General features: G+C 37.2%; 2 protein-coding genes and 1 long non-coding RNA gene across 17 annotated transcripts; all 3 read left to right on the top strand.

Moving 5' to 3' along the window:
- The first annotated feature begins 15,639 nt into the window (after window positions 1-15,639).
- On the top strand, window positions 15,640-27,828 carry LOC143691976 (uncharacterized). The gene is made up of 2 exons (XR_013179803.1): window positions 15,640-20,008; window positions 20,124-27,828. It is a non-coding gene; the product is annotated as an uncharacterized LOC143691976 (long non-coding RNA).
- An 11,241-nt stretch (window positions 27,829-39,069) lies between these two features.
- ERBIN (erbb2 interacting protein) lies at window positions 39,070-159,780 on the top strand. Of its 13 annotated transcripts, none has more exons than XM_077171291.1 (30): window positions 39,370-39,413; window positions 39,790-39,870; window positions 59,348-59,459; window positions 81,299-81,355; window positions 91,411-91,500; window positions 93,678-93,875; window positions 96,435-96,552; window positions 113,315-113,393; window positions 114,111-114,200; window positions 120,408-120,464; window positions 124,536-124,599; window positions 126,196-126,270; window positions 127,543-127,687; window positions 128,153-128,225; window positions 129,290-129,419; window positions 129,751-129,866; window positions 130,865-130,934; window positions 132,113-132,212; window positions 133,672-133,793; window positions 134,381-134,551; window positions 135,313-135,495; window positions 137,697-137,814; window positions 139,537-139,720; window positions 140,520-142,041; window positions 149,662-149,805; window positions 150,601-150,732; window positions 152,176-152,385; window positions 153,406-153,498; window positions 154,109-154,183; window positions 156,888-159,780. In XM_077171291.1, exons 5-30 carry the CDS (start codon window positions 91,426-91,428, stop codon window positions 156,993-156,995), a joined length of 4,452 nt encoding a protein of 1,483 aa, XP_077027406.1. In that variant the 5' UTR covers window positions 39,370-39,413; window positions 39,790-39,870; window positions 59,348-59,459; window positions 81,299-81,355; window positions 91,411-91,425; the 3' UTR covers window positions 156,996-159,780. The 13 variants fall into 13 exon arrangements, with proteins under 13 accessions (XP_054508847.2, XP_077027406.1, XP_077027407.1 ...); XM_077171292.1 differs by having other exon boundaries at window positions 39,395-39,413; window positions 39,793-39,870; XM_077171289.1 differs by lacking the exon at window positions 39,370-39,413 and having other exon boundaries at window positions 39,660-39,870.
- Window positions 159,781-168,501: 8,721 nt separating this feature from the next.
- On the top strand, window positions 168,502-201,651 carry SREK1 (splicing regulatory glutamic acid and lysine rich protein 1). Of its 3 annotated transcripts, none has more exons than XM_054652736.2 (12): window positions 168,502-168,938; window positions 174,052-174,185; window positions 181,880-181,995; window positions 183,294-183,458; window positions 184,444-184,622; window positions 185,195-185,325; window positions 186,768-186,882; window positions 189,682-189,801; window positions 192,036-192,557; window positions 197,613-197,708; window positions 198,181-198,316; window positions 199,381-201,651. In XM_054652736.2, exons 1-12 carry the CDS (start codon window positions 168,778-168,780, stop codon window positions 199,531-199,533), a joined length of 2,028 nt encoding a protein of 675 aa, XP_054508711.1. In that variant the 5' UTR covers window positions 168,502-168,777; the 3' UTR covers window positions 199,534-201,651. The 3 variants fall into 3 exon arrangements, with proteins under 3 accessions (XP_054508711.1, XP_077027647.1, XP_077027646.1); XM_077171532.1 differs by lacking the exon at window positions 168,502-168,938 and adding an exon at window positions 181,469-181,592; XM_077171531.1 differs by lacking the exon at window positions 168,502-168,938 and adding an exon at window positions 176,909-181,592.
- Window positions 201,652-204,060: the final 2,409 nt, after the last annotated feature.

Below are 204,060 nucleotides of genomic sequence, written 5' to 3'. Positions count from 1 at the left end.
TTATTCCAACAGTCTTTCTGTTGATAACCACAAATCAGATCTTTATTTTCCAAATTATATCAACACAGGCATTGAAATATTGCACTTGAGCAATTATAATGACTTCAGTTGGCTTCTTAAGTATTTTGAGATACAAATAAGGAAGGAAGGAAATAAGATATCCCTGATGGGCATGATAAAAGACAATTCAAAGTTTTCCTGTTCCTTTCCAGTGTGGCATGCAAGAGATGCTACAAAAAAGTGCAATAGATTTAATGATTTCAGCTGTGAGAGTGTGAAAGTAATCAAGGAATTATTCTGCAATTTTTCTGCAAAATCAGGAAAAAGTAGTCTTACAAGCTAACTCTACACCATCCAAATAAAGCTGCTAATCCAAGTGCACTTTTCTTGTCTTAGGTATCATATCTTACTGTGGTTGTACTATTATGGCATGATATAAACAGCTTCTAAATTTTATTTTCTAGCCAATACATTTTTGACATTTAAACCACAGTTGTAAACATGGTAGGAGTCTATAGTTATTGTTCAACAATGAGACAAGAAAATGTGCCTGGTCAACTCAAAAGACTTGTTTCAGCAAAAGAAAGCATATAATTCACTGTGGGTCAAAGCTGTCAATTTGTTTTAGGGGGAAAAAAATAAAATTGGGATTGTTCTCAGAATTTGTGAGTGTTTCTCAACGTGAGAAACTTTATTTTTGGCCCTTTTTTTCTTTTAAAGCATTGAAACTAGGGAGTTAAAAATGAGCTTAATTAGTTTCTGGAATAGAAAATCTGAATGGACTTACCTTCGAACTGCACCAGTTAGATGTGAGGAATCATAACTATTTGTAGCCAAAACAGATTAACTCTATAGTCTGACCAGACCACACAGTTAAGTCAAATCTAACTGTTATAGTCAGTTACAATTTTAGGCCACAGTCTGCTGGCCCATGAAAAGGCAATGCATCGATCACGTGTATGAGAACATCTTGAACAGTGATCAGTATGGCCAGAATGGAAAGCTGAGAAAACTGGTGGATACAAGATTATCCCAAAACCTATGAATTTTGCCTAGATTTATCTCCCTTACATTATTTTGCTTACAGTATTTTGCCATCTTTTTATACATGTTTAAAATTCTGGTGATCCTGTCTTATTAGTATTTTTTTTTTCTTTCACACTGTAATGATAGCTCCAAAGAATGAAAACATTGTAAAAAACATACTAAGTGATACTTTCTCCAAATGAATCTGCAAATCTAAGCAATAGAACCTTTATTATGAAAAAGACAGTTTTCATTTTACAGTTGGTAGGCAGATTTCCTTCCACATGAGGGAGACCTTTCTCTACATAAAATCAGCAGTCTTGGATCAAGGTAGATAATTGTAAGTACAGTAATTACAGCCAAAAATACGTGGTGATAAAAAGTCATGTGATTTAAAAGTTAGATTTAGAACAGTACTGATGGTAATTATGACAATTTAATTGACTTTTTAATTTTCTTACTCTTTTAGTCTGTGTGCTTGTGTGTTGTACAGTGTTGAATAGCCAAGATACTGAAGTGCAGGAGAATGTCTGCTATTAGTCGTGTGTGGAAATGCCTGCATGATTGTACAGTTATGTTAGCAGCAAATGGATATCCATGTGTGTAGGGAGGAAAAAACTAAACCATATTGTAACCACAAATGAAAGTGTTATGTTCTATATCTGTTCCCAAAGAATAGGATTTACTGTAATTTGTTTTTGTAGAAGCCAGTTCCTTCATCAGGCGGTAATTAAGTCAGATCAGCCTATGGCTAAACACTACACTCAACACAGAAGACTAATGGGTATGTTCTGATATGCTTATGAAAATCTTAATGTGGTAACATATCAAACTTGTCTGCTAATTTTTATATTGGCTTCCTGGAGCCCTCTGAATTAAATTGGGTTTGGATTAAATGCCTTTTTTTCTTCCAACTAAAACTTATTCTATGATTCTCTGAAATTGATGTTCATGTTTTTAGTCTAAATACCTGATGTTGGAAAGGAAAAGTAACCTGGTTTCTGTTTCTGCACCTGTCTATAAGAGGTAGAAAACTTTGTATAGGAAAAACTTTATCTGACACTATTCTAAGGCTATGACATGGAGGACCCCAATAAAACAGGGAACGCTTCTGCTTTGCAAACATGAGTTGATGACCTTGACACTGCCAGAAACAATCACAAATATGAAATCATGCCAAAATCATGCCATAGGTAGCTGACAAAGCCTAGCCTATTCTAGAGCTGCTAGACCTAGGCTTCCCCTGAATTAAATTTCAAAACCATGAAAGTCTGAGTTTATTCCAGCCCAACTGTAAGTATTCACTATAATAAATGAGGAAGTAATTTGTAGTTTTTGTCTGTAACAAACAGATGGCTTTTAAAGTTAGAATTGTATCTTAAAATTTCACTGTGTTAAGGATTATTATTTTCTTGTATTAGAAATTCAAATTGAACTTTGGCTTCACAACAAAGGCTTCTCAGGAAAGGGTAATATCAGAGACTCAGGAGAGAGTGCCTGTTATCCACTGAGCAAGTGGATAACAGGCAACGGCTTTCAGTTTCTGTTGTTTCATTGTAAAAGAATGGCTTGAGCATGTGGCTGGGTTACAAGATGGCTAAGTGATGGCCTCAGCAGCTGCTATTACCTACTTGTCTGACAGAGGTCCAACTTTCTGGATTGCCTGTAAGTCACATGGTAATTTTTACATAAATGGTAAAAACAGTCTGAGTAAGAGGTTTAAACTTTGCTCTGTGAGATGTGGTGGCTATTAGTTATTATGCTTCTCTCTGAAAAAATGAAATTATATCCAAATACCTTTGGAGGTAGTGCAGGGTAGTTGAGTTAAATGGAGATTCCTGAAGGGATTTTCTGGAAGCATAAGAGCTGTTTGCATGATAAGTGATCTACTGATAGGGGTTAGAGAGGCTAAATATCAGCTGGTTATGTGGTACCCAAGTCAGTGAAAAAGGAAGGAAAGCAGTTAGGTAGAAGGATGAGATTGGAGAATGATGTTTTGACAATAGTTGTAGAAGGGTTGAAGTGGATGTAAGAGGCAGATAACAGGAAGAAGACTAACTTGATGTATAGTGATTTGTAAAAGGCTGTTTAAATGTTTTTCACTGTTTTATGAATTAGAAACAAGACATGCTTTTCTAGGAATAAATTTCTGTTCTTACTTGCAAGCCAAAGAACATGAGACTATGCACTGGCTTGTTACTTGAGAACTTGACTTCTTCCTGACATCTGGAGATTAATTTTTTTTTCATCACTATTTTCTTCATTAATATATTTTAAATAATAGATTCTCGTGGTGGAAGGAAAGAAGTTTTTGGGGAAGTTCAGTTTGTGGGGCATGTGCCAGAAATCCTGTATGGCTAATCATCACTGGCCTGTGTAAAAAGTGTATATGATACTGAAGATGCAGTCCCAAACAGCAGTCAGTCTATTTTAGACCTCATTAGAATAGATAGAGACAAATTAAGTAAATGAATTGGAAGTAAGTGGTTGCCTAGAAACCAAAAATCATGACCTAATTTTGTTCAATATTGATTAACAGAGAATGGACTCAACCAATACTTGCTTGCTTTATACTACTGATAAATTGAAAAGGTTAAAAATCTCTGAGTTAAGAGAACCAAGGAGTCAAACTATTGGGAAAAAAAAGTGAATGAAAAGTTGTATGTCTTTGAGATTCAATTGGCCAAAATCCCACAGTTTCACAACTTAAAAATCTTTGTGAAAAATTCTAAGAACCAATCTGCTCACCAGTAAAAACAGCATTTAAAAATAAACAAAACAGAAGTGTGTGGTCAGAAGTAGGAAATAGTTATAAAATGAGGAATTGTCAAGTTTAAAAATTATAAAGAAAGCCAAAACTGTCAAGGCAAAGAAAAATGGATGAAAGCATTATAGCAAATAATATGTATAACTTAATGTGTTAAGAACAAATAAATACCAGTTGAGTTACAGACCCTTCAGTGGATGGAAATGCTAATATGGCAGATGATAACCAAGACAGTTTTAAATTCAGTTCCTCTTCTGCATTTACAAAGAAGTGAGTGATGTAATCATGTCATGTGAGAACAATAGGGTACTTTCCTGTCTATTAAATGAGGACCATATTAAGCAATACCTATGAAGAATAATCATTGTGGCATGAGTAGAGTTGTATAATTTGTCCCCTACCAAACAAATAAGAATTAATGGTGAGGACATTTTCCCCAGTGCTGTGAATTTTGGGATAATTAGGCATATGTCATTGTCCTAAAACACTGCTAATGAGTTCTAGTCTTAAAAACCAAATAGGTGACTATTGGTCACATAGCTTGAAATCCAACTTCAGTGAAACAGCAGGAAGCATAAATATTTTTCTGTCATTGAAGAGCTAACAGTGAATATAACTTATAGAGTGCAAATGATTTTATGGAAAACAAGATTTTTCAGACAAGCCTGATGTAATCATTCATGACCATTACAAGCCTGTTGAGGGTGATTGTAGAGATTTATGTATTTGATTTAGCTCTTCATATTTTCATTTAAAATACCACTATATGATATGAATAGAGGATTTATAAAATGGATTAGGAACAGCTAACTGTTGGGAGTACTTGATGGCATAGAATTACCACTGAACAGAGTACAGTGGTCTAAGTGCTTCAGGCATCACACAGGAATATAAAAATATAAAACAATAATATAAAATCACTGGTGATAGGATTTGTAAGGAATTGACCAAAAAAAGCAGTCACGATGAATTGTTTAGATTATTTGAAAACTTCTGGCATTCTGATGTACCATGGGTAAAGGAAGGTGTAGCATGCCTGTAGCAACTAAAATGTAGGTTAAAACTAAAGCTTGGAGGACTGTATTCTGTAAATTCTTTACTTCTGAAAGTATCTAGAGGCTAATTACAGTAGCCACTTCAATCAGAATTGTTAGGAGACTTTAGCAATAAATGGTTAGGCAACCTCATGATGGATGAGCGTGAAAATATTGTGTAGAAGCAAGTTACATCTGTATACCATAGCAGTAAAATGGACACAGCGATTGCACAAAATTTTGGTGGCCTGATTTTTAACTGGGGCTAGTAAGCCTTGTTATTCCAAATAAACACAGATGGTTCTAGATGTAGAATAAAGTTAAGCTGTGGAACTCCTTGCCAAGGATATTGTAGAGGTTCAAAATGAGTTCAAAATAAAAGTCAACACAATCCAGTCTTAGAAGAGAAACCCAGTGGAGGGTGTTTAAAAAAATAAAACCTTTTTCATCTTAGGAAAGACCTTGCAAAGTAGGGGGTGGAAATAAGGAGAATATCCAAGATTTTACATGTATTGCAGCCCTATTCACATTTCTTTTAGGCATCTGCTTTTAGCTGCTGCTGGAGATAGGATACTGTTTCAAAGCAACCTGCTGCTTGATCTAGTATGAAGGCTGGAGAAGGAGCAAAAGGTGACTTTTAGGATCTAGGTATCATCATAACATACTAAAGACTCCTTAGTTGGAGAATGTCAGCCAGAAGCTGAGGCCAGTCATTTCAAAGAGAAAACAACTGCATCTTTAACAGTGAAGACAAGTCCCAACTTTGTGAGTAGTTTGTCCCAATAGTTAGTCCATTCTTAATGTCATCAAATCAAGACAAGTGAAACCTCTTCTAGGAGGTACACGTTCACCAAACACAATGATTTAGATTCACTATAACTGGGTGAAGCAGAATGGCTTGTAATATACAAATCAGATTGATTTCATTTTTCCTTTTAAAATGTTACAATTCCATATACCATATCTTAGCAAAAACAATTGTTGCATGTTTTTGCAGGGAAGAAGTGTAAAACTACCCAAGGTAATTCAATGTCAAAGACTTATTGCCTTCTAAACCACTAATGGAAAGTAAAAGCAAGTGGAAAAAGTACTTCTAAATTAAGCAAACATTTTAACTTGAAATAGCTTTCCTTAGCTGCATGATTGTGGGCTATCCAGACTTTTACAAGAAAAATTAGCAGACAGATGCTTTTCTACATGACAGAAGATAAACTCTCCTTTGATTTCATGTTGAAGAAGGCCATATTTTTCTCGGTAGAAGGCAGAAACTGAGTAGTACTCCAAAGTTGTTGTTACAAATAGGATTTTTGAGTAGCCAAAGTTAGCTTTTCTTCATTGTGTTGTCCCCCTTGAACTTCCAGATTCCAGTTAGGTTGACTTCTTTTTTGCAGAGCTGATATCTTCTGATTGCTCTCACTGTCAGGCCCAAAATATATCCTCTCTCTTACCTCTCCACTGAAGTGTTGCTGTCCTTGGGAATTTAGTCAACACATTATCTGAGATGTATACTTTAAGCTTGGGAGAAGCACTTACAAATACAAAGAAATACAAAGAACGGAGCAATTTCTGTTTCTCCCTTTATTAAATTCTTTATTTGTTAAGAACCACTCATGGTCCAATATTCAAGATAAATTACTACCAAAATCTGACAAAAGATCAGAAATTTAGTCAGATTTTACAGCCACATAATGTATAACATGTTACAAGTATTGTTTGTCACAAAAGGTTTTGCAACTACTTTATTATATAAACATGAAAGAGATTTGGCCTAAAGCATTAATGAGAAATGTCTCAAAGCACATATTGTGTTTTAAGAGCATGTACTGAGAAGAATACATTTGTAGTCCTTGGTAAATTTTTTAAAGTGTGGGTTTGTATTTTAAGCTTAGTCAAGAAGTAAGACTCATCCTACTGAAAATTCAGTATTAAGACCAATAGAGATAACAGGGCTTAAATCAGCTATTTGTAAAATATTAATTAATATAGTGCAATTAAACTTAATAGCATTTTTCTCTTACATTTAAATTTTATTTTTATAAAAAAATGTTCACATTCTCTACAGATAAGAAAAATCATCAGAAGTTGAGGGGTGTTATAATAAGCTGTCTGTATACATGCTCACATTATGAATGTGTTTTTGCCAAAGTATGTTTATGTCTTATCTATTTCTACAGCAAGCATGATAAACCCTGGTTAAGCCCAACCATAGGCCTTTTCACCATTTCTAATGGAACTTAATGCACAAGGGAAAGATTCAAGAGGTGTGAATCTGCACAGAAAAAAACCACCTCTGAAGATAATCACACTTCCTGGCAAATCAGCTTCTTTTTTCCTTCCTTTTGTTTTCTCTATGCACCTTGCTCTGCTGGAGACATGCAGGAGTACCCTTTAACCTGAAGAAGGACCTTTTGGCCCAGGATGGCTTTTTAAAACTTAACCACTTTAGTCCTTGGTAAAAGTGTGGATTAAGTTTGACATGGCTGGCTTTCCTTTCACTCTTATTCCTTAGGAATTACATTGGGTTTGCTTGACTTCTTCTACAAATTGCTTAAATCACAAGTTAGCCCTTCTCTCATGCCATCAGGAATCCAGTGTGATCAGTTCTCTGTAGAGCTGTACCCAGAAACCTGTATGCCTTGAAGACAAGAGAAGTTAGATAGAAATAGATGGATTCAGTTTAGTCTGAATAGAAAGATAACATGATATGTGGGTTGGAATGCAGTTAATAGGTCTTTTCGGAGAAAACTTAAGGTGGGGGGTGTGATACTTAGGTAACATAAATTTAGTGTACAAGGGTAAGCTTGATGTGGTAAAAAAATTGTATGTGAGAAAAGTGGTTGTTCCCTCAAAGATGTGTGAAAAGGAAATTCAGGACCCCTTATGAGAGGTATGATATGTAAAGAAAAAAAAGAAACAAACAGCCAAACCCCACCTTAAGTTTTACAGAAAACTAATGGTGATCACTGAGAAAACAGAGAATTGGCTAATGCATTTCAAGGCTTATCTAGGTTCACAGGAAAAGGGGTTTTCATTACAGGGAAAAACCCAGTTAGTTTAATCACATAACCGTCTCTCAAGGACTTTCTCCTGGACAGAAGGAGATATACTATGAAACCATTCATAGATTTCAAGGCAGAAAAGTCAGTTTCAAGTGGAAGATCCTACCTGAGTTCTTTTAAAAGCATGTCTAAAGCCTGAGCATTGTAAATTTTCAAATTGTAACAAGTGCCCTGGCTGGAATGGCAGATGTTATATTTGCTAATCATATATTATCTTCTTAATGGGTAAATACCCACTGAGAAGTACAAGGGTATTGTCAGGGTGTGCAGTGGTTTGGTTTAAATGGCAGAAGCAAGCCTTCCTCAGGTACATAAACAGCCAGCAAAAACAGAAAAAAATAGTGGTCTGCTATTAAACAGAAAAGGTGAATCAGTCGCTAACAGCTCAGAAAAGGTAGAGGTTCTCAACAGTTTCTTCACCTCTGTGCTTACCAGCACAGCTGGGCCCCAGGTGTTGGGAACAAAAACCCAGGCTGATGCCAACACAGATCTGCTGTCAGTGAAGGCAGAGTTGCTGTGTGAGCTGTTGCTGGAGCTTGACCCATATGACTCGAGGGGCTTTGATGATATCCCCCCAAGGGGTCAAGGCTGGATCATGTCATTGTGAGGATCATGTCATCTCCATAATCTTTGGGAAGTCATGTAGATCAAGGGATGTTGCAGGAGACTGGAAGAAGGCTCATGTCATCCCCACCTACAAGAAGAGCTTAAAGAAGGACCCAGGAAACTATGGAGACATCCATTTTACTTCAGCCCCTGGGAAGGTTAAAGAATGAATCCTCCTGGGGCCTATCACATGTCAGGTGAAGCACCTGACTGGGGGAAGCCAGCATGGATTCCACAAAGGCAAATTGTGCTTGACAATCCTGGTTGCCTTCTATGACACAGTAACTTTAATTGCTGTTGGGGGAGTGTTGGGCACTGTTTGCCTGGATTTCTCCAAGGCTCTCAGTAGTGCTTCCCACAGCCTCCTTCTGCAGCTGTTGTGTTATGGCCTACACAAGGGGTCCCTAGGGTGGGTGGGGACCTGGCTGACCCAGGGCAGTGGTCAATCACTTCTCTCCAAACTGACAGCCTGGCACAAGGGGTGTTCCCAGGGATTGATTCTGGGCCCAGCACTGTTTATTTTTCAGAGTGATCTAGAAGATGGGATCAAGTGTATCCTGGTGCAGTTTTCCAATAGTAATATACTGGTCAAGGAAGCAGATGCTTGTGAAAGGAGAGCCACCAGCAGAAAGACCTGGATAAGCTGGAACAGTGGACTGATGAAACCATTGTGAAGTTCAGTGAGGACAAGTTTTGCACCTGGAAAAGCGAAACCTTGGTCCAGGAGTGCAGCACAGCCAGGGATCCACCCAGCTTGGGAGCAGCTCAGTGGGAAGGAGCCTGGTGCTCCTGGTGGGCTCAGCTCCATCTGAGTGCCCAGTGTGTTCCTGCAGCACAGAAAGGGAGCAGATCCTGGGTGGCTCCAACAAGGGCCTCACCAGCAGAGATGAAGTCCTTATCCCACCCCACACAGTGCTTGTCAGGCCACACCTGCAATTCTGTATCCAGTTTTGGCTCCTGGTGCACAACATGGATGTGGATAGGCTGGAGAGGCCCCACAAAGGCAATCACAGGGCTGGGAAGCCTGGCATGTGGTGAATGGCTGAGAGAACTGGGTTTGTTCAGCCTTGAGGGCCTTGAAAGATCCTATGTTCCAGTGTTTAAGGGGTGGCTACAGAGAAGATGGAAGTTTACAAGGAATCACATGGGAAGGAGGAGGGGGTATGGGTAGAAGTTACTAGAATGTGGAGACATTCCAATTGGGCAAAACAGGAAAATTTTTGTAAATTATAACAATTGGCAGTTGGAATATCTCCTCAGGGAAGTGTGGATTCTGCAACTTTGGACGCTTTTAAGATCCACCTGGACACAGTGCTGAGTCATCTTGTCCAGATCATGTTTTTGCAAAAAAATGTTGGACCAGGTGATCCTTGGTGTCCCCCTTCCAGTCTGGTATTCTATGATTCTTAAATATCTTGAAATAACTGACAAGGATCCGAGACACAGATTGTTTCTGTAGCAGAAGGGATGCCATTTCTTCTTGATTTGGAATAGGCGACAGGGTAGATTTGTGTTTTCAGGATTTTTTGCTTTTGACATTCCAAACCTGAAGCAGAGACTGTAACTGTCTCAAAACAAAAGGAAGAAAAGAGACAAATCAAGCTGCTTTGACTGCTTTCTGGGCTGGAGAAACCTCAGAGAGTAGAAATTCTGCTTGCCTGATACATGTATTTCATTAATTTGAGCTCAGTTCTCAAACTCAGCACATTGCTTAGGAAGTTGCACGGGTGTGATTCCTTAGACCAGTGTAGAATGCTTTTCCAAATAAATCCCCGATATGTATGTTAGAGTAGCATGTGTTTAGTTATCAACAAAATTCCTACAATAATAAAATTATTATTGAAAAATTTATATTACTGTTGCTATACTAGTGTTGCTAGTATAGTTGTTACAACTGCAACAAAAATGATGCTTCTCTAGACTACTTACTCAGGATAAGAAAGTTGTTTCAGTTGCTGATATAATTTCCCTGTGCAACTTTAATTAAAATAGAAAGTGGCATCGGAAGTATAAAAATACTGCTGACTTCATTAAAAAGAACTTTCAGTTTGTGCAGAAGCGCTGTATTAGGAACATAGAACTCAACATAAAATATTAATTCAGACATCAGCAGAATTGGAAATTGCAGAAGCAAAACTTCAGATGCAAGAGAATAAATCTCTCAATCATTCCCACTGCTGAATCTCACTACGAATTTTATCCCATAGCTTAGCAGCTAACTTGTATGATGTTACCTAATTTTGTGGTATTTTATATTGGCTTTTTGTCTTCTGATATGTGCTAGCTATCCTCAGAAGAGAGATTTTGGCTAAGGAAGTAATTCCATTTGTTTTATAAAACAAAAAATTATTTATGAAATATTGCTGTATGTCATAAAATTAAAAAACAACACGTTATCTTAGAAAATAAGATACCTAATTTTCTTTCACATACTTGTGAAGGCACAAGAGGGACAAGCTGCACTTCCACAGTTCTGGTTTATTTTACTGTAGCCTGAGCAGGTTAGCCACTGTTATTATAGGCTGCCCAACTTCAGCTCTGTGGTTGTGGCCTGAAGGGAACTCTTGCTTAGGATAAAATGTATGTTTGCAATTGAGCCTACCCTAAGCTGTGGGAGGTGCAAGCATTTCAGGGGGATTTCAGAGATTTTCAGCTATATAGCTGCAGCAAGTTTTTGATCAAACTGCATGTTGTTAGAGCTCTATGATCACAGTAAATGAATCTTCATGAGGACAGCTGAAAGGACATTTCAAAACAAAGTTTTTCTCTTCTTTGTTTCAGTCTTACTCTAATGCATGCATATCAGAATTCTTTATTAATTTAAATAATATGTATAATACTTTGCTTTGTTTTCAGAGCCAACCAAAATAATTCAGCTAAAATTCTCCACACCAAAATCAGCTTGGGGAATATATACAGCATGGAGAGCTTCAGCTTAAACTGTTACAGTTTGGCAAATTTAAAAGGAATTGCAGCAGGTTATTATAATAGGAGGTTTTGGACAACCTAAATTGCAGACAGGTCTACAAGCCCAAACTATAGCTTGTATATAGAAAGTAACTTCTAAGTATAAGATGAGAGTTCATAAAAGTAGGTAAGAATTTCTTGGAATCATTTATCAAACTTGATGTGGGTTAAAATGTTTTAATATTTTTAATTAGAGCTTTGGATTTCAATAGCATGATTTTTTTTTTCTTCAATATTTATTTCATCAGATGTCTGTGTAATTTAGATTGTGGTATCTCCTTAAGACTTGACTGAAATATCAATGTAGATTTTTTTTTTTTAATTTGAGATTCTTACAAACATATTCCTTTACATAAAAGTAACATATTTTCTTACAGAATTGTCAGATTTAGACTTCAGTTTTACTCTATCATGCATAAGATGTGTTTTCAGATGGCTTTTAGATGGAAATTAATTTTTAGCAGGGATTCACCGATACAGGTCTGTTAAAAGCCAGTGGATCTTTGTTAAGTGAGCTGTCTGGTCAGCTTGCATTAACAGAATAAGTGAACTCTGACATTCACCAAATATTTAAATGTCTCCTACAGTAACTTCTTGTAAAACTTTAAAAAGAGAAAATATCCACATGTAAGGGATAGATTTATTTCAGCCATCCTATTATTTAATCAATATGTGTTGTACCCACTCTGTGTTCTCATTTAGACCTGAAATCTCATACTGTGGGAAGAGTTGTAAGAGAAAAGCAAGGTGGTTATTTCAAACAATGGTGTATTCAAAGATTGGCATCAAAGCCAGAATTGTCAGTTACTGGTGAGAACTACTGACAAGGCTGCTGATGCAAGTAGAATGGGCTAGATATCCATGTGGCTGCTTCTCTGTGCCTAACACTTGGAGATGTGGATAAAAGGATGTCAGGCTGACATGCAAATGTAGATGTCACAGACTAAGAAAGGAGCAAAGGGCAGGAGAGTAACTTGCCAAATGACAGCATGTATATGCTTCATTGGAAGATGTGTTGAAACTAAAAGCAAGATGACACTTGTGTGGGTAGTAATTGTAGGTGTAAATAAGGTGACTGTAATCTTCAACTTCAGCATTAATTCTTCCTTGATAATGAAATCTGGCATCATGATATTTTAACTTTTGAAAGGGGAAACATGAAAAAATATCACCAAGAGAATGAACTAGAGTAAATGAGATATTGTTAAGAGAACTGTGTGTTTATAAACAGGATGTAACGAACAGATTGAAATTTAAAATATTTATTGCTGTGGGATGATGGGGGAAGGGAATACAACTTGATTGAAACACTTGTTTTGTTTCCAGATATATAATAAGATCTTTAATCTTATTTATGCTAGTGTAATGTAATACATCAAAAAATTTCTCCAGTTTTTCCAGGGACACTGAGCCATAGCAGCTGTGGGTTGTCCAGTGTGATAAAAGAAAGGTAGAAATAGTTCTGTTCCTGCTGCCAAAAATCTTACTGAGATTTATTGATGGAATTTGTGGTGCCAAGAATGCCATGCCAAGTGCTCAGCTGGAGGAAAGCAAGTAGCCTCACTTGAGTTTTTCTGTAGAATGGTTTTCCAGGTTGATCACAGCAAATAGAAAAAAATTAATTCTGAAATATGGGGTTGTTTTTTTTTTTTTGGAGTTCCTTAGTAAGTTTGTTCCTCTTTTACATATTTATTTAATAGATGCATATTTTTAATTTCTTCTGCAGTTCTTCCTATTTCATAGGATAGATAGTTACACTGTTAGTTAAAGCAAAGTAAGGTCTTTGTGTGCTTTACTTGATGCATGTAATCATGAATTTTCAAGCACACTTTTATTCTAGAACAAGCTCCATGACTTAGTTGTCTAGTTTTATGTTATAAGGAGACCTATAGTTTAGTAGTGTCTTTTCAAAAATCAGATTTTGGTTAGCCTGTCACTTGGGACTGTGTTTTAGTACCACCTATACTATATAGATAATTTATTTCAGACAGAGATGCTAAAATTATGAATAGTTATACTTCTGTTTTGCCATTGCATTACAAAGTATCACTAAAACTGTGATACTACCTTGCTTCAGAAATATGGAAATGCTAATAAGCAATTATGAAAGATTGCTGTTAGCTGCTCACAGTATAAATATTTCTTCATGATACTGACATGTGAGTGCCTGTAAAAGATGAGTGCTGTGCTCTGCTTTTCAGAGTGAACGCACAAAGATGTCCCAGATATATCTGAAGAGCCAGCTCACTTTTTCAGTGTAAGCAATAGTAATAGCCTTCCAGTCTGTCACACTATGTGTGTGTATTGGTCCTGTGATTTGAGAAATTACCCTTGCAGTTTTTCCTGTTGGTTTGGCTGAATGCTTTGTTTGGAGTGAGGCAGGTGCCAGAGGCATGATCCCACTCCCATTTTAGTCAGTAATAATTTTACTACAGAAACTGAGGCTGGATAAGGCCTTTTGTGTGAAAAAATTCAGTCCTGTTAAGTGGCTTCTTATCCTATAGTTAAGAAAACAGCTCATAAAGATGCTGCATATCAGAAGTTATGTATAAATACAGGCTTTAATAATATGCAAGCCAGACATGCAAATCTAATTTTTTTTCAAATCTGCATGAGAACATTTTAATCTGTGAGCTCAGATTTGCTATGCCTCCAACATCTCTGTCACAAAAGAAGGTAGTGTGTCCTGAACAGAATGCAATGCAAATACTAGTGCACTTCCCAGTGTGTTAAATGGAATGTTTAATGGCAGTTTGGGCAGTCCTGCAGCACTGTGCCATGTTGACAGTCCTAACACAGGCGCAGATCCAATAGGGAAAAGAAAGAAGGTGGTCATGTAATTGAAGACTATATCATAAAGCACAGTCACCAATGGGTGTAATTATGGTTGAACATAATTATGCACCTCCTAACCTTATGTACCTTAATTATAGCACCTCCTAACTCTGCATACTTGCCTTAAAACTCAGTCTGGTGTAACTGTGCTGGCCCACAGAACGCACCATAGTTGTATCAGCTGTGACCCTCTTACAGCTAAAGACAGTAACTTGACTAATGCAAGCATCAGTGGGTTTTCTCTATCTATGTAACATTTAAAGCTAGTTAGTGAAGAAATCTGGCAATAGACTGTGAAGAAAGTAAAGCTGTTACTGAGGGCTTTGGCTGCTTTGTTTTTCTGGGGAATGAGAACTATTTGGGAGGGCTCTGGGTAGCAGCTGGAGAGCCTAGGAATTTTGGAAGCATCTTGGAGTGTCCGGAGCAGACAGCATGATTTTGGAAAATCTCCAAACTGCGTGTTGGAGCAAAACACAGTGCATAGAAGCCACAGTACCTCCTGACACACAATCACATGGCATGACAGTTCCCTCCACATAGGTGATCTTCACCACTCTTGCCTCTACCTACATCTCTTTCTGGGAAAAAGCTTTAGTCTTCTCTGAAATGAGCCATGATAAAATGTGTGTCTTTCACATGCACAAATGTCTCAAGGGTGCTCTATTGTAAGGAAGCTGTCCAGCCAGTTAGGTCTATGTAGTCATGGGGAAAGCAGAGAAGGGTTCCACCCACAGCAATGTTTTGCCCTTAGTGGAAGAACTTGGCCTAACTTCACACTCATTTGAAAGCATTTAACAGCAGTAGGCAGGGAGATGGACTATGACAAATGCATCTGGATGATAGAATCTTTTGTCTCAGTGGTATTTTGTTGAAGAATAACAGCAACTTTGGATCTCAGTGTCTTTACAAAAAACTCCTGCACTGAATAAGTAGGAGAAAATAACTTGACATCTTAAAAGGTCCTGAAAATCCAGATGCATGAGAAACAGCTGTACAACACACAGCTTAAAGCAACGCACTTCCCCCCCACCCTGTACTCCCCTATATTTAGCCAACAAAGTGAAAGTTCACTGTGCTACCTTACATCATTGATGGGGATAGGAGGGACAAAGACACTTTATTTGCTCTGCTGTGTAGTGACCGGACTGTGTGATAATGCCTGAGTAACAAGACACTCAAAGGGAGCAGACCAGGGGGTATGAACGCACTAACAAGTAGGACTTGCACAAAAGACATCCCCAGGGACACAGCTTCATTTCACAGGTTCTGCCTGGAGCTTGGCTCTGCTGCCCAGCCCTACCCAAAGGCAGCCTGGAAGAACAGTATGGGATGAACAGAGGTAATTAGTGGTTTTTTTTTTTTAATAGCAAATATGTGTTTAGAGATTTTCAATATCCACTAGTAAGCCAGTAAATCTACGAAATTGTTCTTACTATCTTTCCCTTGCTTTCTTCAGGGTGTTCATCAGTTCCTTTTGAAAGTCTTTTTCTGCTAAATAACCACAGCCAAAACTTTCAGGCTGTACCCAGCCAAATGTTAATGTTTTTAGAAGTAGTAATAATTATGCAAGGAGTAACTTCACTGCTCACTGACGGTGAGTTCTGTATTCAACCTGAATACAGGCAGGCTATTGTGGAAGAAGTGAAGAAGCCTAAAATTGTACCAAATTCCAAAATTCCCTTCTGACCCTCCATAGTTAAAAACATTGCTGGAAACACTGAGAGACCTTTGAAGGCTTTTGCCATTTTGTAGAAATCGTTGCAGAACACAGTGTACTAACTGATGCTCTCACTGTCTGGATAAAAGATTCATACACAGGGACTGGGTAGCACTGCTCTGACGAGCTTTTCTTTGTCTAGGTATTTCATTCAGACAGTTGCAGTGTAATAAGAAACACTGTACTTCAATTTCTCCACAAGTTTTCTTCCTCTCTGTGATCTCAAATTTTGTTTCTCTAATGATTTCTGTCCCTCCCCCTCTTCTGCAAATTTCATCGAGCCATCTCTGGGAGCTTCTCTTCACTTTAGTACCCTTTCTTTTGACACTGAATTAATTAAGGATGAAACTGGAACAGTGACTCATAGCAAAGAAGCAGAGTTCCTTATTAGTAATAAGCAAAGAAGGCCACAGGAACCCACTGCTTCCCGGCTCCAACAATGCCTTCCTTTTGTATGTCATTCCCACATTGATCATGTTAACTGATGCCTCTTTAGACACTAATTGTTATATTGATGAGCCTGAATTGGATGATTTCACTATTTAGGAGCTTTTGGGGATGCAATCTCCAAAAAGGTGAAAGTGCTAATTATATTGGTAATTACTTTAAAGCTCTAATCCTACTTTTGCCAGTGTCCATTCCCATGGTAACAGTAGCAGGTACAGCAGCATTCAGCCGAGCAGCACTCAGAGCTCTTGGCTATGTCAGCAGTGGCTGAGGTTGGAAGACTATACAAATTGTGCATACAGATGTTCTAAGATTCCATAGATTTCTTTGCCATAGACCTAACTTAAAATACCAAAAAAAGCTATGCCAAAATTTAGTTTTTTCTTTATGAGCTATATTGGCTTTTTAAAATCTTTGCTTTTACCCTTAGGTGAGCTGGCAGGTCTTCCAGAGGCTGGTCTGCAGCCAGAGTCCTCAGGGGAAATTCTGTCTGACTCAGCAATTGTCTTTTTTCCTGCAGCCTCCTGGGCTGAGAACAACAGCTTTGCCACTTCCTGACTCTTGGGTCTTGTCTACTAGGCAAATTTTGAGAACTAAATTCCCACCAGTGTTTTGAGCGTGTCTGAAGTTGTAAATGGACTGTATTTAGAATGGTTTGTATCACTGACTTAACATTCAATATTAAACTTACTTAGGCTGCCATGACCTACAGGAACTTCCTAGATACTTAAGCTTTTACTGTGTAATTGTGATGTTTCTCTGAATGTTGTAAATGCAAATTATTAAAATTTTCTTTATGAAGTAGCACAGATTCCAGGCTGTGGTAGTTGGCAATTCACTGTGCTCAGCAAAGCCAAGCATGACATTTCTGTGCCCTGGAGTGAAAGTTCTGAAGTGATCTGAGTGGAGTGGTGAGCAAGAGAAAATCATAAAGTATCTTAATTTTTGCCTCAGTGAGCTTCAGAACTCAAAATCAGCTCCAACAAAAGAACTTCAACAGTGCACTTTAACAACTCACTTCAAGAGAGAGTGTTTGGTTTTACAGACAGGTTCCTCCACAAGGTGTTTTAAATTACATCATAATTCAATAAGGAATGTAAAGATTCTGAAGTACAAATTCCTTTTCAGTGATCCTGGAAGTATTAATAGCCAGAATTTTTTTTCCTGGTATTAGTATTGGTAAATTTTAAAAGAAAATGTCACCTAATACATTTCTTTTTTTTTAGCTAAATAAAGTTTATTTAATTCTGCAATTCATACTAAATTTCACTTTTAAGCAAATCTGCTGTTTACAGTGAGATTATACCTATTCTGTTTACTTAAATAAGAACAATGGGGACATCAGAGATACTAATATATGGTGCCTTAAGATCTAAGGAGGAACTGGCTGATCATACATTTTGAAGATCAGGGCACTTAATTTATCCAAGTATAGTACCTTAGATATTTGCATTTGTTTTAGTTACTTCCTTTTATTCTTGACATAGCTTTTATGACACAGGATCAGTTTTCTAGTTTACATACCTGAAGTAAATGAGAGTTAATATTTGGACATGTTTTATCGTCCCTGATTTCAAGCAAGGAAAGACTAATTTAAGTTCATAGACATATATACTTGTAAGTTATACTGTTCTCTACTTGGCAAGGGCCTTAATGTGCTAGCAAAAGAAAAAAATTCCAAGTAATGGGTCTACCTGAAGAAGGGAAAGGGAAGAGAAAAAGAAAAGGAAAGGAAAAGTTGCTTTATTGAAAAAAGGTTTTTCATGGCTAGCAAACTTGAGAGTGGGGGGAGGAAAAAGAATTGTTGACAATGACATTCATAGTGCTGCTGTTATTTTACTGACAAGTGTCATGGTTAGTAAATCACAATAAGTCCCTGTATTGGGGTGGTAGACATGGTGTGGCTGGGTTCACAGTTGGACTCTATAAAGCTTAGTGTTTCTATGTTTTCCTTCAATCCTTCTACTCACACAAACAAACCATGTTAGTGAGTATCAGAGTCTGATAGAGTGTTTACACAAAGGCAACAGTGTGAGACATCTTGTGCCATCCTCTTGTCCTCATTTGGCTTATGATTATTTTAGATGTCCTCATATCTGGGGTTAAAGGCCCATCAAGTTTCTCTTGTGTTTTCTGTGTGGTTGCACATTAGCTACAAATTGCCTTGCTATATGCAATGTGTCTGTCTTACAAATATTCCAGCTCCATAGGAGTTGGAACAAAGCAGAAGAGGTATCTCATTTGCTTCTCTCTATCATCGTGCTTTACAGACAATTTCTAGGAAGAGAAACCTGGGAAAACCTATTCTTTATAATCTCCTCTGCCTCTGAACAGACAGGTATGGAGCCTGATGTCCTGTCTCCCAAAAAACTCAAGAGTCCTCTGCAGTTGTAAAACAAGCAGGCTAAATGAGAGCATATGATGTTGTTTTGCATCCTGGCAGAGAGATGGCTATCATCCTGATTTTCCTATAGAGAAATTTAGTAGGTGAACTGGGGATAGAATACTCATAAATGTGTACAAGTGAAATAGCAGAATGAAGGATGTTTACTCTAATCGGTTTACACAGAAGTAACAATGATCTGAAACTGCAAAACTGAAAGAAAAGCTGTTCTGAATATCCCATAGCATACTCTGCTCATTTTCAATTGTGTTCTGCAGACCAGGCAAACAACTGGCATCAGAGGTTGGAGAATCTAACACAGCAAGTCCGCAGTTGGCTGGGTCAGAGAAAAGGACAGTTCATCTGGCTTTTTGGATACTTAAAATTTACATGCAGAATATCTAATAATGACTACTTCATTCCAAGTGCTATTTGTATTTGACAGTAAAACTCTTATGAAGCAGAACTAGAAGAGACAGAAGGGAAAAAGGAGGGAGAACAGAGAGGATTGTGTGAACAGCAAATATGGATGTGCTTTAGTGGAGAGAAAAACCTGGAGAGGGTGGGAGAAGGTAAACCTGTGCCATTTGCAAATGGCTCAGACTGGTGCTTTGGAGAACCATTTCTATATGTTGGCACTCATGTTTAAGTCCACTTTGCAGAAACAAAATTATAAATTCTCTCTATTAGAGAGAATCACGCTCCAGTCATGCTGCAGGCTGTTTCCCATTGAAACATGCTTTCCATGTTTGGATTTGTCTTCATTTGTACCTTCAGTAATGAGGCCTTGGGCTGTGCTGTGCTGACAACAAAGCCATTCACCTGGGCTGCTCCTGACCTTGAGTTTGTCCCCATATACTTTTATTTATTCCCTTCACCTGTCCTTGGCTATGTGGCTTTTTGCACTTTTTGGAGGAAGCTGTGTAACCACCTGTTCTTATTGGCAGACTAAATTGGCAAAATGTTTCTCAAAGGCCTGAGGCTGACTTACAGGGAAGAAAACAACCAAACACAAAGCATATTGTGCCCTTCACCACCCCTGAGCAATGCAGGAAGCAAAAGCATTGGAAGCTTTTGTGAGGCAGGTGGCATGCCAAAGTCCACACAGCGGCTGTGCCGACCCTGGGCGTTTTGATGCCTAAAGAAAACACGCATGCTGTTCTTCAGGTAAGCTATTACCATAGTGCTCAGATGTCACAAGTCTGCAAGAGTAGAAACATATCCGGTTTATCAAGCTGAACTACCTTTTAAATTGATTTATCTCTTCTTGTTCCCCTGCCAGGTCTAAGCAGTTTGTGGTTTGCCTGGGGCCTTCAGCAGCAAGGAGAGGAGAGGAGCAGCATGGCAGCTCTGCTGCTGGCCAGCAGTGTGGGGGACTCGCTGCTCAGATGTCTGAAGCAGAAGGTTCAGCTGTTTTGGTCCCCGTGCTGCCAGTCATGCTCTGCTGGTCACTGCCACCAGAGAGCCCTGCGGGCCAAGCACCGCTGCAGCCCTGTGCTGGGTGACCCAGCTGCATCTGTCAGCCACGTTTCCTGCGGCAGCTTAGCAGATATTGACACACCAACAACAGTTCAGTGACCGTGACAGGTCCCTCCCACACTGCAGCACCTATGATTTGTATTAAAATGGCATACCAAGTGCTGCAAATTCTAAATAAGGGAGGTTCCCTCTCCTAGGCTGTATACCATTCAAGGCTGGAAGGATTGCTGCACTCCTGCTACCCGTGGTCTGTGGCAGACCAGGATAAAATGCAGAGCTCCTAAATCCTAGATTAGTGAATTAACAAGATTATCCTTTCACTCTGAAAACAAGATTGAGAGAGAGATTTTGGTAACACCCAAAACTATTTACATTAAATTGCCTGGAACTGTAAAACATTTTGATTTTATGCTTAAGGAAAAAACCAACCTACCCACAACTCTGTTGGTAGAGTGTAAAAGTCCCACCTTGATCACACAGATCATGTTAGTTACAAGGCTGTTTGAAAGTTATACTACTGACATGTCTTTGGTTTTTTAATAGGTCCTGTGACATTATGAATGCCTTCATAATGAAAATAACTTGTTCCATGAAAGAGCAGATGTCCTAGTACTTAAATACATGCTGCTGCCATGCCAAAGTCTTTTGCTTAATGGCATTAGAAGCAGCAGTTTGTCCTGATCAACAGTTCTGCTAACATTGTAGATGCCACGAAGAGCCAGAACAGGTGGATCTCCCATAAAAAAGAGTTTTTATGGGCCAGATTTTGTACAAAGTGCTGGGTGTATACAGTTCCGCAGAGCAACTTCCAGCACTGGGTACTTAGGCTTCCCTCCCCCTTCCTAGTACAAATTCTTTTATGACATTTATGATATGTTTATATGAAGAACTGTGTTACGCCCAAGCAATATAGCTGTAGCCAGACCAAAGCAATGAATTGTCTAAGGGAAAGAAAAAGCCACAGACAAATCTTAAATTTAAAGTGTATCTTTGGCACAGAAATCTCTAAATCCAAAGGTGCCTTCAGCTAATCTCTCACACTTTCCCTAGTTTCTCTTGCAGCAGAGGTGGACCTCTTCTATTCCATTTTCTTCACAGATTTTCCAATAAACCAGTTCCCTTCTTTACAATATTGCTACCTGCAGCCTCTCTGTTTTTGGGGTCTGCTGAGGATGAAGAAACAGAGTGCCCCTCTGTGACCATTTTCTTGCAGGTGTAAGAACATTGAAGCAGATAAATCCTGTGCATGTCTGTGAGTGGTATGAAGATGCCCCCAGGCCAGGCTGAGTGGGGCCTTAAGCAACCTGATCCAGTGGGTGGCATCTCTACCCACAGCAGGGGAGTTGGAGCTAGATAATCTTTAAGATCCCTCCCTACACAAGCCAATTGATCATACTATATTAGGGCCTGGCCTCCATGGGCCTCCTTCCCACACACTTTGGTCAAATCATGGCAGCACTTCAGTGCAAAGACAGAGGTGTCAGGACATCCAGACTGCTCCTCTCCTCATGGCAGAACGTGGTGGATAGTCACTGTTAGCATCACACAGCATCAATGCCCTCCTGGTTGCCTGCTGTGCAAGTGGGGGATGTATATACCCATCAAGAGACTACTTATGTACCCTATATGGAGGCAAAAGCTATGTCCAGCCATGTTCCCTGTCACATGGGTGGATGTGCACTCAGCATTTGATGGGAGTTGTGAAGTTTCATCATGTCTTCTTTATATTCAGTACATACCATGGAAGGAGCTTTATCCATGTCTCCCTTCACTGTTCCCCTTAAAAGGCTCCCTTGTCCTGAGCTGGTGTCAGAGTGCTTTATTTCAACTCCAAACACCAATTTTTGAGTACCATTTATGAGGGCTGTGCCCAGGTGCTCGTGGGACTGCCTAGCACGGTCTTGGGGAGAGAGAGGAGAAAAGATGTGTTTGCTTGAAACTTGTGTGTTAGGAATATGAGCGGTGGAGAAACTACCATTAACATGCTTGGAGAACTGGATCTGTTCTCCCATCTGTATTTATCACAAGAAAGACAATCTGTACTATCCAGTATAATAATAATAATAATAATAATAATAACAAAACCAGCAAAAATAATAATAATACATCTTAGCCCAATTCCATGATACTTTATTGCTTTATCATTTAGTTTATTAGTATTATCTGCATTTCCAGCAAAACTAAGGCAGGCCATGATAATGGGGGAAAGCAGAGCTGTACCAATGGCCAAAGGCCAACTCCCATATTACCATATTCCCAAAGCAAGGAATGTCCACTTTTCCACTGAAATCCATTTTTAGTTGTTTAAATACACATTTTTATTGCATTATTCCATTATTTTTTTCTGAGGTTTATGATTTGTATGAAATCCACCATAAATCGGAAATATGCAGTATCTAGACTGTGTTAGGAATCTCCATGCTCCAGGAAAGAATTTTATAGATTTAGAAATCAGCAATTTAGAAATTGCATGGTCTGGCTCCAGCAGAGCAGGTGCAGGACATCAGCCTTCCCCTCGAGCTGTTTCACACTGCTGCCACTGCCTGTTGGCCAACAAGGAGAGTAAATGTCACTTGTGTGCTGTGCTGCAGCCCAGCCTTCATCAGGGCCAAAGTGCAAGCCTTACAGCCTGGGTCAGGAGCAGGCAGCATATTCCTGTTGCTTTCCCTACCCTGCAAGGCTGGGGGCCTGACTGCAGTGGCACTGGGTCAGCGCTGCTGGGACCCTGCTCCCACTGCATCACAGGAGCCCTGTTTGCCCAGGGTACCCACAGCTGTCTTCTTCCAGATCCGGGGTCAAGAGGCTCCTCTTGCCATCACAGTGCTCTGTGTCTGAGGTGTGTCTGTGCTTGAGGATTGGAAAAGCTTCTGTTTTTTTCCCTACAGGGTGTTTTTGTTTTGAAAACTAAATCTGCAGAGAAAAGAGAACGCAGATTCTGCTACTGGAGCCAAGTCTTCATGCCAAATTTTGTGATATAGCATATACACCTTCAAAATCTCACCTTATTTTGCTCATTAAAGAATTATTTGCATGGGGAGGCTTTGATTCTGCATGAGTGGGTAAACTGTTGTCATGAAATTTCTTTCTTTCTTTAACAAACTACTGTTCTATATGGAGTTGACACTGAATCTTAAATTACCCTACATACACATCTGGCAATTCTGTATTGTGTTTTGGCCTAAACATGCCTTAATGTCACTTTCTTCTTTTACTATCATTTCACTTGTTAAATTCTTTTGCCTGGAAAATGCCACATGAACACTGGGGAGAAACACCTCAGTTATTTAAAAAATAAAAGTAATCTGAAGTGGAAGATTTTTAGAGCTGAACACTTATGTCAGGACCAAATTTCATCAAGAATTCAATAAGATACTATTTTTAACTATCAAATTGAAATTAGTTAATATACATTTTTGAAACTACTAGCACATGGATATACCAGCAGTTTTTCCAATAAAGATTGTTTAGCAACTGAAGTTAACAAGCAACAGAGTAGGCTAATTACAAATAAGGAGAATCCTAAAAATATATATTTACCATCTTAACTTTGCAAGACTTGCATCCTTCTGAGTATTTTAGAACAACAAAACTTCAGTGGAGCTCAGGGTTCCATGAACTCAACAAAGAATCTTACAGCCACTTCAGACCATTTTAATTGAATATCTAAATTGCTCTGCTTATTTGATTTGCTGTTTGCTTATTGAATGCTCATTTTTTGTGCACCCCTTCCATAGGGCCTTCTTCTCCTCTAAAGTTACAAAATACACTAGTGACATGTGTAATATGGTTACAATAGGTGATCCTGAGTGTTCATCATTGTCCTTTTCTGGATCTCTGTGGCCTCTGCAATTTTTTTCTGCACGGCTCAGTGTAGTATCATTGGTGGAGGCAGTGGTGGAAACAATTTAATCCCACTTAGCAGTTGATCAAGCAGAAGAACGGTTTAGAAAGAAAAACAATTATCTGTGTTGAAAGACAGGAATAAAAGTAATGGTGTCTGCTTTAGTGCTGCAGTCCTTCTTGAACTGAAGCTAGAAGTAACAAACCATTGATACATATTTTCCCAGCAAATAAATATTAGAAATTATTTTTAATGAAATAATGAGTTTTCGCTTTTTTAATGAAGCTGAAGGACCAATAAAAACACTATTGTATCTCTTTTAAATCTGCAATAATGCCACAGCATAAGAGTGCTATTTCTTAGGGCATTTTCTAAAAGTGATGCATGAATTAATACTGTACAGGCATCAGATTTGGAACAGAATTGAGGCTGTTTATTGTAAGCACAAAACCTGCTTTCCTGTGTCCTAAAATTGTTTGTTTTTTTTTTAAATCAGCCAAGATTTCCGATTACTTATAATTACAAAAAAACCCAACCAAACAAAAAACCCTATGTCCCAACTAAACAAAAAAACTCCTTACTTGTTCTGCTTGCTTTCTTCAGCTGACCAAAAAATGAATTTTTGTTCTTATATTACCTAAGTTGTATTAGCATAGATGCTGTAGAATTGTATTTTAGTCAATGTGAAAGAATTGTCTTTGAATTTCTTAAGTAAAATACTGCTTAAATGGTAGATGCATTCAGAAAAAATATTTTACTGGACAAAATAGTACTGGATCTTGGGTAAAAAAATTAAAAACAAATTGAATGGAATTAAGTAATGTCATGGTTTGACACTGGCCAAACACCAGGCATCCATGAGAGTTATTTGTTTACTTTCTCGGGCTACAGCTGGGCAGAGGATAGGGAAAAAAATATAAACAAAGGGCTCATGAGTTGAGATAAGGATTGGGAGAAAAACACTCTGAGGGCAAAACAGGTTCAAATGTAAAGGTATAAAGTATATTTATTATTAACAGAGAAAGAGGAGGATAATGAGAAGTAAAACAAGCCTTTAAAACACCTTTTTCCCCCCAGCCTCTCCCTCCTTCCCAGCGACAGTGCAGGGAGGCAGGGCATGGGGATTTGGTGAGTTCATCACTGGAGATCACCTTCTGTTCACTCAGGAAGAGGAGGCTTTCCTCTGCCATGCTGTGGGATCCCTCCCATGGGCAAACAGTCTTCCCAAAAACTGGTGTAGTGTGGGTCACTCACCCACAGGGTGCAGTCCTCTAAGGATAGGCTGCTCTACTTTGGAAGCAAGGGCTCTCTGTCTCTACCTCTGGAAGCAGGGGCCCTCTCCCTCCATTCAGGTCTCCAACAGGATCACAGCCCCCTCTGGCATTCACCCGCTTCAGCATGAGCACTCTTCCTATTTTTCCCTCATGCACTTCATACATTACCGAGGGACAGCCTGTTTCACCATGGTCCTCACCATGGCTTGCAGAGGAATCTTGGCTGCAGTGCCTGGAGCCCCTCCGCCCCCTCCTTCTCCACTGACCTTGGTGTCACCATGTTCTTTTCCCTCACATGTTCTCACCTCCTCCTCTTCTCTATCTAGAAGAAAAACTGCTGCTCATAGGTACCATTGCCAACAAGTTCCACAAATTCAGATTCCTGCAGGATCCCACAGGGCTGAGAAGTTGATCTCATCTAGGTTCCATGCTGGGGAGTCGTTCACCATGTTTGTGCCATCAGCCACGTGGCCGGGCCGGCACCACGTGAGCAGTGGTGGCTGCCGCGGGCGGCGCCGGCGCTGTTTGACGCCTCACCTCCTGCGGGGTGCTGGAAGGGGAAGCTGCTGCTGCCCCTGCCCTCTCTGCCCGCAGCACGGCTGGCCAGGGGCAGGGGCCAGGCCAGGGGAAGCCATGGGCTGCACCAAGATGGCAGCAGCTGCAGCAGTGCATTGCCATATGCTGCACTGGGGATGGTCCCCAGCAGAGGTGCCTCGCCATACCTGGACAAAAACTGCACCTGCACTGCTTTGATTTTCTTCTTAAATGTCATCATAGAGGCGTTACCAACCTTTCTAATTGGGCCTGCAGCACATCCATCCATTTATCTTCAGAGCCATCAGAGACTGGCTCCGCTAGACATGGTGGGACCCTCTGGCAGCTTCTCATAGAAGCCACCCCTGTAGCCCCACTTTGCTGCTACCAAAAAAATGAGGCCATGCCAAATCAACACAATTAATTAATTGCCTCTACTTCTTTTGTATATCAATTAGCAGCCCTAACATCTGAATGATTAACCTGTATTTTACAGTCAAAATGCATGGCACAGAAGATCTCTTAGCAATGTAATTATACTTTCACCATATTGTGCTTAGCTTTAATACGCTGAAAAAGCACATTCCTTTGCTCTTGCAGTCTAAACAAAATCAGTGCCTTGTCATCTAAATCAGTGCCTTGTGATCTGATCAATTTTCAATAAAAGATCTAAGCAAGACTCTTTTTTCAACTGGTAATAGAATTTAGAGATTCTTTATTGCATGGACACCTATTACAGTAATTCTTAACTTAGTTTGAGGTGTAAGTCAGCAGAAAATTCCCAGCACTAACCAGTGCTGCTCAGAGTCTCAGGATCCTCAGAAGTTTAAATGAGAAAACCCAACATACTTTTTCTGAAAAAAAAATCTTAATTCTGGAAAATACAAGATAAAATAATTTAAATTTCATGCTGCATATATAAAATTTAAGTTAATGTTAGTTTAAGGCATGCTGATTTTGAGTTTTCTGGTTGAAAACTAATGTGATATTCATAACAGGGCTTTTATTTTCCAACTGAAAACATTTTTGACTGAGATTTTGGAAAATATGAGCATCTTCTAATGATTTTACATTGGCCAGAGAATGGGCTACTCTGTCACTTTTCCCATTTGAAGCTATCTACATTGGAGAGTTAGTTATTTCTTAATGAATCTGCTATTTTTAGAACTTTTTTCAAGAACATTTTTAAGAGAAAGAAATCTAGACTTACATTTAAAGTCTGCCTTCAATCTTTGTTCTGTTGTATTTGCTGCGCTGGTAGCTTTTAAACTTCTGCCTTTGCCTCTCTTCCCCTGCGCTGTCAAACTGCTGCAGAGCACTAGCAATTTTCTATGATCACTTGACATGTGTAAAACTGTCTTTCCCTTTTTGTAAAGTAAGATCTTGTATTGTAGATGAACAGAACATTGACCTCACACAACAGTGTCATTAGAAATGCTGTATTTGTACTCAAACTAGTTTTCATTCTGTATCTAGATAGAAGGTCTGCCTTGTGTTCTTCCCTATGGGATATCCCATCTGGAAAATAATGGTATGTATTGCAGAAAATAAAAGGATGAGGACAGGTTATTTTTAAGTGGGGTTAAATCAAGCTCATTTTATCACCGCTGTGGTTATGTTATGTTATGTTATGTTATGTTATGTTATGTTATGTTATGTTATGTTTTGTAACTGAAATCTGAAATCTACACAAAAATATCTGGGTGTGGAAGAGAGAAACAGCAAAGAATTTCTGTGAGTTATTACTCCCCAAACAGCATAAGGAATTAATTTTAACCTAGGTTTCTGTAATGTAAATTGCCATCAATGGAAATGGGAAGCTTAGAAGACAACTATAAACTGTTCCATGTAATTTTTAACTGCAGTGTGACTTGTCCACTCTTTTAATATTTTTATCAGCAAAGTTTAACAAGTAGTGGTGAATGTCAAAGCAGAGAATTCATAAAAGATGGATTTTGCAATGATGTTGTCTATATAGCAGCCTTCTTCAAAAAGATATTGTTCTTTAAAAATTGTCAGCTTCAATATATATGAAAATGTTTCCTAAAAACAAAACAGACAAAAGAAACCGCAAACAAACAAAAAACAACAAAAATACAGTATTTGCACAGTATTTTTTTCTTAAAACATCTAGTGAATAGATCTCTCTCTATATATAAAATAATTTCTCTGTTAAAATTTATGTGATTTAGTCAGCAAAGATCACATGAACTGAAACTCAGTCTTTTATGATTCAGAGGTCAGTAAAGGAAAATGAAAGAAGTGTACAAAACATTCAAAATTATATACATATACTTACAAAATGTCTAATACTTCAGTTATATAAAAGGCTGCCAGTTACATGGAAAAAAATTTGTGTGCAATATGATTCATTTGGATGCCTCAACATATTTAACACCTGACTATTTAATTTCAAGCATTAGAAAACAACTAAAATATATCCCAGTTTAATTTTTTAACCTGAGCATGGGGTGAATAGTATATCTGAGTATATCTCATTAAGTACAAGCAAAATATCCTTTATTTAGATGAACCACGTTTACTGTCCTGTTGTACTGCCACAGTGGATTTTTCCTACATCTGTGATGAGAATTGTCAAGTGGCATAAATTAGCAGAGTCTTAGGGCCTCCTTTGTAACTGTACTTTCTGTAACACATCCAGCTCACGCCAGAGGAAGCATTTAGGAATCTTACTTCCCCTAAAATAAATGGAATTAAAAGCCAAAATACATTTACTGGCTCTAGGTTCTAGCCTTTTGTTCAAAAGTCTGTAATTCATTTCAGTCTTTAATCCTCAAGTGGCTGTAAACAACCACAAGGCTCTAGTAGAGCATTGTAAAGCCAAAAACAGAAAAGTACTGAAATCAAATTTAAATTCTTTGCCAGAAGTTCCAGAGACCTGATGTTATGTATTTATTGATTTCATTAAGTGGAGTATGATATTTGTGTAGGTCTGCAGTTTTCTTTTTGGAATGGTGTGCTGGGCCAAAAGTGGTTATTTTATTACCTACCACTTCTGTCCTCTCCTTATCCTTCCCTCCTCATTGTCCTTCCACTTACTAGTCTCCCTCTTCTTCATAGTCATCTTCAACACAGACTTAATGACTTTTCCCACTCCTTTGGTTGTCCCTACCTCATTTTCCATCAGACTATAATTTCTGCTCTTCAATAAAGCCCTTGGAGAAAAAAAGCAAGTTATCCTGAAGAGAGAGACAGATGACGAAACAGCTGCAGAAGGGGTGGTGTGACTATTGCACTGTAGTGAGAAAGCATGGACATGGCAGCCTTATGCCTAACATGGTGTTCATCTGTCTGTTCTACTTGATAATATTTATTTTCATTTATATCCTTCATTTCTTCACAGTTGTACATTAACTTGAGAGTACATACTAACTGTTCACATCCATTTCCTCTGTAGTGACCAACAGGTATTACTTTTTAAGTATTATTCCTCATGTTTCTCAATGTCAGCAGCTTCTCCCTACACTGTAGCCTTCTTGGTAGAATCTTACTTTTCTTTCCTAAAGGATCACTCCTACAGTTTTCAGAGTGCTGATTCTTCCATTACAAAAACCCCTAACATCTGCATCTCCAGAAGCCTATATGCGCAGGCAGCATAACTGAAATTTGCCAGGACTTTAATCTGCTTCACACACAAGAAAATAAAACAACTATTGGGACACCTGCATGATATTTGGATGTGGTAAAACTGGCCTCTTCTCCACTCATTCCACAGTGGTCTGCCGGGACTGACTAATCTATTCCCAAGATAGCACTCTTCTTCAGGGGAGACCAAAACACCTCTGTTTATCACTCTGCTTTTCACCGTTCAAAGGTTGGTCGTTCCCTGAATGACAGCTGAACAACTTCATTCAGCTCCAGGAAGGTCTTCAGTATTCATTAGCAGCTAATCAATCTCCTTTTTATTGCAGTCCCCTAAATAGGAAAGAGAATGCAGCACTGATGCAGCACTGGCTCTGGGTGATTTCCCTCTTCATGCAATCATTGTGGAAAGAAAGGATTCATAGGACGTTTTCTATATGTAGTTGAACAGAAGCAGTCCAATCTCTAGAAGCACAGTCACTGCTTTTAGTGTTGGAATAAGGGACAAGACAGCTATACAACAATAATTTTGGCATCTTAAATTCAGTTTTGCAGTGAAGCTTGGTTATTTATAATTTCAGTAGCTAACAGTGAAGAAGAAGCTCATACCTCTTCTTTTATTGGTGAGAGATGATGGCAGAGATCTTTGAGATGTTTGCTGCACTACTGAGATTTTCAGGACTTTTCCCTTCTAAGATCAAGCAGTTGAGAAGGAGGGGAGGAAGGAGAAAATGTGTATTGTGGGGGAGGAGAGCAAGGGAGAGAAAGGAGTGTTTTCCACTGAACATCTGAGAGCTACTATTGCATTTGCTGAGACATCATTATTTTTAACTAGCTCTTGAAACTTCTAGTATGGTCACTATTTGGAATGTACAAATGAAGGAAACTGAGTAGTTAGTGAAAGGAGATCTACAGACTGCAGCTGGTTGTTAGGAGCAGAGGAGTTTTAAATGCCTACAAACAACACTGCAAGTCATACTCCCTCAGCTGCTACCTCTTCCATAGCTTTTCACATTAATGGCATATTAACCAGGCAAAACAAGGTTTACTGGCTGATGTTCCCTGCTCAGGATTGCCAGCACAAGTCGTCCATAAAATGGGCAAATTGAACACTTGCTCTGCTCTCTTTGCATGTATCCAGCCAAGACATTTAGGCACTCAGACAAAATGGTCCTGGATTTTATCTGAGCCTTGTTGACATGTCACATCACGTATCAGCCTTGGAGTCCTCACTGTGTACACTGGCATCAGCACTGCCTACAGCAAACTGACTTTGGTACATCTTTCCATGACAAAACTAGCCAGGCTTCTCCTAATGTATGCAGCTAAATGAAGGATTGCTGGTAATCTATTTTTGTTCTTGGAAGCAGATTATGATTTTATTTGGCATGGCAATAGAAGAGCAGGGCAAGTGCTGTGAGCTGCCTATGGCAGCCAGATGTTGTGGTCTTCAAGGTCTAAGGTCCTTCCACTGTAGGAGGAGGCTGTTTGTTGTGAGAGTCTGTAAGTGCCCTCTGAAACACTTTATGTGATTTCTGCTGAACAAGGAGATGAAAATGGCTTGCTGTGCTGTGTTATGAGCCTGTAATGTCGTAATGACAAAGTGAAGTTCGGGGACAAGTAGGGCCTTTCTTAAGTTTCCTAATCATTCCAGCATATTCTCAGCTTAGCAAAGGCAGGAAGGCAGTTGCTCAGGAAAACATTATGCGTGCCTCATTTAATAAGCTCCAGATGGATAGGTAGGCTTTACCTTATCTCAACAGTGAGTACATACTAAAACTGTATCACATGGAATTAAGGTGTTTCAATGTACACAGCGTTAGTGTACTTTTCTGATTCAGTGTAAACAAGCCGTTAGGTAATGGATCTGGAGACAGGTGTAGCATCTTATTTCGATTAGCAATATTAGTGAAGGCAATAAGCTTGCTTCTATGAAAAATATCTCTGCATTTGAAAAAGCAGATCCTTATATTTTAAATCTCTGTGACAGTTGCATGCATGTTAAATTACCTGACTTTCTGGCATATTACTTACTTTTCCTGGACATATGTGTGATTCACATACTTTTGTGTCTATATATTTTTATTGACATTTATTGCCTTAAAATGAAAGAGGAATTAAATCTATGTCATAAGTATGTCCCACTGTAAGGATGAATGCTTGCACTTTGACATTTGTGCACATAAGTATGCATATACATATGTGTATATATGTACATGAGACATTGATTTATATACATATACGTCTCATATAATATTTCAGATTTAGGCTTTTGTGGATCAATTGTGTGTGTTTGTATGTATGGGTATACACAAAACTCTTACTTGTTTTATGATTATATTAACACATAAAGACATGGCTGAACTAGAGGCAAAATAGTTTATATAGTAAAAATAGATATGTGATGGAAAAGAACACAACCACACCCTGGCAATTTCCCATTTCTTCAAAGTATGACAAGAAAATGTCTGCATATTTCTAAAATGCTGAACAGCCCGACAAGAACAGTGCCATTAACATTTGAATGTCTTAAAAAGCAATTTATGAATATTCACATCTTAGAGGATTTCTCTCCCAAAGGTCTCTTGGTTGTGCAGGGGCTTAATTCAAGATGGTTTCTGTCAAAGATAAAGAAAGAACTTGAAACTGGAACAATTGTTTTTCTCATTTAATACAATTTTGACACACCTAAATGGGTGGTTTTCAGATGAAGGTGCCTACTACTCATAAAGAACTGTGGAAATCATAGGAGAGAGCAACCAAAGCTTAAAAATATTTTAAAATGTATGCCTCGTACCAGTAATGGCATCATGTTCACGAACTACTCATGAGAAAGTATTTTAAAAGACTGTGCCACTAAACCTTACCTAAACTTCTCCACAGGTTTTCATTGCTAAATTAAGAATTTATTGCCTTTTGTGTAGTAGAAAACGACCATCACCTTTCTATATAACACGGCTGGCAAAAAGTGACAATACAAAGTACCTTGCAGAGGAATCCACAAATCAACAAACTTCAGAAAATTAGCCACTATACGAGATGCACTAGAAAAAAAGTCTCAGAACTGCCTTGCAAGGAGCAGGCCTTGCATTTGAATTAATCTCCCAAATACCACCTATCAATCTAAAAATGCAAAATGGGAAGACAGCATTGATTAAATATTCCTGTCTATTGCATAGTAGTCAATGCTGGTGTATATGTTCAAAAATCCTTTAGATAATTACAGCATTTACACTTCCTTGAAGACTTCTCTCCCACATCTGTTTTTAAACAACAGGTCCAGTGTTAAACTTAAAATCCAAAGCAGACCTCCCCTGTACTAACAAACACTCATTAGAATGAAACCTTGCTGACACAGCCTAAATAAACTTCATGAATACTGACAAATTTAACATGATTTATATCAGTGACCAAAAGAATTAATAGAAATTAATTATTTTGGGTTTTCTTCATACTCTTTAAAATGTGATATATTACACTAAGTATGACACATTCTCATGAGAATTACATGCATAGAACTCATCAACTTATTCACTACACTGAACTGGCACAGATAAAACACAGCAAAGGGTAGGAGAATAATTATTTCATTCAAAAAATAATCCATCTCTTGCACAGATTGGGTACTAACAAGGGACCTCCAAGTCATGTTTAAAAAATAATCCTGGAAACTACATTCTTCATGGAGACAGTAGCAATGTTATTTTTAAAGCTGACAGTTCTTGCTGGTTCATCCTCTATACATTCATGTTAGCAGCTGTTTTCTCACCAGTGGTTTAATTGATTAAAATAATTTTATATCCTAAAACCAATTCATCCCATTTGTATTTAGTTTGGGTTTTCCTCCTTCTTAGTTCTCATTAATAATGTCACTCAAGTCAAAACCTTTTTCTCCATTCCTATCAGTTTATCTAATTAAAGGTATCACCTTTTCTACAAACTTTGTGTAATTTAGATCCCACAGTGTCAAAATTCATTGAAGGTCTGTCTCACCTGAGCTGTGTGCAGGCTTAAACTGAATCTATGCTGTTTTATCACAGCAGTTAGAGATATGTTCTTGGAAATGGGTTGAGTCGATGCTGTCATGATAGTCAGATGTATATTCTGCCACATTGCTGATAGCATAGTTAATCAGAAGCTAAGCCCTTTCACTTTAGTTCAAGAAAGTAAAATACTTTTAATATTTTTTTCTAAAAATAGAGATAATTACACCTCCAGACTAAAGTGTGTTTCTCAAAGTACTTGGTAAAGCCAAGCTCTCTGTTGAGCACTTTTTCTTGTTTGTAGGAATAGAAATGAGTTAACAGACAATGTTTTCACTTTTGTGGCCTGGAAAGAGACTATTTCCTTACTGATGTGGAATAATGCTCTAGAATATACCTGCCATGTAAAAATGTATAAAAATATCTTTTGATGGAGGAAAACAGTAGATGAAACCTGTGAATTAAAACATAAAAAATTATTGTTTACGTCTACCATGCCTTAGAACATAGGACAGATATAACTGAAAAAAATACCTATTTGAGATTTAAAAAATACTCTGAAACCATTCTTGTCAAAGGAAAATTAAAAAGATCTATATTGTTTCTATAAGGTTTTCAGTGATACTAGTGATATTAGTGATAAAGTGCAATTGTAAATATTTTGTTTGTTCAAAGGGAAAGGGTTATAATATTTGTAAAAGAAGAACATTTTAGTACTTAGAATTATATCATCTCTATTGATTGTGTGAGGAGGAAAAAGGCAAAACAAAAGTAAAAAAGGGGAACTGCAGACATCATAAAGAAGAAAAATGGGGAAGACAAAATTATTCTTTTTTAATTGAACTTAAAATTGAATTTCATATGTAATGAAAGAAATCTGCATTTGCTCTAACAGATTCTGAAAAAAGTAATTCTTTTTCCCAAAATGAAAAATCTTTTATCATGAACCATATTTTGCAGATGGAAGGCAAAAGGATTTTTTAAACTCTCCTAAAAATGGCCCATGGTGGCTTTTCTAGAAATCAAAAACTCTTTTCTTAAAGTACAATCTGTCAGTTTAGCTGGCCTAGAGACAGAATAGTTCATCTCACTGGACTTTTTGCATGTCCTTCCTTAAAAAGGATTTACCTTGTGATTCCAAATATGGTAGTCCATAAGAAATTCAATTTGAAATATCATTGAACCAACATTGTAGCCAAGAATTCACACATTGTTAGCATTTATTTTTACATTATTGACATTATTCACAGAAAAAGACATGGGAAAGGTAAAAAATGTATGTGTGCATACACACAACATTGTGCTAAAGACTAAGAGATTTGTATTGTCAGCATTAATTGTCAAAATAGAGGTAAGCCATAAAATGTAAAATAAATGCAATTCATCCTGCAATTCATCCTACAATTAAAGAAATCTGGTTTTATTTAATGCTTGTGTGATGATGGGTCCTACAGAGCTAGCATAATTGACTTTCCATAGAAAAGTATTCCCAGATCTGATTAGAAGTTGGTACAGCATTCTTTTTGGATTTTTATTTGGACACAAACAACCTCAACAGCATTAATTGCTACCCTTCTAGGATCCAAGAACTTAGCAAAGGCAATCCAAAACTACCATCGGGGCATAGGCAATGTACTGAGCACATGGCTTATTTTAGGCAACTTCGCAGTTGGCTTTTTCTGCCAACTTCGTGTGTAACTCTTTGTCTTAAACTAGTCAGCAGAAGATTTTTGGTTATGATCTACAGATGTCAGTGTCCTTACATAGTCTGGCTTCATTTTCGTTCCTTTCTCTTTGTTTTCACCAGAACAAAATTTATGTGGTGGCATCAGCTGTCAAAACAGACCCTTAGGCTAAGAGGCTGCAGTATAACTTAAAATCAGTGTTAAGGAGACTGTCCAGGAGCAAAGCAGTCCAAATCAGGAAAGAGTAAAAGAACCTTAACACCACCTTTTTGTCTTTTCTCCTCCATATGAAATACTCCTCCATGTCCCAAGTGTTCCTCAGAATTCACCAGCTCTCCCATGCTAACCAAGGAAGATAAATACAAGCAAAAAGTTAAAATATAATGGTTAAAAATAACTCTAAAACATTCCTAACAATGTCTAGAACACAGAATATAAAAAATAGGTTCTGGTGTTACCAAGGTTTTCTCTTGGTACTTGCATAATAATTAATCACTTTGATTTTACTGTTTGAGAAACAAAGAAACCAAATACAGAGAAAACTTATTTGTATGGTGTATTTAGACAGTGTATATTTGGGATTGTACTGAATAGAAGTTGTTTACTTAGTTTATCTTCAAATATGGTAGATACTCATGATGCATTTAGAAGTTATAGCAACACACTTCTAAGACTTAATTGCCACTGAATTATGACAGTTTTGTGTTAATTTCACCAGTATAAATTCATCCAGTTGTCAACCACATAAATTCAGAAAATGCTACAGTAAGATATTTTGGCAAATTTAAATTATGGGATACTTAAAATGAACTTCAATATATACTTGTTAGAGAAAAAATTACTTATTGCCTCTTTGTGTCTTTCAGGTGGTTATTACTTCCACTAATTATTATTTAATATTTGTATTGCAATCATGCCCAGAAGTTCCACTTCAAATCAATTTGAAATCCATCATTCAAGTCACTACCTGAGCATTTAATAAGCAGAAGTGCTTACCCCAGAGGCCTTTCAATCTATTTCCTGGAAAAGTGGAAACATGCAATCATAATGAACAACAGTAGTAAGAATAGGGAAAAGCAGCAATTAAACCCTGTCACTCAGAAGAAACTATGTAGTAATTGTTCAGACCACTTAACTCCTGAGAGACAAACATACAGGTGACTGTTTCACCAAATGTTCTTTTGATTTAGGTGCATATTGTTGCAGTATTTACTAGTGTTCCTATTCAAATATAAAAATAGAAATTAAAATGAGAGGAGTTTGGGCTTGATGTCCCGCATTAAAGTGTGTATAAAGGATTTGTTTAAACGTTCAGTGGGATCAGATGCATAGTTTTACTTGAAAGACTCATTATGTAACTCTGTATTTTGTCCTTTGTGCACCTAATCTGTAATTATTTGGTAACTGGGATACCATCTCTGGGAATTAATATTGCTGGGGACCTCTGCTGGAGCTGTAATCTAAATACTGTCTTGATATTTATAGCACATTCAGATCCCTAGGATAACTCCTGGTATTTTCTTAATTTGTATAGATAGTATAGATATATCTTGTCTGTGCAAAATGTCTTCAGTAGTTATGCTCCAGCTAGCTGTAGTTTCAGCAGACTTTGGATAGGCTTTTATTGTGATAGCTAAAATTGTAACTGAAACAGCATCTTACATTGCAACTTATGTTAACAACTATGGGAGATTCACCACCTGAGCAACAGCTACTATAATATATATACTATATACTACTTCTCACACCCATTATTACTCTGCTGCATACTCTGCTGGGAAATTTGCAGTATACATTTCCAAAAAATATTCTCACATTAAAAAGTTGTGATAATTCACATAGGAAAGTGCCTTGAAGAGTTCATGATGGAGGGCATCAGTTGCAGAGAGCTAATCACATTAATTATGATATGTTATGTGATTTATGACATGAATGATCAATCATTTGCAAGAGATTAAAAAAAAATTAGTAATTTTATTATAGACACAGTGTAGGGCACCAATGCAGGGCACTGTAGTGAGAAATTCTAAAGCTGTTGTCAGTGGGGGTAAAGTTCTCTTGCTTGGCCTTAGTCCAAAGCTGACTCATTTGAAGAAAATGGCTTTTCCGAACAAGAAGAAATAGAAGCGATTTAATGTTTTGGGCAATATCTATATATACATATACAATTCTCTTTTTTATAAACTCTGATGACTACATTTGATTTAGTTTAATTATTTAAATTTAGGCAGAGATGTAGTCCCCAAAGTAGGGCTGAATGCTCTGCGAAGACAGAGAAAAGTAAAGAAACAGTAAGTGAATATTATTATCCTAGTAGAAATGCATGCTTCTTTTTTGAATCTGGATACAAGCTGGATATTTGAACATACAATTCCCATATACAGGCAAGAAGTTTAAAATTAATAACACTATTGTTAAACAGAGTGGACTTTTATAAAAATTTGATCATCTCTATGTTTTGTTGAGAAAGATTAAACCCTTCATGCAAAACCCTATAAGAAAATAGATAAAGCAAGCAATGATCCTCAACAGGAAGTATCAATGTGAGTTACTGTCAAGGACTGGTAGGGGTATAAAGGACTTTTCTCATCTAGTTGTACGTTAAAATCAGGGACAGGTCAATAGTAACATGTCATACCATTTTACCTTACTGTTCAATGGCACTTCTTAGCATTTTGCCAATTTCTCAGTAAACAGATTATCATCACAAAACACTGTTCCATTTTAGTTGGTAGCTGTCCCAGTAGAGTAGCCAGGGATTAAATTAGCGTGAAAACAAAACTACCTCTTTCCTTAGATATGGTCTCTGCTGAGCACAATTAAGGAGCATAAGGTGAGCAGCATGTACAATTCCACCCTGCTGTCAGCTTCATGTGCTGTTATGGCTGAGCAGAACTCCAGGCTCCAGAACTGTTAAAATGGCATATTGCATACACAATAGGTTATCAAATACCCATTTCAAACAATCCAGGAAATTAAACAGAAACTCAGTGTTTCTGTTTGGATCACAACTGTACTACTGCAATCCAAACCCAACCGATACCAAAGCCGTGTGACCTATGCACTGCCGGCTTTTCAAGCATGTATTTGTACATGACTCTGTCAGTCAACACGCATTTTCAGTACCATTGTATTGTACTGACAGTGTTGAAATACTTGGAAGTACAGCAATGTTCCAGGGTTTACGTGAAACATTGTGACAATATGTGCGGCATTATTTTAATTGTTGTTGTTTGCATCCAAGTTTAACGTAGCACACCCAAACACCAAAGCGTGGGTGGACGCTGTCAGTTTTTCCCTTGGGTGTGTTCGTTCCCTCAGACCCTTGGTAGCTCCGAGTCAGGCAGCACAAGGTGCGGGAGCAGGGGTGGGATGGCCACGAAGGCGCAAAGGCAGCACCTGACGGCGTGAGCCGGCGCCTCAGCGCTTTCTACAGAGGGTGTGCAACCATTAAATAACGAAGCTGAGCTGTTAACGAGGAAACTTCTGTCATTCAGGACTGAATTTGCCCGTAGCTTGCCTGCAGAAGACAAACTAGGACAGGCCCCACGCCGGGCAGCAGCGGGAGGAGCCATTCCGCGGCGGCGAGACACAGCCCCCGCCCGGCGCCCCTCCCGCCGGCCCGCGCCCACCCCAGACCCGCGCCGGCGCCCCCCGCCCCGCCTCGCTCTGCCGCTGCACAGCCCGCCCCCGCCGGGCCCCATTGGCCGCTTCGCCCGTCCCTCACGGCTTTCCCCCAGTTCGGCCCCCCGCCCGGCGCTGTCCGCCCGTCCCTCCTCCCACCCGGCACAGCCAGTGTGGGCGCGCCCGCCGCGCCTGCCTGCTCCTGCTGCTGCTCCCGTTCCCGCCCGCCCGCCTCCGCCTCCGCCAGGTCTCGGCCGGGGCTCTGCTCCCGCTCCGCCCCCCGTGCCGCTGCAGTGCCTCCCCCGTCTGGCCAGCGGTGCGCGGCGCCGGCAGCAGCAGGGGCGCGGCGGCTTCGCCCGCGGCCACCTCCCTTTCCCCCCGCCGCGTGTCTGCCCGCGACGTTCATTCCCCCTTCCCACAGCTCCGCCGCCTCCCCTGGCCCCCCGCTGCCGAGGCCGGGGAGGGGGGTGGGAGGCTGAAGCCGCGGGAGAAGGGGGAAGTGGGCGAGAGGAGGCGGGGAGCGAGGGCGGCGGCGGCGGCGGCGGGCAGGTGAGGCAGGCGGCCATGCCGCTTCTCTTCAGCCCTTGGCGGTGGCGGCCGCGCTCGGGCAGCGCGACCACGGGTGCGCAGCCGGGGGGCACCGGCGGTGCCCATCGCGCCGGGGGGCGGGCAGACGGACGAGGGGCGGCGGCGGGCGGGCCGGCCCAGGCCAGGCCGGGCCGCGCTGGGTGGCGGGGGGCGCTGCGGTGTCGCCGCCGGGCGGGGCCGGCGCGACGTGGGGCCGGCCGCGGGGCAGAGCTCGGCGGGGGCCGGGAGGAGCCCGGCTGCTCTGGTGCCCTCTCCCCGTGCACACGAACTCCCTCGTCCTCGGCGAAAGCTGCTAACGTTCCTTCTCCTACTCTCCCCGCCCTCTCCCTCCCTGAAGAAGAAAACTCGATTGGATTTAACTTGGGGTCGGAAGAAACTCCTGCCTGCTGGATCTGGTTTAGACGCCCCGACAGCTAAGGTAAATAGGGAAGGCTTGGGATCAGCAGCAGCAAAAACAACAGAAAAATCCTTCCTCTGGGAAGGGGGTGGAGAAAAAAGCAAGGAGTTCAGGCTTCGTTTTATATCCTGTTTTTGGCCTTTATATTTTGTCTCTGTTTTCCGCCTTGGCCTGCACAGTTTAACTGCTCATTGTAGTTCTCCCCGTCTCGCCTGAACGTGTGAACCGAGGCGCTGGTTTCATGGAGGCAGGGAAAGAGTCTGTGAGACCGAAAGTTTTTAATCTCATCGGACACAGAAGTTTCTTTGTTCGGTCCGAGAAGGCACTGAGCTGAAGCTGCTCGACTGCGTAACTGCTTCTTCAGCTCCCTCCCTTCCAAAACGTTTGGTAACCCTGCAAGTATAATTAACTTATCGGGAAATGAGAAAGTCATAAAGGAGGTAATATATTTTATTTAATCGCAAGCTCTTGAGGCTTCGTGCTTATGTCTGCCTTGTTTTCTGGAATATCGGTTAGTGTCTGGCCGGACTTCTTCAGGATTGCTCTTAAGTTTCTTTATAAAAATATGCCCCCCTGGTCATCTGTAAATGTCGCAGTTTTTCCACCTTCGATTGCTACAGTCACCCGTCTTCTTCCCCTTTACCCTCTCTGTTCTCAAAGCGACGAGGTGGACTGCTTGTTTTTCAGCTTGTATAGCAGAGGTCTGTCCTGCATTTTAATCCTGGCAAAGTTCATCTTAAGAACCTTCATTTAAAACAAAATACAGAGCAATATCAAAGCAGATAGATAGTTATCTGACTTTTTAACGTGCTTGCAATTGAAGCTGTTAATGCAGCCTTGTTTGGTTTTGGTGACCACTTTCCCCGTTCTAATTTTTGAAAGAACTCCTTTTCGAAGCTGTTGAAGGGCAAATTAAATGTGAAGTTTTAGTGTAGGATTTTGTACCTCTAGTGCTTGTTCCACCAACTAACTAGATGGAAGTTTATTTCTCATGCATCAAAGAGACAATTATAGGTTAGTTCTTTTGTGAAGGCAAGGAGTTTCTCATATTGTGAATGTTTAGAACGAGGTAGAAACCATAACTCTGGAATGTTTGTTCCTGTTTGTGAAACTCACAAGCAACATGTTGGTCAGATAGGATGTGTATGCTTCAGTCTTGCCAATGTGTGACATGTATTGGTATTTGGGAGTCTTGGACAAAGTAATTTCTGTGCAAAATTTTTAATACTCCTACATAGGTAGATCTTTAACATCGTGGAGTAATTTAGTGATTTAAGAAAAAACAATCCAACTAGATCTGTTTGATATACTGTAAGGAAAAATGTTAACATATAAATGCCTAAAGCATGTTCAGTGGCTGATAACAAATAAATGATTTGACTTGCAATTTATAGACTTACCTTTCCAAGCAGCAGTAAGGGTTATTCTTAGGCATCAGAAAGATCTGGACAAAATAAATGGCAGTGAACTTTGCTTTCCTTATGTGGCTGATGCTTGGCAGAAAGTCTGAATAGAGTAATCCTTATACAAAGAACCATCCCTTTCCAGAGCAGTGTTTCAGTCCCAACAATGACTTGAGATTCTTGAGGGGAGGGTGAGGAGTTGTAGCCGTGCATGACAAATTTAGTTGTAAACCAGTATGTTCATAATCAAGGCAATTTTGTTTCTTTTCAGGCCTTTTGTGTCTCTCATGATGCACTTGATATTTTTCAATGCCATGTAGAAGAATAGTTCCTTGTAGTGGAGGCACAACTTTTTACGCTAGTGTTTTGTCACCATGGTAGCTATGGATAAGGTCCTTTTTTAATGATGAAAGTGTAATTCAGTACTGCTTACAGCTCATGGTTATATCACTGAATGCCATTATGTCATTAACATAGTTTGGGAGGAACATGAAGGGATGTGTTCTTTCTTCAGATCAGCAATCACAACTAAAAATCAGTCTGACATTGGTATTTTTATTATGAACAAAATTATTTAACATTACACATGGTAGCTCATGTGCTTGAAACAGCACTTTTATAGCTGTGTGTTGATGGCTTGGGGAAATGTTCTTTTGACCTGACTGGTTCTTATTCATGAATTAAATTAAGCTTGAGTAAACATCCCTAATTTTAAGAAGGTATGCTTGCAATCAAAGAGGTAGAAGTTGCAGTATGTAGCATACTATGGAATGTGATTATCATTAAGATGATTATTATATTGGTCAAATATGAATATATCTGCCTTATGCATAGGCTGCATAGTAGACAATGCTTAGTGTAAACACAAAGCTCTGTAGGGTATCAATTTGCACATCATGTTCCTATGGAATGGATAAAGGGTCTTTGGGGAGAAAATACTAAGGATAGTTTCTTAGTGTATTAAGTTGGTGGTCTCAGAAAACTGTTATGGTTTGTTCTCGGTGGAATTTGTTGAGAGCCTTTAGTCCCAGTCATTAAGAGCCAGGCTTGGAAGATCAAAGCTAAGGAAGGCTTGCACATGTGTAACATACATTATACCTCACATGTTAGCAGTAGGTCCTAGAAATAGAAGGGGATGGGAGCAAATTCGTCAGCTGGGCTTTCCGGTAGGGCTGTAATGAATCACTGTCTGTCTGCTCTGCGTTCTTGTTTTGTTTTTGTCCTTCCTGCTCCTAAGCAAAAAGGAAAATCCTTTTGGGAAAATGTTATGTAAAGATCAAATAGTTGGTATGTCATATCTTCAGCAGATTCTCCCTATAGAATAACCTGATCTACTGAAGAAGTGCCTGACATTTAATCCACATAGAGGAATTAGAAATCTAACCTTTTCCAAATGAGTTACTAGTGAAGTTGGCGGAAGAGTTACTCATACGGACATCAAAATAGTAGACAGTATTCCTATGTGAGCATGCAAATGTTCGTGGTGACATTTGAAATAGAATAGTTAAATGAAGATCATCTAGAAAATGAAGATTTCTAAACATTGCTATTTTACCTTGTCAGTTTTTGAGTAAGTGCACCAATGTGTCAAAAGACACTTTTCATATCAGAATGAAAACATTGAAGATAGTTTGAGTAGTAAATAGTCTGTATTTAACCATTGGTAACAGGACTTTTTTTAGGATCTTTTTAGTTGTGAAAAGGTTACTTCACTGAAATACATCTTTCACATTAAACTAAAAATACAGTGTTTGGATGTTGAGTTAAATTTTAAAAATGTAAGGTTTCAAAATAAGGATGCTGATTTAGGAGAGATTTAATGTATCTCCCATCTAATTAAAATAAAAATAAAAAATTGTTATGCTGGAATCAATAGTTTTTTTCTTTTATAGTAATCTCACGATAATTAGGCTTTTTCTGCTGGCTTGCCTTCATTGTTGCCAGATGAAAAATCGTTTGCACCTGGTGGGCTAATACAATGCTTATTCTTCAAAAACCACTGGCCTATGGAACTGCACAATACATATTCTTTAGGAAGAAAGCAACCAACCCAGTTGTGCCAACTTTTACCAATTCCCAAGCAGTCAGATATGACTTTGGGGTTGATGACCACCAGGGACCACCAAAGAGACTCTCAGGACAGAAAGACACATGTGGAAAGGGGAGGGAAAATATGTTAATGATTTTGGGGAAATGGTTATCATATGTATGTTTATTCCAGGAAATCAATGAATATGTATGTAAAATACAGTATATAAACAGGAGGTTTTTCTCAGTATGCATGGTATTTTGGAGGAGATATCCTCTTGTGCATCCAGCCACATAAAGAATGCCTGCTTCTTAATACTGCCTTGGTGGTAAGGAGTTTCTTATTTTTACTGATTTTTGGTAACAGTTTTGATGACCCAGATGGGACCTAGTCCTGAATTTCAGTGGATACAAAGGAACATCATCAAAGTCATCTTTTTTTAAGATACTTGTTTCTCTGATGCTTGAATTTCAGTACAGGTGTTTGAGTTATTACTCTTTGTACTTTCTGTAAAGGGGATTCAGAAGCATGATATTTCAACACTAAGCTGAAATTCCACCTTCAAAAATGCATTGTAACTTCTCATAATTGAGAAATAAAACTGAACAAACCTCTTCCTTTGGTCTAAATGAAGCCAAACTGAAGTGTACTTGTGTTGGAGAACACCAGCATTGCAGCTGTCCTGCCTAGGGTAAAAAGTTAAAGTTAAAAGTTTAAGTTAAAAAGTAGATTAGGTTTTTTTCTGTTCGTGGAAGGAATTTGTAGATACTTGACACTAAGTGATCATGTAGGAACAAACAGTGATGATTAAGCAGAGTCTGAGGGCAATCTGAACAATCTTGGCTGCTGTGGAGATCCTGGCAGTTGTAATAATGTCAGAAGGTAACTGAGCCTCATAAGGCTCAATTTTATTAGATAAGATGGTTTGTATAGGTTGGGATGTAATTGTCTTGCTGTGAGCTTGTAGTGCTCAAGGGCTTCAGTTGTCTGCAGCCAGCTTTAGGAATGAAAAAAGCTCAGAGATGGTTTGAAGTATTAGTAAAACTCACAAATACTTGAAGTGAAACATCTATAATTTAGGTCTTAATTTGGAATGGGTGATATTTTCCTGCAAAGTGGCCAGGGCTCTATTCTCCTTGCTGGGGAAAACTCCAATCCCAGTAAATAAATAAATTCAAAATATATGAAGTTCTGGTGTTGCGTTAAAGATAGATGCAGAAGGACAGTCTTGTTTGTTTGAAGTAATGTGCTTTGGGTTTCACTGCTGTGTTTAGAGTCTTCTCACCAGTTTTCAGCTTTCAGTTGGCATGAGTAGTTCCTGTAGCAACTGCATAAGGGGTTCCATCTCCGCAGACAGTTATGGAAGAGAAGTTTCATGTTCTTCCTTTGTCCCATGATACGGGGTATGTGATTAGTACATTTGCAGAAATTATTTCTTCTGCATTCTTTGCCTTCCTTGTCATTTTTCAATACATACCATCTAAAACTTCCAAGTTTTAAGAAACAGAGGAGAGGGCATAGGTGCTTTGAGCTATATCAGTGCATCTACAGAAACGCCTGAAATGCAGTGCCAGATGATTGAATGTCATTCACAGGCTTGGTCATCTAGAATGACTGTAGAAATCATTGTAAGTGTTTGAATGGTGGAAAGTGTTTCCAGGCTTGTCTAGAAGACTTCTGATAGACTGCTAAGGTTTGAGAGCTGCTGCTTTTTCCCTGTGTGGCTGTTGTCTTCCTGGTATTACTCTATCAGAGAGGAGAAGTCATAATTTAGAAGATCAATCGATTTGTCAATTTGATCAAGTTACTGCAGGTCTTTTGTCTTACAGGTAACCCTGAAGATAACATGAATTTTTATATTTGAAACTGGGTATCCAAGAACATTTATTATTGGGAATTATAGGGTTTTTTTGTCTGTGGAAAGATGTTGCTTAAAAATCTGCATGTGCTTATGCGCTCTCATCGTGCAATGAAACAACAACAAAAAAACTTGGCTGCAGTGGTATTTACAAGACTGAGGCCTGTATTTTCAGTAAAATTAGGCTGAAAAGTGTGTCAGCATAGCAATCTAAATCATTAGTGATTTAAATGCTTTGTAAATGCTTGCTTTCCTTGCTTATGCTACTGAGTGTGATATTTAGATGTTTCATGTACTTAGGTTCCGCTTTGGCATTTGAGATGGGTCTACTTGAAGGAGGATCAGTGAACGTGCAGACAGCAGATAATGTTCACTGGTCTCCTGTTGCTGGTATGTTAGCTTGCTGTGGCATGTTAGTCTGTGGTGGCCTGGAATGTGAGGCTGGTAGTTAGCTCCTTTTAGGAGAACATACTCATTTTGGGTTACTTCTGGTCACAAAATCATATGTGGCGCTAACCCTGGAGCTTTGTTGGTTATTTAATTTCTGAACTGCTCTATATTTTTGGGGGATTGGTAGTAAAATTCATCACTGAGGGGGAAAATTCAAAAGTTCACTTCTTCCTGGTTCATACCTATTCAGTCTTTTTACTATGTCTGCTTTGCTGTAGTAAACTCATACAGGGTGATTTATTCCAAGTAATTAATGAGTTCTTTAAACATCTTGGAGGAGTTATAGGCAAAGGGAATTGAGTGTGCAACGCTGTAGAAAACAGTGTTTGGAACAAGCCTACAATTTTACTTTCTACTTTTTTCAGATCACTGTTGTTGGTTCACGTATGGGTGCTGGGAAACTGTTAAAAACAAAGTAACAAATATTAAGGACGCCAAGTAAGAAGAGGTGAAAAAGGATGTAATTAAATTACTGTTTAACCATCTTCTCAGAATGCGACAAGGAGGGAGAATCAGTTGGAATTCAGAATTTGTCAATCCATCTGTCTCTGATCCTGATGGATAAGATGGGAAACATTGATATGAGAGGGAAAAAAAAACCTTCAGAGCTTTACTATTTAGTATAATATTATTTCTCTATAGTGCATCTTACTTGTGTTTTTTAAGAGAGTTTTGTTTTCCTGAGTGTGGGATTTCTGTGGCTATTAGACAGTCCTCTTCTTCCAGTGTATTACTATTGATTTATATGTTAAGGCTTTTGGTCTGGTACCAGGTATTTTATCTTACTAAATGAAAATTTAAGTAATAAAAGTACTAGAAAAGCAAGATATACTTAAATTTGATTTTAATAGACTTGAGGTTAATTTACTCTTCCTTTTTATTTATCTGAGTGAGTTTATCAATTTTTCAGGGAGCATTTATTTTGTTTTGCCTTACTGAAGCAAAGCAGAAGAAATGCTGAGGATCCTGGCATTTTTCTGTGGTTTTGCAATGCTGTTCTTACAAGAAAAAGACAGTAAAGCAGGCAAACATTTCTGTGGGATTTTTCTGTGGGAAGTTGTGGGATCTGTTGGAGATGTATTGTCAACATATCAAATATCCTGTAGTCTTTCATGATATCAGTTACTGAATTGGTTTTGCAGCAGTGGGTGGTGGTGATGTGTCAAGGGAAAGATTATGGCCTTGTCAATGAAGCAGGTTAGAAGAAAGTGTTACAGAGTGGGACAGAAATGTGTTGTTAATCAATATTTTTCTCTTTCTTACTTTGCTTCTCCTGTTACATAAACTAGCCAATGAAGAACCAACAAATTGTTCCTTACCCATTTACAAAAACTCTTGTCTGTGGAGCGAATCCCTGCTTATTTCCACCGAATTTAAATATATGTTTGCTCAGTTTAGATTTGTAGCTCACACATCCTTCCACAGGTGTTAAATTTCTAGATTTTAAATTTCAGCTTCAGAGCATGAAATATTTGCCGAGGAATAACTTTCCCTCAAACTCATTTCCGCCAGTTTTGTATTAATTTGGTTTTAATCTTTGAGAAGTCTGAAGGACGCATTGGACAGTTCAAATTAATTGAAGTCATAGCTATGAAATTCTCTGGAATTTCTGCATTGCGCTCTTCAGTCACTTTTTCCTATTCTGAGAAAAGAGGGTGACATGTTAATAGCAAATCAGCTTGGCAGTGTCCCACTTTTTACTTTGGTAGTGTCAAAGTAGTATTGTACCTCTATTTTTTTTCTCATGCTGGAAAGCCCTGGGTGTCAGAAGTTAAGTAACGCTGTAAGTTGGGTTATTATTAAATCAACTTTGAATTCAGTTTTGAGGCTATAATTAGCATTTTGATGAGAAAGAAGGCTCTTTTAATTTATCTTAAATCTCTTGTGAGGTGAAAAGCTTGTTTTTGACTTCCCGATAGTGAATTTATTATCCCTATTGAAAACAACACTTTAAGAGAAAGTGTACTTTTATATTTTAATTGTCTAAATTCTAAGTTATTAGTAAAAGTTTTATTTTAGGCACTCTTGTTCTTCCCTATCTAAAAAGGCAAAAAAATACTTTGAAGGCTATTCAAGAATAGCTTTCTACTTTTTTTTTGTATCAGTTACTTATGTGATCTGCAAAATGTTTGCTAGAGTAAAATAAAAATAACGTAACAGCTCTCTTTAATCATCATCCATTCACTTAGAGGAACACAACACTAACTGAAGAAAAAAATGGTACAAAAATGCTAACTTAAATGTTTCATCACTGTGTTGGGAGTGAAACAAGATTATGAATTGGCAAAAATCAAACATGCATTGTGAGAGAAAAGCTGCGTAAATAGAGGACAAGAGTAATGGTGCTTATCCACATGGAAGATGTGAAGAGTGTTGTAGTTAGAAAAAACCACAGCCAATGCAGACAGGAGTAGTTCTGTGACAATAAATTGGCATGTGTTGGGATCTATGTATCAGTTAAAATTAATGTAAAGAAAAACAATAGACAGAGGTAAGTGGCTTCAGGCATTCCCTTATATGTCCAGGACAATAAGTTGTAAAACTGCTGAGAATAATATTGACATAATATGTGGCATAATTATTGTATAAACTAGAGGGACAAGAGGCTTAGAGTCTGGAAAATGCAACTTTTTTCTGTTTTGGTTTTTGAACCTTTGCTTTTTTAAAAAATAGTGGCTACTTCTTATTCTAGCCACTCCTTATTTTAGTGAAAAAGGTATGATAAAGTAAAACTGTTTTTAAAGCTGCATTATGAATAAAGGCTTCTGCTTTTACTACTCCATTTTATACTGAATATGTAAGAACAAAAACCAAACTGGCTTGATGAAGTGGACAACACTTAGAAGACAGAACGAAGTGTTCTTTAAAGGAGGAGGAATTATAAAGTAAAATGGAAGTCCAGTTCTACATACAATTTCTCTTCAAGTAGTAGCTTGCATTAGTGCACTGTATAGTCTTATAGATGTTGGGTTGCATTTTTATTTGTAGTTTTTGGTATGATTTTTTTTAAATCTGCCAAATTAAAAATGGGAAATGAATATACATACCCCCATGTACTTCCTTTGAACTCTGATCTATGAATGTGTTTCCATCTATCTTCCTGTTACCATAGATGGAATTATGTAACCTGTCGGGATTTGTTTTTCTGAGCAGTTACTAGCAAGAGGGTTTTGAGTGTGGTTCTTCCTTCCCCTCCTGTGTACCCAACATCTGCTTACTTTGTATCTCAAGTGTTCTGTGCCTGCTGTGTTATTCTGACCTCTGTTGTTTGATCCTTCCTAGCTTTAGGTAGGAATTCTGGGAATTACATTTTTGAGGGAGAGTGCATGTAAGGCAGGGCATCAGGGACTGGATTTTTTTATGTGTAGACCCTACAATTTAGTAAGCATTTAAATAATCAGTAACCTTCTGATAAGAAATAGTATCTTTTTAAAATTTATTTTTTCCTTTTTGGTTTCTGTGCTGACATGTTTTATGTTGCAGATCACCTGAATTTATCTGCAGGCAATTACATGCGGAGTCTGATTAATAGATGCGAACTTTTCTTTTATATTGAAATACTGCATATTTACAGCAGTGCAGCTTGCTTATCAAAAACCTTTGGTGTCTGCTGCAGATGGCTGCATAAGTCTTAAGGAGTGGCTTCCTGGCTGCATTGTACATGAAGTGCCAAACACTGAGAGCAGTTTTGTTCTGGAATGCCAAAATACATTAAATCCATTCAGGAAGCAGCATATGTCAAACGAATAAAAATACCATAGTCATGTGAAACAGAATGTGGTAATTATGTTTTTCAAACCTATTTTATATCCTGAGTTAAGAGTTTAAAAAGAGCTTTTTGTATTGGGGATGGTATTAACTACCAATTGCTGACTTTCACTGTTAGCATTTTCACTGCTGTTTGTTTTCCCCATCCCCTATTTTTTTTGTGTTTTATATATGCCATACCTGGAATTTGAAACCGGGAGTCTATCAATAAGAGTGAAGGAATAGGAAAACAATAATTATATTTTCCTCCTGGATATCTAGGCCTGTGCACAGTATGCAGGTTTTTGGTGGGTGATTTGTTTTTTGGGTTTATTTGAGGTTTTGATTTTATTTTTTTGTTTGTTTGTTTGGGTTTTTTTTGTTTTTTTTTTTTGTTGGTTGGTTGGTTGATTTTTCTAAGGCTAGTGGTGTATGTGTTCTTTACAGCACTGAGAGAAGTATATAATTGCTTGATAATGCAGGTAGAAAACCATGGTTGATAAAAAAAAAACAGTGAAGGATTTTGCTGCTGTTCAGTGTCTTAATTCCAACAAATTCTCAAGACAAGGAGTAAGAACATTTACAACAAATAGCTCCAAATATTGCAGGGTTTTATTATTATAAAGACAGACACAAGCCCAAGGCCAAGCATTTTGTTGCTTATTATTCCATTTTGGCAAAGTAGGTGAGAATTCACTTCAATTTCTCCTAGTTAGAAGGCAAAGGTATTAAAAAGTGCATAGACAGAAAAATACATGTATATCAAAAAGCTGTAATTTCATCTGATTAGTTTCTAACTAGTACATGGCATAATTTTTACAGATCTGAAATAATATAAAAGCCTCTTTAAGACAGAGGAATGAAGTATGTATATTTTTAAAGCAATTTTGCTTGTTCTTTCAGAATGTCATTTTCCCCCTGTTTTTCTTTTTTGTTCAATCCCTATGATTAGAAATGGAGTTAAAAATTAACTTCAGTAAATTAACTTACATAACATCCTAATTGCAGTTCAGTCTTGTGTAAGAAATGAGAGGTCCTTGAAAGAGAAGAGAGGGCAAATATTTTACTTCCATAGATGTGCAAGGCACAGATTTATTTGAAACAAGCATTTAATCATGAAGTAGCTTCTTATGAAGCAGCGTTTGTAGCAGAGGCCGTAACTGCTGTAGGGTTGGAAGCATGATACATTCATGTCTCTTGAGATGAAAAAGGAGGTGCTGCTGTGTTTGTTTTCTGGTTTAAATTCTAGTCTCTGAGATTTTTAGCTGTCCAGTGGTAGTGGTGCCACCATTTAAAGATTTGCTTGTATGCTGAGAGATGAGACAAATTCTAGAGTTGCCTGTTTGTATCTTGGTTCAAGCCAGCTGGGTTATTGTTTGGTTCAAGCCAGCTGGGTTATTGTTTGCTTTTGCATTTATTCTGGCAGTCCAGCTGCCTTCCCTGATAGTGATGTGTGTTAGTCTGATTGGTCTCAGCCTTCTTTGGGATGGGTATGAGAAAGTTTATAGATGTATTTTCAGGTACACATGAGCTTTTCTCCTCCTCAGCCTTTGTTCTTCTTTAAAGTTTGGTGTTTATCTTCATTCTAGTCACCAAATTTTGTGTTTCATGAAGGAGTAGTGGTCCTGTTAGCCACAGAGAGGCCATACCTGTTCAAGCACAGTTAATTCCAGTGTTTCTGCTTGTCTCCCAGCTATCAGTGGCTACAGGAGTGGTCTGTAGCTATTGAATTGTAGGAAGTATCAGAAGTAGTAATACAAAGAAATGTTTTTCCAGGTATATGTTTTCCTTTTGTTCTTTAGTGCATCTGAAATGTACTTCAGGTGTATGGCAAGTGTCTATGGGTGTTCCTCGTGCCCTGCACCTTAGAACTGTGTGTTAATTCTGTTGAGTCTGGCCTGGTTTGCTGACAATTTCAGTGTGAAATACCAGGCTGAATCTTACTTGCACTCTAGCCCACGTTATCATGAGTAGCAGGAATTGATTTTCAAACATACTTGGAAATTATTCACAGACTTGTGTTCAAGTTGGACTTGCTACTATCATAGTGTTAATGCAGTTGTCCAGAAAGCATAAGCTTGAAACAAAATTTGGGTTTCCCCTTTTGGAATATGTAAACATTGCAAATTGCAGTGCACTTGCAAGAGTTGTAATGTATTGTCTTATCTCATTCTTTAACCAACTCTAACTGTCATCAAAGCACTTGCCATTTCTGGTTTTAATAGATGAATAATGCTATGGAATCTACAGGGTTTTTTTCCCCTCCTTGACATTTATTCCAAATTTTTTTTCCAAGATTTTCCTGTGCTGTTCGTTGTAAAGACCTATTTTATACCTCTCCATTAAACAGTTGAGTTATTTTATCTTTGGTGGTTTTGGTTTTTTTTGAGATACTTTTTAACTTAATTTTAGTCTGTGATTTAATTAACATATATATATAACTTTTGTAACTTTTAAAAGCATATTGACTGTTACACTTTTGTTTCATTCTTTCTTGTTGTTTCTTCCTGAATATGTCCATTCTCCTGAGGCTCTCTAAGACCTCGTTAATGTTGATTTGCGAGCAAGCCATCAGACAGCACCATGGAAGAATTCTGTTTAATGACAAAAACCTGTTTCTATTTCTTCTTATCAAGATTTACTGTTAAGACTGTTTTTGAGGTGCATGACGTGGGTGGGTCTAAGTTAATCCGTTGATTGGAGGGGCTGTAGAAAAGGAATTTAGATGAGAAACTTGGGTGCAGTGTAGAGACTGGTTTTATTCATAGCAATGACTAGCCTTGCTTTACATCCAAGCATCTGAAGGCTGTTAGAAAATATCTTATTTTATGGATTTGAGTTAGGACAAATCACCTTTACCGTCAAGATTGGAAATAGGTTTCATTCTGCTCTAAGTTATTGGCATCATGGCCATACCGTCATGCCACTTGAAAGTGGCAGCTTTCTGATACTCTAGGAAGCTTGAACTCTTGAACTGCATTTTATGTATCTTCACTACATTTTAAGAACAGTAAGGCATGTAAAAGATACATCTAGAGCAGTGGCACTGTTGTGTATATAAATATCAATTTTTGTAAATCTATTCAGTGTATCTATTTATTGTTTGAGTTGCAGGTTCATATAAATTGAAGATTTTTCTAAATGTTTTTTTAACCTTAATATTCAGCCAAAGTGAACAACCAAGACTTTCTCTCAATAGTGCTTCTTTGGAAAACACCTGGTCACTTTGGAATTTTTAAATAGTTTTTGTTTTGGTTAAAAGAAAGTATATGTAAATTTTGAACTTAACATGTTGGGAATGATGGTCTATATACTTTTGTGTGCTTTATTCTCATTCTCTCAAGTCTCTTAAATTTAAAGCATTGCTTTGTGGGCAAGTATTTGACTTTTTGTTGCAAAAACATGCACAGCACTTGCTGAGCAAGTGTCTTGAAGTTCCGACCACATCCTGTGAATATTTCTTTCAGTTTTGTAGAGTAAAAAAGGTACTGGTACAGTCAGTGTCTGGACCAAACTGTTCACTGGATTCACTGAGTATCTGTGCTTCTTCTTGGTTGCCTGTAGATATTTATAATGGTTAATTTTTTTTTTAATTCTTCCCTCCTGCTCCCTCCACTAAAACTGAATCCAAGGTGGACTAAATTATAAATGTGACACACATGAATGAATTTTGCCATCAACATGTGCTATTGTGAGCATTAAAATATGCTTGCATATATTTTTTGATACATCTTTTTTGTACTAAAAAAAACCAAAACAGTAATAATGAAGTTATCACCCTTACTTTAAAGGAGTTTTAATTTATAAAGCCTGTGGCTAAATGTCTAGTCTTACATTCTGCTGCATCTGCTTTGCACACTTCCTCTTTGTTTCCAGTGTGGTTCTTTGCATCAGAAGGAAGACAAGGTATTGAAGGTGGAGACATAGTACCGAAGTTCACTGAGTTGTTGAGCAAACTGATCTAAATGAAAAAAAAATTCTCCTCAGTGTCTTGCAGATTTAGGCTTTTTGGATCAGTTACTGATAAGACTTACAGTGTGATTAAGAAAACCCTAGCTTTAATAAAAGACAGGTGTGAGGGAAAAGCAGGGATTACTCTTGCTTCAGCAGGCTGTAGTTTGAATTTTGCATGATGGAGATTGACTTGCCTTTTGAGTTCTACTTGCTAATTTGGAATAGTCTTCCACTTACTCACAATAAATATAAATGTTGCTATTCATCATCAGTGATTTGATACTTGATAATACATACATGAAAGTCAAAAGTGCAGTTAAAAACTGGGATACTTACCCAGTTACACCTTCTTTTCAGCAGATTTATAGTCTACCACCTCCTATCTCTCCTACTTTTTCTTGCCATAGGCAGATTGACTTCTAGACCTGAGACAGTAGGCTGGAATTAAATGTTTCTCTGTAAAATGGTTTTTAATTGCTGCAGGAATGAGACTAACCATGGAAAAGGAGAAGAAACAGTGAAGACCTTTCCTCCTGAAAGCTATGTTTCAGAGCAATTGCTTTTGAGACTTATATATCTAGCCTCTTTAGTTAGTTGGGATTTCTGGTGGCATTGTGTTTTTCATTATCTAGAGAAATCTCTTGATTGAAATTTGTAGGTCAACAGTATTTGAATGTGGCATGCTATTCCTTCAGATTAGTGTGAGTGAAGAATGGACAGGTGATGGGCAGTTGGTATGATTAGTAAACAAGTTCATATGTTATATATTATGACAAAATGATGGACTTGGAAATGTCTGTCACTTAGAGTGTGCAATGCCTTTATGGTGTTTTACTTTTTCAATTTCAGATGGGCAGGATAGAAACACCTTTATTGAGGGATTGAAAGTGCAAGATAATTTAGGAGGCAGAGGATGGAAGAAGAGAGGACATTTAGCTTCATCATTCTCAAATCTTCTAGGAAGATTGCTAGCTGGGTGTGGAGGTGCTGTGTGTCTGTAATGAGGAGCCATGTATAGTGGCCTTACTTGACTGTACTGCACTCATGAAATGCAGGCGACTTCTGTCTTCCCTCCTGTTTCTAGAAGGGCCAAGCCCCTGTATTAGAGAGGAGGTGGCACTTATGGTCATGAAGTGAACAGAAAGAGCTGGTATTTGTGCTGTTACCCACTTTTTAAGACTGATACTCTGCTTATGTCTGCTTCTCTGGAGAGACTAGAGTGCAGTGGTTTGTTAAAGCACTAGTGAGTTTAAAACTTATTTCTTGCTATCTGAGTTTAAATTGCTCCCTTAGTAATGCACTTCTTAGAGTCATCACATGAGAAACGTTTAAATTGAATTGTGAGGACTTTTTCCTTCTCCAGGCACACCAGTGTTCGTAGCAATTACTTCTGATATCTTAGCTGTACCCTGCCTGCTTACTGGAATCCTAAGGCATCAAATGGATAGTTCTCAACACATCCTTAAGCAGTCAAGCTATTTCTCATGACAGCAGTTGACTATTTGTTTGTCCCGCTCTTTAATCTGTAAAACAGCACCTTACCTTCTGGTTGATTGATAAGTATTTGATGTAGCATTTCAGGGGAAACAGTGTTTGCTGTAAGATAATTTATTTTCTTGGGGTTCAAAGGTGGAAAAAAGCTTAGACTATATTAACTCCCAAATCTTCTTGAACATTATAATTGGGAAGATAACTTATGTATTATATGGCTTTTTCTTTCAAATTGTGTAGTACAAGATTAGGCTGTGCAGGATTTGGAGATACTGAATTCTTCCTGAAGGTAGTTTCTGAATGATAATCTTCTGCATACTTGAGAGCAACTAGTATAATGATATTAATTTCTCTGGGACTGGAATTTTGAAAATGTGATGCAGAGGTTGGTAGTTTAATTTCCTTCCCACACCCCCAGATTAAAAATATACTAGGATTTTTTTCTTAAATGCTTTCATAGTTTAGTTAGTTATTAAGATACTGAAGTGTCTGTTGACCTTGCAAATGTAAATGGAAAAAAGTTGCACCTTTTTTTGTGTTTCCTTCACATGTTATTTAATTTTTGAGACTCTATCTGCAATAAGAATCTAGAGTGCAGTAAATTGAAATTGAATGTGAGGGCAAGTATATTTTTTTTTGTACAGTTTCATGTTTGCATTAATCCCTCCCCCTCTAAGTGAATGTGTGACAGAAATATTATCAACTGCATTCACTTTTACTGTTTTTAGAGTTACCTTTCTCCTGCTTTTTTTCCACTTGAAACACAAAGATTTTTTTTTTTTCTTTTTTTGATGCTGCAGTTTTGGGCTTTTGGGGGAGAGCCAGATGCTGAGGGACCAGCATTTAGTTTCAGTGCATCTGGCATATGATAAAATGCTGGGCAGAAAAGGTCTGTGAAAGACAACTATGTATTTTTACATTTGTTCTGCTGTATGGTTAGAAAGCAAGTTGAACACTGCTTTTTGGGTGTATGTGCCTGTATTTATATCTCTGTATCTTGAAATAAGCAGGGGTTGTGGGAGAGAATATTTAAAGATTCATAAAAATTACTCATTCTCTCTCTGTGATCATCTGTTTTCTGATATCAGTCCTGACACTCAAATATTGAACTGTGAGTCTTGCATGCTGGAATAATAGCCAGTAGTGAAGCTGAGCTTAGTGAGGTTATTATGTATTGCTGGAGTGGGTTTCTTCCTACCCTTCTCCTTGAGTCATTGATCTAGAGAAGACCTTAGGATCCAATGTTGAATTTAAGTGTTAAGGTTGCATACAAATCAATCAGCTACTCAACATCAAGTTCTTCATCTCACAAAATATCTCTCTGATGCCCTCTCCTGCTAATCACCTGGCTTCTAATAACCAGATTCTTTTAGCACTTTTAATGATAGTAGTCAAGTGTGTTTAAGCATTTACTTTTGTTTTTTTAAAAGTAGAATCAATACATATCAAAAAACTTCTTGTCATATAGGCTAATTTTTATATGTTACCTGTAATTATATGCATCCTCTGTTTGTTCAACTTAATGGAAAAAATATACAAATTATTTACTTCCTTTCAGAAAGCAACTGAGGAGACTTTTTTTCAGTTCATGACCAACTGCATTAATGTAATTGCAAAAGTATTGATTTTATATGTGCACTGCTAGTAATTATGCCCATATATTCATTAGTTCCTATTTTTCTTATTTGGCACTTTGGATTCAGCTAAACTTTTTTTCAGCTTGAAAAAAATCTGAATATCATTTTTAAATTTGTCATGGTAGATGAAGAAAATGTAGGGGAAGAATCCTGTGATACTAAATGATTTTTTTTTCTGATCATTGTGAAATCAAAATGTTAGATTTTATGCATACATCTACTGATCTGCAGTAGAAGTGACTTAATATCTCAACTAGTCTTTTTTACAGTATTAAAGATCTATTAGTAGAATATTTCTAAATGAATTTTGCTGCTTTAAGCTATCTTTTCCATTACTCACTGCTATCATTAGTTATATTGCAAATATAGTGGTGTGATGATGCTTCTTGGCTCTGTCTGAAAATGAAAGTAGTGTCCATTGCGGTGTTCCATCTGCAACTTTTTTCTAGTAAGTGATAGATATGGTATCTTAGCCAAAGTGATAGATACCCTTGGTTTATAATGTAATACTACCAGTTATTTTAGCATAGGCTCTAGGGTATGTTCTTGCAAACTCTGACGTACTTGATAGCAGTACTAACCACATCTAAATTTTCACAGGACTTGAATGAAATTTCATGTAGATAAGCAGACCCTGATCATTCATGTCATATATTGAAAAAAATGGAGTAACAGTAACAGGGGACTAGATACAGTAAAATGGAAAAAAATTTGTTCTGTTTATTGTTTTTTTTTTTTTTTAATGCGGCATGGTTTTCGCAAGTGTGATAGTGGAATAAAATCCAAGTTGATTCTGCTCATAATTGTCTTTGCAGCCACAAAAGCTCCAACATATTGTCTGCAAGGGATGATTTAGGTATTCAACAGCACAAATCTGTCTAGTTCTGAGAAGTTCTGGCTGTTCATAACTGTTCTGAAATGGGTTTATAACTCAAATGTAATATGGGTCCCTCTTCCTATTGTGACCTACCCTTCAAGGTTTGAGTTGGATTGGCTTGTTGATACTAATTAGGTAGTGTGTTTTAATTAAAAATTACAAGTCTCTGGTAATGAAAGAGCCAGAAGTGGACCGTAGCCTTAGTTCTACTTTCTAAGTTACCCTGTTGTGTGGAATACTGGCATTAGGAGAAGTGTCAAAGGTCTTTCTTCTAATGATATGTGAAGTTCTTACTCTTCCTCAACTATTAACTTTTGGAGTCTACATCAGTACCAAGTGCTTGTATCATGGATTGCAGGTAGTCACAAGCTTGAATAGGTAAACTGGAAGAGACACCATATTCAACAATCCATTCTGTATCTATAAAGATGCCACTTACATGTCAAATTGATCTGAATCTTCTCTGGAAGATCACAAGACAAGACAGGGAAGTTAGTCAGCTCTCCTTAGTTAAGAGCTAAGAAAGCTGTTCCAGGCTTTACATCACAGACCACCAGTTCCTAAACAGGGTGTGTATGAAGGGAGTTGCTGGCTAGATATAAACTTGATATAATGTGATACTTATGTTCATATTTTCAGCCATGCAAGAATTTTATAGCTTATAGGTGGGAATGCAGTAGGAAAAATTTAGAAGGAAAATTCAGAGCCACTGCTTTAAGGGACAGCAGCCCAATTTTTTTATTCCTGAGAAAGCCAGGAAAGTAGCAGTGCAGTCATTAACTGTGGCATCTTTCAGAGTTTGTAGTTGGGATGTCCATGGCATCCTGGGGAGATGATAAAACCTATGTTTTGGAAAAGGTAGCTAAGATCTGTTGAACAGCTGTATTACTATGGATGCTTCATGGTTTGTTAAATCTCACAGTGTTCTGGCAGTGGCACAAACACTTGTTTTCTTGGCAATTCTGTTGCTGCTGTTTGTCATAAAAGTTTTAGGAATCACAAAACTCCAGGAATCATGAAACTCAGTTTTGTGACTGTGTATTAAGAACGAATCAGGATCTGATCTCCTGAAGAGTAATTTCTTTCAGGGAAGATTTCATTTATCAACATAGAAACCTAGATTTATTAGACCTTTTTCTTTTGGGTGACATGTGTTAGCTGTTTAAAAAACAGATGAAAAACCATTTTTCTGTATTTTGACACTGTATTTGAACTGTCTTCAACAAATGTGACCAAGATGCATGTGTAACACGCCATGGGTGTTAGATTTACTGCATTATTCTGGCTTACTACCCAGGACCACATATTAAAACTTGGTATTCTCAACATTCAGAGTGTATGGCAGTATTCCACACAAGCCCACCAGGCAGAGTAAGCTTCTGAGAAAGAGACCCAACTACTTGTAAGCAACTGTCTCCACTCTTGCCAATAGCTGTGGCTGCAGACCTTCAGCAAAACATGATGTTAAGCTAAAAAAAAGGCAGCTGGCAGGTCCAGTTAAAATAATTGAAGCTTTTTAAAAGACTCATTTGTTGCAGTGAGTTTTATTTCCCCATGAGGGCTGTGGAAGCTTTTGTGTCTGTGTGGGCGGCATAGATTCTTTTTCAGAGAACATGATGGAGATTCACCAGAACTTTAAGAGGAAGTCATTCAGCCCAGGTCCTGCACATAAGTACTTGTTGGTTTTGGTTACATTTTATTAATCTGATAATTGACTCCATTCATACAAATAACAGGGAGCTGTTCTGAGGTCTAGCTTGCTAGTAGTGTATATGATTCAGTTTTGGCTGCCATAGAAGGAGAAGACCATAATCAGTTTTACGTTTTCTGTGTTTTGACACACTGCTTTTTCTGATTGCATTATGTTCACATTTGACAAAAAACAAAAATTAATGTTGATAGAATGGTGGTTGTTGTGGTATTGCTGCTTCTGTGTTGTCTATGTTTGATTCTGGTGTAGAGCAAAGTAAATGTGTGGATTTACTGCCGTAGTTTTGTGTAAGACTGCTTACACTCATCATTTTGAAAACACTTCTTAATTCTCTTTTACAGATCCATGTGGATGGTTTAATAAACTGTTCGGCGTCCTGGTGAATCTGTGGTCCCAGCTGAGAAGCTGATTCAGGCTCCTGGGGTGTAAATTAGCAGTGGTGGAGTGATTTGGGTAGGTGACTGTCCACGTATGTTAAAGGAGATAAGGGGAGCTGAATGTTTTGGCACATTTTTTGTTTCAGTTACACTCTTAAGTGTTCTATTAATATCTTCTCCCCCTCACATGTAAGAATGACAAATTTTTAACTGCTATATTTGTATTACAGTAGCTTGTAGGGATGATGCATAAGAAATGTATATTGTTTGTTTTCTCTCAAGGGGTGCTGGAGGTATTCACTGTATTGGTACTGTCTCTTGCACTTGGGTCACAGAACATGGTCTGTTTGTACTTTAAAGTTGGTACAGCTCTGTGTGAGCACTTCTGTAGACTGACTTCCATTGCATCTGCTCTATTTTTCTGCATTATTTGCTTACTTTGAATTCATAACCCATTTTATGGTAATGTATTCAGGTAGCTTTGTGCAAAAAATAAAATTAATTTCAAACAAGTATTTCTGCCCTGCATAAGCTAACGAGATGCTGTTGTTCTATCTAGAGAAAGGTTAGAGTGATTTGGGTTGTGTTGGCTTTTTTGATTTTTTTTTTTGCTTGTTTGTTTGTTTGTTTGTTTGGGGTTTTTTTGGTTTCGTTTGGTTTTTTGTGTTGTTTTGGGGGAGTCAGCTTTTTTTTTTCAATTGCATGCATATACTGTTGTATACTTGTTAGTGGTATGTTTAGCATGGGCTGAGACTGAAAGGATTTTTTTTTAAACTTATTTTTCATCGCATTATTTAATAGCAGATGCATATAGATGCTCAGAATTGGGTCATAGCACAGTAGGGAAAAACTGACTAGAATGATATGGGGTTTTTTTTATTTTCCAATTTTTGTCCCTAATTGAAGTGCCACAAAAGTCTTTGCTAGATTACAGTATATACTGGAATAGGATAATATACTGTCTTAGTCTTCATAAGGAATGTTGGGCAAATGCATTTTTTTTTATTCTGCTCTCACCATCTTTTGCTCTGATTTGAGAATATAGTTAGAATGCACCCACAAATATGTGTAACTAACCACAGAAAATGTTTGACTTTTGAGAGAGGAAATATTTTTATGGCAAAAATAATGTTTTAAATGCTTAATAATTGCTGAAATTATGTGCTTGGAAGTAGAGAAGTCGCAATACTTAAATTAGGTAAAATTGTGAAAAGAATTACCAGGTGTAGGAGCTTTTTACTTGGAAATGAGTTCATGGGGACAGAGTGGGTTTTAATGAAAAAAGTTAGATTTTGAGGAGCATATTCTGTTTTTGAGAAGAAAACCCTAAATATATATATAAAATACTTGATGTTCTGTGTGATGGCTTCACAATTGTTTCTGTACATCCTTGTTTACAGAATTTTAAGAAGTGCAATTTTTCTCTGTTAAACTTGGGAGATTTCTTTCATAATTCTCTGACTAGAGAATGATATTGTGGAAAAAACTGTCACAAAAGAGAAACCATTTTATCATTTGAATAGGTTGGGACTGCTAATAAGCTGCTACTGCCAAGCTAACCCCAAAGTGGAAGAGTTCAGGCAGCAGTGCACAGCTTGGATTTAGAGGAGGTTCTTTCTTTTTTTATGCTACTAATATTGTTCAGTAACATTGAATATGTGTAAGATAATAGGCAAGTACACATATTTAAATGTTGCTAATAATTTTATGTTAAATTAGAACATTGTTTTATAATCCTAGTTTCATTGTGAATCTCCTTGTTTCTACTTGGAAACACTTCAGTATTACTGGGGCAATTCAAATGGTATGCTTAAATGTAGAGCTTGTTTCTTGCTTTGAAATAGTTTGCTCTTAAGTCTAGTCCCCTTTTCACTCCTAACAGTTGATTCATTAGCAGCTTTGATTAATGAGTCTTTACTGGGGGAAGAAAATATCTACCTGCTAAAAAGAACAGGATTGTGAAGCAAATGCTTTTTGATAAGCTTGTGGCTGCATACATATCTTTAATAGCTGAATCGTAAAGCATGTTGTAATGAAAAATTTACTGTAGGCATTACAAAAGATCTAATAAGTGTTCTTCATGTTTTGTGATCGTCTTGGATAGAGGCTTTTTCATGCCAATTTGGTATGTGTTCTCCAGCTTCTCAAAAGCTTTTTGTAACGAGTAGATTTCTGGGAAAGTCGCTGTATTTGTCAAGCTGCTAAATTCATAGCACAATATTAAATGCTTAGGTCCAATATGAACATAATGTATCAACATGTATTTGCAGGTACTGAAATATGACATGGAAATAGAAACTGTAAACAAGTTTTTACTTGAGAATAGTCAAAGTACATGAAAGAAACATAAGACTAAAAGTTGTCAGAGTTCTTTTATTTTTTTAACTATTTGTAATCGTCTGATAGGTGAATTTGACAAGGCTCTGAAATCTTCACTCTTACAGTGTATTGCAGCTTGTTTATTGATGTATTTGGAGATTGTTTGGTCTTCTGACAGTCCTTCATTTAAGGATGCAATTTTGAAGCTGTGTAATTACAGTTAGTTAAGGAAATTCCTATTTCATTGTCTTGCTATCAAGACTTCCACCTGAATAAAGAAGGCTGCGTTGACTAAAAAGGATTCTCTGTATCCTATCCCTTCAGTATTCTTGTGACTTCTTTATTTTGGATGTGTTCCAAGATTCTTACATAAGCTCTGGTTTGCATATTTAATCTGTGAGTCCTCTTGACTTGCTGATTCATTTCTCCTTGTAGCAATAAATGCTGCCTTAATTCTCCCCCTTCCTAGTTATATTTGACAAGTTCTGGCGTGAAATGCCTGCTCCAACATATCTCAGGTGTTCCAGCTGTGAAGGTTAAACTAGTCAGCATGAGATGTATTTTATCTTGGCAATGCACTTGGGGAACTCATTGTTCTGTGAGCCTGGTGTTCCCTGTAGTGTAGGTGAGGTTATGGACAAGCTGTCTCAATAACTGAAATGATTTTCAGACCCATAAGCACTTCTATTAACATATTCTGGCCTGCTTTGTTGAATGTTTTTTTCATTTAGGACACCAAAAGAATAGTAGTTAGTTTGTCCCTTAAAATGTGTACACTGCTGAGAGTCTAAATAAGATTAGGTTATCATAGGGTTGACTTGTATGAACAAGCTTGCTGGCTGTCACATGGCCAGAATTGGGTATTGTAAGGAAAACATCCTGTCTCCATAGAGGCAACTTTGTTTAATTCTATGCAAAGGCTAGATGTTGGGGTACTAATGCTTGCATTACGTAAGCAGTTCTTGAATCTTGTTTGTCATTTAGTAGCTAGCAAATAAAAAACTTCTTAAACAGTGTCATAAATGTGTGGTAGTGTCAGAGGGGAAGTGTGCGGAGAATTCTTCTAAAGTATTTAAATAGCATATCTGACTTCCTTTTCCTTCTCTCCTCTGCTTTTCCATCTGCATTATCCCATGGAGACAGAATCAAATGCTAGCTAATGTAGGCAAGTTAACTTGCTTTCAACAGTTGTCTTTGAATCCCAGTGCCTATTTCTTCAGTTGAGATATTGCTTCTGTGTCATTCACAGACCTCTCTGACAATTTCTCTTTTCCTTTTGTTTCTTCTTTCCCCTGCTAACCCCAGGATATTTTTTTCTTAATGGTCCAGTTGAATACATTATAATATGAAAGTATATTTTCCTCCTAGTGGGAAGAGGTGATGGTGAAACAGAAATGCCTGATAGAATAGCTTAGTTTCAGTGATGTCATAAGCAGCTGTGGGAGGTTGTAATGGATGTGCCATAGTTTGTTTTTCTGCCAAAATACTTGTCTTAATATGAAGAATGGTATGAGTTTACAAATTTAATTGCACAAGCTTATATAAAAATTACAATTTTCTTCTTGTATCACTGCTGTGTCAGGGGCATCATACAACAATGGTGTGGAGAGCTGTACAGATGGATGTTTTACAGAATTCCACATCAGGATGAGAAATACTGGATGTCACTAAATAAGACCAGGTAAATTTGAAGCTAGCCAATCTGCATCAAGTTCAGTCCAAAGAAGCCTTGTACACAGAAAGCAAAAAGAATGAGTTGCTTTAATTTGTAGGGAAGGAGTAGCATGGGATGTGCCATGTGTTTTGGAATGCTATACTGCCATGATGATATTATACTACAGATTACCTATCTGTGAAGACTTCTAGTCATCCAAGACAGACAGTCATTTTTGATTAAATGGCATAGTGTTTCTGCAGGTCCAAGTGGTCTTCTGACACTTCTGTTGATAAGTAAATGAAGACAAAGATGATAAGAGTGAGCTAGCTGACTAGGTAAGTGATGTAAAGGAGTGGGCTTTCCTGTTATGAATTGGCAGCTTCATTTTAGGGTGAAAAGAGATGACAGATTTTCCTCAGATAAAAATGACCTGAAGTAAACATACTTACAGAGAAGAGGCAAGTAGAATATCTATTAAAGCATGTGCAGAAGTAAAAATACCTGATACAAATGCAAGATACTGGAAATACTGCTCATGAAAGACTGATGAATAATTCTAAGAATATTTATTAAGAAAAAAGTGTTGGGTACTCAGTTAGAAGGAGAAATGCTTATGGTTGATCTGCATAGTGTCACTGACCCATGGTAGAAAAAGTGATGTGTTTGATGGTTAAAATAGCTGCTGGCAATTTAGGAAGGGCAAAATGATGAAAAAGGACAATTCTATTTTGATGAGAACTGAAAAAAAATAACACTTATCAATTGGTTTTCTCTGTGGCCACAGCAGAAATAGCTTGCTATGGACTATAATATTGCAGTCACATACAGGATGACTAACTCCCTAAGTACAGGAAACTTAATTTTATGTGCAGGTGGTCTTGTACTACTAATACTAAATATTCATTTAAAAGATGATGGATGCAGTATTTTTAGAAGTAATTATAAAAGGACTTGGAGTAGCACCTATTATTTAAAGGAGACAAATAACCAGTAGTGTATTTAAAACCTTGTTTTTGATCAAGTATAAATGACTGTGAATTGACTTTGATTGTACATAATAAATATGAAGTTTAATCAGCAGCATTTATTTGTTCCTTTTTATAAAGATCACTTGGAAGCCATTCAGTGAAATCATCTGTATAGAAATTCCTTTTCTACTCAGTTTTGAAGGGAAATCAGTTAAAGGATGTTTTACTAGATGCTTAGAAAACATTGAATCTAAAACAGGCTAATATAGTAGTGAGAAGTGTGCATCTGTTAATTAAATGGGGGAGGGGAAAAAGCCATAGCAGTGAATTGTGGGTTAGAAGCTTCAGAAAGTAAAGGATGAAGGGGGTCTACCTAAGATATCTAGGAGGCTAATATTAGGACCACTAAAGTGAATGAGAATGAGATAAAATATACCAAAATATACTTCTTTTTAATAAATTTAACAGATATGTTTAACTTGCTTGGCAGAATAGGAGACTTTTGTAATTATGAAAGTTGAGAAGAACTTGATGATCAACAGACAAATGGTTCACATTATAAATTTTTTTGATCAGCTGGGAAATTGTTTGACTGTAATCCTGTAATAAGTTAGGTTAATTCTGCCTTTATGGTAGAGGATTATTATTTTCCCTGGAATATCATGTCAAACTCTTGTTTTACTCTTGTAGTTCCCTTTCTCTACCCCTTGAACTAGTTGTGTAAGTGAGAAAGGAGCACTGCTTATCTTTTGCAGTTAACTGCTGCTGTTTGAGGATAAAATTCTGCTTGATTTGACTCTCTGAGGGTAGGTGGAGAAACTCCTCTGGTCTTTTTTGCTACTACCAAGCCATGTAAAATTCAACCAAGAGAATGTTCTTGCTCAGTTTAAATGTTTATATGGCTTTTGCTTCAATCCTTCCTTACTTTTTGTGCTGAAAAGCAAAAAGTATTCCAGGGTTATTCTGAATCTCTATTCACAGTTACAAATATTGTAACTTATTTTGGAATAATACCTCCCCTCGAATCCAGAGGTAAAACTTTCTGAAAGTTTGGATCTTTTGTTTCATGTAGGGCCATGTAGTTCTGTTTCATGTAGGGCCATGAAAATGTTGGGAGGGCTAAGGTACCTCTTCTGTGAAGACAGGCTGAGAGAGCTGGGGTTCTTCAGCCTGGAAAAGAGAAGGCTCCAGAGAAACCTTACAGGAGTTTTCAGTATCTGGAGGGTGCCTACAAGAAAGATGGAAAGGGACTTTTTGCAAGAGTGTTTGGTGATAGGACAAGGGGGAGTGGCTTTAAACTGAAAGAGGTTAGGTTTAAATTGGATATTAGAAAGAAATTCTTTCCTGTGAGGATTGTGAGGCACTGAAACAGGTTGCCCAGAGGAGCTGGGAAGGACCCATCCCAGACTAGATCAGGCTTTGAGCAACCTGATCTAGTGGAAATTGCCTTTGCCTGTGGCAAAATGGTTGGAACTAATGATCTTTAAGGTCCCTTCCAGCACCAGCCATCCTATGATTCGGTAGCTGACCTAATTGGAGCACAAGGGGAAAAAAACCTACCTTCTTGAAGATATCAAGAAAATTGGTTGACTCCTGTCTCTCATGGTAGAATTGTGGGCTTATTTTTCTCCCTGAATAAAAAAATCAGGACTCAAAGTATTTCTTCTCTTGATTTTATGTTTTTTATTAAACTTAATTTGTTTTTTTTTGCTTACTATGGAACAGTAAACAAACAGACCAGGTAGATATGTCTGCTTTAAATTTTCTTTTTAGAAAGCCTAGATGTTTGTACCAGCATAGCTGTACTATTTGCTTTTTATGCATGTATTTGTATAGGTGTAACACATGTAGTGCATTTTCATTCACGATGGGTAAAATCAATTATTTCCCAAAGCACTATGATTACCCTTTGTGTAATCTAAAGGAGTTTCAGTAAACAAACTGGAATTGCCTCTCATGATTCAACACAAGTGTAGGATAGACAACAGGTTGATTGTCCTTCAGATCAGGTTAGGGTGACTTAGCTCGATAGAGGAGCACATGATGTGGGGGATGGTGATGGTAAACACTATTTAGTTTGATGAGCAGTAGTATTTGCACAACAGCAGTCTGGTAGGTGTTGGGATTTTATTTATAAGCATTGTTGTGAATGCAAGAAATGAGGAAAATACGAAGGAATACATGGTGAATACATTTTATATACGTATGTGGGAATGTTGTCAAGAGTTGCTCTGAAAAATTGGTGAAGCTAGGTGTCTTGGTTTGAAAAGGAAGGCAGGAGTCTTCTTTGAAATGGAAAATGTGAACCCCCTTCCTCCAAATTATTATAATTTTGAAATTAAGGGGCTCTCAGGCGAAGATATTGGAATAGGAATAACAGTTCTTTACTAGGAAAACTAAAAAATACAAATGTAATAGTACAAACAAAAAAACCCCAAAACTACTGACAGAGCCAGAGTGTGGCCTGACACCCTGTGGGTCAGGGTGTTGGTAGCACTCCTATCCAATGGTGGCTGCAGTCCTCCTGCAGTGCCAGGTGTGGTTCTGTTGGAGCAGCGATCCTGTAGAAGGGTGGAGTTTTCCTCTGAAGGTCCCGTGGTGGTGTAGATGGGTTCGGTCTTCCTCTGGGAATGCAGTGGAGAAGACAGCTCCTCCTCTGGGAATCCAGTGGGAAAAGACTGCCTGTGGTGTTCCAAATCTCAGAATACATCCAGGTAGGAATGCTTGGCTCCTCCCCTGGGCAGAATGCTTGGCTCCTCCCCTCCCATCTCACAATGGGATGATGTAATTTTATCAGTCATGCAGTGACACTCAATGGCTCATCAACAGAAGATATCTCCCCAGAGGGAGGATTGGTTGTGGGAGAGATAAAAAAACCTGCCCAATTAACAGAGGATGACTGCCCAACCTCTAACAGATGGGAAATAGAATACCCCCAGACCATACTTTACAACACAGGAGACTAGATAGATGGTGGTAGAAGCTAATTTTATTGATTGGGGAGTTTCCCTTTTGATTTTGAATGAGAAAATAGTTTGAAAAATAAGAGAAATAAGCTGCTTATATCTTCAAAGGAAAAGGGGCAAAGTAGGAGTACTTAAACCAACAATATAGTTAAGCAGTGTCCTAGAAATTATTTTTGTAGTAAGTATAATTTTTGGGGGGTTAAGGTTTTGTTTTGGGTGTTTGGGGCTGGGGACAGATGTGACTACAGAGATTCAAAGGATGAAGAAGCAAAGAGAGTTGTGGGTCAGAGTAATGGACATGGTACTGGTGATTTCCAGAAGTAAGCAAAGGACGTGATAAAAACATTGTTGCTGATGGTTGAATTTATGTTTGGTTTTATATGCATTGAATGTAAGTAGACCATCCCCAGCTGTGCTTATCATCTGGAAAATTCTTTAAGATGGAAGCATGTCAGGGACACTAGTATTAGAAAGGCTGGCGAAGCAACTTGGGGTATGAAAAAAAGCATATTGAAACAGAAGAAGCAGCAGAAGAGTGGAGAGGGAGGTGCTGACCTACAGCAGAAGAAACCACAATGGAAAGATAAGGAAGCAAGAGAGCTGACTCTTTGGGGGCTCTCACTATTATTGAGGACTTTGTCACTGGAAGGGTCACCTGTAGACCTATACTAGGTCTCGGAGAAGTCTTGGACTGATAGGAGATATTAGCAGTCCAACCCAGCTTTTCTTTTCCCTTTTTTATATTTTGATATTTCTCTTTTCCTTATTTTCCTTTTTATTCCCATACCTCTGAAACAGTCAAATTTTGACTTAGGCTCCTCATTTTCAAGCATGTGAACTGTAGTTTTCTTCACATGCATTGAAAGCAAACAGTAACCATAGGAGATAAAGATTTGGTATCTGTAGGCATTTTTACATCTAGCAAGATTTAAGTTTAAGGCTCATTAGTCTTAAACTAGTGAGTAGGTGTTAGATAAATTGGTTAACCTCTGTCTCTCAGTATTTGCTATTCCAGATTTAGATGCTGGTCTCTAGTCTAATCAAAGCTGTTGAAAACGTTTGTTTCTTTTTAAATGAGGTGCTAATAACAGTACTGCTATCTAACTGCTGATGTTCATTCTGGTCTCTGTTTTTATGTGCCATATTGTTAATGCTTATTCTCTGCCCAGTCTCTTACTATTGTTAACACCAGAAAACATAAATTTCATGTGCATTATTTTTTGGATTTCTGTAATTTTATGGGAAAACTCGACTATGTGCATGGTCACAGAGCATATACATTAAAACTGTTGAGTAATTTTGTCCATCATTTTAAGTCTAAGTTCTAAACTCTTAATGGTATTAAAATGAAAGCTGGTATCTAAAATGAAATAAGTCCATTAATCTCACTGTTGATTCTCAGTACTGAGGTTTTTTCCATACTAGAGAATATTCTAGTGCTTTTTCAACTGTTAACAGAGTTGACTGGCATGTTAGGAATCAACCTGTTGGAAAGGGTTGATTTTATTCCCTTTTTTAGTTACTGTGTCTTATTGCTAGGCAGAATATTGCATAGACGTAATCTAATACAGTTTTTCTCCTACAAATTAGAATCCAGTAATCTGCACATAAACAGGTGACTTGCTTTATTGCTAGGAAATCTTTAAATACAGACTTAGTTGATTTGCCCAGATCTTGTACTAGCTTGTTGAAGATCTGGAATATCCAGAAAAATACTCATTTTAGATTAAACAGGTGTTAGGTTGTTTTTAAAGCTCATATCTGATTGTTTTTGTCTTTACTCAGCACTGAGAATGGACTGGTATCTAGAAGCCAGAAACCCCTAAGAACCTCCATTGTTTGGCTATCAGATCTAATAAGCATTTCACTTGTTACTGGAAGACCTTTTGAACTGGAATGGGCAACTACAGCAGAAAGGATTTTGGAAGATGTATGGATAATCTTCAAATGCCTTTTAGGGCATGCATTTTGGTAGTGCCTCTATCAGTATATGATACTGCAGACTAAACACAAACAGCCATTTCTGTATGTGATGCTGTGTTGGTTTAAATTAAACTTAATAAAAAAGGGTAAGAACTGAGACAAAACAACCCTCACTGCAATCTCATTATTGGAGGGAGTATAACAAACTCATATCCTGCTCCTTTGCAGAGACTGCCATCCACACATGATTTTTTTTTTAAAGTAACAATTATGGGTTTGTTTTTTCAGATTGAGAAGCTATGTCTGCATTGGTTACTTCAAGTTCAGTCCGCATGGTTGGTTTTTTATAGACAGGAACAACTAGGACTATTTTCCAATAAATTAAATTCAGCATATTAATTTCCTTAAATTATATTGTGAGCTGGGGATTAATTACCTTGCAGCTCTGCAATTTCAAATAACAGAAATTTTTAATTACCTTAATGAGCTGTTTGCCTTTTTGTTCAGGTAGTTTATGGGCCTGGATTTTTTTGTATGTTAGAATAGGATTGATATCCTGTTATGTAGCAAAAAATCCAGGGGGATTCTGTAGCTTCTTTTCATCTGTGAAACAAATCACCTGTAACAATATTTGCAGAATATAAATTAGCTGCAACAAAGGGGTTGGGCAGCTTTAAATTATATGATAAAAAGTTACAATTGTGCTCCATCGTTGGTTCTCGGGCAGGTAATGAGATCTGACAGCAAGCCAAGGCTTAGTGTTTAGAAATTGGCTCAAACCATGAGATTAGGCAGTAGCATTAGTCTTTTAGAGAGTAATGTGATAATGTCACGGAGTTACAGATCATACCTCGGTGACAGATGATGCATGCCTGTGTGAAGTGTAGTAGGGTAAAAATACTAACTGGTTTGATGTTTTATATGTTTAGTCATAATCAGTAGCTGTTGTAGTTAGTTAAAAATTTAAAATCAATTCAAACAGGAAATACCAGCTTCCAGGAAGATGCCTGTTCAATTATCCAGAGCTTACAAAAAAGTTTTGATACTGGACATTTGCCTTCAGGGTATATCCCTACTTCAGATCAGTGTGTTTTTAAAAATTCATCTCTGATTCTTCTTTGTTGCTGCTCGACTATTTATTTTTGTTTTCAATATAGAAATGTAACATTCCTCCTGGTACCTTTGTTACTGTTTATAGACAACACTGACTTTCAAGTTGGTGTGTGCAATAATTGACAGTTGAAGCTGTAATAAGTATCTGATGGTTCTTTTTTCTATTTAAACCCACTCAGACAAGCAATAACACACAAATATTTTTGTTTCACTTCACATGTTAAGAGCACAGCTGAAGTTAATTTCCTTCATGGCTATGAATATTTAGCAGCTTTGCAAGCATATTGTCAGATTGCTAATTGTATTTGTAATCCAACTGGCCAGTGATGTCTCCTAATTCAATTTTGTAAAGCAGTGAGGAACAAAATAAATGCAGAAGGAAGTAAAAGGTTCACAATAGCATTTGTTAATTGGAAAGTTATGCCTCTACACTTGTGGGGGGAAATGACACCTAAAAATAGCTTTAAGTGTTGCTTAACTAGCCTGCTCACCTCTGCCCTGAAAGGAAAGAGAACTCAGGAATTAACATACCCTAATAATGACTTGGCTGGTAGTGTGAGATCTATAATTAAGTATACAATTATATACAACAGCAACTGCTGTTAGTTTCTTCTCTTTTTGAAACAATTTAAATATGAAATCTCCATTATGATATAAAATTATGTTTCTGAAGGATGTGAAATGTAAAAGATTAATCCAATTCCTAATATCAGTTTCATAACTATTAAGACAAATTAGGTTTTATTACTTCTAAGAATTCAGTATTTTATGCACAATTTGATAATTTCTAGTATAAAGCCTCAGCTGTTTAATGATTTAAACTGTGTTGTGCTATCTCCTGGACCAGCCAGTAGCCATGAAAGGCTACAGGCACAAGATGAATTCAAACATTTGATGCCACAAACATTCTCAGAATTGGTAAAATTTGTAGTCTGAATTCTGTCATGACCGTCTGTATTTTATTGGTTTGAAACAGCTCTAAGGATTGGTTTTGTGCATAAGGTGTGTCATAACTGGCGGAGTATCCGCCTGTGTATCAAATGTCTATCTGACTGCCTAGGTCTTAGATGGAGAGAAATATACCATCTTTATTGGTCTTACTATGGGGGTGTAAGCAGTAGTGGTTCATCTGCAGGGCTGAAAGCTATACTCAAAGTGTTGTCCAAGAGGACTTGAACCTTAGGTTGATTGTCCTTCAGGACAAGAATACACTGTCTGGGACAATCTTGGGTTCATTCAGATGGAGGACTTATCCTAGGATTTGTTTGTTTAAGTTTGACATGTTTTTGGAGAATTGAGTATACAGGTTTTTATTCCCTACGCTTTCTCTCATGCTTGCACACACTTGCTTTAGTATCTAGATCACTTCTTTTTTCCTCATATTAAGTAGCTAACGTGTTATCTGTTAATGATCCATCTACTTAAGGCAATATTTAGACAAGTGCTGTTTGCACACAGAAGTGTGAGTGTTGGCTGCCACCAGCATTTTGTACATGCCCATGGTCTCTATAAGACTTGGTGCCATATTTCTGAAGTACTGCACAATAAGATTAGCTATGTCCCTTCCTTAAGTATTTCAATATCTAATAAAAGATATGGGTGTGATGAAGTGGGGAAGGAAAAAGGGTTTATCTGATGAATGGCAGTAGGCAAAAAGAAATTATCATGATAATAGCATAATACAAGTGAACCACCTACTTAATTTTGATCAAGTATGTCTTTCTAGAAACAGTGGTATACATTCTCTTGCTGTTTGGTGTGTATATATGACTGAGTTTTGTGATTTTAGTTATAAATTTTGCTACTGATTCAATTGGGATATTCTGTTTTATGTATTCTTATTCTCTTAGTCACTTGTTTTCCAAATTTTCCGCATTCTTCATCTTTCCCCTCATCAGTCTCTTGTTCTGCAGTGAAAAAAGGCTGAGTTTTGACCACATTTGCTGTGGCTAACAACAATAGCACTGAAAAAGCTTTGACCTTTCGGAGTGCTCAGTCTGTGATCCATGTGCTGATGGGAAACTAAAGAATGAAGGGGTGCAGGGTGAAAAGGAACAGGGCCACATAGGAACATAGGGTGAGGGCACCAGATCTAAATTGTTTTCTCTTGGATTTGCAGCCTCTCTTGTTACACTGGGTGCTTGTGTCACATTGTGGTGTTAATTGGCTTTCTGATGTCACAGAGATACGTTCAGTTCTCTCAAAAGTTAATGTCAATTCTATAGTAGCAGTGGAAATCTTTGAAATGGCTGAAGCTTGTGTGAAAGTTGTAGCTTGAAAAAAAAATTGTTCTTTCTTTTTAATTCCTATATTAAACCAGTTGGATTCTTTTTGTTACCACTAACAACAAAGCTTCTTCAGGGTTAACTGGACCTCAGTCTGTAGCTTGGCACATCTGCTCACTTTTAGTCACTGAGCTAGCACAACTGTCATTTTTAGAAAAATGGTTTGGTAAAGAATTGTAACGCTGCACAAGGTACAGGTTGTTCCTATTCTGAAATATGTTGATCTTGTCCCTAAGAATGATTTGTGAGGACATGATAAGTGGTCTACAAAGCCACCTCCGGTAGTTTTCTGTTGTGCATGGGTTTTTTTTTTTGTTAGTTTTTTTATTAAGGTCAGCTACTGCTATATTGTATACTTCAAAGAGAAGAATCAAGTTATTATGAAGAGATCACTATACTTGTTTATTTTGTATTAAGACAGGTCTATGTTAAATGAGTACAGTGTTTAAGGACACTGTGAATAGTAATGTTTTAAAGTCTTCATGAAATTCTTAATTTTTAGCATTAAGTTGGGAGTAGAAAACCAGTGTTGTTTCTGTGTTTTCATTTCTGTCTTGGTTTCTTGTTACATGAGCTAATGTGATGGCATCAAGTAACAGAAACAGTAGACATTAGTAATGCCTTAACTAGAATGATTAGGAACAGCATAAAGTAACAGTTTAATCCCCCTCACATTTACCAATCTGGAAAGCAACCTTCATTATAGATTTTAATAAATTGTAAGTCTGAAACCCAACCTTACTTTCTTGTAAAGCAGAATATATTGATATAACTGTATTGGTTCTGCAAAGAGATTTACTTCATACCTTTTTTTATAATGCAGGCTGGAACATTTTATATTATGCATTCATGTATGATTGAATCATTGTGATTATTCAGTTGCTTTAGTAAGAGTTGGAAAATGACTACCTAAGATAGTAATTACTTGACTAGACAATTTTGCCAGAGTGGAGGCATAGACACATGTACCACCACAGTTAACAAAAACCATTAAGTCTCAGCTTTCTCCCCCGGAAATGCTTGCAAATAATCCAACTGATCTGCTTCCTTTTTTACAAACTGATATTGACCTTAACTCAAAAGTAGAGTTTGACTTTGTAGCATCTAATGTTGGCTTGCTCTGGTGTGGTAGACTGGGTGGTAGGTTGGACCACATGATCTGGAGGTGCCTAAGAACCTCCATCATTCTGCAGTTTTCAGTGCTTGGGAAAGAAAGTAAAATAATGCTATATGTTACTACTTCTCTGGGGAATAATGGGGTTTAAAGGCAATTACAAGTCACAATATGATTCTTACCTGTAACATCTATGCCTCCTCAGGGTGGATAGATCTACAACTCCTCAACAGTTGTAGATCTAACTGTTTATGTTTAATAACGACATGGTATTTTGTTCTTTACATTATTGAATAACTTTTCAGAGCATATGAGCTGAGGCTTATGCTTTGGGAAACAGGCATCTTGATTCATAAATGATTTCTTGCAGTTTGATGAGATCCAAAACTCCTCCAATCTGGTGCATGTGCATTACAGCATTTTCCACTGATGAGATCAAATGCTGACATATTGGTAATTTCTGCACTATCTGCATTGCTATAAAAGGGAGTTTTGAACGCCAGACGATTTTCCTAGGTCTAGGTATGTTTGTTTTATTGCAAAACCACAATTTGCACTCAGAATACTTAGACAAGGTTTTTGTAGCTATATCCACAGAGGTGGAAATGTTGCCTTTAAAAAAGTTGAGGTCACAGGTGCAGTCTTCATTTATGACTTGGAGACTCTTTTTTGACTAGCTTTCCCAAGAAAAAGTAGTCAACCACAAAATCCATCAGCTCTGATTTATTTGTGTATGCACAGGTATGAATGTGTTTCCTTAACTGTCTTGTGCAAAAGTGCCATTGTGATATGGAAAATAACAAAATTTCACTTTATTGCACTCTGGGCAGTCCATTAAGTTTTAAGATAATTAAAAAGACCTCTAATAGAACTGTAGATCTGGCAGAACAGTGAAACTCTTTAAATTAAGATATAAGTCATATAGCAAGTTAGCCAGTCCAGGGACTTGTCATAGTGCTTTTGCATTCCATATGTGTGTAAGCATACCCTTAGCCCTTGGCAGAACACTTTTGAACTGCATGTCCCCTGCAGTACACCAGCAGGTTATTTTGGGGCATTCTGGAAGCAAATGTGAACCTTTGTGTGCCTGCTTAGAATGTGCTCTCAGCTGTCCTCTTCGTGCATTAAAGGATCCTGGTTGTCAGCAGCTCTGACAGCAGTGGTACTAGGAGGTAACAAATCCTCAAGCAGGTCAGTCTCATGCTGCTTGAGGTAATGTTTTGTTATTAAAGTCTTGGACTTGACCACCCCAAATTAATAGAAAGATACTTCTGCTCCCTGAAACTTGCTGAATCTCTGTAAATGAGACAGTTCCATTTTTCTTTGCTTCACTCTAAATGTCTGTCTTTGTTTCAGATACTGAAACAACAAGAAACAGTGGGATAGGATGACAGCATCTGCTTCCAGGAAAAGCAAGATGAATTTGTTTTCTGAGAGTGTTCTCTGGATCCTTTGTATCTCCTTGGTCCTTCTCTCTTATCCTTCCTTGTTCCCCTGTCTGGGAATTTGAGATGGACTACGCTGTCTGTGGTCTACAGGCCTTTCTACTTTGTGCAAAATATATTTAATTTCAAAAGATATACTGTCTAGAGATAAATATTTTCTCAGCTGTGTTTATCTTTTGTTTCCTCAATCAAAATCATATGTTGTTTTGTTTGTTCAAGCTAGCTCACTGTAAGGCACACATTTCCCTCCAATGTGGCAGGTTGTGAATTAGAATCTTGCAAGTAAACACTGACAGTAAAACTTACTTATTATCATTGCATATGAAATGATTATGCTCATCTTCATGTACTCCCCTGACACTTAAAAAAAAAAAATCTGGTTATGGGTATCCTTTGGCAGGCAAAGTCTTCTTGTACTTGGTATCTTCAGTGATACCAATGGTGAAGACAGTTGCTCTTTCTCAGTCTTTGGAATGCTTCATCTTCCTCATCCCCATTTCAAAGGGCAAAAAGGCAACTGATCTCCTTGCCATAAAATTGTTCTTGGTTTACTAGACTGGTTTTAGTGGATCAGTATGGGATCTCTTTCTGCTTGATATGAGTCTCTAGTATGGATGATTTTGATCAGTCTAAAGTCTTTTTAGCTAAATATACTTTCCTGCTGAATATGAATGGATGGTTAAGGACAAGCACAGATAATCTGGATTCTGCAATACTCTCCTGGAACTATTTAAAGAAATATTTTGCTGGTTTTACTGCTTTCAGTATTTAAAATGGAGGATGGTTATTAAGGGGTAAAGGCTGCCTGAAATGCCTCTGAAGCAAGCAGTTTTTAAGATATTATTTGTCACTGTAGAGCGCAACACGGCGCAAAGCACCAGGACTCCATCAGAAGGCTGTATAGATCTATTTATTAAAGCAACATGTTGCCTTTATAATTTTACAAGATATTTACACTTGCTTAACAAACACATACACTGCCCATTGGTCATGAAAAAGAAACTCTCTCAAAACTCTCTCAATAGGTGAAAAGGAGCCACGTCACTCTGTGAGTCAACTAAAGTCCATATCTTTTGACTTTCTCTCTTTCTTCACATTGTCATGGTGATAGCCTTGGTACTTTCCTTGAGAGAGATATGATGCTTTCCTTATCTTCAGGAAGCCTTCTCTGGCACACTTATTTCCAACCCTTGCTGAAATGAGGAGCGTGTTGCAGTTTACCCACTCTCTCTCTCTTGCTCTCTCTCTTTTTCCTTTTTTTTTTTTTTTTTTTTTTGGTTATTATTGTTGTTGTTTGGTTTTTATTTTGGGGGTTTGTTTGTTTGGTTTGTTTGGTTTGGTTTTTATTTTTGTTTCCTTAAACAGTTTGGGGAAAGTAAAAACTGCTTGGGCCTCATTCATTGTACTGAAGTATAACCCTATATCCTGATCTGTTGTATGAAAGTTTGCTACATGTTCTGGGTACATCAGTATTCTTTTCAAGTCAACCTCCAAAGCCAAATGAAAGAATTCTGAGGATCTCAAGTGAACTGTAGCCCCATTATAGAAGGCAGCCACATTTGTCCGACACGACTTCCCCTTAGTGAAGATGTGGTGGATGTCACAAATCACCTCCTTGTTTTCAGTGTGCCTTAACAGAGTTTTCAGGAGGGTCTGCTCAGTGATCTTTATGAGCAGTGAGGTGAGACCTGACTGACTTGTAAATTCTATGGGGTTTTATTTTCCTTTAAAAAAATTGTGGTTATATGTCCTTTTCCCAGTCGTTAGAACTTCCACAGCTTCTCAAGTTAGATAGGTAGTGGCTTACCTACTTCCTTTGTCAATTCCTTCAGGATCTGTGGATGCACCTCATTGGGTCCCATGGACTTGTGAACCTTCCTGTTCACTTAGATGGTCAAAAACCAGATCTTCTACAGCAGATAGTTAGTTCTTCATTCTTCCAGTCCCTGTCTTTGTTTCTGCAGCTCTGGTGAGGTAGCTGGAGAACTTGCTGGTGAAGGCTGAGCCAAAAAAAGTAATTGAGTGCTTTGGCCTTCTTCATGTCACAGGTAAGTAGTTCTCCCATTTACTTTGGAGGGGAGCCACATTTTTATAGTCTTCCTTCTATCACCCATAGAAGGAAGAAATAGAAATAATAGAAATCCTATAGAAATAGAAATAATAGAAATCCTTTAGAATGCCTATAGAAATAATAGAAATCACCTTTCTTCTCTAAGGAAGGAACTGTAAAGATTATCGAGTTCACACCCTCCTTCTCTGGACAGTTCCAAGGATGGGGCATCCACAACTTCTCTGTGCAGTCTGTTCCAGTGCTTCCTCACCCTCATGGTAAAGAATTTCTTGTACTGGACACAGTACTTCTGTGGGGTGTTACAAGGGCAGAGGATAGGGGCAGAATCACTTCCTTCCACTGCTGTTTTGATACAGACCAGGATACAGTTGGCTTTCTGGGCTGTGGGCACACACTGTTGTCCAGCTTTTTATCCAGGAGAACCCTAAAGTCTTTCTTGACAGGGCTGCTCTCACTGAATTTGCTTCCCAGTCTCTGTTTATGTCTGGGATTGCCCCGACCCAAGTGCGGCACCTTGCATTTGGCCTTGTTGAACTTGGAGGTTCTCATGGATCTGCTTCTAAAGTTTGTATGATTCCTTCTGTATGGCAAAGAAAGTATCTTGTGGAAGCTTTTCTAGTTGCCCTTGATGCCCCTGGCGAGATCTAATTTTACCTGTGCTTTAGTTTTCCTAACCTGATCCCTGACTGCTCAGACAGTTTTTCACTAATTTTTTTTGGCTGTCTGGCCTTGTTTTCACCCTATCTAGGTTAAAGCCAGTGGTAAGTTGGAAATGAAATACTTGGTGAAATGAGAAATACTTGTCCACTTAGTTGTGAGCAACCCCTGGAGTGCAGTGATTGGAATGGCTGCTCTGGGTCAGACCAGCAGTCCAGCTGGCAAGCATTTATAGTAGCATTTGGGTTTTAATCAAGAAAGAGTACAAATGGGGCATATACATAAAATAGCTCCTGCTCTTCATAAAACAGAGTGCTAGAGTTTTTTGGTTAGGGAAACATATTGAGACTCAGTCTGATGTGATTGATATAGTTTCCTAGAGTTTGGTTAAATAAGATTTCATTAGGTGTTTTTACCTTGAGAGAAAGTAACCGCTAGTCATCTGAAGCACCTGTTACCACTCCTGCAAAACAACTAAAAAAGTGGTGAACTGAACTAGCTGAGGTCTTTGTGATGTTGCACCCTTAGGGGGAAGGGAGCACCCAAGATTTGTAGATACTCATTGGTTGAAAGGAATGAGAAGTCAGATGATCCACAAAAGCTTATGAAGTTTTATTAGTAAATTACACACTTGGCTTGGAAATTGGTATGTTAGTACACTGGCCTCTAATATAAGCACATGACCCTGGATTTTGGATAAAGGGGTAGGGTGTAAGGGAAGAGAGAGATGAATTTAAGAGGGGGAGAAGGGAAAGAAAGAAGGAAAGAGATTACCAGTCCTGGCTGCAGCATCAATTCAGCTGATGGGATGTCCTGGGGCCACTTCCTCGGTTTAGATCAGGGTACCTATTAGTAGCTTTCCCTGCCCTGGGGATATGTCACACTTTCTATGCAAATTACTTACGACTCACAGTCCATTCTTCCAGGTCCTTGTGGAAATGGGTCAGAGGGCTTTGGGTCTTTGGTGGTCTTGTTCCCCCCATAGAGTCCGTGCCTGCTTCTCCACCTCATTTCTCTGTTTGTGCTGTACTGCAGTGTGCTTAATTCCAGGAGGTAGATCAAAGACCTTTGTCCCAGAGGAGTGCTGTCCTACCTCTGTGTGGCCCCTTGTCCAGTCACATCTTGTTCTTTCTCACAGCATGTTATTGCCAACAGTCCTTGGCTGGTGCCACAGCCACCCTGCGACTGGTGTTTGAGACAAACACGTTAGTCCCTTGTCTCTAGATTTCTGCAGTTCTGGTGCATGGTTACTTTGAGCTCCTCTAAATATCCCACTTTATTTTCTTAGGTTGTTTTGTGCAAACTGTGTGGTGATAGGAGGGTTTCTGCTATTGGAAACTCATTGATGCTTACAGTTATAGCTACAGCACATCCTGAGCTGTCGTCTTTTGATTGAGGCTTAAGGTTATGTGACTCAGTGTCACAGTTTCAAGTGACATTACGTTTGCACTGAGTTCGTTGCTTTTGTTTGATTTTGTAACTGATGTCTCTTGTTCAGAGGCTTGTGCAGCTTCTAAATCATTATAAAGCAGCATGACATGAAATATCCAGGTAGCCTCATGTATTCTTCCCCTCATGCACACACTTGCTCTATTATTGCCTCTGGATGTTTGAGATTGGATGAGTTCCTTCTGCTTGGGTTGGAAGTCTGCAAACAGTTTAAATGGTAATGACTGCCTACCACTGGATTTTATTCTTTTAGGCATTTCAACAGATGCAGCCAAACAGGTGTCAGGAAATGATGCAAGAGTAATCCCTTTTTGTTTATTGTTTCTGTGATGATTATAGGGCTAGCTATTTCTTTGATAATTATTCTACTGCGAATACTTTGCCTGCAGACTCTTGACCTTAAGTCTTTATCTTTCAGAGGCATAATCACCTGACTGTCTCTTTTTCAGATTCAGCTCTGCACTGTTGTGTTCTCTGGATGAATTCTGCTTATTCTAGCACAACTATTGCAGACCTGCATTTCTTCTGTTCGGGAGTTTGTGTACAGTGCCTCTGAAATAGCTTTTGTAAAGATCACAGTTTTGCAGTAGGAGCAAAGTGGTGTGGGAAAGGAAAGAGGCATGCAGCCATGGCAATTTAACTGACTCTTCTAAGAGCCCAAGTTTCAGAATGCGTTTTGATCATTGACATCTTTCTTGATCTTTCTAATTGTCTTGAGTGGTTCTGCTCTGCATTTCTGAAGCTGGCTGAACTAATAGAATTTTTTTTTTCAGTAGGGTGCTTGAAAGGCTTGTGGCTTTAATATTACTTATATCCCTTGCTATTTGCATGTCTTGGATGCCCTTCTATTGAAAATAAATGTATAGATGTGTGCAGTGTAGTGTATTAGAGTTCATTTGGTATGAATGCAGAAGCTGACACCAGTGACTCCCAAAGGAGGAATAGGACATGTGATATGCAAAATTTGATTGTAGTGCAGTCCTTTTGTGGAAGTCCTGACTTCTGTGGGAGTTCATTGTCCTGTTTCTTACCCCAAAACAAGGAACTTGCTTTTCTCCTGGAAAAAGTTAATTTTAAATCTATTTCAGGATCTATTTATTTATTTCATGGTGGCTTAATTCTGCTTTTACTGGAAATAAATGAAATATAGTTCCATTTATAGGCAAATCCTTTGAATTTGAAGCTACTACCTGGGATCCTCACAACTTAAATCTCTTCTAGATACTGAGAATTTGACAGATTATACTCTGCTTGACTTAGCTTCTTATCTGCTCTACATAACTTTGTGTTTGGTTAGATGATCTGTCTGACCACAGTTAGCATTTAATGTCTCTGAAGATACGTTCTACTTCTGCCTTTGTTGGAAGCAAAATTAATCCTTCCCATCACTCCAGCCAACTAATTTTGTGTGTGTTCAGTCAAAAACACTGGATGCTTTCATTTGTTTTTAATTGTTCTATGCCAGTGAAGTTAGCATCCGATCTGTTATGCCTTATGTTGCAACTTCCTAAAAAATTCCTGAAGTTAACATGCAAAAATGTACTCTTCATCTTTGGTAAATTTTTGATGCATTTTTTCATGGAATTCTTCAGAACTGTGTGCAAGAGAAATCTGTGAAACATAATATTTTAATATAGTAACTATAAAAGGAGTAAAAATGAAACAAGTTTGTAGACAGAGTGCGTTAAAATAAAAACAGAGTAAAAAACAATGTTTTGTACGCACAAGAATGATCCCCTTTAAAAGAATACATGCAGTTTTACTGTCTTAGAAGTCTTTCAAGTACTCTGAAATATTCAAGCTGTTCATACACATGTAAAGCTTTTCTTTTAACAAAACCAAAACTCTGAAAGCCAAAAATATATCTAATACAATACAATAAAATATTAGTTTGTTCTTATCTAGTAGTGATAGGGTTTACTAAAATTTGTCCCTTTGTCTTAAACAGAATGTTGACTTTGAAAGCTCAGGGAAGAAGCAGCAGGGAGAAGAAAGTAACACAGTGGTAAGTACAATATTTTTCTTTCCTCTGGACCAACTGCCTAATGTGTAAAAATAGAAATCCTCTTATTTATTCATATTTTGTTATAAATGCCTTCAAAGCACTTGAGTTTTATTCTGCATCACATCTCATGTTACTTTTTTTAAGCTCTGAATATCTGTTGAAGACCCAAGTAAATTATATTTATTTACATGAAAGGGAAATATATGAAAAAGAAAATAATTCTGTTTTAAAGCTCAGTGTTCATTAAGTGGACACAAGCTTTTGGCTTGAGAACTTTAGAATACTGAGTTTTGTAATTTTCTTTTTCAGTTCTTAGAAATGATAAGCATATTTATTTGGAAAACTTGGACAAAAGGTACTTGAAAAAATGCTAGAAATTTTTGTTGCGCCTCCTACTGTCCTTTTTGGTTTGCTGCTCTAAAGCCTAGGCATACATCACATAATATACTTTGTCTCTTACTGGTGTGTTGACATTTTTTTAGCTAGAGAGCATATATAAAAATGTGAAAAGTGTTAACAAGGCAAAGTTTGATTTGCTTTCAAAGCTCAATGGAAAAGCAACACATGTTCAGAATCAGCTTTTTTCTTTATTAAATGATGCCAATGCAGATGGCACTAACTTGCTTTTGCCTCCTACTGTAAGGGTTCATAGAGGCAAGTATTTTCTATGAATAAAAAGAGTGCCCAATAGAGTATTTAGTTGTCAGAAGGTCTATATGAACTCCTGTAGAGGAACTGTTACTGCCTAGTCCCCCTCCTGCCCCAGAAAAAAAACCCCAACAACATATGACAGCAGCTTCCATCTGCTCTGATTTTATTAATAGCGCTGCTCAGATTGTGGAAATGCTAATAAATATTGACTCCCCAATTACTTTAATTTTGAGGCTATAAAATACTGGTTCAAAGGATAGAAAATCTTCTGCATATTTTATCTGGTATTTCTATAAACAGCATATGCTTTAGTAGAGAGAAGCATGTGCACATGCTTGTGTTTTCTAACCTTTTGTGTAGCCTACAATGCTGTAAGCTTTGTGTGCTTTGGCATTCTCTGCTGAGCTAATAATCCGTGCTGTTGCTGCACTGCCTCAGCTGTGCTTGCTGCACCATAAGGTTTGTTGCTTCTTGTGGGCAAATGACTAGCACTGCCTCCTGCCTTCACTTCCATTGTGCTCATTCGTCTCTTTTGACTGTGGTGGTATAACTAGAGGAATTTAGACAGTATCTCTTCCTTTCTGCTGGAATAGATGTTGACTGCATGCGAAAAAATATTTTCTCATACAGTAGTAATCCCTCAAAAAACTAAACCTGAAGCATAAGCTGTCTATTATGGTTTTTTGGCTCTGCCAGAAGCTTCCCATCCTTTAGTCTGGTTGTTTTGTTTATTTAATTTTCATTGTTTTCTTCGTATAGAAAGTCAGGAATTTGTTTCCATGGATCTTTTTCATAGTAGCAGTGAAAGAAAATGAGGTTATTTGATGTAGAAATTAGTGGGTTCGGAAAGCAAAGCAGTTCTGAAGTAGCTTAGTTCCAGTTAGCTGTACCAAATAGCTGTGATTACTAGGTACATAGTAGCTATGATTATTTCAACTGCATATTTAAAAAAAAGGATGTGGCTGGTGAGGGATGGAGTGCACTTCAATATCCTGTTGGGATAAATATTTCATATTTCTGGCTATATGTTAACTTAAAAATGAGAAAAATTAAATCCAAACTGTGTCAGTTCAATAATGTTAAGGAATTTTTTAGCCATCTGAAAACATCAGTGTCATGCTTTTAAAGAAGCTTGGGTTGTTGTGTATTCCATGAAGATTTGTGGGACTGCTGCAATTTCCTTCAGACTTAAGTTTGCTGTTGTAAAAATCACTGCATTTATATGGTGCTTTTTTTTTTTTTTAAGTAAGGAAGAGAAGTGGATGACATTCAAATGCAGTAGTTTTAAAAATCAATTTATTCCTCCCTCTTAAGGTTTTCTTAGTAACACGACAAATACACACCCAAAGAATATGCAATCAAGTGAAACATCAGAAATGAAGCTCAGATCTATTGCTAATCTCAGCAGCGTTGTTAATGGTATCCAATTAGAAACCATTCTTTAGAGGAAGTGTTACATTGGCACTTACTTGGATAGATTTACTATCCAGATGGAAGTTATTTTCTAGGGCTGTCTCAGAAAAATAGCAAAAGAAAATGTGTGAGAACATACTTGCAGCTACTGGGCTGCAATTGTTTTATGACAGTGTGTGTGTTGCTGTATATTGTTAAGTAGTGTTATTATGAAAAGTCAATATAAATACTTTTAAAAAAAAGTAACAAGTACAGCTGCTTGGTTATCTGAACATTTTAAAATTTAATTTTTTCCAGTAAACTTAATTGTAATTTTTCTCTCTCCCTTTTTTTGTGAGGATATTGCTATGAAAGATCTTGCCTTAAATTCACAGAATCGCAGAAGGGTTACAGTTACAAGAAACCCCTGGAGATCATCTCCTCCAAGGCAGGGTCACCTAGAGCAGTTTAAAAAGGAACAGGTCTATCTGGGTTTTGAATGTCTTCACAGAGGGAGAATCCATGACCTCCTTGGGCAGCCTGTTTTAGTGCTCTGCCACCTTCAACATAAAGAATTTCTTCCTCAACTTGAGGTGAAATTTCTTATGTTTTAGTTTATTGCCATTACTTCTTGTCCAGTATGTGGGCACCACTGAGAAGTCTGGCACCATCCTCTTGGCACTCACCTCTGAGATATTTACATGCATTGATGAGATCCCCTCTCAGTCTTCTCTTCTCTAGACTAAACAGGCCCAGCTGTCTCAGTCTCTCCTCATTAAGAGAGATGCTCCAGACCCCTCATCATCTTTGTGCCCCTTTGCTGGACCCTCTCCAGGAGCTCCTTGTCTCTCTGGTACTGAGGAGCCCAGAGCTGGACACAGCACTCCAGATGTGGCCTCACCAGGGCCCAGTAGAGGGGGAGGATCAGCTCCCTTGACCTGCTGGCCACGCTCTTCCCAATGCAGCCCAGGATCCCACTGGGCCTCCTGGCCACAGGGCCACACTGCTGGCTCATTGTCACCTTGTGATCCACCAAGACTCCCAGGTCCTTCTCTGCACAGCTGCTCTTCAGTGGGGCAGTCCCAGCCTGTGCTGGTCCTTGGGGTTATTCCTCCCCAGCTGCAGGACCCTGCACTTGCCCTTGTTGAACCTCGTTAGGGTTCTCTCTGTCCAACTCCCCAGCCCACCAAGGCCCAGCCCAAAGGCAGCAGAGCCTTCAGGTGTATCAGCCATCCCCAGTTTGGATCATCAGCAAACCTGCTGAGGGTACCTTGGATCCCTTCACCCAGGGCAGTGATAAACAAGTTGAGTGAGACTGGGCCCAGTATTGGTGCCTGGGGAACACCACTGACTACAGGCCTCCAACTGGATTCTGCTGCCCTGATCCTGACCCTCTGAGCTCTGCCATTCAGCCAGTCCTTGGTCCATCCCACTGTCCATTCATCTAAACCATGCTTCCTGTGCTTACCTGTGAGGATGTTATGGGAGATGGTGTCCAAAGCCTTGCTGAAGTGGAGGCAGACAACAACCACTGCTCTCCCCTCACCTCCCCATCCAGCCCTGCCATCACAGGAGGCTGTCAATTGGTCAAGCATGATTTTCCCCTGGGAAATTCCTGCTGACTGCTCCTGATGACCTTCTTTTCTTCTGCATTCTGGTGCTGACTTCCAGAATGTTCTGTTCCATCACCTTTCCAGGGATGGAGGTGAGGCTGACTGGCCAGTAGTTTCCAGGGTCCTTCATGCTATTTCTGAAGATGAGACTAACTTTGTCCTTTGTCCAGTCATTGGGCACCTCAGAGATGACGGGGAGTGGCTTAGCAACGTCATCTTCTTGCTCCCTCAGCACCTGTGTGTACATCCCATCAAGGCCCATGGATTTTTGAATTTTAAGCCTGTCTAGTTAAAGCCTCAATTACCAGGGGTAGGTCTTCCTTTCTCCAGCCTTCCTCTCCTTACCCCAAGGTCTGGGATTCCTGAGGGCTGGCCTCAGCAGTTAACACTGAAGGAAAGAATGCATTCAGTAATTCTGCCTTCTCTCTGTCTTCCTTCACTGGGACAACTGTCTTATTCAGCAGTGACCCCACATTTTCCCTAGTATTCCTTTTGCTGATGATCTACTTGTAGAAGCCTTGCTTGTTGTCCTTGATATTCTTCTACAGACTCAACTGGAAGTGGGTTTTGGCCTTCCTTGTCACCTCCTTGCATTCTGTGATAATGTTTCCATCATCCTAACATGTGGCCTGTCCTTTTTTTCACATTCCATAAATTTCATTCTTCTATTTGAGATTTGTCAGAAACTCCCTGCTCATCCATAAAGGATGAGCATCCTGCCCCCTTTGCTTAATTTCTGGTTCATGGGAATGCACTGGTCTTGAGTGTGGAGGAAATAAATGATGCTTGAATATTGACCAGCTTTCTTGGACCTCCTTCTTCTTTAGAGCCCTAACCCATGAGATTCTGCTAAGCAGGTCTTTGAAGAGGCTGAAGTTGCCTCTCTGGATGTTTAGGGCTCTAGTCCTGATTGCTGCTTTACCTCCTCTGTGCAGGATCTTGAGTTGCACCATCTCATGGTTGCTACAACCAAGGCGGCCCCCAACTTTCACATTCTCAGTCCTTCTTGGCTTGTTTTACAAGGTCCAACAACACATCTTTCTTTGTTGGCTCTTCTACCATTTAGGTCAAAAAGTTACCATCAATGACCTGCAGGAACTTCTTGGATGTGTGCTGAGTCATGTTGTCTCTCTCCAAAAAATACTAGGGTTATTGAATTACAGATCTATACTCCCATATACATCTGATTTACTGATGTCTTGGTCTGGGCTTATAAGGATATTATTACTGCATTTCAGTTAGAGGCTGCACTTGAAATAGAATATTTTATTACATAGGTTATTTGCCAGAGGTTTTCTTCTTCTCAGTTTAAAAATAATACTTTTGTTCTATTTTGACAGAATCATTCTGGTTTTGTCATTGTTAAACTTTTGCCATGATAAGGCCAAGTACTGCTGACTGCTTGATTGCAGAAAATAAATATACATAATTATTCTAAAGAGTTCTTTTGATGTGCTTAGGGTGGGTTTTACTTGTCAAAATTACCTCATGAGGTTTATTTTAGTGTAGGCAGTTCAGATTAACTTTTCAGCTAAAAAGTATCTATCTGCTAGAACACATACCTAGTTAGAGATTCTTTATTCCAGTAAAACAGGAAAATGCTATTGTTGCATAAAGAAAATGTTACTGATACGGGTAACAGCATTGTAACTGTAACAAGTAAGATTTTATACTATGTTTTGATGAGAAGCTTCACATTCTAATTGTCTAAAGGATTTCTGACTATTTTAAATCAAAGCAAAATAGAAATGGTAAATTGAAATTTGTTAAGAATTTATTTATAGAATGGAAAAAAGAGATAATTTAAACAAATTTCTCCAGAATTCATACCTGACATTGCTTTTCTGGCAATTAACTGAAATTGTCTTGCTGCCCTGGCCCTTGGAGATGGTTTTGGACGGTTTGTTCTGGTTATTTTAATGTATAGACGCACTGAGAACTTGCAAATTAGTTAACCCCAAGAAAAACTTTGAACTTGGTATTTATTAAGTTAGGAGTGGAGAATGGCTGCGTTTGGTTCATTCTGGTATGCTGGATCAGTAAAAAAACCTGATTTCTGTGCTCTCTGTTCCCTTAGTTTTCTCAAAAAAATTTAGCAAGCATCCTTAATATGTTTTTATTTAACAATTGGCCATTCACTGTATTTACTAACATGTTCTTCCTCCTGTTGTTACCATTCACTATTGTTATTTCAAGGGTAATGGCTTTTATTTCTTTTTTTCTGAATGTTGTCTGTGAGTAAGCACAGCATGTTTTTTGATGTTCCTTTCCTACATGAGAACACACAGCCATGGATGCAGTTGAGCGCTGTTTTTATGCCAGAACCGGGCAGCCTCAGATTATAGCTTCATATTAAAATGGTGAATGGTGTCCATTTTATCTCCACCCACTTGTTCTTTCTCCAGAGTGCAGTACTTTGGTTCATTTGTTTGTACTGGTATGTTTGCCAGTCTCATTCAGTGAAATGTATGACATAACCAGAGCAGTTTGGGGATTCTTTTTTTTTTTTTTCCTAGAAGAGACAAAGAAATAGCTGGGATGAGAAGGGAGGAAGGAGTGAAAATACCTGAAGCTGATATTGTCACCTCATTGTCACCAAATGAGGCTTTACCCCCTGAACCAGAGAATGCCAGTGATCCTTAAAAAGGGAAAGCTTCTTCACAGTGCAGGCTGTCTTTGCATGTTTCAGGTCCTTGTCAGTGGCCATCAGGTTTGAGCTATCCTTTTGTTTCCCAAAGATGACAAGCAAAAGGATTGAAGAGAAACACACTTTGAAGCTTGGGTGTGCAAAACAGTGGTTGCAGTTTGTTATTTTAAGACTTCACCTTTCCTGCCCCAGAGGACTGGATTGATCTTAGGGGAAGTCTATACCAAGCCTTAATGCCACCCCCTACACACTTTTCCCCTCCCATCCCCATGATTTCCTGATGAGTAAGAGGTGCCAAGTACTTTGGGTTTAAAGAGTGAATAATGCTGTGCTCTGTTTACTGTAAAAACATAGGATGTTTTTTGTTCCATCTAGAAACAGCTATGTTGTTTATAGTTTTCCCAAATTCATGAGAATTAGTGCTGTTTTTAACTGGAAGACATTCAGGTAAACTGTGCTGTTACTTTTCACAATATAGCATCTCTCATTGAGAAACCACAAAGCCTGTGTTTTGGTGTCTTCTGTGGTGCTTTTTGCTGCTTTAGGCAGAGAAAAACCCTTGTGAGCTTTTTCATAATTCTTTGTTTTGACATGAAAATGTTGGGACTTCTGTCAGTTGGCCAATTAAACCTTTCTGTGTCTGTCAGGCAGCATGTTAGGTTATGTGCTCCCCAACACAATCTTTCCCTTTTCTGTGTTGACATGTGCTCAGCTCCATAATTCTGCACTAGTTTGTAGACAGTGAGGTGGACTAAAAAGTACTTCACTGTGTATTTTGGGTGCCTAGTTTGACGTGCCTTTCTGTATAGACATCTGATACCTGGTTTCATTTTCAATTGCTGCTGAGGTAACATCCTTTTACAAGGCCTGGGAGGGGGAAGCAGTGCTTTCTTGACCATGAGTGATCCCATCCTGTTAGCTTCAGACAGGAAATCTAAGGGACTAATTTCAAAATAGATTAACATAGATTGAGGACAAAATTACTGTGATCCTAAGCTCTACTTGAGGTTAAATTGCAAATGTCCCATGGGGTTCTGCTGTTGGACTGCCAGGTACTTGGGTGAGGGCAGTATGCAGGGAATCATCAGAGTTAAAGGGAAGAGTGATGGTTCACTGAGTGATGCTAGTCTCTTCTGAATTAGAATTTAGTGTATACTCAAGCTTGCTGTTTATCTTGTTTTCTTTCATTGTCTTCAAACCAATGCTTTTCTTTTCAGCTTCATTTTACAGTAATTTACAGTAATGATTGAATTCTATTCAGTTTTACTGTTTATAGTTTATATTGGGTGTAATTGGCAAGGATTTAGTAGTAAAAGGAATAACTAAAATTAGAGAATCCACAAAAGCTTATGAAGTTTTGTTAGTTAAATATGGCGTGCAAGTTGGTATGTTAGTCCTACACCTCCTAATGTAAATACACAGCAGTAGATTTTGGATAAAGGGGTAGGGTGAAAAGAAGGAGACAGACAAATTAAAGATGGATAGAGGGAGTAAGAGAGAGAGAAAGCCAGTACTGGCTCCAGTATTGATCCAGGCAATAGGGTGTCCAGGGAATACCCATGCACTTGGGCTTGGTTTTGGGTGCCTTTTTAATTGGTAAGCTTTCCCTGACCCAGAGAAAAGTTTTAGATTTTCAGTGTTAATTAGTTATCATGTGCTGTCTGTTTTTCCAGGTCCTTGTGGAAATGGGTTCAGAGGGCTTTGGGTCTTTGGTGGTCTTGTTCCCCCCATAGAATCTGTGCCTACTTCTCCACCTCATTTCTCTGTGCTGTACTGCACTGTGCGTATCTCCAGGAGGTAGATCAAAGACCTCTGTCCCAGAGGAGTGCTGTCCTACCTCTGTGTGGCCCCTTGTCCAGTCACATCTTGTCCTTTCTCACAGCATGTTATTGCCAACAGTCCTTGGCTGCTGTTACCTAAAGTCCTTGGTTGGTGCCACAGCCACCCTGCTACTGGTGTTTGAGACAACACATTAGCCCCTTATCTTCTGGGATCCTACAGGGGGTCTGCAGGTGTGACTTCACCACATGCAGAAGTTGCCCCCATGCTGGGTGGAACTAATTCCAGCTGTTTCCAAGATGGACCCGCTACTGGCCAGAGCTGAGTCAGTCAGCAATCTTGGCAGCACCTCTGTGATAACATGTTTAAGGAAGCATTCAAAACAACTGTACAGTAGCCAGGCAAGAAAAGTGGGAATATGTGAGACAATCCTGTAGACACCAGAGCCAGTGAAGGAGGGGGCAAAGGTGCTCTAGGCACTAGAACAGAGATTCCCCTGCAGACCATTGTCCAAGGTGGAGCAGATCACCTGCAGCCTGTGCTGAGTGATGTTTTTCCCTTCCTAGTCCTTCAAGAAGTGAAAAAAAAAAACAAAACGCAAAGCAACCCAAGAACTCTATATAAAGGTCATAATTTTCCTGTTGGCTGTGAGCACTGAACCTCAGGTAAACTTGTGTTTAAACTAACCTCTAATGATTTAGGGAACAAGAGGGTTTTATTTGTGTTTCAGGTTTTTCCTTTTTTTTCCTTCAAGGTCTTTATTATATCTGCTTCATAAAGAACTGGACTTGTTAAGTGGTGGAGTAAAATAAGCCATCACAATCTAGTAGGTCTGCAAGACAATTTTACATTGTTGGATTTGGTGCTTCAGGTAGTGTGATGTTGTGGTATATTAGGAAATCAAGATTTTTCTGCCTGCTAGACTTGCCTGTTTTATGGGCAGGAAAAAATCACTTTGTGTCCCTTTGTGTCCCTTTTTACATTCTGTGTATTTACTCAAACTAAACATGGAGAAGTTCCTATTTGAGCAATGTAAGAAAAACACATGTGTGTGAAATGACATTTTCCTGTCTTTGATAGTTCTAACAGTGGATTCTCTTCTGTATTTTCTCATTCCTTTCATTCCTTACAATTTTTCTGCTTGGCAACCAACCACAAGATGAGTAGACAGGGACAGATAAGAAGTGTGTATGTTTGACTGTTCGTTTATAAAATATATATTGTAGAGGAGTGACTGTGGGGAATGCTTCCTGCCACTATCCTGACGCACCCATTTCCTAGTATTGGCAGCCATCTCTGTTGTAGAACATGAGTGTTAAACAGTTCTTCCTGTATGTGTAGATAAGTAAAATTTGAACAAACATAAAATAATTTTGAAATAATTCACATTGCAGTTTCCTGCCTTCACTTAAGTGAAACTTTCTTGGCTCATTCTGGGTTTTGAAGAGTTACCAGTTAATATATATATTAAATATATATCCAGGTTGGTCAAACCAGTGCTTTGGGGGGTGGTTGTTTATTTGATACTTCATATATGAGTTTTGACTGTTTTGGCTTAAGATGTGCGATGAGTTTAGGTACTTAAAGAGACATGGTAACTGAAGGAGATATAATCCAGCGCTGTGATATTGTCCAGGCATTCGTTTACTAATCTGTTTATGGTGCTGTGGATGCATGTGATCTTTTACCAGATCTTTCTTCCCCAACGCCTTCCAAAAGCTCAAAATCTCTCTTACAAAATAAAGGAATAAGTTAGGAAAACTATTTGTGTGTTGGTTTTGCGTTGTTAGGCTTTATGAGTTTTGGTAGAGACATGGACAAGTAGGACTCCATGTGAAGAGAACAGTCACTGAAGAAGAGGGGGCAGTGTAATGAATGTGTTTTTAAGGGATTTGAATGGCGAGTAGTATCGTTTTTTGTTATTCATGTGAAGCATGTAGTAAACGTCTTAATATTCTGCTTTCAAAATATAGTTCTCAGAAGTTGAAATGGCTGGACAAAGTGAACTTATTGACGGCTGCAGCTGGTGGGATATAGGTGTGCCTTTCCCTGCCAGACTTCTGGTAATCAATTCACATGTACAATCTCCGCTTCCAATGCTTGTTTCCATGACGTATGTTCTTCTGTTTATGCTCCTGTTTAAAGAGACTACTGTTGATGCTTCTTTTGGAAGTATTGTGTTTTTCCACAGCTTTGCCATTCTCTGAACTACTAGCAAAATGAGACAAAATTTCTTTTTTGTCAAAGGCTTTTTGTTTTAAGATGTTGGCCAGGGAATTCAGCTTGTGTTTTCATGTGCAGCATCAGAGGCTTGGAGAAGGCATGGATAACTTTGATCTAGTGAGCACATCAGCTTCCATAGCATCCTTGGCATCTGTCTGTGGGTGGCTAGAGGATGTCATTCTTGAGTCTGTTCCTGTGAAAAAGGCAGGAGGAGGTTATGCTATCTGTTTTGCCGACTTTCCCATTCTGTGAAGATCCCCAATGTGAAATTTGCAATCTCCAATCTCTTTGTATTGCAACACAGTTAAATATTTTTTAAAAAATTATTAGATCACTTTTTGTTTGAATGTGTCTGCAGTTTTATGTGAAATGCTGTGTTCTGATAATCAACGTTGTAACAAAATTCTAGCAACGTGGAAGCATTGTTTAAAAAAGAGGTTTTGACATTCCACTATTCTAATGAAAAGTTTTCTTCCATTTTTTTAAATGGATGTATGTAGAATCTGACTGTTCACAGCCTATGTGATAAATTCTACTACTGGTTAATGAAAACACTAAAGTATAGCAGTCGCTTAATCTGTTGCCATATGAATTATACATACTGTGAAGTATTTGGAAAGCTAAGCTGCACATAAAGGAAAATCCAAGTGCATTACTTGTTTCTGTGTCTTAGTTAGAAAAGGAGTCTTGCTTGTGACTTTACATAGTGCTATGGGCATGGTATTTTATGTTCTCCCTGGATTACTAACATACTGTCTGAAAGTTGAACTGCAGTCTGCTAAATGTGTCTGAAAGACTTTTTTGGCATTTGGAGGAGAAACTTTCCTGTCACTAGTCCAGAAGTTGAAATATAATTTCAGCAGTTCAAAAAAAAGGGGGATAAAAAAGGCATATTTTCATTTGGAGTGTTGGCAGTTTGATTGAGAAAATAAATACTCAGTGCTGTTTTGGAGAAGTATGTATTTTTAGGCTAATTTCCTGAGGAAATGAAGCTGACATGATCATGTTGTTCGTCTGCATATGTTGGTCCTTCTTGAAAAATTGAGTCTGTCATCTAATTTCAGCCAAACTTAAAACCTGAGGTGACATTCTGAAGATTTTGTGAGAATCCATTGCTTATTAGAGAAAGAGACCTAAACTTGTGCTGTTGCTGAGGAGAAAAGAGGCAGGAACATTGCTGGTGTGTGCTGTAAGTGATTAGCAAGTCAGCACCATTTAGGTTTGCCTTCTGAGGCTGAATAGGGATAATGCAGAATAATGTACTCATGGAGAACAGAGGGAAGTGTTGTAGCAATGAGTTTAAAGAAAGAAAGGTACATTCCCAAAAGAAGAAAGGTACATTCCCATGAAGTTTCCTTGTTCCAGTGTGCACAGCAAGATGTGTTGAAGTTTTCCAAAGGGAGTGAAGTTGCAAGGAGAGGTTGTCTTGTTATCTTGGAAATCTGTCCGTTTAAACTGCAGAGAGAACAGTTGGTAGAAACTGGGTTTTTTTATTGTATTCTGTCATTAAATGAGGGATTTGAAATTAAGGTATGTGAATTTACATGTACAAAAAAAAAAAAACTGATTAGATTTCCTACAGCTACATTTTAATTCTTTGCAGAGGGTGAATTTTATTGTGCTAAACAAAAAATATCCCACTGATCTTTGTAGAGGTGGGATAAGCTGTATTGTAAAGGCACAATTGACAGTTCAGAAATGCCCATTTCAAAGTTCTCTGATTCTCTGCAGTGTAGGATTGTGTTAGTTGGTCACAAGTCATAGGCTAAACTTTGGCTTAATCTTCTGGTATCTGCAGGTGTGTTAACCCCATTTAACGTCATTAGAGTTCTGTTGTATTGAAAAGAAAATAAGTCCATACTTCTCACTGTGTCTCATGTATATAGAAATATATATGCAGGAACATATATATGCTACTTCTTTTCAGTATTTAGCGGTCAGTGGAAGTTTCAGAAACTGCACGTGGGTATTTCTGAGGTTGTCTTGGTTTTTAAATTGACCAATTTCCCTTTTACAGTGCCTGAAAATGACAACGAAGCGGAATTTGTTTTTGCGGCTGGTGCCATGCCGCTGTCTGCGTGGAGAGGAGGAAACTGTGACTACACTTGATTATTCTCACTGCAGCCTGGAACAGGTGCCTAAGGAGATTTTTACTTTTGAAAAGACCTTGGAAGAACTGTACTTAGATGCTAATCAGATTGAAGAGCTTCCAAAGGTATGTTGGATGATTTCGCTTTTAGGTACACTTATTATGTCTTTACTTTACCAGCACTGTAGAAGCTAATAGTGTCCAGCTTCAGCTTTTGGGCCATAGTTTGCCATGAAGCAGCCTTAGTAGAATGAAAGTTTACGCATTCCAGCTGGAGTACTTTATTGCATGAATTAGAATGAAATTGTTCAAGCAACAGATCCGGCTCAAGAGAGTTACAAAGCAGAAAAGACTGGCTAATAAACCTGTTTCTGTGCACTGTGAAGTAGGTAGGCTACCACTTGCCTTGGTCTAGTCTACAGTTTAATTATCCATGTGATTAGAAAGATTGCTTGAACATTTGTCTTTTGTTCCTTTTTGGGTTTTGGTTTTATTTTCTTAACTGCAGGGACATGTAATAGCCTACACTTGCTTCAAGTTAATGTGTTTTTATATTAGAGTAAGTCATACTTAAGCCATATTTCTGAGAAACTAAAGATTTTTTTCCAGCTGTTAAGTAATTTTGGTCATTATTTTTTGCTACCCTTTCAATTTGCAGAAGAAAACACCCCCACATATAAATTCAAATATGGCAAAGGACACAAGCAGAGAGATTAGAGGTAGTGAAGATATAGTCAAAGTGATTTTTATTCAGTTGACCAAAATTTTTATAATTAAACTTCCAAGCAGAACTTTAGGGGAAAGCCTATTTGAAATTATCCTAGCCATTATGGACCCAGAGTTTCAAGCTGTGTGTTCCTTTTCTATTTTATTTAGTCTTCCAACTCTGAAAAAGGCTTTTTATTAAGCCATTTCAAATATGAAGGGTGTGATACTTACCAGGCCCTCTCTAGTTTTCAGAAACCCTGTTGAGACATTCCCACTCTCACCTTTCCTCCTTGCCCCAGTAGTGTTTTGTGATCTCATCTTTGTATGCCACAACTGTTTTGAGGCTGCTTGTCAACCTTATGACCCATCAGTGTGGCTGTTAGTTTTTTTTAATTGCTTTGAATCTTTTCAGAATTCCAGCTTATTTCAAAAGTCAGTTCTTACAGTGTAGCTCCTTAATTTACCTGACTTGTGAGAGGCATAGTATGAGCAACCTGGAGGGGAGAAAGGTTGTGGTAGGGAAGGAATTGACTTTAAAAGAAATGTTGGTACATAGTCTTAGCTTCAAAATTTACTTGACGCTTGAAATTGTTTCACCCTCCTTCATCCTGTATGCTAAATCACATCTGAAAAAGTACCCTTTTTTACTCCAGGAGCTACAGTGTGCATTTGAGCTGAAAAGCTCAAACTGTAACAGTTTTACTTCTCTCTCACTCTGATGTTTGGAAGAAATAAGAATTCTTTAGTAAAATAGTCTTTAATTATGTGGCTTCCTGCATTTACTGCTAGTAATTATGAATATGTAAACACTGAAAAAGAGCAACAAAAGGAATAACTGCAAAGGCAACATCATCTTCCCTTCCCCTTCCATTTTCCTTTAGGGGATCTTGTAATTCCTGCTGCGTATGCCTTGACCTGAGTTATCAGAGAAATTTCTAATGATTCCAAGAGTTTAGATTATTGCTTTCCAGGGAAAGAGTCTAAGTATATATTCCTAAAATAAGGGAATGGCTCCAAAACACCTGAGCTTTTAGTCAATTAACCCTTCCTGGTATTTTATTATGTTTTCTCAGAATTCCAAAGGAGAAAATCACAAAGTCAATGAATGATCTTATCCAAAGCTGTAATGAAAGAAATACTCATCATAAATTTTTCAGATGAATCTTTTCAATTGCTTATTAGAGCTATTTATTTTATATTATGTGTAAGTTTTCTGCATATCTTCTGATGTTTTTTCTTTCTTCTTCTTCTTAAGATTATTTTCCCTACTTTGTCAATTTGTTAAGCTTTTGAGGAAGAATCTCTAGGTACCCTGCATTTAAGAAGAGATCTGGCTCTGAGCTATTTGTTAAAGATGGTAATGCATGTATACATAGGGGATTAGACAGTTATCTGTACCCCTAGCTTGAACTTTGACTAGTTTCAATTTTTTCACTAGTTCAATATTTTTTACTAGTTTTCAATTCAAGTTTTTTTTTAACTTTTTTTCTTTTTTTTTTTGTACTTAAGGTAGGAAGCACGAACAGGAAAAATATTGGGAGACATAACAAAATGAAATTTATAGTTTTAGAGGCGGTGAATACCTACTGAAATCCTGTGTTCCAGAATGATTTTTTTCTTCTTGAATAAACTCTATTTACCTCTGGGTTGTCACATGGCAAGTCTATTATAGAAAATGTTTTGCAATGTTTGCAGGTCTAACTGTAACTACAGGTTACAGTTTCTGAGATCCTGGAAGGCATTTGTAGGAAGGATTAAGCATAACTGCTGCCCTGTAACTATCTACAGTTTTTTGCTTTCTGATGTGTTGTAATGAGTAAATTTTCAATGAAACTATTTAAAACTTTTTGGTAGATAAAAACTCTAAATAGCTTGGTCTTCAGGCCATGAGGTCAGAAGTTTCAATGGATTAAAAACAAAAACTGTATAGAGAAAACTGAGAGAAAATCACATTCACTTTTTCCTTTGTTTCAATAGCAACTGTTTAACTGTCAGTCTCTACACAAGCTGAGTTTGCCAGACAATGATCTAACCACATTGCCAGCATCCATTGCAAATCTCATTAATCTCAGGGAACTGGATGTCAGCAAGAATGGTAAGTCACTTTGCTTATTGTATTGAGGTAACTAAAAGGCAAATCACCATTGATTGTACAAAGATACTAGCAAAACTATAATTTCTAGAAGCTGCACAGCTAGTAATTTTAAAATTACTACTCTAAATCCCTGCTTACAATAAAAAGATGCTCTTTTATGATCTGGTTGTGATATTTTATTGTATCTCTTACATTGATTGGTTTGTAGACAACACTATCTGGCATTTTATATTCTCTCAAAATATATAAACTCAAATGTTAATTTTAGTAACTTTTGTCATCTGTCACTATACTGAAGAGAGTTTGTAAATTTTGCCAGATTTTATTAGTATTATTTATTTAATATGAAAATTTGTTTTGGTTTATTTTAATAAGCTTTTGGAATATGGTAGTATAGTAGGACTTGGCTTTCCTGTCCTGCTTTGGGGATGGTAACTTCTGTTGCATGGGGGAGTGTACTTATGTGTCCATGGACATGACTTGGTTCACTTGCCTGACTTGTTAAAAATCTATCATTCTGTGAGAGCCAGACTTCTATAAGTTATGAAATTTTGTCAGCCAAGTATTGTATTCATGGTGTTTTACTGATGGTGGTGCTTTGGTAAGTTGGCAGATGTGTGCAACTGTGAGGAAATTGAAATAATGTTGTCATCAAACTTAGTTGTGTGACTTACTTGAGAGGGAAGTCATGCTAATTGAGGAGAATAGAATAGTTTTGTCTTACTAATTTAAAGTTAAGTAAAAGGATACCTCATTGAAATAATACTTGAATATAAGAATTACATAAATATTCCAAAGATTTTGTCATCCAATTTATTGGTTTATGTGGGCTGCTAAGTAATTATGACTCCACGAAGTTCTGCTTTATTAAGAAAGCATTCCTGTTGTTGAGGTGTTGGTATTTTCCTCAGTCGTTTGTTTTAGCCCACTCTGTACTTAAACTCTTACTCTATTATCTCTGCTTAATGAACACAGCATTTAGTGCGATAAATTGACCTGGTTGCTACTGATTTGTTCCTGGTACAAGTGGATTAATAGTCTTTCTTAAAGAATGTTGGCCTTAAAACTGTCACAGTAGCACAGAAAAGAGAAAGAATAATCTTTTTGTCCTGTACTGAACAGTCGAAAGTATTAACTGTTTGCAACACAAGTTCTCAATGCAGAAGACTTAAAAGCAGCGAAAGGGAATTTGAGTGCTGCTGTTGGCAAATTCCATAGCTCATGTATATAAATAGGCAGCTGAAGCCAGGGACCTGCTTGTCTGTCTAAAATGTCATGGCCCTGAACTAAGCCTACAGAGTTCAGTACTGAAAGAGCACTTGTTCCTCTAAGGCATGAGATACACTGTCCCAGTAAACTATCAATCTCTGTTTTCTAGAGGTTGGGTTTTTTTTAACACCCTTCAGAGAAATGGCAGGGAGTACAAGCTTATTTAAGCTATTATCATGTGCCTGGTGTCAGACTTATCACAATTTGGATAGCTTCTCTGACTAGTGTTGCACATAAAAAATAGTTCTGAGGTCACAAGCTTGTTTGCTGGGGTCATCTTGTCTTCTGTAGTTCTAAAACCTCTGTAAAATTAAAAGAACCAAATTAGAGTCCCTATTTGTTCCCGCTGGGTGAAGTAAGAAATAGTGGTCTTTATTCTGTAATAAATTTGGTATTATTTGAGATCTCGTTTGTTGGCATAAGTGCCTTTCCCTTTCTCTTCAGCTCTCCACTGTTTCAACCATGGAAAATTTTTCTCTTGACAACTGCAAGCCTTCTCTCCTCCCCTGTGTCTGTTTTTCTTTTTGTAAGAATTTACTGCTCACTTTCTCATTGTTCTGAGGGGTGTCTATAATAGAGCCAAATAGGAGGAGGTAATTTACTACTTTTCTAAGAATAGCAAAATTTATCAAAATCTGCAATTCTTCCTTTTTCTGTTATATCTCAAAATAATAGAATGTGGAAGCAGTGGACTTCTGTTGAAATAATTGCTTTCCTTTAGTTTATGAAAAAAAGTAGTGCAGATTAGGCCCAAAAAGTGCAGGATCATGAGAGATGCTGAATTCTAAAATAATTCAGTGGTTTTCAGATTCCTGTGGTTGTGGCGAGTGAATGGTGATAGTTCCTCTGTTTTTCTTGAAGTATTGATGTACTGTTGTTTCCTTCTGAGATTGATTGGGCTAAATCATGAAGTGCAGATGTCTTGACATGAAATATGCATTTATTTTTAAAGGTTGTATTTTTAGAAGGATAGTTAGACTTTAGTTTTCAAATACCCATATACATGAAATATGATAAGACTTTCACATAAAATATTTGAGCTGTTTCTGGCATATACATAATCAAATGTATTGACCAGAGTATTTAATTTTCTAAAGAGCTGATAGGAAAATGAAAAACTAAGCTTCAAATTTAAAATGTTTCCAAGTTACTTCATGAATTGCAGACTGGCTTACAGAGTGAGACCAGTCATATGGGAGACCATCCAATTGTCCAAGTAGAATTATATGCATATATATATGTGTGCTTAATATTTGATGTTTAGATGAAGGATCAAAATCACAGAAATTGTTCAAGTTAGCAGATTCGTTACATGAAAGGTTTTAGTCCAAGATAGCAATGCTTTGATAGCACGGGAAAAGTCTTGCGCTTTCAATTTCTGGCTTAAACGTGTTTGGTTTCATGCACACAATATATAAAACTCTGTAACAGAGACACAGCAGATGTGCAAATGCTGATACTTAAGAATATTTAATAACATTTTATCAGAACAAGGATTCATCTAATCTAGCATCCTCCAGCAGTGACCAAAAGTAGAAGCACAGGGAAAATTTAGTAAAATACAGGAAGCCAGGAGACATGCATATTTCCCTGTATGCTCTCAGCATGCAGCTCCTTCTCTTATTGGGTCTCCCTGAGGCAGACAGGGTGTTTTTTTAATTTACAGATTTTCATTTGACTACTTCTCTTCTGTCAGTTTATCTACTGTTGGAAGTGATGTATGTTTTGAGATGTGCTGAGTTAGAATGCAAGCCTTTAAGGGTTGTGAGTCGAGGAGCATAGAGAAGTCTTTGTACCAGAGTGTGGTCTGGAATGTATTATCCTTGGCTGCTGAAGTGGTTGTGGCGCAAGTGTAGCCGAGAAAGACCAAATTGCTGCTATATGTGCAGCAAGCATAGACTAGAGTTAGTCTTAACTCTGCTTTAATTATTGGTGGTAGTCAATAAATTCTGTAGTCTTTTGGTAATGAGGATGTCTACTGTTCTTTTGTGGCATTTTAACTTGATTCCCAAGGCTACTTATGAACCCTTAATATCAGAAGTATTTTGTTGCTTCTTTCCAGATACACTTCAGCTTTGAAATTTCAACCTGAAGCCTTGTGATGGCCTAGCCACAAAGACGAAATCATACTTGAACAAATGGTTCAATAAATAAACTGCATTTCTATACCAGAAATTACATCCTGCATGATACAAAGCATTGAGAAATGCCTTTTCTCCCAGTCCACCTGACAGGTTACATCTTAAAGAGAAGTTGCAGCATAAAGAATGTGACACCAGTGTAGAAAAATTAATTTTAATTAATATTTTATTTATGAGGCTAAAGGAAATCAAAACATTTTTAATCCTGTATGGTAAATTTATTTATGTATTGACAGCTATACAGGAAAAAAAACCCACCTTCCAAAAAACCCCGCAACTCCACTCTTCACCCCCAAATTGTTGTCTTTTGGGATTAAACTTTAAGGAACAATCGTTTCCTTGTGACTCTGGCATGCCAGCCTTAGCATGCATCTAGGGCAATGCGGAAGGCTGTCAAGGAAATATTTTTTACTCTTCTTTGAAGAAGGGGAAGGAATTTATATGCAATGTCTGATGGTGTATCTAAATGTACAGAAGAGTTAGCTTTACAGGTTACTCAAATCAAGTGTTTGAAAGGCTGAAACATAGGATGAGGTGACTGCCAGGAAAATCAGGCTTTCCTGGAAGCTTGGGAAATGCACTTGAAATTGCTTGTGTCTGTGGGTTAGTCTAGTGGGAAATAGTGAGGTGATCTACTTTTCCCTACATGCAGGTGGTGAAAGAAAAAGATTGAATTCTGAAATTCCATATTATTCAGGCCTTTGGAGGATTAAACAGCAAGATGAGAAAATTACTAGCAAGACCAAGAGTAACCTGGGGCTTTGGAAATAACAGTACCTTCAGTAGTCTCTTAGATATTTCTTTCGCGGTGATGTTACAACAAATTTACTCATGTCAGTTTGTTAATCTGTATTACAAGGAATCTTCATGGAAAAATAGACAACCTAAACCTAAGAAAACACTCCTCTCCCCTCACTCCCCCGCCTCCAGGCATATCTGCCTATAAAGTTATTCCAGTAATTTTAAAGAATTTTGTTAACAGATGCAAATTTAGATCAAACATGTTTTCTTCAATGTTCTAAAGTAATCTGTTGATTTGGCAAACTGTCTTTGATATGCTCTGTGCCAGAAGTTGTGGAATTGGAGAATGAGAAATCAAGAAATTATCCAGTTTTGCGTTGCCCATCTGGTACGTTTAAGAATTTGGCTTTTCCAAGGGTTTGAGAATTGTTCATAGTAATAGAGGGAGATAGATCCAAGTTTCATTTTCTGCTGAAGAAGTAAGACAGGAAGATCCTGAATACAAAATTAACTTGCTGTAAATTTGCTATTTCTCTGCTTATACTGACAGAGAGGAGGACAGGACCAGGGTTTTTAAATCATTCATGATAGTGAACTAAAAGATCATTGATTTCCTGCAGAGTTCTGAGTTTGTAGCTCTGTGATAGTGTATCACTGTATAGATGCTATAAATGTGCACTAAATGTAGGCAGCCCTTTTATTTAAAGTCTTTTTTCAAGTGTTTGTAGTACTTTCTCCTTAAATACATTGTCATATTGAAGGTACTGAAAAGAATCTGTCTATTCACAGTAAAATTATTTCTGTGTGTAAGAGGATATGAATTGAATGAAATTTCAATGCAGATAAGGTTTTGAATGTGAAATTTGAGTCTATGTATCTGAAATTCTGAAATAAGTTCATTAAAATGTCTTCTTGGACGCAAAAGAAATGTTTGTAACACAAGAAAAGGTATTGTAAAAGTAATTATAGGGTTTGTAGATATGGATTTACATGTAAAGACAGCATAGAATAGGATCGTAGACTAGAATGATTTGTGTTGGAAGGGACTTCAGAGATCATCTCATTTCAACTCCCTTGAGAGAACCAGGGACATTTTTCGCTAGACCAGGTTGCTCAGAGTCCCATCCAACCCAATCGTGAATACTTCCAGGGGAGGAAGCATCCACAGCTTCTCTGAGCAGCCAGTTTTCTCCAACCTGACCGTAAAGACTTTATTCCTATCATCAAATCTAAATGTAGTCCCATCCATCCCATGTCCTGTCACTACTTTCTCTTGTAAAAGGTCCCTCTCCACCTTTCTTGTATGGCCCTTCAGGTACTGGAATGCTGTAATTAGGTCACCCTGAAGATGACCATAAAAATTTAGTAGAATTCTCTTCTTCTGGATCTTAACTACCTGTCCTAGATTCTTCTTCTAACTCCAGAACATCATATCTCTTTCTAGGGGTGGATTGGTAGCACAGGAACACTCTTTCTCCTGCTCTGAGCTGAGACATGAGTCTGTTCTCCCTTGCCTTGTGAATTAGCCGATCCTACTTGCTTGGGTTGGATGTTAACTTACCTTCAGGTTCTATGGAATATTAATCCCAGTATTTCCAGGTGGGATGTGCCTGGGCATGTCTGACCCTTGCTGCTGGACCAAAGGCGGCAGCTGTGGTGTTTCACCTCAGAGACACCTTTGGCCAGCTGGATGCTGCAGCTGGGCACTCGGAACAAATCCAGGCAAAGTAGGAACTCAGTTTACCTCTGGTGGAAAAGGTTCAGGTGACAGTGAAGAGAAAAAGGAGAGGATTCTGCCTTGGAGTTTTAATCCAGAGTTTTATTCCAGGATGACAGACCTCTGGATGTTGTAACAGCTCCCAATAGAATCCCGGCTGCATGGTCTCGTCTCCTTTTGAGCCCTGGGGACAGGGGGAGGGGAAGGGACAGGTGAGGCACCAACCAGGTGGGAGGAGGGGAAGGCTCAAGGGATAAAGACACTTGGACAGGCCAATGAACCTGGACCTGAGGGGCATCTTTTGAACTTCTGCCAGCCACACGACACCCTTGCTGGAATGTTGAGATTGATGGACAGCTCTTAGCAGGAGGGCAAAGGGGGAGGGGAAAGGAGAGGTTGACACACCTGAGGGGTTGGGATAGGTGAAACAGGAAATGGCATCACACTGCAACAAGGTTCCAAGGATTTAAGGGAGGGTCATCACCCTGCTAGCATCAATGGCCTGCTCAGATGCCCAGATGGTACCCTGGCTGGTGAGTGCTTTATGCAATGATGCTTGTCTGTCTGGGCACGCTTGCATCCATGGCACTCAGCTCTGTCTTTGCGTTCTAGCAGGGCTTCCACATTCTGGCATTCCCTGCAGCTGAGGGTTTGGATGATTCTCTGAGACTGCAGGAGGTCTGTTCAGGTGTGGAAGCTATGGCCTCTCTGTTTGGGTTTCATGCTCAGTACAGCAGTTGCAATGGGTAGACAGCAATTTTGTTGCCAAAAAAGCTGCATGTTGATGACTCCATAGGATGAAGTGGCTCCTTCTCTATGCCATTCCTCATGGACTGCCATGGAGAGACCCCTGTGCCACTTCCTTCTAAAGCCACATGTCCTGTTCCCTGCACTCACTTGACCCATTTAAGTCTCTCATGATTGCTTGCCCCTAGCTACTCCTTTCTCCACTCCAGGACTGCTCTCTCTCATTTGCAAGAACTGCTGGGAGTTGGCTGTTTCCTGGCAATCCTGATAGGTGTCTCAGCTGTTACTCAGTTTTCCCTGACCTCAGGAACCTCCTGCCCAGCTCAAACCTAGTATTTAGTCCACCCAGAACTTACTGGAGCTGCTGGTGGTGTCATCACTGTCACTTATGCACCTCGCCAGTTCAGCAAAGGAGAAACTTGTATCTTTATTTGTGTGCTTTGAGTGACAGTTGTCATGTAATAGCAAAAAGTGACTGGATGTGCAGCACTGATTTTGCAGTCTAGGGTAGTAGAGGACAGGGCAGGGAAAAGCAAAACAGCTTCCTATGGTTACGTTTTGTGCTTCTCTGGGTACTTGACAGCATTCTATCCATGAATTAAACATGATGGAAAACCATGTAACCTTGGAAATTGTCCAAACCAGCATTATTGCCACAACTATTGTCAACAACTCTGCTAGTGTTCCACATACTGCAATTTTACCCTGCCCTGGCATGTTTTAGTTTACGTAAATTAGTGTGTCAGGCATGTCTTTAAGAAGTCTGACTGAATTACTCAAGAATTACTGGCTATCCTTTTTTTCCACAGACAGGTATTGAGAAACCTGTCTTGCTACTCATATTCCTTCTCATTTACATTATGTAAGAGACACGGCTAGAACAGGCCTAGAGAGACCTTACTCTAAAAACTGTAGATCTTACAAATGGTTTGAGGAGGAATGCTTGGAAGACTCTTAAATGTTTGCTGCACTGTTTTAGCTGTGCTAGGACATGTATATAAAAGCAATAAAAAATCTAAACCCACAAACCCCAAAACTGTAATGGAAAGGTGTTACTGCTGTCCTACAGATGAGACTTGCATCTCATGTAAACCTGAGATGCTGGTGGGTCTGAAACGAGCTGCAGCAAGGAAAGAATATGGAAAGGAGAATGAATGTTCAAAAAGTAAGGTGGGTCAGTACTGTGCATTGAATTGTTTGGGTTCTAATACACTGCTTACATCAAATAATGAAAAGTGCTCATTTGCATTCAGAAGGTATGCAGCATTAAAGTAAAATACATAAATATGTAAATACATAATTATCTAAGAATATAGGCTGTGACTTATACTTTAAGTTTTCAGTTTACAATTTCAAGTTTTGCAAACAGATCTTTCATATTCTCTGGGATATTTGTGGCATATATTTTTTAAAATATTTTACTGTGTTACATCCATATGGGTTTGAAAGACACTTTTAGCGGGGGCCTGAGGGGAAGAACAAAACAACAGTTTCTCTTTTTGTGGTGGAGCTGCTTGCCCAGAAGTTAGACCAGGATAAACAGACTAGGTGAGGGAAGAAAGTAGTTAATTTGTATTCATGCAAACTGAAACTGTATGTTTGCCTGTGTGTTCTCTATATTTGGAAAGGTGCAGAGTGGAGTAAGTGCACGGCAGGCTGTAGTTTAATGTATTTTGCTCCAAGAGAGCTTTTTAGTGTGCCTGTTTTTTGGAGAGAGATTTTTCCCCTCACATTTTCTACAAACTGAGAGATCTAGCTGCAGACTCCTTTGGGAACATCACCTGTACAGCTTCTAGAGGTCTCACATGTGTTAGTGATTTTCTTGCTCTGTGCATTTTAGGTATTGAACCAAAATTTTTTTCTTGGTCCAATTTAAGCTTATTTTAAATTTTTCTTTTTAAGAAGAGGTGTAACTCTCTATGAATACTACCAATCAGTAGATACTGCCACTTCTGTATAGTAGTGGTAGTTTCTATAATGGACATGCCTAGCTTTAGCATTTATTTCTGAATTAAGGTACGACCACAGCCCCCATCTGCATTAGGGCTGAAGCAGGAGCATACAGGGCTATCAGTACTGATCCATTGCAGTAAAGGATTCTGCTAACAGTGGATCTGACTTGCCCAGTTTTCTATAGAGATGGAATTGCCAGTATTTGAGTGAAAAAAAAATCTTTCCTGATGGAGAGAAAAAAATTGTCTCAGTTTTTTCTCCTGCTCTGCAAGTTAAACTGATCCTAGTGATAGGAGAGGATTGTGCTGTGTAGAGGAGGAGATGAGTGTAACTCCAGATGGTGAGGGGGACCCCTGTTATACTTACCGTCCTTAATCCAAGAGGAAGGACATTTGAGCACACTTGTTGTGACAGGCTATGAAAAAAAAATAAATAAATATTGCTCTCCAAGGAGTTAGAAATGAGGTGAAATTCTGTATTTCAGTCATGTTATGTGATCAAGAACTGAGGTTGATTGCCTCCAGATTTGTGTTTGTTGACCCAAAATCCCTGCATGACCTTTTTGGTATGTCCTTTGGGCATGAGCCACAGCTGGTCTTGGATCGTAATTGAATACCACAAGGTTAGATAGTGAGGTTTTGCCAAGTAGAGTTCTGAATGATGAATGCTTTCTGCTTTTGGCTTAATTCAGACAAGAATTTTAAATTCCTCTTTCTTACCTTACTGCCAAATGTTCTTAAACCATTCTTTCAGAGATTTTTTTTTGTTTGATTTGGTTTGTTTGTTGCATTTGTTTGTTTGTTTAAACTTTTGTTTGGTCTTTTTGTTTGTTGTTTTGGGGATTTGTTTTTGTGTTTTGTGTTTTGTTTTGGGATTTTTGGGGGGGGGATTGTGTGGTTTTTTGGGGGGTGGGAGGGGTTTTTTTTTGTTTGTTTGTTTTTTCCTTGTTGATTTTTTTTGTTTTGTTTTGGGGGGGTGGGGTGTTGTTGAGGGGGCATGATGTTGTTTTTGATAAAAACTGGCAGCGAGTATAAAAGGGCTTGAAATCTGGGAAAACAGGGAGGAAAGAACAGTCAAGTAAATGCTAAAAGCTATTACATAAATCTAACTTCTGTGGTAAACTACACTACAAAAAGAACTTTGCTCCCAAATCAGTTTGGATCTGGTGGTTAAAGGTGATCTGCAAATTGTGTTTTCTCCTACTGTGCTCTGCAAATGTTCATGTCTATAGGCACAATGGTTTGTATTTTTTTGGAAAACAGTGAGCGTGATCTATGAACAAATTGAGCACTGAAATGCGTTGGGCATAGTGATTGTTACAATGTAGAATACAAAATTAATGATATGTTGAAGAACCTGTCCATATAATGCTTTTCAGTGGAAGTGGAATAAGGCTGCAACAGACCAGGTGAACTGTTGCACTGTCTTCTGTAATCCTTGGGTATCAGTGTACAGAGAAAGCAGTAAAAACCCCAAAAGAAAAACAGGATTTAGAAGGAATGTGGATCTCAATTTGCAGTACTCAACTAATGAGAGGCTTATGGAAGGATTGAGTTAGCTATCAAGTGGATTAATTAGCACAATGTTAAAAATGAGTGAAGGTGTATGTGGTCACAGAATCCCTTGAGATTTGCTGAGCTTCCTTAATGGGGAAAAGGATTCATCATATTGAGGACAGATGTAAAGCAGAAAAGCAAGCAACAATTCCTCTTATAATAGCACACTTTACAACCCCATTTTCCTCATATCTTTTTCTCATGTCTCTCTGTCTTCTTATTTATTCTTCTTTCTACTTGCTTTTTGAATTTTTCTTGGTGGGAGAAATGAAACAATACTAATCCAACAATAACTGCATGTTTCTAGCATGCAGGAGGAGTATAGCTGAGGAAAAGGGAGTGGTCAGAACATTGTTATATAGCCAGTCAGTAAATGCAACTTCCTATCACATGGTAGAGAGTAGCAGTCTCCTGATTTTTTTCCCGTAGTTTCTGAATGTGTATTACAAATATTAGGTATATTTCATGCTGTCATTCTCAATATTGAATGATGGCCATTTATCTGTACTGAAGTACTCAGTGAGGTTGCTTAAGATGGTATGTACCATGATGAGTCTGACTTGAAGAAAAAGCAAAATTAAGTTCCCAGGCTCCCTCATTGTTAGGTTTCTCATATCAGTTGAATTTCTGTTATTAATTTGTTGTTAAAACTGTTGCTGTCTCTTGCCCAAGGCATAGTCAAATAGGGGACTACTGTAGTGTCCTCTGATTATGTGTAAAAGCATGCTGATTTAACATGTCTGTATTTGGATAGCTAATATTTTATTTGGCTGTTGTTTTGAGAGTGAGCTTAAATTGACATTCTCCCCTCTAGTAGATGTGCTATGTGTTTTGGTTTTTAGGTAGTTACTGCAAATTTAAGCTTTCTGTGCTTCCATGAGTTCATGACACAGACAGTGGAAATTAATATTATAAACACAAAGTTTAATGTGTTGGACGAGAGCAATCTTTCATCCAAGGACCAAGCCAAGACCAGTAGTGAGACCATCTCTCAGAAAAACAAAGTTTAGAGAATCTCTCAGTGTGATTCAAACAGCAAAACTAAGGGCATGAGGTGAGTCTGAGACACAGCTTGGCCTCCAAGGAAGAGCTTAGCAGTGGTTTACTTTGATTAGTGTAAATGCTTATTTTAAAAAGGTAAATTTGTATCCTCAGCAATAAAGAAATTTTATTTTTCAGACACCAGAAGGCCACTTCCTACAAATCATCTGTAACTTCATTTCTGCAGGCACAGGGTATTGTCATGTTAGATGCTTTCCATGTATGGATATTTCTTTTGCTGAATGAGGTTTATTGCTACAACTGGAATTAAGATCATGTATATTTAAGTTTCTTGGAACTGTGTTTCTCTTTTTACTAAGAGTAAATGACAGCAATAGATAAGGTATGGTTCTCTTCTGTCTATGGTAGCTTCCTAATCTTTCTTGGACTCGAAAATAACATTACTGCTTTACAGAAAGCAAACTTTATAACATTATAAATATTACCTTTTTAATTTTGATTTTGTACTGAGTAATGGAAATTAATTAAATTAGTATCCCATTGCCATCTTCTGCTTTGACTCCACTCACAGTCCCAATAAACTTCACATGGCTGAACTCATACACATGAACATGCACTCACACATGTGTATATATGTGTGTCTGTATATATGAAGCTGTATTTTGATTTACACCTGTGCATGTGCATAAACATGCATGTTACTCAGGAAGTGTCAGAAATGTTGGCCTGTTTTACCACTGATGGTTCTGTTCTTCCTGGTCTTTTCTGCTTCTGAGTTTAGGAAGTTATTTCCCAAAAGTGTCCGTGATACTTAGGTGTATTTGAACTCCTGGATTAACTGAATGTCATGGGTTTTTTTCTTGCCTTTCAGCTTTGAGTAACAGAGTACAATGAATCCAAAGTAATAATTTCAATGGCAGTATGACAAACAGGTTCCTGTCAATAAAGACCTAAAAGTCTGTTTTTAAAGAAATGGTGTCACTGCTTTAGTTGTATATATGGAGAAGTCATCACAGTAGCTTTGCCACTCATTATCACCAATTAGTTACAGTTTGTATTTTGTCACTGCTTTACTTGTCTACTGCCATCTCTTAAGTCCTGATGTGTTGCAGCCTGAATTGCTGCTAGTAAAGTCCCAGGTAAAGAAGCAAAAAGGGCCTTTGCATAATATCCATAGATGTTTAATTCAGCCGTGCAGTGAGATGTTCAGGTCCCAGACAGACACACCTCCAGAGGGTCCTGCTCTCTCCCCCCAGGGGCCCCCGGGGCTGACCTTGGTCTCCGGGCTGTACAAAGGCGAGACTCAATCAGGGAAAAGGGAGGGAGTGGCTCAGGAGCAGCTATGTTCAGACATAAGAACAGGGGAAGGAGCCAATGGGGTGTAACTTAGGAGATGCCCCCCCCAGGGCCTCCACAATTCCCCAGTTTTTATGTTATTAAGCTTTTCTGAAGGATCAACCGAATCAACACAAAATGACAAAAACAATCAAAAGCATCCATAAGACAATTTTCAAAATGCAAACAATTCTGGGTCCTTAATGTCCAAACAGATTTTCTGGAGTGTGTTAGAGCTGGCAGGAGGGATGTGGGGTTTTCTTAGCATGATTTATCAGGAAAGAGAGTCAGGAGATTTCTTCAGCAGAGACTGTTTCTCTGTCTCCTGTGGTAAAGTGGTTGGATGTGATAGACTCTGCACAAGATAGTGTAGGTGATGTTGTGCCTGTTAGAAACTCCAAATAGAAATCATTACTTTAAGAAAATGATGGTTACTTTAGGGAAACTTTCCTTTCTTTCCCTCCTCATCAGGCTCCCTCTGGTATTATGAAGGAACTCTGGGGAAAGGGATTAGTGGAGGGAGACCGTGGAAGAGGGGAAAGGGTGGCTGGAATTTGTGGGAACATGAAAAGGGGTAATAGGACAATGGAAAGGAAAGGAGGAAGATGGGAGGGAGGCAGGAAGGCCACAGGAATTGGGGTATAAGAAGAAGTGGAACATATTGGACTGGAAGGTTCTTTCATTATCAACCTGGGGTTTTGGATGCAGGACAGCTCGCCAGTGTTCTGTGCTCTTCTTGCTTTTAGGCTATGGCTGGGGCTAGGTGGTTGGTTGTTTTGGGTTCTATGTCCTTGGTAGGTGTGTGGAGGACTTCTATGATGTGGATATATTTCGTATGTTTGCAGTTTGGTGCATGTTTACTACCTTGCACTGGAACTCCACCACGTCCCGTCACATCAGCTGCTTGGGGGCCTTTTCTTCCTTGTATTACATTAAATTCCACAATTTCTCCATCTCCTAGACTGTGGAGGTATTTCTTGGGATTATTCTTTTTTATAGCAGTCTGATGAACACCTTTTTTGTTATCATTCCCAGGTTATGAAACGGTATTTGTTTTTTACTTTGAACCATTTCACTGTCCCCAAAATGTTCATGGCAAGGACTTTTTACCTTTGCCAGTGGGTTTGTGTTGGTGTTTTTGGATGCGTTGCTGGCGTGCTGCCATGCGAAGTGCGTTCTGCTCCCGCTGCTGGTGGCCACGCTGAGGCCTGGCCCTCTCTCAGGGGCTGTCTCAGCTGGTGCCTGCGGGTGCTGCCAGTGCGGGGCTGTCAGAGCAGTGACGGTGGGCAGGGGCTGCTGGTTTTGCTGCCCTGCCAGGACTGTGACTCTGAGCCATCCCCCAGCGGGGCTGTCCACCTGCCCCGTGACAGCGGCGCCCCAGGTCCACTGGTCTCACTCGCCTGCCCATGGCCCCCGTGCAGCAGGCTGCTGTGGGGCGGGCTGGACAGTGAGTATTGGCTGGCTCGCCCTGGCCTCGCTGAGCGCTGGCAGGGCAGCCACGGGCTTTCCATGGGGGGGAGAGCTGCAGCGGGTCACAGAGCGCTGGCACGCCGGCAGCCCTGTGCGAGGGGATACAGCTCTTGCCACCCCTGCCACATCTTGCTGTGCTATAGCAACCGAGGTAAACACAGCTGGAGGAGGCGTGGGGAGCAGAGGGTGGAAGGGGAGACCCCACGGCCCCTGCCATGTGGTCTTCACCATCTTGGGCAGCAGGAGTACAGAGGGGAGAACCTGGGGGAGTTTTTCTTTGTGACAGGGGAGGGGGTGCAGGGGCACGAAGAGGGGAACACGGAGGAGGGGTTTTCAGCTGGTTTTCATCCTCAAGATTCAGAACACATTTCATCATCATATTAAATAAAGGACGGAATTCTGTCTTCGTTTTTAACCTTTCCCAAAGTACTTCCAAGAACTCATTAGTTAGGACTAAGTTCCGTGAAATATAAGGAAAATGCTTAAATAACCACTGTACAAAATACTTCAACTCCTCCTCTGAAAAGCAATAATTTTCTTAAAGAAAAGACTTTTTAAGGTAGAGGTAAACTTCTTGTTGTGCATGGGTGAGTGTTGTCTCCATCTTTGCCCAGTCTCTTCCCAACACCCGAGAGTACAAGGAGGAGCCAAAATTTTAAACTCACCTCACTGGGGTAAGAAAATTTTCAGGGTGGTCTAGTGCAGATGTTTTCCCAGGAGAAGAGGTCTCAGGCTAATCTGGAGGCCTCACGTTGGGTGCCAACTGTGTTCTGGTCTCTCGGAGTGCCACTGAGGGAACCCTGGCCAGGCCCGAGATGGTGAACAGTGGTGGGGGGCACTCTCCTGTGCCCCAGGGTGGCGGAAGGCAGCTAGGCTGACTGCTTGCAGCAGAGGAGATGCTGGAACAACGGCAGAAGATGAAGGGTTTGACTCTTAGCAGAGGTTAGTCCAAGGTTTATTTCAGGAGCTCTGGGGAACCCCTACAACTGCAGGGGCCTCCTGCTAAGAGGCCCGGGAGAGGTGCCAAGGTTACATTTAAAGGGAGGTGGAAATGTAAAGTAGATAACATATTACGAACCAATAAGAAAAATTAAGGTATGGATACTGGAAAATGGACATTTAGGACAGCATATGGGGTAACTCTTGGGGGGTTGACTCCTAGCCTCTGGCTAATCACTTGACATCCTGGGCTGAAAGTTGTAGATGGAGGGGATGGGATGCTGAGTGACTGACAGAAGGCCAGGGTGGTGATTTGGGGATGATCTCAGCAAAGGAAACGGATTACACAGGTAGAGGGAGGGGGTGCAATCTGGGGGTAAACCATTTGGGAAAAATAAGGGGATACAAAGACAAAACCATTATAAAACATAAAAACACACTACAACTCTGATGTACCAGGCCAGTCTTGTTACTGCACAAATATAGAATCAAGCTTTAAGCTAACATCTAATATTCTGCAATTTCTTATGTAAGTAAAAATACTACTTAGCATTAGCTTCTAAGTAGTATTTTTACTTACATAAGAAATACACCACATGTTCTCAGAACAGATACATGAAGTTTCATCTGCCAACCTGAATGAGAAGTGATGCTGCCCTTGTCTTTCTCTCTGCAGCTGGACCGTTAATGTTTTGTCAAGCAGCACAAAATTTCATGCTTTTGCTAATCTACAAAGAAGCATTCACAGAGTATAATTCCTTCTTAGTGGTCTTGTTCCCTGGTTTGCACTTTCCACATGCCTGATAAAGCACTCACAAATACAGTTACATGTGTTAACTCAGAGACAAAGAGCTATGGTTTGGTATCTGGGGGAAAAAAAAGTAATTTTTAAACTAGCTTTATTTATTAGCATATGGGGTTTTTTGCTGCAAACAACAGTGTACTTAATCCAGGTAGAAAGATACAGTATGAATGGTTATTGTATTTAGGACAAATATATTTAAAATAAAGACACCTGTCCCAGGGTATAAGATCATGTTGCAAAAGCAACTGCAGTTGTGGTAGCAGTTGGTTTATTTTCTTTTTTTTTAATGGCATATATAGTAAAGATAGAGGTAAAGGTTTTGCATGGTAGAACGGTTCAGTACCGATTTCCTTCTGATGTGATGGATACATGACATATTCAAGGCCTGCTTTATCAGTTTCTGACAAATAGAGATATGGCACATATGTGGAATGCAGCTTCACTCTGGCATTTTCACAGATAATCTTGGAAAAAAAGGAAGTTGCTTATTGTTTTAATTTTCAAACATAAGTGTGCCTGGAGCGTTTTTTGTCCTCCTCTCAAATGATCTAGAAGTCAACAGCAAGCATACATCACATTTTGGGATGGATATCTGTTCTGTGAAGAACTGTGAAGCTGTAAAAATACTTAAAGATTTGAAGCCTTACCATTTCACCTGGATGTTATATAAGGCATTGATTTGATAAGCAGATTCCGTTGAAAAATTCATGCTACCAGTGATTGCCTTTTTTAAAATAAATTATATTGGGACAGAGGTTCTTATCTTAAGTACATTCAAAAGCACAAATACTTCAATATTTGGCAATAACCAATGGGAATTTAGTGTACTGTGTGTTTGTAGCTTGTGAGCTTCCTGCTAACCTGAAACATGGAAAGCTTTAGGAATAGTATATTAAAAAAATTATATTGTGTAGGAGTATTTCTTTAATGAAAACTGTATGTAAAATGAGACATCAGAAAAACAGTTCACTAGTTACTAAATGAATCAAAGTTTTTACAGCTAGTGGTTTCATGTGCATAACTTTTATGGATGTGGTGGAATCTAATAATTAAAGGCTGTTTTTCTACCCCTTTCTGTATCTTGCAGGCATACAGGAGTTTCCAGAAAATATAAAAAACTGTAAAGTCTTGACAGTTGTCGAGGCAAGCGTAAATCCAATTTCAAAGTAAGTTTGTACATTTTTTGATGTTTTATATTTTGTGCAAATACTACTGAGTCTTGAATTTGCCCCAAGATGTGTGCCAGCCCTTGGAGGCGAGAGCAGAGTTCCCTGAGAAATACCTTCATTAACCTTGTTGCACAGTGATCCACTATAGCTGTCTCATTAAAGTACTTTGCCAAAGTTAATAGGCTATGTGAACTATCCTTCATTATACCATGTAGCTTTGTCAGCTTGTTAAAATCCATCACTTCTCTGTGACTGTAGAGAAGTGTGTGAAGAGTTTTCTTAATAACAAGAAAGTATTCTGGTTTAATATGTATTTCTGCTATAGTGGCAAAATTAATTTGCCAGAAATCTCCACTGCCAGAGATAAAACATATCTCTTCTGGGGGAAAGGGGGTTGTGTATTTTTAAATTTATCCTGTTGTTTCTAATTAATGCCTTCTTCTCATTACATGTCAGGAGATTACCAGTTTGTTGCATTACTGCATCTATTTGTAGTTCTTATTGCCTGTAAATGTTGTTCTCAATACTTAAAATAATTTTGAAACTCATCTTATAGAGAACAACTGTCTAGTGTGACTTTAAAGAAATCACCCCCTCAATTTTAATTTTATCAATATGTAGGACTTCAGTACTATACTGTTGCTTAAGAAAATATGACTTAATGCCCTGAAAATAATTGAAACTAAGGTACTATGTTATTTTACTTCTATATAGGTTGCCAGATGGATTTTCTCAACTGTTAAACCTAACACAGCTGTACCTGAATGATGCTTTTCTTGAGTTTTTGCCAGCCAATTTTGGAAGGTAAGTTGAACATGAAACTTTATATCTACATTAGTTTTAAATTTCTGCAGAGCAGTTTCTTCTGGTTCTGAAGCAAAGTGGGTACTGAAGAGAGGAAGAAGTGTACATTAGGAATTTGCAATAGTTACAGGGAAAAAAAGCCTTGAATCTGTATCAGCAGCTTTTAATTTTGAATTCTGAAGGACAGGCAGAATGCTTATGAAGGCTGTAAAACTCATTTACATTCTTGTTTCTTTTCCAACACTAGTATGGTAAGTAAGGAATCCTTTTTGAAATTTATGTTGCTTGTCATGTAGTAATTGGAGTGAAGCAAATAATGACTACTGTAATTCCACTTGTCCTGGATGCACAAATTACTTCATGCACAACTATAACTCTCAAGTCCTTTTTTGTCAGGGATATTTCTGAAAAACCTGGCGTATTTATGGTGCATTCTGACTATGCAAAACTGTTACATGTCATAGTTTTAGTACAAGATAAATACTAATCTGCTACCTCTGTAAAATAGATTAAATCTTGTGAGCAAAAGTGAAAAGGTAATACTCATAAAAGGAAAACTTGTAGATGAGCATAGGTTAAGCTGTCCTTATCACACTACTTTTAGCCATCTCTGCAGTTTTCCTCTCTCCATTCTGATTTTATACCCTTTTCTCCTAGATTGTCACTTTCCTGACCCATCCCATGTCCAGCAAGCATCTCTTTCAGAAAATACAGCAATTAGTTAAGCAATCGTATTGCTGAGTGAAAAAATTGCCTTAGGCCATATAGTTATATTTGAGTCAGCACAGTTTGCAAGAGATTAGCAGAACCCCCAGATAGTGCTGCAGCAGTTGGGCAGATGAGGAGATGAGCAATGGAACATAAGCACAGGTGCTCTCCACTAGTGACCATTAATTTATTAGTCATCTATGATCAGAGCTGTTGGCTTGCTCTTCTCTGTTACTAGTTAATGAATGACTAAAAGCACCAGATCTGCTACACATTCAAAACATCTGCTTATGATGCACATGCATTATTGTCATGCTTTTTTTCTGATGCACACAGTTTGCTTTTCAGAAGGCTTCATTAAGGTTGAAGAATATCTGGAATATGCATAATCTTGTTGGAATTCTAATGATTGTCTATGCTTTTTTCTGTTCTGTTTTTTAATACTCTAACCAAATGGCAAGATTTTCTTAATTAAAACATGCACTACAGATAAACTTGAAGGGTTGAGGTTGACACGGCTGATTGTTTAAGTAGTTAATCTTACACATAATACGCATTAAAAATTGTCATAATTTTTTTGTCACTGTCAGCTTCTATAATGCTTAATGTTTAGTGAAATGGTAAAGTCATTAATTACTAATATCATAAGAATAAATCAGTTTCTGAAGACAACTTCAAAGCCAGTTCTCCATTGTAGTGTTTCTCTTGATAGTTATGAAGAATTCTGCCTTGTTAGTTCAAATCTAGTGATTTGCAGCATCCTTTTTTATACCTAGGAGAATGAATTTGAATGTATTCATGAATGTAAGTTTACCTGCTGAAATACTTTTGCATAGAAATCATAGTGTTCTACAGGAAGACAATGTTTGGATCAAATAAAATGGAAAACAATGAAACATTAAAATACTGTTTCAAAGTAAGGTTCAGACCCCTCTGACATTGACTGCTTCCATAAGTAATAAGACTGCTCTGCCATCCCACAATTTTCCATCTAGGTATAAGACTTTGCACTTTTCTAGTGCAAAGTCTTAACTTCCGCTTCAGAATATGGAAATACTTCTTTTATAAACAAAAGAAAAACTCTCCTAGAAGCTGTTGAAATATTTAATCTCATAAATTACAAGCCTTCAGTTTCTTCCAGTTTGGTGCATTAATTTTTTTGTATACAGCCATATAGCTAGTACTTTTAATTGTTTAGTAATAGGTGAAGTAATTGAGTTCTGTTGCCTGCTGTTACTGGCAACTATTGTCAATAATATTGTCTCCTAAAAGCTAAGCCAACACATATTACAGCTAACAAGGTTTTTATGCTCTGTGTGTCAAGTTAGAAACCTCATTTCTTACATCTCTTTCTCTCTGAGTGTTCATTGTTTCTACAGTTTAATTGCTGCCATTTCTCACAAATGTTGTCTCCCATTCTCTCACCTGCTGTATTTGTAGTATTCTCACATCCCTCAGTCTATTAGACTAAATAAAATTCTGCTTTCTTCTGGTGTGGTAGGTTTTCCTTTGTGTCTTGAGTATATTAATATATCTTGGAACAGGTTTCAGTTTTAATTCACCTTCTTTTTGACAGAGGGTGATGACATCTATAGCTATATTTAGAATTTGAATTGAGATTTCTTCGTGGCTTGTACAGTGTCATGATTATCTTGTTGTTTCTCTTGGAAATGTCTGTGGTTGTGCTCCAGTGTTCCAATTATCCTTTTTGCAGCTGCCTAGTGTAATTTCCTACATGATTAACTGATGTGTTGGACAGTTCAGTTAGAAATGGCTGATGCCTACAAGGAAATCCTAAGTACTTGGCTTGGTGCAATGGTATCATGTCCTTTTTTCTCAATTTTTTTTAGTCCTTAAGGCTGTACAGGTTTTCCCCCCTACGGTGTCTTACTAAATCACTGTATTGTCTGTGACATAAGCCAAGTTTAATAGTTTTCTGATCTTAGAAGATTTCTATTAAAAAATATTGAACAGGGTAGTCCTAGAAAGGATCTTTGAGCACCTCTATTACTACTAACCTAACACTCAGCCTGGTTAGGAAAAAACTTTTTATAATGGAAAACACTTTTAGTATATCCATGCAGTCTTTTGTTGGATTTATCTCCATGGTTTATTCTCATCTTCAGAATTTTTGCTAAATATTTTTATAATTGTGAGGTCAAGATTATGCCATCTTTTCCCCGTTTTTTGAGAGAATTGTATATTGGCTGTCTTTCAATGATGTTAGTTTTGTCCAGCCTGTTAGGTTTACTAAAAGTCATCAGACTTTTGATATGATGTGCTCGTTCCTTTGGAATTCTCAGGTGACAAAGTGGGGGCTTTTCCTCCATTCCCAAATGGAAATTTGAATGCATTGATATTGGCACAGATCGTGGCATTAGCCTTCATGCCAGTGCACAAATATTTGAGAATTATTATCCTTGCCTAAGAAAATTGTATATCTTGTATCTGAATACATAACGTATATTTACATTTAAATATGCGAATATATAAGTAGAAAATGCTTGAAACTCACTTCTTGCTCATTTTGAGACAGAGTTTTAAAAGGGCAACATTTTTTACTAATGGGTGTGTAAGATAAACAAGGATTTATCTTCAGTATAATTCTAAAAATCTGGCAATAATGGGATATTGTCTATAATGGGATATTGCTTCCAGAGCCTCTTTACTGGATATTGCAATTAATTTACTTTATTTCTACTTTCTCAACAATTTGCCAGTAGTATCTGTAGTAGTAGATGGTTTTAGTAGTATCTACTGTGGGTTATTTTTTATGTAAGCGTACAGTGATAATAAAATATAGTTTTATATATATATATGTATATGTATTTAGTTACATATATACATATGTATATATGTGTTTTGCAGAAACTTTCATAAATGCAGCCTTTAACATGCATACTTTTTGTTCTGCTTTCCTTTGCATTTTAGTAACAATTTAAAATAAAATATTCTGCTTTAGGAAAACTGCAGAGGAGGTGTAAAGTAAGGAACATCTCTCAATGCAGTATTTTTATATTTCCATGGAATTACTGCTTGTCGCACAGCAAGTTTCGAGTGTACCTGCTGTATGTTTCTTTTACATTTTTTACAGGTAGTATAGTTTATGAAATTAGATTTAAGAAGGATATTGATCTTCTTCTGGAAAATTGTTCATGTAGAGATTTTATTTTATTGAAAAGTTGTGTTGCATTTAAAATGCAGGCTAAGATGGTTATGATTAAAGAGCAATACTGAAAAAAAAATTTTAAGCTATTATACTTAGAATGTGTACTTCCAGTTGAATAATACCTGTTACAGCTTTGTGCATTGGTGATGTGCAGATAGGTTGATGGGTTTTTCAGCTTCAGAAATTCAATATTTCTCTAGAAGTAGGACAGATCTTTTCCACAGAATGGCCCAGATAATAGACAATCTGCCACTATGAATTCCATTTTTCCTTTAGTATAGGTGAATCAGTTCTTTATTTCTTTGTCAAATAAAATGCCACTTCTTCAGGTGCCTTATTGCAATTCTTGCTCAGCTTGGATAGACGCTGGATGCTTAGCACCAGCAACTGAAAAAACAGCTAGACCTAGTATTTGATGTTCATTATTATTTTAATCTTGAATTAGCTTTTCAAGATTCAGTAGTGGAAGAGGTGACAGCTGCTTCAGTCCAGTATTTCTCATCAATTACTGGAAGAAAATTACATGTTTAGACACAGCCTGTATCACCCACCTAGGAAAGGTTGAGAATGTTTTCCTAGTAGCTTCTGTGAAGCTCTACGCCTAAGAAATTTAATATTTATATCTTCGGTCTCTTAGGAATAGCTGAGGAAAGATTAGAACAGGAACAAGGTGACAAAGCTATAAACATTTCTGTCACCAAAGGCAATCTTTAAGTTCACAGAGTTAGCTTATTGCAAGCGTCACACAGTCAATTCTGGCTAAAGTCAGTGAAAAGTGGGTGTGCATATTTATAGTTTAGCATATGAAGGGAGACTTGCTGGCATTGCCTTCCATGGAAATTTGATTGCATACATGAGTTGTGAAGAAAAAACTACAAACTGTGTAGCTATCTTCCCTGCCATAAAAGCAAAACACCAGCTGAAGCTTGATGCAGTGCTTGGTTTAGAAATCAAAGCCCAAAATGTTCATTCATGTCTGAGGGTTCTTAAAGTTCTGTTTTGCACTAGATTGGTATCTTAGGGTGCTGGTAGGGTGGCCTAGGAGGTCTTTCCCACTTATGTTCTAGGTGAACAGCAGTGCTATTACCATGAATGGGGTTTTTATTAGGGCATTCTTTCACCACTGTTAGGATATTGGGTTTTTGCGGTTTTTTTTTAGAAGTTGGAGGGAGGAGGTTCACCTCCAGTAGTTGGTACCAGATGGTGAGGGCTGCTTGCAGTGCTGGGCTGCACTGACATCTCTTCTCTTTCAAGGTGACTCTTATATTCTTAGGTTATTTGTGGGCATGGCAGATTGCTGCTTTCAAAGTGAGCAATCCAAAATGAGTGAATATGAATATCTAGAGGAAAAATACATACTGTTTTCTGCTTTCTATTTCTACATAAAATATGGTTCTTACCACTTAATTAGAATTAAGGTTTTTGTCTCTGTTCTTACAATGCACTCAGTTAAGCACCTTCAGGAAAGACTGGTCTACTCACCAAGCTCCTTTCTGTTTCAGAGACCTTAATCCCCTATTCTGTGTTGTGTGAGGGCTGTCAGTGGGTCACATGTAGAAATCTTGTCATTTCAATCCTATCTGTATTTAAACTAAATCAGTTTCTTAATTTTTTGTAACAAGTAGAGCTTTGTCACTTCTATCCCAATACAAAAAAATTCACTGGGAATGGTACATTGCATGTATGTCAAGACTGCCTGGAACTTAACTTGGCTAAGCAGTTGAGTTGAGATTTAGAGGTTATTTGTCTTGCAACCAGAGATTTACTGGAAAAAAGGTCAAACTACCTTGACCTTTTTGACAGAAATGTCAAAATGAATTCAGAAGCTGACTAGAAAGAGAATATGAAAGGAAATCCAAGATTAATTTAAAGCTATCAGGTGGAAGACTACAGGTATTCCTCCAATAAGACTTTTTGTATTAAACTGTTTGATACATTGCCAGTAGTAGAAATTTAACATCTTTAGTTGTGCAAAATGATCCTTTCTGTTACTTCCTGTGTACTTTTCATTATGATGGTAACATGTACCCATAATTAATCCAATGTAGTGTTTCAAAATTTTAGGGATGAAGGAAAAAATTGTGTCCAAACAGGTGCAGAAAAGCAGGCAAAATCTATTTTGTTTGTTGCTTTACCAAAATCAAACTCCAGCCAATGAATTTAAAATAACATGCAAATTTTGCACAAGATTTCACCTCAATGTTACAGGAAAAAAATTCAAACTTACAGATTTTTTTTTCTTTAAATTCTATAATATAAGTAAGGTCAGAGATTGCTTTTGTCATTAAATACAGAATATTGTAGTAATTTGTTGTGCCTTTCTGTTACAGATTAACTAAACTCCAGATATTGGAACTTAGAGAAAACCAGTTAAAAATATTGCCAAAGTAAGTATTATATAGTTCTAGGAATTCCTACAGCAATTGTTTTAACATTAATCCATTCTACCTCTCTCCTAAAATCTAACATTTTTCTAGTCCCTGCCTTGCAATTCTCACTTACTTCATCAAACAAGTCTAGGCTGATGGTGATGCAGTTCCTGCTGTTTCTATGAACAAGAGCAATACTCAATATTTTCCAACTGGGACTCTAGAGCTCCAAGCAGGTTAGCGAATATACAAGAGGTCAATGAAGAAAGAAACAGATCCCAAAGATGGGATGTGAATAGCCACCCACAGAATCATGAAAACATTGTGGTGTACTGTAAAAGTGATCTTTCTCTGGCAACAGAAATTGGTAGAGTTGTTGGTTTTGGTGAATGTAAGTAGTTTTGGTGGAGAACAGGAGGCTCTAACAATTGAATATTCACTCTGTCTAATTCATGCTAGGAAGCACTTGAATGCTGTAGGCGGAAGTGGAAACTGCCAGCTCTTCAAATACAACAGCCAGTTTTTTAGTGACTGTAGCTAATTATATGTGTAAGACATGATCAAGGGTTATGTTCTATTGGGATTCCCTTTTTAAGTGCCTAGATACTGTACTGTGGAGTCTGCAGTATAAACAAGCCAGAACTCCTATCTAGAATGACATGTGCAGCATCAGAAAGTGTGAATTTACATTTTCAAAGTGTGAAGTGTTCTGTGGTATAAATACTCTCAATTCTATTCAGCTCTCTCTGCTATCATTAGTTTTTAGCAGAAAAAAATTACAGGACATATAATTTAGAGTGGTAGCTCTCTAAATTAAAGTTACTCCCAACTGAGAAGCAGTAGCTATAATTAAAACTTACAGCTAATAGAGATTTTGTTTATAAGATCACTCTGACCTTAACTGCCATAATTAACACTAAGAGCATGAATTACATTAAATACTAAAAATGTAGTATATTCTTTAGTGATTAGACAGTAATACATGCTTTAATGTGTTTAAGTCAAACTCTGTTGAAAGTGCTAGGAAACTTTTTGTGGACTTCAGTGTTTTCAGAGTTCTTTTCTTGATTGAAAACTAAACAGTAACTGTCATGAAGAGCTCCTCTGTCCCATAATAATCTATGGTACATGCTGAGCTGCCAGCTCTATTATTCTATTCTGGTACTCTTATAGAAGATGCAATACAGGTTTAAAAAGTGTAGGAAATTCAAAGCAGTTAAAAAGATACAGCAGTAGGTCCTAATATTTTTGCTATAGACTACCAACGTATTTCTGGTTTTCCTGTGACTTTCATCTTTCTAATGTTCTTACAGCAAATTCTTTCCTATTTGTAATAAGAAATGTATTTGGATAAATTCTGCAGCATCAAACTAGCCCTCTTTCTGAGTAAAACATGCACATAATTTTTGACACTGAAGTATGAAGTGCTTGAAAGAATGTTAATCAAAATGAGTAATCAATGCCGACACACTACATCAACCTTACTTTATGCCAAACTTTATGCCAAATATGTATCATTTTGTTTGGAGCTTATCCACAGTCAGAGACTGCAAGTGGCAGCATTATAATGCAAAACAGCTGGATGAAACTATTTCCACTGAAAGGAAAGCAAAAACACAGGGACTATTTTAGAGGCATTTTTCTGATGGGAAAATTGATGACAAATTGGAAAGATGGTCCAGTAAAAATACTTCTTTTTTTTTTTTTTAAGCTTCTGTGGCCTAATTGTTAATAAAGAGAGTTAGCATTTTAGAAAGAAGCAGGTTATTTGAGAGTATAATTACAGTGATGCAGGGCCCAATCTTGCCATCATGCACATTCCCTTTGAATTGTATGCCACTTGATATAAGCTGTACTGTTAACCTTAGTGAAGCTGTCTGTATACAACAACAGAATTTTAGACATAATTTAGGCTATCTGATCCCTTAGAATTGAGTTGAATTGATGCCAAGTTCAATAATATGAATTATGAAAGAGGCTTTCAGTTTATGGGAGGGATTATGCAGCACCTTGTCAAAGATGAAAATAGGTGTTACTCTATGATCTAGTTAATGTTTGTTTCAACATCATTTGGCATTGAATTCTCTTGCTACCAGTAACATTATTGGAAGCCTTGCTTTCGTTTTGTCTGACAGTATTTCTCTATAAACAATACAGAAAAGCAAGAAGATATTAATCCTAGAATATCTGATAGTGCTATTATGTAAACAGCAGGGAAAGGAAGGAATATTTTCGAGACCCTCATCTTGCAAACACATTTGTGTATGTTTTCTCATTGAGTGGATCTGGGCAAAGTCATTTGGGCAAAGGAAAAAAGGCCCCCAAGTCAATAAAGTTAACTTGTCATCCTGTCATTGTTACATAACATGGGTTTTTATAGTGTGGTCTATGCAGTTGCAAAAGCTACAGAATGCTACAGAATGCAAAGAATCTGTTAGATTCTTTGAAAGGAGTTCTTCAGCAGTGGTCCTGGGAGACTCTTTGGGGCAAATTTATTAGGAACATACAGCACTAAAATTGATATTAGCATGATCTCACAAAGCTTTGTGAGATCAGCCTTCTGCAGGATTTCAGAGGGACTCATATAAGTTTTGTCAGAAATTGAAAAAGAATATTAGCTTTCTGATAATCATCCTATTCATTACCTTGAAGAAATGAGGGAGTTTGTTTCTTAGAGTCTTCTGCAAATAGTATTTTCATGTTTTATTGGGGTTTTTTTTCCTTCTCTAGCACAGTTAGCTAGAGGCTTTCCTTCAAAGCCTGTGTATACTATTTGTACAGTGCAAAAAAGGCTTCTGCTGCTTTTGTCTTTACCTGCTTATGCTAAATTCCTTGTTTGTCCCTAGCTTAATTACTCCAATATCATAAAAATCAAATTTCTAAACAGATGTTGAGTCTCCTTCTTGGAGATTATTCCATTAATAATATTAATAATCACATTAAATTACTTTCAGTAAATATAACATTTTTCAGTATATTATTTTTGAACCGTATGTTCAGAGCAACCATAGATTGTACTGTAGTTGAGGAAAAACTGAAGCTTTGAATAGCTGCATAGAGCATCTTGTGCTCATGGAATTGTTTCTTGAAGAAACTGTGTGTGTGTGATTTTGTGACAATATACAAGACTCTACCATTTAGAAGCTCTTACATTTAATTATTCCAGAATTTTATAGTATGTACACAGTTGCAGTTTATATATTAAATTTTTATATACTACTAATTGTAATTTTTATATACTACTAATTGTTCTGTGAAAATCTCTTATTAAATAAATATATGAATGTTTTCATATGAGGGATTCACACTCTCTTAAAAAATACTTCCAGGTAGAGTTGCTGTTGACTGTGAAGTACCCATTGTGACCACATGTGCAGTGGTAGATAATCTCTATGGAGTCCCCAAAGTGCACTTAAATAGAGGGAAAATTTTTCCAAAACACAGCTTGAAGTAATGGATTTTACTTTTATTTCAGACATTGATTTAGTATTTGCCATAAGTTAGGTTAAAGAGTATTGATCCAATTTAGTAATCTCCAAATCCAATTTAGTAATCTCATTTAATGTGTGGCTAGAGAAATAATTAGAGTTCCGAACCACATCGCAGGGAAGCAGCATAGCAGCCTGGAGAGGTACAAAGGTGGTATTGCATACTGTGATTCAACAGTGCTCTTCTCCTGGTCCCTAGTCTTCCTTTGAGAAGAAAACATGTAGTTAACCAGCCTTTGACTGCTGAAGGGACATATTGTGACTGGAAATGAAAAGCTGAACCACCCAAAAGAAGAGATGCACCACTGCATTACTCGTTATCATGAAGATTTCTTTACTGGTCTTTAGTTTTTGCATGCTCATCATGCAGCCTCAAGTGTGTTGCAGTGTATGCTTTGTATGATGCTCAGCAGTCTGCAGGATCAGTAATATCTGCCTGGTTGACCAGTGTGTGAATACTTTATCTTTAATTAGGTATCATTCCAGTTACAGAATAGCATCACCACTTAATATTGATTACTGGATTTTTGTAAATCTGGAAGATTTGATGTTGCTAGTATTTTCTTAGACCTAATTTTTTATTAATCCCCTTCCTGTGTAGAACTATGTCCAGACTGACTCAGCTGGAGAGACTGGACTTAGGAAGTAATGAATTCACAGAAGTGGTGAGTTTTGCCTTAGTTACAGAGCTCTGCATCTTTTATAAATCTTTTTATCCTTTGATCTGTTTTTAACAAATATGAAAACATAAACATCATCTTAAGAGTTCTGCTTCCAAGCATTATTTATACCTTACACTACTTTATGGAGCCTGTTATAAAAATCATGTGTGTGATCTTATGAATGAGAGTGTGTTTTTACTCCATTTTAAAATAACACTCTGTTATATAGTGTGGTTACTGTACTGGTAAATAATTAAGAGTAATACATGTTTGAATTATAAACATAATTGTTAGGCTTAGAATAAATTCTAAACATTTATTGATTATCATGTATTGAGTATTACAGTTTTTTGCCTAACCTGCTTTTATTATTGTGCACTATTAGATCCAAGGGAAAATATATTAAATTTGAATGTTGTTCAAAGCAGTATTTACAGTTGAAATGCTCTGATTTTTCCTTTAGGATGCATTGACTTGTTTCCTGTTTGTATTCTCACAGGCAAATATATTTTGTCTTTAAGGGTCACATAACATCTCTCTGCTTTTACAAATACTTTCCTGGGTAAAGGAATTGAAATAGAAGTATAATGAAACTTGCTGACCTGCAACACAATAGAGTCAAGCATTTGTGGGCCACTAGTAGAACATGCAGAGCTGAACACTTGCTTAGTGATATGGTTTGGAAAATAGGGGAGTGTATTTAAGGAATTTTTCATTATTATGGTTAAACATCTAGGACTGCCGTATTCTCATCACAGGGTATATATTTGTGTGGGAGCCTTAAACTAATGTTTAAATTACATCTTCTTCTTGGAAAGTGAGTTAGTTACTGGGAAAGAAAGTTATTGGGAGTCAGGTCCGCAACTTCAGCAGAAATCCTGTCTATTCACTGTATAACAAAATTTACTTAGCATTTGTCTGAACTTGGCTGTACTTATTAAGGTGCAGTAGTACCTCTTTTGTATTGCTTTCTCTGGAGGGAAGTTTAAATAGGGAAAGCATATGCGACATGAATGTTTATGAAGAAGAGGTCTTTCCCTGATAAACAAGACACTTTTTACAATAAGTTATATTGGAAACATAATCCTGCACTTCATTTTATGGATGGAGTGGTTAGCTTGTATCATGGAGATGCACCCTTTGTTGATAGAAAAAATGAAGTTTGTTTTGATTTTCCCCCAAACAAAAAAATCACTGGGGTTTTTGAAAAACAGGTCCTCTGAGTTGATGAAATTTAAAGGTTTTTAGATGTCCTCCATCAAAACTGTACATGTAACATGTACTTAGAGTGTGTGCTTGTTGAAAAAGAATACTTTCTGTAAAAGACACCAAACCAACAGAAGGCCTTTCTCTAAAAATTATTTAGTGCTGTGGTCAAGTTCTTCAAAGTCCTTATATATCTAGTTATATATTTTCATTTCAAAAGTGAGTTATCTGAGTTTTCTGTGATGACCCAGTGAAATATAACAGCTAATATAACAGGGTATAACAGCTACAGTAACATATTACTAAAGTTGCAATAGACAAATCACTGGAGTTGGTTTTGCCATTCACTGGGGATGTTTCATAAGGTTTTTTTTAAATGGCTTCCCATTACAGCCTGAAGTACTTGAACAACTGAGTGGATTAAAGGAATTTTGGATGGATGGTAATAGACTAACACTTATTCCTGGGGTAAGTTCTTTTGCTGTAATAAACATACAATATTTTAAATTACACAGGCACTTGCTTTGTCAGTGATCATGTACGTTGAAGTTGTAATTTTAATGTTACTTAAAGCCAAAAGGATAAATGGCACATGAGTGCTTAACTAGCCCACTTAGAAATTATCACTGATCATGAGAGTTGCGCTCACAGCTTTTTGGTGGTTTTTTTTTTCATTGAAAGTTATATATTTCTCATCTAAAAATTATGTTGCAATTCAGGAAAATGAGTAAAAGTCTTTAATCAAATTTAGGTTTGAATAACCCTTCCAAAAAGGGATTATTCTATCTTAGATAGCAAGCAGGAATATATAGAATAAGTATGTTGTGTGGCTTTTTACTGGTCACAGTTGTAAAAGAGAAATGCCAATTCCAGTGCTGTTTAAACAAGGAGCATAGACAGTTCCTGAGAAAACAGTCTATTTACTTTGTATGGGTTCCTGACATCTTTCATTGCATGTGGTCCAGGCTCACCTATTATTACAGTACTTGAGAGTCTGTGCTTAAGTTTTAGCAAACTAACAGATGAGTATTTGAAATTTGGGAAGCATCTGGCTTGCTTTCAACCTTAAAATCACTAGGAGTCATGTGAAAAGTGGCCTTCCTGCCTGATCAGTAGTCTTTTCTACTGTTTTTCCATCAGCTAACTATTAGACAGTTGAGTGTTTGGATTGTAAAATACGAGTTGAACAGTGTTTTGCAGTAAAATAAAACTGTATTTCTGAGAGTAAAGATTTCAGTAGAGTAATGTGCATGAATTTTCAGGCTTATCCTTGGTTCATGTGGAATGGTAATGCAAGCTTATATTTTGGCTTGTTTCTTTCAGTTTAGTACAATTAGGGATTCATTGTTGTTTTTGAGGATGCAGTTTTATACAAAAGGCAAAAATCAGCATTAAAATTCTACTGGAGCATAATGATGTCCTCACATTATGTGTCTCTTTCTGAAGTCTATTCTAGAGCTGCAATTACTTGATTCATGGTAACTAATCAAACCACTGAATGTGCAGAAGACTGACTTTAGGGACATGCAGAGCTGCTGTGGGGTGTCTCTGTGTGTAAAAATATCAGCTTTCCTTATCTGCACAAAATACTTCATTTGAAAGTTTGTATATTTTGCATAAAATTTTATTTCAGTACTCTAAGTCTTTTCCTCTGGCATTACACTTGAGAGGTCATATCTGCTGGATTTTTGGTTTTGAACTTGCACTTTTCTAGAATGCATTATTTTCTCTTGCTTTTAGTTCATAGGCACTTTGAAACAACTGACTTACTTGGATGTTTCTAAAAACAACATTGAAGTAGTCGAAGAGGGTATTTCAGGTTGTGAAAGCCTGCAAGACCTACTGTTATCCAGTAATTCACTTCAGCAACTGCCAGAGTCTATTGGTTTGTATTTTAAGTTAATTTATGTTGTTAGAAGCCTGTAGTTCAGACACAGAGAACTTGAAAGTACAAAAATGACATTCTAGATCTGTTTCAATTGAGTAGAAGTGCCAGTTCTTGATAAAGCTGTAATGCATAGCTGAATAATAACTTAAAATTGGTTTGGAGCACTTTTACTTTATACAGTAGTTTGTAAATGTATGAAAAACTGCTGTCTCTATCAGAAAAAAAAAAAATTTCTTTTTCTCCCTGCCCCTACTCACAGTTTACATTGTAAACTGGCAAACAAGTTCTGTAAGCTCATCTCCTTGTTTCCTTAGTAATACAGCACTATAGGCACACTAGGGAATAGAGAAGATGTGGTGGCTGGCCCATAATGTTGGGTTATTTCCCCTCTTAATTTAAAGTTAAAACTCAGCTTAATTAACTCAAATGTCCATTTTGATTTACTTGTTCCTATTGTTATAGGTTCTCTGAAAAAGGTGACAACACTTAAAATTGATGAAAACCAGTTAATTTATTTGCCAGACTCCATAGGAGGGTAGGTATTTCACCAAAATAAGAAGTTGAATTTCCTTTCTGAACACTCTTCTGTAACAATGGCTCCTCTCTGAGTTTTTTTATAACTACTTGATTTAATTTCTTCTACATCTTAATGCCCTAATACAATTTAAAGCAAGAGTTTTCATCTTAGTTCTGCTTTGCAGCATGTAGGTTCCTATTACTTAATACCAAAGGACATATGTTCCTCATTTAATGCAGCCACCAATCTATAAAACAAAAATTGAGTGTGACAGAAAACAAGATACTTAAAGAGTCAGTTAGCTTTCTAAAACTGTATTTTTTTGGCAGTAACATGGCTGTGGTAGATATTGCAAATGATTGCCTAATCTCAAAAATTTTGTAAAAAGTAAATGTGAACATGTATTTATCTTTTTTATATCTATATGGAGAACTTTCAGCTGTCCATCAGCAAGGTTTTTTAATATATATTTTGGTGTTCAGCAATTTAATTTAAAACATGCAAATAATAGCAAAAATAATTGGCTCACAGTTACGCACTGTACAATTGTACAATGCCTTCCAATTTTTTTTTCATGTATTTTAATTAATATAGCTTATCTTTTGTTGTCAGAGTTTACAAAGTACTTCTTCACTGCCAGATTCTAAGGTTCACAGTCTGTAACTCTTGAAATTCTTTGCTTGTTTAGAAGGTGCATTCAGCTCTAATTTGTCTGTGATCTATCTCATTCTGAATGTTTTTAATGCCTTACACTGGCATGTTGTCATGTAGTACACAAGCATTTGATGTTGCTGGCCTCACAGATTTTGTTGTGAAGACAGTGTAAAGGAGATTTAAAAAAATTAAGCAAGCTCGAAACAGAACCAAAAAACCTGCAATCAAGTAAGAGGAAAAAACACCCACCCTAAGACACATTTTAGGCCATCAGTAAAGGATTCTTCTTGGATTTTAATTCCTTAGGGTTTATTTTGAACTACATTTGTGATCAATAATTAATAGTGATATTAACTTCATGAAAACTGCAAGTATTTGATTATTGTTGGATTAATTAATCTGTATGGAGGAAATAATTTTTTTTGCAGGTTAATATCAGTGGAAGAACTGGACTGTAGTTTCAATGAAATTGAAACATTGCCTTCATCTGTTGGGCAGCTCTCAAATATAAGAACATTTGCTGCAGATCATAACTTTTTAACTCAGCTGCCATCAGAGGTATGTATTTAATTCCAGGTCTGTAAAATGAGTATTTTAATGTGTTATATAGTCTATACAACTTGTGAATAACAAGTTACTATTTTTTGAGAGGATTTTCTTTGTGTATGCTTTTAAAGGAGGATGTATACAAATATACAAGTTGATAAATAATGAAATTTGATTTTTTTTTAAGCAACGATTAGGAATTCGTTGATGTGAATTGCAACTAAAAAGTTTAATATGTAAGAATAAACTTTCAAGGCAAAATAGCCTCAACACTAATTGTTTTTAAAACCTTCATATTTATGTTGTGAAGATGAATTAATTCTTTGTGTGGTTTTTTTTTTAGATTGGAAACTGGAAGCATGTAACAGTGTTGTTTCTGCATTCTAATAAGCTTGAATTTCTCCCTGAAGAAATGGGTGATATGCAGAAATTAAAAGTCATCAATCTGAGTGACAATAGGTTTGTGAATTCTTTTAATCAAGTAGAAGTTGTATAAAATGCAACAATAATGTAGAGGGATTGTTATAAATACATTATGGCTATCTTTCTTTATCTCACACATAGCTCAGAAGGTGACTGAGAGGTATTTAATGTATTATTGTCATATTCTGGATATTGCAGCTTCATTATATTAAGCTATCTTTTTTTTAATGACCTGGCAGGTGCATTGAAGTGCAGCTTCACTACATTTGTGATTGTTAGCATCTGTTTTTCTAGGGAATTATTTTGGTTATTTTCATAAAACTTTTTGATTCTTACTTAAAATTAACAGCTTCTTGAATTGCATATGGAGCACCCAACAGTATCATAGGATAGTGTAAAAGACCTTGGTGTTCTGCGCAAGGGGGAAAAAGTTGCCTTTTATTAGAGATGGTCATTAAAAATAGACAAAATGTTTATCTTTGTGGAATTACTAGTTTATAGAATTGAAGTACTGGGAGAGAGAACTAGCAGAGCTCTCCCTCCTATTCTGTCAATCCAGCTTCTCTGTACTCTGTCTGTAGCTTGATTTATCCCTTAATGCCAGAGCACCCATTATCCATGACAATGTATTCCCCATACATGTATCTTTTGGAAAAAAAAAGATTTTCAGGTGTAGTACATTTTCCCTTAATTGGCATGTATATTGACAGATAAAATGGTGAGGATTCAGATTTATTAATTAACCTTAATTGTCTTTGTATTCAAGTCACCCACTTCCCAGTTGAGTTAAATTCAGGTCACAATGTCACTACTTTATTTTAAGCTACTTGCTATACTGGGCAGACAAGTTTTTCTTATTTGGTTGGTTTTTTTAAAATTGTATTTAAATTACATGTTGTAGCCTTTCAGCCCTCACTATTTATTAAGTGAACTTCATATGAAAATGTCCTTTTAAAATATTTTAGAGATGCAGGATTGTTTAAAGTCTTAACAGTATGGCTAAATGTACTTATATAAATCCTTGTAATTTACAGACTGAAGAATTTACCATTTACTTTTACAAAACTGCAACAACTCACTGCTATGTGGCTATCAGACAATCAGGTGAGATTTTTTAATATTGAAAATAAATGATTGTGGACTTCATTCCTAATGGGGTTGACAAGAACAGAGCCATCTGTTAAATAAAGAGACCTAGTACTGTGTAAATCAATACTTTCTGGACGTTACTATGTCAGTTCTCCTTAAGTAACCAGTACTGAACTTACCTGTCTCTGGAGGCTCATAATCCTGGAGAAATTCTGTGCTGCTCTGAGGAAATGCAGTTTAACAGATATTGGGACGTTTTTTGGTTTTGTTGTGTTTTCTCTGGGTTTGGTTGGGGTTTTTTTGGGTTTTGTTTGTTTGTTTGTTTGTTTTTCTGTTTTGTTTTTTCTTTTTTTTTGCTTTTGGTTGGTTTTTTGAGGGGGGTTTTTTTCTTTTGTTTTTGGTGGTTTTTGTGGTTTTTTGGGTTTTTGTTGCTGGTTTTGTTTGTTCAGGCTATTTTACTTAGGTGAGTTTAGTGCTTGATAAGTTTGAACTTGAACATGTAGCCCGCTGTTGCTTTCACAGCTATACTAGCAGGGAAACTCAGCATGCCTGGTTTTCAGTTACGTTTTTTGCCACACCTTTGAACTGTGTGACTGTTCAGCTTTGAAGCTGTTAAGCAATAACTCCTGTGCTTGTATTTTTCCTTTTTATTAAAGTCCTTGACATTATCCTGATTTTCTGAAGGGCATTAAAGTGTACAGGGCTGTCAGAAATCCAGTAGCCTCAGATGTACACTTTTAGTAAAACAGTAATTTCAAGAATCTTCTGCCTTTCCCTGTAAGGGGTGGAGGATGTTCCATCTGGTCTCAAAATGAAAAAACAAGGATGCTGAATTTTTCTCTTTATATGATTGTCTGCAGTTTTAAATAGCTAAATATATCTATGCATTTCTGATCAGTGTGCTTTGGGATAGTAGTAAGTAACAAAAAGAAACTGCGTTACTTTTTTACTATCTAGTGATTTCACAAAAGCTGTTGCTGAGTTTGTCCTCAGTCAAAAAGCCTGTCATCAATCAAATACAGATATATTAATTCCGTCATTTTGTGAAAATTATTCAGAGGAGAGATGGTTTAATTCAAGGGAAAGTAGTCTCCAAAGTCATGGGACAGGCATGCTCTGTGATATGTTGGTCATATTTACTTTTTTATATATATATATTCTCATAACATAGCCTTCTTTCATTTACTTTCTAGTCTAAACCACTTATCCCTCTTCAAAAAGAAGCTGACCCTGACACACAGAAAACAGTACTTACTAATTACATGTTCCCTCAGCAACCAAGGACTGAGGAGGGTAAGGAATTTCTGAAATTACCTGTCACAGTGGTCACTGTTGAAAATAATAATGGGAAGGCTTCCCGCTAATATGATTTTCACTAAATAATGCTTAAATATCTAAATGCTTAAAGTTTGGAGTATACTTGCAGGAGATGATGAGTTGTGTCTGATGAATGAGAACACTGACTTAATGAGATTTAGATATTGGTAAATTTTAGATGAAACTATTTCAGTGAGTAAGGTGAGAAATGGACTGACAGGACCATGTTCTGTGGTGGTAGCCACTCCCAGCATGACACCCTCATTCCTTCCAAAAGAGCCTAATGGTTTGGGGTGAAATTCTCTTAAGCAAGCGTTAGCTTCAAACTGACCATTTTAGCAAAATGTTTCCTTCGTTACCAAGTATGTATTTTTTGAGAAGTACATAGTATTCTCTGGTATATTTTGAAATTAAAAAAAATCAGTCCACAAAAAGCATATTGTTCACATGTAGTTTGAACTGGTTTTATAAATGGTTAGGTTCCTGGCATTTGGTCAGGAACTCATAATGATAGTGAAGTTTATTATAATATCTTCAGATGTGTTAAAATTCTAAGTTCACCCGTTAAATGCAGAGTAACAAATATTCCATTGCACTTACTAAGCCCTAAAATAAAGTATTTTTCTATGTCAGGTATAGAAGTGGTTAATATGAACAGTCTTCGTATTGCTAGTGAAGGATATACACTTTCTGGGTGGTAGTAGCAAATTTATTAGACTATTTGTCAAGCTAAAAGTAGCACCTGGCTGACATAACACCAAGACATGCTAAAATAAGAGACATCAGGTACCTGCAAGACTTTTTTAATCTCTTGTAAAATTAAGCAAGAAAGACTTGTATCTAAAGCCCCTGTCAACTGCATAAGTGCTGCAAAGTCATGCAGATTAACTTAACCTCCAGTTTTAGATGCTTACATTGCTTTAGGATTAGTAAGAATGCAGGTTTTTCTCACTAAGTCATTCGTAGTTTTCATTTTTAATGATTTATTAATGTTCTTACCTGTGCTTAATGATGTTAAGCACTGATAATAGGCTAAATCTATAAATCTAAATCTATAAATCTACAAGTATAATTCATCTTTATTTATATATATATATACACACACAAATACATTATTTCATATTTACGTATAGAATAAAACCACTCAGCAGAGTTCTGCTGAAAATTTTCGAATGTGAATGTCAAGACTAGTGTACAACTGAGCATATGATTTTCTTTTTAAAGATAGGGATTCTTCGAATATAAAAGTACAGCCAAATTCATAAAGCAGTGGCATTGCATCTAATCTTAATTAATGATGCTGTTAGTCTTTCATCTTTTAAAAAGAACAAATACAAAAGCACATCAATCCCACTCAAGAGAAAGAAAAAGTGTATATTTTGTTTTACATAGTATAGCCCATTCTTACACAAGGTTCTTCGGGTTTTTTTTCCAGTTATGTTCATATCTGATAATGAAAGTTTCAATCCATCTCTGTGGGAGGAACAGAGGAAACAGCGTGCTCAGGTGGCATTTGAATGTGATGAAGACAAAGATGAGAGAGAGGCACCACCTCGGGTTAGTATTGAATTTATTTTTGCGTACATGGTGCTTCCCTCCCTCTTACTTCCACCCTTAATCTCAGCCTTTTCCATACTTTGGTAATGGGTTTCACTCTGCTGAATAAATCAAGGCATCAGTTTAGAGTATCTAGCAGGATGAAACACTATGGTTTGGATTTTTTTGTTGTGTTTCCTTTTAGTTTGGGTGTTATTTGGCCAAGTCATTTTCAGTAGGGCACAAGGGAAGAGCTCAAGCTTATACTTGGCAGTGTAGGGCCTACCTAGGATGCTACCTGACTAATGGTGCTGTGGAGAACAAGTGGGGAAAGTATGATAAATCCTGATTTTATTTTGAGTGAATTACAGTTGGCTTAATCCTTGCTTGGAATCATGGGACATGTTGGGGGAAAAGGAGTGAAAGTGATTTGTAATCTTGCCTGGTTGTATAAGCTTATGTCTGCCTCACTGCCAGCAGACTTGAGTATCAAGGTGGAGATTCTAGAATATTCAGTGGTGTGGCCTAATTAATTGTTTGTTTTAAAGCTTATGTTTTAGTTCTGACATTTAAATAAGTGTAGAACCTTACTGCCTTTTGTTACACAGGAGGGCAATCTGAAGAGATACCCAACTCCATATCCTGATGAACTGAAGAATATGGTCAAAACAGTCCAGACAATTGTACATAGACTAAAGGATGAAGAATCAACTGAAGATAATGCCAAGGAGTCAAAACGAGAAGTCCAGACAGTTTCTGTAAAAGATGTGGGGGTAAAGGTTAGAGATAACATTATCTTCTGGGTTTGCAAGAAATTCCAAAGACCAAATTGTCATTGATTCCTTTTAATTCTCTTTTCCCTCCCCTCTGACTCTAGCAAGAAAAATTGTTAGATTATAGAACCAATTTACCTCTTCCCACCTAAGGAAGTCTGTAACAAATGTCTGGTTTGCAGTAGCAGTCTTCCTCCTGCACTAAGAACAAGTGACCCAATTCTCAGGCACATACAAACTGTGGATGTGTTAAGGAGCTGCCTTCTTTGGTTCCTGGAGGATGGCATCTTTGTCATCCTCTGATCCTGTTTTATCTGCCAGACTTCACAATGAAATTTGGATCATATCAAAGGTTTTTACTGCTCTTGACTGAAAGCTTTGTGTGGTAACAAGCAGTAATAGCAGACTGGCAAAAGTGTCCCAAGTCTCTAAGAGCTTGATGCAGTGTGATAGAAGATAGGACTACTTTTTGGTGCTCACATAGAATCATTGCAGGTATTGGCCTGTTTGATTTTTTTTCATATGACTGGAAATATAATGGTACATATTGACACCAGTAAGGATGAAAGTCATACTGATTGACATAGGGTAGGGACTGTAGCTTAGTTATCTATTGTGTTTTCTTCATACATGGTGCATTCTGTTCTTTATAATTTCAGAGCTCAGATTTTTCCATTCCATGTTGTCCCAGAATATATAATGCTGGATCTATATGTCGTTAAAAACGTTTCAGGATGCTTTCTCTGCTAATACTCTTAATTTTGTAGACCTCAGAAACTGATTCAATAAAGAACAAAGCCGATGAGAGAAAACAATATTCAGCAGGAAGCTCTGTGCAGAAGCCTAGTGAACCAGAAGCTGAGCACAGCACTGCAAATTCACAGATGACTGCACTTGTTAAAACCTTGCAGAACACGAAAACAACTGTCAACCATGAGGACATGCTTGAGGTATGGCATTGCAATGAGCATTATAGCAGTCAGAAATTGTGCTGGTGTTGTGTTAAATTTGTTCTTCTAGGAGATGAACATTTCTGTTGACAATAGAAGAAAATTGCCCTCCATAACTGTTGTAAATTCAGATGGTTTTCAATACAGTGCATTTTTCGCTTCAGATTTTGTTAAGTAAAAGTTGAAACAGATAATAAAGTTCATAATAAAAGATGCATGCATTTAAAGAAAAATAATGTGAACTCAGTTAAAGATTGATATACACTGTGAAAAGACCCATACTTTTGTGGAATTCTCCAGGTGTTTGACTGTCAGTACTTCATTAAATAATCACTTTTAATTGTTGCTGAAATGACAAAATGTCAGATCAGTAGTAGCAATAAAATGTTTCTGTATCCAAGTGATTATACACATATATTTCAAATGAAAAGTGGAAAGTGATTTAAAAAATATTTATTCCTCTGTATTTACTAGTAAGCTGTCAGGAATATTACTTGAAATATACTGACCTCTTCCAGTGAAGGATTTTAAACTTCTAAACTGTACATCTCTCTGCCAAACACCATGTATTTATTTATTTAGAAAGCTTGAGATTTATGACAAATTTTGGAAGCTGTCATTCAATCACTTCCCAGTTACAACCTGTAAAATACTTTTTTCATAATTTCAGTAGTGCATTTTTTTTTGCCTGTATTGTGTAAGCTGTGGAATGTGCCTATATCATACAGTGAAAAGACTTGAGTGACAGGCAGTTTTGGCTGTCACTGGCTACTTCCCCACTAGTATGTTCCTGCTTCTAAATTCTTTTTGAAAATACTGGTATTGACTTTTTTTAAAATTTTAAAATGTGATTTTGGAAGATCATGATAGTTGTCTAGTGATAATAACAGTAATTCTTTCTTACTGTCTTTGATAATGACAGTAGCTGTAGTAAGTACACAAGTCAGGTACAGTGACATCCTTGTTTCATTGTATTTCCTTATTTCCTGCTGGTAACGGTGTTGCAGAATCCAGAGAGCTAAACTTTACCTGTGTGGAAGCTTTTCATTTCAGCATTGATTACACTTGTATGTCACATCCAAGAGGAAGGGCATGTGGTAGATGCAGTGAACAGGTTGGTTGTTTGGATTGTAGAGAAAAGCCGATGGATTTTTACTTTTTATTGTTAATTAGGACTGTCATAGCTTGTTTGTTACATCTCAGTCAAGGACGTCCTTCCTGCAGACCTAAGAACTGGCCAGGTAATTGGTATCATGGGAAGGTGGTGCTCCAATAGGTTCCATGCATTAAATGTTCCAAAACAATAAGAAAAAGTGAATATTGGCAGGCTTTGTTTGCAATTTGCAACATGGATTTTGTCGCAGGAATATGTTTACTAGAAAGAAATTTCTGCTTTGAGGAAAGGTTTGCTGGGGATTTATTTCTTCTTTTTATTACTGAAAACAATTGAGTTTTGAAGATAAATGAATATTTATCTTCAGAAAGAGGACTGCAGTAGGAACAGAATCAGTTGCATGGCTGCTCTTGCAGCAGCTTTGTCTGTTAATCCCTGTCATAAGTGCACTGAGTTCCATCTTTTGGTTCAGAACTAGTGATTACTAGCTTAAATGTATTCAGTATTGCTTTTTCTCTGCCATTGCTCTTGAAGTTAAATGACTTCTTTTCCTTTTGGAATTTATCCCTAGCAAGCCACCTTTCTGTTAGACTAGGCAGGCCAAGCTCCTTCAGTTTTTGCTTACAGCTTACCTCTCCATTCCTATGATTGTCTTGGTCATGGCTACTTTATAGCTGTTTCAGTTTGAGCTGTTTTCTTCAAAACCAATACCCAGCTGGTCAGTCTGCGGTGCTTGCTGCTTCAGTGATCACTTTGTGACTTGGACTCTACTGGATGCTCTCTCCAGTGGAAGAATGAAGGCTTCATCTGCTTGCTCCAATAAGTTTTTTGCAGTTAAAGTTACCTGTCTGAATGTCATCCCACAGAGTTCAGCAGTGACAATGCAAGTCTGCAAGTGATGCTTCTTAAACATAATTCAGTTGACTTGCACTACAGATGCACTACAAGGTTGTTTTGCTTTGCCTATATTATGTGGCTCATTTATCTTTTTACCCTGTTATTGTTTAGTGGGTGATAGTTTAGACAGCATTTACTTACATTTGAACTCCTCTTCAAAATGGACAGGATAAAGCTGTTTTCCCTTTAGCAGGAGTCAGAAGAACTCTCCTCTGATGAAGAGATGAAAATGGCAGAAATGAGACCACCGCTGATAGAAACCTCCATAAACCAACCAAAAGTGGTAGCCCTAAGCAACAGCAAAAAAGGTAAGATACCATAAAAAGCATTGGAAGTGTTTTGTGATTTCAATAATTTCTTGACTCAAAGTGGCTAGTTTTTCAAATTAAATTAAGTAAAAGTATGTTTTGTATGTTTTAAAAGGAAGATTTTTCCTAGTTAAGCAATGAAAGCGGGGAAAAAAACTGCATAATCTGGAGTCCATGCTAGAGAAATGTGTGTTAATATCTTAATTTTCTTGATTTTTCTCAGTTTAAATCAGACAGGAAGAGAAGGGGTATATGTTTTGGGGCATTTGGAGCTTGAACACACTCTTGATGTGCTTAAGAAAAGGATTGCAGAAAGTGGTATTTATTTTAGAAATAGCCTGTAACTCCCCCTTCACCCAGATTTTCTGAATTCTTGCTGCGATAGGCAGCTGCTATATAGCAGCAGTATCACTTTTAAAAATTCCTCTACAGAAGCTGTGCTCTCTTCCTAAGGTTTAAGAATAATCCTTCCTTGTAAAAATCTTTCTCCAGAGTTATTTTACTCTTTTATTTTTCTTTGCTCCTCTAGCATTAAAATTTTGTATCTTTTTTTTTTACTAACTAAATTTTATATTCTCTGAAATACAAATTTCTTCTGGGTAATCATTTCCTTAAGACTAAGAAACAGCCTAGGATTCAGGGAACATATGATATAGAAAGAGGATAGTGAATAATATTTTGCTTCATATGATATCCAAGTACAGTACTTCCAGGACAAAAAGCTTTTCTGGACATTAGATGTAAAAAGGTGAGATTGGGTGAGGAGAACCCCATGGTGGAAGCAGGAAGTCTGCTGAGGATCACATACAGATGAAAAGGTGGATGTTTACCAATGCTGTCCTTGGATTTTTTTGTCTGACTAAAGTACCAGGTCAAAACTTCTTTCTTGTCTCTGAAGACAGACATTAGTTCCACAAATGTATGCGTTTGGCATCTGTAACTGGCTTGAAGCAAAAATTTAAATGTATTTGTTTCTACACTTATGTCAGAATCACGGCTGCCTTGAATTCCCCCAGAGAAATTATTTTTATACGGATATAGTATGTAAGTATGCATACACTATGCAAGAATCAATGTGCACATGGGTAAATTACTCTGAAAATGTTGTCCTAAGGGATATGCAAAGCATGGGAATGCATTGAATTCAAAATCTGCAGGAGAGCATTTTTCATTGCTGATTTTTTACTTTACCAGAATGCTATACAGAGCTTATCCAGTGATCTAGATAGTTCCAGAGTACTTGGTTTAGTTAATAGCTTTGATAATGATAGAATATTCAAAACCATGAACAGCATACCCTTTCAAAATACTGCATGTGAAGCAGTGTGCTTTGTTTTCTTAGAAGCCAATAGACTCATCTAATAGGCAATTCTGAAAACCTTATAGTAACAGAAGTATGATTTGATAGATATTTTAAGGAAGTATTCAGTAATATAGCACTTGTGTATGACAAGGGAAATGGGAATAAAGCAAAAAATTTAGTTTTAATTAGCAGATAAGGGCTGTTTACATTTGGCCAAATATTTTAAAATATAGGAACTATTTCCAACAGTATCTTGTAAGTTTAAATGAATTTTGCAAGGGTGTTAGCTTACATTTTAGTTTCTGGTAGTAAGAATTACTGAAGAACAAGAGACAGTTTCTAAATACTATACATACACATATGAAATGGCTATTAATAAGATCTGTGTGTCTAATTAAATTGGCAAATTTTTATTTCAGATGAATCAAAAGATACTGATTCCTTATCAGATGAAGCTACCCACAATAGTAATCAGAATAACAGCAACTGTTCCTCTCCTTCTCGAATGTCAGATTCTGTTTCCTTAAATACTGACAGTAGCCAAGATATTTCTCTCTGTTCTCCTGACAAAGAAACACATGCTGCTGTTCTATCCAAAATCAGGTTTGTAAGATACTGTAGACCAATAAGAAAATACATTAGAAAAACGTTACTTAATATTTTATATGGTGTTCCTTCCTTTAATTCATTAATTTATAATTAATTAAATATTTAAAATTTCAGTGTTTTATAATAGGGTTAATAATATTCTCTTAAGGTTTATAAAGTTCTTAAAAAAAAGAAAAACTTTCAGAGACTAGCTTTAGTATATAATACAGGGTTCTCATTTCTCTTAATAATAGGGTATAATAATTTTATCTTTTTAAGTTTTTATTCCTACAAAATATATCAGAATCCTATTTTAAAAGCTCTGTGTTTTTATTTGCTTAATTTTGAAAATCAATTTGATTGCTAACATGACCATTAAAGGTTCTTAAAAGCTGACAAAGATTGGAATTACAGGCTGTTACTCTTCTACAAGTTTTAGTTAAAAAGTGCCATTTTTCATAAAAACTGCTAATACAAACAGAAACATTGTCCAAAATGGAAACTAAAAGAAATTAATAAAAAAGTAAGTTATTATCACTTTGTTCTTCTTGACACTTTTGAACTGTTTTTAATTATTATTGTTGAGTTTAAACAAACTTCTGAAACCACGTGACGTAAAAACATTGCCCAAATGAGCTCTTTATATAACACATTTCTTCAATATAAGAAAGCAAATCATAAATCTGTTTCTTTGTCCTGTTTTGTTTGCACAGCATGGTTACATATTAATAGTAATTTTTTTCTAAAATGATACCTAGACAAATACATTCATTCTTAGGAGAATTTCTTTAAGAACCATCTTTTTTTCTTCCAGGCGAGAAGATGAAAATTTGAATAATCTCTTGCAAAATGGAGGAGAATTGAGTATTACAGTAGAAGAAAAACTAAATGTGCAAGAGAAGGTTACAAATTTGTCTGAATATGAATTGAGCATTGAAGAAAGATTAGGCCTGATAGGAAAAGGTGTTGATCTAAGTACTCCTATGGAGGAATCTCAGAAATTAGACCAAATAAACATGAATATCAATAAACTTGTTAGTGAAGAGGCAGTGCCAGTTCCTGTAGAAAAGTTAGAAACACAGAAAATGGTTTCAGTAATGGGCTTTTTGAATAACAACGCAAAAGAAGAAAGTGGGCACTTTGAAAATGGAAATAAATACCGTGTAAATAAAGTAAACGGACTTGCTGAGGAAACCGTACAGTCTCCTAGTAAAGAAAAACTAGCAAAAAGCACTACAGTTGATGGGGATTCTGCTGAGCTATCTGTTTCTAGAAGCACTGAAGATTTGTCCCCGCAGAGAAGCGGTCCTGTGATGAAATCTCACAGCATCACAAGTATGGACAGTGGTGGGCTGAAAATCTATGATACTGTAAATGAGAATGGATCTCAACAACCAAACTCAGCGGTAAAATCAGGATCAGATACTGCAGATGGAAAAAACATAGTCCGAAGTAAATCTGCTACTCTTCTCTATGATCAGCCTTTACAGGTTTTTCCTGGGTCATCATCATCATCTGATTTAGTATCTTCTACAAAAACGGTGTTCAAGTTTGACTCAAATCACAATCCTGAAGGTGCTAATGTAGTGAGGGGATCAGTGACAGGCGGTGCACAGATGCTCTGTGCTCCGCAATATAATATTCAGTACAGCAGCAGTGCAGCAGCAAAAGATGCCTTATGGCCCCAGAAACAAAACACCCAAGTAGAACAGGGCACTTTACCTCCTTCACGTCTGCTTAGGTCTGACAGTACAGAAACTCCCAGTTACATAAAGCATTCCGGCAACATGAATTTTTCCAATCATAACAATGTCCGGGCCAGTGCTGTGTACAACACTCACCAGCGGATGGCTGGGAGACACGCAGATCTGTGGGCTGTTCCACCAGGTGACAGATTGCTCCCAGGAGCAACCAGGCACACGCTTCAGAGGCAGAGCAGCGTATCTTCTACAGCTTCCATAAATATTGGGGATAGTGGACCTTCAAGACGAGCCCAGGTTCCTGAAGGGGACTACTTAACATACAGAGATTTGCATTCGATGGGAAGAGCTGCAGCGGTGATGTCGGGACAGCAGAGGCCTCTCTCTGCCCGGACATACAGCATCGACGGTCCCAGCGTGGCCCGGCCACAGAGCGCGCGGCCCTCGGTCAGCGAGATCCCAGAAAGAACTATGTCAGTCAGTGACTTCAACTACTCGCGGACTAGCCCCTCCAAGAGATCAAACCCAAGGGTTAACTCCGAGCACTCCCTATTAGACCCTGCAGGAAAAACTAAAGTCCCTCATGACTGGAGGGAACAGGTGCTGCGACATATTGAGGCCAAAAAACTAGAAAAGGTAAAAACAATCATTCTATATTTTTTTCCTGCTTTTCTGTTACCTAGATGTGGAATAAGGTAAACACTCTGTTTTGAACAGCTTTTAATTACTAGTGAAAATCTAATTTTGATCCTGGTTTAAAAAGGATAAATATGTTTGTAATGAATATATGAGAAACACTCAGATGGTAGACAACTAAATGAACTTTTCCCCCAAAGAAAAAAAGAAAGGTGCTGGGTTTTTTTACATCATACTTGCCAGCTTAGCCAGACTACTTTTGAATACATTAAATAATGTCATACAGACCTGCTGGACTGCAAGGCCAGCTCAAAAAAGGTAATTTTTAAGGTAGATTTTATTGTAGCTTTGTATTCACAATTTACTAAAATATTCTCTTACACTTCTTGATCTTTCTGTTCTGCCTTTTTTTCACCCTATTTCTTCTCTTTAAGAACATGGAAAAAGAAAATCAGTAAAATCTATTTAGAAGTATAGGTCTGCAGCTTTAGTTGCTGAGGAATTCAAAAGCCATAATTATCATGTATTTGCCTCCAAGCAAGTTATCTTTTGAAGTTGGGTATCTGACAGATTGTTGAATGAATATTTATTGCTTGCTGTGAGATGAGAACACTTAAAAATCTTGTTCATTTCAGAAAAATCACAGTAGGTTTTGATATAAGTAGAGATGATGAACAGGATTCTTTATGTACTGTAAATGCCATCAAGAATTTGAGCTGATAAGTAGAGCTGAACAATTATGTATCTTCAAAGAATTTGAGTGGAGCCTGGAAGAGTGTAATCTGTCCTGCTAACCCAGTTGAAAGTATCATCACTAAAAATGGCTTGAATGTCATTTAGCCAGATCATGTTTCTTTGGAAGGGAATTAAGTATCCAAATGGCATTTTGATTGTGCCAGTTAGGTGGATTTTGGTTTTTAGTTTCTTTTCTAAGAATGTAGTTTGCTTTGTAATTATTATGGTAACTACTTGAATATCTGTGATGGCTAGAGAAATTTAATTGGAGATGGTTGGAGAAATTACTTTTAACTATGATTTTTCTTCAGAAATCCCAGCATTTGGGGGGAAGGGTTTGCTTTTTGTTTTTTGGGGGGGTTTTTTGGTTGGATTTTTTGTTCAAATTGCATAAATTCTGGTGACAGAAGGGGATGGGTTTCATTTTTTATAGACACCTGCACAAAATCTGTACATATTCTTCTGATCCAGCTGGTCACCCACGACAGGAAGTGTCTTAGGGTAGTACTGTGCTGTCATGTGAGGATCCCTTGTCCCACATGAGGGTCACTAATCTCACCATGTTCCAACTCTAATAAAATGTGCATTCCGTCATTTTCCATTCTCCTGGATGGATGTATCAAATCTTACAAGAAGTGACAAGAGAAGCAAAAATACCAGCAATCCTTGAGTACAAAGGGAAGCAGAGCTTCAGTGCCCTGCTACTGCAGTTGTTTATAGCTTGTTCATTGGCAAGTTAGGAACAGTGTTTAATGCAGCAGTGATATCTGTTTGGGTCTGCAGCAGTGTAGTCACCTTTACTTAAATGGCACTGACTGCCTGACTTGATTCCCTTCTGACAATATCTGACAATATTTTTCATTATGCTTTATATGTAAACTTTAATTTTTTCTACTATTCTACTATGTGGAATAACTGCTATTAAGATTTTAGCTGTGCATTTAATTTAACAGAACTTTTAAGTCTGTTTTTTATGTTTCTTTTGTTTTGGCCTTGAAGTTTTTTAAAGCAGTCTTAACAATCTGAGACTTTTTATGGGTTTAAGGTAAATGTGTATATTGAATTGTCTACTTTATATTCTTTAGGATATAACCAACTTAAAAAGAAAAAATCTGAATTGTGGAAAATGTAGATATGATCCTATATGGCAGCTGGCAGATATGATAATGTGGAAATTCTAGCAATCAACTGAATATTTCTTAGTTCTTTTTAAATAATGGCTTTGGTATTTCTGTTTGTAATTAAAAACTACCCATGGGGTGAGGGTGCTTTATCTATAAAGCAGATTTCTGAAATGCTTTGAAATCTGAAAAAAAATCCAGTAATTAACAATCCAGTTTTAACTCATTTAAGGAACAAGTTCAGTTACAGAGCTTGTTTAAGGAACGTTTATTGGAAACTACTTTGACAAAGCTTTCATGGATTTAAAATGACACTTTTTTTTTTGAAACATAAGATGCAACACTAAAAAAATTACAAATACAAAATTAGGCATTGTAATGAATATTTCATACCTCTTTTCTTGACCAGTATAGATTAATAGTGTTACTTTTGCTGTGACTCTACTGTTATTGAATTTAATCATGTTTATCATTTGTGTCCTTAGAGATAGAAATGCTTATTAGGAAGGAGGGTGTGGTGGTGGGCTTTTGGGGATTGGTTTTGTTGGTTGTTGTTTTGTTCTGTTTTATTTTCTTTTCCTAAGCTCCTGAAAGACTTGTTAATTGTGTTTTTATAACATTTAGTATCTGAAGAGAGAGAGAGGAGTGAACCCACTTAAATTTGTCCAACAATGTCTGCTTGTTGGACAAATTGGAGAAACTAGTTCCTTATTTATTAGCTCTTTTTACCTGAAATAGGTGGGAAAAACTTTTAGGAGTTTGATTTGCTTAAGCAAAGATACAAACTAGTTTTAAGTCTAGCAAAAATTATTAACAATGGGTTCCAGCCAAGTAGCTAGCATTTGTAATACCTTTAATAAGCTGTAATGGTCACGGTGTGGGCCATTAATTTAGGAGTTGGACTTGATGATCATGATGGGTCCCTTCAAACTCAGAATATTGTGTGTTTTTGTGAAATGTAGAGAATAACTAAAATTATCCATCTGAGCGAATGAAGGTGAAAATAGTTCATGAGACCATTTTAAATAGAAATTCTGCATATATTAGAAGAAAAAATTTGCTTTCCTGGTGCAAAGCATATTTTATTGGGGGATACAGGAGCTTATTTAAATGTCAAACTGCTCTCTAGTGGTTGCATACATAAGATATTGGAAAGCATGCAGTCAATTTAGCCCTACCACCAACTTCATAAACTTTAGTGCAGAGTTTTAGAAACAGTAATATTTTTCAGCATATTTTCCTTTTTTGAGTGTGACGTACCCATTTTACTACTTAGGATGTTAGACTAGACTCTTATAATACTCCTGTTGGCTTTTATTTAGGAATTGAAACTAAAATTCCACCTGTGTAAAAAGACTAGTGTCACACATTTGTGATAGAGAAATTTCTTATCCATAAATTGCAGTAAGAAGTATCTGCAACAGTTACCTGCAAATATGTATTACATGATCTTGCTGAGCATACAAAAGTAGTTACTGAGTCTGATTGTCCTTCCCTTGCATATGTATATTTTCCTTTTTCTGTTGCAAAACACGTGAGAGTTCATTAGATGTGTGTTTGCTTTCAATTCTAATTTCATCTGAAATTAAGTCCTCTGTTTTTTATTACTTTATCTACTACTTTCCTAATATACAGATTATCTAAAATGCATTCAGAGGAGGGATCATAGTTGAATTCCTACTTTTTTTTTCTTAGAGTCGTCAGTCTACAGTGCCTTATTATAGAAAAATGTCTAATTGTTTCAGCACTGGTATGGAATTGCAGTTTTAATTAAAGTTTGAAACTTTTTCTTCAACACATTTTTCTATGCCACATACTTAACATGCAAAAATATTTTAATTTATATGACCTCAGATCTTCTCCCCAGTTAAACTTGCTTCAATGTGTCAAGGACAGTGACTTCAGTGGGTCTGTACATACATAAAATAAAACACTTAAGTGTTCACAAGATTGTAACCTGAAGAATATTTTTACATAGTTTCATATCCTGATAAATTACAGGAGTATTATCTCTTTAGTACTTGTTAGTTTTACATTTTGATTTTAGTTATATTTATTATTTTTTTCTTTTTTGAATGGACATCTGAATCATCAATGTGTTATAATATTTTGTGGAGTTCAGAAGTCAAACCAACATGCTTTAAAAGGAATAGAATTCTTGTGTATTTGGTATGTAAACAGCAAAAGTTCTCAATCTGCAAACATTTTCTGTCAGTGGAATTTAAATTATATGTAGTTTTTCCATATGTAACTCTTCAATAGGAAGAGTCTGTTATGTGGATAGTGGGAATGAAAACTGAAGGGATTTCTAGACACTTAATATTGCCACAAAGGATTACTTATGTCCACCTTTACCCTGCAGTTGATTCTAGGTAATGTTAAATAAATCAATAAATAAAAAAGACTAATACTTAGGCTTAGCAGTTAAGTTACCAGTTTAGGCTGTTTCAAGATAAGTAGAATGTAAAGTCTTGTTCCCTGCAGATATTGAAGTTATTAGTTCCTCTTCTATGCCCAAATTTCATGGCTTGCCATTTCAGACTCCAAACAGTCCTAATATTACAATATTATTCTCCTAATAATTACAATATTACAATATTATTCTCCTATAAAAATTACAATATTATTCTCCTATAAATTCTCCTAAAAAAATTCCACTACTTATTTTCTTGCACCTAAGTAAATGCATTAAGGCATTTCAATTCCCAAATCACACCCTTTTGGAGTCTGAAATGTTAATTCTTTTGTAAGCTGCAAAAGACAGAATATATTCCAGTTTGTATCATCTAAAAAAATACAAGTAAACCCCAGAATTGTGCTACTAGCCTGCATCTAGACTGATTCAATTAGAGGCCAATTTGACTACAAATTGGAATTATTATGATGAACATACTGATTATTACTTTGTACATAGCCATTTTTTCTTGATGTATTTTTGTTCCTAGTATGGACTATTGATGGCTTAATAACTGATTTCTAGTAAAAATATATTAAATGAAATATAAATATAAATGTAATTTAAATATATTAAATTATATATATATATATAATATATATCATTAAATGTACAGGAAAAAATATACTGAAAGATGACATGTATATTTCTTAGTGTGCATCAGTTCAGAGTAACTGAAGTAATTCTTCTCAGGCCTCCAATATTTGAATTATTATTTTGCAGGCCATTATGCCTTAAGACATGGTAGCAAACCAGATGACTAATGGAGCTGGTACTTAGAATTAACAGTCATACTTAGTGTGAAGTTTAGATCATGTATTTATTCCATATTCAATTTTTAATAATTCGTAGTGAAAATCAGGGTGGTTAATGATATTTGCATATTCAGATTTTAGAAAGTGTGCTCTCTGGTGCAGCAGTCTTCAGGAGTTTTTCTCAGAAATGTACACTTTCATCATTCTCACATTGAGAAACAAAATTAACAGGAATGCTGTTCACACTCCAAATGCATCAGTTTCTCTCTTCCCAGCAAGAAATAGGTAGAGGACAAATACTCTTGTTTTGTTCCTAGGAATCTCTTCTTGTGTAAAACTAAAACTTTCTTACGTGACCATTTTAAATAGTGTTTGTTTTGTACTGTTAGTACAGCTTCTGAGTTTCTTCTCATTTATTGTTGAGGTGCTGTGCTCATGTAGAAAAGGAGAGTAATGGTGTTTGCAGTGTTCTCAACTCTTCCCTACATCAACTGCACAATCATTTCTTGTATTTGTGGAAGAAGTCTCTTTCAAGAAAAAAATATTATAAACCCTTGAGAGTTCATGGTTCTCAGATTATGCAGTCACCTTGAAAGTCACTTAATTGTAATCTCAGTTTTTGATGTACAAGTTCATACCTCTGTAAATTTTAGGAAAGTTCTCCCTCTCTGTTGCATATCTATCTTAGATTTTAAATCCAAATTTGCATTGTTACTTATCTCTTTTGTCACATAGATTGTTGCTATTTATTTTCCATCTGTTTGGCTCTGTCTGAGAGTCAACCCAGTGGATCTAGAGGACTTTACAGTACAATAGTCTGCTAGAGACATTTTGAAGAGAGAACTTTTTAGTCCCACCATGCATTCCTTCTATTTTTATCAGTCTTTTTGCCACTTACAGAGGATGGAGAGATATAGGAGCCTCTGAGAGCTTCCTGTAAGGATACTTCAAGGAATTGCCTGTAGTGGTGGGGCAAGAAGACCACCTCGTTAATTATAGACACTGTTATGAAAAGAGTAGTAAGAAGATGGCTTGAGGCACTAAGAAGCTGAGGAAAATTGACTTTGGCATTTTTGCCCGGGTGTTTAGGCTAAAACTTAAAGGAGCAGTAAGCTCAGATTGAATGTTTAGTGAATGTAAATTTAAATGCTAAGAACAGTCTTCCTCTCCCAAGAAAGGGAAAACATCTGCAGACTTGTTTGGAAGCTTGAAAAATCTATTGGCTAGAGAACAGGGAAGGTGTAAAAGAGAAACATGAAGAATGCTTACTATGTCACAACCTGAGACAGAGGTTATCCAAGAACTTCGGCCAAGATAAAACCAGTATTGTCAGTAAATACTGTTTTTCAAGGGAATTTCCAATGACTGTGCTACCAGAGCATCATCTGGGGAATATGAGTATGCAGAAGCATATGGCTTTGATTATTAAACTAGTTTTAGTTTCACAAGATGAAGCTAGGACAAAAGACCAGATGTTTGCCTAAAGACTAGTGACTATTTACAGATTCATATTAGTACACATAGTCAACAGGCAAATGCCAAAATGTGTTTATTCATGTAGGAATTGTTACAGTATCTTAGTCAATTATACCTATTTTGAACATTCCTTTTTTAACTCAGAAAAATTAAAAGCTTTACACAAAACAGCTTTGAATTTGCTGGCTTTTAATGCTTTGTGATCTATCTTTTTTCTACAATAGTATTTCTTTCATGGAATTGACACATGTTCAAGATAGCTTTGTTTTATTTATCAGGTGACCCATGGAAGGTTTTCTATTTCTTCCTTTGCACTGTCTTTTTATTTTGTTTTGTTATTACAGCTACAAAAGACCATGGTGGCAAGATGGTAATGTCTCTTGCTTTCGTTTTGTTATCCTTGCTAGTACTGCAGGGGTCAGGTTTGTAAGCTAATGAAGCTCAAACCAAAACCACTGTCACATCTGTTCTTGAGGTCACGTTACCTCTTTGATTGCCTACAGTAGCACAGGGGTAGTCTCAGTTTTGTTCAAGCCTCTTCCTTTAAATGAGACTTGTTTACATTCTTGAGTGAAGTATTACTGTAATGCACTGGATATTATCAGCGTGGTTATAGCAAGAAAATTCAGTCAGTCAAATCTCTGTAAATTTTTATTTGTATTTTACTAGTAGTGGTGTGGGGGGATGAGACAGAATAGTATGGGGTAATTAGATAGATTTCCACAGGTATTTTACTTGACTGCCAGCTTATCTTTCTATAACATACTTGTTATGTTGCAAATATAATGAAAACATGAAAATTTTGATAAGCACCTTTGTTGTTTTTTCAGACACATGAATATTTCAATTACTTTATTTACATGTAATTCTGCATGTGAACTGCTGGTTGCATGCTGATTTACAGTAAATAAAGGTAAATAGGGTCACTGAGTTGTGTTTATACATCACAGTGGTACTGTTCTTGCATGGTTTTATCTTGCATGACAATGGAATATGTTTGTATTACATGTATAACATGTCTTGTGGTTTATGCATGCTGCACTAATCTCTGTGTTAAATCTGTCCCCTCTTTATTCAGAGCATGCTGTCTCGGTCCTTTAATTCCAATTATGCTGCAGTTAGCAGCTTTCACTATGGCAGCTCTAGGGATCTGCATGGCAGCCAGGGTAGTGTTGCCTTGAGTGTTGCAGACGGAAGAGGTTCTGGTGTGCACATTGTTCGAGTGAGTACCTACAGGAGGCTATTGCAATATATAGTGGGGGAAAGAATAAACTGTAAGGGGGTCCGTAAATTGATGCAGTTATACTTTTACATATGCACAATGCTTTATTAAAAATAACATAATTTATATGCTGAAATTATTTTTTTAGGCATGAAATATTTTACCTTCATATGCTATAAACTTATTGCAGGGCTTTTCAGTTTAATGTCATGAAGTTGAGTAGTCTAACTGGCTTTGTAGGTGGTTGAACATGTGTAGAACTGTCTGATTTCATTGTACATTTGTGATCAAAAGATTACCATTCTGAATTTAACCTAGGCTGATAAGGTTTGAACAAAATCTGACTATTCTTCTTCCTCCCCCAAAATAAATTCTGATGATATAAACTGTACTGTAAGATACTGTAGGCATTCAAGAAAATTTGTAGGCAGAAAATATGAGGAAATGAGTTTTTAAATAAGCACCCTGAGTGGTGTGTATGGCATCCCTAGTGGGCAGGATAAAGTCATCGGAAGACCTCCTTGAATCTTTGACTATTTAATCCCTGGTATTTGTTAATTAATTTACTGCTGATAAAAGACACTTCTGCAGTAGTAGGATTTTTAAATGCCCATCAGTATTTTATTGGGTGTATGTCTTGGTTAGTGAGATTTTCTGCACAAATAATGTCGTAGTTAATCAAAAAAGATAAAGAATGATAAAGCCCTTAAAATATTTTATCCTGAGTTTCTATTGAGAATTTTTAGTTTTTATTATATAAAGACATTTGTCTTTACCACTTCATTCTGTTTAAAGCATCCCCAGGCTTCTACTCCAGGAGATCAATGCCAGGATGAAGTATTCATTTCGGGACAGCAGAATTACTCATCTGCCACACTTAGTCTCAAAGATGTTCCTCCAGACAGCATCAAAAAACCAGCTGTGCAGGTAGTTATCTGCATGACAACATGGATAGGACATTATTTGCTTTTATTCATAAGAATATAGCAGATGATTTCTAAAAAGTAATATGAAGCTGATTAAACCTTCTAAAGAACAAACTTGAAGTGTGTTGTGATGAAATTGTGATGATAAACCAGAATTAGTTGGAAACACTTTGTATTCATCTCTAAGCACCATGTCTGGAAGTGGGTCTTACTAGCATGAAACTAAATGGATTTTTGTAAATTAATCAGCAGAAGCTGATTTTATTCTTAGACCTTCAGTAATTTCAGTTGCATTTCTACAGACAGTGGGTATTGGGAACTTGCACAGCTGTGGATACATTTTACCTATAAACTCTTCCTCTGGCAACAAAAAAAGTTTTCCTGTTATACTTCAAGTTTTCAGAAAAGGCATGTATATTAAATACATATGATCTGTAAATAATCTGTAAATGTATTATAGACACACATTATCATTTCTCAGAATCAGTCTGACAAACTCAACAGAGCAGATTCTGATACGTGTCCATTCACATAGCATGGTTACAGGTTGAAATTTGCACACTTGTTCCTTGTAATACTGAGTGAGTATTTTAACATCCTTGTATCCCTTAACTAATGTGATAAGGGTGGCAGGCCAATCTGTTACTCAAGTGTGTAGCAATTTTGGAATCTTACAGATGAATCAGTGACTAATTAAGGTGGATAAGAGCATGAGATGTAATGGCAAGGGGGTAAAAAGGCTGCACATCTCAACACAGCTTCAGTGAGGAAACGTTGCCAGATCCAGCATCATTCCTGGTGACATGATTGGAGTGTTCTATATGTCTTGACAGTTCTGTACCTCACTGCTGCTTGTCATCATTATTCCTATCAATCAATTACATATGCATTAAGAAAAGAATAACATTTTTTGGAAATACTACAATTTTGATATTAAAATCTTGAGCTTGGATGGGAGCTTCCTCTGGGAGTTTTCTTGTGAAGTGGTCACCATAATATGCTTGGTGAGCATGTAGTCTGCCAGCCTGAGATAGGGAGTGGGAATTTTTATTTTTGTACGATCTATTGGAAATTGTTACAAAATCTCTGAATTTTTTGTAAGAAAAGCACAGACTATAATGGCATGAATCAAGTGTCAATACCATCAATTGCACTGCTGGAAAATAATATTTGGGGAAACAGTGAAAAACAAGTGCTAAAAGCAAAGGCTGTATAATTTGTGCTAATAAATTAGCACTCAAATTAAGATTTTGTTTTTCAAATTGTTCAGTAGGTCAGAGCTGATAGCTATAAACAAAATGGATGTAATTGTACATGATCCAGAAGGGTAGTTTTAATAATGTTGCTGAAAATTAAAAGCAGTCACATATGAGAAGTATTGAATTAATGAAGCAAAATTGAGGATTGCTGCTTATAAAATATATGATCTTAATTTTTTTTTCAGATGCCTTTAACAAATGGACAAATGTGCCAGCCTCAGAGGCTTCCAGCAAACTACAGCCAAGTCCATCATCTCCCTCCTCAATCATCAGTCGCAAGACATCCATCTAGAGAGCAATTAATTGATTATCTGATGTTGAAAGTTGCCCACCAACCTCCCTATACCCAGTCCCAGTGCTCTCCCAGACAAAGCCATGAGTTTGCAAAGCAAGAGGTAAGAGTAAAATCTATCTGACAGATACATCTGTCAGTCAGAGACGTTGTTACATTCTTTTCATTTATTATCATTTCTCTGTAGATGGTGACAGAAGCAATATAGGGATTTACCTCCAGCAAAAGATCTCAGAGCAATTCTATCCCTCAGATAACACATTCCTTCCAGTTTTGAGAGAAATGTGGTAGAATTTTAACTGAATGCAGCAGAAACTTTAACTTGCATCTTTTTACTGAGCTAAAAATTAATTTGTCAACTAAATTTATTTATCTCTACTTCATTATTTAGCTAGTAACTGAAGAAAACACAAAGTCACAGTACAACTTAGAGTACTTTGCATCTGGAATGGTTTAAAAACCTGCAAGTGCAGAAATGTCTATCCCTAAGCAAAAATCCATAAAAATGTTGGAGCAATCTGATGCAGACCTGATAATTATGTTTTGTTTATAATAGATATGTATATAAGAAATTCTTATACCATTTAATGACCCTTTCCTTGTGACAGCCCTCTTTCTATTCTATTGTTTGAGTTTTTTTGAGAAAATCCTGATAACTTCATTTTCATTCTGTGGTAGAATGAGAAAGTCCACTTCCTGTGTAAAATAAGGTTTTTATTCAACTTTTCTAGCAAGAGAAAGAGGGCAGTCTTGGCTATGTACCACTTACAGTCAAAGTAGGAATGAGGTTTGATTTTCAAAATTTACCTAGAGGTAGCAAAGAAATAGGAGGAAGAGATTCTTTCACATAAGCATGTATATTTGCTGGGGGCATTAAAGTAACCTACTTAATATTGAAATATCTCTGAATTTAAAGTCCATGTGACTTATTATTATAATAATAGTGATATTGGAATAAAACTTAGGTACAATCTACATCATGTTATATTGCAATCTTGTTCTGCATTAATATTATGAGATGTAATAAAGGTTTTATTCACCTGAATTCCTAATAATTTCATTACAGTAGCTTTGAATATAGATTTTTCAGCCAATTAATCTTATTTTGATTGTAATTACTTAGATTCGCGTGAGAGTTGACAAGGATCCAGAACTTGGATTTAGTATATCAGGAGGAATTGGAGGGAGAGGAAATCCATTCAGACCAGAAGATGATGTAAGTATTCTATACTAATGCTTCTTGATAGCCTTCTGATCTGTGATGTTTCTCGTGTTCAGCAATGGGAGAAAAGAAAGTGTATATATATTTCCCAAACCACTACACTCCAGGACTGGAAGGGAGAAAATTGGAAAATTATGTGGAAAATCAAGGTTGTAGGTGGTCACAGTTGAATGACAGTACAGATGATTATCAATCATAAACAGATGATTATTCCAGATGAGTAGTTTTTGCAGTGGTTAATAGTTCTAGTTATCAGTTAGCAGATTTCAGATAGTGAATTTTGGAGTGCACAATTACGAATCCTCTTAAAAAAGAGATGGTGACTTAGCCTACAGCTTTATTTCTAGTAGTAGATAATTTATGTTGATATATACATGTGCCAAATTAAACCAAGATGGGTCACAATTATCTTTAAAGATAATTCTGTATTTTTAACATCAGAAAAAGGAGGCAGTTGTAAAAGTCAGAGACCTGTAGAATAGCATTGCGCTCTCTTCTACTTAGGACGGAAATTTGAAAAAAATATTTTGAATTACATCTGTTTGATGCTATCCTGTTATTCATAAATAAGTTGTCAAAAACATTCCCACATCTGTTTTTCAAGGGCATATTTGTAACCAGAGTGCAGCCAGATGGACCAGCATCTAAGCTGTTACAGCCAGGGGATAAAATAATTCAGGTAATGTACTTAATGTAATTAATGACAGTAATGACTTAATTAACTAGCCTATGTAATATACTGGTTTGGTTTCAGTTTGCACCTAAGAGCAGAATGTTTACTTTTTAGATAGATTACCTATCTTTTCCTGATTTTTTCTTTGGTATCTATTCCTGATACATTCTGGGATGAAACTTCATTTTCTGCCACCTAACACGCCAATAAGTGACTCAGATTAAAGCACAGTGAATAATTTTTTCAAATTCTGAACATTTTTCACACATCTGAAGACAAAAAAAAGTGACAAAAGATGTCATTTGAGACAGGGCATGAGCATTTCATTAGGCTATACTATCATTCAGTTGTTGCATTTGTGTTCGTTCACATGCAGTGTTGAGAACAATGGTTGTCTGAACACCAGCAGCTGCCCCTGACAGCTGCTCCCCACAGTTGCACTCTCCTGTTACATCCCTCTCCGTGGTGCAGCTCCTGCCAGCCTTTGCTGCTCTCCCCCACTGGCAGGCCAGACATGCACAAGCCCTGGCCAGAGCTGCCCCTTTGCTGCCTGGTGTCAGGCTGGTCACAGCATGCACCTCCTGGCTGCCCATCTGCTGCTGGCCAGCCAAGTCAGGCATTTCAGGAGCCATGGCTTCTGGACTGCAAGCTGTGTTGTTCTTTCTCTAAGAAGTCTGTACCTATCAGACCTTTTCTGTATTAAATTTGTTTGAAGTTGTCTTGTATAAATGAACTCGTAAGCTGTTAGGGGAGGGGTCAGAGAAATTACCAGTATGTTTGTAGTGCCTTACTTTCTTAACCAAAATGGACTAGTGGGACATTTGAAAATTGTTCTAACTACCCTTAAATTCCTGAGCTTGTTAAAAATAGTTATTTATCGTACCATGAAAATGTTGATTGAATCAACTCTGCTGCATTTCAGTTTTCTAAAAACAGAACAAACAAAAAGCCCAAAACCAAACACCCCAACCCCCACTAGTATCTCGATTAAACCACAACATCCTGTGAACCATATTCTAAAACAACAACAAATTGAAAACTCAGCCTAGTTCTTCAAATGAAAGATAAAGCCAAAAGGCACACAAGAAAACTGAACTGAGACTAAGTTGTTCCAGTTAAAAGATGGATTGTTCTTGAGCACGATAAATAATCTCTGCTTGTCTCTCCTCACTGGGTGAGAGAGGTCCTAGTTCTCTTACTGATACAGGGATGGTGATAACCTAACACCCAGGGTTACCAACACATACATGAACAGGAAGCATGTTAAAACTTTGAAAAAACTACTAGCACATTTGTTACATATTTGTTAAGTGGAACATACCTGAAAGGTAATTTCTGTTTTGTGGTTTATTCCTGTCTTTATAAATGCCATGCAGACAAATCAAATTAGTTAATGAAGTTTTTTTTATGTTGCCACTGCTTGGGTTTTGCTTATTGTTTAATAAGGAATTCAATTTGAAAAAGAGCTCAAGAACAAGTTGCTCTTCCATGCTTAGACAATCAGAAGCCACTTTATTTCTCATAACAAAGAGTATTTTTTAATGTAACAGCATGTTCTTTTTAGCTGCGATAGTCACAGTGATGATGTAATGACAGTCCCACTCTGTCTTGAGCCACTCAGACTTCATTTTTTTAATGAATACCATCTCTTCTAAAATGCCTTTGCTATGCTTCATGTTGCAATGTTCTCTGTAAAACATTCAGTAGGCATGCATATTACGATGCATGTCTAATACATATTTTTAATAAAAATATAGTATATGATGAATGACTAGATAAATGAAAGTAAGACTTAAGACTAGGCTAGGACATTCTGTACAATTTATGATTTGGAAGGGTTTTTGCCACTTGTGCTCTCTGAACAGTCTACATAAATCTTCCTCTGCAAATCTAGAAAGATTTGAAAACCCCTGGTTTTCTAACCAAGGATTCAGCTCGTAAAACAGCAAGTGTTCAGTGATGGGATAAGAACTGTAACATTCAAAATGTCACTGCTAAGGCACAGAGAGCACATCCAGTTCTCTGTTCTCTGTCACCACACAAGCAGCTCAGGGAAAAAGATGGGATGCACAGCTGGAAGCTGTAACAGTTTAAATGGACAAATTTGTCCGTTTGCAACATTTTGCTGACCAGCTTGAGCATGATCTTGCTCTGGTACACTCAGAGAAGTTGAGCCATAGCCATATTTTCCCTGTCTATTGTAGGCCACTTGGGCCTATCTGTGTTTGCCAAGACAAACTTGTCCAAGAATAACAATATTGTTTAGAGTCACACACAAATATACAAGTTGGAGATTATCTCAGAATCTAACACAAAAAAAGGCTCCCAGTGCCATTAAGGTTTTTGTCACAGGACGCAATAGTTTTAATTTATCACAGATGCCATTTCTAATATTCTGATATTTAAAATAGGTTTGTGTCATTTGTAGCCCATTCAGGATTTTTTGGTGTGGCTGTATGACAGCTGATGAATTAGATGTCTGATGTTAATAGCTTAAAGTTCAGTTTTCTTTTGGTTATTTGCAATATTCTTCCAAGGCTGATATGGTAATTTAGTTTTTTGTAGCATGCAGGTACAAATTCAAGTAATCTGCAGTGTTTTATTCTCCACATTCATATAGAAATCTTAAGGCTTAAATAAATGTACATGAAGTACTTTTACTAACATGGAATAAAGACTGTCATTTTCAATTTTAAATATTTCTCTTTAGGCTAATGGATACAGCTTCATCAATATTGATCATGGACAAGCAGTGTCGTTGCTAAAGACTTTTCAGAATGCAGTGGAACTCATCATTGTGCGAGAAGTTTCTTCATAAGTACCGTGGATTGTGGGGATAAACCAACAGAATTCATTGAAGGACTATGGGGAAACTGAATATTTTGCATATTTTTATACATTAAAAGAACTCAGAATTATGATCAAAATTTGTACAGGAAATACTGAACTTGTGGTTAAAGGGGGAAAAACCACTGTGGAGAACATACAGGAAATAATTTTGGAAATGTGTATGGTGAATAAACTTGTTTTTAAGCATTATAGCAATTTAAGGATCACTCCTCCAAGAACAAACCTGTGTTGTTTTTTTGTACAGATGGTAGGTTTATTTTTGGATAATTCATACACATTACTAAACTTTGTGCAAGGCTTTGCGAAGCCTCAGTTGTAGCCAATGGACAGATGGCAGGGCTGTCTGTCCTGTAGCTGTTTATTGCCTTTATTTTTATTCACCAGATATTAATGTGTTACGCTGAACCACTTCTGTAGATACGAACGGGGATATGAAGTGTTGGCTTTGCTATGTGCACATTGTATAGATGAATGGGTAGATGGAAGGTGGTGCTGGTTGGACAGAATAAAGGTCAGGTGAAACAATTATCTGCTATCTAAATCTGGTATCAGGAGAGAAGAAAAAGTGTTTAGTTCTGGAGTGTACGTCTACCAATAGAAAATGCAATAAAAGCTTATGGTGTTTTTTTTAGGAAGACTGTAACTACAAATTTGTGATATTATACAGGATTTGTTCTTAATGTAGTCATTGAATATTCATTTTCCACATGTAATTCATGTTTAGTTGTTTTCTTGCATACATAATTTTTTCAACTGTACTGTGGAATTGTGCCCAGAGATTTTTCTCTGCTATGGAAATCCCCAATTTTGTGGAAATGGTGATAATTTTATCTTTATAAAAAAGACTCCATTTTAAGCTGACAGATTTTAAAAATGAAACTGAAATGGCCAGTTTTTAAGATTGTTGCCTGTAATATAAATTTAAACATACACAAATGATGCAGGAAAGGTTATGAAAGACATCTCGATTTTGTTTGGCCTCTGCATTGCCTTGTTAATCAAAAAGGAAACCATACGCATGGAGCTAGGTAACCAAAGCAAGTTTGCGAAACTTTGAGCAGTGATGGAGAATTGCTGTGGTGAGATGGAGAGTAAAGGGAGGGTGTACTTAAAACCCACCAGTTCGTAATGAGGTTTCTTAAAGGGCTGTTCCTACAGGTAACATTAAATGTGAACTAGACACTTCAGAGTCATTAAAGGGTTTCTAATTACATTAATATAATAGTGATTTACCACAGGCTGCCTTTGTTCCTTATTACTGTATAAAAGGATCAATTATGCTTCTATTAATTTTGTTTACCAGAAACATTATCTTTCTCCTTTGTAATTGAATAGAGACTGCATAGTCTGCAGTGATAATTCATACACGGTTGTTATGGACCAGGGAAAAGTGCCATAGAAGACCGATAACTGTTTTTAATCAGGGCTAATAATTAGCCTGTCATTGGAGCAATATTCAATTATTGCAGTTCATTTTTAATTATGTACAAGTTGGTAGTTTGGGACAGGTATAAGCGCTTTTTTTCAACCCAAAAAGTAAATGCTTTTAATAAAGCTAGCAAAAACACCAGCTTCCTTTAGTTTTGGAACAATGAGCTGGAAGAGAAAGGAATTATACATAGCTAGCAGTAATAAACAGGCAGTACTTTTTTAATAAGTGAACTCCAATATTATTGCACTTCTTTCAAAGATGTTAACTATTGCTTATTGTACTGTGTATAGTTCTAATAATTTTAATTGAAACCCTTTAACAACTCTTTGTATATTTTAATTCTTTTTAGTTGATTTTCAGTAATATTTGCATAGAAAATGATTTTTTTGATATATTAGCAGAAATGTGCTGTATTTTGATAAAATTCACTTATTTTCTGTGTGCTGTTAATCTTAAAGAATGAGAAACATAGCTATATAATGGCAGGCTTCAGTGTTTAGTTGTTGTTTAGTTTCTATTTTTTTATTGAAAATGCAAAATGTTCACATCATGTGTTCATTACTTTTAATCATGTTATTTTTATCACACACTGCCTTTTAATGGGGATACATACAGTCAAGTCCTAAATTACCTTGGTCTTCTATAAAACCTGTATCTTTGAGAAGGGAAAAGTCCAAAAAGCAGAACTGATTCTTTACTGATCTTGGACTGACTTTGTATACATTTTGCAGTACATTTAAATATATCACTGAGAAATTATACTGTATTGTATTTTGCTTTAATGGTAACAGAAGTTTTAAATGTTGTTGTGTCACTTAATTTTCAGATTTATGTATCACAGAAAAATTCTACCAAAAACTGTTCGGCTGGTAGAACTATATAAGTAGAGATTTATAGCAAGAAGTTTAGTACTTCTTGTGGAAATACTTGGCCAAAGCTTGTCTTCCGTCAGTTAGCAAATTAATTGTCTAATAAAACATGGATTATGCTGATTTTACTCACTAAATGTTTGAGTTTTCAGTGACTTGAAATGTGTTTGTTTCGTCAGTGTCAGTGTGTGAAGGTAAACATGTCAGACTAAATGATTTTGTGGGGGGTGGGAGAAAGAGGACTCCTGAACTAGTCCAGCCAGGATTTAAAGAAGCAGAGACAATATCAGCACTTTTCAGTTTGAATGCATTGTAAACTACATTTTGAATAGAATAAAATCCATCAGCAACCTGAGTTACTCAGCATGGCAGTGAATTGATGCAAACTGTGTTAATTCTTTCTATTCTTAATAGTTCATTAAAGAATCAGTTCAACTGATGTAATGAAAAGATGAAGTCTCCCACGTATTTATTATGTAAATACTTTTTTAGTTTCATTTTTGAATGAATTAAGAAAAAGTGTAAATACTTGAAATCATTCTATGAACACAGACATAGCAATAAGCAACACACAGAATCAAACATTCATTATTATTTTGGTTTTGTTTAGAAATATTCCCTTGTCAACAGCTATGTAATGTTTCTATTGATCAGCATTTATTCAACATTCCAAATTTTTGTATATAAGAATACTGTTTCTGAGGTAACACATGGAGAATAGATAATAAACTAATGCTCTTTAAAGCTGTGTGAAATTGACTTATTTAAGTTTTACAAAAAATTCTCCATAACATTATTTATTAATCTACAGTTTTTGTAGACCTCAGTACTCAATCAATATGCATTAGTAAAGTCTTATTTGTGTTCCTGGCTCTGTGCATCTCAGTGCCCACAGGTCTGTTCTAAGTGATTTCCTTGCAAGACTGGGTTCTTCACAACAAGGAAATGTTTTTGTGAATAACCCCATGTGGTGGGTAAACCTTGCCTTGATGCCAGGTGCTCACCAAACTGCTCTATCACTCCCTCTTCCCTAGCTGTACAGGAGAGAAAATAAGATGGAAAACAGCTTGCACTTTTTAAATAAGGCAGTTTACTAAAGCAAAAGAGAAAGTTTACACACATCAAGCAAAGAGAAAATAAATAATTTTATTTTCTACTTCTTATCAGCAAGTGATGTCCAGCACTTCCAGGAAGCTGGGCATCAGCACAGGCAGTGGTTGCTCTGGAATGCAAACACTGTAAAAAAACAAATGCCCCACCTTCATCCTCCTCTTCTTAGCTTTTTTATCTGAGCTGATATGATATGGCATGAAACAGACCACCCTTTGGTCTGTTCGGGTCAGCTTTGTGTCCCCTTCCAAGATCTTGCTCACCCCAGCCTACTGATGAATGTAGGGAAGACCATGCTGGTGCTGTGCCAGTGCTGTACAGCAGAAGCCAAACACTGGTGTGTTATCAACACCTCTGTAGCTACCAGTGCAAAGCACAGCACTGTGAGGGCTGCTGTAAGGAAAATTAACTTCATCTCAGCTGGACCCAATGCATCCCAGTCTTGCAATAAAATCAGATAGGACAGTGAGTGGCTACTGTCACAAAGAGAGGACTTTAGCTGCAAGTTTACTACTTTTGATAGGCAGAGAGAAATGCCTAGGTCAGTGAGTAGGGTTAAAATTAAGAGTATGCTGAAAGCACTCTGAAGAGGTATACAAGGGTAATGTGGTAGAGAAACTAAACAGGTAGGCACAGAATTTCACAGGAGAGCTAAATTTGGTTTTACATCCAGTTTTCTTGAAAATCACAAAACAATGTGGTAACACAAATAGCTTCATCTTTTTGTCCTCTGATATACCAGTAACAGTTTCTTCCTCTTAGAGAAAACTGATTCTCACTATTAACAGGTTATGGCCCTGATGACCCTGGAGTGTTGGGCCCCTCGTTATTTAGGTTTTCTATATCTGCTCCCTATTTGGACATGATTTAATAAAAGTTTACTTTTTCATCGAGCATCTGAGAATACTAGGTCTAACTTCTGTTTTTCTGCCTGAAGGTACTTTTTCAGAGAGAAAATGTATTTTTTGGTACGGTATCACTACTGCCATGCATTATATTCAATTTTGGAATGTGTACGGAAGATTCTATTGCAATATCTATGAGATTGCCTTGAAACTGGAGCTCTGCTACACCATTAAAACTGCACTACAAGTAGGAGCCTTACATGCAGTGCTGGAAGCCACCAGTTTCCAGCTATTACCTTCCACTGTATTACCTTCCACTGCTATTCTACCTGTAGTTCTGCTAGTGACAGACTGCCCAGGTCTGCACTCTGGGGCCCAAGGCTCTTGAAGCTGTCAGGTCTGAAGAGGTCCTATCTCCCCAGGCATCCCAGGTTGCTGAGTTCCAAAATTCCTCTGCTTAGCAGCACAGGTCTTGCATGAAAGGTCATGGGTGGGCCCTAGGTGCTCCCTCTGATCCAACAAGCCTCCTCCTAGCACCAGCTGAAGGGTGGGAGGATCACCCTCTTCAACCAAGGGCAGCTGCAACAAAGGCCTCAGGCATGCTGCACCAACGGCTACTGACCACACTTGCTTCAAGCTACCAGTGTCCCCAGGCCCCAGTGGCTCCCTTGCCTTGTACCTGGCAGCAGCAGGTCTCTCATTTTCCCTCAAGTTTCTCAGACAGTTCCTATGAGCATCTGGTCTCTTCTATTGCTGTCTGAAAGCCTCATTTCAAGTACTAACAGCATCACCCTTCCTTGCAGTTCAGACTCTCTTCTCTGTGGGACTCCCTGATTTCCAGCTCTTTGCTCCCTTTTGTTTGCTGTACCTGAATATTGTCTGTGAGAATGTGACTTGTATTTCAGTTCTGCAATCTAACTATTTGAACAATTGCTTTGTATTAGGGATAAGCATTAAGTATGGAAAAAGTAGCAGCTGTTCAGCTTAAAGGAAGAGAAAATATGAAATGAGCACTAAATCTAGTGTTTTAAACTGCATTAGAAATACTGTGCTCAGGACGTTGTGCCTATGGAAAGTAATTTGCAAGTGTGGATAAGCATTACTGAGCTGTGAAAGATTCAGTTAACATATAGCTTGCAATACTTGAGTCAGGACACTTTCAGCCCCTCATATTTAGATCAATACCTGATTAAAAGCTTCAGGGGTGCACTTGGAACGTGCAAGAAAACATATGACAAGGCTGGTAAGGTTCCTGAGATGGCCAAGAGTTCCTCATGAAAAGTCATGTTGCTGAAGTAACAAAGTACTCTGCATGGGCCAATCATTAGATCATCAGGAATTAAATTTCTCATAACAGTAGTCTGCAACATCTATTTTTGCAGCTGCATAACACAAGGGGGAGTGTGGCTCTGAGCTGCATCCATTTCATGAGGCATGGCTGGATGCTGCAAATGGCTGAAATGTTTGTTCTTCAGTATTATTCAAAGTAATAAAAAAACCCTGGCAAAATATTCACTTTTGTTTGCCAGATGTGGAAATACTGACTGGGACAAACCTTTCATGGACTGTCTTTTAATAGACAAAGTTTTAATAGCAGAGGAACCAGATGCTCTACAGAGAAATTCTCATTTAACTGCTAATGTTGGTAATTTATGAAGGAAACTTTGGAGAAAAAAACATCATTAAAAAAAAACAAAAACAAACCAAAAAATGGGTAAAAGCTTTCTACTGAATTATAAGTATGCACTGGCAAAATACAGGATTTGTAAGTATTGTGCTATGGCTCTCAACATCAGTGTTTTAGCATATTTTATTTATTTCCATCTGCAAAAACTTCCACTTACAACAGAATAATCAACAACTGCTTTTGAATATGGAGAAGGTATTTTTTGCTGAGAGTGTTCCCATGAAAAACTACTTCAGCTGAAAGCTATGGTTTCACTACAGAGAAACTGAGGTTTACTAATAAATATTGAAATAGATAGTAACAGCTGGTTTAGCTGACATAATACTAAGTCCTGGAAAAATTAAACAATCATGTAAAATTGTCTCATTTGCTATCTGGCATGAGCAATGAATGATGAGGTGGGACTTGATGGATGCAAGGGTTAGAAACCATGCTGAAAACCTCCAAACAGATAAAACATCAAAACAATTTTTTTTTCTGCTGCATTTTAATTTTATGAAAACACACTGGATGGTTTCCTGACCCTGCAGTAAACAATGTATGGTGTTATTTAATTGCAAATGTAGTTAATGTATTATAGATTCAATCATTATGTGCTTATATTTTAAGACATTTGAAGACACCAATAATTTTTATTAGACTTACTACTTAACAAACTCATTTTGTTTTGTAATACTGCCTATTTTAGGCCACTTTCAAAAAAACAGCTGGAAGTAAAACATTAATGTTTATCTGCACCAAATTTTACTCCAGTTTTCAAACTTCACATTTATAAAGATTCTATTATATTCTTATGCCACGAAGAAAGCTTCTTGCCCTGCTCCTACAAAATGTGACTGGAAAGGAGAAGAAATTCATCCAAGTGAATTCAGAATTTTCTATCCAATACCTTTGAATTACCTTGTTCAGACAGGGTTTTTTGAAGTTCAAAAACATTATCCCCTTATGTAGAATTACATGCTGTGATTCCCAGCAGGATAACCTCACAGCAAAGAAGAAAGATGCTTTTACTCACTCCAGTGGGCACCTACCCAAACAGTTCCAATTGCATGTACTGCCAGAAAAATAGCAAGTAGCAAATCTCCTAGCAGACACCCAGTTTAATTTAAAAAAAAAAAGAAAAAGAAAAAGAAAAAAGCTGAGATTTTACATTTTCCTAGACACATACATAGTCACACATATGGGTATTAAAAGTATATCATAAAACCATTAGTTTATCTACTGACATTTAGACTTTTATATAGCTTTTAAAAAGGGCTTCTTGAAATTCCCTTTTGAAGAAAAAATGATTCTGTAATCCAAAAAATGTTCTCTGTAGAACAGATACTAAGTTTCATAAGCAGAAATGCTGCCCTGAAAGGTAACTGGATAGAGATTCTATATTCAGATTAAGATTTTCAAATCTTAACTGCTTTTGTGCATTTTCCCTCAGTCTCTCAGTGGTGGAGATACTCCTCCTTTGTTAGTATGTGCTTGGAGATTCAGAGTCAGCAACATTATCTCAGGTTGTCAGCCCTCATCGTATTTTGAAGTAAGTTTAAAAATAATTTTAAGTCAAGAAGAACTATTCCATTTTTGATACAAGCAATTTTATGGGGAGAACAATGTCATTGTAAAACACATTTCTAGAGCTGCTAACGTGACTCTTCTAATTGAAACTGCTATGCTCAGTACAGCAACCCTAAATTTTTTCATGTGTTTGCTGTAAAACAGATAAAAAGCAGATGCAGAAATCTCGCAGCTGTTTCAGTTTACCAGTGCTAACTTGTACAGCTGACTGCCATCCAGAGGCAGCAAGTTTAAACTGGTTTCAGCTGCTTACACTGACCATGTAGCATTCATCTGTTAGTCTCATCATAGGCAGGATTTTAAGATTTCTAGATGTGTAAACTTGAATCTGAGGAAAACAATTACTGCACTAGAAATTTTATCTGGGAAAAATATTTTCATAATTTTTCTGGGTAGGTATATAAATTGGTCTTATACTTTCGCTTTAAATGATTTTATAGAACTTTTGGGATTAGAGATGTGGTGGATTGGAGATTACTACACAGAACCATGAGTTTGTTTTCTGTAAGATGTTTTTCTGTTCTACATGAATCTTCTTTAAAAAAACTACATAAATTATACTAAGGCATGAATAAAAATCAGAGCAGTTACCTGATAAACCTTAAAGGTATAACAATGGAAAGGGGATGAAAGTCACTTCTTTTACTTGGGAAGCACTGTGGATCTGCTAAAGTTTAGAATAAAGTCTGTTGTCTTTGAAATGTTCTGAAGTTAACATTTTCTGATTTATCTGTATTTGAAAGTTAGTTCAAGTTAATCTGACGAGCAAACGTGTCTGTGAAACTGGAACATGTGTCTGAACACAGACAGAAAACAGGAGTATCATCAGCAGTAGTTTGTACCTGCAGACTACCGTGAGTAGTAGGAGTTGGCATTTGAGGATTATGCCTCTTGATTAATTCGCAAGAGAAGGAACATTCATGCTGTAGAAGAGAAATTGGTTTCCTGTGTTCTGCATCACTAATCTACACAAAACACTGATATCTTGGTTATACAATAAGGAAAGTGGTGTAAAGTTACTGTGTATGAAAACAAACTTAGGTAGCACAGGCTATACAAATATATTGGCTTTTAGTGGCATTCTCGTACTGCATTCAAAAGAGCAGTCAAAGAAAAATACCTTAAGGGATATTATTGGACAAAGTTATAAAAGCCTTGAGCAAGTCAAGATAAACAGTATTAGCTGCTCTCCCCACACTCATGAGCCAGTCATTTCACAGCAGCAGGAGGCTAACAGGTGGTCAGACACAGTTTTCTCTTTATAAATCCATATTCACAACTCCCAGTCTTCTTCTTATCATCAGCAAGCTTGAAAATGGCTGTCAGGGGAATTTGCTCTATCATTTTCCCAGGGACTGAGGTGGGGGTGATATCCCTCTAATTTTACCAATGCTCCTTTCCTGCCCATCTGCAATCTAGGGGTGATATTCCCCCCCCAAACACTATGACTTTTAAAGATAATTAGAAATGGCCACACAGTACACTGGCTAGATTCCTCAACACTCACAGAAACATCTCACCATGTCCTGTGACCTTGCATGTGAACAATTCCTTTAACCTGTTCTCCTCAGCTATGGGTACATCCTCTTTGCTCAAGCTTTCTCCTTAGTTTCCAGGGCTTTAGATTTCCAGAGGCAAATTTTACCAGTGCTGCAGGAGTTGTTGAATCTGAAGTTAAATTTCACTTCTCATAAATTGCTTAAAACTTACAACTATTTTATTTTTATCAAATAATTGTTAGGTCTGTGGCTAACGTTATTTTTGAAGTCTTTCAGGTTCCATTTAAGGGAAGTTGATGAAACCATCTAATGCTTCCTTCTTTTACCTCGTGTAATTTTGATTTCCTCCCCCTGCAAAGCGCAGCAAATGCCAGAGATGTCCACCTCTATCAGACCACCTACCGTCTGCTTAAAAGGTGACTTCTTGTAATGGAAAGACTTTTCTCCTGATCCTCTAAAACAGCTTTTACTGTAACTTCCTACTGAATTGCCAGTATTTTTCTACTGGTACTTGCAATTAACATTACCCAGTAAATGCTTTTCAATCCTCATTGGAAGATCACAAAATACAGTCTTAGACAAATGGTTAATAGTCACTCTTATTTAACGGCTTCACCATTTTACATTTAGGTAACCTGAAATTTAAGTTTACCTCCAAAGAGCCTGCATAATGCCATGTGTTTTGCTAGTTAACCTGACAATCAAGGTGGAAGTGAAGGAATTTATTTACCGAAGCTTTATTTACATGCACAAATACAGTTAAGAACAAGTAAAAACAGCTGAGCAAAATTGAATAGTAACTTGTACACATATTAATTCACTTTGATTACAGCTAAAGTTTTCTCTAGGCCTACAGCAATTTGTAAGATGCAGGTCTGTTAGCCATTGATTAGAGAGATGATGTTTGGGCACTGCTTGTACAACGATTCCCTTTCTGCATGTCTTTTCTTTTTAATTAACTTTTCTTTCTCAATAGCTTGGAGGGTTTTTATTATAGGAGAGGGAGTTAACACTTTTAAATTTTGAATGGTTTTACTAAAATAGTCATTATTTGCTCCCAGCCATTTAGTGCCAGCATTTGTGATCCAAGCATACTTTCAGCATTAGATTTTTGGGGGTCTGAGATTGGTGTGATTTTTTTTGCCTATTCTTCTTGAAATACAAATTCATTTATTTTTCCAAGCTAATTTTGTACTGTGGCAGGGACTGATAATTACAAAATTTAAACACTGTTTTTCTTGCTTTGTTTTCAGAAAGCAGATCAGTAGCTCAGAATTTTGTATGGACTGTTACAGGCTTTATCTGAAGGAGGGTATCCCAGTCAGTTCTGACATCACAAGGCTCTTCTTTGTGAATTTTAGAGTTCATTTTTATTTTGGACCCTCCACTGAGAGATGCAAGGAGACAGGATAAGAATATTCATAGCAGAAATACCTTCTATATCTCTGCTAACCATCTTTGGATAGGATGTACAAGTGAAAGCATAACAAAATTTTATGTAAGGTTCCTATATGTAGAATAATAGTATCTGTTTCATTTTCCACAATATATAAAAAAAATGTCTGGAAGTTCCAGTTAAACTTCTCTCAACTAGAAGCTACCAGAATGGCTGAAAAAAGGGATTTAAAAAGGATTTTTGTACTTTTGGAATATGAATTTCATTTAGAAAGAGAATATGAGTGCACTGATAATGATTTTGAAATAAGCCCTATCTGAAACATATGCGTAAATGTATTTATATGAAATGCATCTCTAACAACTGCTTAGAATTACATTTCTGTAATGTACTGAGCATCAATAAAGCCAGCACTATCCAGACTTATCTATGGAGATTCTGTAACAACTGACCTACTTGCTCAGGGAACTGTCACAAATTTGCAGTATTTTTCAACCCAGATAGTTTCAAAAATACTTCAATCTCTTCTCAGCTGGGGAATGGAAAGTGTTAGAAATTGCCAGAAACCTTAAACCCTTGAAGTCCCAAGATGAACAGTTCCGTATCACTAGGCAAGAGTGCAGTTTGATCCTTAGTAGTGATAACCCACACATGAAGTGCTCAGCCTAATTTTCTCCAGCCAATGTAGTTTTTAAGGAGAACTTGAATTACAACTGCAGGCAAGATAAATTTAATTTGGGTGGCGTTGCAGTCAATTTATAACAGAACTATTTACAATCCGTTCTATTACGGGCCCTTCCTGTTTAGACAGAGGGTGTGTTCAGAGGTTTATTCCCTAGGGTGATTAAACTGTCTCTTACTAAACGTGGCCACCAAACGCGCAATTAAAAGGGAAACCTCATTTTCCTCCGGGGCCTCGCCCCTGAGGGGCCCGAGCCGCCCACAGGGTCGCCGCAGCAGCCCCTGCCCCAGCGCGCGTCAGCAGCGGCCGCCGTGCGCGCGCAAAGAGCGCGGCAGGGGCGGCCCCTCACGGGCCACGCCTCTTCCTGGGCGAGGCCCAGGCCCCGTGCCGGTCCCGCCCTACGCACGGCGGCCCAGCCGGCTCCATATGAGGTGGCTCCTGGGGAAGCGGCTCCTGGGAAAGCGAGCGATCTCCACGCCGCGGGCGGGCCGGAGGCCTCGCCGGCAGGGGCCGCCAGTCCCTCCGAGAACTCTTCTGGGAGCGATCGAGTGTACCGCTAGAGCGTCCGCCCGCGGGGCCGCTCCGGCCGGTGGCGCGCGCCCCTCTCGGTGGGCGGGCCCGCGCCCCCGGGTGCGCGCGGTAAGGCTGGGCAGGCGCCGCCATGATGAACAGCGGCGGCATCGGGGTCCCGTTGGGCTTCCCCCTGGGCCCCACGTCCGTCATCCAGGTCACCAACCTCTCCTCGGCCGTGACTAGCGAGCAGATGCGGACGCTCTTCGGCTTCCTGGGAGATATCGAGGAGCTGCGTCTCTATCCCCCGGAGTAAGTGGGGCCCGTGCCGCTCTCCGCAGCGACTGAGCCTAGGGATGAGGGAGAGGCGCGGAGGGGCCGGGAGGTGGCGGGAAGGGCAGGGGCGAGAGGCCAGAGGCGCCATTTTGAGTTCGGGCACCAGGGAGACGTCACGTGGTCCCTCCCCTTTGTATGGTCGGAGCTGCGGAGAAGGAGCTGCGCCCGCACTTAAGATGGCGGCGCCGGCCCTTTTCCCTCTTTCCTAAAACCCGCTTTCTGTGGCTTGTCTGTCTCCTCGCCCACGCTGGGTGCAGGCGAGCTAGACCGGGGAGTTCCAGGCCCGCCTTCCCCCGACTGCCTTTATTCTTTTTCTTTTTTCCTTTTCTGTTGGAAGGGCGCTATGGTCCGAGAAGGGGCTGTTCGAAAAGAATCCAGAGTAGCTGAGGTTTTGTAGCGGGCAGAGGAAGGAACCTGCCTTGCCTCGGAGTTGCCCCCAGTAAGGCTTGTGCAGTAAATTAATCCCAGGCGTCACATTTCTCGCTAAATTATAGCGTTTCGTGGTGTCAGCGGCTTGCGAGGGGTGCGCTCAAGTGGGAGATGCAGGGGCTTGTAAAATAGCAGTGTTGCCTCTCCCGAGAAGGCGATGATCAGCAGTAAAGGGGAGGAGATGAATTTTTTTTCTCTCGAGGCAGCAGTTGTTCTGGGAAGCGAATAATAAATGTGCTTTAAAAATTAAATCGGAATAGTGGAAAGGACAGGGCATTATTAGCATGCCAGTACGTGAGCTTTGATACAAAAATGCTCAGGCTAATAAAACTTGGATTTGCAAAAGGGAACAGCCAAAAAAGTTGGCGTTTATTAGTTTTTATATAGCTACATAACATCTGACTATATTTGAATACCAACCATTCAGAAAAAATAAACACTTAATACGTAAAGATATGCTTAAAATAACATATGCCTTACTGATATGGTGGATTTTTATACAGTTTTCTAGGGCTTTGTCCTGGACTTGTTCCACACTTGGTTCTTTATATTTTTGGTTTTCTCGTGACTGAATCTGGTTTTTTGTTACAGCTGTTGTTCTTGTCTTTCACTAGGTTACATAACAGGTTTTAAGGGAAATGGGGACGTTCTTGACATTCATATACAAATAATGTCTGTGCCAGTATACAGTTTTGCCAGGGTGTATATACACATAAAATACTAAAATCCAGTACCATAATAGGGAATAACTTGGGAATGTCAAGGTTATAGTGCTGATTAATTCAGTTTTCAGAGATAGGATGCAGGATCGTGATTACCTGCTTTACTCTTGGTTTTATTTATCGTTATTTATGCATACATGTTAGAAGTGAGGCACTTCCCTTGCCTCATACTTCTGGACATTTGAACTGACTTCCAAATTGCTACCTTGCGAGAAAACTAAGTATGCCTAAGAACCCTAATGCCTTTCCTTACAACCAAAAAAAAAAAAAAAGTGCCTCATGTTGACTTTTTGAAAATGTATTTAAATAACATTGTCATAAATTCATAAAATAGTATTTTATTGACAAGTGGATGGGAAGCAAAGATGTCCCAAATAAAACATAGATCACTATCAGTTTGCAATACAGTTAAAAACTGAAGCTGGTTTGCAAGGATGTGACAGGTCTTTTGCCTTGGGTGTGTACTCCAGTATGCTAGCCACTGCCACAGCCTAGTAGTGTTTTCAGTTTAGCAGGAGACCACTGACACCTGTAGTTGGATTATTAGCCTCAGACAAGCACAGACAGTCCCATACACTTGTAACGCAGTTAAGGTTTGCCTTTCAGAGTAGGCCTCAAAATTACATGCGTAGCAGTGAGCCTTCAAATGTGACCTTAGGAAAATTTTTGAACAGTTAAATGTTGAAAAACTTACTGAGCAACAATTGGGTTTGGCAGAATGAGTTGTTTGAAAGCAGGGAGTCGCAAACTGTCTCTATTAGATGTGGAAAGACCTGCTGTGTAATACTGCTTGCTACTGAATAGTCTGGAGTGGTCTTGGAAGCTAGAACTCTGTTGGAGAAAAAACTTGATTTAACAAAACTTTGGATGATGGACTGGTTTGTCATAACCCTTCCCTAGTCAAGGGCAAGACTGGATTGGCCTCCGTGTTCTGCCACCAGGAAGTTCTGCTCTGGTTGCAACCCAGCAGGCATTGAGAGATGGAGACACATGCCATACCAGACCTTGGCAATGGGGTTTGGGGCCTCCTCCAGTTTGGAGCCTAAAAGTGTTCTGTTCATGAACCAGAGTATTTTGACAAAGCCTAGTTTAGCGTTGAGGGCTGCCACCCAAGTCAATCTCACTTGTATCCCTTACCCATTCTGACACAGGTGGATGGGCCACCTTCACTTAAGGGACATCTCGTCTGAGAAAAGGGGTTGTCATCTGTATAGTCCAATAATTAGAATTGTTATATCCTGCAGTGACAGCAATGTAGGTGAGACTTCTGAGGCAAAACACACAGAGCCTTATTTAAACTGATCTGCACAATGAATCCATAGTATTCTATTTTAATAAGTTATTTCTGTCATGTCTTCCACACCTCACACACCTCACCTCCCTGCCCCACTTGAGAAAATTTGGACAGTTGGAGAAGTGTTTTATAGCCCTTTTCTTCTTATTACCATAGATTTCTGAATAAGTCCTTAGGAAATACTTTGGTTGATTTTTATTCTGTTAGGAGATGAATGTTGCTGTCTTTCTACAAAGTGAAACAAAAATGGTAGAATTGTCCCAATACTATTTAGATATTTATTTCCTCTTAATTTTTTTTTTTTCTAAAGAGACTAACTGAATTTTAGTAACTTTGAATCAGAGATATAGGAGTTGCTTTTTGACATCGAGGCTGTGTAACCTAGGAGAAAGATCACAAGTCTCCCTCAATTCAGCCTCAGTAAAGGCTAGCAAAAATAAGGCAACAAAAGGAATTAGGATAGGACTGAACTGTTTTAGCAAAAAGTCGTCTTAAAAAGGCGACTGATGGGAAGACTTTTGAGGCCCCCTTCATAAAAAGAGAGGACTCAATCACTGTTAAACCTTCTAAAATATTAGATCTCTTAGATCCTAATAGTTTCTCTTGAGGCAACTTCGATGTGTTTTTAGTAGAGAGTGTCACCTTGTAGAGAATTTCTCCTTTCTGACCTCTGGAAGGCACTTGGTATCAAGAAGTCTTTGTATGGCCTCATTTGCACCAGCGTTCAGACATCTAATATTTTTTAACATATTGTCCATGTAGCTTTTGTGTTCTAAATCAAGGAATGCAGGAGAGTATATCTTACAAAAACACACTTGATAGTGCAGGCTCTATAGATGTTAAAATTTATAGGGATTACTGGGGAGATCTGAAACTGTGTGGAGCAGAATTATATTTTTGAGTTCACAATGAAAGCAAAAAAGGAAAAAAAAAATCAGGAGATATTAGAAGTTTTCAGCAGTGTGGACCATAGAACCTTCAGTGGTGACTTCAGCCATTTGGGTTATAATACTGAGGGATGTATTTAAAGAGAGACAAGCAAACACCATACACTGATGACAAGAAACTCCAAGACACGAGTTCCTCCCTTCCCTTAGAGTCCTCTCCCCCACCAAACCAAAGCAAATAAAAAAAATACTTTGTGGTGCTCAAAGTATCTCTAGAGTACTGAAGAAGTCACAGCTGGCTGTAATCTCTGATGCTGGAAACTGGTCTCAGCAGAGATCTTACAGCTGGCTCAGAAGCTGTTCTATGCAGTTAGTTCCTTCCTGAATGTGGAAACTTGAAATGGCAAAAGCATTATCCACCACAAATAAATAAAAGTGAGCAGGAGAAATGTAGTCAATCGTAAAATGTTTCTCTAAATTGTATGACGTTTTTGTGTCTCCCACTCCCTGTTTAGTTTTTCTTCCCCTGTGTTGTCTTTTCTTACAGAATTTTCCATCATAGATGTTTCTGAATGCCATTCTGAATTTGGCCATCTCTAGATATCATACATTCGTCCTACTGTCCTGGTAGCCAGAAACATATTAGTCTGCCTGCCTGAGGCTTACATTTTTGGTTTATTTTTATAATTAATATAATGACATCACGTGTCTAGAACTTCTGATTTGTATTTAAATCCTGAAATCTAATAGAATTTCATAGAATAACTGGGGAAACATGTCCTTGGAATTCGAGGGGTCTCCAAGATGGGTTGTGTTAAACTTGAACTGCTGCTGGTGCTTCCAGAAATTTGACAGGTGTTTCCATTTTGGTTGAGACAGGACCAGGGTGAAACAGTCTGTGCAACATTTTTTCCATGATTTCAAATGAAACTCGCTGATATTCCAGGAATACTGTATTCTCTCTTTGAGTATTTACCTGTACTTCCTTCATGTGAAGAAATAAGCTGCTAATATAAAGCTTACAAACCTTGACTAGGGAATCCATTTTTAATGCAAACTTACATTGTTTTGATCAAGATTGCAATGTTTACATGTTTTCTCTTGGCATACAGTGTAATGAAAAAGTGAATTACAAATTTTCTTCCCTTTTGTAGCCAAATGGTGCGGTGCTCCTACTTCCTCCCATGTTTCTCCACGCTACATTGTGCTGAACTTAGGCAAATGGTTTTTGTTACAGTAGTCAGCTAAGACCCAGTACTTGAAAGCCCTCTCAAGAATTGTTTTTATCTTTGTAAGAATTAATAAAACTACTTTTGTGAAAGCCAGAGAAAGAATATTGATTATTACAGGCTAGTATCTGAACGACCCAGCAAAAAATTGCATGGCTTGTTTGTCTTTCCTAAAAAAAAAATATTTTCAGGAAAAAAAAGATAAACTATAAAATATTTACCTGGCAATTGTAATTGTCAAGTAAATATGCTCCTTAAAATAGTAATTTGAAATGTACTGTTCAGTGTTGTATAGCCAGATAATATAAGAAAATTAGTCTTGTTAATTAGTGATTTTGGCTTACGTAAGTTTTCATTAAAAAGGCGCTCCATCTTTTTTCACTGATACAGCAAGTGGCAAGTTAGTAGATTTTTATACTTTAGGCTTCCCTGTCTAGGCAAAAACCCTTTTTTTTCCCTGAGGAGTAATAGTTAAAAATATATCCATACAATTATGACTAATTGTTATTTTTTCCTTTTATCTTGCAGCAACGCACCTCTTGCTTTTTCCTCCAAAGTATGTTATATTAAGTTTCGTGAAGCATCGAGTGTTGGTGTGGCCCAGCATCTAACTAACACGGTTTTTATTGACAGAGCTTTGATAGTTGTGCCCTGTGCAGAAGGTTGGTATTTTAGACATTCTTCTGTAATGTTGGTCTTTGTTGTGTTTGTTAATTGTTTTAAGCTTTCTGTGTAAGGTGATGCTCTGTTGTTGTTTTATTTTATTTGATTGCTTTTTGGAAAAAAAAGGCCTTGAAACAAAATTGAAAATTGAATGAAAAAAGCCCCAGTTATACATGTTTAATTGAAATTCAGCATTGGCAAAAAGATAGTTGGTTTAAGTTATAACTCAGGTGTCTGTAGTTATTATGTATTTTGAAGGAAAAGAAAGAAGAATAATTCCTTTTACTATGGTTTGTGTAGGCAAATGTTTGCACACAGAGTTCTCTCTGAAGTCAATGGAGCTCTGAGAAGATCAGGCAATTCCCTGACACTTAACATTGCAGTTTGAATCTTAATGTATCACCTTTGCTGTAAAGACTTTTTTTGCTGATTTGTGCTTTTTTAAAGATACTGATTATTTCTGCATTTTTAGAGTGAATCCCAGTTTTGTCTTACAGACATAGTATACTCATTTGGCCATTTTAGAGTAATCTAATCCAAGATACTTAGCATTCAAAATACTGTTTGAATATAAATGTTTATCTGCTAGTTTAATTTTTAAACTTTTTTCTTTCTTGTTACTGTTGAAAATGTTACTTCATGTGCCATAAAAAAATTCCTTGTGTATACTGGTACTCCTTTTTTGTTTTGGGTATCTGTTTAAATATGCAGTGATCTGTCCAGAATGCTCCCATCATAAAATGTTCTTAAAAACATTACTAATGTAATGTAATTACATTAAATATTCTTAAAAACATTACTGATGTATGTAATTACATTAAAAGTCTTCATGAGATAAAATACTTGATTAATACATTGACAGATGTTCCTTCCCCTAGGTCTGAGGTCATGCTTTTATAGATCTGTTGAGTACATGACAATTTGTGTTCTTAGTAGAAGCATCCTAGATTTGAATACAATTACATGAAGCAGAGTCCTGTGGCAGGCATATCAATGGATTTAGGCAGAGCCCCATTGACTTCATTGGGATCACTGTGGAATTTAGCCTCTGACTGGTAGCTGGACCTTTTGCCTCCTTGGAATGGAATCATTCCAGCTGATGGAGTGAACCTGACTTTACTTTCAACTTGGTTGCTGTTTTGCCATGAACAACAATATGTAGAGTGATTGAACTGTAAACTGCAACAGATCAAGAAATACCTCTTACTAACGTCTCTAGCTGCAAGAATCAGGTTTTGGTTTAAAAAAATACTGTTGACTTCTTGCAGTTTGTTAACAATGGTCCCAGAGTACCATGTTTGGCGTGTTTGCTGCATCATGATCTAGATAGTGTGAGATGAATGCTGCTATAATACTCATTTGGGATGTTCTTAACAAACTGACAGGTCTCAAAAATTTCCCAAACTATAAAAGTACTTTCACTAGAGGCCATATTGACCTACAGTGTACTGCCTATTCTTGTAGCTTTCTTAGGCAGGTCATACTGCACGTACATTTATCTTTGTAAAGCCTAGGTTTTTAGTTCCTTTTGTGTCTTGTTTTGGGGACTCTTTGTTTTCATATTTTTAACTTGTTCTTAAACCACAAAGAGAATATTGCTGTATGCACTGGAAAGTGTGTAGAGGCTAAGGGCACCAGAGTCTCCAATTGAAGAATTGCCCCATAATAAATAGACTAAAGATTCCAAATCTTAGTTTTATATTTCATCAGTAAGATCTTAACACTGGTTCAGTATTGCCAGAGAGGGAAGATGGCTGCCTAATGAGGGAACAACACTTCCTGGTGTTTTTCTTGTGATGAGATCACTGCCTGACATGATATGGCAGCAGGCAGGTAAAGCTATATTTTCCTGTGTCTTTTGTGGTAGACAGTGAATGAAAGGAGAATAAGTCAAAATTCTGACAAATCTTGTTCCAGCTCTGTTGATAACTGGCTGATCAGGCATTTCTGAGAAAATGTGATCACTGTTCAGAATCATTCTGGACTCCACAAAAATGCATGCATAATTAGGTGAACAAGGTTTTGAGATTGCTTTTTTGATGTCAGAATGCTGTTCTCTGTAACTTTGTATCAGAATCACTCATTTATAAAAAGATGTGAATTTATACAAATTTAACTTTCTGATGAATTTATTATTGTGTGGAATAAGTATGGCTTTGGAGACCATGGCACAAAGGTTTTTTCACTATGTATCATATGATGCACTGTTAATGGAGTCAGTGAACTGGATTGTGGGTTTTAAAAGTAGTGATGGCTTTTTATCCTACCAGGAGGTAAAATTATACCATTGACCAACATTGCCAGTAATAAAACATTTAATGTGTGAAGTTAAACATAGAGGAGAGGTAAAATGGAAATCTAAAAACCCGGTTCAAAAAAATAGAAAAAGCCCTGACATTTGGAGTGTATTTAAAGAGTGGTAAATCAAGGAGGAAATCGCTACAGAATGAAATCAATGTAAAGTATGTGACATTTGATAAACAATTTAACAAAAATGTTATTGTAAATGAAGTAAGACCATTAAGCTGTGAAAATACAACTTTTTGTGTGTGTGTATTGGTAGGTTTTTCTTTAAATATGCTTTGAAAATGCAAAGATGAAAGCTAAGCAAAGATGCCACCCTAATCTTTCTAAATTTTATGTCCACATTATCTGGTAGATGGATTTTGACTATTAATTTGGTTTTGTATGTTTTCTCTGTGTGATATTTGTGCATTATTAGATGACTAGACTGGCCAAGGCAGACCTGTTACACTTGCCTGAGTTAGGCATTGTTTGCCATGCCACTAAACCTGCCGCCAAGTGAAACCTTCATGGGGGAAATGAGATCGAAGTCTGACCTGCTGAAGATGGACGCCCTGTCTCTGTTTTTATTTTATTTTACTTTCTTTCCTTTGTTTATTTTATTTTTATTTTATTTTGTCCCTTTTTTGTTTTGTTCTGTTAAATCTCTTTCCCTTGTACTTGTGAACTGGTACTTCAGTTCTGTAAAATGATGTTTGTAAAGGGTTCACAGTGTTTGATTTTGAAGTTGATTTGAAGCTGCTTATGAATGGTGGATGGTATACGGAGAATTTAGAATATGATTCGTTTTTAGTGCTCTGAATTAAGGATAAATTTGATTTGGAATTTGTTTAAGTATCTAAATTGTGCAGATGAGTACCTTGTGTCAGAAGACAGGAATAGTGTTTCGAGATATATTCTTCCATATGTTGTGCTTTATGAGATTATCTTGGAAAAGGACAGTTAAAACTCTTCTGGAGAAAGCAACTTTAGAAAGTAAAGTTATAATATTTCTCTGCTACTTTCCCTCAGCAGAATGTTCTATTTTATATTGCACCAACTATTTAAAAGAAAGCTTACTATTTATGTCTAACATGATGAGTTTAAAATAATTATTTCTGAAATTGAACTTTTATGAATATTGACTGTCATGAAATATTCGTTTACTTCTGATGAAACCTTTCTCCAGTGAGGTCAGCTGGTAGTAAGATTTCATCATTTTTTTTTTCTGTAGCTCTCAGAAAAAGCTATTTACCACTCATAAGTACAAATGCAGCCTGAAGTTTTGGTTGGAGTGTGTTATGTGAGACACCTTGTCTTTTAACACTGTTACTTGTGGGAAGATTGAATCAGTTCTCTTTGTGTGTGTGTGTGTGTGTGTTGCACTCTGACATGCTCTAGTGGTAATTATTTCAGGAAGATGTTTTAAAAAAACATTAAAGTCATAAAAAAAAAAAGGGTTTTTGCAGTCATCCCAGAGTCTCAGAAGCCCTGGCAGTTCATGCTGGAGTGACTGATCCTTAAAGGATGTTCTTCTTGTGAAACAGAAGTGGTGGTGGACAAAGTGGTGTGTCTAGTCCTCAGACACTGCTCTTCCCAGCCAGCTGCACTGGGATCTCTTGGTTTCACTCCTTTCACCAGACTCTGCACTGCAGCTGGGAAGAGCTTTGATTTGTGATCTTTGTTGGATTTGGCTGTGACAATTGTAATTGCCAGTAGCTCTAATCTCTTTATTCCCTTCTGCTAAATCCACTAAGATTCATGAGTTGGATCTAATAGAAATTATTTCATTTCTAATCATACATGTTCCAGTGACATAAAATAGAAGGAAAATATTGACCTTTTTTAATGTTAAAATAGACTGTGAACTCTTCACTATTTTTAAAACAAGGAAACTCATTGCAGGAGCACTTTGGGATGTGAGGGTTAACTTTGTAGGTTCACTACAAAGAATTGGAAATTAATTTCTTTGGAGTGCTTGAGGAATAAAAATACTCTCACTAGTACTTGTTGGATACAGATGATTCTGTTTAACCTCCAGGAAAATGGGTTCTACTATAGACTAGGTTGTCTAGGGCTCTTTAGACTAATGTTACAAAAAAGTAGCAATCACACCCGTGCTTTAAGCAATGCTGGAACAATGTACATTTGCTTCCAGATTCTTTTGCAAAGGGAAGAATCAATAAATTATCATAGAACCTGCAGTTCACTGAGCAGAAGAGCTTCTAAGAAATCTGTCTAAGGATGTGGTATAGATAAGGCATAATTACTTTGACTACTCCCTCATTAGAAAATAAATATCTTAACCTCATTCTTACTCAGATTTTAAATACTGTGTTCTAAAAATGAAAGTATTATTTTTGAACTAAATTGTCCTAAACTGTTGTGTCATAACCCACGTTTTGATGTATTCAGTGGGCTTGTATTTCCTTTACAAATACAACCACAGAGGTAAAACTGCAAAATTTAAAGTTTTTCACTCATGAAGTCATTTGGACTCGCGTGTTAATTTGTTTTTCAAAACTATTTAAAGAATATGGAGGTAGATACTCAAGATACTGGAGATTTATTTTTGTTCCTCCACAATAGTGTTCTCTAGAATTCTTTTAAAACTTGACCTAGTCTTAAAAACTGGAAAAGTTATTCTGAAGAGACAGTGTCATTGAATATACAGGCAAATTTTCAGGGTGTACTGTCTGTAGAAATAGACCCTTTCTCATTCTTGAAAACAAATAAATGAATCTTTCTTTGTGATGTGGAACTGACCAACATGATTTTTGTATTTAAAATAGAACTTCACATTGTTGAAAGACCAAAGTATTCTGGAAATAATGCTGCAAACTTTACAATTTACATATGCATGCTGTTCATTCTGGGAGGTGCTGTAGTGGTGAACTTACCTGAAATGTTCAGTGGATTTCTGGAGCAATGTTTCAGCAAGTTAATTATTTCAGTTATTTCAGTGCTATGATCCATATACTTAAAGTTTATGCTTCTACTGAAGTCACTTTGGGAACTTGAGTCATTCTTAGTCTGTCTTAGTTATATGTGCCTAACTGAGCTCCTGTTTAAAAGAGCTAAATGCCTAAGCATTTTATAAGTTTACTTGGTTAAGTGTGTATTGAATTGGCTGTATGTAAGTGCATACTTAAATTAGGCATATACTTATGTACAGTACTGACGAAGGATCTCAGTTAGCATGCAGACATACCACTATCAGAACCATTTCTAACTTTGGATTTAATTGTGCCATGTCTCTTGATCCATAGAAACCTCCATGGGTAGCTGTTTAATTGCAAGATGCGAACTGTTAAGGATAAGTTCTGGTTCATTACTTATTTGAAAAAACTTTAATACTTTGATTTTCAGAACTGGTACATAATTCTGTGCCTAATTTGCATGCACATCTGCTGGAACTCTATATTCCAAAAGCCTGTTAGTAGGCCTACATATTAGGCAGGGTACACAAAGTACCTGATACTTTTGAGCAATCAGGCAAATCAGGTACACCTCTTATTGCATGCCTGACTTCAAAATGAGATCTGTTAAGAGTGCTGAACATTGTGATGTGGTGGCTTAGATTCATGCATGTTTTTTTAAAAAGTCCTGGAAGTCATTATTGCACAGTTAACTGCTGAGTGCTAATTATTTTCCTATTTTTCTCTCTTAGTTAGCAAAATTAAGTGGTTTCTTACATGTTGAGTTGCAAGGTGTCTCAAAATTTAACATAAATAAAATAAATGTAAATAGGAAGCATGAAAAAAAGGGTACTGTTATTTTATCTGTTCTGTTCCACCCATGCTACATATAAATTAAGTTTCCTTTAGATTTGTTTTGTCATTCAGTCATATCCAGCTGTAACCCAAACTTTCCCACAGATCTGTAGAGCAGGTTTGCAGCACTTGTTTCTTTTCATTTTTTAAATTATTATGTTTTCTGTGGTGTCAGTTGGAACTCATATCGCTAAACCTGCATGGTGTTTTGAAACCTACCTTGAATTTTCCTTTTCGATAAGAATATTAATCTTCAAATTTTGGATTTAGATGTTTTGTAAAGAAAACATCCATCTGACATGTTTGTTAAAACATGCAGTTTTAATCAAGGCAGGAAACCACTGGCACACTTTTTATGTATTACTCGACTATTAAAACAATGTTGAAATAAGAGCATTTACTTATATTAAGGTCCATGAGGAAGTACCAAAGGACTCAGTTGGTTAGCATATGTACAGTTATGCCAGTAATTTTGAACAGATCGTTAATACCAGTGTAGTTAGAACTTCCTTCACAAGTTTTTTAGTTTTGTGTTTAATGTTTGTGCCAGTTGTAATCCCTTTGCGTTTCAAATTTAAAATGTATATTTAATTGTAATCACAATTGTTTAACATTTAATGTTTTTTGTTTTGGAGATATTTTAGGGGTTCATTTAGTAGTCTAATCATGGCTAACATTCAATGAAACCAACCAATTCAGATTAGTTATTACTTACTTCTGGCGTTACAGGAGGACTATAATCAGGTCAAAATAGCAGGAAGTACTTATGTTGGGAAAAGAGAGCTAGCTTAGCCTGATCAAGCTGAAATTATGACTTTCTTCAATCTCAGTAAATTTAGAGTTAACTTAGCAGTTTCGGATAAACTGAGGTGACTAGTATTCTAGAGTACAAATCTTAAGTTTTTTCTACTCTTCCTTCCTCCCCCTTCAACTTCACTTGTAGTGTGTATTCTGTGCAGTCACAGTAGTTCAGTAGTTTATTATTTTATGTTTTATTTATTTTTACATTATAAGTAGGTAGCACCAAAGGAATAAAGAAAAGCACAAATTTCAGTCAGCACATACTTTGGTTTTTTCTTTTTTCCTTTTTTTTTTTTTTCTTTTTTTTTTTTTTTTTTCTTTTTTTGGTTTTCTTTCTTTTACTGATTTGGTTATTTGCCATTTCTGGGGATTAAACTTTAAAAAATGTTCTTCTTTTCTGTATCTGATGTTCTGTGTGCTATTAGTGATGCAGCCAACACGAACGGTTGTCATGTGTAAAACAACTTTCGATCACCGCGAAAACACCGCCCTGGGAAAGCGTCCATGCTTGATATCGTTTGGTTCATGAACGTTAAGTTTCCAGTACAGGTGACCCATAGCTCAAAGTGTTAAATAATTATATACATTATTCAGTTTTTAAAATAATAATCCATTAATGAGATTGCTAGTCTTTGAAGTTTTGCTCACTTTTGTTTTTCCTAATAGAGCAGGGTAAAAGGAAAAACTTAAGTTATTTGTTTCTTTGTAAGGATCTGGTAGATAGATTCATTGTTATTTATTACATTTTTAAATGCAAGGGTAATTGTAAATTCATAGAAAGAGTAACATCTGGCTAGTGTTCCAACTCTGTGTAATGCTTTCATTTGCTTCTTCAGGTAAAATCCCAGATGAAGCCAAAGCCCTGTCTCTATTGGCGCCTGCTCCTACTATGACAAGTCTGATGCCCGGTGCCGGGTTGCTTCCTATACCTACACCAACTCCCTTGACTACAGTGAGTGAAGTTCAGTGTCTGTATAATTTCCAGTTTCCTCTGTTCTCTGTAGCCTTTTCTGTGGACAGGGAATGAGGACTATCTAGTCAACGGATGTTGCAGTGAGGGTTTAAGCTGTGTTGACTCTCCTGAGGATTGATAAGAAGATATCCATGTGCTACCTTCCCAGGGTTTTTCTTTCAGTTATCTATTTTCCAAAATAGTGGGTAAATACTGGTTTTGGTTTTTGTTCATTTTTAATTGCTATCCTACCCTGTAGGGCCATTAATTTGGTCCAGTGGTAGTTACCACTGACAAAAAATTTATTAAAACCTAAGTCACATTGTCACCAGTTCTTCAGAATATTAAAAGCTGCAGTAGAGACTTTTCCTTGATATCTCTGTGGCAAGATTTTTGACTGTGAGACTGTCTTAACAATGGTTTTGCTATGAAAAGTAGAGGAGCTTGGTTATGCTGTTTTTCCTCCATTTCCTTTTGCCTCTGTAAGCCTTTATTGACATCAGTGAGTTGCTGTGGTTTATTGAAGGAAAATTTAAGGTTAAAATAGAGTAGTATTTTCCTTTGTTACATAAAAGAAGGTACTGATGGCTTATTAAGAATTCCCCACACTTCTTAGAAAATTAATTTCTTGAAAAGGCAGTTGCTTTCTGGGTAGAGAAAATTCAAGCCGGGAACTCAATGGACTGATTTTGTAGTGATTTTTAAGTGACTTTTTATAACATTTCACTGGAGAGTTTTCCACTACTAGTTCCAAACATTAAAGCTGTATGCTTTTCACATTCTCTCAGTGGAAGAACTTAAAACATTCTTTGCATTTCAACTGCAATTAATTTTGTCTTGGGTGATTCATTTGTCCAGAATACACTTATGTGTCCTTTGATCTTGAGCACTGGAAGTTCCCTTCTTTCCTTGCTGAGCAAGATCTCAGCCATTCCTTGTCTAGTCCAAATAATTGTTTCCAAAAAATAAATATACTAGCAGTGTCTGAAAGAGTCTTACTCAATTTATTTGACTCTAAGCATTAGAGCCTGTATGTTCTGTGATTAATATAAATCCCTGTCCAGATCTCTTTCATAAGATGTTAACTGATAACCCACAGAATATCTTAACTATGGAAGCTTATTTCTGGGTAGATTTTTCTTCTTTAAAAAAACTGTTACGCTGTGACCTTTAAAGTATTGCTTGTACTCATTAGATCTGTTTTTGCAGAAATTGATCCAGGCAAACAAGTATTAAGAAGTGGAATATCTTTCACCAGTCCTTGGCTGCAAAGTGTATTCTGTGCTTGTATTTTCCAGCTTGGTGTTTCACTTGGTACTTTAGGGGCTATACCAGCAGCAGCATTGGATCCTAACATTACGGCACTAGGAGAAATACCACAGCCACCAATTATGGGAAATGTGGATCCATCCAAAATTGATGAAATCAGGAGAACAGTCTATGTGGGAAACTTGAATTCCCAGGTAGCTTTTTTTTGTTTCTGTGTTGTGGAAATACTAACAGAAGGTATGAAAATGTTATCTGTGAATTCTAATCTTACATATTAAAAGAGTTTCTGTTAGTTAATGGCAACATGAATTTAAACAAAACCCCCTAAATTTTTTTATTCATGATGTTTTGAATTTTGAAGGTTTGTGTGCCAGTCAGATTAGACCAGGCATTGTCAGAATACCAGAGAATCCACTGTAGATCATTTAAAGAAACCTACTTCTAATTGTGTGCTGATTAAATGTACAGTTTGCTTGTGTTAGATGAGCAATCCTCAGAAGTCATGAGATCATTGTAGCTGTCCTCCACAGCACAGTGTAGTTGCTTAGGTACAGTAAGATGGAATGATGTGTCCTGCTGGAAGTTGCAAAATTAGCATAAATATCTTTCAATCAGAAGCTTGGTTTTTTGAAAGATGATCAGATTAATTGAAAAATATTTGCTTTTGACTGATAGGAATGTAAGTATTACATTTTGTGGTTTTTGGCTTCTGAAACAGCCTATTGAATGTAAAAGTACTGTTGATTGTGATGTAATAAAACAGACTGGTAGGTAGAAGAAAGTCAAATCTAAATCCTTTAATATTGTTTGGATTTTTTTTGCTTTAGTTGATCAAAAGTCATAATTAGTACTTTGGAAACAGGTATAAGGATTACTTCAGATTAGTTACCTAAAAAGTGGAAAATCCCATGTAAATTTCTTTTGGTTTTTTTTTCACCTAGGTGAAGGACTAAGGGCTTGTGACTGTACTATTTAAAATTGTAGAATATTAATCTTTAGATTAATGGAAGAAAATATATGCATCTTTAAGACTTAAAACATAACATTCCCAAATTCATGTCACCTTTGTAATGATGCTGAGATATCATTCCAAAAATCTGTGGTTCTTAGACTACCCAATATATTAGATCATTTTCATTGTATAGTTTACTTCAGCTTAGCTCTTCAACTCTTTCCTAGACTACAACAGCAGATCAGCTGCTTGAATTCTTTAAGCAAGTTGGAGAAGTCAAATTTGTGCGAATGGCAGGTGATGAGACACAACCAACACGATTTGCTTTTGTGGAATTTGCAGACCAAAATTCTGTACCTCGAGCTCTTGCCTTTAATGGAGTTATGTTTGGAGACCGGCCACTGAAGTAAGAAATTAATTATCCATATTACTGTTGAATGAGACATTTCTTTTTATCATTATACACACATTTATGAATTATGTGTAGCAAAATGCTGTGACTAATTTTTTTTCAGTATGTGAACCTGTTGTTAACAAAAACATTTTTATCAATTCCAGTTTCACGGTTTGGCATAAATTTCTCTCAATAGAATACGTATAGATTTGAGTAAAATACACTACCTCAAGATTAATATAATTGTAAGCTACAATAGTGAAAAAAAATCTTTGAAGTCCATAGTACTGATTAAGTTGTCAGTATGATGTGTATGTAATTAGTAGGTGTTAATGTGAAGATTTGATCTGAAATAGAGGAGTAACTTCCTGGACTTCTAAAAACATGGTAACATAAGAATACTGTCCTGCCTTTCTTTAAAAGTGGTAAGATTTCAAAGTAATAAAAGATACTTTGGATACTTGGAGCAGATGGGTGCTAAACTTTTAAGTTTTTAATTTTATACAGAGTTGTTTCCTTACTTGCTATTCATTTGCCCTGTTCAGCATTTAAGAATGAGAGGTTGTTATTTTTTTTTAATTTAGGATAAATCACTCCAATAATGCAATAGTGAAGCCTCCTGAAATGACACCACAAGCTGCTGCCAAGGAACTAGAAGAAGTGATGAAGAGAGTAAGGGAAGCTCAGTCTTTTATATCTGCTGCTATTGAGCCAGGTAGGTATATTGTGTTAATTAATAATTACTGAACAGGCGCATTCTGTGTTTTCCTTGGTACACCTTTCAAGAGCATTTTCAGACACAAGAAGAGTATCAAGAGGTATTCAGTCAGTACATGTTGGGGAAAAAAAGCAAAATAATCAAAATTCTGTTTATGCATCTAAGCAGTGGCAGGAAGCTTTTTATTTCATCATATCTTGTTTTCAGGTGCATGTTCACTGAATGTTTTCAAACATGCAAATTTAATACTAAATCCATACTTAATGATGGCACTTTTTAAGTTAAGAGCACTTGAAAATGTTTAAAAGAATATGCTTTCTATTTTTTGTTGTCTTTTAGCACTCATTAGTGCCATAGTTTTATGATGAGCATGAGCTAGCATGGTTCTGAAAGCAGTAATATTATGCTTTCCTGTTCTATAAGCAGCAAGTGAATTTGGTTTCTTTTTCATGATTCCTAAAGGCTGTATGCATCCTTAAAGCAAATGGGATCAGAGAATAAATCTGGGATAAATATTAACATATTGTAAAGGATTTCTTTTCATCGAGATTGTTTCAGTGTTAACACTGAGATGCCAACTCAGGGAGGAAGGTGGTGTTGTGTTGAGAGGTCAGACATAACAGTGGTGATTTATGTTGGCTTAAACTGATTGCAAAACCACAGCATAAAAAAAATCTCAACTTTGTAAATTTTCTGCTTCTTTTCGTCAGCAACTTTTTGCCATTCTTCTTATTAACAAACCCAGATATTGTCTTGTGTTGGTTAGATAGCATGGAGTCTTGAGGATTATTTGGGGGGAATTATTTTCTGTTGTGTTTTTTGTTTAAAAATAAAAGAACTCCAGCACTTTATTACTGTAAAGCAACAGAATAGCAATTAGACTCTTTACTGTGGTGAGCTCACTGTTTAGGTTTCTATTGGCTTTCTAGCCTTCGGTCAGACTTTTCAGCCTGTTCCGTTCTTTCTTTCCTCCTACAAAACAATGAGGAATAAAACATCAGTATTTGTACAGTGAAATATCTAAAAATACAGACAGTAATACTTATATTCTATGCTTGTTTTCAAAATTATGCCCTCTAAATTTACTCTATTCTTCTCAAGTTATTAAAAAAAAATAAGAAGGTTATTATATTAAATAAATAGAGCAAAAGGAGGACGTGTTATGATCTTGTGCATTGTGGCAGCAACATAAATCCCATTCATAGTAGAGCTAGCTGTTTATAATTATCTGGTTTATGTGTACTGCTGCAGGATGGCTGCACTCAACGAGTATATGCAATGACTTTCTTGGATGTTTCTGAAGGATATTTGCAAAGAAGGAAGATGTGCAGAGAGTAGGCCCCTTGCAATATATGTGGTACATTCCACTTGTGCCAGATTGTTAACTGGGATCTTTAAATGTTCTGAGCTTACACTGCAAAGTGGTTTTTTCCTCTCAGAGTCTGGAAAGAGCAGTGAAAGAAAAGGCGGTCGATCTCGTTCCCATTCTCGTTCAGAATCCAGGTCTAGCTCAAAATCCCGATCTAGGAGGAAAAGATCACACTCAAAACACAGGTAGGTATGCTTTTTGTTTCAGACTAAGATCATATTGGGATTTTTTGCAAGGTGCTGGTTACTGATATCTTTTAGTTACAGACGAGTATTGCTGTAGAGATTACTAACTTGCACCCAGAAGATCAGCATAACCAGAAACTTTCTCTGAATAGATACTCATTTCCTCTAAACCCTGACTGTTTATAGGATTACTTTTCAGTTTTAACATTCTAGAAGGCACTTCCTGTGTCACGTAAAATAGTAAGTTCTGTGGGTTTTTGTACATTTTATGTTTTTGTACGTTAGGCTGTGTAGCCAAATAACATTTTGTGACCTGTATTATAAAGAGAAATCTGCGTTTTGTGTATGAAGCATATAACTTACTGGTAACACCTGAGCAGATGGGTTGGCTGTTTTTTTGGCTGGTTTTGGTATTGTCCTCAACTTCTAAGCATTGAGTTAATTTTGTCCTGTAAGTGTTTTTAAAAAGCATACGGAAAAGGCTTCAGGGGCAGTTTCTCATTTTTCAGATTTTGTTTGCTTTGCTAAATTCATTCAGTTCTGAAACAGAAAATTATTAGATCATTCTTGAAGATTAAGATTTTTTTCTATGAATGAAACAGGCTTGTTCTGTGAGAGTTATAAAGGCTTCCCAAAATGGTCCAGATTCTTTCAATGTCAGGAGTATATTCTGAGAACCTAGGTAAATAAATTTAAAGATACTTGGCTGTGTTGAGGATAAAAAAACCGCCAAAATTTGGATTGTTAGTTGATGGCTTACACTTTTAAAAGTGGATGTTGTCCATATTGCAGCAACAGCTCTGAGGCATCCTTTCATTCATGTCTTCAAACAAGACTAGTAGGATACTTTTAAATACAGAAAATCTGGTGAGAGGGAATTATCATAAATTATACTATCAAATAAATGTGATACAAGTGCAGGCTTCAATGTTGCAACAGCAGGGAACCACAGCAGATGTTCTCTAGTGACTTCAAAATGTCAGGTGCCTTTTTAATGCAAGAAGGACCCTTTGGTCACTTCCTTATTGCTTGCTTCTCTGCTATGTCCCTAACTGAAGGCTGAATAACTGAAAAACAATCTGGTTTTTGTTCAACAATGCAGTAATTTCAGTATTATCTTGTATTGGCACAAACCAAGTGAAATTTTAGAAGATAAACTTTTCTTTCTTTAAATGTGGAAAACCTGTTCCTTAAACAAATGATAGTTATTATATTTTACTATGTTTTGTTAAATTGTGTAATATTGCCACTGCCACTTTTGAGAATGTGCTGAAAAAAAGCCAGTCTGACCTGTTGAAGCAGCTTCATCCATAAAAATAATCTATCCTTACTGCTTCCCTGTTTTACTGTTTTATATATAATTTTCATCTCTGTGACATAAAATTTATTGAAGGTTATGCTTTGATTCAGTTGCAATAAATTGCACTTGGAGTTGATTTGTATTTCTCTGCTGATAAGGAGAACAAAGCTGTAGCTAAAAAATGGCTTTCCCTCTCGGTATATTTTACTGATGCCATTTGGAAGTACCTAAAAACAGAGGCCAAACAAATTTAAGGGAATAAAAAGCAGTTACTTTTATTGAAGAGCCTCCACATATACTTATTGTAGACAAAGCCCCCCCCAGGGGCTACACCCAAAGTGGACCCAAAGCGGGTCATGGGTTTTCACACTTTTCTAAGTTTGGTTTATTTGCATATTGGGGATTAATCTTTCAATTGCAGCTTCAAGTAATGAAGTAATTTACCCCAAGTTTGCTTTCCCCCTAACTCACTTTTGTTTACATTCTCGGGGCCTGAGAAAGTAAGGTGTCCTTGATTCCCAGGCCTGGAGAGGAGTTGTTTTGTCTGTTCAAAATGGGAGAACAGTAGCTAACACTCTATATGGAGTTATACACTAAGGAATTGCAGGATTACAAATGTATGGAAAATATAACAGCTAAAATCCTGAGGCATCATTCAGCTCTGTGTCTTGAGCTGTGGAAGGTAGGTGCGGTTGTTACTTTTTGTACCTCACAGTTCTTCAGGTTTTATTCAGTTATATATGTGATCCTTCTGTCTATGGTAAGTTAAACTTCATGGTACCTTGTGAAGTACTCAATGATGTGCTTTTCTGAAACTTAATGTGCAAATTCAGCTTTTTATTTTTGTTTCCCTGGGGAAAAGGGTCTTCCAGAAATTAGAGAGTATTTTGGAAAAAAAAGTTTCAAGTGCTGTTCATCAAATCTGCATAAGACTTTTTTTTTTTAAATCAGAGTATCTACACTTTAATTACAACTGAAATCCATGCTAACATATCCTTTTATCTGGAAAGGTAACTTGACTTTATGAATTTAAATTACAAGGATGGAAAGCAGAGCAGAAAGAGGTTGTTGCAGCCAAAGTCCTCTTTCTTTGATGATTAAGACTTCTATTAAGTGCCTGGGCCTGGAAAGGAAATTAAATGTAACTTATTATTACAGTCTGCTAGAAATTGCCGATCAGATTTTATGCAGTGTCATTTCGTAAAGAGAACTATTGTAAATTATAGTAACTTCTATTTTCCGGATTCATGGAGATTATTACGAAACACTTGTATAACTTTAAATGGTTTCAAAGTGCAGCATGTTATATATGGTGAAGCATAAAGTATCCATGTTTGCAAAAACATTTGCAGACAGCATGTTATTAAGGTGTCATTCTTGAAGGTATCAGATAATACTTTGTGGTGACACAGCAAATGTATACTGTTGTGTTATTAGTTGACTTAATTTGTTTGAAGTTTCTATATTAAAATATTTTTCTTCTGGTATTCTTCATTTAGAAGTAGATCTGGCAACAGATCTCTCTCAAGACACAAGGACAGACGCAGATCCCGAAGTCCTCTGAAAAAACGGTCTAGATCTACGGAGAGACGGAAATCAAGAAGTCGCTCTCGTTCTCGGTGAGTTCTGTTCCACAACATGGTATTGTCAGCTCAGAATACAGTTTTTGAAAAAAACAAACTAACAAACCTTTTAGGTTACCATAAAGGGTGGAGTCTCATCTGTGGGACAAAAAGACAGAAAGTAAATTTTAATACTGAGTATAGTGGTCTTGGCTGTGATAGTTAACTATCTTTCTTGTAGCCTGTAGGGTGCCTCCAGGGGTTAAATGATCACACTGAGGCACCTGAACTTCGATAGTCTCATCTACATTTGTACTAACATCGAAGCTGACTGAAAAGAGTAATTTTGTCAGACTACAACCAATAGTTAAGGAATATTATCCTGTGTAGCTTGTGAACCCACTAAAAAATTTATAGTGCTTGTTTGATATGTATCTGTTGAGAAGGTTGAATTCAGTCTGACCTTGATCCTGTATTGTGAGAATGTGTATATAGTTTTTGTGCATAACCTTTTATTTTCATCTTTGACTTTTCTCGTATCACAGCAGGAACAAATACATGTGTTGGTTGTACGACATATATATGTTTCAGGATGTAGTATGTGTGTATTTTATCTAGTTTATTAGCTTTTATGTCTGATCATCTAATTATTAGACTGTGATGTTTTTAGGGATGAAGTAGTGAATTAAGCTCAAACCAAAAGTGCCTGTGTAAATAGCTTCATGAATAGAAGTCTTGGTGTGTTCTTGGTTTAATTTCTGTAATTCTCCTGATTTATTTAAAGGGAGATTTGTACTTAGGTTGTGCAGCTGCCTCTTGTTCTAGGAGGTAAGTTTTGTGGGAAAGAGAGCTGCAAATCTGTGGACCTATGTGGAAACAAAACTAGATTGCATAGCTGACTGAGTTTTATTGTGGATCCTTTTTATTATCTGTTTCTGCTTTCTGGAGCCTCTTGAGTCTGCTCACTGGAAGGGTGAAGTCCAGTGAAATCTCTTATAAATTAACTAGAAGACATTTCTTGGGGAGGCTGTAATGCAGGTACGGGGACTCTGTGCTGTTTCATCTTTATGATGTTACATTCCATCTCTGAGACTCCTAATGAAGTACTTGACAGAACCTGATGGGAATCAAAGTTGTCAGTCTGTAGAGCATACAACAACCTGCTGTTAATTTGCAGTTGAGAAGGAGGTGCAGCCAAACATCACTTCAGTTGGAGGAAAGTTTGAGTGCTTAGGATCTTTCATGTGTGAAGGAGTCTCTTTTAGAATCTGTAAAAATATAGAACAGATACCAATATCAGGTAACTTCTGTCGGTCTGGTTCTTCTTGACACAATAAGGTGTGCTAATCAATTTTTCCTCTACCTCTTTCTCCTGTTTCTCTCTCTGAACAATTGTTCTTTCATTATGTGTCTCTGTACTAGAGGGAAAAGATGGAGTCTTGCATTTTCAAATAGTCCTATACTAAAATGTAATTTTCCAACCCAAGTTGTTAGCTAATTAGTTTTTGTTTGACTTGATAACTTGAACATCAGATGGAATTTTCCTCACTATTCTTTTTATGAACATCTATCATACTTCCTGTCCCAAAAAAGCTATTTTCCTTTCTTCTGTTTTTACTGTATTAGCATTTTTTAGTAATTCTCAAATTCCTAGTGACATTACAGATGGTTGAATTGTCTTGATTAAGTTTTGATCTTACATTTGCCTTGTAAGGGAACCTGGTGACATTTTGTTCATATTTTCTTTTTATTTCTATGTATTAAGTGGTGTTGGACTGCCAAGCAGTTAAAGGATATCTGTGTGAGAGAAAACTATAGAATATGAAGACTTCTGTCAGTCAGCTGTCATTATTCATTTGGCAGTGATTAATCTGAAGGCCGTTTTATGTGGATACTTTTTTAGTAAAGAGTGGATTTACAGATTGTAGAGTTTGTCTCACTCCTGACAAAATAGAGAAAATATATTTATGTACAATTACGTAACTGAGGTGAACAGACAGGTTCTCTCCAAACATAGTAGCATCACTTGGAAGTTAGTGATTTGGTTTGGTTTTGGCTTCCCCTCCTCCAGTTTGATTTCCAAATTTTTCCTAGATGTATATAGCTGTTTATTTCCTAGCTATATATAGCTTTCTCTTACTGCAAACAGGGGTGGAAAATTAAAATATTGAAGAATTACTATTTTTCAACAGAAATGTGCACTTTATCTTGATGTATATTTAAGAGTTAGTTAAAATTTTAATTGGAAGGTTCAAAGATGAATTAATGGGTTTGTGTTTGGCTTTTCACAGGGACAAGAAAAGAGACAAAGAAAAGATCAAAGAAAAAGAAAAGGCCAAAGAAAAAGAAAAAGACAGAGATCGAGACAAGGAGAAGGATAGGGATCGAGACAAAGATAGGGAGAGAGAGCGAGATAAAGAGAGAAACAGGGAGAAGGACAAGGAGAGAGATAAAGAGCGAAGCAAAGATAGAGAGCGAGCCCGAGACAAAGACAGGGACAAGGATAAAGATAGGGACAAGGAAAAGGAAAAAGATAAAGATAAGGAAAAAGACAAGGAAGAGGTAGATCATAACAAAGAAAAAGAAGATACTGAGAAAGAAGGAGAGAAGGACAGAGAGAAGATAAAGGACAAGGAGGGAGATAAGGACAAAGGAGGGGATAAAGAAAAGGACAGAGACAAAGAAAAGGAAAAAGATGGGGATAAGGAGAAGGAGCGAGAAAAAGAGAGAGATGATAAAAAGAAGAAAGATAAGAGATCCAGAACACCCCCAAGAAGCTATAGCTCTTCAAGAAGATCTCGTAGCTCCAGCAGGTTTGTTTAGAATTTTTCATGCTTGTTTTGTTTTGTTTTGTTTTTTTGACTTGTCAGATCAGTGAGACACCATCTTAACTTTTATGTATTGATGTCACCATAGCTCTTACTAAATGAATTTGTATTATTTCTGTTATGTAGATTTTCCTTTCAAGTAACATCTGTTATAAAAAGCTCTATATGATGCCTGATATAACAGAGTTTCTTGTTGGGCTGCTGGTGCTTGACTTTTGCATAACCATATTGTATAAACTTTGCGGACAGTAATGAGATTATTTTTGTATATATATGTATGTTACAGACAGCCAAAAGTTCTGACCAGCATCACATGCATTATCTTTGCCCTGATGAAAATTTGAGTCACTGTTACATAGTTCTTTCATTACTTACATACTGCAGCATTTTGGTCTGTAGATCTTGGAAACAGTTGTTTTCTAATACCGCCTCTCTTTGGCTGGATGGCTGAACTGCAGGAAGCAAGCGTGTAGGTTGACTGGCTAGCCTAGGAAGAGACAGGTACATTGTTTATCTGATGGCCAGGTGTAAGTTAAAAGTAACATTCCTTTATACTGCTGACAATAAGCAGGAAAGCAAAGTTGATGTGGCTATTTGTTTTGGCTCTGAGGGGAGTTTAACTAGCGGGAAGTCTGGATAAATTTATTTCAGCAGAGGGACGCTGTGAGATTATAAACAATCTGTAAGCAAGCTCAGGCATATTCTAAAAGCAACTGAGTTAAGTTTAGATGCATTGGTGGATAAAGTCCTCACTATTACATCAGGAATTAGGGAGTTCAGTAGTATTGTAACAGCAAACTATATCTGTAACCTTGAGATAATGAAATGCTGAACAAATTGGACAAGTTCTACCTATTGTAATAGTTTCACTAGACAAAAGCAGAACTCCTCTAGTCCCCGAAATTCATTAGTTCAGTGTTCATAGAAGGCAAAAAAAGGGTGTAATGGTTTCTGAACATTGTGTCTGTGTCATGAGGTTTATGGCAAAATATTGTTTCTCCATTAAGCATATGCAGCTTCCTATTTAAATGAGTGGAAGACCCACATAGAGATACTTCTGTCAGCTTTGAAACCGTTTTTTTCAGTCCATAGGCCTCAGAGTTTTGAATTGGATAAATGCATAAAAATAGGTAAGGGTTTCACAATATGTATCTTATATAGGAGCCTTGGTGGAAAACCAGGCTCCACTCCCAAATAGTAGGTGTAGTTAGATGGGTGTTACCAAAAACTCATGTTCTAGTTTGCAATAATTTTGCTCCCCCTTAGGAATCTTACTAGTTAAGAAAGCGCTGTGGGAAGGCTCCAATGTCATGTACTTGAGCATGGAATTCTTGTGAAAATTAATGCATTTCTTCTAGTGCAGTCAAAGTACAAAACTATTCTTTGATATAATACAGATATTGTTAAACAAGGGTAGTGTTCTTTTGAAGCTGGACACTTTTTATTATGGATTTACAATTTTTTTGCATATATAGCTATCCTTGGAATGTTAGTGCAGAGGCCAATACTGGTGAATGTTGTTATCAGGAGCTTAGACAGTGGGACAGAGTGCATCCTCTGTAGCTTTGCAACAAAGCAACAAAGAACCAGCTGTGTGGGGGAGGCTGATCTGTCATTAGAGAAACTTCAGCAGATGGGAGAAATGCACTAATAGTCATCTCATGGACTTGAACAAAGAGAAAGGACAAGTCCTACACCCAGGCAGGAATAATGCCATTGCACCAATATAGCATGGGGACTTGCTGGCTGCCAGGTCCTTGCAGTCAAGGAAACCAGCAATGTTGTGAGTAGGTCAAGAGAGGTAATTCTTTCCCTCTCTCCTCTGGTAATGGTGAGGACACATTTAGAATCCTGTTCTGGGCTTCCCATTACAAGACACATTCCAATGTACTGGAGTGAGTCCAGTGAAGGGCCATGAAGCTGATAAAGGACTTGGAGCTTCCTTCATACAAGGGAATACTGAGGATTCTAGGATTGTTTAGCCTGGAAAAGAGAAAGCTGAGGAGCATCTTACCAATATGTATGAATATCTGATAAGAGCATGAAGAAGACAGAGCCAGCAGAGGCCTGTGACAATTAAGAGGTGACAGGCACATATTGAGCTATGGGAAATAAAGGGGGTTTTTTCCTAGTGTTGAAATTATGGTTTTGCTTGGCAGACTGGAACCAGGTACCTCAAGGGATTGTCTATTCCAACCAAAAATCTGACTGGGTATGGCCCTGAATAATGTACTCTGATTGACCCTCTTGTAAGGTGGGAGAGGGATAGTTTGGACTAAGTGATCTTCAGAGGGTTCTTCCAACCTCAGTAATGTCATTGTTCTCTGACAAGCAATTCTGAGTAGGATGGGTTACATGAGGGGTCTTTCTTTGGTGATGGACATTGCATAGTTGAAATGGTTACAGACCTTTCCAGTGAAGATCATTCAAAAGATAGGTATTTCAGTTGCCTGAATTTCAGTACAGCAGCTGACTGGTGATCATGTAAAATGTAAAATATAAGTGTAAACGTAAAATATTGGGCAAATAGTAATCTTTTTGGAGAAGAGGTGAAGGTGGAATAGGACATACAGAACCTTCTAAGAACTAGATGGCAGCTGACCTTGCTTTGCTCACAGGTACTGGAAATAAGATGGTTATTTGTGATTCCTGGCTGAAAAAAGAAACAGATTGTGAAGTGAAATCAGGGGAAAAGTTATCAGGGAAGTGAAATCAATTGGAAAAGGAGTATCTCATAGGCTAGCAGAGCCAGTAGCACCAGATGACATGCAGAATTTTATTTCCATGTATAATTAAGAGACACAGGATCACTATAAAAGTATTCAGAACTTGTTTTTCTTAAATTTTGCTGTTTGTATTGTGTAAGGCATTTAAGGAAATGGGTGCACAAAATCTTTTTATGTACAAATGTAATACAGATGGGAACAGATGCATTTGAGACACAGTTACGATTCTTCAACTAGAAATAAGAAAAGCAGAAAATAAAAATGAAAATAAAATTAATTGGATAAGCAGTTTCTAGTTTTAACACAATTGCTGAAGCACTTAATTTGCAGGTACATATGCTGGAAATAAAATTAAATGAGAATGTATTCAGTATAGCTGAAGTAACAGCACTGAGAGAGAATAATAAATTTCCAGTATCCTCAATTAAATAAAGGTGATGATCAATGTGGAGATATTCAAAATGCATGTTAACTAGTGAACAGCTGATTAGTGACTGAGATATACTACATGAATTTGAGGCTATTTTATATTTTTAGTTTATTAAAGAAAAATGAAAAGCTTGCTGAACAAAATACTTTGGAAATCTTGTCTTGTGCAGTTTCAGGAGGTGACTGTATTGGTTTTGATTGAAAGAGAGTTAAATTTCTTCCTAGCAGCTGGTACAGTGCTGGAGTTTTCCTTTTTTTCTTGCTTATTCTCCTCCCCTGGTGGGTTGGGGCTATGGAGGGTGATGGGCAAAGGGGGCAAAATAAGGCAGAGAATGAGCAAATGCCACTCAGGATTTAGTTGTCATCTGGGCTTAAACCACGACGGTTCTTTTTTGACTTCTTTTACTTCCTCACCAGTCCCTTCCTTACTCAATTTTGTCATGCTCTGCCAGGCTCTGTTTTGAGAGTTGAGGAAAGAACGCATTAGTAATTGAAACAAAATAAAATAATTATACTAACAGTAATAATTGTAATGGCAAGGACAGAGAGGGATAAAAAGTCCAAGAGAAGTAAGTGATGCACTACAGAATCACTCACCCCTCACTGACCTTTGGCCAATTGGGTCAGCTCTCCTGGCCATGCTCCCTCGCAGTGTCTTGCGTACCTGCTTGCTCGCAGAGCATGGGAAACAAATGTCCTGTATTTTAAGATAAGTAACAACTAAAACATCAGTGTATTATCAACATCATTCTCAGACTGAATCCAAAACACAGCACTGGTCCAGTTACTAGAAAGAAAATTATCCTGGCCGAAATCAGGACAGTCACAGTAGATGGTATATGGAGTATCACTGTATGGATTGGTACTCTGATAGGTCAGAGTATCAGTCCATATTGTGATACTGACTGTAATTTAAGTGTCCTTTTGTTACTTATCTAATAAGTGTTGATTTCTTGCCTTTTCTAAATATTGAAGATTTAAATATTCACAAATTGCAAAAGCTGTTTTGTGTAAAAAGAAATGTGCTGTATCTAGAAGTTTTAAACTTCACTTTTTTCCTTTAGTTGTTCTTCCAGTCTGCTTTTCCTGCTTTACAAAGAATTGACAGGAAAAAAGTAGTCTTATTTTGACAGATGGCTTCTGTGTTTATGTTAAATGAAGTTGTACTGACTCAGTTTTTGCTTTAATTTAACATGTCTCTCAGTATAAATGGCCAGTTATTTCATGTTTTGTTGTATTCAAGATCAGATTCCATAATGGCAACTTCAGAAACTCCATTTAGCTATGTATAACAGTTGCTTTGTAAAACACTTCAAGCTCTCTTCCATGTGTTACAGAATGATGACATTCTGTTTGCTAAGCAAGGACCACTAGAGAAACAATAGATTTTATTTATTCTGACTTTGACAACAGCTTGGGCTTGACTTTGCACTGTTTTCTTCTAAATCAGCTAATTCTAGCTCATACATGTACTGAAGTTGCAGTGATCTTCAGGTTGCAATGTTACGTTTTGAGTTTCGTATTGCTCAAGTTATACCTTTTGTCTTAATATGGCTCCTCATTTAATTGAGTTATTTTCCTGACTGGAGAAACTCTTAACTGATATTACTGACTTCAGTGTGTTTTCATTGTTATCAAGCATATAAGAATTTTAAAAACATTTTTTGGAAGGGCACATCTTTTTTTTCCTACATTGGCCTTGCCTTTACCACTAAACTGAAGCATACAAATATTTTTTTTAGTTTGTACAGTTCATATTTTGTTGGTAATATAGACTGATAAACTCAGTGGATATGTTTAGACCATTGTAAGAACTTTCTCGTTTTATCTCCTTTAAATTTATTATTTTTGGGTTTTGATGATACTGAATTTCTTGGTCCCATAGAGAAAGGCGTAAAAGGAAGAGCAGAAGTCCCTCCAAATCTCCTAAAACATCAAAAACAGCAAAAAGAAAGTCTTCACGAACTCCTTCTCCAAGAAGGTCAGTTTGATGTAAACACAGAAGTTAATGATTAGTAAAGATGGAAGAATTTGTAGTAATTTCACTGTTTTACTGCCTTTGTGCTAATGATTTCAGATTATTTCAGTTGGTCAGTATGATTCAGTTTTAATTTAAAACGAACTCAAAATTTTAACCAATTTGAGCTCTGGTATTCTTTGAGTGGCATAATTTCAAATCAATCAGCATTGCAGATTTCTTCAAATCAATAAAATTCCTTCATCTGGTACAGATTAAATTGCTTTTTTCTTTGCAAATACAGTGTGTGGTGGTCATATGAAATGTTTAGCTCTCTTCAGCCAGAAAAATGCCATGTTCTTTGTCAAGGGATTTTTGGTTAAATTTTGGGAGATTTTTTGCAAGTCCATGCTGGGTGTTTAGTTTGCAGTCAAATGGTTTGAAGTTTGTTGTAGTTGGATCAAATCCTAATTTGAATAAAAAAATTCTGAAACAGAAACAAGAAAGAAAAAAAAAGAGAAAGAGATACAAATAATGAAAGAAGAGAAAGAGAACGCTCCACTTCCAAGAAAAAAAGTAGTAAAGAAAAAGAGGGAAAGGAGAAATCTGACAAAAGCACCACTACTTTGAAGGTAAGTTTGTGTACCAAGTGATCAGCAGGATGAAGTGATAGTGAAGCTGTTACTGAAATGCTCTCTCTACTTTTTCTCATTCTACTAATTTCTTCTATTTCTTCTGTTCCTTACCAAATTAGTGCTGCTTGAGTTCAGTATTAGCTGGTTGGGGTTAGTAGGCCAGTTTAAGTCTACATATCTGATCTTCATTTGACCTGTAGGAGTTCATCTGCTTGGGTTACAGAAACACCTTGTTTCTCTTTTGTGTTGTGTGCCCTATGTTAGGACTTGCTTGGCTTCCTACTTTCAGGAGCAGGCAGACTATTGACTAACAAGCAGTATTCAGGGGTGGCTTGACTGTGAAACTGAAAAGATTACTTCTAAAATAAACTCTCATTGAATTTGTCCTGGTCTGTACATTGGATTCTGTATCAGTAAAGTTGAAGAGTTGTGAAAGAGTGGTATAGGATTTTCCCCTACAAAATAGAAAGTACTGCAGTTAAGAAAAGAAATAGAAATATCTTCAAATTGTTTACTCTTAGAATTTGAATAGCAGCACACCTTTAAAGAGTAGTTAGTTGTGCTCAGAATTACTCAGCTGTTACAAAACAGCTGGTTTTAGGTGACTGTTCAACTGCTTGAGGATGTATCTTACCCAAGAACTCTAAAAATGCATCAGATACCTGACAAAAAATGAGAAAGAAAAAATGTTGTCCCATTCTATTGAAAAAATGCTAGTGAAATCCTAATTTTTGGAGCTGCTTCTCATACTTTCCATGGTGCTGCTTGTTCTATAACTTTATATATAGAGTTTATTTTAGTTAATAAAGACAAATCTTTCTGTGGCATGATTTCTTGGGTGATGGGTTGTTACAAGTGTTGAACTTCAGCCATATGAAAAGAAATTGTATTTTAAAAAAAGGTGGGGGGGGCAAAGAAGCTCACACCTCTATTTTAAAATTTGCAGACACAAGATACACATGTAAAAATTGAAACAATAAAATTATTGAGAGTTGGTTTGAAGTCATAGCCTATAATGCTAAGAATATTATTTTGTTGTCAAATAATTTTATCTTTGGTAGGACAAAGATAACAATAACGAAGATCAGAATTCAGAAACTGACAAGGAAGTAGACAATAGAGATACACAAAGGACAGATGAAGTCAAGCTACAACAGAATGGAAATTGTCAACCAAACGAGGAAAATCTCTCAATTAAAATGGAAGAGGTTTAAAGCAAAGAATGGACTTCTAATTCAACTAAGGAATGAAATCCAAAGCATTTTATTTCCCAGAATGAGGAAGAAAATGTCAAAGCAATCAACCTGAACATGTTGATAGTACTAGTAGCTCCTCCAGTTCATGTGATAGCTTTGTTGTCTTCTTGCTGTAAAGCAAGAGAGCACAGACCAGTAGTTAATACTATGAAAAGGCAGATGCCATCAAAACTATTCATCTTTGAAAATCCATGCATTTCCATGATGGCTGTACTTGTAAAATGATTTATGTTAAGTTTTGCTATAAGCTGTTACAAATAACTAGAAACTGAAAGATGTAAACCTGTACTTCCCAAAAAAAGCTGAAGATATGCATTGAAGGTTGTTTAAAATACTGCTTGTTGATGACTTTTGTATTGTTTTGCCCTGTAGGTTAAAAAATCCACAAAAACTTTATTGTGTGCTGTTTGATGTGCTTGAAAATGGTGCATAAATATACACGCTTCCTTTCCTTGTAAATGACAACTGTAGGGAAAGGGGGTTTAAGCATAAAATGGTTTTACTGTTCTTATGTTAAATACTCACAGATTAGTATGTTTTTCATTTGCTCACTGCTTGAAATTCTTAGGGTTTATTATTTAAAATAATTTCTTACTAATATCCCTGAAATTAATATTTCTTTAAAGTATTTGAACAATGCATGTGCTTTTTCTGTTCCTAGAAGGAATATTGCCATGTTATAGATATTAGGTTAGCTTACAGGGTTATTTTGGGGTTGTTTTGTTTTGTTGGTTTTTTTGGTCCGTAGAGAAGTGAGCACATCTCTTATGATGATACCAGAACTTCCAGCTTTGTTTTGCAATGTACTGCAGTGTGTCTGTTCAGCTGAAAATAGTACAGGTGCCATTAAGAAAATAAATTTTTCCTTTTTGTTGAAAAAGTATGGGAGCACAAGCAGAAGCTTTAGTGCCTTCTTAAAATGTGGTATTTTCTAGAAATGTATATGTGCTGTTACACATTTTTAGCTAAATCTTATATGATCTCTCTTGCTACTTTGCCACCACCATACTGTAGACAAAAATGCAAGTGACTTGCCAGAATGGTTGTTTGATTCACTTGTTAAAATAGTGAAGCTCCATTTTACTTTTATTTTTTATTCTTAGAAGAGATTTATAAATAAGAGAAAAGATGTAATTTGGGGACCACCACTGTACAAAAGTAGTAGCTGAATACAAAGTGTGCTGTGATCACCTGCATCAAAGAAAGCTCTTAAGACATATAATATACATTTGGATGGCCTTAATTGTTACCTCTCTGTTATTTTCTCTGATACCTGTTGGGCAATGTAAAAGGAATGGTATGCAAAGAAATGGGGGATAAATAATTTGAGGAAGAAGGTTCTAATTTACACAGGGCTTACATAGTAGAGATTCTTTTATCATTTTTTGTGGAGAAAGCATGCAAGAAGAGAATCACAAAACAAGTGGTTTTGTCTTGGCAAAACATAGCTTTTTTTCTTTGAAGTAATTTAATTGGTTATGAGATTTCTCATAAGTTATGCTTTTAAGACATAATTATAGCTAAAATTGCATAGATTATTTTTACTACAACTTAATGCAATCAAATTATTAATTGCCTTACCTCATGGGAAGTGTTATTTCTTTCAGTTAAAATAAAAAACTAAGTGTATTGGCTATTTGCTTTCTACTTGTTTTACTTTTCCTCCGCATAGTTAGTTTTTGCAGTGGAAGGGAAGCATATTACAGGAATGAAAACTTTGCCCAACTCCTAAGGTAATGAAATCCAATTTGATTGTGAAGCTGCTTAATCACTCATTTTCTATAAGATTTAATGTTCTTGCCACTGTGTACATTTAAGACAACAGAAAATGCTTTACCATGTAAAGTATAGAACAGCCATTTTTGTGATGTTTAAGCCACATGCTGTTGGCTGGTAAACAGCTAATTCTGATAAAAGAATAAAAAATTGTATGCTTACAGGAAGACTGTGAAAGATTGTGTCTTGCAACAACAGCTGTCTTATTTATGATGTGTAAGTAGCATAGAGCAAAGAGATTGTTTGTATACTTGTTATCTTTGGTACCATTTCACTAATAAAGTAAGTATTTTAGAGGGATGTTTCTGCTGGTACATACTTATTAAAGGAATATTTTTAGACCATCTGGATTTACTCATAGAGCTTCTTTCATTTTAAATGTGGATATTAGTGAAAACATCTGTGTATTATGTTTTCTTTGAAAAGCTAAATTTCTCTGTTGGGAAGAACTGGAATTCTTTCAGTGTATCATGTTTTAGCTGGTATTAGTTTGGTTTCTTGAGTTTTTTTATCCTGAAATAGCATAATTCTATGATGTTATAAAATGATGATCAGTTATAAAATATGTAAAGGATTGTGTACACTTAGCTGACAAACATGCCTTTGGAAGTTAATAGTTATGGAAACGTGCCTTTGGAAGTTAATAGTTATGGGTGGCAGCCTTAAATTACTAAGTAGCTTACTACCTGTGTGAGGCTATATGCAGCACGTTGTTATTTATATATTAATTATGGTTCCCTTACAAAAAGTATCTTGGGGTTTTTAAGGTTTTTGTTCAGCTGGTTTTGTTGGTTGGTTTTTTGTTGAGGAAAAAAAAAAACAATCAAAGCAACCAGCCACCAAACACACATTTCTTCCCCTTCTCAAGTAATATTTTCTTGCAAATACTTTGCAAGATACTTTTTATTTTCTGGTTTTGTTTTGTAAATACTCTGCAGATCTGTGAGGTAGTTCATCTGTCCATGATCTGTCCATCTTACCAGGTGTTCCTAAAAAGCTACCCCTGGAGAACTATTAGTCTGTAAAATGCTTATCTCTGTGGAGGGTAGCTCACTTACAAACTGGTAACACAGCACAGTAATAAAGTTCCAGCCTGCTCCTACAGGACTGAGTGCATCATCCACTGAATGTGTTCATCTTCCATGGGAAGTCCATTGCATTCCTTTTAACAAGCTTGTGTGCTGAGCTGCTGTGTCAGATCATCTGGTTTTGCACTTTGTAAATGGAATTAACCTTGGGTAGAGGTCTTGAGAAGTGTGGTTCATGGTAGCTGTATCGTTTTACCTGTAGTTTAATCTGAATCGGCACTTACTTGAAAACGTGAATTGCTCAGAAGAGTGAGTAATTATATATTGCCATTTTGCTAAGATCACTTAAAGCACGTAAGCATAAATATCCATTAGTGCCCATAGCTATTTCCCAAGAGGGTTCTGGATTGCATTCTGAAAAAAGAAGGCAGCAAAAGAGAATTTGGTGGATCAAACAGGATGTCAAGCTCAAAATAGAGGTGGCTTGTGGTTTGGATGATTTCATCAAAGTAATGGATTTACAGAGGTATGAGGCATAGAATTTTGTTTACAAACTCCAATAGTAGTATGGTATGTAAAGGATTCTTAGTTTTCATATGTTGAAATTGGGGATAAGAGATTATAAAAGCACTTGGTTAGAAACTAGAAGTATCTGAAGAATACTTGGGAAATGGGTGAGATGTGGGTTTTGACTACTAGGTAATCACCTGCTAATTTTTTTATGGGAGTTTCAGATAGATACATCTGAACTAGCTGTATGTTAGCTGGCTGACAGCAACCTATGCACAGCTTGGATTCTGATATGAGCTGTGGACACTTCAGTGCCGTTTATGCTCCTAGAGCAAAGTTAAATTCATCGTCTGTAGCGTGCTTTGCATTGCGTGCAAGTGTTCACTGGCCCAGTTATGTTTAAGGCAATAACCTGAAATTATGTTGAAACTTCAGATGTATTACATAGTAGCTTCTCTCTTTTGCCCTTAGCTTGTACTATCTTGTAATAGTTATTAGTTTAGGGAAGTAAGTAGGTTTTGTTGTTCTAAGGAAAAGATAATAAGTAAGTCCTGCTATGTGTGTTATAAATTATTGTATATGTATTGCCAGTTCTTATTTAGTTATTTTTCATTGATGAGTGTGACCTTTGCAAACAGTAATGCTATAATGGTATGTATATTGCCTACTTCTAGGTCTGAAGCATCTCTGAATCACTTTTTTAGTGAAAGAAGGTCAGAGTTCATGTATTGTTAGTAGATAAAAAAATCCAGACAAAATAATCTTGGATTTTTTAAATGTCAGTGTGATAATAGCATTGTAGTGGTAAAATAGTCTTAAAGATGTGAATTCTGAATCATTATTTGGGACATATGCCACTTGGTAATTTCCATTTTATAGCAATCAAATATCACTTTTGATGTTACCATAATTTTGAAAGTGAAAATTTGACTTAATGTCAAGTGCTGAAATTTGTAAATGGCTAAAATCATGTCAGTCAGTAGGCAGTTCAGAGAGATGTAGTTTTCTCAGCAGAGACTGGAGTGTGGAGAATTGAATATATGTAGATATCATTAAGTGCTAGAGCCTAAAGAGAATCTGAAATTTAATTTTGTTTGCTAATACATGAACAAGTTTTCTGCTTGTAGTTTAGCTTTATTTTTATATGTTGAAAAGTGTAATTAAAATTAGA

Source organism: Agelaius phoeniceus, chromosome Z, assembly GCF_051311805.1.
Source record: "Agelaius phoeniceus isolate bAgePho1 chromosome Z, bAgePho1.hap1, whole genome shotgun sequence".
In the NCBI taxonomy this organism is placed as follows: domain Eukaryota; kingdom Metazoa; phylum Chordata; class Aves; order Passeriformes; family Icteridae; genus Agelaius; species Agelaius phoeniceus.
The sequence above is the reverse complement of the archived record's forward strand: the minus strand, read 5'-3'. Positions and strand labels throughout refer to the sequence as shown.

Coding starts and splice junctions, on each gene's coding strand:
- ERBIN (XM_077171291.1), top strand. CDS start 91,426: ATGGCTGGACAAAGTGAACTTATTGACGGCTGCAGCTGGTGGGATATA. Junction 126,271..127,542: donor GACTAACACTTATTCCTGGG/GTAAGTTCTTTT, acceptor TCTTGCTTTTAG/TTCATAGGCACTTTGAAACA. Junction 133,794..134,380: donor AGAGAGAGGCACCACCTCGG/GTTAGTATTGAA, acceptor TTTGTTACACAG/GAGGGCAATCTGAAGAGATA.
- SREK1 (XM_054652736.2), top strand. CDS start 168,778: ATGATGAACAGCGGCGGCATCGGGGTCCCGTTGGGCTTCCCCCTGGGC. Junction 174,186..181,879: donor AGTTGTGCCCTGTGCAGAAG/GTTGGTATTTTA, acceptor TTGCTTCTTCAG/GTAAAATCCCAGATGAAGCC. Junction 183,459..184,443: donor TGGGAAACTTGAATTCCCAG/GTAGCTTTTTTT, acceptor ACTCTTTCCTAG/ACTACAACAGCAGATCAGCT.